The following is a 288,358-nucleotide window of genomic DNA, read 5'->3' on the forward strand; positions in this document are numbered from 1 at the left end:
AATGCCATCAAAAGCACGGCAGAAACAGTACTTGGTAGGGAAACCACTCACCTCTCGACACTCAATGAAGAAACAGGACGCCATGGAGCCCGAGCTGCAGGTCTTCCCCATGCTGGTCTATCTTCTCATCTACCAGGAGTACCAACGGCGGTGGAGATGACCACGGTGAGTACTGCACCTAGCACACAGGGGAGGGGGGAGGAAAAAGAGAGTGACACACACATGCAACACCCACAACCCCACCCTGACCCCAAACACCATACATGCAAACACATGCATCAACATTACATTTACACCCCGTAACCCTATGGAAGAACGCAAGGACAAAAGGAATTGAGTCAAATTAGTAATATATTAGAAATATTCAGATATACGTAATATCTTGAAAAACAATATTTACAAAAATATACAATGTGTACATAAGGCGGTACAATGTCCACTCAAAATGTCCTTGGGCCATTGGGTCAAAACTCATAGGCCAAGGCCACACTTGACTCTTGCCTCAATATGGAGAGAACACTGCAGGGGCATCAGGTCAAAACACACAGGCACCTCAGGGGGAAGGGGAATGGGGGGCACCTCAGCCGGAAGATGGGCACGCCAGAGCTCCTCGAGGGGGCTCCATGCCCACAGCGATGTCCTGGGGAGTGCAAGGCCAGAGTCTCTCAAGTCTCTCCAGTGGGTGACAAACAGTTAGGAGCGCACCTGCCTGACATCCCAGCAATTAATCTGCCCCATTGCATCATGGTAGATGTAGTATCTTCAAAAAACGAACTCCATTAATTTTTAAATATTTCACCTTTAAGTAGGTACAGCCTTTACTGTGCATCTCAGGACACATGTGTTTCTGGGTTAGTCCCTTCTTCAGCAGAGAACATATTTGCGGGGTGCTGGGAATGCTGCCATAAATCACCCGGTTTCAGTACCTCTTCCCTGGCCTGCTGGTGCCTGCTCCAGAGCTCGTCAGCCCAATAGCTCAAGGGAGCCTTTAAAGTCACAAACAGTTAGGAGCGCACCTGCCTGACATCCCAGCAATTAATCTGCCCCATTGCATCATGGTAGATGTAGTATCTTCAAAAAACGAACTCCATTAATTTTTAAATATTTCACCTTTAAGTAGGTACAGCCTTTACTGTGCATCTCTGGACACATGTGTTTCTGGGTTAGTCCCTTCTTCAGCAGAGAACATATTTGCGGGGTGCTGGGAATGCTGCCATAAATCACCCGGTTTCAGTACCTCTTCCCTGGCCTGCTGGTGCCTGCTCCAGAGCTCGTCAGCCCAATAGCTCAAGGGAGCCTTTAAAGTCACAAACAGTTAGGAGCGCACCTGCCTGACATCCCAGCAATTAATCTGCCCCATTGCATCATGGTAGATGTAGTATCTTCAAAAAACGAACTCCATTAATTTTTAAATATTTCACCTTTAAGTAGGTACAGCCTTTACTGTGCATCTCTGGACACATGTGTTTCTGGGTTAGTCCCTTCTTCAGCAGAGAACATATTTGCGGGGTGCTGGGAATGCTGCCATAAATCACCCGGTTTCAGTACCTCTTCCCTGGCCTGCTGGTGCCTGCTCCAGAGCTCGTCAGCCCAATAGCTCAAGGGAGCCTTTAAAGTCACAAACAGTTAGGAGCGCACCTGCCTGACATCCCAGCAATTAATCTGCCCCATTGCATCATGGTAGATGTAGTATCTTCAAAAAACGAACTCCATTAATTTTTAAATATTTCACCTTTAAGTAGGTACAGCCTTTACTGTGCATCTCTGGACACATGTGTTTCTGGGTTAGTCCCTTCTTCAGCAGAGAACATATTTGCGGGGTGCTGGGAATGCTGCCATAAATCACCCGGTTTCAGTACCTCTTCCCTGGCCTGCTGGTGCCTGCTCCAGAGCTCGTCAGCCCAATAGCTCAAGGGAGCCTTTAAAGTCACAAACAGTTAGGAGCGCACCTGCCTGACATCCCAGCAATTAATCTGCCCCATTGCATCATGGTAGATGTAGTATCTTCAAAAAACGAACTCCATTAATTTTTAAATATTTCACCTTTAAGTAGGTACAGCCTTTACTGTGCATCTCTGGACACATGTGTTTCTGGGTTAGTCCCTTCTTCAGCAGAGAACATATTTGCGGGGTGCTGGGAATGCTGCCATAAATCACCCGGTTTCAGTACCTCTTCCCTGGCCTGCTGGTGCCTGCTCCAGAGCTCGTCAGCCCAATAGCTCAAGGGAGCCTTTAAAGTCACAAACAGTTAGGAGCGCACCTGCCTGACATCCCAGCAATTAATCTGCCCCATTGCATCATGGTAGATGTAGTATCTTCAAAAAACGAACTCCATTAATTTTTAAATATTTCACCTTTAAGTAGGTACAGCCTTTACTGTGCATCTCTGGACACATGTGTTTCTGGGTTAGTCCCTTCTTCAGCAGAGAACATATTTGCGGGGTGCTGGGAATGCTGCCATAAATCACCCGGTTTCAGTACCTCTTCCCTGGCCTGCTGGTGCCTGCTCCAGAGCTCGTCAGCCCAATAGCTCAAGGGAGCCTTTAAAGTCACAAACAGTTAGGAGCGCACCTGCCTGACATCCCAGCAATTAATCTGCCCCATTGCATCATGGTAGATGTAGTATCTTCAAAAAACGAACTCCATTAATTTTTAAATATTTCACCTTTAAGTAGGTACAGCCTTTACTGTGCATCTCTGGACACATGTGTTTCTGGGTTAGTCCCTTCTTCAGCAGAGAACATATTTGCGGGGTGCTGGGAATGCTGCCATAAATCACCCGGTTTCAGTACCTCTTCCCTGGCCTGCTGGTGCCTGCTCCAGAGCTCGTCAGCCCAATAGCTCAAGGGAGCCTTTAAAGTCACAAACAGTTAGGAGCGCACCTGCCTGACATCCCAGCAATTAATCTGCCCCATTGCATCATGGTAGATGTAGTATCTTCAAAAAACGAACTCCATTAATTTTTAAATATTTCACCTTTAAGTAGGTACAGCCTTTACTGTGCATCTCTGGACACATGTGTTTCTGGGTTAGTCCCTTCTTCAGCAGAGAACATATTTGCGGGGTGCTGGGAATGCTGCCATAAATCACCCGGTTTCAGTACCTCTTCCCTGGCCTGCTGGTGCCTGCTCCAGAGCTCGTCAGCCCAATAGCTCAAGGGAGCCTTTAAAGTCACAAACAGTTAGGAGCGCACCTGCCTGACATCCCAGCAATTAATCTGCCCCATTGCATCATGGTAGATGTAGTATCTTCAAAAAACGAACTCCATTAATTTTTAAATATTTCACCTTTAAGTAGGTACAGCCTTTACTGTGCATCTCTGGACACATGTGTTTCTGGGTTAGTCCCTTCTTCAGCAGAGAACATATTTGCGGGGTGCTGGGAATGCTGCCATAAATCACCCGGTTTCAGTACCTCTTCCCTGGCCTGCTGGTGCCTGCTCCAGAGCTCGTCAGCCCAATAGCTCAAGGGAGCCTTTAAAGTCACAAACAGTTAGGAGCGCACCTGCCTGACATCCCAGCAATTAATCTGCCCCATTGCATCATGGTAGATGTAGTATCTTCAAAAAACGAACTCCATTAATTTTTAAATATTTCACCTTTAAGTAGGTACAGCCTTTACTGTGCATCTCTGGACACATGTGTTTCTGGGTTAGTCCCTTCTTCAGCAGAGAACATATTTGCGGGGTGCTGGGAATGCTGCCATAAATCACCCGGTTTCAGTACCTCTTCCCTGGCCTGCTGGTGCCTGCTCCAGAGCTCGTCAGCCCAATAGCTCAAGGGAGCCTTTAAAGTCACAAACAGTTAGGAGCGCACCTGCCTGACATCCCAGCAATTAATCTGCCCCATTGCATCATGGTAGATGTAGTATCTTCAAAAAACGAACTCCATTAATTTTTAAATATTTCACCTTTAAGTAGGTACAGCCTTTACTGTGCATCTCTGGACACATGTGTTTCTGGGTTAGTCCCTTCTTCAGCAGAGAACATATTTGCGGGGTGCTGGGAATGCTGCCATAAATCACCCGGTTTCAGTACCTCTTCCCTGGCCTGCTGGTGCCTGCTCCAGAGCTCGTCAGCCCAATAGCTCAAGGGAGCCTTTAAAGTCACAAACAGTTAGGAGCGCACCTGCCTGACATCCCAGCAATTAATCTGCCCCATTGCATCATGGTAGATGTAGTATCTTCAAAAAACGAACTCCATTAATTTTTAAATATTTCACCTTTAAGTAGGTACAGCCTTTACTGTGCATCTCTGGACACATGTGTTTCTGGGTTAGTCCCATCTTCAGCAGAGAACATATTTGCGGGGTGCTGGGAATGCTGCCATAAATCACCCGGTTTCAGTACCTCTTCCCTGGCCTGCTGGTGCCTGCTCCAGAGCTCGTCAGCCCAATAGCTCAAGGGAGCCTTTAAAGTCACAAACAGTTAGGAGCGCACCTGCCTGACATCCCAGCAATTAATCTGCCCCATTGCATCATGGTAGATGTAGTATCTTCAAAAAACGAACTCCATTAATTTTTAAATATTTCACCTTTAAGTAGGTACAGCCTTTACTGTGCATCTCTGGACACATGTGTTTCTGGGTTAGTCCCTTCTTCAGCAGAGAACATATTTGCGGGGTGCTGGGAATGCTGCCATAAATCACCCGGTTTCAGTACCTCTTCCCTGGCCTGCTGGTGCCTGCTCCAGAGCTCGTCAGCCCAATAGCTCAAGGGAGCCTTTAAAGTCACAAACAGTTAGGAGCGCACCTGCCTGACATCCCAGCAATTAATCTGCCCCATTGCATCATGGTAGATGTAGTATCTTCAAAAAACGAACTCCATTAATTTTTAAATATTTCACCTTTAAGTAGGTACAGCCTTTACTGTGCATCTCTGGACACATGTGTTTCTGGGTTAGTCCCTTCTTCAGCAGAGAACATATTTGCGGGGTGCTGGGAATGCTGCCATAAATCACCCGGTTTCAGTACCTCTTCCCTGGCCTGCTGGTGCCTGCTCCAGAGCTCGTCAGCCCAATAGCTCAAGGGAGCCTTTAAAGTCACAAACAGTTAGGAGCGCACCTGCCTGACATCCCAGCAATTAATCTGCCCCATTGCATCATGGTAGATGTAGTATCTTCAAAAAACGAACTCCATTAATTTTTAAATATTTCACCTTTAAGTAGGTACAGCCTTTACTGTGCATCTCTGGACACATGTGTTTCTGGGTTAGTCCCTTCTTCAGCAGAGAACATATTTGCGGGGTGCTGGGAATGCTGCCATAAATCACCCGGTTTCAGTACCTCTTCCCTGGCCTGCTGGTGCCTGCTCCAGAGCTCGTCAGCCCAATAGCTCAAGGGAGCCTTTAAAGTCACAAACAGTTATGAGCGCACCTGCCTGACATCCCAGCAATTAATCTGCCCCATTGCATCATGGTAGATGTAGTATCTTCAAAAAACGAACTCCATTAATTTTTAAATATTTCACCTTTAAGTAGGTACAGCCTTTACTGTGCATCTCTGGACACATGTGTTTCTGGGTTAGTCCCTTCTTCAGCAGAGAACATATTTGCGGGGTGCTGGGAATGCTGCCATAAATCACCCGGTTTCAGTACCTCTTCCCTGGCCTGCTGGTGCCTGCTCCAGAGCTCGTCAGCCCAATAGCTCAAGGGAGCCTTTAAAGTCACAAACAGTTAGGAGCGCACCTGCCTGACATCCCAGCAATTAATCTGCCCCATTGCATCATGGTAGATGTAGTATCTTCAAAAAACGAACTCCATTAATTTTTAAATATTTCACCTTTAAGTAGGTACAGCCTTTACTGTGCATCTCTGGACACATGTGTTTCTGGGTTAGTCCCTTCTTCAGCAGAGAACATATTTGCGGGGTGCTGGGAATGCTGCCATAAATCACCCGGTTTCAGTACCTCTTCCCTGGCCTGCTGGTGCCTGCTCCAGAGCTCGTCAGCCCAATAGCTCAAGGGAGCCTTTAAAGTCACAAACAGTTAGGAGCGCACCTGCCTGACATCCCAGCAATTAATCTGCCCCATTGCATCATGGTAGATGTAGTATCTTCAAAAAACGAACTCCATTAATTTTTAAATATTTCACCTTTAAGTAGGTACAGCCTTTACTGTGCATCTCTGGACACATGTGTTTCTGGGTTAGTCCCTTCTTCAGCAGAGAACATATTTGCGGGGTGCTGGGAATGCTGCCATAAATCACCCGGTTTCAGTACCTCTTCCCTGGCCTGCTGGTGCCTGCTCCAGAGCTCGTCAGCCCAATAGCTCAAGGGAGCCTTTAAAGTCACAAACAGTTAGGAGCGCACCTGCCTGACATCCCAGCAATTAATCTGCCCCATTGCATCATGGTAGATGTAGTATCTTCAAAAAACGAACTCCATTAATTTTTAAATATTTCACCTTTAAGTAGGTACAGCCTTTACTGTGCATCTCTGGACACATGTGTTTCTGGGTTAGTCCCTTCTTCAGCAGAGAACATATTTGCGGGGTGCTGGGAATGCTGCCATAAATCACCCGGTTTCAGTACCTCTTCCCTGGCCTGCTGGTGCCTGCTCCAGAGCTCGTCAGCCCAATAGCTCAAGGGAGCCTTTAAAGTCACAAACAGTTAGGAGCGCACCTGCCTGACATCCCAGCAATTAATCTGCCCCATTGCATCATGGTAGATGTAGTATCTTCAAAAAACGAACTCCATTAATTTTTAAATATTTCACCACTGCCTGGTCCTGGGAAGTGCAAAGCCACAGTCTCTCAAGTCCCTCAAGTGGGTGGGTTGCCCACTGCTTGTTCCTGGGGAGTGCAAAGCCACAGTCTCTCAAGTCCCTCAAGTGGGTGGGTTGCCCACTGCTTGGATAGGGTGAGTGGATGCCTCAATCCACTGGTTCAGGAGGGGGCATTGTGCCCAGTGTGCTTTATCCTGCCAAGGATAGGGCGAGTGGATGCAAATCTCCACTGGTTCTGGAGGAGGCTTTGTGCCCAGTGATGCAACACCTAGGGGGGTGCAAGGTCACAGTCCCTCACCTGGGTGTCTGAGACATGAGATTTGCATGGACCAGGATGCATGATAGTCCATGGAGGCAGGGCTAGAGTCGATCCGGCGGCGGCTAAGGCTGCAAACTGGTGGTAGTGCTGGTGGGAGTGTTGCCAGTGGTGGAGGCAGGCTCCAGCCCCTCTACTGCAGCCTCGGACGGCTGCCTACTGGGGCTGTTGCTGCTGGTAGTGGTGCTACTGTCAGCGGTGCAGGTGGTGGTGCTTGCGGCGGTGCAGGTGGTGGTGCTGGCCACAGTGCAGGTGTAGTGTGGTTAGTTTTACGTATTCATTGCGCTTTAGCTTCAGGCTTTAGGCCTTTGTGCATTTTGCCCTGAATGTATTTTATTCATTTGCTGACAGCTTAGAGCCTCTGTGCACTCTGCTCTACATGCTTTTTATTAGGCTTCGTACTGTTATTTTTCAAATAGCCAGTTCTACGGTGTTGTTTTTTATTCAAATCACACTGTTTTGCCTACTTCAGCACTGGAGTTCTTCATAACATATTTACTCTGTGCTTCAGTCAAGGATACAGTCTGGTACATTGCCGATAGACGTGGTAAGAGTTTAGACTTGGCATTCCTGCGTAGGGACATTTTGTGATCACGGTGACATGTTAGTTATAAAATCACTTCCTTGTCCCAATACACGCAAGAGGGAGATTCCGACCAGGGAACCACAACTTGACGCTGACTGCCTCGTTGCAGATGCTGAACCAAGATCACAGGTCTTTGCTCAGGTATGAGGGCTGATATCCCCACAGTGATTCTAATAGGCAAGCTGGAAGCTTAACATGCTGTGCTCTGGATAGAACAAGCAGAGGGAGAGTAGAAACTGTTTGACAATATGATAGCTTTGTTTTTATGTTTTACTCTCCTGGTAACTATTACAATACTACTGTGTTGTATCGTTCTGGTTATTGCGGCTCACGCCTTAATATCTAAAATACAGTCGTTTTATTAAAACATTATATAAAACGTATACTGTCTTTGTCATTTGTATATGAGATCATATTGGAAATGAGAGAGTTGGTTTGGATCTGAGTAACCACGACTTCCCTGAGAAGTTCCAAAGATGTCATGCGCTCGGCTGCCCAATCATTCCTTCCACATGGGAGAAATGAGGCACTGCTAGTTAGCCGGAGCAAAAACCGGATTTAGGGTGACAGAGTTCTTTACACGTGGGTCAGACTCAGTCCCCCACACCGTTATCGATCCTGCTACCTAGAAATCCAGTAGTCTCATTTAGAATAATGAGAGCCCATGCGACATGGCGCCGCCAACGTTTGGTCTGGCTCTAATGATTAGGTCCGACTGACTCTCTTGGTCTCATATATATTTTGACTCCTCGGTTCCGTATACGGAGACGTCCGTGGGGCTGAGGGTTTCCGCCACCACGGCATAGGTGTCCTATTGCTTAGTGGTTGGTTGTTCAAGCTTGAACTTTGAAAGGAAAAAACCCCGATATTGGTGTGCCTTCTCTGACCTGCAGCTGTTTTTTAATAAAATGGCGAATCCTAATGTAGTGAACATAGCTATTAATATGCGACATCCGCTCACGGGACATCTATTGACACATGGACTGACAGTCCAGGGGGGTCCGGTCACTTTTGTGGTGGACACCCATGCAGCCTATAGAACTGAACTTTTTTATTCTTGGGTCGCTTTTCCAGCAGTGGATGGGGGGACAAATACTTTTCACGAATACACAGTTGCGAATGTCCCTGGACAATACAGGGCTTACGCTTATTTAGAAATACCTCTATCTTATCAAGCACACCATAATTGGCTTGATGGCGCCCTCCCACACACAATAGCACAAGTAAGGTTAGGGCCACTGAGTAATGATGGTCCTACCTGGCCTTTATTGGCTACATATACACCACATCCTGCGGTGCTCAATTGGCAGTGGTTGAAGTTCGTCGTTTATATACAGAATTAACGGCTACATATAGACGATTAGTTCAGTTTGTGATGCAGACATTAAACACGAATGCAGCGCATGCTGCTCCAGCGCACCCGCAGGCGGTGGTTCCGGGTCTTAATCCGGCCACTGTACACTCAGTTATGGGTAAAGTACCGGCTAAACGAGAGGAGACTCCGTTTTGGCTGGCGCAAAAAATTAATACGCTGGAAGCAGTATTTCCCCATACGGGACCTCAGGATAAACATAGAATTTTGACGATGTGTTTGCCGTACGGGATGGTTCCTCCGGTGGACCTTTGTAATACCTGGGGCACGGTGTTTGCCGCGCTCTACACTACGGCACACGGTACACCGACATTAGCTAATTTACCGGACGTACTTAAACAGATTCAGGATGAATATGGGGCTGCCCCTGCCTTGGATTTGGGCATGCAGTTGCTGGGCAATTTTGCCACAGTTTCTTCTATTATTTTGAGTAATCTCAAAGGAGAGGCAGTAGCACTAGCAGTGCGTATGCGTCTTCGGGATGTTCCGCTGCTTCAACAGGAGCGGGAGCTTCCGAGAATTATAGCGGAAACATATTCTAGTATTGGTCGTGATAGCCTAGGGGCTAGACCACAAAAACCCCTGTTACAGGGTAAAAATAATAAAGATAATGCTAAACAGCAACAACCTGAGGGTTCAAAAAAGCGCTGGGAAAAGAAACAGCAAACACCTAAGAAGGATGATGGGCAGTCTCCGCAACCGGAGACCCCACAGAATAAGTATAATCTCAGGAATAGGGATACTTTGAAGATGCCTGATAGATATCAATATACTGATACACGCCAATCTCGTTCCTTTCAGGACTCCTCGGAAAAGAGAAGTGAGAGAGGTGGGCGGTCAGAGCGGAGGACGGAGTACGTGAAACCGAGACAGGATTCACAACGCTCAGCGGAGGTTTCTATTAAACAAGAAGAGAAACCGCTGCAACAGAAACAGCAATTCAAAAAGTAGAAGGTGGCAGCTGTCTCAGTAAGACATGCCGCTCAAAAAGAGAGTTCTCTTGACGAACAAGACATGGGCGTTAGCACTGTTAGACAGCGTGGCAGAGGTCACAATAGTTCGCCGGAGTCTTCTAGAGCATCTGGAGGTGAAAGCAACTGATGACTTCATACAAGTCGAAACGGCGGATATGCGAGTCTCTGATCCTGATAGAGTATATGAAGTAACTCTGCGATTGGAAGGAGACATTGACCGTATTATAAACGTCATTTTTTGGGACCATGTGGTAAAATCATATGATTTTCTGTTGGGCGAACAAGATTGTCCGCCTGACTTTGTTCGCGACTGTCCGGTTGGGGAGGAGGTTATTACACCTTCCTTCTCACCACTTGTTCCGAGAGAACCCGCGGAGTCCTATAGTAAATCATGGGCTCTAGCACAGGCTCCCGCCTTGTATAGAAATAACGTGGGGTGGGACAGACAGTCACCTTATCATGTAATACCGATAAAGGGCGAACCTCAGCCACAACCGCAATATCCTATCAAATTTGAAGCTAGGGCATCGGTTAGACAGATTCTTACAGAATTGGAGTATCAGGGTGTAATTGAGCCCTGTGTCTCGCCGATGAATAATCCCTTGTTTCCGGTTGCTAAACCGGACCATTCGTATAGGATAGTGGTGGATTATCAACATTTAAATAGTCATACACGCACATATGCAATACAGAATTCACACAGTGCAGCGCTTATAAATAATATAGTGCGTAAAAAATACAAGACAACATTAGATATCTCGAATGGATTTTTCTGCCAGAATATAGCGCCCGAGAGTCGGGACTATACCTGTTTCAGTGCGTTTGGCTCTCAGAAAAAAGTTTGTTGTTTGCCTCAGGGGTATAAGAATAGCCCAGGACTGTTTTCGGCTCGTGTAACTGAACTGCTGCATGAGTTCGACCCTGAATCATTATCAAATGTTGATGACATATATCTGACAGATGATGAGATTCTGCAACATCTAAGGCGCGTATCACGCATTGTTGTGGGGTTTGCTAATATTGGCTATAGGTTTAATTTTAAGAAATCGAAGATTGCCTTCCTCAGCGTCATTTTCCTGGGATATGAGTTGTCGAGTGAGGGCAAGAGCTTAGCGCCACATTTTTTGGAGAAATGTGCTTTATTGCAGCCTCCTAATATGGTTCGGAAGCTCCAGTCATTGTTGGGGTTTCTGAATTTTGGCAGAACTTACATTCCTGAATATGCATCGCGTATAAAACCCTTATACGAGTTGATTCGCCCGAATTTTTGGAGTAAATTTTGGACGATTGAACATACACACATACTGCGGGAATTACAGAGTGATCTTTTAGCAGTTAAACACTTACACACTCGGGACAATAAGACACATTTAGTGATCAGGGTGATACCTGGGGCTGTTGGGTTTACTTATGTCACCTTTAATGAAGGGGAGACTGTCCCAATTGCATACAAATCTCACTTGTTTTCTGCTGCAGAGCAACGTTTTGCACAAACTGAGAAAATTCTCACTGCAGTACAGATGGCTGTTATTAAAGAAAGACCGCTGGCCCAGGGTCAACGCATTGTTGTCGTTTCACCAGTTCCGGCCTTGGAGGCTGTTACAAAAGCGAGTGTTCCTAATTCGAAGGCTCTACACCCGCGATGGATACAATGGGCTACGTCTTTGACAGCCACTGATGTGGATTAAGTATTTGACCCTAAACTGCAGACTCAAGAATTTCTTCAATATGAAATAGAATACCCTGTTCCTCCTGGTACATTGCCTATTGATCAATATGAAGTGGTCATGTATACTGATGGCTCTGCGCAACCAGCGGTTGGGACTAAACAACAGTATTCTGCTGCATGTGCGGTGGTGAGCGGCACTATGGAGGGGGAAGTGTTCTGCCCCCGACATACTTATACTAAAACCTTGGGAGATTGCACGGCACAGCTGGCTGAGCTCAAAGCTCTATTGTTAGCGTTGGAGCACGCGGATCCGGCACTTTTAACCTTGCTGGTCTGTGACTCCTACTACTGTGTGCAGTCTTTCAACGAATATTTACACTATTGGAAGATGAATGGGTTCAGAGATTCTAAAGGCAACACCATTAAGTATAAAATGTTGTGGGGTAAGGTTGCGGATCTGAAGGAAACGCTTCCTAAAGTCCATGTTGTGCATACACTTGGACACCAGCGCGTTGGAATACACGTTGCTGGGAATACTTTGGCTGATGAAGCCGCGAAATCGGCAGTGGCTGTCGCCACTGTGGCCGCAGTGACTCGTTCGAGTTCCAAACCAGACACCGAAATATCGGCTGCCATAAAAGCTACTGCTGATGGCACGCCCTTTCCTAAAGGATTTCCTTCGAAATATAGTTACTGCTTGAATGGTGCGTTAAATGCTACTGTTACAATTCCAGGCATTGGTGTACGTGAAGTTCCGAATAAAATAGAGAGACCTCGATTGATTTCTGCAGCCCATGAAGGGGTGGCTTCTGCACATGCTGGGGTGGCTGCCACAATTTCACTTTTACAGGTTCGTTACTGGTGGCCTGGTCTCTATAAGGAGACGAAGCAGTATGTCCTTTTTTGTGACATTTGTCAACAAATTAAGGCATCGTCGGCTAGACGCCCGCAGCAGACGCCCCTTCTGATTTCAAACAAACCATTACAGTGTGTGTACTTGGATCATTGTGGTCCGCTGACGCCAGATAGTGCATACAAGTATATATTGGTTGCTGTAGATTCGTGCTCCAGATTTGTATGGGTATGGCCACAACGCTCGGCTGACGCTCGCACTGTTATTAAAGATTTGCGCATATTTGTCGATATATTTGCAGTTGCGGCTTTTCATTCGGACCAGGGCCCTGCTTTTGCCTCTAAGGCATTCAGGGACACCATGGCTTCGTTGGGGGTCCAACTCCAATTTTCGTCTCCATTTCATCCCGAGGGAAATTCTGTTGTGGAGCGTTTAAATCGTGATTTAAAGCAGTCCTTAACGGCCAGAGTTATAGGTACGGGTCGTGGTTGGCTAGCCCACCTATATGGAGTACAGAGAGCACTTAATAACTTGCCTAGAAGGTCACTGGGGGGTCGTACTTCAAATGAGTGCCTGTTTGGAACACGAATGTATGTTCCTGATCTTGATGGTCCTGGTGTGGAGGCGGCAGATGTGCCCTTTGACATAAATGATCGTGTCACTGTTTTGCAGGATTTACAACAATTCCGTGAAGATAACTCTTCTGCTAATGCTGCCTCCTCAGGAATTAAGGATGGGCCAGTAACACCTACTGGTTGGATACCCAGGATTGGGGATCTAGTGCGTGAAAAGGTCGAAGTTAAAAAAGAATTTGGTCCTTCCTATCGAGAATCTGTCCCTGTGTTAGGGGTAAGCGGCACGAGAACTGTGATTTTACCGCCGCTGCGAGGGGCCAAAGGAAATCGCTTTGTTTCCATTGATAATGTCAAGTTACAACATGTGGCCGATTCTGCACAGCAGACCAAGAGGGACACCCAGTAGTTCCGGAATCCCTCTCACTACTGGGGACGAGGTCCCGCTGCAGGTGATTTTCACCGACACTGTTTCCTCTCCGAGCTTGGGGAGGGTGGATGATGATCTTGCGATTGTTCCACCGACGGTGATTGATATGGAATCTTGTGATCAAATTGCTGTACGTTCTACTGACGTTTCTGAACATGTGGTTTATAGCATGCCACGACGAGAGCCTCCGTCTGCTTCTTCGTTCACAGTTGCACCTTTTGCTAGAACTGCTTCTGGCTGCTTCAACGACGCTGATAATGAGGGGTCCGGCTCCTCGTCTTCGATGTCTTCTGTCCACGGTCCACGACGGCTGCTGGGATGGCTTAAACGAACATATTTTGTTTTTCCTTGGAACTATTTTTGGCTGTTTTTGGCCGTGATGACTATTTTATTATGGTTGGGATTTGTGGTTACTTTTTTTCTGATAATACATGGTCATTTTCTTCCTGATCGATCTGACATTGAGCACGTGGAGACTGTGTTAAAACCACATTTTTCGTCTCATATGGTTCGAAGAGACTTGTCCACAGTGAACATTTCTGCTATACCAGTTCCGGATGGAATTGTGTGGGATAAAGTAATGTTTGATATATATGGTCCCACTGAATTGATTCAAATACCGTATGTTCTCAAATTATCAATGAATGATATTGTTATACCTGGCATTGTTTCTGATGATTGGGATGTGAAGACAGTAGATTCTATGCTAACGGATTTGCAATATTATACTGTCTATGACGATGAAGATGCTTACCAGTTTAGAGATAATCATGGTGACATGTTTTGTTACAACTATTATGGACACCACTTTATTCATAAAGCTAGTAGCCCTAAGCCCATGTTTAATTATGTGCAATGGGAACATTGCTCGACTCCTCCACAAGGGAGTTCAAAAACGTATTATGACAAATTTGCATATTTTGCTGGGCATGATCAACGTAATGCTAGGTCCTACTATTTTAAAGTTACACCGTATTCTAATAAGCAAATGTTATTGACCGATACTAAATTACTGTATTCCAATTTGTTTGTATCTAAACTGTCGGTCGAGGGATATGAATACTGGTTCAAAACTGTTGACTTGAAAAGTGTTTGGGGTACGAAAAATTGGCAAATGCAAGGCAGGGACACGTTATTTAGAGCATGTATTTTCCCTGTGCAGATGATTTTCCTCAATGACACAGTGCAACAGACTAGCTGTTTGGGCTTAGCGACGATTAGGGAGTTAACTTTGCCTAGTATACCTGTCCCTTCTAAATTAAAAAATTGGCAGCGCTATGTGAATGCTACTTTCAGTGACTTTACACATTGGGTCCAGAATGGTACGCTTAACACTTCATCGTTACATCCAGGCGGGTGGTTATTATGGCCTGTAGACACTAATGTGTGTCATCAACGTTTTGTCACCTCTTCAGGGGGTTTCAGGACTAGTAGGGCAGACCCTCGTTACGTTTCACCAGAACATGCTGATATTATAACTACATACAGTGTGGGGAAGCTTTGTCAGCAATGGTTGAAGTCATCCACGCTGGATGCAGTTAAGTCACATCTCATGTTGCTGTCTAATAACTATTGGGAGACAGTTACATACACGAGGTGTGGGACCTTCCCTTTCAGTACAGATGTGTTAATGGTTTGAAGGAGGTTTTTCTTAGCAGCAGCAAATGCGAAGCTTCTGTCAGCCATTCAATGGTTTGTAAACAGCTGTCCTTGCACGGGGCGTGTAACGCTTCGATTGCTAACTTAGCTTGTTATCTGAAGGGAGTTCCAGTCCCGGTTATTAAAAACACTTTCCAGGTGCTTTCTAACGGCAGTTACATTGTTCTTAACAGCGAACGCTGCTGAGGCATGCGTGCCGGAATAGTTTACATCGTCGTTGTCAACAAGGCCGTTACGTGCTGCGGTAATGTGTTGTTTCCCCCCACTCAATTTAGGGAGATAGCAGACATCTGGCCTCATATTGCTACTTCCAAGGTTGATTTCGACAAGTTGAGTCGGCTAAAAGCTTTATTGTTTCAAAAGCATGTGGCCCTTACATCTGCTAGCGAGACCTACGCACTTCAGGTGGCAAGGTCATCGGCGGAGATACAGTCCCTTTTGAATACTAACTTTCCGAATCACTTCGGTGAACTTGTGGGACGTATATTTAATGCATCCAGCACCGCTGGTATTGCACATTTTTTCAAAGTCGTTGGTGTTGGTTTTGCTCATACCTTCTCTTCCATATTCGGTTTCATACCTTCGGCTATACATTCTATTTTCGGAAGCATTTTTGGGGGTTTCCCGATTACTTTGGCTTTATTGGCTGGAGTCTTGCTGTTGTTGCTATTTTTTCGCAATGGCTGTCCCGTCACGACGAGATCCTGTACTGCTGCTCCCATCAGCGCAGCTGTGTCGTGAACGCATGATGCAGCATTTTGGAACAACACTCCTGGGACATTTGGAGTGCGACTGGTCTCTGTCATTCAGACCGGTTTTGGATTGTGTGCAACCCATGTTTCGATGCCTTTGGTGCTCGTTTGAACATGCACTGGCTCTCTGTCTCTCATTGCAGCGCCCTCCAATGGTCGATACTGATCTGTTGATGTTCCCGATTAGGGCTCATTCCCAGACTTGTGCACTACGGATGCGCTTGCTTCGTGAGGCAGTTTATGAGATTCCCTTCCTGGAGGAAGATGGTGTTGTCTCTTTCAGAGGCCCTGCACGGGGTGCCGCCCTGAATGGTTTTGGGGCTTTGGATCACACCTGCTCCATGGTACTTTGTGGCGTGGATCTTCCGATAATGACATATATCGAAGTGGAGGAACTCCTGTGTTCTATTGCTTCTGTCTGACGATTGGATTTTTACGAAATTGACACTATATTAAATTTGGTTATGCTCACATGTTACCTAAATTTATGACTTTGTTGTCTTCTCACCTTGTCGAAATACTTGTTTTAGATATTGTTATATTTAGGGCATCCTTTTATATTATTGGAACCACTTGCTACCGACAAGGGGAGGGTGTAGTGTGGTTAGTTTTACGTATTCATTGCGCTTTAGCTTCAGGCTTTAGGCCTTTGTGCATTTTGCCCTGAATGTATTTTATTCATTTGCTGACAGCTTAGAGCCTCTGTGCACTCTGCTCTACATGCTTTTTATTAGGCTTCGTACTGTTATTTTTCAAATAGCCAGTTCTACGGTGTTGTTTTTTATTCATATCACACTGTTTTGCCTACTTCAGCACTGGAGTTCTTCATAACATATTTACTCTGTGCTTCAGTCAAGGATACAGTCTGGTACATTGCCGATAGACGTGGTAAGAGTTTAGACTTGGCATTCCTGCGTAGGGACATTTTGTGATCACGGTGACATGTTAGTTATAAAATCACTTCCTTGTCCCAATACACGCAAGAGGGAGATTCCGACCAGGGAACCACAACTTGACGCTGACTGCCTCGTTGCAGATGCTGAACCAAGATCACAGGTCTTTGCTCAGGTATGAGGGCTGATATCCCCACAGTGATTCTAATAGGCAAGCTGGAAGCTTAACATGCTGTGCTCTAGATAGAACAAGCAGAGGGAGAGTAGAAACTGTTTGACAATATGATAGCTTTGTTTTTATGTTTTACTCTCCTGGTAACTATTACAATACTACTGTGTTGTATCGTTCTGGTTATTGCGGCTCACGCCTTAATATCTAAAATACAGTCGTTTTATTAAAACATTATATAAAACTTATACTGTCTTTGTCATTTGTATATGAGATCATATTGGAAATGAGAGAGTTGGTTTGGATCTGAGTAACCACGACTTCCCTGAGAAGTTCCAAAGATGTCATGCGCTCGGCTGCCCAATCATTCCTTCCACATGGGAGAAATGAGGCACTGCTAGTTAGCCGGAGCAAAAACCGGATTTAGGGTGACAGAGTTCTTTACACGTGGGTCAGACTCAGTCCCCCACACCGTTATCGATCCTGCTACCTAGAAATCCAGTAGTCTCATTTAGAATAATGAGAGCCCACGCGACACAGGTGCTGCCAGTGGTGGGGAGAGGCCCCAGCCCTTCTCCTGCAGCCTCGGACGGCTGCCCACTGGGGCTGCTGCTGCTGACAGTAGCAGTGCTAGTGTTAGTGCAGGTGGTGGTGCAGGTGGCAGTGCTTGCGGCGGTGCTAGCGGCGGGGCTGCTGGCGGTGCTAGTGGCGGTGCTGGTGGCAGTGCTGGCCATGGGGCAGGTAGCAGTGCTGGCGGTTGTGCTTGTAGCCACCAGGCCTTCACGTGCCTGGGACGGCTGAAGTGCCTTTCCTGATGTTTTGTGCCCCTTCACTTTGCCAGGTGGGGATATGGTCTTGGCCTTGGCAGGGGTTGGTGCCACACTTGCTGACCTGACGGGTGCCCCCTTTGAGCCTCTGACAGGTGCAGGAACCAGAGCGGACATGGAATTAGTGGCTGAGGTGCTGGGCTGGGTTTTGGGGAAGGACAGGGTGGTAGGGAACAGGTAAATGTTTGCCAGGAAATGCTTCTTAGGGACATTGGGGCGGGAAGAGGGAGAGGGTTTGGGAGGGGAGGAAGAGGGAGTGGTTGCAGGAAGTGTCCATCTACTGAGTATGGGTGCAGGTGCACGGGCTGGATGCTGTTGTGAGGTGGATGGCTGTTGGTTGGGTGCTTGCGTTAGTGTACTTTGGGAGCAGGGGTCACAGACACAGTGGGAGAGGACACAGGGGACGTGTGCTTGATGTGGGGGTGATAACTGTCAGTGAGGGGCGTGTGGTGATATGCGTGCCGGTGATGGAGATAGTGGATGAGGATGTAGTGCATGCAGGTGTGAGTGGAGACGCTAATGGTAAGGAGTTGGAGGAGGTGGAGGAGGAGGGGGACTCAGTGGAGGCAGTGGATGTTGGTGTGTCTGCATGGGGATGGTGGTTTTGTGAGTGCCCGTGAGATGAAGTGTGGTGCTTGTATTTGCCTGAGCCACTTCAGTGTGTTGATTTGGGTGAATGCTGGTCTGAAGATGTGCTTTGGATAGGCTGGGGTTGAGGGGATTGGGACTGGGTAGAGGAAGTTGGAGGGGGGAGGCTAGAGACAGGGACAATGGATGCCATCAGTGCGGAGGCCAGGGCCTGAAATGCTCTCTGTTGGGCCACCACGCCAGAGTGATTGCTCTCCAAGTATGCATTTGTTTGTTGCAAATGCCTCTTGGCACCCTCAATGGCATTCACAATGGTTGACTGCCCAATAGTGAGGGATCTCAGGAGGTCAATAGCCTCCTCACTTAGGGCAGCGGGTCTGACTGGGGCAGGACCTGAGGTGCCTGGGGCGAGCGGGCAAGGAAACACGCTGTGGAGCCGCTGGGAGGGAGGTGCTGGTAGGGGGGGTGGCGTCTGTACCTGTTGTTGGGGTGGGCACAGAGGTGACTGCCACCGCCAGGGAGCTTCTATCGGAGGAGAAGTCGCTGTCTGTAGTGTCCCCTCCTGTCCCCGTCGTGGTGCTCCCCTCACCCTCCGTCCCACTGGTGCCCTCACCATCGCTGGATTCGGCCTCCAGGCCCATGTGGGATGCAGCTCCCTCCATCACCGGTGCCTCTGCTCCTCTGCCAGATGATGCTTGCTAATACACACAAGGACAGGGTGAGAAAACAAAAAGGGGGGGAGACAGAGGATACACTTGGTCAATGTTAGCAACAACACTACCATTGGCGTACATAACTCACAGGGAACAGCCCTATGCACTAGGCCATGCATGACCAGTTACAATGCTAGTCACCAGCCCACGGGCTACAGTGCCTAATGTCATCAGCTGCACACCTGAATCAAACAGGGCCCTGACCAGTGGTAGATGCCCACTAAAACTTATGGGGTTGGAGTGCTTCAGAGCCTGCCCAACAAGGGACCTATCCTTCCCTGTTCACCCTGGCTTAGGAGCACCCACAGCGCACATCCCCACCCAGGTCAACCCTTAACGTGTGCAAAATAATGGTTCTGAATTTGTACTCACGCCCTTGTGGCTGCTGTGATGCCCTCAAGGGCCCGTCCAACTCCAGATAGGCCACCTCCAGGATGCGGAACATCCGGGGGGACAGGGTACGACGGGCACACCTTTCTCATTGGGAGGCCAGCGCCAGCTGGGCCTCCGCCGTCTTCCTTGCCCAGCGGTGCAGGTCCTCCCACCATTTGCGGCAGTGGGTGCTCTGCCTGTCAAAGACCCACAGGGTCCGCACCTCCTTGGCGATGGCACGCCAGATACCCTTTTTCTGATGGGCGCTGACCTGCATGGAAAAGACAGCAGAAAAGGGAATTAGTCAACCATCCGGACCTTCACACTCATGGCCCACCGGATTCCTTCCATCCCCTGATGCACATACATTGACCACCATACATACAGCACTCTGGCCAGGACACCTCAGCCCCCCCTGCATGTGGCATACACACACAGCAATCCATACATTCATGGCCCACGCATCATGCTCACAGTGTACTCATCTGTTTGTCTGGAGGACCACAGAGTAATGTGTACCAGGGTAGGACCTCATCCACCAGTTTCTCCAACTCCTCCGCACTGAAGGCAGGGGCCCTTTCCCCAGACACATGAACCATTGTCACTTCCCGACACAGGTCACAGTAGCACTTGCAGTGTAGGTCCTCTCCTGTTGAATGTCAGGTAGCAAGTGAATGAATAGATAGAAAATGGCGGTCACGTCTGTGGTGGTGCATACCGTCACCACCGGCGTACATCGCCATTGGCTGCTGGAACCCATAGGGCCCAATGATAACCAATGCAAAGTTGTGCGGCGGTCATCGACCGCCTACCGCAATGGCGCACACCAGTGGAATTACGCCATTTCTACTTGTCTCTCCTCACAGGTCAGGCAGCCGCCTTTTCAGGGGGGCACAGGGCATGGTACCTAACTGCGTCACAGCAGACATTGGCACAGCAACTGACTCTCGGATTCACATACTGGTTCTGTAAAGGAAAAGATGCATCATTATTTCAATAAATGTGTGAATATGACCCTCTGCTCACCGTTTTCCTCCATAGGCTTCAATCACTGAGGATGAATATGAGATGGCGACATCCTCCAGTGTACAGACCCCTGGTGGACCTTGCATCAATGGAGAACAGAAACATTATCCTAACATACAGATTTGATCAAGTCACAATCCAAGAAGTGTGTGCCCAATTGGAGCCAGACCTGATGTCAGCTATCCGCCAGCCCACACAGTATCCCCCCTCTAGTGCAGGTCCTGTCAGAGCTCCATTTCCAGGCAAGTGGTTCCTTCCAAACAACAGTGGCCATGGCATCAGGGATGTATTAGCCAATGTTCTGTAATGTGTTGACCAGATTGTTGTCAGCCCCGCAGAAACACATACGCAGCTACATTGTATTCCCCCAGGTTTAGGATTTTGCCACAGTGAAAGCTGATTTTATGCCCTGGGACATATCCCCAACATCTTTGGTGCCATTGATGGTACACATGTAGCATTTGTTGTCCCTCCCCCCAGCCCCCCAGAGAAATGAACAAGTGTTCAGGAATAGAAAAAGCTATAACTCTATGAATGTGCAGGTGGTGTGTTTGGCGGACCAGTACATCTTCCATGTGAATGCCAAGTATACTGGCTCTGCACATGACGCCTTTATCTTGAGGAATAGCAGCATCCCATATGTGATGCGCCAACTCCAAAGGCACCGGGTGTGGCTAATAGGTGAGCCCAAGGTCCCCACCCAGTATAAGTTGGTGTCTGGGTATGGGGTTGTTCCTAAGGGTTAGTGTGTGTCTACCTCGACGTTTTCAGGTGACTCTGGTTACCCGAACCTCTCATGGCTACTGACCCCAGTGAGGAATGGCAGGACAAGGGCAGAGGAACGTTACAATGAGGCACATGGGTGAACAAGGAGGATAATTGAGAAAACCTTTGGCTTCCTGAAGGCCAGGTTCTGGTGCCTCCATCTGACAGGTGGATCCCTCTACTACTCACCGAAGAAGGTGTGCAAGATCATCGTTGCATGTTGCATGTTGCACAACCTGGCCTTGAGACGCCAGGTGCCTTTTATGCAGGAGGATGAGCCTGGAGATGGACTTGTGGCAGCGGTGGAGCCTGTGGACAGTGAGGACGAGGAGGCAGAGGAAGAAGATGTGGACAACAGAAGTGATATTATTCAGCAGTACTTGCAGTGACACACATGTAAGACACTGTAACTTCACTCAACTGTTCGGTTTTCTGTTGGACATTGTACATGGCAAAAACAAAAAGTGATGGACGGAATGCTGAATATTGTCAAACACTCACCCCCAGTCATAGATCTGGGTTTAATCCATCGTTCTTTTGCTCACCATGCCACCCCAGTCCAGACCGAACTGCCAAGCCAGGTCCTCACTGGACCGGAAACAAGCATCCTGGGACCGGTTTCGGGGTTTCACCCCTCATCATCCAGGCTAGCTTGAATCCAGTGGCATGGGAAGCACGGGACCCACGTCTAGGCATACCCTTCCCACTTAGGGCGACAAAGCAAAAACAACAAGTGATGGACGGAATGCTGAACATTGTTAAACACTCACCCCCAGTCATAGATCTGGGTTTAATCCATCGTTCTTTTGCTCACCATGCCACCCCAGTTTGGACCCAGCCATATGCAAATCAGTCTTGACCCTGTTCCTCATGGGAACAGTCCAGACAGAACTGCCAAGCCAGGTCCTCACTGGACCGGAAACAAGCATCCTGGGACCGGTTTCGGGGTTTCACCCCTCATCAGCCAGGCTAGCTTGAATCCAGTGGCATGGGAAGCACGGGACCCACGTCTAGGCATACCCTTCCCACTTAGGGCGACAAAGCAAAAACAACAAGTGATGGACGGAATGCTGAACATTGTCAAACACTCACCCCCAGTCATAGATCTGGGCTTAATCCATCGTTCTTTTGCTCACCATGCCACCCCAGTTTGGACCCAGCCATATGCAAATCAGTCTTGACCCTGTTCCTCATGGGAACAGTCCAGACCGAACTGCCAAGCCAGGTCCTCACTGGACCGGAAACAAGCATCCTGGGACCGGTTTCGGGGTTTCACCCCTCATCAGCCAGGCTAGCTTGAATCCAGTGGCATGGGAAGCACGGGACCCACGTCTAGGCATACCCTTCCCACTTAGGGCGACAAAGCAAAAACAACAAGTGATGGACGGAATGCTGAACATTGTCAAACACTCACCCCCAGTCATAGATCTGGGTTTAATCCATCATTCTTTTGCTCACCATGCCACCCCAGTTTGGACCCAGCCATACGCAAATCAGTCTTGACCCTATTCCTCATGGGAACAGTCCAGACCGAACTGCCAAGCCAGGTCCTCACTGGACCGGAAAGCCTGATTTCCCTATGTCTATGGCCACTTACTGTACCCTTTGGCATCTCTATTTTCCGATCTCTGTGGCCCACTCTGGCTTCTGGTATGTTTATTGCTGCCCACTAAAGGTAATTCCAATGTAAATATAACTGTACATATGACTTGCAATGCTTTCATAATGTTGTACTAATACATTTTGAATCATTTGACAGACTCCAGTTTGGATTTGTTCCAAGGGTGTTTATTTAAGTGCTCATAAGTAGAGGGGGTGTGCAATGGGCTGGGGTGATGGTAGAGGAATGTCCAGTTAGAGTCCAGTCTATTGGTATCACAGGTGCATTGTCCAAGGGGGCATTGGAAGGGGAGTAATGGCAGTTCAAGGTGGACAGGGTGACAGATTGGGACAGAAGGGTGACAATCAAGAGGTCTTATTTCCTGGCGGGGGTCTTGGCAATGTTCTATGGCTTCTGCCTGGATCGCAGGGAACGTTTGTGGGGTGGTTCTCCTTCTGCAGGGGGTGGGGTGCTGGTGGGCTGTTGTTCCTGTGGCGGGGCCTCCTGTCCACTAGCGCCAGTGGAGGTGGAGGGCTGTTCTTCAGTATGGCTAGTGTCAGGGGCCCACTGGTGTGCCACTGCCTCCCTCATGGTGTTGGCCATGTCAGCCAGCACCCCTGCAATGGTGACCAGGATGGTGTAGATGTGTTTGAGATCCTCCCTGATCCCCAGGTACTGTCCCTCCTGCAACCGCTGGGTCTCCTGCAATTCGGCCAGTATCTGGCCCATCGTCTCCTGAAATGGTGGTATGCTCCCAGGATGTTGGTGAGTGCCTCATGGAGAGTAGGTTCCCTGGGCCTGTCCTCCCCCTGTCGCACAGCAGTCCTCCCAGTTTCCCTGTTGTCCTCTGCCTCTGTCCCCTGAACCGTGTGCCCACTGCCACTGACCCCATGTCCCTGATCGTCCTGGGATTGTGGGGTTGCCTGGGTTCCCTGTAGTGGTGGACACACTGCTGATTGACGTGTCCTGGGGACAGTGGCATGGGCCCGCTGGTTGGGTGCTGTGCTGGTGTTTCCTGAGGGGTAGGCTCTGGTGGTTTGAGACTGTGGTAGGGTAACCGACTGTCCAGAGATCCCTGATGGGCCAGGTTGGTCATCGTGATCCAGGCGTGCCGAGCTGCTGTCATCACTGTGGGCCTCTTCTGTGGGGGACTGGATGTTGGTGGCACTTCCTCTCCGGTGACGTTGAGTAGGGGTCCTGTGGGGGTGCAAATGCAGTGATATTGTATATGTGTGTGCCATATTGTGCATGGGTGTGTTTCCCTGTATGGGTGTGATTGTCCTGTCAGCTTTGCCTTTTGTGCATGTTGATTTTGTGGGCTAGGTGATTCTCTCTAATGGGCATGCTGTGGTGATGGGTGTCCATGCAGGACTGTGATGGGGTTCATGGATTGTTGTGGCAGGCACAGCTTGGTATTGGGATTGGTGGGTTGTGATAGTGGGGTATGTGTGAGGTGGTGAGGTGATGGGGGTGTGGGTAGGGGTGGGAGTTTGTGATGGCATGCAGGTAGGGTGGGGAATAAAGTAGTGAAAATTTGACTTACCAGAGTCCAGTCCTCCTGCTACTCCTGTGATGCCCTCAGAATGCATGATCGCCAAGACTTGCTCCTCCCATGTTGTTATTTGTGGGGGAGGAGGTGGGGGTCCACCGCCAGTCCTCTGTACAGCTACCTGGTGTCTTACAACTATGGACCGCGCCTTTCCCTGTAGGTCATTCTACTTCTTCCTGATGTCATCCCTTGTTCTAGGGTGCTGTCCCACGGCATTCACCCTGTCCACTATTCTCCACCATAGCTCCATCTTCCTTCCAATGGACGTCTGCTGCACCTGTGAGCCGAATAGCTGTGGCTCTACCCGGATGATTTCCTCCACCATAACCCTTAGCTCCTCCTCTGAAAACCTGGGGTGTCTTTGGGGGGCCATGGATGTGGTGTGAGTGGGTCCACAATCGTTGATAAGTTCCTTATCTTTATGTCACTCAAGATCACACCAACTGATGGAATAAAAGGTCCAAAAATATCTCCCTTAATCTCTGAACTACTCTTTCCTCTTTTAAGTCTAATTTTAAATCTCTAGTCCCTGCTGGATTGTCAATGTTGTCTACTTGGTACATTTTCTGAAAAAAACACTACTAAACAGCACGTGCCATATCAACCTGTATGTAACTTGTAATAAAAAAAAAATCCACAGATGTAATATACACCAAGCACAGCGGGGGTCTTGCCCATTTAGCATAAAACTCTGTACACTCTTAAACAAAAACACGTCTGCATTCACTTGTTCCTACAAACTTAAGGCCATATTTAAGAAAAGCTGTGCTGCACTCAGTGCAGTGCCACTTTTCTTGCACCCCTTAGCACTACCCTAACCCCACCATGTGTGCGCTGTGTGGAAGATATGACACTCCATGGCAGTAATTAGGGAACTAGAGCCAAACTTTTTGACAATAGTTTAGATTTGTACAGGCTTAATGTCAAAAAATGTGATGCTAATCCTGAAAAGCCCATTGAGGCCCATTGTTAACAATGGTATGCCTTTCTTTAAGGCCCGCTCTGAGTGGGTGTTAAAAGTGCCAAAAATAGGACAAATTCTTTGCCCCATTTTGTGGGCCCCTCTAACAGGGGCATTCCTTTGCATACATTATGCCGGGTGCAGGTATAATGTAGTGCAAAGGGTCGCAAATTGGAGCAAGGCATGCATTCCGCTACTTTGTAAATTTGCCGCAGTGATTTTGGTCTCAGTGGGCCACATTAGCGTAAAACAAAAGTTACACTAACGTAGCACAAAGAGGCACTAGGGGTTCTTAAATCTGCCCATTATTGTCAGTTTTCGATTCAGGCCTAAAAATACTAAGCTTTTATGCATGTGCCAATCGAAAGCTTAACACCCTTGTGTATCACGTATGTTGCAAACTCATTTCTTCCTAGAAACTATACCCTAAGCTATCTATTCTTTCATTGCTTTTCTTCGGTCGTCAACTTGATTAATTAACTCCTTTTCTACCTGTGTGAGTAGACATGTCAAATTATTCCGGGGTGCATAAGCTGTGCTGAATGTTAGTGTCCACATATTCATACAGCAACCTATAAAACACATTGAAGGCAAATCTCCCTTTGTGTCCTCTAAATGAAGCAATCCCTCATCCTTATAAAACTTATCTTGCTTAGATGTTATCATTCTCTGCACTGGAGTTGCTGTACTTAGCATCTCTCTTTTCATTGAAACACTCATGTCTTTAATCAATAATATGCACACAGTCATATATACTATAACTAAACCAGTGCACACCACACATACTTACACGTAATATGTTTACTAATCAGAGAAGAAAAGAAAAAGAGGAAAAAGAAGAAAAGAAAAAAAATAATAAGCAAAATCAAATCCAAAAGTCTTTCTGCACTATGTACAACAGTTCTTGATCTTCAAAAGTTCACTTAGGGTCAGAAATAGGAACGCAAAAAATTGCGAGTCGGAAATAGCGACTCCATACGAATCGCTATTTCCGACTTGCAAAATGATATGCCAGGAAAAATCGCTATTCCAAATAGCGATTCGGTGCTGACTCGCACCGCAATTTGAGACGTCGCTTTTTGCAAGGTCGCTATTTGCGACCTCGCAATTTATGAGGTCGCAAATTGAACGAAAGGTGTGGTCCGGAGTCGCAATTTGCGACTGACTCGCAAATTGCACGCAGGTGAAAATTAAAGTTTTGAAAAACCCACTTCCTGGTTCTGAGTGATGACATCAGAACCAGGAAGTAACCCCATGGAACAGGGAGGAGAGAGGAGCCCACCCAGCCCAAACTGCAGAGCCACACCCAGGTGAGAGGAGTTGCAGCAATAATGGCTACACAGGAGAAGGAGACATCCAGTGGAGGAAGAAAACGCGAACTTAAGTTTTCTGAGAAGGAGGTGCTCACCGAGGAGTGCTGCCTGCACCATGAGGAATTATTTGGCAAGGCAGCAATGAGTGTCCCTGACAGCCACAAAAAGAAGATCTGTCAGGACATCCTGAACAAAATGAATGCCAACGGAGTCAGCCACCACACCCTGGATGAGGTCCGCAAAAGGTGGTATGACCTTCGCTCCAGGACTAAGGAGAGGGTAGCGGAGCGCATGAGTGAGATGCATGGCAGTGGAGGAGGGCCATCAACTGTATCACCCCCTACAGCCATCAAAACCATGGTGGAGACAACTCTGGAGCCAGAGGCTGTACTGGGTGTTGGAGACCTAGGCAGTTCTGCACCAGGAACATCAAAAGGTAAGTACCATAATTAATGTATTTACACCAGCCTATGCACCATGCACACAATCACAGTACACATCAGAAGGCACCTCCAGATTAGCTCCATTCACAGTTTTGCAACCTATAGGACAGTGCATTATGGGCAATGTAGTACAGTATTCCAAATATAGGGAAATGTTTATTCTGAGGCATCAAACATATGTGCGATACTGACAGTGTATCCCCTATGTCCCACAGATCTCCCACAAGGCCCCCTCATCATTGCCACTGTCCAGGGAGAGGACCATGGCACTGACACACAGGAGGAGGCTGCCACAGACACCGCAGGGGAGTGCAGGACAACACCACCTTTCCAATCGGCACAGGAGAAGATGGACGATCCTGCTCTGGGTATGGAGGCAGACATTGGGACACCCGGGCAAAAGCCTAGGGAGAGCCAACCACGGGGATCATCTGGCGCAGTGTGTAGACAACGACGTACAATGCAGTCTGTGCGTAGGGAGGATGTTGCCGATGAGGATTTGTTGGGACTTGATGCATCCTTATTGCAGAGTGACCGCCTGCAAAATAGACAAATGCAGTTAATGAACGTAACCTCTCAAGACTGCAGAACACTATCACGCATGGGCTGGCAAATGTGGACAACCAGTTCACTACCATGAACACTCACTTGGGTAACCTCACTACCATAGACAACTTGGTCAGGGAACTGGTGGCTGACAGGGCACAAGCACAGCGCAGGTAGCGCAACACTGCTTCCCGTTTAGACAGGGTAGGTGTGTCTATAAGGAGCCTGGCTACCAATACAACCTGCCTGTCGAGGTGCACTGTCAGCCTGCAAGTGGAACTAGGGCATTTTGCAGGAGATGTTGCTCGAGGACTTGGCTGCATCAGCCATGTGGAGGACCTGCTGGAGACCAGACAGGCAGCAAGGGGCATTGGGGATACCCCGCAGGACAGTGAGGAAGTCTCCAGTGTGAGTAGTGTGTCTGCCACTGATGCACGTGTGTTGTGGAGTAGCAGTGCACAGCAGGGCTCAGGGGACCAACCTGGAGTGAGCCATGGTGGCTGCAGTCATAGGAGGCTGTGAGCTACTGATATGTGGTGTTACAGAGGCACATGCACGTAATGTGTCGGACTACACTTTTGTTTTGCATCCTGTAATGTAGTTGAAAATTGTTTCCACATTATAGTCCTGCAATAAAAAGGTTACTTTGTTGAACTACACAACTGGGCAAGGTGTATCTTATATTAGTGAGTGTTGTCACGGTTGCTACGTACCTGCCAAAGTAGTGGGTTGCTATGTGGTTCCGCCTCTGTCTGCCCTCCATTGCTATGCTTCTATCCCCAGGCAGATGGTGTGGTAGCTCTTGCTCCTCATCCTCCGAATCTGTGTCATCAGGGGTGAGATATAGCCCACGTCTGGTGGCAATGTTGTGTAGGATGGCACAGGTGGCAACTATCTTGCATGCTGTTTCTGGAGCATACTGAAGTGCACCTCCACTTTTGTGCGGGTATCGGAATCGTGACTTCAACAAGCCGAACGTCCTCTCTATGACAGCTCTGGTCCGCCGATGTGCAATGTTGTATCGCCTCTCATTCTGATTGCCAGGTGTTAGGTATGGGGTTCGTTTCCATGGTCTCAGGGCATATGCACTGTCACCTGTTTGACAAAAGAGACACATTTAGCAGGGCATCACTGGGTAACACAGTAACATGTATGTAAGGCTTCAGAGTGTACTCGCCAGTACCTAATAAATATCCTTCTCCAAACTCCCCACGTTCTAGGCGTTGGTGTATCCCACTGTGCTTGAATATGTATGCATCATGTTTACTCCCTGGATATTTAGCCACAATGTCAGTAATGACATTATGGGCGTCACATACCACCTGGATGTTTAGTGAGTGGGTACATTTCCTATTGCGGAACACATATTCCAGATTTGCTGGTGGACAAATTGGTATATGTGTCCTGTCCACACACCCTACTACACGTGGGAAGATGGCAATTCTGTAGAAGTCCAACTTGGTGCTGTTAATTTCTGCCTCATTTCTGGGAAGGTATATATATCTGGACATGTGAGCGAGTATGGCATCTAGGAAACGTCTGAAGAATCTTGAGAGGGCACTTTGGGATACCCCATCTGCCACTGCAATCACCCCCTGTTAGCTACCGGAGGCCAAGAGGTGCAGTGAGCAGAGCACTTGCACATGTGTGGGGATGGCGCTGCCGCACACTGTCTGGTGTTCTAGCTGAGGTTTCAGCAGTTCAATAATCTCTAAGATAACAGCACTGCTCAGTCTGTGTTTATCATAAATCTCATCCTCAGTTTGTTGAAATAGTGTCTGCCTTGTTCGGTATATCCTCTCCTGTCTCTACCTCCTCCTCCTCTGCTGGGCAGCCTGGACTCTCCTCCTCCATGCAATCACATATGGTGCAGCCATTTTGAGTAATTGAGATGCCTTCTGGGTCTCCTTTTATACTTTGGTTCTGGTTACCACCTGCTCTGAATCAGTGGTAATCTGGGTGTGCAAAACGGGCTTTTTGCGACTAGTCGCAATTTGCGACTGGCTTTTGCATACAGTTTGCGACTCGCAATTTGTGACTTCCTAATATCAGGTCGCAAATTTTGCGAGTCGTTAATGGGCGTGTCATAGTTTGGACTCTTGCTCTGAGCAAGACTGCTGGTTTAAGGATGACAGTACTTTTGTTTGTAGGTGACTGCGTCTTTCCTCCAACAAGTCGCAACTGTTATCCCAACCTTACCGGCTCACTAGCAGCACTTCACCATAAACACAATAGTAAAAGGTGATTTATGGCAGCCGTTTACGCATGGACTCAAAAATAAGACATCTCAGGGAGTGTTGTGGTTAAACGGAGATTACCCTTTTCTCACAGATATAATATGTCTCATACAAACACAGGCAATGACACAGATGCAGTGAAGTTATATTAGTTTTTTATTTAACATAATTGCAATTTGCGATAAGTTGCATGGACTGCAATGATTAGGATAATGAATATAGCAAGTAACAGTATTGTGAAGACGAGAGTCATTGTTACGAAGACCCCCATCATTTTGCAATATATAGAAAAGATATATTAGATGTAATATGCGCTAATACCCTGATAAAGAAAGCCTAACCTCCTACCTAAAGGAGAGCTGGGTTTGTTAAACCTAATCTGCCAATGCCGTGTCCATGAGAGGAGTCCCCCAACCCTTGTTACCTTGGAATGAGGTCTCTATCTCAGACTCCGAAGGGACACGAAGACTGTGTTAGCGTCAAGACGACTGCAGCATCGGTATCAGCGATGGTGGCGATACCCTCTGGTCGGAATCCCTCTAATTATCTGTCTAAAGTGTGATGTATTTATACAGATCTACAAGGTCCCCTGACATAGGTGTATTCCTAAACAATTGGTAACAGGCATGTTCGGGATGGCAATTAATATCAACAATTCTTGAAAGTATAGAGAGGGAAAAGCCCTAAGTGTGAACACCTACTGTTTGTTTGTCTTTGGAGCTTGATCTTGACGCCTTGTCGCGGTGACACTGATAATGAAACTCATAATAAGTGGCCTAACTATAAACAAGGCAGCCATCTTAGAAGAAATAAATAATTAAATGGGCTAAAACAGAGTAAGCTAAGTAGGATAAAAGTCACTAGGTGACGGGGGCAAGAGTCTACAAGCCAGAGGCCAAGCTAACTCCTGTTATCCCATTAAAACGAACTAGGATTCACTACACCCTCCCTATTGCCGTAACAGGTATGATGAAGGTACAGGAACCCAAATGCTATGGCGGTCAGAGACGTTGCCCATTGAATCCAACGTGGATGTAATGCCTTAGCGTTAGGAACGCTTGCTTTAGTGACAGCCTCTAAGGCTGGCACCGGGGAGACAGCAATAATACGTTTCCCCTGGGCAAGTGGCCTCTCTTTTATAACGGCCATCTGAACTGCCGTCAGAATTTTTTCTGTAGGTGCAAAACGTTGTTCAGCATTTGAATACAAATGTGATTTATATGCTATTGGTACCGTGTCATCCTCATTAAAGGTGACATAAGTAAATCCAAGGGCACCAGCAATTATTCTGATGACCAAGTTTGTTTTATTGTCACGTGTGTGTAAGTATTTAGCTTCTAGCATATCCTGTTGCATGTCCCTAAAGATGTGTGTGTGTTCAATCGTCTAGCGTCTGCTAGAAAAATTTGGCTGAACTAAGTCATAAGGGGCCAGATGTAGCAAAATGCAAAATTGCGACTTGCAATTTGCGAGTCCATCCGACTCGCAAATTGCAAGTCGCAATTTGCTATGCAGTACGGTGTCTCAGACACCGACTGCGACTCGCAATGGGGTCGCAATGACCCACCTCATCAATATTCATGAGGTGGGTCGCAATTTGCGCCCCCATTGCGAGTATAGGCACTCACTAACATGGAGGCCTGCTGACGTCAGCAGACCTCCATGTTCGTGACCTGCTTTTCAATAAAGCAGTTTTTTTTTTTTTAAGTGTAGCCCGTTTTCCTAACAGGAAAACGAGCTGCACTTAAAAAAAAACTGAAACCTTTTGTTTCGGTATTTTTTCAGGGCAGGGAGTGGTCCCTTGGACCAGGGGTGACTGGGGCAGGGCCTGAGGTGCCTGGGGTGAAGGTGATGCCCAACCTCCTGGGTGAGCGGGCATGGGGCGAACGCTGAGGGGCTGTTGGGAGGGCGGTGCTGGTAGGGGAGGTGGCGGCTGTACCTGTTGAAGTGGGGGGCACAGATGGTGCCGCCACCACAGGGGAGCTCCCATCGGCGGACGTGTCCGTGTCGCTGGTTGGTGATCCGGTGGCCGACGTGAAGCTCCCCTCGCCCTCTGTCTCACTGGTGCATTCTGAGTCCGTGGTGTGGCCCTCCATGGCCATGTGGGATGCAGCTCCCTCGTGCTCCGGTGCCACTGTACCTCCGCCTGTTGATGCTGATGTACAAAAGGACAGGGAGAGCAGGAAAAGGGGGGGAGACAGAAGAAAGAGAGTTTTAGTGCATGGCATTCCGCTACCGTTGACGGACAAGACAGACGCAGCAGCCCCCTGCATAACGCCGTGCACGTGCACTCTGCACATGCAATTTCTGGGTTATGGCCTACATGGCAATGGTGGACATCTGCGCACATGGATGCCACAGGGGAAACTATACCTCGACTTGGCACTCTGCTGAGGTGGGGTTGAATGCCACATGGCCTACATTACGGAGGGGCCTTGACTACCTAACTTGCCCTGGCCTAGGGACACCCATAGCCCACCTCCCCCACCCAGACAACTTCACTGCACGCAAAGTCAGCAGAATGAGGTGGTACTCACCCCCTTGTGTCTGCTGTGATGTCCTCAAGCACCCATCCAACTCCGGGTAGGCCACCGCCAGGATCCGGAACATCAAGGGGGTCATGGTGCGACGGGCACCCCTCCCACGTTGGGAGGCCATCCCCAGCTGAGCCTCCGCCGTCTTCTTGCTGCAGCGGCGAATGTCCTCCCATCTCTTACGGCAGTGGGTGCCCCGTCTCTGGTGGGCCCCCAGGGTCCAGACCTCCTTGGCGACGGCACGTCAAATGTCCCTCTTCTGGTGGGCGCTGACCTACATGACATGCACAAGGGAAGAGGAACAGTCATTACCAACTGCACCGTCGTTGTGAGTGGCCCCCTCCCTACTCTGGCCATGTGGCCCATTCATTCCCATACATTATTGTTCTATGAACTCTGCCCCCTTCACTCTTCCACCCAGCCCTCTCCACCCAGGCCTAGCCCATACCACCTGCTCGCTGTGTACTGACCTGTTGGTCTGGAGGACCGTAGAGTAGCGTGTACTGGGGGAGGACCCCATCCACAAGTTTCTCCAACTCCTGTGCAATGAAGGCAGGGGCCCTTTCCCCAGACGCAGCAGCCATCGTCACTTCCAGACCGAGGTCACAGCAGCACTAGCAGTGTAGGTCCTCTCCTGTCGAAGGTCAGGTATCTAGTGATTGAACAGATAGAAAATGGTGGTGACGTCCGCGGCGGTGCACATCATCACCGCAAACGCACCTGTTCATTGGCTCCTGGGAGCCATAGGGTCCAATGTTGACCAATGCAGCATTGCGCCGCGGTCTACGACCGCCTACCGCGACGGTGTGCAACGCCAGCGCAGTTACCCCACAATCCCATTGTCCCACTTTAGAAGTCAGGCAGCCGCCATTTCAGGGGCCCACATGGCTTCATAAACTTCTGCGTCACACATAGCTAGGCCTACACTCAACACACATACAGGAAGTTTTTTTTTGTCTGGTGTAGTCTTGTGTGTGACTGTGGGTACATACCAGGAGGAATAGTGACTGGTTCTTCGCTGTTGTCCTTCGTAGGCACCGTCAGCTGGGACATATAAGAAGATGGCGGAATCCTCTGGTGTACCGACCGCTGGTGGACCTGTTGACAATGGAAGAAAGACATGTCATCGTCACCTACCGGTTTGACCGTGCCACTATCCAGGAACTGTGAACCCAGTTGGAGCCAGACCTGATGTCACCAATCCGCCATCCGACTGGAATCCCCCCTGACGTGCAGGTGCTGTCAGTGCTCCATTTCCTTGCAAGTGGGTCCTTTCAGACTACTGTGGCCATGGCATCAGGGATGTCCCAGCCTATGTTTTCCAACGTGTTGTCCAGAGTGTTGTCTGCCCTGCTGAAACACGTAAGGAGATACATCATTTTCCCTGAGGTGGAGGATTTGGCTACAGTGAAAGCTGACTTCTATGCCCTTGGACATATCCCCAACTTCATAGGTGCTATTGATGGTACACATGTAGCTCTGGTCCCCCCCCACAGGAGTGAACAGGTGTACAGGAACAGGAAGAATTATCATTCAATGAATGTCCAGATGGTCTGTTTGGCAGACCAGTACATCTCGCAGGTAAATGCTATGTTCCCTGGCTCAGTGCATGACGCCTACATCCTGCGGAATAGCAGCATCCCTGATATGATGGGTCAACTCCAGAGGCACCGTGTATGGCTATTGGGGGACTCTAGTTACCCCAACCTTTCCTGGCTATTGACCCCAGTGAGGAATCCCAGGACCAGGGCAGAGGAACTGTACAATGAGGCCCATGGGCGGACTAGGAGGGTGATCGAACGCACCTTCGGCCTCCTGAAGGCCAGGTTCAGGGTCCTCCATATGACAGGTGGATCCCTATTCTACTCACTGAAAAAGGTGTGCAACATCATCATCGCCTGCTCCATGCTCCATAATTTGGCTTTGCGACGCCAGGTGCCTTTTCTGCAGGAGGATGATCCAGATGACGGTGTTGTAGCAGCTGTGGAGCCTGTGGAGCCTGTGGAGCCTGTGGACAGTGATGAGGATGAAGCTGAGGAAGAAGAAAACGACAACAGGGAGTCAGTCATACAGCAATATTTCCAGTGACACACAGGTGAGAACATTTTCAGGTTTAACATTACATTATCTTTCACACGTCTACCTCTATCCTGTTCCTCCATTTCAATCACTATTTGTTAACTGAGTTGTACCCTACAATTTCAGTTTCACAGGTGTGGTAACCTACGTGTCAACTGTTTGCATCCTTCATGGGCTTGTGATGTGTGACATAGGTATGTTAGCCTTACAATGGTACAGCCATTATGACACTGTCATTGATAATACAAAGTACCAAATCATAGACTGACTCCAGATTGTTTTGTGTTTCAAGGGTGTTTATTTAAGTGCTCAAAACAATGAAGGGGGATTGTAAAATGCTGATGGGTGATGGTGGAGGAATGTCCATGGCAGAGTCCAGTCTATTAGTCTCACAGGTGCACTGCCCATCTGGGCATTGGAAGTGGAGCTGGGGCAGTTCGACTATGGACAGGGTAACAAAGTGGGACAGTGGGAGGACAATCATGGTGGTCTTATTTCCTGACGGGGGTCTTGCCATCTTGCTCTGTCCTGTTCCTGGATCTCAGGGACCGCTTGCGTGGTGGTTGTCCGTCTGCAGGGGATGGGGTCCTGGTGTGGTGGTCCTGTGGCGGGGCGTCCTGTCCACTAGCGCCGGCGGAGGTGGTGGGCAGTTCATCGTCGTGGCTAGTGTCAGGGGCCCCTTGGAGTGCCACGGTGTCCCTCAAGGTCTGCTGTATGTCCTTCAGCACCCCTACGATGGTCCCCAGGGCGTAGCCGATGGTCCTGAGCTCCTCCCTGAACCCCATATACTGCTCCTCCTGCAGGCACAGGGTCTCCTGCAACTTGTCCAGGACCGTGGCCATCGTCTCCTGGGAGTGGTGGTATGCTCCCATGATGGAGGATAGGGCCTCGTGGAGAGTGGGTTCCCTTGGCCTGACCGCCCCCTGTCGCACAGCAGCCCTCCCAGTTCCCCTATGTTCCTGTGGCTCCGTCCCCTGGACCGTGTGCCCACTACCACTGCCCCCAGGTCCCTGTTGTTGTTGGGGTGGTGGGTTGCCTGGGTGCCCTGTAGTGGTGGACACACCGCTGATTGACCTGTCCTGGGTAGGGAGGTTTGGGCCCGCTGGCTGGGTGCTGTGCTGGTGTTACCAGAGGGTGGAAGGTCGGTGGTGGGCTGTGCCTGTGCGAGGGGAACCGACTGTCCTGAGGCCCACGATGGTCCGGGCTGGTCATCAAGATCTAGTAGGGCAGAGCTGCTCTCGTCACTGTGGGCCTCTTCTGTGGGTGGAGTGGTGTTGTCTGGACCCTCTGGGGTGGTATCGGTCCTTCGGGTTCCTGCAGGGGTATAAGAGCATGATTATTGCATGTGTGTGTGTAATGGTGTGCAATGTGTGGGTGTGCGTGTACCCCAGTGCAAGCATTCCTGTGTGGGGGCTTGTGTGATGATGGTTGGGGGGTTGTTACGGGTATGTGCAGTGAGCATGCTTTAGTGATGGGTGTCCATGCTTAGTTGAGTCATGCAGGGCTTGGTGTTGGGATGGGTGGTTAGTGTTATGGGTAGATTAGTGAGGATTTTGAGTGATGGGGAGGGTGTGAGGGTGGGGGTGTGTGATATCATGCAGGTAGGGTGGGGGATATGATAGTTGAGATTTGACTTACCAGTGTCCCATCCTCCACCGACTCCTCCGAGGCCCTCAGGATGCAAGATGGTCAGGACTTGCTCCTCCCATGTTGTTAGTTGTCGGGGAGGAGGTGGGGGTCTGCCGCCAGTCCGCTGCACCGCGATGTTGTGCCTGGAGACCGTGGAACGCACCTTCCCCCGTAGGTCGTTCCACCTCTTCCTGATGTCCTCCCTATTTCTTGGGTGCTGTCCCACGGCGTTCACCCTGTCCACTATTCTGCGCCATAACTCCATCTTCCTGGCTATTGCTGTGTGCTGTACCTGTGATACGAATAGCTGTGGCTCTACCTGGAGGATTTCCTCCACCATGACCCTGAGCTCCTCCTCGGAGAAGCGGGGGTGTCTTTGGCGTGCCATGGGGTGGTGTGGGTGAGGTGTGGGGTGGTGTATGTGGTGATGAATGTGGTGAGTGTAGTGGTTTGTGGTGTTTTGTGCGTGGATGTTGTGTGGGTGATCGTGTTGTGTGCCTCCGTGTGATGGGGTTGTCAATTGCTGGGCTGTCTCTCTGGCCTTCTTTCTGAATTTCTGGTCGTAGGGGTTTGTGGGTGATGTGGGTGTGTATTTTATATTGTGTTGGGTGTGTGGGAGTGGTGTGTATATGTGTATCATGTGTGTGTATTTGTAATTGTCCAATGTGGCTGTGTTTTGTAAATGTGTGTGTATTTTGAGCGCGGCGGTGTGTACCGCCAATGGAATACCGCGGTTGAAAAACCACCGCGTGGATTCGTGGGTCGTAATAGCATGGGCGTGTTTCTGTTGGCGTGGAGGTGGAGGATTTGTTTCAGCCAGTTTATCACTGACCTTTGGTGTGGCGGTGTTGTGTGGGTGTCTGAATTTCGGCGGATTTCGAGATGGGTGTCATAATAGCTGTGGCGGTCTACCGCGGCCGCAGCGGTCTATTGGCGGTCTTCTGCACGGCGGTAAGCGCCTTTTACCACCAATGTTGTAATGACCCGCTATGTCTCATACAAACACAGGCAATGACACAGATGCAGTGAAGTTATAATAGTTTTTTATTTAACATAACTGCAATTTGTGATAAGTTGCATGGACTGCAATGATTAGGATAATGAATATAGCAAGTAACAGTATTGTGAAGACGAGAGTCATTGTTACGAAGACCCCCACCATTTTGCAATACATAGAAAAGACATATTAGATGTAATATGCCCTAATACCCTAATAAAGAAAGCCTAACCTCCTACCTAAAGGAGAGCTGAGTTTGTTAAACCTAATCTGAAAATGCCGTGTCCATGAGAGGAGCCCCCCAACCCTCGTTACCTTGGAATGAGGTCTCTATCTCAGACTCCACAGGGACACGGAGATGGTGGCGATGCCCTCTGGTCGGAATCCCTCTGATTATCTGTCTAAAGTGTGATGTATTTATACAGATCTACAAGGTCCCCTGACGTAGGTGAATTCCTAAACAATAGATAACAGGCATGCTTGGGACGGCAATTAATATCAACAATCCCTCAAAAGTAGAGAGAGGGAAAATCCCTAAGTGTGAACACCTACTGTTTGTTTGTCTTTGGAGCTTGATCTTGACGCCTTGTTGCGGTGACACTGATAATGAAACTCATAATAAGTGGCCTAACTATAAACAAGGCAGCCATCTTAGAAGAATATAAATAATTAAATGGGCTAAAACAGAGCAAGCTAAGTAGGTTAAAAGTCACTAGGTGATGGGGCACAAGTCTACAAGCCAGAGGCTAAGCTGACTCCTGTTATCCCATTAAAATGAACTAGGATTCACTACAGTCTCATCGCTAATTGGTACTCCAAAATGGGATTTGTACATCCCATTTCGCATTTTGCGAGGTCGCAAGTAGCGCTGCGACCCATTTGCGACTCGCAAACGGTTGCTACATCTGGCCCCTGACCCTAAGTCTCAAATAAAATGTTCTCAAAAATAGTTCAAATCTTCATTTTCAATAAAACACAGTCTTAAGATCACTTATGGTCACTTCTAGAGTGTAATGTCTTTGTTGATCAATTGGCAAGGTTATTTCAAAACTTAGTTCAAATACAATTTCCAGATCCAGAATGTTTGACTGAATTCGCATGGTCAAAACAAAAGGCCATAAACTTGTTTTCTCATTCATTTGTGACAAGATATATCCATTTAGGTGAAGACTATTTGCATCTTGGCACCCTTTTCCTTTTTGTTCTTCTCACAGCTCCATCTTTGTATTCACTTTGATTTGACTCTTCAACTGCTTCAGTTACAGCTGGGCGTTTACCAGCAACCGGTTCACGTGTGGCTACAGGTCATTTATCTACTTTGACAGTGCTCCTTTTGGGTGCAACTGGGTTCACAATGTTTATTGTGTTGGCAGGAGTCTGTTGGCTTTGACTTTGCTCTACTGCATCTTTGTCTGCATTTGACATGTTTGTGTTTTCACCTTTTTCATGAGCTCTGTTTCAGCCACTTGTTCAGTTTTCACATCTTGATTAATTTGAACCCCTTCTTCTTCTGCATTCACTCTTGGGAAATCAGACTCTGTGTTTTCAAGAGGGCATGGACCTTTGTGTGTGTGTCTTGCATGTATCCAGTTTGGAAGACCAGCAGATTTCACAGTTGTTGTTGTCCCAAGGTGAATTGACATGGTCCTTTCCACCTTGGCTCTAGATAAGTCTTCCTTATGTGCTTTTTTATAAGAATCCAATCCCCATCGTTCAGCCTATGGCACTGTTTTTGAGCCATTTGAACCATTGTTTCTTCATCCTGACGAGACAAAGAGCGAACCACATCAGCCAGACCTTTGCAATAATCCAGCACTAAGTCATCTGTTATGTTCAGAAGTGCATTTGCAGGTACTGTTGGTAATCTTGTTGCATGCCCCATAAGGATCTTGTGGGGTGACAGTCTTGTCTTCCTGTCAGGGGTGCTATGCATGCTCATCAGGACAAGTGGCAATGCATCAGGCCATTTCAACATTTTAGAAGCACAAACCTTTGCCAATCGAGCTTTCAGTGTTCCATTCATTTGTTCAACCAATCTTCTGGTCTGTAACTGCAGTGCAATTTTTGCTCAATATTCAGTGCTGCACCCAACAATTTTAAGATCTCATCATTAAAATGAGTTCCTTGATCTAATTTCAAAGAAGTTGGTAAGCCAAACCTTGGTATTAGTTCCCTAATCAGCAGCTTAGCTACAGTAAGACTGTCACTCCTACATGCTGGACATGCCTCTATCCAGTGGAAAGACTCACACACCAACCACTATATACTTCAATCCATTGCAAGTAGGCATTGCAATAAAATCAAGCTGAATTCTGTCAAATGGACCACCTGATCTGCCTATGTGACTCAAGTTAAGCACTGTGCGTTTCCCTACATTAACTTGTTGACATGACTCATCTGTGAAAGACTGCTTCTGCATTCAATCTAAATCTGAGGTTATACCTTGTCTTTTTGAATGTATAAGTCATTGCATCTCCGCCGAGATGAACATGACCATGATAATATCTAGCCATTGAGTTCAACAAACAATCTGGCTGCACAGCTTTCTCTTCATTTGAAATCCAGACATCATCTTCCTTTCTCCATATACAACTTGCACTAGTCCAACCTCTGTGTTCTACCTCTGTTGCCTCTTCCTGGAACCTCTTAATTTTATTCCAGGTATCCACCACTGACATTAGGAAACTTCAATTTGTTTCACCTGTGTCACTTCCGCGTCTCCACTCTTCCTTAAAGGTGACGCAAAGGAGTGCAGAATATCTGGCAATTTGGTCAGCATAGGCATTGCCCTAAAATACATAGGGGGACATTCCGACCCTGGCGGTCATGGACCGCCAGGGCCGGGGACGGAGGAAGCACCGCCAACAGGCTGGCGGTGCTTCAGGGGCAATTCTGACCGCGGCGGTAAAGCCGCGGTCAGAAAAGGGCAACTGGTGGTTTCCCGACGGTTTACCCCTGCCCAAAAGAATCCTCCATGGCGGCGCTGCTCGCAGCACCACCATGGAGATTCCGACCCCCTTCCCGCCATCCTGGTCCTGGCGGTAACAGGGCCCCATAATGATTTTCAGTGTCTGCCTAGCAGACACTGAAAATCGCGACGGGTGCCACTGCACCCGTCGCACACCAGCAACTCCGCCGGCTCCATTCGGAGCCGGCTTCATCGTTGCTGGGGCTTTCCCGCAGGGCGGGCGGCCTTTTGGTCGGAATGACCCCCATAATCATTTGACTTTTGATGGGCTGTGCACTTCACAAAGGCAATCTCCTCAGGTAACTGCAAGTATTCAGCAAACTGAATGGGTGATCCTGAAGAGGTGATAAAACCGTGCTGGTGCCTTAACTGCCCAAAATCTTGAATCACAGCAAATCCATATTGCCTATTTACGAATATTGTCACTTTGAGCATCTCAATGCGCAGCATGCTCTTGGAAGAGCAACCAATTCAGCTACTTGGACCGAAACGACTCCTTGAAGCCATGAAGCTTCTACTACTCCTGAAAGGGTGCAGACTGCATAACCAGCTCTCAGAGTATGTTTGTTGTCTCTTAAGCAGGAGCCATCAACAAATACAACTCGATCATACTCCTCTAGAGGAGCGTCCTAAAAATCGGGTCTGAGTTTGGTGCACAGTTCAGTGACATCGAGGCAGTCATGTTCAATTTCATTAACATAAATTGAATCTTGATCATCACATTGGCATAACCAAGGATCAATGACTCTTGACAGGTGAGACAAGCACTGGTCTAACATTGGGTCCTAGTCTGGGTTAAAGGAACCTCGACTGAATGTGGGACAAAAACAGTTAAAGGGTGCCCCATCACAATGCCTTTGCATTGACCTATGCATACACCAGCAGCGGCCGTGGCTTTTAAACAGCCGGGCAAAGCAGCAGCGATAGGATCCAATATGGGGGAAAAATATGCCACAGGTCGGTTGTAACTGTGTCTAAACAGAAAGAGCACAACCATCACGTTCATGACAAAACAGTGAAAAGCTTTTTGTCTAGTCAGGCATTCCCAAGGCTGGAGTTCTACACAAACTCTCTCTCAACTCAGTGAAATCTTTTATACATTCTTCCTTGAAGGAAACTAGGTCTGCAACTTCTTTATGTGTTAGCTTCTTCAGTGGTTTGGAAATTACCAAAACATTTGGGATCTATTGGCGACAGTAGCTCACCATGCTCAAAAACATTCTAACATCTCTCTGTGTAACTGTGTAACTGGGGGATTCATCTACATAATAGCACCAACTCTCTCTCAGGACACTTTCCTAGCAGCTTTCTCAGTTTGATGACCCAAATACTTTACTTCCTTCTGGCAATACTGTAATTTGGTAAGATAAACCTTATGTCTGTTTTCACTGAAATAATTCAACAATGCTATGGTATCTTGTCTGCAAGCTTCTCGTGCATTAGACATAACCATCAGGTAATCAATGTTCTGCACTAAAGCAGAATTAAGTGGCATGTTTAAGGACTCTAAGTTCTTCTTCAAAATCTGATTTAAAATGGATAGAAATTATGAAAACCACTGTGGAGTACGGCACAATGAACACACATGGATGCCTAACCTAAATGAGAAAAAGAATTGACTATCCATGTGTAAGGGCACCGAGAAGAAAGCCTGTGATAAGTCAATAACGGAAAACCATTTGTTTCACATGGAATCTGGAATAAAATTACTGCTGGATTTGGCACCATGGGACAACAGAACACTACAATTTCATCCATCTTTCTCAAATCCTGAACTATGTGATAGTTCTCACTTGGCTTTCGCAATCCCATAGTAGGGGAGTTACATGGGCTGCCCATTACTTCTGTAATTATTGGAGTAATTCCTTTAATCACTTCTGAAATCATGTTATATTGTGGTGTTCTAGAAAAGACTGCATTTGGCTTTACAGGTTCTTTTATGAGTCCAATATCTTTTCCGGAAAGATCCCAAAATCTCAATATTACCATATCTTGTAATTCATCAGACAGGTCTCTAACTGTCATAGCAAGAAACAACACAATGAGAAGATACATCTCATCAATTTGGCTGGAAGTTTCATCAGAACTATTTGTTTGAATTGCTGTCCCTTCCTGAGTGCAAGTGATGGAGCATTTTAATTTGCATAGTAAATGTTAGAATTGGCGTCTCTAGTTGGCAGTCAGTATGCACTCTGTCCAAGCAGGGACCCTCACACTAGTCTTGTGAGGGAGATACACATTTCAGATAACCCCTGCACTACCCCTTGGGAGGTTGGCACTAGTAGTCAGGCTTATCTCTGAGGCACTGAGTAAAGTATTTGTACAAAACACACAGTATCACAGTGAAAGCACCAAAAAGACCTCCACACCAGTTTAGACAAATAGCCAATATTTATCTAAATTAAACAAGACCAAAACAACAAAAATCCAGCATTCACAAGCAAAGATAAGAATTTTTAAAATAAAAAGAGTCTTAATCAATAGAAATCAATGGATGCATTTTCTTAGCGCAAAGTACCTGGTACGCATAAAAAATAAAGCCACAAGCGTGATGGTGCATCAAAAAAGCAAGCGTTGTGTCCATTCCTTAATCCCAAGTGAGGCTGTGTGTCAATTCTTTACTCACACCGGATCATTGCATTGATTGTTTTCTCAAATAGAGACCATGCGTTGATTCCGGATGCACAGCCTCACGTTCGTTGAAGACTTTGACACCCAGAATCCGGAGTGGAAATTTCCAACGCTCTGTGCGAAGAGTCAGCAGTGAAAACAGGCGCTGCGTCGCTTCTCCAGTCGCGAGGCAGGTGCTGCTTTGAATTTTCAGCTGCAGAATGGGCCGTAAATTGATTTTTCTGCCATGCTCACAGCTGTGTGTGGATTTTCCTTCACAGTTTACCAGCTTCCACTTCTAAGGGCCCAAGGGCTAGATATGGCACTACTTAGCAAGTTAGGACTCCCAGGAGAAGAGGCCAGGCACTGCCAGATGAAGTGTCTATGTCCCTGAGACTTCAGAACAGGGGGCAAGCTCAGTCCAAGCCCTTGGAGAAACTTTACAAGCAGGATTTTAGAAAGCAAAGTCCAGTTCTTTCCCTCTTCAGGCAGAAGCAGCAGGCCAGCACAATAAAGCAACAGGCAGAGTAGCAGGTTCTCCTCAAGCATCAAGGTCTTCTCCTTGGCAGAGGTTCCTCTTGATCCAGACGTAATATGAAAATCTGTGGTTTTGGGTCCCCTAATTATACTCATTTCTGCCTTTGAAGTAGGTAAACTTCAAAGGAAAGTCTCTGTTGTTCACAATATCCTGCCGTGCCCAGGCTTGCCCCAAGACACACTCCAGGAGGGTGGAATCTGCATTGTGTGAGGACAGGCATAACCCTTTCAGGTGTAAGTGTCAGCTCCTCTCTCCCCACTCCAGCCCAGGAGACTCATCAGGATATGCAGGACACTCCCCAGCTCTCTTTGTGTCACTGTCTAGTGGGAATTCACTAACAGCCCAACTGTCAGTCTCTGACTCAGACATGGATTCCACAGGCAGGCAGAGGCGCAGAATGGTTAAACAAGAAAATGTCCAATTTCTAAAAGTTAACAACACAAAAGGATAATTGACGGAGTGCTGAACAATGCAAACACTCACCCCCAGTCACAGATCTGGGTTTAATCCTTCGTTCTTTTACACACCATGCCACCCCGACTTGACACTGTTCATCATGGGAACAGTCCAGCCCGAACTGGCAAGCCAGGTCTTCCCTGGAGCAGAAACAAGCATCCTGGAACCGGTTTCAGGGTATCACCCTTCATCAGCCAGGCTAACTTGAATCCAGTGGCACAGAGAACACGGGAGCCACGTCTGGGCATACCCTTCCCTCTTAGGACAACTTTAACAGCACAAAAGGATGATGGATGGAGTGTTCAACAATGCAAACACTCACCCCTAGTCACAGATCTGGGTTAAATCCATTATTCTTTTGCTCACTATGCCACCCCAGTTTGGACCTAGACATATGCAAATCCGTCTTGACCCTGTTCCTCATGGGAACAGTTCAGAACAAACTGCCAAGCCAGATCCTCCCGGGACTGGAAACAAGCATCCTGGGACCAGTTTCAGAGTATCATCCTTCATCAGCCAGGCTAGCTTGAATCCAGTGGCACAGTCAGCACATGACCCACGTCTGGGCATACCCTTCCCACTTAGGGCAACTTTAACAACACAAAAGGATGATGGACAGAGTGCTGAACAATGTAAACACTCACCCCAGTCACAGATATGGGTTTAATCCATCGTTCTTTTGCTCATCATGCCACCCCAGTCTTGACCGTGTTCCTCATGGGAACAGTCCAGCCCGAACTGCCAAGCCAGGTCCTCCCTGGACTGGAAACTAGCATCCTGAGACCGGTTTCAGGGTATCACCCTTCATCTGCCTGGCTAGCTTGAATCTAGTGGCACAATGAACACGGGGCCCACGTCTGGGCATACCCTTCCCACTCAAGGTAACATTAGCGACACAAAAGGATGATGGATGGAGAGCTGAACAATGCAAACACTCACCCCAGTCACAAATATGGGTTTAATTAATCATTCTCTTGCTCACCATATCACTCCAGTTTGGACCCAGTCATATGCAAATCCATCTTGACCCTGTTCTTCATGGGAACAGGCAAGCCCGAACTGCCAAGCCAGGTCCTCCCTGGAGCAGAAACAAGCATCCTGGGACCAGTTTGAGGGTATCACCCTTTATCAGCCAGGCTAGTTTGAATCCAGTGGCACCGTGAGCACAGGACCCATGTCTGGACATACCCTACCCACTTAGGGCAACTTTAACAACACAAAAGGATGATGGAAGGAGTGCTGAACAATGTAAACACTCACCCCAAGTCACAGATCTGGGTTTAATCCATCATTCTTTTGCTCACCATGCCACCCCAATTTCAATTTGTCGCCCCAAGTGGGAACGGTATGCCCAGACGTGGGTCCCATGCTCACTATATCACCAGATTCAAGCGAGCCTGGCTGAAAAGAGTTGATACCCCGAAACCGGTCCCAGGATGGTTGCTTCTAGTCCAGGGAAGATTTGGCTTGGCAGTTCGGGCTGCACTGTTCCTAGGGGGAACAGGGTCAAGACTGATTTGAATATGGCTGGGTCCAAACTGGAATGGCATGGTGAGCAAAAACTGATGGATTAAATCCAGATCTGTGACTGGGGGTGAATGTTTTTTTGGTTCACATTCAGTCTATCAACTGTTCTTCTTGCAGTTTCCAAAAGTGGCATTTTCAAACAGACAATCAAAAAACTAACCCTACCAAAAGATGTATTTTTAAATTGTGAGTTCATAGACCACAAATTCCACATCTCTATCTGCTTCAAATAGGAAACTGCACTCAAAAGATATTTAATGGCAGTTCCCATGTTAACCTATGAGAGAGATAGGCCTTAAATAGTGAAAAACAAATTTGGCAGTATTTCACATCAGTACATGTCCTACCTTTTAAGTACATTGCACCGCGCCCATGGAGCTTCCTAGGGCTTACCTTAGGGGTGACTTACATGTGGTAAAAGGAAAGGTTTGGGTCTGGCAAGTAGGTGCACAGGCCAGGTTGAATTGGCAGTTTGGAACTGCTCATACAGACACTGCAGTGCAGGTCTGAGAATATGTTTACAGGGCTACTCATGTGGGTGGTGCACTCAGTGCTGCAGGCCCACTAGTAGTATTTGATTTACAGGCCCTGGGCACCTCTAGTACACCTTACTAGTAAATCAAATATGCCAATCACAGATAACCAATCACCCCTATCATTTAGACAGAGAGCACTTGCATTTTAGTACTGGTTAGCATTGGTAAAGTGCCCAGAGTATCCAAACCAATTTGAACGAATTTTAGCACTGGATCCAAAAACAGGGGATCAAAAGCAAAAAGTACAGGGATACAATACCAAGAGCTGCCAGATCTAACAGTAAGGCGGTCATTACAACATTGGCGGTAAAAGCCACTTACCGCCGTGCAGAACACCGCCAACACACTGCCGCGCCCGCGGAAATCCGCCACAGCTATTATGATCCACAGCACGGAATCAGCCAAAATTCAGACACCCACACAAGTCCCCAACACCAAAGGTCAGTGATAAACTGGCGAAAACAAAACCTCCACCGTCATGCCAACAGAAATAAGCCCACACTATCATGACCCACGAATCCATGCGGCGGTCTTTCAACCCCGGTATTCCATTGGCGGTACACACCGCCGCGCTCAAAATACACACACTTTTACAAAACACTGCCACATTGGACAAATCAAAATACACACACCTGATACACATACACACACCACTCCCACACACCCAATACCAAATAAAACACACACCCACATCACCCACAAACCCCTACGACCAGAATCACTGAGAGAAGGCCAGAGAGAGACACCACCATCAACAAACTAGCATCCACAGGCACACAACACCATCACCCACATAACTTCCACGTACCTCACACTACAAACCACTACATATCAGCACACTTATCACCACACACACCACCCCACACATCAACCACACCAACCCATGGCACGGCAATGACACCCCAGGTTTTCGGAGGACATGCTCAGGGTCATGGTGGAGGAAATCGTCCGGGTAGAGCCACAGCTATTCGGATCACAGGTGCAGCACACCTCCATTGCTAGGAAGATGGAGCTATGGCGAAGAATAGTGGACAGGGTCAATGCAGTGGGACAGCACCCAAGAAATAGGGATGACATCAGGAAGAGGTGGAACGACCTACGGGGGAAGGTGCATTCTGTGGTCTCAAGACACCACCTTGCGGTTCAGTGGACTGCCGGCAGACTCCCACCTCCTCCTCCACAACTAACAACATGGGAGGAGCAGGTCTTGGCGATTCTGCATCCTGAGGGCCTGGCAGGAGTAGCAGGAGGAATGGACTCTGGGAAGTCAAATCTCTCACTATTTTATCCCACACCCAACCTGCATTCCATCACATACCCCACCCTCACCCCCATCACTCCAACTCCTCACAAATGTCCCAATATCACAAACCACACATCCCAACACCAAGCCCTGCATGCAACAACAGAGCATGGACAACCAACACCAAAGCATGCCCACTGCACAAACCCATAAACCCCCCTAGACCATCCTCACACAAGGTCCCACACAGGAATGCAAGCACTGGGGTACACGGTCAACCACCCATTGCACACCATGGCACACACAGATGCAATAATCATGTTTTTACACCCCTGCAGGACCCTTACCCAACATCACCACACAGGAGGGTCCAGACATGTCCACACCACCAACAGAAGAGCCCCACAGTGATGACAGCAGCTCTGTCCAACTGGATCAAGATGACCAGCCCGGCCCATTGAGGACCTCGCGACAGTAGGTTCCCCTCACACAGTCACAGGCCACTACAGAGCTTCCCCCCTCTGGAAACACCAGCACATCCCCCACCCAGCGGGCCCATACCTCTGTCCCCAGGACACGTCAAGCAGCAGTGTGTCCACCACTAAAAGGAACCCAGGCTAACCCACCACCCCAACAACAACAGGGACCTGGGGGCAGTGGCAGTGGGCACACCGTTCAGGGGACAGAGGCACAGAAACACATGGGAACTGGGAGGGCTGCTGTGCGACAGGGGGAGGACAGGCCAAGGGAACCCACTCTCCACGAGGCCCTCTCCAACATCATGGGAGCCTATCACCACTCCCAGGAGACGATGGCAACGGTACTGGCCAAGTTTCAAGAGACCCATCGGCTGCAGGAGTAACAGTATCTGGGCTTCAGGGAGGAGCTCAGAGCCATCAGTTCCACCCTGGGCACCATCGTAGGGGTGCTGAAGGAAGTACTCAACACCAGGAGGGACACTGTGGAACAACAAGGGGCCCCTGACACTAGCCTGGACGATGAACTGCCCACCACCTCTGCCGGCACTAGTGGACAGGAGGCACCGCCAAAGGACCACCACACCAGCACCCCACCCTCTGCAGAGGGAGAACCACCCCGCAAATGGTCCCTGAGGTCCAGGACAAAGACAGAGAACGATGCCAAGACCCAGCCAAGAAATGAGACCACCCTGAATGTCATCTTTCTGTCCTACTTTGTCACCCTGTCCATCCTCAAACTGCCCCAGCTCCACTTCCTATGACCATTTGGGCAATGCACCTGTGAGACCAATAGACTGGACTCTGCCATGGACATACCTCCACCATCGCCCCTCCCCATTTTGCAACCCCCTCCAATATTGAGCAGTTAAATAAACACCCTTGAAGCACAAAACAATCTGGAGTCAGTCTGTGATTTCAAATTAGTGTATTATCAATTACTGTGGCAAAAAGCTCTTACAATTGTAATGTCAACATGCCTATGTCACACAGCTCTAGTCCATGAGAAATCAAAGCAGATGTCACACAGTGGGACCCACATCTGTGAAATCGTAAGGGAAAGTGACAACTCAGTGACCATACACTGGGTGAAAACGACAGACAGTAGAGAGGTAGTAATGTTAAAATACATGTAGTAGGCAGGTTTGTATTCTTACCTGTGTCTCACTGGAAATATTGCAGGATCACCGAGTCCCTGTTGTCGATGTCCTCTTCTTCTGCTTCCTCGTCTTCACTGTCCACAGGCTCCACAGCTGCAACAACACCTCCATCTGGACCATCCTCCTGCAGAAAAGGCACCTGTCGTCGCAAAGCTAAGTTGTGAAGCATACAGCAGGCCACGATGATCTGGTACACCTTCTTTGGTGAGTAGAATAGGGATCCACCTGTCATATGGAGGCACCAGAACCTGGCCTTCAGGAGGACTAAGGTCTGCTTGATTATCCTCCGTGTTCACCCATGGGCCTCATTGTAGCGTTCCTCTGCCCTTGTCCTGGGATTCCTCACTGGGGTCAGTAGACATGACAGGTTGGGGTAACCAGAGTCACCTGTAAATGGCGAGGGACAACTGTTAGACACACAGTAACCTGTAGGGATATCCCCAGACCCAAACAACCATTCCCACTGACTTGCTTACAGGTGCTCTCCTAATAGCCACACACGGTGCCTCTGGAGTTGACCCATTACATAAGGGATGCTGCTATCCCGCAGGATGTAGGTGTCATGCACTGAGCCAGGGAACTTGGCATTAACATGGGAGATGTCCTGGTCGGCAAAACATACCATCTGCACATTCATGGAATGATAACTCTTCCGGTTTCTGTACACCTGTTCACTCCTGCGGGGGGACCAAAGCCACATGGGCCCCATCATTGCCACCTATGATGTTGGGGATATGTCCCAGGGCATAGAAATCACCTTTCACTGTAGGCAAATCCTCCACCTGAGGGAAAATGATGTAGCTCTGCATGTGTTTCAGCAGGGCAGATATCACTCTGGACAACACGTTGGAAAACATAGGCTGGGACATCGCTGATGCTATGGCCACTGTTGTTTGAAATGACCCACTTGCAAGGAAATGGAGAACTGACAGCACCTGCACTTGAGGGGGGATTCCTGTGGAATGGCGGAGAGCTGACATCAGGTCTGGCTCCAGCTGGGTACACAGTTCATGGATTGTGGCACGGTCAAGCCTCTATGTGATGATCACGTGTCTTTCCTCCATTGTCGATAGGTCCACCAGTGGTCTGTACACCGGAGGATGCTGCCATCTCCTCACATGTCCCAGTGGACGGTGCCTATGAAGGACAACAGCGAGCACAGAGTCAACCAACTCAGAGGTACGTACCCACAGCTTACACAGAACACAAATCATAATCTGAAAAGTGGCCTAAATGTGTGTTGAGTCTAGGCCTAGGTATGTGTGACGCAGTTACAAATCAAGCCATGTGGGCCCCTGAAATGGCGGCTGACTGACCTCTAAAGTGGTATAATGGGATATGAGGTAACTGCGCTGGCGTTGTACACCGTTGCGGTAGGCGGTCGAAGACCGCAGCACAATGCTGCATTGGTTAACATTAGACCCTATGGGTCCCAGGAGCCAATGACAATGTATGCCAGCGGTGACGTTATGCACCGCCGCGGACGTGACTGCCATTTTCTATCTGTTCAATCACTCGATACCTCATCTTCGACAGGAGAGGACCTACACTGCAAGTGCTGCTGTGACCTCGGTCTGGAAGAGACAATGGCTTGAGTGTCTGGGGAAAGGGCCCCTGCCTTCACATCGGAAGAGTTGGAGAAACTTGTGGATGGGGAACTCCCCCAGTACACGCTACTCTATGGTCCTCCAGACAAACAGGTAAGTACACTGGGAGCATGCTGTATGGGCTATGCCTGTGTGGAGAGGGGTGGATGTAAGAAGGAAGGGGGGAGAGTGCGGCGTGCATGAAACGACAGTGAGTGCATGTGCCACATGCCAAGGGTAGGGATGGGGGCCAATGACTGTGACGGTGCAGTTGGTAATAAGTTTCTCTTCCCCCTATACAAATCATGTAGGTCAGCGCCCACCAGAAAAAAGATATTTGACGTGCCATCGCCAAGGACGTCCGGACCCTGGGGATCTACCACAGACGGAGCACCCACTGCCGGAAAAGATGGGAGGACATTCGCCGCTGGAGCAAGAAGATGGCGGAGGCTCAGCTGGGGATGGCCTCCCAACTTGGGAGGGGTGCCTGTCGCACCATGACCCCCCTAATGTTCAGGATCCTGGTGGTGGCCTACCCGGAGTTGGATGGACGCTTGAGGGCATCACAGCAGCCACAAGGGGGTGAGTACACTCTCATCCTGCTGAGGTAGCGCGCAGTGGAGGTGTCTGGGTGGAGGAGGTGGGCTGTGGGTTTCCCTAGGCCAGGGCGAGTTTAATAGGAAGGCAGGCCACGTGGCACCCCACCCCACCCCACCTCTGTAGAGTGCCAAGTACACTTAGTCATGCCCCTGTGTCATCCATGTGTGCAGATGTCGTCCATAGCCTAGTAGGCTGTCCCAGGGATTGAACAGTGGAGCCCAAGAGCACGGCGTAGTGCAGGGGGCTTCTGTGTCTGTTGTGTCTGCCAACGGTAGCGGCAATGCATGCACTCAACATGTCTTTCTTCTGTCACCCCCCCCTTTTTGTGGTCTCCCTGTTCTTGTGTGCATTAGCATCATCAGGCGGAGGAGCAGTGGCACCGGAGCACGAGGGAGCTGCATCCCACTTGTCCATGGAAGGCAAAACTACGGACTCGGAGTTCACCAGTGGGACGGAGGCCGAGGGGAGCTCCACAGGGGGGACAGGAGCTGACACCAGCGACACAGACTTGTCCTCTGATGGGAGCTCCCTTGTGGTGGCGGCAACATCTGTGCCCCCCGCATCTGCAGGTACAGCCGCCACCCCCCCTACCAGCACCGCCCTCTCAGCAGACCCTCAGCCTTTGCCCCATGCCCGCTCACCCAGGAGGGTGGGCATCACCTTCGCCCCAGGCACCTCAGGCCCTACCCCAGTCACCCCTGCTGCCCTCAGTGAGGAGTCCATTGACCTCCTCAGGTCCCTCACTGTTGGGCAGTCTACCATTTTGAATGCCGTCCAGGGTGTAGAAAGGCAGTTGCAACAAACAAATGCATTCCTGGAGGGCATTCATTCTGGTCAGGCGGCCCTTCAGCAAGCTTTTCAGACTCTGGCCTTAGCACTGATGGCAGCCATTGTCCCCGTCTCTAGCCTCCCCCTCCAACTTCCTCCACCCAGACTCAATCCCCTGTACTCCAGCCTATCCCAAGCACACCTTCTGACCAGCATGCACACATGTCAACACACAATGGAAGCTCAGGCAAACATAAGCACCACACATCCCACAGGCACTCACGCAAGCATCACACACATGCAGGCACACCAACATCCATTGCCTCCACTGTGTCCCCCTCCTCGTCGTCTCCCTCCTCCCTCCCAGTCTCGTGTACACTCACACCTGCATGCACTACATCTACAGCCACTACTGCCATCACCAGCACACACACCACCACACCCCGCTCACGTGCAGTCACCACCCCACTACCATCCACACGTCCCCTGTGTCCTCTCCCAGTGTGTCTGTGACGCCACCTCCCAAGATACACAAACGCAGGCACACACCCATCCAACAGCCATCCACCTCACGACAGCCTCCAGCGCATGCACCTTCACCCAAAGTCACCAAACGAACACCTCCTACAACCACAACCTCTTCTTCCATTCCCAAACCCACGTAGCACGGACAGTCCCCCACCTGTCAAGCATCAGAAGTTGGCCAGTGCCCGGCAGGAGAGGGGGAAGACTCCAGCCACCAAAGCCGCTCCCAGGGATCCCGGTGGGATTGTGGAGTCAGCTGCGACACCTTCAAAGGTGGGAAGGGCCACAAGAAACCCGACAAGTCTGAGAAGAGCAGCACGGCAGAGGAGACCACCATCATCCCCGCTGCCCAGGAGTCCACTGCCATCATCCCCGCTGCCCAGGAGGCCACCACCATCATCCCCGCTGCCCAGGAGGCCACCGCCAGCACAAGCCCCGCTGGGCTAGAGAGGACCGCCAGCACAAGCCCTGCTGGGACAGAGAGGACCGCCAGCACAAGCCCCGCTGGGACAGAGAGGACTGCCAGCAGTTGAGTCACTGCAAAGGAGCCCGCCACCTCAAGCACCGCTGAACAGGGCACCGCCGCCTCAAGCACCGCTGAACAAGGCACCGCCGCCTCAAACACCACTGAACAGGGCACCGGCGCCTCAAGCACCGCTGGACAGGGCACCGCCGCTCCAAGCACCGCTGAACAGGGCACCGCCGCCTCAAGCACCGCTGAACAGCGCACCGCCGTTCCAAGCACCACTGGCCCATGAGCGCCAAGGGCACTGACGCTACTGAGTCAGTAACGAGCAGGATGAAGCACTCTGGGCACCACGCCCCCTCCAGAACCAGTGGAGACTGTCATCCACTACCTCTGTCCTTAGCAGGATGAAGCACTCTGGGCACCAGGCCCCCTCCAGAACCAGTGGAGACTGTCATCCACTACCTCTGTCCTTAGCAGGAAGAAGCACTCTGGGCACCAGGCCCCCTCCAGAACCAGTGGAAACTCTCATCACTACCTCTGTCCTTAGCAGGATGAAGCACTCTGGGCACCAGGCCCCCTCCAGAACCAGTGGCGACTGTTATCCACTTGAGAGACTGGCTTTGCACTCCCCAGTATGCAGCAGTGGGCAACCCACCCACTGTTATCCACTTGAGAGACTGGCTTTGCACTCCCCAGGATGCAGCAGTGGGCAACCCACCCACTCTAGAGACTTGAGAGACTGTGGCTTTTAACTCCCCAGGATGGAACAGTGGGCAACCCACCCACTGTATAGACTTGAGAGACTGTGGCTTTACACTCCCCAGGATGGAACAGTGGGCAACCCACCCACTGTAGAGACTTGAGAGACTGTGGCTTTGCACTCCCCAGGATAAAGCAGTGGGCAACCCACCCTCTGTAGAGACTTGAGAGACTGTGGCTTGCACTCCCCAGGATAAAGCAGTGGCCAACCCACCCACTGTAGAGACTTGAGAGACTGTGGTTTTGCACTCCCCAGGATTGAACAGTGGGTATGTGGCCCCCTCGTGGATTTGGCGTCGTGCACTCAACCGGCTGAGGTGCCACCCCTTTCCCTCCCTCTGAGGTGCCTGTTTTCTTGCTCTCTGATGCCCCTGCAGTGTTCTCTCCATCATGGTCGGGGATCTTGTTTGGGCCTCGCCCATACTGTGTGGGCTCAGTGTTCCACGGACTTCATTGGAGCACTACCTGGACTACTAAGATTGGTGTATATTTTGTTTATGGTGTATATCTATATATATTTTTGCGTACTTGATTTTAATATATTACAATGGATACACTCTTTTCCTTTTGTCTTTGCATTCTTCCGGGGGGGGGTGGGGGTGTAACTATAATGTATTAATATGTATTTGTGTGTGTGTTGTAGTGGGTGAGGGTGGGGGTGGGGTGTTGCGTGTGTGTGTCCCTGTTTTTTCCCTCCCCCCTCCCCTGTGTCGTAGGTGCAGTACTCACCGTTGTCTTTGCCGCTGGCGTTCGTGCTCCTGATAGAGGAGCAAGAAGATGAGGGCTGGAAAAATGAGCAACTCTGGTTCCATGGCGTCCGGATTCCTGGTGAGGTGTGCAGAGGTGAGCATTTTCCCTTCAAAGTCCTGTTTCTGCCGTGTTTTTGTCCGCGGTGAATCCGCCCCGGAAAAGGTGGCGGATTGGTAGGTTGTGATACTGTGGGTGGTACATTGTCTTCTGCCGGTCGGAGTGTTAAAGTGCCTGTCTTTGTTGGCGGTTTCTGCCACGGTCGTAATTCCAATTTTTTTACCGCCGGCCTGTTGGCGGACTTACGACCGCTATAACACCGTCCGCCAGGGTTGTAATGACCACCCAAATCTCTTCCTAAAAGACTCACAGGACTGGAACCGTAAACTACAAATTGGTGCAGATCCTCAAATGTTCCTATTTTATCTGGAATGAGCTCTGTAATGGGATTTACCAAATGCTGATTTGCTACTCCTACAACCTGAACTGTTCTCCCATAAAGGGGTACATTATTGACTTCTGCAGATCTGACAGTGGAACGAGTTACTCCAGTGTCAACCAGAAAGGAAACATCATGATCCATAACACTCGCATTCATATAAGGATCACACTGATCTGCCTCTAGTAAGGAAGCCAACACACATTCTTCCACTTCTGAACTCTCACTCATACATCCTTCATTCATTTCATCATCACTGAACTCTATTAATGGGTTTAGTGTTATTAACTGATTTACATTTGCAATTGCTCTTTGGTTTGCGTTTTTCTGAGGAACCATTACCTGTTGCTGTGCCATCGGAGCTTGTGGAATCTGCATTTGCCGTGGGGGTTGAACTTGCTGTTTGGAATATTGTACTTGTTGTTGGGGAACTTGCATTTGGACTGCTCCAGTAGTAACATTCATGTTTTGATTTCGGGGTCTTTGAACTCTTCAATTTTTAAATGAACCGTTATCAAACATCTGCAAAACTCCACCTCCTTGCAACAAATTATTTTCACTATTATAGGGACACTCTCGTTTTAAATGTCCAACTTTGCTGCACGCATGACAAGGAAGTATTCTTTTCATGTTTTGAAAATCAGCCACACTGGCATTTGAATTTACTCGAATTCCACGACCTGTACCTCTGAACGGAGGCACCATATTGCCCTGTTTTTGGGTTCCCTGAACTCCTGTTGCTTTCAGCATTACTTGTGATTCCTGCATACCTGCTGCTTGGGCAGATTTGATTTGCATCACCATCACCTTCTCCCTTAGTCTTTTCTGTTTCAACTCAATTTGGTCATTATAGTATTTTTTGTAATGCAATACTTCATCAATCGGCTTTCCCTGTCAGCAAATCAATTGATTCTGAATCATGTTGCTAACTGCAGGTATCAATCCTTGTACACATCTGACCACAAAATTAATCATATCTCTTGGTTCAATAATCTCTGTGCCACTACATTGCTTGAATGCCTGTAACAATCTCTCATAATAGGATGAGCGGACTTCTTTGTCTTCTGAGCCGTCCTGTCAATTCTTTGCCAAACAACATCTTTCGGGGAAACTCTAGGTTTTCAAAAATTCAATTACCTTGTAGTAGCTTTTCATCACCTCCTCAGACAATGCACCCGTTACTGCAGCCCTTGTCGGCTTACGTATTGGCCAATCAATACTCCATTTACACTCACTCTACAAATCTGCTGGAACCACAATCTCAAATAAAGTATTTAAATCTTCCCACAGGCACATTGCAAGCTTGACAAACCTCTCTGTTTGCTCGTACCACTGCACTGTTTTTTTCCCTCAACTTTGGGCAATCATTTGTAAATTATAGTATGTCACTTGTGCTCCATGGAAAATGGATGAAATTCCATTTCGGAATTTCTCTCATTGGAATCATTTTTACAATTCTCTCTGCCTGCTGTAAATCATTTGAAGATGCAGTCGGATTTTTCTTCTGTTCCATGTTTGAATGCTCCGGATTAGTTCTTTAATATGAATTTTCAATCCAGGTGATCTCATGATTGCAATGTCTTTTGAATCAAATTCTAATATATAACGTATCTTTAGCTGTTTAGATTTATTCATCTCAGTTTCATATTTCTTGGCTAAATCATATAATTTCTCATAAATCTGTCCTGCTCAAAATGTGACCTCCTTGCACATAAAGTGGAACTCATTTTCTTTGTAAGAATCCAATCTGTCCAATTCAAGTTTTAAGTCATCATTTCATTGAATTCCAGTTTTAGTATAGCAATATTCAATGTCTTTTCTCCCTCTTGGGTGTTTTTCAAACCTGACCCTTCATTTAAACTGTCTAACCATTTGGTTAATTGTTTTGCTGATAACCATTGTAAACTAATGTTATTACCTTGAGACATGGGCTGTGGATGATTACAGGATGTTCTCACAGCCTGCTTCCAAGCTAATTCACATGAGCCTGTAGAGCCCGGGGGGCATGGAACAACTATCAGTAGACCTAGATATCATGTCTGACTAAGATCAAAAGAATACATAGGAGTCATGGCTGGCACCATAGTGATCAGTCTCTCCATTTCTGCATTAGTTCCAAAAGGTGAATTCATTACTGATACCGGATTTGGAATCTGTGGACCACCCTCATTATTACCCTGGCATGCAACGAGACAACTGGACCTATTGTCACTGGAGCGGTTAATGCATCCGGTCCTGACAAATTTATTTGATTTTGCGGGAATATTAATTTTTTACCTTGACCATTTAGTACTATATCAAGAGCCTGATTAGACTGATTTAGGTCAGCATTCTGTGGTGTTGTTACTTGGCAATACAAAGTCATTTTCTCTCTCTGGTTCACAACTTGTGCTGGTGTCTGTTCATCTGGCATCAACTCAAATTGAGTCATTCCTGAATTCTGAATTTGCTGTGGCATAACTGGAACTTTGATATTCTGGGCTGTATTAACAATTGAAACTGTCGAATAAACCACTAATATCTGTGCAGCATTAGCAGTGGGTATGTTTGGGGTCATCTGAACCTGGCTTTGTGCAACTGGAGCTGTGGCTATACTCGGACTACATTCTGATTTACTAATTCAACTACATTATGTGGTGGGGATGATTTTGCAACAACTGAGTTATAAATTCATCATCTCAATCTCTTTCGGTGGCTGTTACTCTTTTGCGTTCATCTAGCTTCTGCTCTAGATCTTCTACAGGTTTATTATTGGCTTTAAATTTGATATTTCTATGGTCTTCCTGTGTTATTGCTGGGTATATTTTCGCTGCATGTAAGGTATGCTCCTCATCCCATCTAGCTTCTGCAAACATCCTTTCTGCTTTCCTCATTTTCCTTTTGAATATCTGAGCCTCTTTCTCTCTCACAACTAATTCCCAAATGGCAAGTGCTTTTAGGAAGGGGTTTAGATTCATACAACACACTCATATTCTCTAATACTCTTAAATTAAAAGTTCTGCAACAGAGAAAAACTAAGTTACCTTCCTTTTCAGTTATTTCATACCATTGATTTACACAAAGACATGCTGAAATACCTCTTTCATCCATTACTTCAAATGCTGGTGTACCCTTTGGTGGAGTCAGCCTTCCTAACTGGAATAAAAACATCTCTCAGCGCATTCCTTAAAGCTTTGAAAAACGTCATTATTACACAGTTAATTCACAAACACAAATTCTATGATACTAGAAAATAATTTTCAATCCCACAATCCATTTCACAAGCTGTTCTCAACCTATAGCAGCACAGTCTTATCCACCAATCATGCGCTGCATTTCTCACCAAATGACGACTCCCAGTGCGGACCGAATAACTTCACACTCACTTTACTCATCAGCTATGATTCACTTCAGAGCCATCTCATACACCCCTCAAGTGTACACCTAAATGCAAATATTGCAAAAACAAAAAACAAACCTGTCTGCTCATTACAGATAGGACTCAAATGCTTTGAAAGCTGTACAACTTCATTTCTGACTGTGGCTTTCAGACATGCTCAAGTAAGATATGACCCGTAAACCTCACTGCGATTGATACGGAATCTCCCTGTGCACTCAGGATTTACCTAATAACAACCAACAAATCACACACACTCAAGGCATCTACTGGTGTTGTCGACATCGCTCACTTGATCAACACCTCACTGCAGACAATAAATTAACCAAGTGTCCCCATACACTATGGCATTCCTGAGTCTTATGCCTTGCGGGACATGTAAACAACCACGTGGGCAATTTTTGAGCTCACAGCACAATACTCACTTGGAATTTGCCAACTTCCCACTCTCTTACTTGGAGTACGCAAACTCCCTACTCATATACTTGGAGTATGCAAACTCCCTACTCACTTCTTACACTACACTTCACCGTAATTTAGCCAAAAGCATTGCAAGTGCAAGCCCTACTCAAAACAAATACCATACACTTGTAACACACCGCTGGAATTTCATCAACTCCTACATTTCACCAAAAACAATTCACAATGTAGGCGAATTCAGACTACCCTTCTCACAATGCAAAACCATAACTCTGCTACCAAAAACTGCTGGGCTGCTCTCTGAGGCCTTCTTCCCGCATTGGATTCAAAAACAATAAGTGCTCTGCTCTGATGAGACACCATATGTCATCTCACCACTAGAGGTCAACTGGATCTTTGGACACAGTGAGGATTGTAGTTGTTAGATTAATTCAAGACAAATCAAAAACATGAAACCATAAGCAGTTCTATGCACCATAAACAATTTAAACACTAAATCAGACTCTAAACTAAATAAAGTTTCAAAGCTTTGCTACGATCCCAGAATCAAAGTAACATATATGGTGCGCAAAACTAAGTTATAAACATATATGAAAAACATTAACTGACCAAAATGTCTGAAAAGATTAGGGCCCTCATTGCAACCCTGACGGTCGGAGATAAAGTGGCAGTAATACCGCCAACAGGCCAGCTGTAACAATTGCAAAATTATGACCACCGCGGAAAATGCTCAGACAGACAGCCACTTTAACACACCGACCGCCAGGGCGTAATTAACAGCACCACGGCTGTAACCGCCTACAGCCAGGCGGAAGACAATATCCCGTCCACTGTATTATAAGACACCAATCCGCCACCTTTTCAGGGGCGGTACCAACGCCTGCCAGAAACACTGCACAGAAGGGAAACAACTCACCTCTGGAGACTCAGGGAACAACCACAACACCACGAAGCCCATGTATTCCCCATGCTCAAAAGCCTGGCAGAAACACTGCACAGAAGGGAAAAACTCACCTCTGGAGAATTAGGGAACAACCACAACACCATGAAGCCCATATATTCCCCATGCTCTTCTACATGCTGCTCCACTACGAACACCAACGCCGGCGAAGATGACCAGGGTGAGTACTGCCGGCTGGAACACAGGGGGGGAGGGGAGGAAAAAGAGAGTGACACACACACGCAACATGCAACACCCTCACCCCCAACACCAGAAACACAAGCAGATGCAGCAACGTAACATATTCACCCTGTACCCCTCAGGAATAATGCAAGGACAACTACAATAGAGTAAAAAGAGTGTAATTAGAATACGTGCATCCAAATCAAAAAGTATATACATATTCACAAATCAAGGGATACTGCCCAGTCCTCAATGTTCGTGGGCCACAGGGCCACATCACAAAGTCCAAGGCCCCACCTCACTCCTGCAACAACACGGAGAGAACACTGCCGGGCATCAGGTCGAAAATAGCTAGGCACCTCAAGGGGATGGGGAATGAGGGGGCACCTCAGTCAGAAGATGGTACAATGTCACTGGTCCTGGAGGGGGCAACATGCCATGATGTCTGTCCTGGGGAGTGCAAGGCCACAGTCTCACAAGGGGGTGACTTGCCCACTGGCTCTGGAGGGGGCAGCATGCCCTGTGCTTGGTCCTAGAGAGTGCAAGGCCACAGTCTGTCAAGTGGGTGACTTGCCCTCATGCTCTGGAGGGGGCATCATGCCCTTTGCTTGGTCCTAGAGAGTGCAAGGCCACAGTCTCTCAAGTGGGTGACTTGCTCTCATGCTCTGGAGGGGGCATCGTGCCCAGTGAGCTTCATCCTGGGGAGGATGGGGTGAGTGGATGTCTTCTCCACTGGTTTTGGAGGAGGCATCATGCCCAGTGAACTTCATCCTGGGGAAGATGGGGTGAATGGATATCTTCTCCACTGGTTCTGGAGGGGGCATCATGCCCAGTGAAACAGATCTTGGGGAGTGCAAGGTCACAGTCTCTCAGCTGGGTGTCAGAACCACAGGATTTTGAGGGGCTAGGCCACACAACAGCCCATGGAAGCAGGACTACACACTGTCCGCCATGGTGATGGCTGTTCAGTGGTGGCCGTGTTGGTGCTGCATGTGGAGCTGGCAGTGGTGGGTGGAGGCTCCTTCCCATCCCCTACAGGCTCGGATGGCTGCCCACTAGGGCTGCTGCTGCTAGTGGCGGTGCTGCTTGTGGAGCTGGCAGTGGTGGGGGGCGGCTCCAGCCCATTGCCTGCAGCCTCAGACAGCTGCCCACTGGGGCAGGTGGCAGTGCTGGTGGCGGTTCTGCTTTTGGAGCTGGCAGTGGTGGGGGGAGGCTCTGGTCTATCCCCTGCAGCCTCAAACGGCTGCCCACTGGGGCTGCTGCTGTTGGTGGCAGTGTAGCTTGTGGAGCTGGCAGTGGTGGGGGGAGGCTCCAGCCCATCCCCGGCAGCCTCGGATGGCTGCCCACTGGGCAGGTGGCGGTGCTGCTTGTGGAGCTGGCAGTGGTGGGGGTAGGCTCCAGCCCATCCCCTGCAGCCTCGGACGGCTGAAACACCATGGTTGGTGGTGGGGTTCCAACTGAGTCCCAGCACTAGGCCCCTTGTCTCCACTGCCTGCTGTTGCAGGCCCCTTGCCCAGCCTTCCTGCAGCTAGGGCTGGCTCTTTGCCCTTCCTTCCTGCAGCTGGGGCTGGCTCTTTGCCCTTCCTTCCTGCTGCTGGGGCTGGCTCCTTGCCCTTTCTTCCTGCAGCTGGGACTGCCTCCTTGACCTTCCTTCCTGCAGCTGGGGCTGGCTCCTTGCCATTCCTTCCTGCAGCTTGGGCTGGCTCCTTGCCCTTCCTTCCTGCAGCTGGGGCTGGCTCCTTGCCATTCCTTCCTGCAGCTACGGCTGGCTCCTTACCCTTCCTTCTTGCAGCTGGCTCCTTGCCCTTCCTTGAAGCGCTTGGGGCAGGCACCCTTTCCGTCTGGCTGGCTGGTGGCTGGGATCCTTTCCCACCTGGAGTTCCTGGGGACACTACTGTGCACCGTGGACTGGGTGGCTGAGGTGCTTGCCTGGGTTTTGACCACCCTGGACTGACGTAAGGGACAGGGGGAGGGCTAGGGAAGAGGTCAATGGTGGAGAGGAAAAGCTTCTTAGGGACATTGGGGCAGGAAGAGGGAGATGGTTTGGGAGTGGAGGAACAGGGAGTGGTGGTAGGAGGTGTCAGTCTGCTGTGTTTGGGTGCAGGTGCATGGGCTGTTGTGAGTTGAATGGCTGTTGGCTGTCTGAGTGCTTGTGTTTGTGTACCTTGGGAGTAGGGGGCACAGACACAGTGGGAGAGGACACAGGAGATGTGTGCATTGATGTGGGGGTGGTGACTGCCAGTGAGGGGTGTGTACTGATAGGTGTGCTAGTGATGGTGGTAGTGGATGAGGATATAGCGCATGCAGTTATGAGTGGAGACGCAACTGGAAGGGAGGTGGACAAGGAGGAGGAGGGGGCCACAGTGGAGGCAGTGGATGTTGGTATCTCTGCTTCTGGATGGTGTTCTTGTGAGTGCATGTGGGATGAAGTGTGGTGCTTGTGTTTGCCATGTCCACTCTTGTGTGTTGTCCTGGGTGCCTGCTCATCTGCCTGTGTGCCTGGGATAGGTTGGGGTTGAGGGGAATGGGATTGGGAAGACGACGTTGGAGGGGGGAGGGTGGAAACAGTGACAATGGCTGCCATCAGAGAGGAGGCCAGAGCCTGGATTGATCTCTGTTGGGCCGCCAAGCCAGTGTGAATGCCCACCAGAAATGCATTGGATGGTTGCATTTGGGCTGCAATCCCCTGGATGGCATTCACAATGGTTGACTGCCCAACAGAGATGGATCGCAGGAGGTCAATAGCCTCCTCACTAAGGGCAGCAGGGCTCACTGGGGCAGGGCCTGAGGTGCCTCGGGCGAAGTAGATGCCCACCCTCCTTGGTGAGCGGGCAAAGGAAATTCGCTGAGGGGCTACTGGGAGGGCGATGCTGATACGGAGGGTCCAGCTGTACCTGTAGCTAGGATGGGCACATAGATGTCCGCCACCACCAGGAAGCTTCCATCGGAGGAGGGATCCGTGTTTGAACTGTTCCCACCAGTCTCTGCTGTGATGCTCCCCTCGCCCTCCATCACTGTCAGTGGATTCGGCCTCCTGGGTCCTGTGGGATGCAGCTCCCTCCTTCGCCTGTGCCTCTGCTCCTCCGCCAGATGATGCAAATGCATATAAGGACAGGGTGACAAAACAAAAAGGGAGTGGAAGAGACAAAGGATACACTTGGTCAATGGCAGCAAGAACACCACCATTGGCGTGCTCAACACACTCACACACAGGGAACAGCCCTACATATTAGGCAATGCACTACCAGTCACAATGCTAGTCACCAGCCCATGGACTGGGACACCTAATGCAAATTGCAGCATCCCTGAGACCCATAGACCCCTGCCCAGTAGTAGATACCTACTAGCTTGTTTGGAGGACTTTCACATCAGAACCCTGCCCAACATGAGACCTACTCTGCAATGCCAGGCCTAGCCTAGGGGCACCCACAGGGTCCACACACCCCACCCGGATACCACCCCACTAGGCATAAGTTGTAACTCACACCCTTGTGGCTGCTGTGATGCCCCCAAGCGCCCATCTAGCTCCGGATAGGCCAACATCAGTATGCGGGCTATCAGGGGGGGTCAGGTTTCGGCGGGCACCCCTTCCTCGTTGGGAGGCCATCCCCAGCTGGGCCTCCACCATCTTCCGTGCCCAGCGTCCCAGGTTCTCCCACCCTTTCCGACAGAGGGTGCTCTGCCTGCCGTAGACCCTCAGGATCCGCACGTCCTTGGCGATGGCACGCCATTTACCCTTCTTTTGATGGACGCTGACCTGCAGGGAAATAGACACAGAGAAAGGTATTAGTCGGACCGTCCTGCCTGTTATACTTATGGGCCACCATGACCCTTCCCGTCCCCATACGCACAGACATGGCCCAGCATACATGCTGCACGCTACCCAGGACCCGTCCACCACCCCCCCCACATGAGGCCTTCACATACAGCACTCCATGCATTCATGCCCCATGAATCGTGCTCACAGTGTACTCACCTGTTGGTCTGGAGGCCCAAACAGCAGTCGGTACTAGGGTAGGACCCCATCCACCAGTCTCTCCAACTCCACTGAGGTGAAGGTAGGGGGCCCTTTCCCCAGTAACACGAGCCATGGTCGGTTCCAGACACAGGTCACAGCAGCACTTGCAGTGTAGCTCCTCTCTTGTTGAAGGTCAGTTAGTAAGTGAGTGAACAGATAGAAAATGGCAGCCACATCCACGGCGGTGCGTAACGTCACCGCCGGCGCACATCTCCATTGTCCACTGTACCTCATAGGGCCCAATGATAACTAATGAGGAGTTGCACAATGGTTCTCGACCGCATCCCTCTACGGCGCTCCACATCAGCGGAATTACCTCATTTCCACCTGTCCCTCCATACAGGACAGGCGGACACCATTTCAGGGGGGAGGTGCGAGGTGCAGGACATGGATCCTAACTGCGTCACAGTACACAAATTCACTATTTGGACAAATCCCACCAAAATAATGTTACAATCACATTATGCATTGAACTGTAGTGGTTGGAATGTACAGATAATAACCAGCTGCTCACTCTTTTACCCCATAGATTTCAACCACTGTGGATGAATAGGAGATGGAGACATACCCCCTTGTACAGCCCCCTGGTGGACTTGGCAACAATGGAGGACAGGCACATTATCCTCACCTATAGACTTAACAGTGCCACAATCACAGAGCTCTGTGCTAAATTGGAGCCTGACCTAATATCTGCTATCCGTCACCCCACCGGGATCCCCCCTCTTCTGCAAGTGCTATCAGTGCTCCATTTTATGGCAACTGGTTCTTTCCAAGTGACAGTGGGCTTGGCAGCAGGAATTTCACAGCCAATGTTCTCAATAGTGCTGACCAGAGTGTTGTCTGCCCTGATTAAACACATGTGCAGCTATATTGTTTTCCCACAGGTGAAGGATTTGGCCACAGTGAAAGCTGACTTCTATGCAATGGGACATATCCCCAATGTCATTGGGGCAATAGATGGAACACATATTGCATTTGTCCGTCCCCCCCCGGCGAAATGAACAGGTGTTCAGAAATGGAAAGAGTTTTCACTCCATGAATGTCCAGATACTGTACCTGGCGGACCAGTACACCTCCCACGTCAATGCTAAGTATCCTGCATCTGTGCATGATGCCTTTATCCTGAGGAATAGCAGCATCCCAAATGTGATGGGCCAGCTCCAGAGGCCAAGGGTGTGGCTAATAGGTGCGCCCTGGTTCTCACCCAGTGAATGTTGGTGTATGGGTATGGTGTGGGCCCTAAGGGTGAGTGTGTGGCTAACAGTTGTCCCTCGATATTTGCAGGTGACTCTGGTTACCCCAACCTCTCATGGCTACTGACCCCTGGGGGGAATGCCAGGACAAGGGCAGAGGAACGTTTCAATAAGGCACATGGGACAACAAGAAGGATTATAGAAAGGACTTTGGCCTCCTGAAGGTCAGGTTTTGGTGTCTTAATCTAACAGATGGATCCCTGTGCTACTCACCCAAGAAGGTCTGCCAGATCTTCGTGGCATGCTGTATGTTGCACAACCTTGCCTTGCGCCGCCATGTGCCTTTGCTGCAGGAAGAGGAGGCTGGAGATGGCCGTGTGGCAGCAGTGGATCCTGTGGACAGTGAAGATGAGGAGGCAGAAGATTAGGACAACAGAAGTGCAATTATTCATCAATACTTCCAATGAGACACAGGTAAGACTTTGTTAATGCACATATAATTGACAGTAAGATGTGTGACATTGTCACTGGCAGGCTGTGTATTCCTACTTCTATGCCCACTCACTGTACCCTTTGGCATCTCTTTTTGCAGATGTTGGTGCCCCACTGTTGCTCCTGGTGTGTTCAGTGCAGCCAACTACAGGTTTCCTATGTAAACATTACTGTACAGTTGAATTGCAATTTTTGAACGTGGTGAAACAAATACAATTTGAAAACATTTGACATACACCGTACTTGTATTTTCCTCAAAGTGTGTTTATTGCAGTGCTCTGAAGAAGAGGGGGTAGTGCAATAGGCTGGGGTGATGATGGAGGAAAGTCCATGGTAGAGTCCAGTCTATTTGTTTCACAGGTGCATTGTCCAAGGGGATATAGGAAGGGGAGAAATGGCAGTTCAAGGTGGACAGGGTGACCGAGTGGGACACAATGGTGACAACCAGGAGAGTCTTATTTCCTGGCAGGGGTCTTGGCAATAGTCTCTGACTTCTGCCTGGATCGCAGGGAACGTTTGTGGGGTGGTTCTCCTTCTGCGGGGGGGCTGGTGGCCTGTTGGTCCTGTAGCGGGGCCTCCTGTCCACTAGTGGCAGCAGAGGTGGAGGGCTGTTCAGTGGTTTGGCTAGTGTCAGGGGCCCGGTGGTGTGCCACTGCTTCACTCATACTGTTGGCCATGTCTGCCAGCACCCCTGCAATGGATAACAGGGTGGTGTTGATGGCCCTCAAGTCCTCCCTGATCCCCAGGTACTGTCCCTCCTGCAGCCGCATGTTCTCCTGGCCCAACGTATCCTGGGAATGTTGGTATGCTCCCAGGATTGCAGTGAGTGCCTCCTGGAGGGTCGGTTCCCTGGGCCTATCCTCCCCCTGTCACACAGCTGTCCTCCCAGCTTCCCTGTTGTCCTGTGCCTCTGTCCCCTGAACCGTGTGCCCACTGCTACCAATCCCAGATTCCTGATTGTTCTGTGTTTGTGGGGTGGCCAGTGGTCCCTGTAGTGGTGGACACACTGCTGATTGACATGCCTGGGGACAGAGGTATGGGCCCGCTGGGTGGGTGCTGTGGTGGTGCTTCCTGAGGGGAGAGGCTCTGTGGTGGTGTGAGAGTGTGCCTGGGTACCCAACAGTCTGGAGGTCCCTGATGGGCCAGGTTGGTCATCCAGATCCAGGCGAGCAGAGCTGCTGTCATCACTGTGTGCCTCTTCTGTGGGGGGACTGGATGTTGCTGGCACCTCTTTGCCGGTGACATTAGCTGTGTTACCTGTGGGGATGTAAATGCAGTCTTATTGTTTCTGTGTGTGACATATTGTGCATGGGTGGCTTGCCCTCTATGGTTGTTATTGCCCTGGCAGCTTTGCCTTGTGTGAGTTGTCATTTGGTGGGCTAGCTGATTGTCCCTAGTGTGCATGCTGTGGTGATAGGAGTCCATGCAGGTCTGTGAGGGGTATACATGTATTGGTGTTGCATGCAGGGCTTGGCATTGGGATGAGTGGGTTGTGATGATGGTGTGTGTGGGAGGTGGTGGAGTGATGGGTGTGGGGCTGAGGGGGGGTATGTGATGGCATACAGGTGGGGGGTGATAGTAGTAGGGAATTGACTTACCAGAGTCCAGTCCTCCTGCTACTCCTGCCAGGACCTCAGGATGCATGATTGCCAAGACTTGCTCCTCCCATGTTGTTAGTTGTAAGGGGGTGATAGTAGTAGGTAATTTACTTACCAGAGTCCAGTCCTCCTGCTACTCCTGCCAGGACCTCAGGATGCATGATTGCCAAGACTTACTCCTCCCATGTTGTTAGTTGTGGGGGAGGAGGTGGAGGTCCACCGCCAGTTCTCTGTACAGCGAGTTGGTGTCTTGCTGCTATGGAACGTACCTTCCTCCGTAGGTCATTCCACCTCTTCCTGATGTCATCCCTTGTTCTGGGGTGCTGTCCCACGGCATTGACCCTGTCCGCGAGGTAATTTTCATCAATAACTCACTCAAACATAAGTGCACAATAATTTTAATGTTAAAACGTGATGTCAAATACAAATGGAGGCCACACTGTCCATCATAATTTATACAAAGGTTTGTAAGTCACCATCTGCTAACTTCTATGCCACTAATATATTAGAAAATTTGATCTCTAACATTGGTTTGGAGATTGTATGCAGCTTTACACGCATGAGACTTGAGCATATTTTTTAAGTTCATTGCTTTCCGATTTGCAAAATGGATGATTTATGTGGGTAATTAATACAGTTGCAGCTGCTAATCTTTGAAATCACATATAATGAAATACCCTTTGCATGTGCCGTTTGTGGCATGAAAGGGAGACCTTTAACCAAAAGATACAGATCATGAAGACATCTCATCTATTCTTGCTTTAAACAAATGATTTTGATCAAGGGCCAGATCTACACGAAAGTGGCGCATCAGTCCCTATGCACCACTTTTCCTGCGCCGTCCCTGCCCCACCTAATGACACCACGGTTGCGCCGTCTTTACAACACGGCACACCATGGCACTCATTTCCACGATAGCATCAATATTTATGATGCTATTATGTTGCTTTGTTGGATTAGTGCCATAAATTCTGATACTAGTGCAGCAAAGCGCAAGGGAGGCCCATAGGCTAATATGGGCTCGTCACTTTAACCCCTGCCCCGAACAGGCATTAAAAATGACCGAAAAAATGTTGCATTGAAATCTTGTAGGTTTCACTGCCCCATTTTATGTGGCCTCCCTGCTTGGGAATGCCTTCCTTGCAAACATCATACTTGGGGCAGGTATAATGTAGCACACGGTGTGCTGGCATTGCGCCACTTCGTAAATAAGGCGTAGGAGAATGGCCTTCTTAACGCCACATGATGCTAGTGTGGTGCTAAAAGGTGATAGGGCCTTGGAAATCTGGCCCCTAGGGGCTTATTTACAAGCCCCATGTGCCACTGGTGCATCACTTTTTACTATAGAAAAAGTGATACACTGGTGGCGCAAGGTGCTTGTAAATAAGCCCCCTATTTGTTTTTTAACTTAGCTAAAGAAATCTGAGGACACCCCTGGCAGGTGGAGATGGAACCCTATCATAGGTACACATTTTTATAAGTGGGATTGGTGCATGCACTGCACCCAGATGCTGCTGCCATGCACAGCTGTTTTGATGAGAGAGCCTGTGCATGAGGCATGTCCATATGCCACACCATGATAGCTGATCCTGCTGTGCATCTGGTTTGGGGACAGGAGCTAGAAGAGACCCAAGCCATAATCCAATGTGAAGTGGGGCTGTGCAGAGAGCTGTGAGTGGGGAATTACAGTCTTTTATTTTAACTTTGCCTTGTAACCATAAAACAACGTTCAGTGTCTTTTTAAGTGAATTTCTGATGTTTTTATAAATAATTGTGAATTTAACATAAGCAATATTAACCAAAACTTGCCCTTAACAATTCTTTTTTCAGTGATTATTTGTTTTTTTATGGCACACTATAGCCAGAACTCTGTCACCCAACACACCTGCATATGGCATTTCTGTATGCACACCAATATCTGGGAATATAATCTGAATTATGGCCATGTTGTTTGCTAGCCCCATTTCATCTAAATGTGCTGTGCATAACAGAATCTGGGAGCATGGTCTGAGCTAAACTACCATCTCAGTAAACCAGCTGAACCGGGACCTCAGGTGGAAGACCCTGACATACGGAGAGACTCTGCACTATATCCAACCCCAACCAAAGATGCTGTACATAGCCTTTGCTTCTAGGAAATGGACCATGGTTAGAAGTCAAGGTCTTAAGCCAGTCACTGCACACAAACGTCATTAAAGACTGTTTTTACAAAATGCCTTTCCCCGAGTCAGTGGTGTAACCACAACTAGAGTTGGGTCTGCAACTGTGATTCCTATTGTTCTTTTCAAACAGATCATAACAACAGATTAAAAGTTCACTTGGTGCTCAAATAGATTTCAGACTGCATCACTTTGGACAAGGAAAAATCCTCAAGACAAAGATGAGCCACATAAATCCAAATTGGTATCACAGCATTGCACAAGTGTGAAAGCCGGTATTTTTCTTGCACTCAATCGAGTATGTAAAACGAGTAAATAATCATAAGAAACAAAAGTGGTCATTACGAACTCGGCGGGAAAACCCACCGGGTTTGGCACTGGTGGTCTACAAAAGACTGCCAGTGCATTGAAGACACCGCCGGGCACATTACTACCATTCCGCTGTGTTTCCAGTGTTTCCGCCAGCCAGCCCAGAGGAATGCAGGGCCTGCACATTGACGCAATGTAGCAATGCGGCGTGTGCAGCAGCACCCGTTGCGCATATATGTGCGAAAGGGCTGTGCATGGGGGCCCCTGCACTGCCTATGCCAAGTGCATGGGCAGTGCAGGGGCCCCCAGGAGGGCCCCAAGGCACCCTTTCCGCCAACCACCAGGGAAAGGATGGGGGAAAACAGGTACATTATCTGGCGGGCAGCGTTGCTTGCAGCGCTGCCCCGTCGGATAAGTAACTCTGGCATTGCCAGGCTGCCTGGCGGCAGTAGTCTGCAATGGCGGAGTTACACCAGTGGCGGTTCTGCCATGTACATTATATGGCAGTCTGGGCTGCAATGGCGGCAGCGGTAATTACCACCATCGCCGGCATGGCGGCCTAGACCGTCATGTTCGTAATGAGGGCCATAATCTGTCAATTGTGATTTACAGTTTACCACTGCCTTCATAAACAAATGAAAAGATTTGTTCAGTTGCAGCAGCGGTGGCCGCAAATGTCAAGGGGATTGGCTGGGGTGGGGGGAACGATAGGGATGGGAGGGTGCTGGGAGGGAATAAAAAACAATTAAAAAAATAACTTACCTCTTTATGTCGCCGCCGCCACCTGCCACCTCGATCCTTTTCTAGTGTCCCAGCATTCACTGGTAGGACACTATCACAGGCTCCCCAGCAGTCTTGACACTGCGTACATGCTATAAATAGCATGTAAGCAGTGTCAGGATTGGTCTGAGTGACAGTCACTGCTGCTCAAACACAAGCCTGGGGTCTGTGCAGTTTCTCCAGCCCAGCTGTGTATGCAGCAGGGTTAGAGAAACCTAAGTGCACATGTGTGTTTGGCTGGCCTCAGATGGCCGGCCAAACACACATGTGCCCTTAGTGCACTCTCTGCTACTCCCCATCCCACCTCCCGTGGCCCAGCCCCACCTCTCCCTGCACTGCTGGGCCAGAAGCAGAAAAATAAAATGATAGAAAACTATTGTTTTATTGTTCTGCTTTTGGCCCAGCCAATGCAGCAATGCACCTTCGCCATAGCGAAGAAGCCTCCCCTGTTTGGGCACCCTCAATACAGTAAAAGCAAATATAAATGTTTTAATGAAATTGGGAATATCCATAAATTAAAGCTCATAGATGTCCATTAAGTTAAACCCCAGTGTGCCAACAGCACATAGGGTGAATACAATTTTACACAATATACACACATACTCAGTATTAAACTTCTTCTGATTAGAGGAAATAAATAGTGTTAAAACAGTTCTTAATTCTTATTTTAGTGGCCAATGTATATCCTGAAAACAAACACATTGTGCAGTACATAGGGTATTGATTTACGCGCATTTTGAATGGGATATTTCAGGTGTTGGATCTGGCCCATTTACAGGGTCATTCCCCAAACGTTTTGCCTTTTTCCTACTTATTTTTCTAACCCTAGTTGACTGACGTTATCATGCTTGAGCACATTTTCACTGCTAATCAGTACTACAGTGCATGTGCTCTCCCTTGTAAACTTGGTATGATTGGCTTGTACCTAATTGGCATATTCAGTTTACCTATAAGTCCCTTGTAAAGTGGTATCCCCATACCCAGGGCCTGTAAATTAAATTCTACTAGCGGGCCTGCAGTGCTGCTTGCTTGCCACCCACTGAAGCAACCTTTCAAGCCTGTCTCAGGCCTGCTAGCGCAAGGCCTGTGTGCACAGTTTTCTGACACAGGGACCTGGCATCTAAATTTACTTGCGAGGCCCAAAACTCCCATCTTATTACATGTAAATCACCCCTAAGGTAGGCCCTAGCTAGCCCTATAGGCAGGGTGCCATGTATGTAGAGGGCAGGACATGTGTCTATTAATGTGGCCTGTCCTGGAGTAACAAACAGCCTATTTGGTTACTCACTGCTGTGAGTGCTGCCTTCTCACATGATTGTATTGGAAATGCCCTGCCTTATGTGTAAGGGGTATTGTCTGATTTATGAAGGATAGCGTAGGCATGTTTGGTATGGCTGTCATGGTAGTGAGAAATGCTGCTTACTGGTGTCTGTGGATTTTTTATTATCATTACAGAAATGCCACTTCTAGAAAGTGATCATTTCTCTGTGCTTATGACTCTGGTGTTTTGCAGCTTGACTCCAATCCACGTCTGGGCAAAGTGACAGTTGGGCTTTGTGCATACTTTTCAGACAGCCTGTACACAGGGAGGGTGGAGGTGTCACAGAGGTGCATCTACATACTGAATAGACTTCCTGGGCTGAGAGACGGGAGAGGCGGGGCACACCTGCATTTGAAAAGGCTATGCCCTGGCCTCACACAATAGGGTTGTTTACCCACAACTGATGTTTGGAGCTTGTCCTTGAGGAGAGAGGTAACAGTCCTAGAACCAGTTGTAACTGATTGAAACCCCCTCTCCTCCTCATTGAAAATGCTTAGCAGAACTAAGTATAAGTACTGGGGAATTTCCCCCACAATTTAGACAGGAAGCGACATACTTGGAACTGGACATAGAAGCTGCTGGAAGGACCCCCACCAAGAACTGCCTTTGGACTGCTGCTGTTGTGCTGACCTGTGGACTGCTGGGTCATCAGGAGGACTTGCCACTGACTGCATCTCCCTTGTGCTGCCAATTTGCTGGGCCCTGCTGCCTGTGCCTAAAGTTATTGTCTCTGGGGTCTGGGTGATGTAGCCCCTGTTTCCCCTGCATCCCTTTTTTTCCTGCACTGAAGTAGTGCAGGAGGAGCATTTTGGCAGCTAGCACCTTCTGTGTGTGCTGCCTAGCACCTGTAGAGTGCTCTACGCCGTGGTCCCAAGCGCCCTGAAAGTGCCTTGCTTCTTTCTCCCTACATGCCAGGAGAGCACTTTATCGTGGGACCAGAGTGAGCCTCACCGCCACGACCTGGGCTCTCTCTCTCCAAAATCAGAGCGCATCGGAGAAGCGCTACAGTTTGTGCCCCCGGGGCACGAGGGAACGATGACCAGAGCTGTTGGGCTTCACTAAGTGCCCCTGGAGTAAAGCGCGCTGAGGGGGGCACCCCCGGGGGACAAGCAGGCACACACTTTGGTGCTGTTCCACCGCAGTGGCCCGGGAAGGGCAGCAGAGCGGCTCCAGCCCCGTGTGGGGTGCGGCCGCTTCCGAGCAGGAGGGAAGCCTCATTGGAGGCCCCCTGCTTCCCCAGGCCCTATTTCCCTAAGATGCGCAAGACAAGGAGGGAGTCCTTAATGGAGGCCCGCCCACTTTTTGTTGGTTTGCATCAGAGATCACGAGTGGGTGGACGCCTCAATGCCTTTTTGCGGGGTTTGGATTCACCCCCCCTTGTGAGAGGTCTGCAGAGGCCTGGGGAGGAGCTCCTTAGAGATCGTGGGTCTCAGGAGGGGCCCCGATAGAAGGAACAGAGGGGGTGCGTGCCGCCCCCCTCCCCGATAAAAACAGCCCCCGTTTTGCGCATTGGAGCACCGGAGCCCCCCATATCAATCTTCCTGGCACTAGGAGTGCCTTATCATCAGGATACAGGTACTTTTGGGACATATTAGTGTCTTATGATTCTGATATGGACACTGGGGGGGGGTTTATGTTCCCTGCCTATTTTGCTAATGCCATATATGTTTGCTAAATGCTCCTTTTATGGGCATAACAGGCTTATTTGTGTTTTGGGGCTTGCCATAGGTTTTTATAATGCTCTTAATATAGGCATTTATTCTATTTCCATGACAAGTGCATTTCTTTTATAATGTGATACCTGACTACTGCTTATGCTGCAGAATCCTGAGTACTTACGTGTTCTAATGTGACTATTGCTTATTCTTGCAGAGTATTAGTAACCTGTGTAAAGTTCTGACAACTGCTAAAGTAGCAGGATATTACTGACATGTAATGTTTGGTCTAATTATGTTTTGTGCAATACAGTTTATTTTTACATAGCCCAGTGTTGTGTTTACTTTGTGGTGTACATATTGTGTCACGTGTTGTCTGTGTGTGTTGTGCAAACACTTTATAGATTGCCTCTGGGTTAGGCCTTACTGCTCGAACCAGCTGCCAAGGGGGTGAGCAGGGGTTATATTGGACGTGTAACTCCCTTGCCCTGACTAAAGTGGGTGGGTTTGGCCTGGCTTAGGTGCATACCCTAGCCAACCAGAAACCCCATTTCTAACATCAGGTAATTAATGTATTGATTTTTTCTCTGTTTTACTACAATGCATCTATGTAAATATATCTTATTAATAAATAAGTGTAATAACTTTTACAAATCAAATTGCTCTACAGATATGGGAATAGCTGGTTTATTTATGATGTTTAATTACCACGTAAGGAAAATTGGTTTTAAAAGTTAGCATTCTTAGTTATTAAGTGCGTTTCAGGTTTCACAGTTGTCAAAACGACAAGCTTTAGTTAAAAAAAGTTATATTTTTGGCTTATGCGCTTCAAGACCTATATAGAATATACTGTAAATGCTACATTACTCTATGTACAGGTAGCCCTTACTTTATTAATAAACCAAAATGTTTTAATTGACATAATTTGGCAAAAAAATGTAAACATAAATATGAGAACAATACTTTCGCTATGGTTCAGAGTTTGATGGACTGATTACTCAGTCACAAACATAACGGATATCTCATCCGTTCTGTTTCAAGTTTATTACGTCGTAAAATACCTCTAATAATGCAGATGAGATATTCGGCACATTTGCCATAGAGTAACCTCTTCGCCAGACTCTAACTCGGCCCCAAAATAATCTCTAAAAACTGCTCAACCTACTCATACAATCCCACAAGATGCAGAGGATGCTGGTGATTCGTCCTGTCACACAGAGGCAGGCAAAGTAACACCCACGCATTAGGAGACTCACGCACAACTATTGCTCTCTCTGCAGTGTCTTTACATCATCCAACACCTACGCTTCCTGTCTTAGAAAGAAAAAGAAGGGATTTCATGTCTAGTTTAAAATCCAAAATTAGAGAAGTCAGAGAAGCCTCCCCTACTCCAGCACATTTCCATCCACTGGAAAATCCAACAATGTTGAAACTTCAAAAAATCGGCCCAGGGATACCTCTGAATTGAGCAGGTGGGTATCAAAATCAGGTGGTACCATTTCTGAAGGCTATGCACTCATGAGATCTGGCTTTGAAGAATTAGCGATGGCTATAGATGATATCACACACAGATGGCTCAAGACTCTGTAGCATGCAAGCGTCAACAGAGACCATGAGCAAACGCCTCCAAGCATTTGAATGTTCTTTAGAAAGGCTACAGACACTTCAAGTACACCACATCAATGTGGCAGCAAGGAGTCTAGCTCAAATAGCAAGCACTTTAGAGGAAACGCAATGCAGAAATTAGGGCAGCAAGACTGTTTGGATAAACTGAAGAAGGCTGAGGTGGGAGCAGTATTCATGTTGTCTACATAAAGTTGCACCACAGCCAGAGAGTTCGACAGAAAGGCTAACTGCTGGATGGCAAAGACACAAATAGAAATGCAGATAGACTGTTTTCTTGAAGTTAAATAAACAACTTTTATTTTTCTAACATAACTAGCTTACCCAGACCAGGATTAACTTTTTCAAATTGAAAGTGTTCTTCAACTTCAAATGAATCAATGAATAAACACCAAACTATTTACTAATCTATTCATTTGTTTGCTCTTTTTCTTTATTTGATGTGTACGTCTTCTGTCACTCTTGTACCTTCGCGACCTGGTGGTATTTAAGCAGGATAGTATCTCCATCAGATTCCTATATTGTAGGGTCGATTGGAAGGTTCTTTCTGATGGCAAATTATGCAAAACTGTACAGGTGGCTATGATTATACTCTAGGGCACCCATTTTTGTGCAGATATCGGAATCTGCTTCAGAGTGAGCCAAATGCTAGCTCTGCAATGTTCCCAGTTTGTTTCACCCCCTATGTCTGGGTGTTAAAGTATGGAGATATTTTTGATGGTCATAATGAATATGGATTGTCACCTGAACTTCAATAAACTTGTTTTAGAAATATTGAAAAGACCCAACATTTAAAACAAAGGTTGTATTAAAAAAACTTTTACTTAACGACCATTCATCTCCTAGCTCTCCTCTTGCTATTCACTGTTATAGTCTACTGTGTCTAAAGACGTAAGACTTATGAGTGCCCCCAAGTATCAAGGATCTAGGGCTGAGATGAGGCATGTGGAATTGCGCACTACTTGGGTATTTATTGAATGGTATCTCTTTCTATTTCAATACATGTTTTCTGTTTTAGAGGATGGACATATTCGAACATGTGTACTATTTACACATCCTATCTTTTGTGAAAAATAAGCTATAGGATACAAATTGGATTGTTCTAGCTTCCAACTCAGCAAATGCTCTTGGAAATGCAATATGTGAATTAATTCTTGAAAACATTGCTTCAAGTCAATTCCTATAAACCCTGCATTAGGTACTCTGCAATACCCCTCCTTCAACTGCAACTGTGCATTGGTAACTTCCAGATAATAAAAGGTGTAAGTAAAATACTCTCTCTCCTCATACTCCTCCTGCTCTGTAGGGCTCCAAGAATCTGCGTCCTCCTCACTACAGCATAGACTGTAGCCAGTGTCAGTGTTTGCAATGTATTTTGGGCCTCCTTTAATCATTTTCTCTTGATTACAACCTGCTTTCAAATGTTTGTATTTTTCAGGTGCACAATGCTGTTTTTGTTTAGATTTCCATTTGCGAATGGTTTGTACCTCGAAATTGTTATTAGTTGGTAATCACAACTAGCAGTTCAGTATGTTCTATTGCAAAAATAAGAAATCACAACTTCTTCGATACAGTGTGCAATTTTAGGAACTACACAATTAACTATTCTTTGTAGATCAACTGTACCTGATATAGCAGTCGCAACCCACTTTGTGACCTATACTAGGGCCCCAATTCCTATTGTTTTTGGAGAGTGTTTACCCTTGACAACTTAAAGTATCTCAGTTTTTCACTCCAGCAATGTCTTTCAAATATCACGTTCTACATAGATTTTCATAGCAGCATCTCTTAATGGCTTAGGTTTCTGAAGGTAACAGAAGTAGTGAGGTCAGGTATGGGAATGCTATGTCCTTTGCAGATAATCAATTGCAAGCAATGGAAATAAATTTGCACACACGCACTTTTGAAGCAAAAATACTGAACAGTTAGCATCACTGCTATCCGCATATTTACGAATATTAGGAGGAAACAGAAAAAGAAGCAGCGCTCATGCTATAATATGGATAACTGACCAACCAGAGAAGCCACAGGATGGATCTGTTAACGATTTTGAACATTGCTCAGAAGCATTTCCCAGCTGTCTTGGCCCTCCAGGGTCGGCAGCAAACCATGAGCTGTGGTGGACTGTGGCAGCTCACAGCTGTCCTTTACTTTTGGAACTGACCAACGTGAGAGGGGCATAGCAGGCAAATGTATCCTTGTGCAAGCCAGAATATAAAATCAACCTTCCTTCTCTTTAGCAATGAATGGCACTTACAAGAAAAGCAAAATGTCCTTCTACAATTGAGTAAACCATGGTGGGGTCAAGGGGAAATCACACCACCACTGCCGTTGGCCAAGGAAAAGGCTGGAGATAACGATGTACCAGCCACCATTGGCACCAGTAGGGAGTTAATGGCATGGAATGGCCCTGCCATTATGCTAAATCCAGGGACAGAAAAGCATTTACTCCTACACCCTATGTTCATGAACATTGGGAGACTTGAATATCACACCCTTGGATACAGCATGGAGGCTGGTGGGAACATAATGCCCCCCCTCCATCGGGCAAAGATGGTTAGGGGGAACAAAGATATCTTAGATCTTGAACTAAGCATTTTAATGACATTGGCATTTCAATTCTCATAAAACATCAGTCATCTTCTACAAAATAACACATTTTTCCATAAATATTGACTACACCTGTATAGATGTTTGCAAATCCTTGAATGTTCATGTACATTAATGGATAATACAAAATAAACTCTGCATCCTTGGCCAGTGTGAGACACTCCTGGGTTTGGGTCATAAGGTGGGATCTTTTATCTGATAATGCCCTCCAGATAGGTGCATTGAAATAACTGTGATACATCATGACATCTGGGGTGGCTAAAGAATGTGCAACTCACAGTAACTAATGATGCTGAGCTGGGAAAACCTGAAAAAGAGAAGCATACTAGCACTTGATAAACCACCAAAAAGTAGAAAAATAAATAGGGCTCATAGGACAAAGGCAGATAGTGGAAATGCAAGAGGTCATACAGTGTTGATGCTAATAGCATTTTTGCAATTATAGTACATTTCCTTTGGTGTTCTCAAAAGAGTAGATTCCCCTGAGGCACCATGATTATATGGTTCTCCGAGGGAAGACAGACTGGAAGTATGTTTAGTCATTTAGATATCCAGAACCCCTACTGAACAAGATCCATGTGTGCTCCTAAAGTATTTAGATGTTTGTTATCACCATGCACAAAGGCAAATGGGTACTATGGGGCACACAGGACAACTGCGAAACTGGGAATGGTATGTTGGAACTTTCTAGGGAATTGAGATTGGATATCATCCTGAGTGCACAGAGGCAAGCGTAAACACTTATCCACCAGAAAGCATAAATGGAACATACAGTCAGATGATACACTTATAGCAAGAGGAAAGTTACATATTCCCAGGACACTTAGGTGGCCCAGTAACCCATGACACCAGAAAGCATTGTTGATTATAAAGTATTTTTCTTCACATCTGGTACACTTCTCCTATTGTGTAACTTGATGAGTATCCACCTAAAGCTCAACACCACAAGGACAAAGATGAAGAGCTGCAGACAATAAAAAAAAATAACCTACCACTATCTGGTCCAAAGTACTCAAGGCCTCCAACATCAAGAGAAGTCATCAGAAACCTAAGGGTAACCATGGGTTCAAGCCTATTACCGATACTACATGTCAACCAAGTCACAAAAAGTGCTTTTTACCCAGTTAAAACACTGTAACATCTTCCCATACCTTGGATACCAGCAAAAGGTAAAAGCTATCCTCACACTTGTAATTTCCTAAGCTTGACTATTCCTAAAAGCTATAACTTGGCACACTCAGCTTCATCATATTTAAAATACAACTAATCCAAAATACTACCGGAAGACTCCTTCTCCGCATTCACCAAAGAGAATGCATGACTGTGGTCCTGCACTCAATCCACTGGCTACCTACAGCTAGAAGAGCTCTCTGCATTATCCACAGAGCCTTCCATGGAAAAGGACCATTTAACCTACAGGTTAAATTCAAGCATTACAAACAAAACAAGACACTGTGCTCCACGCATGTAACACAGATCAGCATATCACCTTACTTTACAAATTCATCGAAGAACCACTATCTCAGTACAATCCTCCAACCTCTGGAACTCACTAACACCCAAGATTCTAAGCTTTTAATATAACTCATGAAGGCAATCACATCTTTGAGTACAGTTTAAGTTTCTAGTACAGAGATATGGAACAGCCAAATAAGTATACTACTTTCTATATCCAGGTAAGTTAAATATGGCTGACCTATGGCTGTCTAGGTGTTAAATGGTAATGTCCATTCATATATAACCTTCTGATGCACAGTATTACTAATACCATAACACTCCAATAGTAGCCAATTCCAATTCATGAAGCCTGCATATTATGTCCCTTATACTGCCTAATCCTCTTGTAGTTATAAAAGACAAATATGCTACCGGTCTTGTCCATCACCCAGTATTGTACCAGAGCAGAATCAGCCAACACCAGCTGAACAGACATTAAATAACTAAAGAGATCTGCAACATATTGCTGGCTAATTAGAGGACTCTAATCTAATCCTCTACTGCAGGTCCCAACTAGCTACATTTTATGACCAGTTTGTTACATCTCACAATGACATTCAGATATGAAATGATAGTATCAAAGTCCATCCAGGCAGGTCTCACTACCAGTTCTCTCGCCAACCAGGCCCTCTCAAGACTTTTATCTTTAAATAAAATATCAGGTTGGACAGCCTAGTGCAGAAACCAGATTATGGACCTGATATCGAGGTTGGCAGAGGGGGTACTCCATCACTACTGCAATGTACCCTCTTTGTCAAACTCTTGGTCCGACCACCTGATATGAAGGTAGGTGGAACTTAAGTAGTTCAATGTGGGATCCTACTCCGGCTCTGTTGCTGAGATACAGCAATAGTCTGATGGATTCTGGGCTAACATATAAAACGGTTGGGCTTAATTAAAGTAGATGGCGTTATGAGTTTTTAAGATGTCTGAGGGACATTAGAAAATATTATTGACTGCCACACCCTGGAGCAAAAGCTAACGGTGTGAGAGTAAGTTAATTTTGATTTTTCAAAAACAAGCTCTCGCTTTAGAAGTGTGTGCTTAAAAAACGAAACCTTGTAAAAGTTTGGCAGTGTGCAGTCTCGTTTGATAGGGCCATCTGTCAAGGTTTTACAATATTAACAGGACCTGCTGTGGTGGCAGTTGCTGACAATGTTAGGAGTTGTCTGCGGGGCTGGCAAACCCCTCTAAAATTGGGGGACAGAATGTTTGTCAGGACAAAAAGTAAATTACTCCATCACGCTGCTGTACATTAATCCATCTGCTCAAACCTATATCATACCCTATGATCCTAAGGCATATTAAAAAGACACCTGGGCTGCTCAAAGCTGCCAGCTCACTCTGAACCAAAAATTCTATTTCTATCTCTCACTCCTGTTCATCTATCACATTGCTAATTGCATCCTAGAAGATGATGCCCAAATCTCAGTCGTTATCACGAAGTACATGAAAATCTGTAGAACTATTGCAATACAATGCAATATGTAACAAAGTGAATTATTATTTAGAGTGCGTGGCCATCCACCTAAAAAATAATAAGAGTAGAGTATGTATGCTGTACCAAAACAGTAATAACATTAAAATACCAAACAATAAAATATCTCAAATTGATTTAGAAAATTAAAGTACATTTTAAACAAGAAAACAAGCTCAAAATGACAAACGTCAAATAAGGGGAATCAGAGATGTGGATTTTTACAGATTCTTATGATAATACTAATAATCAAAAACACTAAGCACCAATAACAGTCTTTGAGGGCAATATAAAGGGACCTTTGTGTGGTTTCGGCAACCACAATGGACTGTGTGTAAGCTAAACTAAGCAGGTCTGTCCCTGTCAAATATTTTACTGCTAACTTAGAGGTGCGCAAAATCCACATATATTTTTGCATAATTACAGAAAATTTCTGAAGTAGTACACAAAAGTACACATAGTTCACTGAAATGCAAATCCTTCATTTCACAATATATTTTAGCATGAAATGCATTTTGCTTACATTTTTCAAGCGCAGGAACATTTATATGAAAGCACTTGAAGCAACAGCGACTCACATTTTAATTTTACTGTGTGTTTGAAGTAAATGATTATTGCGAATGGCACATTTCACTGCAGATGTTCACTACGAATGGTGCATGATTATGTAAAGTGGCATAATGGCACAATTTCAAGAATTTGAAACAGAAAACTAGTGAAATTCCGAAAAGAATTATAGTGCTTATATCAGTATCTGCCAAGTTTAGGTGGTGGGTGTCTCACAGGAGGGTCTTGTGTTTCTTGGGCCCATCTGGCACCAGGTACTTTAAAGATTATTGCCTGTGGTCTCACGCTCATTATGCACTATGCATTTTAGTGCCATAAGCACATTGGCTACCAACTGATGTCTATAAGCCAGTCTCGTTTTAGCAATATCTCAGTGTTTGTAGTTTAGAAGTGAATGGCTAGCCTAAGCCATTTAAGCTTGTTATGGATGTCCTCCAAACTTGAGGTCAAACTCTTGATGATAGTGGCTGGGTTGGGAGAGGACGTAGCTGCTTTTTGCACTTTAGTATGTACTATGCACATAAAGCCACATGTACAAAACATTTTTCCTGTTGCAAACAGGCAGATTCACAGAATCAGCCCATTTGAGATTAGAATTTTTTTGGGGGGGATGTACAAAGTCCAAATTGGGATTCGGTAACCTGTTACTGAATTGCAATTTGGATATTTCAATTCAGTATTAGGAAGAGGCGTGTTCAGGGCATTCCTTCCTAATACCGAATCTGAATGGTATGTATGATTGTTTTGCGACTGTGATTCGAAATTTCAAAATGGTATTCCCCTATTCACAAATGGGAAAGGGTTTTCATGGGACCCTTTCTCCTTTGTGAATAAAAGCGCAAATATTTTTTCAGAGTAGGTAGTCGTCCCATGGACCACTGTCTACTCAGAAAAAATGAAAATAAAACAGGCTGTTTTAAAAAGTTTTCAAAAACTGCTTTATTTAAAAAGCTGTCACAGACATGGTGGTCTGCTGTCCCCGGCACGCTACCATTCTTGTGAGTGTGGCCAATCCCAATGGAATCTCAAATTGTGACCTACCTCATGAATATTGATGGAGGTAGGTCATTTGCGACCCCATCGAGAATCGCAAACAGTATGCTTAACACTGTTGTATATTATGTTTTGCGACTCTCATTTTGCGATTCTCAAACAGATCCCAAATTGCTAATGGGAAAACAAAAGGTCATACATCTGGCCCTTTGTTTTGTATTATGCCCCTTGTAAAAATGTCTAGGAGCCCTAGCGTTAATTGTTACACTGGGGGGTTTCCCCATAATTTGTTGTTATCCTGGGTAGGTCAAGAGGAGACAAGCCCAGGGGATTATGCTATTTTTCAGCTTGTATTTTATAGGGCTATGATTATGCTCTGGATCTTCTCCCTGCTTCTTTAGGGAGGGTGGCAAGTGGAGGACCTAGTGTGGGCTTCTCTAGGAATATGTGCCATTTATTATGTTGTTCAGTTTTGGTTGAATGGTTATGTCGAATTGCTTGATTATGACTTTTTTTTTATTTTATTTTTTATTTACTTATAAATGTAAACTTACTACATCGCCAACAGATTTTCAACCAGGCCTAAAACAGAGTTTGGCAGGTGGGTACTTCTTTACAAAAATGATGTATATCCAAAATGATGTCTATCCGATCTACTCTATTTTAAGTTCATTTGTACATATAATGCACTTATAATAACGCAGATGAGGTGTCTGTCATGGTTGTGACAGAGTACCCCTCTGCCCAGGGCCTGATTTAGAGTTTGGGAGATGGATATCACATCTGCCGTATTATACACTATAGGAATCATAATACAGCAGAACAGATATCAGTCACATTTGTGGTAGAGTAACTCATCCATGGAACTCTAAATCAGGCCCTTAGTCTTTTCTATGGTGCTCAAAATCGTACAGCTGTATCCAACGAAGTTGCATTCAAATCAGGCATCTTTGCTGATTGGTCCTGGTGATTTTCCCAGCTATTGAGGATTTCTGGATCATCTCCTCACCACCACTTCTATGGCTCACAGGACCTCAGGGACAGCACTTAGGGGCCAGGACTCACTCTAGTAGAGGCCACCAGCAGGGTCTAGTCCAGGTCCAGTTGTAACTGGTCACTTCAAGAAAAAGGCCTCTTGCAGCTTGTTTTGTCCCTACATCCACCCTTGAGGTCCGCCAATTAACCTTGGAGCCCACTTCTCAGTCCAGGGTACAGTTTGGAGCAGGTGCTGTGCTTTAGGTCTCCACACAGGTCACAGACAGCAGATCCAGTTTCCTCCTGATGTTTTGCAAGTCTAGAAAGTGTTCTGAGGAGGGTTCCGTTGCTGCCACATGTTAGCCCATATTTAAGAAAACTTAGTGCCGCCTTTGTGCCATATTTACTAATGCAAAAGTGGTCCTAACCTATTGCCATATTTATATTTTGATGTTAGACCCGTCTAGCGACAAAATATTAGAGTTAGAGTTATTTTTGGGGCGCACCACCTCACCTTGCATCGTTTAGCGACAATGATATACAAGATAGGCGTTCCCTTCCAAAAAATGGCGCTAGCCCCCCAGCGCCATATTTACTGCCCAAAGCAAAAAAGACACATGTTAAGGAACTGATCTAAAAAAAATATTCAAAATCTGATTAGAGTCAAATTTTAACGCATGGTGAGACAGGCGTTAAAATTAAGCCCACGCACTACTACATAAGGAAACACACAGAAGGAGCATTAGCAACCCCCAGGACAACATGGATCTGTTAAGGCACCAGCTTGGCACACGCCGTAGATGACAGTGACAATAACTTGTCCTACCGGCATCACCGCAGCAACCCCAATCACCACTCCAGCATCCACAAAGGCCAAAGGCAGCTCAGAAGGCGGGAAAGGATATTTCGACAGTGCACAATCATCCTTGCGCTCAGGGAACAAGATGTCATCAGAACCTACCATCTGAAGCGAGTGTCCATTCTACGCCTGCTGCTCCACATTATGCCAAACATCACTGCAAGGGTGGAAACTCCAACAACTATTCCACCCACGACCAAACTCCTGTCTGTCCTCCATATGCTGGCGTTAGGATCGTTCCAGACAACTGGTCCACAAGTGAGTGGTATCTCCCAGCCATCCTTCTCGGCCTTCCTTGCAGAGGTTCTGGATGCAATCATCCGCCTCACACCCCACCACATCTGCTTCCCCAACACCCAACAACTGCAGCAGGAGATCAAGCAAGGTTTCTACCAAATTGCTGGGTTCCTGCATGTGCTGAGTGCAATGGATTGCACCCATGTCCAACTTGTGTCACCTGCTGCAACGGAACACCTCTTGAGGAACCGCAAACACACCTATTCAATAAATGTACAGGCCATTGTGTACCACTGTGGGCTCTTCACAAAAATCCTAACCAAATATCCTAGCAGCGTCCATGATGCCTACATATTCTGGCACTACACCATCAACTAGCGGCTCCAGAGTGGGCAATATGGCAATGGCTTACTCGTAGGTAAGCCACAATACAAATCATTACACAGACAACACATCAACTTTGAAGGACAAACAATACATACAACACCCTAAAGACAAATGGACAGGGGAACACAGATGTACAGACAACAACACTATGCCACATGCCACACTACACCACATTTTTTGCACATCACATACACCCACATGTACATAATACCGGCACAAATAGACTGGCATACCACGTGAAGGACAGGTGGAACTATGCCACCTTTGCATGCAGAAGCTGGGCCCAAACCAGTACAAATCTCCACTGACTGACAACTAAATACAGATCCCACACACATAACAACTAACAAGGAATAGCTCAGCTATGTGAATGACATTGGCCATGTAAACATAAAGAAAGTCACATATGGGCATAGTCCCACATTTGTCATGATGTAGAAGCCTCCGGCGGCACCAATATCAACTGCCATCCAAGTGTTGCCATCATCAACTACATATCACCTACACATACCAGACGTACCCATTGTGTCCACCTTCACCTGTCTGGCGCTTTGTGCCACACACATAGGAATCTACACCATCAGCCATGGAAGACCATGTGTAGGGATGCACACCGCACAGCACACCTACAATCATACCCGGTGATTCCACAACTCCCTAACATGATACCAGGGTACCAACAGGGTACTGTGGCAGCTGAACTACTGACAATGTACTGGGAGAGGCCAGAGTTGCATGTGAATGAGAAGACATGGGACTTAGCAGGACTGATCATGTGCTGCAGGACATTGCAGAAAAACATACCATTCCCTCTCCTGTCACACAGGTATATGAAAACGCATGCATACATCACTAAACATACCATACACCAGTGCCACACTGTGCCCATGATCCACATGCAGATCTGTATGTCAGCCAGCAATTGCCAACAACACTTTGTGCAAGGGAGATTTTCCAAGGGATAAAGGGTGGGAATCACTTGTTACACACAGGGCACAACACCTGTATCATGGCACATAATTCACACAAAATAGGTCCAAAGACCCAGAACATCACTCTTCTGCAGGGCTAAAGTGAAGGGACTGAGGGCCACAAGTCAGCAAAGTGGTGCAAAATTGACGGCAGTGTTACTGTAATTGTGCCCCTTTGCCACACCCTACTGCCACCATGTGGGCCACATGTACAATAAATGGCACACCATGGTGCAGAGTAGGTGCAATAGTGTCAAGATAATGACTGCCATAGTAGGATTCTGTAGGAGTACTGAGAAAGTACCTGACCATTTCATGCACAGTACATAGGGACCCATTCAAAACTATGGTGTGCCCCGTCCTAACACCTGTTCTGTGCAGGTGTTGAACGTATCAGTGATAAATCATGCCCAGGAACCTTGGAGAATTGTCTGGACTAATTTTGCCAACCCCCCTAATGTGTATCTCACCCTTGTACACATGATGGCTGACACAGGCATATTCTGCCACAAAGGGACAATAAGGCCCTCATTACAACCCTGGCGGTCGACGATAAAGGGGCGGTAGTGCCGCTAACAGGCCGACGGTCAAAAAAATGAAATTATGACCACAGCGGAAACCGCCAACACAGACAGCCACTTTAACACACCGACCGCCACAACGGTAGCAACAAGCACCACGGCGGTAACCGCCAACAGCCAGGTGTAAGACAATGTACCGCCCACCCTATTACAACAAGCCAATCCGTCACCTTTTCTGGGGGCAGTACCAACACCATCAAAAGCACAGCAGAAACAGTACACAGAAGGGAAACGACTCACCTCTCGACACTCAAGGAAGAACCAGGACGCCATGGAGCCCAAATTGCAGATCTTCCCCATGCTGGTTTACCTCCTCCTACACCAGGAACACAAATGGCGGCAAAGACGACCACGGTGAGTACCGCACCGAGCACACAAGGGAAGGTGGGAGGAAAAAGAGAGTGACACACACACGCAACATGCAACACCCTCACCCCCAACAACATACACATAAACAGATACAACAACAGTACATATTCACCCTGTACCCCTCAGGAATAACACAAGGACAAAAGAAAGTGAGTAAAGTCAGTGTAATAATATAAATTTCAATAAATACGTCCTCAAAGCACAAAACAGTATCTACAATATATACAAATGGAGGCACACTGCCTAGTCCAAATTGTCTGTGGCCCATAGGGCCATATCACATAGGCCAAGGCCCCACTTGACTCCTGCCTCAATACGGAGAGGTCACTGCTGGGGCATCAGGTCGAAAATACACAGGCACCTCAGGGGGAAAGGGAAGGGGGGGCACCTCAGCTGGAATATGGTACAACGCCACTGCTCCTGGAGGGGGCTACATGCCCACTGCTTGGTCATGGGGAATGCAAAGCCACAGTCTCTCTAGTGGGTGGTCTACATACTGCTTGGTCCTGGGGAGTGCAAAGCCACAGTCTCTCTAGTGGGTGGTTTGCCCACTGCTTGGTCCTGAGGAGTGCAAAGCCACAGTCTCTCTAGTGCGTGGTTTGCCCACTGCTTGGTCCTGGGGAGTGCAAGGTTACAGTCTCTCAAGTAGGTCGTCTGCCCACTGGTTGGTCCTGAGGAGTGCAAACCACAGTCCCTCTAGTGGGTGGTTTTCCAACTGCTTGGTCCTGGGAAGTGCAAAGCCACAGTCTCCCTAGTGGGTGGTTTGCCCACTGCTTGGTCCTGGGGAGTGCAAGGCCACAGTCTCTCTAGTGGATGGCTTCTCCACTGGTCCTGGAGGGGGCTTTGTGCCTAGAGTGCTTCATCCTGGCAATTAGGGGATGAGTGGATGCCTTCTTCCACTGGTTCCGGAGGGGGCCTTGTGCCCAGTGTGCTTCATCCTGGAAAGGAGGGGGTGAGTGGATGGCTTCTTCCACTGGTTCCGGAGGGGGCCATGTGCCCAGTGTGCTTCAACCTGGCAAGGAGGGGGTGAGTGGATGCCTTCTTCCACTGGTTCTGGAGGGGGCCTTGTGCCCTGTGATGCAGATCTTGGAGGGTGCAAGGTCACAGTCTCTCACCTGGGTGTCACACCTACAGTCTTTGTAGGGGCCAGGACGCACTACAGCCCATGGAGGCACAACTACACACTGCCCGCCGACAGAGACGGCTGCTCAGTGGTAGCAGTGGCGGTACTGGTGGCTGTGCTGCCTGTGGTGGGGGAGGCTCCAGCCCTTCTTCCGCAGCCTCGGACAGCCACCCACTGGGGCTGCTGCTGCTGGAAGTGGTGCTGCTGGCGGTGCAGGTGGTGGTTCTGGCGGCGGTGCTGGTGGCAGTGCAGGTGCTGCCTGTGGTGGGGGGAGGCTCCAGCCCTTCTCACGCTGCCTCGAACGGCTGCCCATTGGGGCTGCTCCTGCTGGCAGTGGTGCTGCTGGCAGTGCAGGTGGCGGTGCTGGCGCCGGTACAGGTGGCGGAGCTGCCTGTGGTCGGGGGAGGCTCCAGCCCTTCTCCCGCAGCGTCGGACACTAAAGTGCCATGGCTGGTGTATGTTCAGATGCTGCTCCAGCACCAGGATCAACATCCATCCTGCCTGCGGTGTCTGTGCCTTTGTCAATGGCCTTGTCAGCTGGTGTTCCCTTCCTGCCCTTGGCAGCTGGTGGTGCCTCCTTGCATCTGGCAGCTGGTGGTGCCTCCTTGCATCTGGCAGCTGGTGGTGCCTCCTTGTTTCTGCCAGCTGGTGGTGCCTTTGTGGATTTGACAGCAGGTGCTCCCTTTTTGCCTTTGGCAGCTGGTGCAGGCACACTGACTGTGTGGAAGGATGTCTTCACAGAGCCTCTCACAACTCCAGTGGCTGCAGAAACAACAGTGGCTGTGGCCCGGGTGGCTGAGGTGCTAGCCTGGGTCCTGACCACCTTGGCCCAAAGTGAAGGACGGGGGGAGGGGCAGGGAAGAGGTCAAGGGTGGAGAGGAAAAGCTTCTTTGGGACTTTGGGCCAGGAAGAGGATGAAGGTTTGGGCGTGGAGGAAGAGGAAGTGGTGGTAGGAGGTGTCTGTCTGCTTTGTTTGGGTGCAGGTGCATGGGCTGGATGCTGTGGTGAGGTGGATGGCTGTTGGGTGTCTGAGTGCTTGCGTTTGTATACTTTGGGAGGAGGGGGCACAGACACAGTGGGAGAGGACACAAGGGGCCTGGGCATGGGTGTGGGGTGGTGACTGCCAGTGAGGGGCGTTTAGTGATAGGCATGCTGGTGATAGAGGTAGTGGATGAGGATGTAGTGCATGCAGGTGTGAGTTGGAGACGCAACTGGGAGGGAGGTGGACGAGGAGGAGGAGGGCGACACAGTGGAGGCAGTGGATGTTGGTGTGTCTGCATGGGGATGGTGCTTGTGTGAGTGCCTGTAAGAGGAAGTGTGGTGCTTGTGTTTGCCTGAGCCACTTCTGTGTGTTGATTTAGGTGCATGCTGGTCTGAAGGGGTGCTTGGGATAGGCTGGGGTTGAGGGGAAAGGGACTGGGTAGAGGAAGTTGGAGGGGAAGCTAGAGACAGGGACAATGGCTGCCATCAGTGAGTTAGCCAGAGCTTGGAATGATCTCTGTTGGGCAGCCACGCCAGAGTGAATGCCCTCCAGGGATGCATTTGCTTGTTGCAAATGCCCTGCCAGACCCTGGATGGCATTCACTATGTTGACTGCCCAACAGAGATGGATGGCAGGAGGTCAATAGACTCCTCACTGAGGGTAGCAGGCTGACTGGGGCAGGGCCTGAGGTGCCTGGGGTGAAGGAGAGGCCCACCCTCCTGGGTGAGCGGGCATGGGAATCACGCTAAGGGGCTGCTGGGAGGGCAGTGCTGGTATGGGGTGGCGGCTGTACCTGTAGTTGGGGTGGGCACAAAGGTGTTCGCCACCACCAGGGAGCTTCCATTGGAGGAGGTGTCACTGTCTGAACTGTCCCCTCCTGTCTCCGCCATGGTGCTCCCCTCACCCTCCGTCCCACTGGTGCCCTCACCGTCTGTGGATTCAGCCTCATGGGCATGTGGGATGCAGCTCCCTCCGTTGCTGGTACCTCTGCTCCTCCACCAGCTGATGCTAATGCACACAAGGAAAGGGTGAACAAAACAGAAAGGGGGGGTAAGAGACAGAGGATACACTTGGTCAATGCCAGCAACACCACCACCGTTGGCGTACACAACACACTCACACACAGGGAACAGCCCTATGCACTAGGCCATGTACTACCAGTTACAATTCTAGTCACCAGGCCATGCAGTACAATGCCTAACGCCAATAGCAGCACAGCTGAAACCCACAAGACCCTGCCCAGTAGTAGTTGTCCACTAGCATATTTGGGGTTGGAGTGCATTAGACCCTGCCCATCATGGAACCTACCCTGCCATGTTTGTCCTGGCCTAGGGGCACCCACAGACCCACATCCCCCACCCAGATAACACTTCAACACGCGCAATTTTCTGAATCTGAAACTGTACTCACCCCCTTGTGGCTGCTGTGATGCCTTCAAACGCCCATCCAACTCCGGATGGGCCACCGCCAGGAAGCGGAACATCAGGGGGGTCAGGGTATGATGGGCACCCCTTCCTCGTTGAGAGGCCATCCCCAGCTGGGCACCTGCTGTCTTCCTTGCCCAGCGGCGCAGGTCCTCCCACCCTTTGCGACAGTGGGTGATCCGCCTCTCAAAGACCCCCAGGGTCCACACGTCCTTGGCAATGGCGCGCCAAATACCCTTTTTCTGATGGGTGCTGACCTGCAGAAAAAGATACATAGAAAAGGGTATTAGTCATACAGTCCAGCCTGTTACACTCATGGCCCACCATATCCCTCCCATCCCCTTACGCACAGACATTGAGCACCATACATGCAGCACAGGACCCCTCAGCCACCCACCCCTTACACAAGGCTTTCACACACTGCACTCTATGCATTCATTCCCCATGCATCGTTCTCACAGTGAACTCACCTGTTGGTCTGGAGGACCATAAAGTAAACGGTACTGGGGTAGGACCCCATCCACCAGTCTCTCCAACTCCTCCGAAGTGATGGCAGGGGACCTTTTCCCAGACACTCGAGCCATGGTCGCTTCCGTCACAGGTCACAGCAGCACTTGCAGTGTAGGTCCTCTACTGTTGAAGGTCAGGTAGCAAGTGAGTGAACCGATTGAAAATTGTGGTCACGTCTGCGGAATGTGTAACGTCACCGCTGGCGTACATCCCCATTGGCTACTGGAACCCATTGGGCTCAATAATAACCAATGAGGTGTTGCACGGCGGTCGTCGACTGTCTCCCGCAAAGGCGCACAACGTCAGTGAAATTACCTCATTTCCACTTGTCCCCCCACACAGGTCAGGCATCCACCATTTCAGGGGGGAACAGGCCATGGCACCTAACTGTGTCACAGCAGACATAGGGCCAGATGTAGCAAAGGTTTGCGAGTCGCAAATGGCCCTAATCGCTATTTGCGACTGCGCAAAATCGGAAATGGGATGCAAAAATCCAATTTCCGACTCGCAAAAAGCGATGCGAGCCGTTACCAACTCGCAAAATGTGCGACCCCATTTTGCGACCCGCAAATAGGAAGTCGCAATTTGCGTGTCGCAAACCATATGCAATTGCAACTCGCAAATTGCGACTAGTCGCAAAAAGCCCAGTTTGCATGTCCCATTTACCACTAACTCAGAGCAGGTGGTAATCATCACCAAAGTATAAAAGGAGACCCAGAAGGCATCTGGGTTACTCAAGATGGCGGAGATATACCTGATAGCAGTGAGGAGGAGAGTCCACACAGCCCAGCAGAGGAGGAGGAGGAGCCAGAAACAGGAGAAGATTTACAGGACAAGGCAGACTCTTTTTCAGCAACCTGAGGAGGAGATCTACGACAAATACCGACTTAGCAGCGCAGCTATACTTGAATTAATTGAATTACTCAAACCACAGCTAGAACGCCAGACTCTGCGTGGCTGTGCCATCCCTACGCATGTGCAAGTGCTATGCTCACTGCACCTCTTGGCCTCAGGGAGCTATCAGGGGGTCATTGCTGTGGCAGGTGGGGTTTCTCAAAGTGCACTATCAAGGTTCCTCAGAGCATTCCTAGATGCCTTACTCACACATATGTCTCACTTCATATACCTACCCAAGAATGAGGCAGAAATTAACAGCACCAAGCTGGACTTTTACCGGATTGCCAACTTTCCCCATGTCATAGGGTGTGTAGATGGGACACATATTCAAATATGCCCTCCTGCAAACCTGGAATATCTGTTCCGCAACAGAAAGTGTACCCACTCACTCAATATTCAGGTTGTTTGTGAAGCCCATTATGTCATCACTGACATTGTCGCAAAATTTCCAGGCAGTACCCATGACTCCTACATTTTTAGGCACAGTGGGATACACCAACGCCTGGAACGTGGGGAGTTTGGAGACGGATACCTCCTAGGTAGAGCTGCATACACCTTGTAGACAAACACACAGATCAATGTGAACACCAACCAGGACTTTCTAACAGTGTACTGTTTGTGCCCAACAGGTGACAGTGCATATGCACTACGGCCATGGATAATGACTCCATTCTTAACACCCAGCAATGAATGCGAGAGGCGATACAACAGTGCACATAAGAGGACCAGGAACCTGCTAGAACGCATCTTCAGATTGCTGAAAGCAAGGTTCAGATGCCTCCACCGCAGTGGAGGTGCTCTCCAGTATACCCCCATTACCGCATTCAAAATTTTTGTCGCATGCGCCATCCTGCACAATATTGCCACCCGACGTGGGCTAACTCTCACCCCTGCAGACCCAGATTCTGAGGATGAAGAGCAGGAGCAACCACATCTCCATCATGGGGATCGGAGCATCGCAAATCAAGGCAGACTGAGACGGGAACACATCGCAACACAATACTTTGGAAGGTACGTGTCAACTTCAACCATACTCACCTACTGACCAAAAACTCCATTTGTTAAGTGGAACAAAAAAAACTATTTAATATGTGCAGAAATTGAACTATTTACAATGACAAAATGTTCAGTGACTTCAAAAAGCCAACCATGCATGGGGCACATTGCTGTCATGTGCCCCAACATCAGGGACAGGGTTTAGTCTATGACCTACGGCGGCCTCTGCCAGCCTGGCTGGTCCCAGGTTGTTCTGTAGTGCTCTGCCTGGTACTCCCACTCCGGAGCACCCTAGTGTCACCAGCAGAGACACTGCTCACAGTGGAGCCCTCTTCGCTGTCCTGGGGGGCGTCCCCTGTCCCCCTGGACACATGCCGTGCCTCCATTAGATCGATCACATGGGTGATCCGGCCCAGCCCTCTTGCCACATCCCCTGCAAAGTGGCCCATTTCCACTTGGAGGCCGACTGTCCTTCTTGACAGGCCAGTGGTGTTGACTGCCAGTCTGCCAATTGATGAGGCCATCCTGTCCAGCCTCTGGAGCAGCTGGCGGTCCCTGCGCCGCCCACCCTCACTCTGTGACAGTAGTCCAGCCACCAGTTCCCGCATGGACAGAGCTAGGTCCTCAGTGTTTGTGCCAATGACATCCAATTGTGCATGGAGCTGCTGCATGCTGGTCTCATTGCTCCTTACAAAGCGGTGCAGAACCCCACTAATTCTCCCTAACATTTGGTTCTGCAGGCGCTGACCACGTAGCAGTTGTGCCTCGGTCATGGTGGTCGATGGACGCCCGGACTCAGCCTGCAGCCCTGCTCTACTCAACCTGCGTCGCCTGTGCAGCGGTGGATGCCCTGTGAGCTGTACCGTGGCACTCCTGGCTGTTGCTGGTGCAGCCTCCGGAACCACTGTTGCAGCAGGTGTAGACATCAAGGGGATGGTGTTGGTGGTGCAGGTGGGAGTGGTGGCAGCTCCTGTGCTTTCCTCATGGGGCTGGCTGACTGTTGGCACCTGGCTGCTGTGGCTTCTGGTGGGGTCTTGTGGGAGACCTGTGGTACATGGGGAACAGACTGTCAGTGTCTACTATCTGTTGAACACTTCCTAATAAACATTTGCCTATTGACTGCCTACTTGACTACATTGCCCATAATGCATCATTCTGGTGTTTGCTACCCTGAAATGGAGCTATCTTGGTTGTGCATGCCCCTGTGTACATGTTGGGTGGGGGTATGGCATTGATGGGGGTACAGGCATATCACATGGCACTCACCGGTTGATGTTGTGGGCTCAGAGGTGTCCAGATCTCCGAATCCTGTAACTGCCTCCTGCTCCAGGGTCTCCTCCACCCTTTCCTCCAGGGGTGTGGGTGGTGGTACGGATGATGATCCCCCTCCTGTGCCTCTCAGCTCCCGGAGCCTTTCTGCCACCCTCTCCTTGGTCCGGGAGCGGAGATCATACCACCTCTTCTTGATCTCATCCACACTCCTGTGGCTGACCCCCAGGGAGTTCACTTTTTCCTGAATTTCCAGCCAGAGTTGTTTTTTTGTTGAGTCTGGCACATTGAGGGCTGCCTTCCCAAAAAGATCATCATAGTGCTGACAGCATTCTTCTGTCAGCACCTCTAGCTCCTTCTCAGAAAATGTTAATTTCCTCTTTCTGGGTGTTTCTGCCATTGTAGCTGCTGTTCCTCCTGTTGGCTGTTCAGCAGTTTAAAATGGGTGTGGTCCTCCCTCCTCCCAGGTGTATTAGTAAACTTCCTGGCTGTTATGTCATCATCATGTGCCAGGAAGTGTTTCCAGAGTGTTCTGGAGTGGTTTCTGGAGAGTTCTGCAGCACCTGCAATCAATTTACATGGTACTCGCAATTTGCGACACCCACTCGCAAATTGCGAGTCCGTTTTTTGCGCGGTCGCAAACAGCGACCTTGCAGACAGCGGACTCGCTATCTGCGTTGCGACTCCGGGTGCGAGTCGCAATTTGTCCACGGAAATTGTACCTGCATGATCATGCTCGCAAATTGCGAGTCGCTAATTTTTTTTGTACCTACATCTGGCCCATAGGCACATTCACAAACTACACATTCACATACTGTTTCTGTCGCAACATGCAAGACATTTTATTCTGAGGATATGTTTGAATATGACCATTTGCTCACCGTTTTTCACCCTAGAGTTCAACCACAGGGGATGAATAGGAGATGGAGACATACCCCCGTGTACAGAGCACTGGTGGACCTGGCAACAGTGTAGGACAGGCACATTATCCTCACCTATAGACCTGATAGGGCCACAATCCAAGAGCTGTGTGCCCAATTGGAGCCAGACCTGATCTCAGCCATCCGTCACCCCACTGAGATCTCCCCTCTGGTGCAAGTCCTATCAGTGCTCCATTTCGTGGCAAGTGACTCCTTCCAAGCAACAGTGGCCATGGCAGCAGGGATGTCACAGCCTATGTTCTCAAACGTGCTGACCAGAGTGTTGTCTTCCCTGATGAAACACATGCGCAGCTACATCTTATTCCACCAGGTGGAGGATTTGGCCACAGTGAAGGCTGGCTTTTATGCACTGGGACATATCCCCAACATCATTGGTGCTATTGATGGTACACATATTGCCTTTGTTCCCCCCCCCAGAGAAATGAACAGGTGTTCAGAAATTGAAAGAGCTTTCACTCTATGAATGTGCAGATAGTGTGCCTGGCGGACCAGTACATCTCCCATGTGAATGCAAAGTATCCTGGGTCTGTGCATGATGCCTTTATCCTGAGGAATAGCAGCATCCCATATGTGATTGCTCAACTCCAGAGGCACCGGGTGTGTCTAATAGGTGAGCCCATGGTCCCCACCCAGTGTCTGTTGGTATATGGGTGTGGGGTTGGCCCTAAGGGTGAGTGTCTGGCTAACTGGTATCCCTCGGTATTTGCAGGTGACTCCGGTTACCCCAACGTCTCATGGCTACTGACCCCAGTGAGGAATGCCAGGACAAGGGCAGAGGAACGTTACAATGAGGCACATGGGTGAACCAGGAGGATCATTGAGCGCACCTTTGGCCTCCTAAAGGCCAGGTTCAGGTGCCTCCATCTGACAGATGGATCACTGTGCTACTCATCCAAGAAGATCTGCCAGATCATCGTCGCATGTTGCACAACCTGGCCTTGAGACGCCAGGTGCCTTTTCTGCAAGAGGATGAGGCTGGAGATGGTCACGTGGGATCAGTGGAGCCTGTGGACAGTGACGAACAGGAGGCAGAGGAAGAGGATGTGGACAACAGAACAATTATAATACAACAGTACTTCCAGTGACACACAGGTAAGACACTGTAACCTCACCTTCCATTGCTGTTTTGTGAAGGGAATTTTTTCTGGCTGGCTGCTGTTCCCACTACAAAGGCCACTTATTGTACCCTATAACATGTCTATTTGCAGATATTTGTGCCCTCCAGTGGCTCCTGGTGTACTTACTGCAGCACATTACAGGTCATAACTATGTTTACATTACTGTACTGTCTATTTGCAATGTCTACAGATTGTTAAACAACTACATCCTTAAATAATTTTTCATACTTCATACTTGTTTATTTCAGTGCTGAGAAGTAAATGGGGATGTGCAATGGGCTTGGGTGATGGTGGAGGAGAGTCCAGGATAGGGTCCAGTCTATTGGTATCACAGGTACATTTACCAAGGGGGCATAGGAAGGGGAGCAATGGCAGTTCAAGGTGGACAGGGTGACAGAGTGGGACACAAGGGTGACAATATGGGGAGTCTTATTTTCTGGCAGGGGTCTTGGCTATGTCGCAGGGACCGTTTGTGGGGTGGTTTTCCTTCTGTAGGGGGAGGGGTGCTGGTCTCCTGTCCACTAACGTCAGCAGAGGTGGGAGGCTGTTCATCTGTGTGGATAGTGTCAGGGGCCCGTTGGTGTGCCATTGCCTCCCTTATGGTGTTGGCCATGTCTGCCAGCACCCCTGCAATGGTGAACAGGGTGGTGTGGATGTCCTTCAGGTCCTCCCTGATCCCCAGGTACTATCCCTCCTGCAACTTGGCCAGTATCTGGCTCATGGTCTCATGGGAATTGTGGTATTCTCCCAGGATCCCTGCAAGTGTCTCCTGGAGAGTCAGCTCCCTGGGCCTTTCCTCCCCCTGTCGCACAGCAGTCCTCCCAGCTTCCCCGTTGTCCTGTGCCTCTGTCCCTGAGCCGTGTGCCCACTGCCACTGACCCCAGGTCCCTGATCGTCCTGTGTTTGTGGGGTTTCCTGGGGTCCCTGTAGTGGTGGACACTCTGCTGATTGACGTGCCCTGGGGACAGTGGTATGGGCCCACTGGTTGGGTGCTGTGCTGGTGTTCCCTGACGGGGGAGGCTCTGTGGGGGTATGGTACTGTGCCTGGGTAACCAACTGTCCAGAGGTCCCTGATGGGCCAGGCTGGTCATCCATATCCAGGCATGCCGAGATGCTGTCATCACTGTGGGCCTCTTCTGAGGCTGGACTAGATGTTGCTGGCACCTCCTCTCCGGTGACGTTGTGTGGGGGTCCTGTGGTTATGTAAATGCAGTGTTATTGTTACTGCGTGTGACATCTTGTGCATGGGTGTGTTTCCCTCTATGGTTGTTATTGCCAAGGCAGCTTTGGCTTGTGTGAGTTGTAATTTGGTTGGCTAAGTGATTGTCACTACTGTGAATGCTGTGGTGATGGGTGTCCATGCAGGGCTGTGAGTGGTGTCCTTGCATTGGTGGTGCATGCAGTGCTGGGTAATAGGATGGGTGGGTTGTGATGGTGGGGTGTATGTGAGGTGGTGGGGGTGACGGGGGAAGGGTGGGGGTATGTGATGGCATGCAGGTATGGGGTGAAAGTAGTTATGATTTGTCTTACCAAAGTCCAGTCCTCCTGCTACTCCTGCCAGGCCCTCAGGATGTATTATTGCCATGACTTGCTCCTCCCATGTTGTTAGCAGTGGGGGAGCTCCATCTTCCTTACAATAGATGTCAGCAGCACCTGTGATCCAAATAGCTGTGGCTCTACCCGGATGAGTTCCTCCACCATGACCCTTAGCTCCTCCTCAGAGAATCTGGAGTGTCTTTTTTGGTGCCATGGGTGTAGTGTGTGTGGTGTGTGTGAGGGTGTGTGGGGTGATGTGTTGGGGTGTGTGCTTTGAGGTGCGTGGATGGTGTATGGGTGATGGTGTTCTGTGACTCTGGTTCTGTGGGTGCTCCTGGCGTGTCTCTCTCTCTGTTGTAAATTGTTGTGGCAAAGGTTGTGGGTAATGTGGGTGTGTGTTTTATAGTGGTGTGGGTGTGTGGATTTGGTGTGTGAATGGTGTCAGGTGTGTGTAGTTTGAATTGACCAATGTAGTGTTGTTTTGTTAGTGTGTGTGTATTTTGAGCACGGCAGTTGGGTTTTGGTACAGCCGTTTTATAACTGACCTTTGGTGTGGCCGACTTGTGTGTGTGTCTGTATAGTGGCGGATTTCTATGTGTGGGTCATAATATGGGTGGCGGTATACCGCCGTGGTCACGGTATGTTGGCGGCAGTCAACATGGCGGTAAGTGGCACTTACCACCAATGTCATATAGAGGGCCTAAGTTTCGCACTGCATGCGTAGTGCCACATGGTGGCCTGAGTTTGGCCTTGTAGGGCTACCGTAGGGTCAATACAAATGACGCTATTGTAGTGCAAGGAGGTGGTAGGTTCCACTAGCATTCAGACATAGCCTCAAACATGGACAACACAACACATAATTTGCATGGTTGACATGTCAGTCCAGATTTAATTTGACAATCACCAGGTGCCTGAGCCACAACCCATAGTATTAATGTTCACCACCACACTCCAATGCAACCATTCAACAAAACAGAAACACACAGAATACCAGATGGAAGTCTGAGTGACCAGTCCAGCTAAAACTAACATCTGCCATGGCACATGTTCTCACATTCCTTTGCAGCCGACCAATGTTACGGCATCCAGCCATGGGTGAAGACTCCTTTTGGCAAACTGACAACGAAAGAAGAGTGGGCATACAATGAAGCCCACAAAATGTGGTGGAGAAGACATTTTGCTCATGAAGTCAAAGTTCAGGTGCCTGGCCCTGACAGGAGGATGCCTGTTGTATGCACCACCCCTGGTATGGAAGATGATCCTTGTATGTGCAATCTTGCATAACACATGTTTTTGGACCTTTCAGAGAGCAGGAAACAACCACAACAGTTACAAAGAATGTTGGAACATAGGTTGTGATTTAAGAGGGTCTAGCGCGTCCATGCTGCACATCAGCGTCACATTACTCACTCTCATGTGGCTATCAAAGGCCTAGATCCATGCACCAGAAATACTCAGTGGCATAATGTATGCATTACGCCAATTCTGACCCCTTGCACCACATCATGCCTACGCCATGCAAGATGTATGCAGGGGGGGCGTACATATGGTAGGGGTTGTTTAACAATTGTGTACTTGAAACTAAGGAACTAAACTGTGTCACTTTTTAGGCTGGTAGCTGTAACACCAGCACTGAGCAGGTGTGACAAGAGGGAACACCATTGCTATTAATGAACCATCATGTACTGCTCAGGGTTAGGGCCAAACGTTTGACCCTAACCCTGCACCATGTATCAATGGCATTACGTACCATGAGCGCTCTTGGCCCCAACTCTGTCACAGTGTGCTGTCCCTCAAATATAGCACACACATGTTGGCTGTGGAGTTCACTAAGGGTCGCCAGACAAGTGGAGCAGCAATGGGTGCTGATCCACTCTCCTCACATATGATTCATAGCCAGGAATGATCAACAAAATGGGAGAATGCACCGCTAAATGAATGTGTGGATGGAATGTAGGCAGTCTGTAGGACTTCCAATGTACATTCTTAGACACATATCACATAATTGTGTTGTCTGCAGCTCATCTGGAAATACATGTGAAGACTGCTGTACCAGAGTATGGCCTGGGTAGGAAAAGGATTAGCAATTACCTACAATGCTCAGTTTTTGTCTGCAATGTAACCCAGTATAGTCTGTACGATGCCATCATACACGACATATGAAATCATACCTCTCATTGACACTCACATGTCTGACCAAGGGAAAGTGACCTACTGGGACCAAAACCCTAAAATGTCTAGGTCTCCCATATGCCAATCCAGTTTGGGATGTGCATATAAGTCAAGCAATGTCCAAACATGTCACAGACCATCCAAAATTGTATGGGTGAAGAAGGAGACAGAAATGTTGCATGTGGCCAATCACATGATCATAGCTGAGATGACTCCACACACTAGTAAGATACACTCGTGGTGAAAGTGACATTGGTTGTGAAATGCAGATATGAGTGCATGCCCATGTACACCAAAGGATGTGGAAGAACAGCTGCGAAACTCCCTCAAACACTTGGAGATACAACATGGGGAGGTCACTCAGACACTACACAAGTGCTGTGGCTGGTACAATGTTGTGTGTGTGGAAATCATGTAATCTAGCAAAGCCTAAAAATGGGAGGGATACTATCACTTAGCCAGTAGAAGATGTGTTCATCTTCAAAGTACACAAGTCTCACATAGCATCCTGTCCACATATGACCGGACAATGTTGCAGTAAAAGAATGCCAGCAGTATAGGACCAAATCAATTCCAAACAAGATATGCCATTAATGTTGGACAAGGTACACAAATTGACCAATACTGACTGTACAACACAACAATGTTACCATGTGATCACCAGACATATATTCACATATATTCACAGAGGATGTCTAAGTCAGTACATAACCCATTCATGTTTGCAACAACAGCAACAACAAAATAGTTGCCCATCGCTTACTGTTGTGACAGAAGGCAGTGACAGATGACATAATCTGTCCCCTGGGTCAGAAAACATAAGCAAGTTACACTAGAGATACATTTCCTAACCAAGTTTCATATGGGAAACACAAATAATGTATAACCATTTATGTCAAACCATGCGAAAAGATGAGACATGTCCTACATGAACAAGCATCCAGTCCCCTGTACATGATAGAGCAAGCCTGACATCAAGTACACCAAAGGAAACAAAATATGGCAGGGCATGGGATCACATTTGTGCAGATGTCTGTGCTGTCTGTAGGGGGTTGTGCAATGATCTGCTGAAGAGCTATCATGATGAAGGGAGGTCCCCACCCTACACCCCAGAACTCCCCTGCTAAGGCTACATTGACTCTTGGCACAATCAGGGGCCTGATGCCTGTGCAGGTGAACTGAGCTGAGTGGAGCACCGTCAATCTGCGTCAATACTTGCAACCATGGGTCTATGTGGGCACCCATAGTGCCACAGGAGCAATGATGACTAGGGTGCCATCATTGCCTGACAGCAGCCCTGCCATACATTGTATGTAACAGTCAAAACAAACATGTTGTGGTTGATTGTATGTAGCAGGTTTGTGCCTTTCACACATATGTTGGAATTCTCAGCACACATGTACCACTTCAGTGGTACAAGCATGGTATCGTGTATAGGAGTATACACAAAAGTCAACTTTTCACTAATGAAAATGTATATGTATCACAAGATCATATATAGACTTATATGACCTTCAGATATATTCCCATATAGGGAAACATAGGTGGCACTGATATAAATACACAGCTATGAAACAATAGCCAACATATGTCCCATATCCCATGAACACTCCTCTTTGGCATTCATTATACATATTACACTACATATATCTTTCAACACATACGTCACATAACGACCTTCATTGACACATGCCAGTACACCATCTACTGCATCATATATGCATGGGGACCTATATATTACATGTGTAGCATAGCATCATGAACCATGAAACATACAACACACAACAGTGTAAACACACATGCAATCACATTGCCATGGGTTTCGTGAAATCAACCCAGCTGTAGTTCACTGCATCCTTTGAGTACAATTTGCCAAGGGTATCAAATGCATAAACGTGTATTGGACATAGCCCATCACATATAAAGTGTTTTTGTCAAACGTATATTCGGAAATCAGACATGACAATGTTGTAGACTCACAATCACGTGTTACATCACATATGTACACTCCCAGTACACATGTTGTAAGATGTATGCTGAAAAAGTCTACCAACACATGCACATGTGAAAACAGTATCAGTCATCACATACATCACACACACATACAAACATATGGTAACACATTCTGATGTTACTGTGACATATATGAATGCACATGCACACACATGTAGCCATACCATACTGACTACATACATGCATACCCCCTGTAACAAGGTATGTGCATCTGGGTACACTGACAGCCTTTCCAACAAAATCCATGCATTCCCGTAATTTTTTTTAACACAAACAACAATTCTCCACACATCATTAATCAATAAAATGACGTCTGGCCCCTGCGCATCAATCGCAAGTCAATAGGCTTTGCCAGCCTTCATGGGAAAAATACCACGCATGACTGTCATGCGTAACAAAACTGACACATATCAGAAAACGTGACGCACATGCCCAGGAAATGACGAAACACTAATTCCTTGCTGCAAACATGGTACAGTGATTTCACTTTACAGTTTTTTTGTCTGTGACTGGGAGACGGTGTGTGAAACTGGTGCTGGTTGAGGAGTGGTGTTTTTTCAGAGTTTTGTGTTGTGGCCTGTTGGTGTCCTGTCAATTTTGTCATTTTGCTAAGTCTTGTATAGTGTTTTTGTCCTGTCATAGTAATTGCTTAGTTGGGTGTTTGTCTTGGGGTAGCGTAGTCTGTTGGGGTATTTGGTGTTAGGTTAGGTAGTGTTTTATCATGTTTGGGGCTATTCTATTTGCAGTGGAGGGAAACTGCAATATGTTGGGAGCAACAAATGAGTGGAGATGAACTGGGAGGGTTCATCTGGTTGGTCAAGCACTACCTTCCCATGGAAGTTGAGTATGGGGGGGCGGGGGCTGGGTCACCCAAGGCTATCCAACCAAGGCAAGGAAGCTGCGGTGGGGCAAGGTGTTCCACCACCTATAAAGGATCTTTGGTTTCGTACGGACGACCACCAAATCAAACTCCACTGGGCAGACCTCATTGCATGAGAGGGCAATCTACTGGATCACCTGGTGATTCGGATTGGTAGACCAGTTGGTAAGTACCCCTTTTGCATTGCAACATCCTCATTTGTATGTGCATGACAGGGGGGCATAAGGTTGACTGCAGCATGGTTAGTCAAGGGTCAGGACAGGAAGTTTAGTGTCTAAAGCAAACAGCATTTAAGAGAGCTTAGCTATGCACCAGTTGCAGACAAATGCATATTCCTCTTTGTGTACATTGTGTATCATAAATACTCCATAAAGTGTAAATGGGGTAATTAAAGTTGAAGTGATGGGAAACATGATGCAGTAGTATTGTCATTCATGGGTGTGTGTGTGTGTGCCGAGAGTCATGTATGTGCAGAGTGACATGACAGTTACATAAATGTAAGCTGGAGTGATTGCCTCTTGATGCTACATTTGTGTCTATTTTTGTTTAAGGTAATGTTGCCAATGGAGGCAACTACTACCTACCCATGTCAAACATTTGACAAATGCAAGCATTGTGGCAGTGTGAAAGGCCGGTGCCACATGCTGGCAGAACCAGGCCTGAGGAATGCAAGCTGTGTATTCCTGCTGTAGGTGGCACCCAAAAAATATAGCCTTAACATCGACTTGGTTACATTGTTCCATTATCGGAGTCAACTTGTATTTCTGTCTAAGGCTGGTTGATTACATGACTGTTCCCTTGTCATCAAGAAGCATATTTCCACTTTGCACTTGTAGCATGTTCACTTATGGTGCCAAACATGCCAAGTGCTACCATACCGACAGGGTTCCCAATATCAGTGTCCTGACATCCACCATGGTGTGCCATATGTTGCATATGGCACGCACATAATGGAGGTATTTATTGGTGCTATGTGATTGAAAACAGACAAACATCCAAGTGGTTGCCTGCTTCTTCACATATATCAACTACCAGAGTCAATGCTTTAGCCAATGGCCAGAATCCTATCCCCCTATATTGTTATATATTGATATGTGTCTGAAACATGTACATATGTCTGCCTTCCAAATCTGTGTATGTTCTTGTGTGATAACTATGGCCCTCATTACAACCCTAACGGACGGGGGAGAAGTGGCGGTAAAACCGCCAACAGGCTGGTTGAACAAAAATGGAATTATGACCATGGCGGTTACCGGCATGGTCATCTGCCACTTCTCCACTCCGACCGCCAGAGCGGTGATGACCACTGGACTGGAGACTTTGGTCTCCAGCCCGGCGGCCATCAGACCACAGGCAGTATCAGTACCCTGCATACCGCCATGGATTTCAGGTGGTTTGGAACCGCCACAAAATCCATGGCGGTAGGCACTATAAGTACCAGGGAATTTCTTCCCTGGCACTGATAGGGGTCTCCCCCAACCCACTCCCCTACACCCGAGTCCTCCCCCCACACCATCCCCCGCCACCCTCCAAAGGTGGCAGGACCCCCCTCCCCACCCCCAGCCCCAACATGCACATACACACACCCCCTCCCCCTCCCCACCTTCACCCCCAACATGCACATACACACACCCCTACACGCACACATACACTACAGCAACACATACCCGCACACATACAGACATGCACACAGACCGACCCGCACACATTTCCCATACACATAACACCCTCCGCATGCATACACACAGTCACACACCTCCTCTACATACTCACACCCCCATGCACACACACAACACACAACACCCCCCCCAACGGACGATCAACTTACCTTGTCCGTTGATCCTGCGGGAGGGGACAGGATCCACAGCCAGCGCCCCGTCACCAGAACACCGCCACACCGAATCATGGGACATGATTCAGTGGGCGGTGTTCTGATGACAAGGCGGTGGAGGTGGAGCAGCCTCTACTTCCCCGCCGACCGTCAGTATGGCTGCTGGCGGCTCTCCTTCCAAAAAAGGACAGAGGGCTGCCAGCAGTCATAATACGCTGCGCGGAAAACTGCCTGCACTGGTGGTCTTCAGAACGGCGGTACATCGGCAGTCGTTAAAAAAGACAGCCGAGGTCGAAATGAGGGCCTATGAGCCAAATATGTGAGAAACAGGTGCAGTGCAGTGCTATGCCAACATCAGCAGCACTGCGCTGAATTTTAAAGACAGGTTTGCCCCGCATTACCTAGATTATGGAGCAGGCCTGCGTTTGTGCCTGCACCAGCACATAACTCAGCAGCCAGCGCCAATGGAGGCATACTTGGGCCACAGTGCAAGTATGTCTGTGTTGAAGGAAGTGTCTATGTGTAGGCAGGTATCCCGAGGTGGCGATATTCCATTTCTATGTGTGCTGCAGAATGCAGCCCACATAGTGGTACCAAGACATCTGTTATGTTATTTTCCAAATGTGCAGGAAGAGACACCTATGTGCACATAAGCAAACATCCTTGGCAATTTACCTCTACTGGGTGTGCCTTCAAATGGTGCACACATATAAGAAGCAAGAAACAAGGAGGTGTTAAAACATTCCTCAACTCTTTGCCATTCTTATGCCATCCCTGGGCTGTTGTTAGTCTTTTGGCGCTGGCAGTACGTACGATGTCTTGAAAATCTGGGCAGCGTCAAAAGCTGTGGGTGTTACAATGGGATGACCACTGCAACAACCACTGCATGCCCCTCTGACGCAGAATACTGTGTCATGCTGCCCCATAGCTACATGGAGGCGTAACACTACAAAAAGTAGCATAACAGTTCTTTGTACATATGGTGCAGTGAAAAGCACCACAAGAGTGTCAGGGAAAGTGATGCTTTGGTGTGCCAGGGCCTCTTTAATCTGGCCCTTTATCTTACAGACAGAAATGTAAAGGTTGGCAGTTGTTCAAGCCTAACACAAAGTTGACTTGCTTAGTCAGAACACTAAGCTTTATATTCCTGTCATGTCTTGCAGGTGGACCTCCACCCTACACAATTGAAGAGTTGTCCCAGTTTGAAGACCCCGATGCAGCCAGTAAGTGTCACCTTGTGCATCAGATGTGTAATTCCAGGGTTTTGCGTGAGAGGGTATGAAGAGTGCAATACAATGTTTAAATGGCAGTGCTGCCAACTAGATAACATCATCTGAGTTAGGGTATTGACCTCCTGTCTGATACAATGTTGAGGATGTATATTAGGTTGATTGTTGCACAAGTGCCAATCTGTGCTACTGCGGAATTGTGGGTATTAGGGAAAGGAAAGTCAAGATATGTGTCAGAGGTGATGTTTATCTGATTAGCATGCCTGTTGGTAATATATTTGTCACAGCACAATTAACAGCACTGTGTGCCACATGTTGCTTTAAGTTACTCAGGACATGGCACAAATGATGTACATGTGTTGAGGGCTCTAGGGGGCTTATGAAGGAGAAACTTGCACCACTGGTGCCTCACTACTCTTCGGAAATTAAGTGACGCAGCAGTCATGCAAGGAGGCTTAATGTGCTGGGAAACAGTCAGTTGAGGACACAATGAGATTTCAACTCTACTTCAGATGGGTGTAGGATGTCTACAGATTGGAGCAAACTAGATGTGTGCAGATTAACCAGCATGAGCATCATGATAATTGTGAGTAAGCTCGGTCACCTCACTTGTGTATACAATATGAATGCTGAGTGTTTACCTGGTACTTAGAAGATGTAAAACATGCATGGGCACAGGTAGTTCAATAAGGAGGAACACCGTTGCTGCACCCAGTGCAGTGCCACTCTTCCTGTGCCCCTTAGGGCAGCCCTACCACCATGTGTGTGTCGCATAATAGATTTGGACATCATGCCACAGGATAGGGGGCAATAGGTACCAAATTTGTAGACATTATAGATGTACTGTTCAGGCTTAGGGCAAACAATAGGAACCCTAACCCGAACTGTAGATAGGGGCCCTTGGTAAGCAATGGTGTGCCCCTTGTAATGCCTGCTCTGAGCAGGTGTTAACCGAAGGAAACATGAATGAAGCATTAGCATTCCTTAGAATTCCCGGTGCCATTTTTCCTGCTCCCCTACTGGGTGAACCCCACCTTGCAACCAAAATGCCTAGCCAAGGCTTAATGTAGGGCAAGGGGTGTCAAAGTGGTAGAATGCATGCATTGCGCCGCTTTGTGACTATGGCACAGGAATTTGGGACTTGATGGGCCACTTGATCCTCACAAATGTGGCGCAAGGAGGCACTAGTCCACTTACCTCTGGGCCCTAATGGTCAACAATGGATAGCCATTAACCCACTGACATGAACATGATACCGTAGCTGGCTGGTAGGAAATTTAGGCCCTCATTACAACCCTGGCAGTCGGTGTTAAAGCAGCGGTAATACCGCCAACAGGCTGGCAGGAAAAAAAATGGAATCGCGACCATGGCGGAAACTGCCAACGTAGACAGCCACTTTAACACTCCAACCGCCACTGCGGTAGAAACAAACACCACAGGGGAAACCACCAACAGACAGGCGGAGGGCAAAGTACCGCCCACTCTATCACAACAGGCCTATCCGCCACCTTTTCTAGGGCGGAACCAACGTTATCAGAAGCATGGCGGGAACAGTACACAGAAGGTAAAACACTCACCCTTCGACACCCAAGGAGGAACCAGGACGCCATGGAGCCCGAACTACAGGTGTTACCAATGCTGGTCTTCCTCCTGCTCTATCAGGAGCAGGACAGACGCCGTCGATGACCACAATAAGTACTGCACCTACAACACAGGGGAGGGGGGAGGGAAAAGAGAGTGACACACACACGCAACACGCAACACCCCCACCCCCACCCTCACCCACAACAAGATACACACAAATACATGCAGCAACATGACATTTATACCCCGTCACCCCCTGGAAGAATGCAAGGACAAAAGGAAATGATTGTAACGATTGTAATCATGAAAAATCTGATAGTGAAAGTTCAAAATTCAGTATATACAAATGTGTACACCAACTACACAAGTCCGGATAGTGTACCAATCATTGTCCGTGGACCAGTGGTCCCAAAATGCATGGGCGAAGCCCACGCAAGATACCTGACTCGAAACGGAGACAACACTGTAGGAGCATCAGATCGAAAATAAACAGGCACCTCGGGGGAAAGGGAAGGGGGGCACCTCAGCCGGATGAACGCACAACGCCACAGCTGCACGAGGGGGCTCCATGCCCATTGCTGTATCCTGTGGAGTGCAACGCGACAGTCTCTCAAGTCTTTCCAGTGGGTGCTTTGCCCACTGCTTTATCCTGGGGAGTGCAAAGCCACGGTCTCTCAAGTCTTTCCAGTAGGTGCTTTGCCCACTGCTTTATCCTGGGGAGTGCAAAGCCACAGTCTCTCAAGCCTTTACAGTGGGTGGTTTACCCCCTGCTTTATCCTGGGGAGTGCAAAGCCACAGTCTCTCAAGTCTTTACAGTGGGTGGTTTGCCCACTGCTTTATCCTGGGGAGTGCAAAGCCACAGTCTCTCAAGTCTTTACAGTGGGTGGTTTGCCCACTGCTTTATCCTGGTGAGTGCAAAGCCACAGTCTCTCAAGTGGATAACAGTTTCCACTGGTTCTGGAGGGGGCTTTGTGCCCAGAGTGTTTCATCCTGCCAAGGACTGAGGTAGTGGATGTATTTCTCCACTGGTTCTGGAGGGGGCTTGGTGCCCAGGGTGCTTCATCCTGCCAAGGACTGAGGTAGTGAGTGTATTTCTCCACTGGTTCTGGAGGGGGCATGGTGCCCAGAGTGCTTCATCCTGCCAAGGACCGAGGTAGTGGATGTATTTCTCCATTGGGTCTGGTGGGGGCCTGGTGCCCAGAGTGCTTCATCCTGCCAAGGACTGAGGTAGTGGATGTATTTCTCCACTGGCTCTGGAGGGGGCACGGTGCCCAGAGTGCTTCATCCTGCCAAGGACTGAGGTAGTGGATGTATTTCTCCACTGGTTCTGGAGGGGGCATGGTGCCCAGAGTGCTCCACATGCAGTGTGGCCGGTCCTATTCCCTCACCTGGGTGTGTGTGCTACGAGATTGCCTAGGAACAGGTAGCATGATATGCCATGGAGGCAGAGACATACCCCACACTGCTGCGACTTCGCCTTTCACCTGCAGGTGCAACAGTGATGGAAGTCATGCCTCATGAAAGATGGGCAGGGTCCAGGAAGTTTTCTCAAGCCTCGGGCGACTGACCACTGGGGATGGTAGCCATGTCAGCGGTGGTGCCACTGTCCGAGCACATCGCAGGGCTGGTGGCAGTGCTTGTGGAGGTGTTTGTGGCGGCGGTGCTGGCGGTGGTGCATGGGTCAGCACCTGTTGAGGGACACAGCAGGACATCTTCTGTAGCCTCAGACGGCTGCCCACTGTGGAAGATGCTGGGGACTGTTGCTGAGGCTGCAGACGTGCCGGTGGCTGTGCAGATGGCGGTGCAGGTGGCTGTGCAGGTGGTGGTGATGGTGGCGGTGCAGGTGGCAGTGCTGGAGGCGGGCAGGTTGCGTTGTTCACCGCCGTACATGTTGGTGGAGTTGTGGACAGAAGGGGTGACACTAGTCCCTCAGTCAGTGCCACCGTGCCCTGTCCTGACCTGCTCTTCTGCTTTTGTCCCTTCCCCACCTTTGATGGTGCCACAGGTGTCTTGCCACTGTCCCCTTTTGTTTTGGAGGAGCCCTTGGTGGCTGGTAGGTGCGGCTTCTCCCTCCGGGATTTGGGCACCTTGTCCACCTTGGCAGGTGGCGGAATGTCCTTGCCCTCGCTACGTGGCACACTGGCGGCCCTGATGGGTGGCGCACTCGATGACCCCGCAGTTGCTGGCACCACTGTGCCTGGGGATTTGGTGGCTGAGGTAATGGGCTGGAACCTGGAAAGCCTGGCCCTAGGGGAAGGACGGGGGGGAAGTGAAGGGAAGAGGTCAAGGTTTGCCAGGATATGTTTTTTAGACACACTGGGACAGGAAGATGGAGGGGGTTTGGGAGTGGAGGAAGAGTTAGTGGTTGTAGGAGGTGTAAGTTTGCTGAATTTGGGTGAAGGTGCATGGGCTGGAGGCTGTTGTGAGGTGGATGGCTGTTGGGTGGGTGTGTGCCTTCATTTGTGTACTTTGGCAGGAGGGCTCAAAGACACACTGGGAGAGGACACTGGGGTTGTGTGCATGGTAGTGGGGGTGGTGATTGCACGTGAGCGGTGTGTGGTGATGGGCGTGCTGGTGATGGAGGTAGTGGCTGAGGATGTAATGCATGCAGGTGTGAGTGGAGACGAGACAGGGAGGGAGGAGAAGGACGTAGAGGAGGGGGACATAGTGGAGGCAGTGGATGTTGCGGTGTCTGCATGGGGATGATGCTTGTGTGAGTGCTTGTGGGATGTGTGGTGCTTATGTTTGCCATGTACACTCTTGTGTGTTGATGAGTGTGCATGCTGGTCTGATGGTGTGCTTGGGATAGGCTGAGGTACAGGGGATTGGGTCAAGGTGAAGGAAGTTGGAGGGGGGAGGCTGGACACAGGGACAATGGCTGCCATAAGTGCTGAGGTCAGAGCCTGAAATGCTCTTTGTTGGGCCGCCTGCCCAGAATGAATGCCCTCCAGGTATGCATTTGTTTGTTGCAAATGCCTGTCAACACCCTGGATGCCATTCATAATGGTAGATTGCCCAACAGTGAGGGATCTCAGGAGGTCAATAGCCTCCTCACTGAGGGCAGCAGGGCTGACTGGAGCAGGTCCTGAGGTGCCTGGGGCAAAGGAGATGCCGATCCTCCTGGGTGAGCGAGCACGGGACACACGCTGAGGGGCTGCTGGGAGGGCGGTGCTTGTAGGGCGGGTGGCGGCTGTACCTGTTGATGCGGTGGGCACAGAGGTGCCCGCCACCGCAAGGGAGCTCTCATCAGAGGAGGAGTCGCTGTCACTGGTGTATGCTCCTGTCCCCGTCGTGGAGCTCCCCTTGCCCTCTGTCCCACTAGTGGCTTCAGACTCCGTTGCTTCACCCTCCTGGGCCAAGCGGGTTGCAGCTCCCTCCTGCTCTGGTGCCACTTCTCCTCCGCCAGATTATGCTATTGCACACAAGAACAGAGAGACAAAACAAAAAGGGGGGAAATACAGAAGAAAAACATGTTCAGTGCATGCAACACCACTACCGTTGGCGGACACAACACACAGGAAGCTGCCATCTCCACTACGCGATGCACTAACAGTTCCTGGCAAATTCACATGGCCATGGGGTACGAGGCCTAAGCTTAATTGCTGCACACCTGGAAGTCACAGGAGCCTGACTAGGTGTAGATGGCTATTACCACTAGTGGGGTTGGGGTGCCACAGAGCCTGCCTAACAAGGGACCTTGCCTACCAAGTTCGCCCTGGCCCAGGGGAACCCACAGCCCACCTCCCCCACCCAGACACCTCGTAATGCGCGCAGAGTCAGCTGAATGAGAGTGTACTCACCCCCTTGTGGCTGCTGTGATGCCCACAAGCACCCATCCAACTCCGGATAGGCCACTGCCAGGATATGGTACATCTGGGGGGTCATGGTGTGACGGGCACCCCTTCCACGTTCGGAGGCCATCCCCAGGTGGGCCCCTGCCGTCTTCTTGCTCCAGCGGCGTAGGTCCTCCCATCCTTTATGGCAGTGGGTGCTCCATCTGTGGTAGACTCCCAGGGTCCGGACGTCCTTGGCGATGGCACGCCAAATACCCTTCTTCTGGTGAGCTCTGACCTAGAGGCAAGGTACAGGAGGAAAGGAAATTACTCACCTGTCTGGACCGTCATACTCATTGCCCACCAGTTCCCACCCATGCCCTGACGCACATACACTCACCATCCGCACATGCAGGCCTCAGCCCCCCCATGTATCTTCCATCCACACCACTCAAAACAGGCATTGCTCACGCAGCATGCTCACAGTGTACTCACCTGTTTGTCTGTAAGACCATACAGTTGCGTGTACTGGGGGAGGACCCCATCCACTAGTTTCTCCAACTCCTCTGAAGTGAAGACAGGGGCCCTTTCCCCAGACACTGTAGCCATCGTCGCTTCCAGACACAGGTCACAGCAGCACTTGCAGTGTAGGTCCTCTCCTGTTGAAGGTCAGGTATCAAGTGAGGGAACATATAGAAAATGGTGGTCACGTCCGCAGCGGTGCATACAATCTTTAGTGTGTAGCATTTCTGCAGGAGAATGGGCCAGATGGTGGTCTTGTGGCAGCTGTGGAGCCTGTGCAAAGTGACGAAGAGGAGGCAGAAGAAGAAGATGTCGACAACCGAAATAACATCATCATGCAATACTTCCAGTGAGACACAGGTAAGAAGATGTAACTGCTTCCCACATCTCATACTATTGTTGGAGCTAGCATAAGTCTGTCATTTTCACTCAGTGTATGGACCCTGACTTGTTACTTTGTCTTTCCATTTCACAGATCTGGGTCCCACTTTGTGCCCTCTGCTATGTTTACTGCTGGCCTGCAGCTGTGTTACATTGGTATGTGAACAAGTACATTGACATTGCTATATTCCAGAGCTGTTGCAATAACTGACTCCAGCTTGTTTTGTGATTCAAATGTGTCTATTTCTGTGCAAATAAGTGGAGGGGGTTGTAAAATGGGCTGGGGTGATGGTGGAGGAATGTCCATGGCAGAGTCCAGTCTATTTGTTCCAATGGGGCATAGGAAGTGGAGCAATGGCAGTTTCAGGTGGACAGGGTGTCAAAGTGGGAGAGAAGGGTGACACTCAGGGGGGTCTTATTTCCTGGTGGGGGTCTTGGCAATGTTCTCTGTCTTGTTCCTGGATCTCAGGGACCATTTACGGGGTGGTTCTCCATCTGCAGGGGGTGGGGTGCTGGTGTCCTGTTGTTCCTGTGGCGGTGCCTCCTGTCCACTAGAGCCAGCAGAGGTGGAGGGCTGTTCATCGTCCAGGCTAGTGTCAGGGGCCCGTTGGTGTGCCACTGTGTCCCTCCTAGTGTTGAGAAGGTCTGCCAGCACCCCTGCAATGGTGACTAGGGTGTTGTTGATGGACTTCAGGTCCTCCCTGATCACCAGGTACTGTTCCTCCTGCAGCCGCTGGGTCTCCTGAAACTTGGCCAGTACCGTGCCCATGGTCTCCTGGAAATGGTGGTAAGCTCCCATGAGGTTGGAGAGTGCCTCGTGGAGTGTCGGTTCCCTGGACCTGTCCTCCCCCTGTCTCACCACAGTCCTCCCAGCTTCCCTGTTATCCTGTGCCTCTGTCCCCAGAACCGTGTGCCCACTGCCATTGCCCCAGGTCCTTGATCGTCCTGTGTTAGTGGGGCTGCCTGGGTTCCCTGTAGTGGTGGACACACTGCTGATTGACGTGTCCTGGGGACAGAGGGATGGGCCCACTGGGTGGGTGCTGTGGTGGTATTTCTTGAGGGGGAGGTTCAGTGGTGGTTTGTGACTGTCAGGGGAACCGACTGTCCCAAGGTCCCTGATGGGCCGGGCTGGTCATCTTGATCCAGGCATGCAGAGCTGCTGTCATCACTGTGGGCCTCTTCTGTGGGGGGACTGGATATGTCTGGAACCTCCTGTCCGGTGACCTTGGGTAGGGGTCATGTTGGGGTGTAAACGCATAGTTATTGTATGTATGAGTGCCATCTTGTGTAATGGGTGAGTTACCCTCTACTCCTGTGCTTGCATTATTGTCTTGGCCCTTGTGTGATTGGTGATTTTGGGGCATGAGTGGGTCTCTGTACTGGACATGCTTGGGTGATGGGTGTCTATGCATTGGTGTTACATGCAGGTCTTGGTTTTGGGATGTGTGGGTTGTATTGGTGGGGTATCTGTGGGTTTTTGGGGGTGATAGGTGTGAGGGTAAGGGTGGGAGTGTGTGATGGCATGCAAGTGGGGTGGTGGGGATAAAGAAGTAAAGATTTGCCTTACCAGAGTCCAGTCCTCTTGCTACTCCTGGGGGTGGGTTTTAGTATCTTTTTTTTTGTTTTGGGGTGTTCGATGGGGGGTTATGTATGGGGCTCTATGTTAAAAAAAAAGATATAAAAAGTTTCAAAAAAATATGTATTTGTTTAGGATATAGGTTAAGTTAGTATATGTGTAGCTTCAGTTAATGTTGTCCTGTTTGTATCTTGTCTCTTAATGGGGTGAAGGACAATCTTTAGTGTGTAGCATTAAATGTATAAGATAAATTTAGATTAGGATAGATAGCTGTACGGGTAAACTTAGATACGTTAGTATTAGTTAGCTTATTTTACTATAGTGTTTAGGTTCGGTTTTAATGAGGTGTTGTTTTAAGTGTCAATAAATCGTGTTAGTTGTAGACAGTTAGGTATCCATGTTGATTGAGTGTCTGGGTGTTCTCATGTGTGCACTGGCCAAGGTAGAGGAATTCCTTAGGGTATGCTTTCTGTATTGATTTACACGTATGAATATGTGTATCCTCTATGAACAAGCAGCTGTCAGATTGGCTGCAGTATGACATCAGTTACTCAAAACATCTGTCATCACCAGTTCCTCACAATCACATAGTGCATGTGTAGGAATTTTTTGACAGGTAAGAATGGGACATCAACTGTCATTGCTGAGGTCTGTCACAAATAATGTTGTAAAGTATAGCACATATTACTTCACTTCATTTGGGGTATGTACCTGGCATACTGACAGCTGCCATGGCTGATCAATTTAGCCTCTTCTGTTCCACACATATTAGTTGTACTGGTGCACTCATCATGGAATATTCCAGACACTTAGTTCTGACACATACAAGCCACATGTTAGGTTGCATGCATATCTATTAAATACATGTTTTTAAGGCTCTGTAAGTTGGTTGTAGCCCACAAAACCATCAGTCACCTTTTTCATGTTAGAGTCCTAGTGTGTAGCTTTGTGTCTGACAGTAAGCCACACATGTAATTAGGTTCTGTTTTCAGTAACATAACTTCACACACTGCATATATTTAGATGAGTTGATGGATCACAGTAAAAGATTACATGATTTATGTGAATATGGAGATTTATTTACATGCACAAGTGTATTTCCCAGTGCAATACAATGTCCAGTTTACAGACCCCATGAGAGATCCTGAGCCATTTGTTGTACATTCAGAGTCCAAGGGTGAAGGACATGCCACGAGACATGGGCAGAAGTGAGCATTAGTGAGGAGGTGTCCAAATTGACAATAGGTAGGAATTGAGATAGTGAGAGTCTATGGCAGATAAGTCAACAGTGATTGAGTGAAGAGGGCACATTGCCAGCTGTCACAACACTGACATGATCTTAAGGATAGAACTAAGGAGATACTGTCCATGTGACACAGACTGGCTCTACGGGTGGTTTTACGTGTGAATGTTGTTCATTTCACATCTTCATCCTCTGATGTGTGTGGTGCCTCTTGTGCCAGGGGTGGTGCTGTTGTTGAAGTTGAGGGGGGCACACACACATCAGTGGATAGAGATGTGGAATTAAAGGTCCTGGCAGCTGCCATTTGTGGGAACACATAAGGCATCACTGAAGCAAGAAGGAACAGCTGATTTCTCAACACTGCAGCTACGTCACAGTGGTAGGCAGCCATGTTTCCCTGAGGGAGGCCACTTCCATCTGTACGGACTCCATGGCATTTTCTATTGCCCCAAGCCTGTTATCTATCATGCTTCTGCCACATTGGGAGGGCAATTGTTGAAGCCTCTGCCTCATGACAGCAGCTATGTCTGTCAGGGACAGCTGGAGTCCACATAATGGGGAGTGGGTGCCTCTGATGGCAGCTGAGTTGTCCTTATTTGGAATGAGGCACCTCTGCAACCCCTCCAGGCTTCCTGCCTTTGTCTCCATCCCCACCCACACCTGCTTGGCCAGCTCCCATTGGACTCCTACCACTGTCCTCCAAAAGCTGATGTCTGGGTCCTCAGAGTCCAGGACTGTGGCAGGACTGGTTGGTGCTCTTTGTTGGTAGTTGGGTGGTTCATGTGGAGACCCTGCAATGCTGTGTGTCCTCCCTGAAACTAGAGGGCGTGTCTGGAGGGAACCTAGGACATCCTAAAGAGTCTCTTAATTGATGGTGGGCAGATGGTCATCCATGTCATATGTAAAATCCAGGACAGGCAGGTCGGCAGGAGGTAAGGCATCATCCTCTGCAATGAGATAGTGAAATGTCAATCTTTGACTGTAGTAGCTGTTGACCTGGCTCATCATTTACTTGCTACTGGAGGCTAAGTGAAATGTTACAGACCCCAGGTTGTAGTTGTTAACTATGTGTTGCATTGTGCATCACCCATGGGGAAACCTATCAAGGTATTTTTTGCATTGCTCCCATGCCACCATATTCCTTGCAGGCCACTTGCCCCAGCCACTGACACCATGGTTGCATGTAAGTTACATTCCTATTCACCATGGTGGACATTCTCACAGTAGTGTAATGAGTGTTGTCACTATTTTGATGCTTTACTCCATTGGCACCATGAATGATGACACTAGTGCAGAAAAGCACGGGAGGTCCATTGCTTACAATGCTTGTGTTACTTTGTCATTTGGCTTTAGCAGGCCCCACACATGTGCTAATTGAATGGCACAGTGCAACCATAATAAATTTTCAGCCTCATTAGTTCATCCCTCCCTACATTAGGTACTTTTCCGTGCATACAGCATATCTACCACAGGCATATGTTGGTTTAAGGGTGTACAATGTGGATCAATTCATGCATTTTTAAAGTTTGTGAATGTGGTACGAGGGGAATAGGCAGCTTGGATCCATATTGACAACTATTTGTATGATGGTACTGTTGCATTACGGGCTAGTGACATTGTCCCCGTAGGGAAACATTGATGCCACATGTGCCTGTTCTTACGCATGAGGGCATCCCTTTATGCACAAAACCAATCATTCACACAACACAGACAACCTTGTTACATGATGAAATTGAATCTACTTGTGCAGCAGCACAAATGATGATCACAGATAAGCCCCATATGTTGTAAAAGTTCACTTTTGTGCCCATTCCCAAATGGTGCCTGGAGGTGCCCTAACAGGGCCCCGGGCAGCTTTTCACTGTCTGCATAGCTACTGCACCCGTTGCACGGCCGCAACACCGCCGGCTCCATTAGGAGCCGGCTCCTATGTTGCGGCCTCATCCCCGCTGGGCCGGCGGGCGTAAACTAGGTTTGCGCCCGACGGCCCAGCGGGGATGTTGTAATGGGCACCGCGGGAGTGCGGCCGCATTGGCGGCCCCAAGCTCGTAATGACCCCCGTACTTTCTAAACAGAATGGGGCTAATGACCAACCTGTGTGGAAGCCCTTGGTTCGTTATCTTAAATTCTGATTGAATAGGTGAAATATATGCTGTCTTGTATCTGCCCTCCAGATACGAATTACACCACTGCAGATCCCCATTTCTGCCAATTTAGTCAGCACGATGGAATGCAAGACTATTGAAGGCAGCAGGAATTTCTAAAATCACCAAGGCAACAGGAAGTCCCCTATCTCCCACATTCTAAGAGTATCAAGAACCAACACCATTATATTTCCCTTGCTGTGTACTGGGTAAAAAACAGATTGGATAGAATCTAGTACCTGGTGTTGCTCCAAAAATCCAGAAAACGCCATAAACATGCATCTCAAGGATTTTTAAGGGGAAAGGCATCAATGAAATGGGCTAGAAATGCGAAAGACCAATGGACTGGCAGTGGGTTTTTTCAGAGGTGGAACTATTAACACCACCTTCACTCATCTGTAACAAAGGTGATAGCCAAGGAGCTGTTACACACATCCCAAAGTGGCTTGGAACTTTCAAAGAATGCTTCTTTTAAACCCTTGGTGGAATGGGATCAAGAGGAACTAACAATTTCTCTAAGACGATCAACCAAGAATGATTTGAAGTGCCCTAGACTTGGAAATATCTTGGCCAACCCCAACAACCAGACAGGAAACCTCAACTGCAAACAAGGCCTCTGATGCAATGAGAAGTGGAGACTAAGCAAAAGTGTTACAAATAGCCACAGATTTGTCTTCGAAAAAGTTTAAAAAGTTTATCACAGAGCAGCTGAGAAAGCTCATATGCCTGCGCAGAACACACGGAAGTAGATAATGAATGCACTATAAAAAAACTTCTGCTTTTACAGTGACCACTAAATTCTTATGCTTCCTGAGAGCTGCTTTCAACTCATCTTGAGCTTCCAAGCAACTGGCAAGTGCCAGACCCTTTCCACTAAAGAGCATAGAGTTCTAATGCTAGCAAAAATAGGTTCTAGACAAAGGTTAAAAATATGGGGTGACCATGCAGATAAGGTTGATTTACTACATACTGCAATACAGTGGTATTGTTTGCCAAAGGATAGTGTGATAAAGGCACTACACAATGTTCAGTGACCCACACTCAACAGAAACTTAAATAGAGCGAAAGCAGCACTCACTATGAGTCATCGTAGCCTTCATTGTAGGTAGCTAGCTCTGAGCACTGCCTCTGTGAGGTTTAGTCCCTTAAAGGTGCAAACAGTAGCTCCTTTCCACATCTCCTTGCTGAAACTAGAAATTCACCCTTCATTGCTGGGACATTTTTATGTTCACAGTAGTATTGCAGCTTTCCGTTTACAATTAATATCTATGAGGAAATGTTTTGGGAGTCATTGTAATTGCTGCTTTGTTGATTATGAAAATACGTACTGGATATCAGAAATTACTTCACTGGGGACATTGCATGGTGCTCCACCATTCACATTATTATAAAATCAGTGACTCCTACCATAAAAGAGGCCTCTTTTCCACATTTGTTTCTTGACAATGTAAATACAACCTCATTTATACATGTATGCATTGTACCTTAGTGCATTGGTGAGATTACATGTGCTGCCTCCATTGGCATCATCAATTACATATAGGATAAAGTACACCCTGCCTGAACACTACAAGGATAGCGTAAATCACCAAGAAGCTTGGTGAATATATAACAGAACGAAGCCAAAAGTCACAAGTTCAAGGTACTCCGAGGTTACTTGCAATATTCTTATAGTGTACAGAAGGGGGTCACATCATCGCCTCTCCCCTTCAAATACCAATTAGATCCTTGGTAAGTGACTCTTTCATATAAAAGAGATAGGATGTTTGCAGACATGAAGAACAAAAGTAGAATCGGTATTGCAAAATGAAATACCCCAACAAGAATTTTGATATTTGTTGCAAAAAGATATTTAATAAGTTATTACTGTCGAGTTCTAATGTCATACTCCTTCTGGAGTAGGAAACATAATGAAGTCTCAATTACGGAGAGCAGTTATATAATTTCTTTATAATAGATGAATGGAGGCTAGTCCTTGGAACATGTTGCTTGAGGCGATGTAATCTAGCATAATTTTGCGAATTTTGCATTACCTTTGTTACATGAATTTACAGAAATCACCTGAAATGGTGTAATTACATTGTATTCATGACAATTTTTTGTGGGTCCAAAGTAACAATGTGAACGACCAGAACACGAACAGTGGTTGTTCACAGCATTTGCGTTTTTTGCACTATTGTTTAAGGCAAAATGGGTCCCCATGTTCAAAATAAATGCAAGGACACATTTCATCCTAAAATATAGCTCTTTATCTCGGTATTGCATTATTTCGCCTAATTTTATGTAATTTCTGTAGAATTTTGCTTCATTACGCAAATTTCCCACAGCCCTATTCCAGATGTCAGAAATCAACAGTTGTAAGGAAGTAAGGAAATTGGAAACAGACTTTTATACAAAAGCGGAACCCTCATGTATTATGAATTATGGTCCCTTTTTCTACTTTTTTTGAGTTTACAGATTTAGAGAGAAAGCAATGTTTTTCTTGTCTATATTTAAGTTAAAAACAGAAGAATACAGAACATTGTTTTCCACAACCCATCATGCTGTTAATCAAGAATCCCAGGCCGATCTCTGTTTAGATTGACAATTTAGAGAATTACAGTCATAATATGATCGTCAATAACTTTATATGCACACACGGTTCTGCTAAAAATATAGGACCATATTTATACTTTTTGACGCAAAACTGCGCTAACGCAGTTTTGCGCCCAAAAAATTAGCGCTGGCTAACGCCATTCTGAAGCGCCATGCGGGCGCCGTATTTATTGAATGGCGTTAGCCGGCGTTAGCCGACCGGCGCTGCCTGGTGTGCGTGAAAAAAAACCACGTACACCAGGCAGCGCCGGCATAGGGCAAAATGGCGTTTGGGCGTCCAAAAATGGGGCAAGTCAGGCTGAGGCAAAAAAATCGTCTTAACCCGATTTGCGCCATTTTTTTTTGGCGCCCAGACGCCATTAACATGACAAAGACAGGAGTCATGCCCCTTTGCCCAATGGCCATGCCCAGGGGACTTCTGTCCCCTGGGCATGGTCATTGGGCATAGTGGCATGTAGGGGGGCACAAATCAGGCCCCCCTATGCCACAAACAAAAATAAAAAAAATACTTACCACAACTTACCTTTTCTTCCCTGGGATGGGTCCCTCCATCCTTGGGTGTCCTCCTGGGGTGGGCAAGGGTGGCAGGGGGTGTCCCTGGGGGCTTGGGAGGGCACCTCTGGGCTCATTCTGAGCCCACAGGTCCCTTAACGCCTGCCCTGACCCAGGTGCTAAAATCCGGCGCAAATGTGGGTTTTTTAGACCCACCCACTCCCGGGCGTCATTTTTGCCCGGGAGTATAAATACGACGCATATGCATCGCAGTCATTTTTTAAGACGGGAACGCCTACCTTGCATATCATTAACGCAAGGAAGGTGTTCACGCCAAAAAATGACGCTAACTCCATGAACTTTGGCGCTAGACGCGTCTAACGCCAAAGTATAAATATGGAGTTAGTTTTGCGTCGAATTTGCGTCGAAAAAAACAACGCAAATTCGGCGCAAACGGAGTATAAATATGCCCCATAATATCTTCACATGCGGTTATCGTTACATATATTTGGCTGCTTAGATTGCAAGACTTGGCAGGCCTCAAACTACAGTAAAAATGTATCGACTAAAAGTGGAAAGGCACTTGGTATAACTTCTTTTGTAGATATGTATAATCATATGGGCAAAAAATAAATATAGGTAATATGGATGAATGCAGAAATACAGACGTAGATGTTCAAAAATTAAAATCATAAAACCTGGAGCCCACATTTTAAAACTATGATTCACTACTAGTATTCCTCCTTTATGATAGGAAAAAAGCCGCCTCCCATTTCAAGTGAGGGTCAAGCAGTGTGAGAGTGAAATTTGTGTGATGGCTTGCACATGCCCATCAAGGCCGTCAGACAGATTGAACAGGGCTGGTTAAGTTCCAGCCCTAAAATCAGAGGCTTGACACCCTTCAGACATTCCACTCTGATGATACTCGACAGCATCACTGGTAAAGGTTGCCCCAGATACTTTCAACTTCAGCCCTGCAGTGGCCTAGGATTTATGCCACTCAAAATATCACCCACCCTTCCACAGCTTGCCATAGCAAGCCTCACAGAGAAAGCAAGAGGCTGCTCTCTCAAAAGCTAAAAGCTTTAGCCTGCACAGTGCATCAGCATGGATCCAATGTCACAGGGACAGACGATGTATGCACTGTGCAGGTTCCAGCTATCAGCTACCCTCTTGAGGTGAAAACTTTGCCCGGACAGAGCTGTGTGCCTGCTTGGATGGTCTCTGAAGTCCCAGAAGTTGAGAATCTGAAACGCGAATCCCACAGGCAGCTGAAGGTAATTAAAACTTTCTCTCTAATGATGTGTACATTCATGTGAGGATGACGGAGAGAGAGACAGAGTGTGTGTGTGCATGTTAGCATGCGTGTCAGGGGTTGATTGTGCATGTGTGGGAGAAGACATAACAGTGACTAACTGAGAGGGAGGGATAATGAGGGACAGTGAGGGGCGGCTACTCCGTGGGCGGCTTCTCCGCTATGGCGGAGGAGCGTTGCCCCCGCCAGCAGCAACAGCTGCAAAACCTTTACTATAAAACAATAATAAACTATGTTTTTTATCGTTTTATAGTAAAAGGGGCAGGGCCATGTGGCTGTGACAGGGATGAGGGGGAGCATGCATGTCCCCTGAGTTCACATGTATGTTTGGCCAGCTGTCACACACATGCACACTGGGCTCTCTCCAACCCAGCAATGTAGGCACTGTGTTACTGGGTTGGAGACAGCAGGGAGAGAATTCCACTCTGCCACAGAGCGCCAGCAGCATGAAAGCAGTGTTAGGATTGGACGCAGAGCAGGCTGGGAGCCTGTGCCTTTAGTCCAGTCGAGGAGCGGATGGGAGAGACGCACACACAAAATGGTAAATCTTTTAAAAATGACTGTTAGACCTGGCATCCTTGGCTTGGTCTCCTCTGCTTTTCTGCCTCTGCTTCCCATGTTTTGACTGTGTGCTGGACTCTGTTTTTGCTGGTTTTGGAACACTGGGCACTTTACCACTGCTGACCAGTGCTAACGTGCAAATGTTCCCTGTGTAAAATGTATGTGTAATTTTCCATGTTTGGTACATTTTATTTACTAGTAAGTCCCAAGTAAAGTGCAGTAGAGGTGCCCAGGGCCTGTAAATCAAATGTTACTAGTAGGCCTGAAGCACTGATTGTGCCACCCATATGAGTAGCCCTGTACACATGGCTCAGACCTGCCACTGCAGTGTCTGTGTGTGCAGTTTTAAACTGGCAGTTCGACCTGGCAAGGGTACCCAATTGCCAGGCTCAAACCTTCGCTTTTTATACATGTAGGGAACCCCTAAGGTAGGCTCTAGGTAGCCCAATGGGCAGGGTGCAGTGTCTGTTAAAGGTGGGACATGTACTGGTGTGTTTTATATGTCCTAACAGTGAAATACTGGCAAATTCGTTTTTCACTGTTGCAAGGCCTATTTCTCTCATAGGTAACAGGGGGGCTGCTTTTAAATATCTTTTAAGTGCAGTTTCCCTTTGGGAGCAGATAGAAATTTGGAGTTTGGTGTCTCTGAACTCACAGTTTAAAAATATATACATCTTTTGGTAAAGTTAGTTTTTAAATTGTCAGTTTGAAAATGCCACTTTTAGAAAGTAGGCATTTTCTTGCTTAAACCATTATGTGACTCTGCCTGCTTGTGTATTCCCTGTCTGGATCAGACTGGCAGTTGGACTGTTTGTGAATCCCCTCTAGACAGTGACACAAAGGGAGCTGCTGTGTAGCCTGCATATCCTGATGGACCGTCCAGGATAGAGTGGAGGGAGGAGTGGTCACTTGCACATGAATGGGCTGTGCCTGCCCTCACACAATGCAATCTCCAACCCCCTGGCGTGAGTCTGGAGCCAGACCTGAGCAAGGCAGAATCTTGTGAACAACAGAGACTTTCCTTTGGAGTTTGCCTACTTCAAATGTAGAAAGGGGAATAAGTAGTGGACCCAAAACCCCAGATTTGTAGATTACTTCAGGAACCAAGAGGAACCTCTGCCAAGGAGAAGAGCTGGAGGAGGACTACTGACCCTTTGCCTGTGACTGTGCTTTGCTGGGTTGGCCTGCAGTTGCTGCTTCTGCCTGAAAGAGGAGAAAGACTAGACTTTGTGGTATATTCCTGCTTGTGAAGAATCTCCAAGGGCTTGGACTGAGCTTGCCTCCTGTTTCGAAGTCTCAGGGCCATCAAAGACTTCCTCTGCCAGGACCTTGTCTCCCTGCTGAGACTCCTGCACTGCCAAGTGGTGCCTTACCCGGTCCCTGGCCCCTTGAACGGTGAATGTGGTAGAACAAGGTCTGAAATCCATGCACAGGGAGCCGTGCAGGGAAAATTTTGATGCACTACCTACAACTCGACTGAAAAATTACGCCCCAGGCACCTCGCGGCTGATTTCAATGCATCACCTGCATAGCTGGTGAAGAAACACGCAACACCTGCTTGCGCCTGCTGAAAACGACCAAACCCCACGCAGTACAGTTTTTCATCACCGTGCGATGAAGATTTCTCACGCATTGTCACTGGACATCAAAGTCATTGTGAACCTGTGCGGATCCGAGGTGCCCTGATTGGAATTCAACGCATCGTTCTCTTGCAGGAGAGAAAAACAATGCATCGCCTACCTGACCGGAGAAGAAACAACGCACGGCCTTCCTTGCAAGTAAGGAATTGACGCATCGTTTACTTTTCTGATGCACATTCGCCTGTGAAGCTTTGTTTTTGACACAAACCAGATACTTTGTGTAAAAACAATGTTTCCATTGTTTTCTATGGAGTAATAATCTATTCTTTTGAAAATTCATATCTTGACTTGTGTATGTTGGATTTGTGTCATTTTGGTCTTGTTTGAATTAGATAAATATTGCCTATTTTTCTAAACTGGTGTGGTGTCCATTTTGTAGTGTTTTCACTTTATCCAAGTGTGAATCTCTATTGCCCAGACTAGAGTGAGAGCCCCTGCTTGGACTGAGTGCAAACGGACTGCCAACCAGAGACCCCCTTTCTAACAAGTACATTATTATTTTTTTTTTTCATGTTCCTGTCCCCATCCCTTTTCCCTCCCGCAATCCGCCACTGGTGACAGTGGGAATCATTGAGGTATTGTTATGAATACGCATGAGTGAGACTGGTAATGAGCCTGTGAGTAAGACAGCTAGGCCCAGATTTACAAACAATTTGCATCAGGTTTGCATTACTTTTTATTGCAATCCTGACACAAAGTGATGGGTTGATATTTACAATCCAGTGCAAATCATGATTTGTATTAGATTGTAACCCAAAGTCACACAATGTAGAGCAATGCACCTTTGCGTCTATGGGTGGTTCATGGAATTTCCTGTGCATCTACCCTTAATTTTTGATACAAAACCATATCTGCAAAAACTTGTAGACATGGATTTACACCAAGTCCTGCACCTCACTCAGGCTAGTGGAACAGGGAGAAATCTTTTTATTTTCCTAATTTGTTCCTCTTTGCATGTGTGCTGCATTTTGCAGTGCACATACGAAGAGGAAACTGCCTTCCAGCACAGTTTTTTGTGATAAGGCACCACTTCCTGCACAAAAACAAATGAAGACAGCCATGCACTATGGTGTAAGGGTATCTACATTGGCGCATGGCAGTATAAAGTACGGCAGTGATAGAGCAGAAGAGCGCCACATCTTTGCAGATATAGTGCAGTTCTTCTCTCTCTTGCTCAAGCAACACAGAGCAGTGACTTCACTTGCAGTGCTGTGTTGCAACCTGGGCCTGAACATGTGAATATAGAGTGAGACAATGAGTTACTTTGTGAGCTTTTGTGTGAGAGAGAGTTAGAGCATGCAAAACAGTGTGTGTAGCAGTGTGAGCATACAAGTGACATGCTGAGTAGGACTGTGAACATATGAGGAAGGTTGTGAGTGACAGAGTATATATGAGCATGTGAGTGAGACACTGTGTGAAAACATATATGAGCATATGTGAGTGTGTTAACATGGGAGTGTGAATGAGCTTATGTGAAAGTCTTTGGGGAAGCACTGGAAGTCTGTTGGTGGCCAGTCCATAGTGGAGGTAATTATTGACCTGTGGAAGCATAGATGCTCGTGCTGGCATATTACAGGTAATCCATAAGCGAGGACAACTATATAATATGGGGCCAGCAACCATGACAAAATTTTGGCTGTACCTATTGGAATAATTGTTGACATACGATGGGGGAGGACTCACAGCAGATGTTTAAAAAAATGGGGCCAATTTCTCTAGAGCATTAGGCTTTGTGGCACACCTTGAAAGCACTTCTATATTTAATGACTGATCTCTCAGGGCCTATGGCCTTTTATATATATCTATAAATGTGTGCTTCAGAATGCACTATTTGACTGTTTCTGTTTCAAATAATTCTTGTCGGAGAACTCCTCTGAAACCCCTCTAATGGTTGGGCTTGCTCCCTGGCATTCACAGCAAGAATTATGCCCAACACTTTCAAACATTACCAGCTGCTACTGGCCTCTCACTAGGCAGAGCTATTTGCACGAGAGTCCATAGCGCTTTCACTGTTCTCAGCAAGAATCTTGTGTTGTTGTGGAATTATTTTGGCAAGGGATGTGGGTAGACCTCTATCTGGGGTGCAATAAAAAGGACTGTATCCCTGACATCAAAAACTACTAACAACCAGGAAGTCATCACTCATGGTGATGAAGTACTATTTCAGAATGAATTAAAAAACAGGTCTTTGGCTCTTCATATACAGGCAGAGTGAGGTTCTAGAATTCTGTGAGGCAGCAATGTAGAGCTGGCACTTCAGTGGGCTCCAGTATTATAAACAAGGGGACTTTTCAGAGGAAAAATTATAACAACGATACTTTGTTTTTTCTTGGCTTCCACCCACACTCTTGCACCATCACGCTGGGATGGGACTATGGGCCAGATGTATCAAAGCTTTTTGCATTCGCAAACAGTGCGCATGCCCGTTTGCGAATGCAAAAAGCCATTTCAGAATGTATTAAAGGCATTCTGAAAGCAATTTTGAGGAATCGCTAAAATAGCGATTCCTTAAAGTTGTGACCCTGTTTAGAGAGTAGCAAATTGCGACTCTCTAAATAAGAAATCGCAAATAAGGAATCCTTATTTACGATTTCTAAGCACATGTAAGAAGCAATTCCTTAATGCGAATTGGGCATTAAGGAATCGCTATTTACCACCAAGCTGAACTTGGTGGTAACCATGTGTAAATTTTAAAAATGCATTTAAAATGCATTTTTAAAATGTACACATAAAGCACACATGCACTTTGGCATGTGTGCACCTTAGATGTCCTAAAAAACGTTTTGGGGTGCAGCAGAGGGGGCCTTGGGCCCCCAGCACCCTGGGGTTTTGCATTTCCAAAATTGCGATTTCCAGTTAAGAAATCGCAATTTTGGAAATGCAAAAAATTTGCAAATATGGCCATCAGGCCCATAGGTGCGAATGGGGCTGGTATCGCAATTTGCGATTCGGTAATAGCATTTGCGATTTTTAAGAAATCGCTATTACTGAATCGCAAATGTGATACATTGCATTTTGCGAATCAGAAATAGCGATTTCTTAAAAATAACTATTTCCGACTCGCAAAAGCCCTTCTTGGTACATCTGGCCCTATGTCCATCAGCATTCCTGCTTGCAAGGAGTGGAAAAGAGAGGAGGGAACAGTGACTCCCAAAACACACTACAAGCGTGCCTGGCAGCCCGTGGCATGGGATACTTTGTTGTTTCCTGGCTTCTGCCAGCATTTTTGCACCATCTAACAGGGGTGGGATTACGTCCCCCAGAAACTCTGCCTGCAGGGAGTGGAAAGGAGAGGCGGGGCTAGTGACTCCCAAAATGAACTGAAAGCACACCTGGCAGCCCACGGTGCAGGATACCTTGCTGTTTTTTGGCTTCCACCCACATTGTTGCACCATCGCTCTGTGGTGGAACTACATCTCCCAGCATCCCTGCCTGCAAGGAGTGGAAAGGGAGGGCAGGAATGGTGACTCCCAAAATGTGCTAAAAGCACACCTAGCAGCCTGCAGCATGGGACGGACATGCACGGGACACACGCAGGACACATGCATGGGCTAAGACCGGGCCAAAAACAGGCCCGTCATTGGCCACAAGAGACTGGGCCCCTTATTTGGAATTTCTGGTGGGCGTCTTCGTACAGTAAATCTAATTATATTTTATATTACTTTGAGCCACTGATTGTGATTATAGGCAAACGTAAGATGGCAGGAGGGAAGGATTCTGTTATCACCTCCTCAAACACTGGCACCACTTTGGATTCATTTTTGGTCCAGGCTGTCAGTATAGTATCCAAAGAAATTGAACTTGTGGAAAGGGTTTGCCTCTTGAGTTGAGGGACAATAGTAGTCCTGGTAATTCCCGGCTTAACTCCTCATCACCTGATGAGGTCCCTGGAGATTCCATAAATATGCTGAGCCTTGAGGTCAGTACTCCTGCACTGGTGAGGCCAATGGAAGACGGGCCAGTAGTGGATTCTTTGTCAGCTATGCCTGTTCCTGGCCCCAATGTGAGCCTTTGGTGAAAAAGAAAAGGAAATCGAAATTATGCATGGGTCCAGCTATTTAAAAAAACGTGGGCCCCAAATCGCTTCAACGCAACATGAATTCCCTCTCTCAACCGGTCGCTATACCTGTTGTGACTAATGACTTGAGCTTAGGGGAGCGAAATGCAATTTGGGAATGCCTGATGGACATAGTGAAGATGACAATGGCTGCTGCTATTGCTGCTATCTTGGAAAGACTAAGGGCCTCATTTACGAGGCCCGCTGTGCACGGCGGAGCAGCAAGTGCCTTTCTGTGCAACGTTGTGCCACAGGTAAAGGGCAGAAATGTGCTGCATCCACAACATACTGTGCATTTCTATAATTTCCCCTTGCGCACAAATTACTGCCTAGAGCTAATGCAGGCACCCTTGCACCATGGTGCAAAGATGCCTGCATTGCGTGATTAATGTTTTTGTGCAGGAAAGGACACCTGCCTGCTTAAACACAATCACGAGAAGTATTTACCTCTTTCTATGTGTGCAGCAGAATTCAGCACATATAGAACGAGAAAAAAACGGGGTGAAATAAGGATATTTCTCTCTGTTGCATCGTTCTTTCACCACCCTCGAGACTTGTAAATCTGGGAATGCATTAGATTCCTTCAGGTTCCATGGGTGTTGCATGGGAACACCGCAAGCAACACCCATGGAACGCCCCATTCACACAGTGTTAGGTTTGAAAGGGGTCCCTATTCACACGGCCATGAAAAGCCATGCAAGGTGGCTTTGCGTGGCCTTGCAAATATGGGCTGTCACACTGCGCCACAGGAGCATCAAAACAAATTATGCTTCAGTGGTGCAGTGTGCCACTGGGGCCTCGTAAAAGAGGCCTTGAGTGTTTTGGAAGTGGTTATCAAGAACTTCGTTTCCAAGCACCCACCTATACCCCTCCTCCTGCTCTGGCACCCCCCCAATGTCCAGCTCTGATGCCTTCCCAAGTGTCAGCATGCAACCCGATTGGTCTGAACATTACTAGGAACACCAGCAAGCAAGCAAGCAGCGGGCATCGGTCTCTAGTACTGCTCCAGTGAAAAATTCTGTTACAGCCCTACAGAGGACTGATGAGCCTGAACCCAGAATTTCGCCCAGTATTTCACAGTCTCAGCCGAGTCCTACTGCAGAAAGGCCTCCCGTTTTACCAGCCATCACTGAGAATGCCCTCAGATACAGTACTTCGTGTGCTCAAGATCCCTTACACCTGCCACCGTACTGTTCTCAGTATTGGTGGGGGTTACTACAGTACAAACTCAAGCTGATGAAAACTATATGCAAAAACAACAGATGATGGACGGAATACAGAGCATATCAAACATTCACCCCCAGTCACAGATCTGGGTTTAATCCATCAGTTCTTTTGCTTGCTATGCCAGTCCAGTTCGGACCCAGCCATATGCAAATCAGTCTTGACCCTGTTCCCTGTGGGAACAGTCCAGCCCGAACTGCCAGGCCAATTCCTCACTGGACCAGAAAAAAAAAGCATCCTAGGACCGGTTTCAGGGTATCACCCTTCATCAGCCAGGCTAGCTTGAATCTGATGGCATAGCAAGCACGGGACCCAAGCCTGGGCATACCCTTCCCACTTGGGGAGACAAAAGCAAAAACAAGAGACGATGGACGGAATGCAGAGCAAATCAAACATTCACCCCCCAGTCACAGATCTGGGTTTAATCCATCAGTGAAAACTATATGGCCCTTAAAAACAAACGCCCTGATTTATGCTTTTTTTTGCACCACATTACCATCATTTATTGACGCAAAAGCAGTGCAAACTTACAAAATGCGATGCACCACTTTTGCGTCAAAAAATGACAGTAATGCGGTGCAAAAAAAGTATAAATCAGAACCAACGGGTGTCACCTGCTCTCTAGAAACAATGATTTTGCCATCCGGGAATATGATGATACTCTTATGGTGAGGAGAGTTGGTTGGGTGAGGCCTTCCATAAAAGTTTTAAAAGGGGCCTGTATCGCTGTGAACTGCAGGTACCCAGAGCTGGCCTATTAATTAATAAATTCAGCTTATAGGAGCAGGAGGAAGGCTCCTGACCTGGTGTATGTTGCCCCATAGGACTACTTTTATTGTCCATGTGCTTCCAATGGGGAGAGGGTTATGGCTGGTCTTGGACCTCCCCACTTAGATTAAGAGTGAACCTATGAAAGCCTGATTCAAAATAGATCCCAGGGGCTATCAGAGTTGGACAGCAATGGTTGACTGTCTCAGTATATTCAAGGTCCTCAAGCAAGGGGGTTGCTGGTCTTTTGTCCAACAGACCTTTTAAACACCAAGGTGCAGAAAGTCACTTGATCAAGGAAGGGGTGGTTTACACTCCAGCAGATACTGGGTAGCGTGTTCAGGTCTCTGTGTCTTCAATCATGGGGGAGATAGGACTGCCTGACTTGGACACGAAACGTGGTAGAGGCTGGAGGCCTACTTTCCCTAATAAATTAAGTATTACTACTACTACATGCTCTGATGGGAATCGGTCCTGAATGAAGGTCCTGCGGGCCCTATTAATGTTGATAGGACACTACCCCTTCTGCCCTGCCCAAAGGAATTCATTTTGAATCAAAAGGACACTGAAGCAATCAATGATATCTCTTGTATGTGGTATCTAAAGGGCCTCTGGCTCCTCTCCTGGAATGTGGCAGGGCTCAGCTCCAAATTGAGTAACTAGGAGTTGCTGAGTTTCATTGAAGCTTTTGACATCATCTGTTGTCAAGAGACTTGGCTGTTTGAATGTCCAACTATTAATGAGTTCAGGCCCTTCTGTTCCCCTGCTGTTCCCTCCACGACTGGCAGAGGGAAGGGGGGAATTTTAGTCCTTGTCTCAACTTCAGTAGTATTCTCAAACCCTGATTACCAACATTTGAAGTTATCCTCCCCCAATGAGTTTAAAATAATGTTTGTAAATTTTTATTATAACTTTTATGTGTCTCAACCTGTAGGGATCATTGAGGAGTTGAAACTCACTCTTTCTGAACTTATGGATAAGGAGCCTAATGGTGACTCTCTCTTATGGGTGGATGATTTTAACATAACTATATGTTGTCTCAGTGGGAATCATGCCTGTGGAATTACCAATGGGCAGGGCGATCCTGTTGGTCACTTTCTGCACACAGCATATGGGGAAGCATTAACCAGCGTGATATTGGTTAATAATTTTCCTTTGTGTTGGATTCAAGGGCTGATCATTTTGTGCATGACCCAAAATTTGTAGGGTGGGGCAAAAGAAGTGTCATAGATCATATCTTGTTGTCTGAGGATTTGGTTCAGTTGCTGAAAAATTATGAGGTCTGACATTCCCCTTGGAGTGACCATTATACTGTTTCTATCACTCTAACTTTTGCTCATACAGCTCCTTCTACCCCTGGGAATCTTCCACCTTTAACTTTTACTTTTAATATAGGAGTTGCAGGAAGAGGCAACATGTTGTTTCTAATAAATTGCTTTTAGATGTAGTCAGTAACAGGCTTGATGAGATTAATAGTTGTCTTTCTGATGGCCTTGATCCAGCTAGCATTTGTTACAACTTTACCAAGACTTGTAAATCTTTCTCTGAACTGTTACTGATAGATACCCGGATGGAGCGACCAGCCAGTACCTGGTTCAATTCAGAGTGCACAGAGACTCCTAAAGTTTTAAAACAAGTTACCAATATTATCCCACGTGAAAAGACCCCCTCATGGATAGACAACCACATAATGGAGCAAGATTCCCTTTTTTCTAAAGTATTTAATCAAGAATCTTCTGATGTCATCGTCGCCAGCAGACCATACCGTCATACTGTTGGCTTTAGTAGAATTTAGCAAGTCTATCTCAATGAGGGAAGTGTGATTAGTCATCTCACATTCTGCATCAGAAAGGGCATCAGGCCCAGACGGGATCCCAGGGGAAATCTTTATCATAATCTCGAACTCTCGGCCCCTCTGAGCACTAATGTTTTTAGGTCTCTGATAACTGGGGACCGCAGGAGTCATGGAGACTGTCATTTACAGTCCCTATTCATAAAAAGGGAGACAAAATTCTCCCCATCTCGCTGCTTGATTAATCTGGGAACACTTTTGGCAGGGTTACTTTGGGGGAATTGGAAGCCTGTGCAGATTAAACCTCATTTTTTTCAGATGTGCAAAATGGTTTTCGCCCGGGCTGTGCTTTAGATTTAATGGACAGGAATAAATTTTGGGATATTATGGGGCTTGCTGGTGTTGATCTCCCTCTATTAGACATTTTTAAAGTAGGCCTGAGTGGATTTCGCAGAAAAGACTCCTTCGCTATCCAGTGGAGTTTCTTGCCATGCCTGTTCGTGTGTCATTTAACATCACTGGCAATGTGAAGTACTTCCTCGAATTGGAATTCTCAGGCAAAGGGCACCACAAGGTTTGCATGGATGCGGCCATTTTGTATTATTCCGCATGTTATGGTGCTGGGGCCTACTTTTCTATCCCTCTACATGTCTCCCATCCCTCTGTATTAAAACTATTTTCCCTAGTTTCTTTTTGTTATATTAGATGTTCTCTTTCTCTTTTTTTATTTTAACTTTTCTCATAATTTTATTTGTGTTTTTGCGACTTTTTTAGTTTTTCATTTTTTTGCTTTACCTTTTTTTCCTTCCTTTGTTCTAATCCTTCCTTATCTCTCCCCCCCAAAGTCCCCAGCGCCATGGCACAAAAGGGAAGCGGCAGCAGAAGCGTCAGGCCCCTAACCATCAGCCACCTTCTTCTCAGGTGGCGGCGACGTCAAGGGGTGAAGCCCTGCACCATATTTTCTGAGGTGGAGGGGGTTGCCTTGATGTTCTATGTGCAGTGCCACCTCCCCTCCACCTTGGCAGAAGGCCCGGGTCTGGGTACAACCTCCGGGAGTGTCAGCAGTGCTGGGAGAGGGTGCACCAGGCTGTGCGCCATGGTTCTGGGGTCCAGTGCACCCAGCAACAGCTGGTGCACCGGTGGGCCAACATCCTAGATCGGGAGACGGACTTGCTCGGCCTGCTAGGTATCGCGGTTGCAGGGCTTGGTGAATAAAAATTAATTATTAGTTGTGCTCTATGCTAATAGTTTCTTTCCACATAGCAAGCATGCTGCTCACACACAGGTATGTAAACTTTATGTTACAAAAATAATATTATGTGTTCGTCATCTAGCCAGCACCGACGTGGCTGCGGGAGTGGATGAGGGGGGACTCTCTGTGGGGCCAGTGGCGGGCAGTGGTAAGTCCTATTGCTTGCTTCTTGACAATTAGTAATATAGTCACTACAAGGGTGTACTAGTGTTATTGGCTCACTTGTCGACACCCTGCTTTTGCAGATGCAGCCGTAGTTAAGTAAGTGTTGGCCTCTTCTACCTGCTAACTCAGCAGACTAAGGTTTGTAAAATGAACTGGAACTATGATTGGTTTTAGACAATTGAAAGAAGGATGAAAGTAGAATGGATGGGTGAAACATAATATGAGTGAAAGGATGTGTGTGTGGATGAAAGGCTGCATAATAACAATCATATAGGTGGGTGATGAGGAGGATGATAGGATGCATGGGTGGGTGAAAGATGGATGAAAAGGTATATGGGTGAAGGATACCAGCCCAGGTAGGTGAAAGGGTATAAGTGAAAGGATTCCATGCCTGGATGGGTGAACGGACTCCTCGGGTGGGTTAGATCTCTTGAATAGGTGAATGAGTGAAAGGATGCTTGGGTGGTTATTAGGTAAATGGAAGTTGGTGAAAGGTTAGTGAAGGACCATGTTTGGAATTTGGATTGGTGTATCTAAGCCAAGGGTGAAGAATAAGAGTGCTAGAAGAATACATTTGCAATGATAATAGATAAATGCTTGGAATGAAGAAACAGGGGTGCTCTTCTGGATGGAGGTATTCTTCTAACCTACTTTACTTGCTTGGAATGGTTTTTATCAAAGGTTTGATGCAAAGGTTTGGATGGTATTTCAGAATATTCCCTTGACTCACAGTATTTTTCAAGTGAGACAGGTAATACCATCCCTTCCCTCTCTCGCTATGGTCTTTCACCAGTGCCACCTATGATGACCTAACAGCTGCATGGTTCAATTAAAAGGATGTCTGCATGTTTGATTATATTATGTGACATGTTTCATTCTTAGCATCCATTGGCCTTAAAGTACAGGTCCAAAGAAGAACAGGGCCATTGGAATAAAATAATTTTCTAGTACAGCTGCCACTGCTGCAGATAGTAACAAGTATGACTGTGGCTCGAGCTGAGCTAGCAATGCCACCAATAATTTAGCACAACAGGAGAGAGAAGAATATTTGTACTCCATAGAGCATATGATGGCTGTGACAGCTATTTGAATGCCCTGAGGTTACCACCAAATGTACTGCTACTGTGCCACTACATTACATGATTTTTTTTGTTTCTTGATATAGCTATTCCAGGTGGTCCTCCATCATGGCAGGAAATAGCAGCCTGGCTGCGGCGGACAAAGCTGGAGGCCATACTGGCCAAGTACCAGCGGCTGGTGATCCTCGAGGAGGAGGAGGATGAGGCAGCAGAAGTTGCTGCCAGTACTCAGGGTCCTAGCCATGCCCCAGCACCCCTAGCCCAACAACCTCCGCCACAGTGCAGGGAAGCCACCCAGCATCGTATCATCCCTGCTTCCCCACTTGGAGAACATATTCCAATGGTGCGTCCTTCAGAGGCTGGTGCAGTTAAAGGCCAGTCAGGCCGCCCGTGTGGAGAGGCTCCTCAGGAGAATCCTGGCCAGCCTTTAGTGCCCTCCTCTGTACCTTTGATAACCTTTTATTTTGGTGGGTGGGACTTGTGGGAGGAGAGGGTGGGAAAGGGTTTTTGCAGGACTTTTTTTTTTTTATTCTTCTATGCAACATGGACAAATTAATATTTTTCGTTTGCAACATTGATTGGGGAAAGGGACATTTGTTTGGGGATTGGGGCGGGCCAGGGGTCGGGTATTTATTATTTTTGTTAGGGACCGGGTAAAATAAATAGTTATTTACAGTTCTTTATGGCTAAAATCTTTTTTTGGGGTGTTTTACTGTGCACCGGTGCCTTTACGCAGCAAGTTTTTAAAATCAGCTGGTAGTGTATTCCTTTTAGCGCAGCATATTTTACAAATCTGTATATAACAATTATTTATGCAGTTGCGCAACCTTGTCCTAATACTCTTCTAGTCTCTGCAGTGTAAACGGAAACATTTTACCCATCAGAGTGGGGCGGAGAGATTTGCCTTTGCCAGTTATATTGCCTAAACTAAAGGTACAACAATACTCCATAATTCTTATACCTGAATGGATGAAACAAGGGCTGCATGGCTTCTCAAGGTACCATGGTGGTATAATAGTAGCATCCTAGCACACTAACAGTGAGGGCATTGGAAGCGAAGTCCCACTCCACCTAGGTGAAAAATTAAGATCCTCCACACTGAGTTGAGGTTGCTTCTACCACATCCGCCCCAACAAGTGTGTGATTAATCAATGGTGTAAATTATTAAGTAACACCTAAATCAATCACACAGTCCGGGGGAAGAGGGTTAGGGATTTGATGAATGGATTGGAAAGGGATTTTTAGAAAGGTGTGACATAAAGACAAACAACACATACATAATATTCATCTGGGAAATGATCAGCAGCCTGTTGCTGGAGTAATAGAAAAACATGAATATGTATGACACAGATAACTTTATATTCTGTCAGCCCCAGTGAGACCCAAGTTGTATAAATCTAAAAATGTTCGGTCAGCTAATTTTGCAAAATAGTACATATTATTATTCTTGGGGTGAAGCTAACATACACAGTTCTAAAAAAAAGAACATTGAAAGAAAAATGATACTAGTCTGTATTGCCAAATTGGGTGGTGCATCGCAGTCTTCTTGGATTGCCCCGTCAATCTTCTTGGGTGCCTGCCTGAAGCCGTCTGATAAGATAAGCATAAGTGTTATGGTGCAGAAGAAGAGAAGGCTTGTGGATTGTAAAACAGAAATGATTATCATCATGATATTGTAGAATCAAGGATGAAATGGAAGGTAAGCTTCATGGGGAGTAGTGTACCAAGAAGACTCAGAGGAGGCAGAGCAAGAGCAAAGACCTTTGCGGTCATTCACCAACAATCGCAGACACGTGTCAGCATGTATCGCGATGATCAAACTCGCAACTGTCATGCTCATCATAAAATTTAGCCTAGAGCACTGCATAATGTGACATTATCAGCCATCACATGTCTGTCTCCTCCAGTTTCCCACAACAGGCCCCCACCCAACCACATAGTTTCAAGTTTGAGCCAACCAGCAGACACACACAGCAGCATTGCATTTTCCAAATCAAGTAATTGATGCACCTCTACCACCATTCCACAGATTGGAGTAGGCCTCTTAGACTCATTCTCTCATCACCTATGTTGATTTCCATGAAGTTGATTACTTCCTTCTTCTGGCAGGTTTTTGAGTTGTCAAATCACACTCTGATTCCTTCTATCATCCCCAAGACTCTAATTAAAGATCATTATGTCCAACTCTTACCAACTGCTCCTGAGAGGCACAGTCTCACGACCCAATTGAGATTAAGCGACCTGTAATTGTTTACCAGCAAGAGAAAGATTGAGTATTTTTTGTCTGGACTAAAATTTTGTTTTTTAGCTGAATGGACTGGTTGGGTCTTCTTTGACAAATGTGAACCAGAAAGCAGAGCACCAGAAAACAAAGCAGTGTGAAAACGCCGCAAACAACTTTTGGTAAGTGTCAAAGGGAGAGAGGGAAAAAGAATCACCTTCAGGAAAAAAATCACCCATTATTATTTTTATGCCTCCAACATTGTGAATCGATCACGATAAAAACACACACCAGTGTAATATATTTAAAGAATATAAACACCAACTCTCACTATCTACTACCACAAGACATGATGAGTCACACAAACCATCTCAATTCTCAACACTGAAACAAGTATCCCTCATATCAATAGTTGAGGCATATGTATAGCAGTACTTACGTGTTCCAATCAAGCACAGTGGAACATTGCTGATCCTCTTTGTTTCAGGAAATGAAACACACATTGACCAGTAAGTTGTAAATCAAACATCTGGGACAGTCCTGCTAGGGGACAAAAGAAAGGAGAGGCACAGAATGGAGGCAGGCATTATTTCTCAAATGTCCTTAAGTGATTTTGGGGGATTTGGGGGGCTTCTTCAATGCACACTGGTCCAACTACAATTCGGCCATACATGTCCCTAAAACAGTTGTGGTTCATTAGTCAATTTGGACAGAAACAAACAGTATACAATATTAAGGTTCCCACAGCTAACTACTTTTATTTTTCTCAAACCAGTTCATAGTAGAAAGTTCTTTGGTGCCCAAGGTCTAATCAGGGAAGTAGAGTTTGTCCTCAAACTCAGGTGGTTCACCCAGACGTTGGTCAGATAACACACTACCATGACCTAAGTCCTACCAATCATCACCCTCATCCACCGATTGTTGTACTTCAGGTATGCTGTAGTTTGGTAGTATAAAGTGCTGATTCATTTTGATCATGGTCAATCTCTCAACGTTTTGGGGTGAAAGACTGGTCCTTCTCACTGTCACAACTGCACCAGCAGCACTGAACACATGCTCATTAGACACCCTGGCTACAGGGCAAGCCAGATACTTTATTGCCAGCACTGGCCATTGGCGCCTCTTCCCATACCAATGCACCAATGGGTTTTGATCCATATAGACCTCTGTTGGGTCCTCCAGGTAGGCCTAGACCATCCGCTCAATAGTCATTGGTGCTCCACCTTTCTCAAGCTCTTTTGCCTTCACCTCTGCAGTTGACTTAAGCCCTGACTTTAGAAAACAACCAAATGCAGATTTTGGAGCTGCTGCTCCTCTTCCTGTTGTTGTTGCTGGTGTTGATTGTGGCTGCTGTGAGCCAACAGCACTGTCTGCAGGCTCTATGGCAGCTGTAGGCTGCACCCCAGAACTTCTGCCTGTGAGTGAGCCTCTAATTTCCAGCTGTTCTTTTTCTAGGTCTCTGGCTTGCTCAGCAATCCATGTAGGTTGAAAAATCCCCATCCGAAAAAGGAATGAAAGTGGCCAGTAATTGTTTGTACTGTGGGTCAAGAATTGTGGCACAGATGTTATGTTTGGATGACACAATGTCTCTTTGAAGCCTTTTATTAACAGATAAGTGAATGATTAAGTTCTCGCCAACTCTTTTGCATCTGTTTTTTCATCCACACCCGCGTACGTTTCAGACACCTTCTTTAGCTGTTTCTACAGCATATGCACAATTGGTTAGCTTGATCCATGGTACAGTCCTCCTTGCTGACTTCCCGTGTGAAAATTTCAAAAGGAAACAGCATCTCTGTCACACATTTGACCAGGCCCCATTGGTCAATCTCAATGATCAGCCTTTCACCGTTGCATCCTCTCTTTGCATGACATATTTATTGATCGGTCTGAACTGCTCAAACAGACGTTGTAACATGTAATAAGTAAAATTCACCTCCTGTATGAGGGCTTTAAGTGGCATTCTATTATCACGCTGGTTAACCCTCAACAGCTTGTGGGCTTTAAAAGAATGTCTGAAATGAGTACAGATTCTTCTGTATGTGGACAGTAAGTTACTGACTCAGGGCTCTTTTTTGAGGAAGTCCAGTACAATGGTGTTTTTGCAGTGCGCCAAACACGGGACCCTGAAATAGCCACCATCTGACATGGCCTTAACTATATTACTGCCATTGTCCGTGACAACAAATCCAATGATGAGCCCTCTGCGGCACAGCCATTCAAAGACCTTGTTGTTAAATCCATCCAAGATGTTTGCAGCTGTATGGGATTTCTCCATGGCGAACATAGCTACTTTTGCATGCTTCCGAGCACCCTTAAAAATTTCAGTTGTGTCAACACCTGCAGATATCATTTTTCTAACCCCCAAAAAAGAGATTCACTGTGCAGTGATGCACATGTAATCAGTGGCTTGGCAACTGATCCATCTGTCTGTCGTCAGGTGGATTGTCTAGACAGCTCTATGCTACAAAGCTTGTCCATTCAATTCCAGCACATCATGATGTAGTGTTGGAACAGCAACTCTGGCAAAATAGGAAAATTCAATTTCAGGCAGATTGCCGTCACAAATTCTAGAAAACCCACTCCTTTCACAAAAGAAAAAGGGAGGAGGTCCAACACTAACATTTTAGCTAGCATTAGGTGGTTGCATTCGTACTGCCCCTCCTCCCTAAACATGGCATTAATAGCAGCCTGGATTTTTTTCTTTGCTGGTGCCACTGATGCAGGTGACTTAGAAGGTGGTGGTAGGCTCAATGTGCGTCTCGGGGAGGGCAGCAACTGTAGGTTCTTGCCTTGGTGCTTCGACCTGATCCTGAGTCTTCCTGTGCCATTGCGATGCTGCTGATGTGGGCAACGATACTACTGCACTGCTGGGGACAGGGCTGATTTTTTAAACAAAAATGTCACCCTCTTCTTCACCTTCACCTTCCACCATGATCGGATCAGATTCCCTGCTTTCAACACCTTCACTAACAACACTTGCACCTTTTCCTTTTGGCCTCTAAGGTGTGTCTCCCAATGGATGCATGGTGTTTTCTCAAATGGGTTGTTTGGCCTCCGGTCCCATAGTTTATACCAACCTTACACTGACTAACACTTGCTTGGCAAATTCAGCATATGGCAATGCTTGGCTCTTTTTCACTAACCGTAAAGAAGTCCCAAACTGGGGAGCTCAACTTTTTAACACTGGTGCCACTGCCAATGTCTGAAGAAGTGGTGGTAGGTGGATGTGTTTTTTTGATAATGTTTGCCTCTCTGCAATGCCTTCTTCTACTGAGGTGCATGTGGATGTAGGTCGCACCCTGGGCCTTGTAAAAATGGAAGCTGGTGGAGGTGGTTGTATTGGTGCCACATCTCGCAGGTTGAGAAGATGGGGTAATGTTTGACTCCACTGGGGCTGGGATAACATCCATGATGACTGGCTTGTTGTGAGACTCGTCATCCTCCTCTTCTTCATCGATAACTCTAAGGCTTCCAGGAACCTTCCTTTTCACTCCTTGCCTCTCCTGGCGTTTCTTAGACTGAGGTGGAATCCAAGTAGAATCTTGACCATCAGAAGGGGGCTTGAGGAAGAAGATGGTGGAGATCTGGAAGACAGTGGATAGTGTGAAAGAGGGGCTTCTTCGGCTTCCTCTGCATGAAGCTCAACATCCTGATGTGCTACTTCTTCGGGAAGAACTGCTATTGCTGGCTGTGGCTGTTATTGTTCACTGGCCAGAGTTTCCGGCAACAATTGGGTATTACTTTGAGAAAGAGATAAGTCCAATTCAATGTCACTGCTCGTCGGCGTTACTGTGAATAGATAGGCTGCCTCTGTGCCAGTCATGGGCTTGGGCCTACTTTTGAATGGGGCCGCTGATGCAGGAGTGGACCTCCCAGCTTACTCCCCAGAGGCTAGTGCGGCAGGCACACATCTTTGCCCAAAAAGGTGTGGGGTGACAAAGCCGTGGTGGGAAGCTCCTGCTTTCTTGGTAGCAGCTTTCTTCAGGGACACCTTGAAGCTGACAGTTGGCAGTATCACTTAGATTCACAAGCTGAAGAGATATCCCTGTGGTCATGAGTGTGGTCGCGCATCACGTCAAGCACAGGCCTTCTGTCTGGCAGTACTGTGGGTGATGTCTGTTTCTCTTTGTGCACCTACAAGCAAACATGCAAGAAGGATAAGTGAAACATAGCATTGTTGTTGCAGCTGCATTAGTAGGAGAAACATACAATATAATAGAATGGATACTTAAATAAATAATTATGAAATACAGTGTATCCATTCGTAAAAACAACTTAAATAAATAATTAAGAAATATAGGGCCTGATTCTGACCCTGGCGGCCGGTGACCGCCAGGGTCACCGGCCACGGGAGCACCGCCGACAGACCGGCGGTGCTCCGAAGGGCATTCTGACCGCGGCGGTTCAGCCGCGGTCAGAAAGGGTAAACCGGCGGTCACCCGCCGGTTTACCGCTGCCCTTCTGAATCCTCCATGGCGGCGGAGCGCGCTCCGCCGCCATGGGGACTCAGACACCCCCTACCGCCATCCTGTTCATGGCGGGAAACCCGCCATGAACAGGATGGCGGTAGGGGGTGCCGCGGGGCCCCTGGGGGCCCCTGCAGTGCCCATGCCAATGGCATGGGCACTGCAGGGGCCCCCGTAAGAGGGCCCCGCAAAGTATTTCAGTGTCTGCTATGCAGACACTTTAATACGCGACGGGTGCCACTGCACCCGTCGCACCTTCCCACTACGCCGGCTCAATTCTGAGCCGGCGTCCTCGTGGGAAGGTTGATTTGCCCTGGGCTGGCGGGCGGCCTTTTGGCCGCCGCCCGCCAGCCCAGGGCAAATCTCAGAATCACCGCAGCGGTCTTTCGACTGCGGTGCGGTGTTCTGACGGGGTTACTTTGGCGGGCGGCCTCCGCCGCCCGCCAAAGTAAGAATGACCCCCATATTGTATCCATTTGTAAAAACAACACCAACAATAACTTTCATTATCCTGTACATTCATGAAGGATAAGAAAGAGCACCAGCTTCATCATACAGAATGTAACTGTTAGCTTTATCTATCTGCATCAAGTTGGCATGTGACACTCAGAGAGTGCTGGTGACAAATAGAAAAATAATAATCCTTGAATAATGTAATGTTAGGTAATGTAGTACAACTGTATGCCTATGGCAGACATGGGGCTGATGGGGAAAATAGGGGGGGGGAAAAGAAAATTAAAAACAAATTGTAATTTATTTTTTAAAAATCACAAAGCAAGAAAAAAGTTTTTAAAAATGTACATATTATTATTAGACTGATATAAATTTAAATAAAATAAAGGTTGTGAAAAATAGAAGAAAAGGATAATTTTTAAAAAATAGATTGTAATTGCTATTGCACCAGGGAAAGGGGACCAGCATGAAAAACCACAAGGATTTGGGAGGCAAGGAGTGGTGGAGGTGAAAAATGCAAAAAAAAGTCTGTTATAAAATATTTTTTTTAAACTGTTCATACAGTACATTTAGTAATAAGCATTGACCTACTTGGCCTGAATAAATACACAAAATGGCCACCAGCAACATGATCAAACAACAACCAGCAAGGAGGTATGGCCACCACAACAAAGAAGAACACATGCAGGTCTAAAGCACACTGCTGCCTACACAAAATGTCCCCCAGCCACATGGTCAAACAACAACCGGCAAGGAGGCATGGCCACGACAACAAAGAAGAACACGTGCAGGCCTAAGCATACTGGCTGCCTACACGAAATGGCCCCCAGCTACATGGTCAAACAACAACCAGCAAGGAGGCCTGGCCACCACAACAAAAAACACATACAGCCCTAAAGCACACTGGCTGCCTACACAAAATGACCGCCAGCCACATGGTCAAACAACAACCAGTAAGGAGGCTTGGCCACCACAACAAAGAAGAACACATGCAGGACTACTGGCTGCCTAAACAAAATGGACACCAGCCACATCAAAAAACAAGCAGGATGAATAGAAAACAAAAAACATATATAGGTCTAGGCCTATAATTTTGACTATACAAAAAGGGCCCTGGCCACATGGCCTGGAGAACAAAGACAAATGGTGGCCCATGATAAACACTCTCACACACTGGCCAGACAAAGAAGGCATTGGTACAGGAGAATAAATAGCATTAAGTCAGAATTAGTAATTCCTAAAACTAAAATTAAAGTGGCTAATACAAGTGTACAACAGCAACACACATCATACAAAGGCATCAAGTACTACAACCCCACCATATACTGTTTGCAGAAAAGAAAAATGTGAAATACAGCCAAACAACATTTTGTTAATTTTAATCCAATGCTATCCATGGTGTTTCAGTTCCACAGACACCATAAACAGTTGTTTTTTCATCATGCGCCCATGACTAGTACTGGGCCTACAGCTGGAAGGCCTATTACATTAGCAGGCTATGCTAGATAACATTAACATTTAATTTAATGAATATTGCAAATTTAAAAAACAAAACATGGAGAAAATGTAGTGAACTGTTAAACATTTTTCCTTTGTAGACCAAAAATTGCAAGTAAAACTAAAAGTAGACCCCAAATGCAGGCCACCCACCACAATAAATGTAAAAAATCAGACTAAAGTACAGATAATTCATGGTGCATGCCCCCTGTCAAACACACAAGTTGTACAACACCCTTATACAAGTGTTTTTAACTTACTTGTGAAAACTCAAATACAACAATCCTTAAATCCAGTGATATATCCAGGAGACAAAAAAGTGATCCTTCCAGCTTGAACTTCAAGTGAAAAGTGACCAAGAGATGAATAAAGCAGTGGGAGGAGCCGGCCGTACAGGAACAGGGAGTTGGAGTCTCTGGGACACTTCCTGTTTTTGGAGGGAAAAAAAGTACTCCTTGCACAACAACATCAACGTGAACGGTCAATTAGAGAACATTTTTAACTCAAAGTTGGAGATTTTAGCTGCTTCAGCTTCACCAGGTTGCCGCAGCAGTCGATCAAACACACCCGCACTTGCCTATGCCAAAAAAGAAGTGCAGGAAGTCGCTGGTGCAGCGCTAACTCTCGCAAGCGGGTAAAAAAATCTTGTCTGTGATCTCTAGAGAGCAGAAGTCTTTTGTCTCGAATCTCATGTTCGCAAAATGACAGAAAGCGCATGCCAATGGGGGAAAAAAACAGAAAAAAACTCCATTACTTTGTGGAGTGCCGAGTCTATTGGTAACTCTGCATTCTCAGCAAAACGCGGAGTTGCAAACTCTTCCAGCGGAGCAGAGTTTTTCATCCAGGCCTATTTAAAAGATTGCATCAAGATAACAATATAAGAGTGCATTACTCTCAGTTCGGACACCAGACGTCGCTCATTCCAGTCACCTGTGAGGTGAGACAGGGCTGCATTTTGGCCCCTTTTTTAGTCCTATTTTATATTAATGTTTTAGATTCCCTTTTTAAGTATGTGAACCCCTGATGTGCCCCAAATAGGTTCTTGGCTATTCCCTGTACTGTTGAACACTGACGAAGCTGTGCTTTTAGTCTGCAAAGCAAATGGTCTGCCAGCACATTTAGGTGGGTTTTACAGTTATATGCAGGAGCTGAAGCTCAGGGTTAATAACAATAAATCATATATTTTAACGTGTGGCCCAAAGAACACCTGTTCTAAAACGTTTTTTATTTGTGGCACATGGATTAATAAAGCTATGCACCTTAGTTAGCTGGGTATTTTATTTAAAGCAAATATGTGCTAGAACCACTTAGTTTTACAGTGGTCCCAATTGATGGATGTGGGGTGTGAAACACTTTTTAGGTTTGAAAAGAATCTGGGTTGTAAGTAAGGGCCATATGTACGAACACTTTTTCCCATAGACACAGAATGGGTAAAAACCTTTGCTACATCTGGCCCTAAATGCCTCTCTTCTGGCACATATGGGGCTGGTGTGTGGGGTTGTACATCAGCAAGTTCCCCCCAGACAGTGGAGTACATGTTTTTAAGTAGGCTTTCATGACTCCCCAGATATACGTCACGTTTTATTTCCCTTCACCAGGTGGGGTTAGGATTTTTGGAAGATATGGTGGGCTTGGCGCCCATCTTGTTAAGGGTTCAAAACTAGTCCGCCCCGAATAGAATTTTGGAGGAATGCCTGAAATAAAGCAATTCATCAGCATCCCTTGGATTAATTACGTAGACTTAGATCTGAGCAGTCTATTTGAGACCCCACACAGGATCAGCTCACGCACTAAGGGGCAGGTTAAGGAAATTCATTTTGCTCACGGAGTAAGGCTGAGACATGTGAAAACTCTTGACATGGTTTCAGTGCAACCATATATACCGCTTGTAACATGTAATGGCATGGAGCCCTATTTAACATGAATAAGGTGCTCAGAACATAGGTTTTACTTAATGTGGCTCAGAGCCAATATGATTTACTTTCTAGGGGATTTTCCTGTTGTCTATGTGACGTAGTTTCAAAGCACTGAACTAAGCATTTTATGTTTTTTTGCACTTTGTTTTCTGCTTTTAGAGTGTGGTTTTACATACTATTTTGTAGTGATAAATGTTTTAAAACACATGAAGAGGGTTTCTTGTCTTTACATCTCCTAGTTGCCAAAAATTTGCTTTGCAGTTCTGAATTTTATTACTGAGGCTCTGAGTCTAAGGGAAAATATGCTCTATGACTCATACAGGGCGTTTGTTAAACTACTGATGCATTTGATACCAATTGTTTTTTCTGATACTGTTTTGTTGTCTTTCATATGTGCTTTTAACTCCGTGCTTTTATTGTCATGTATTAGACTGAATAAAGTTCTATTCAATTCAATTCAATTCAATTCAATTCGATAACAATGAAGTAAGGAACATCGCTGTTGATCAGCTCTTTGGGATAGATTTGCTAATGTATCCAACAACACAGCAACCAAAGTTGCTGCAATGTATTATGTAAGAGAGAGAACAGAACAGCACCAAATCTCCTAAGCTATCGCACTCCTTCTGTCTTTCCTAGCACTGGCACACAAGTAAGCTTCATAGACCTACACACAGTGCAAACAAGTCTGTGTGATGTATAACATAGTTTTAGTACTAGAAGTGTACCTTTCTAGTAGAAAATACTATGCCTAGATTCACTTTAAAACTTTTCCCACTTTTGATGTGTGCTGTACAGTGCAGTACACATATGAAGATGGAAAATTTTGAGAAATAAAAACATTTCTCCGTTTTAACACCTGCTACAAAACCCTGTACACCATTGTTGTCACAAACCATGGATGTTTGCATGGGAACATACATGCATTGCCCCCATGATGAATGCAGAGCTGTACAGAGTGCTGCTTTACATTACGTTCAGGCAACTTTACAATGCAAACAATTTTTAACTATTTCATTAATCTCTATTTGGCGTATTTGCCATAAAAGCACATAAGAATATAATACACACACAATAAAATAAGCAATAGAATAAATACATAAGATTTACATAAAAATTGATTTGGTAACTATACATTAAACAAAGTCCAACCATTAGCCTAAAAGAGAAGAAAGGACAATGGGACCCCTTTGCAATATTTACTACGCCATCATATTCAGTCACAACTAGCTCACAATTATAAAGGCTGGAGCTGACATGCAGCATCACCCTTCAACAGGTTAACCCTTTCTTCCTGAGCCTCCACATGTTCAGCAAGAAACGAAAGAAAGCAGGTTCAATTGGTTGGCTGGTGTCACTTCTCAGGATCCTGATTACTGATGTACAACTTCTAATCCCCAAGTTGCCACAAAGCGGCAGGATCCACTTCCTCTGTAGCCATGGTAAGTCGGGCAGAAAATTACAACATGATTAATTATCTCTATCACCTGGGGACAGAAGAGACAATAAACATCTGACTCATTCAGTACATCCTGCACTTTGCCGTAACTGAAGAGAGTGGCAGGGTCCCAAACCGACATTTTATGTACAATGCTTTTGCAGGAGTGGGTTCGGTCTGATCCACAAATCCTTTCCATAATGAAATCATCTTTAAATTCAAGATGAGCAGAAGTGAGGGAATCCACCCTTCCATTCCCTAAGATCATACTTTCAATAGGACACCAATGAAGATCCTTCAGTGTAGATTTCAAAATCCCACAGGCAACCTTGGGGTTGGACCAAAGGTTCCTACATCCCATCTTAGTCAGTGGGTGTTTAGCAAAGCTGAACCACAGGATTATAGAAACCCCAAGTAACTTCCAAATGTCTTCAAAACCCTGCCAACATGGCAAGAGTTCTGGGGTCTCCCAGATCAGACACCAATACAATATTGTTCTAAGGCTCACCTTATTGTTGAGAGATCTAACTCCCAAATCTAATCAGAGAGGAATCAGCAGGGTGCTAACGCAGAGTTAGTGAGGAGTTACAAAAAGTGATTTTCAACTAACTGCTTACGTTCTCGTATCCCAAGAGTTCCCCAACATAAAAGGCTGCCACAATAGTTTGAAGGTTTGACATTTGAAGAGCTGGAGATACCTTATGAAATATGGAACCTCAATATGAACTCCCAAAACCCTCTGTGTATTTGTCCAACTTAAGTCTATACTTATGGATGAAGGGGGAACGAGTCAAACTGCTCCTTGAGCATAACCCCTAAATTATCGAATATGTGGACTCACTCTAGGATGATACCATTTCAAATTGAATAAGCCCCTAATGCCACCCTGCGCGACATTAGCATATTTTTTTTTAATGCTAATGTGGCCCAACAAGGTAAAAATCCTCGCACCACATTTATCGTCCACAAACAGGAGAGCCGGAGCCTTCTTGTTGACAAGACTCAGGGCATTGTTATCACACAACTCAAGCTGAAGCACTACATAATTTATAGATAAAAGAAAAAGGGTCATGGCTAGCTTGTACCCTTGTGTAACACCCCTAGCTACAGGAATGGGGGATGTCAATTTGCCCTGAGACCCACACGAGACCTGGGAGAAATTATTAGAGTGAAGCCTAATAATGACATCAATTACATATTTCGGGACACCCTGTTCCGTCATCACTTTCCACAAGAATTCTCTGGGTACAAGGTCAAAAGCTGACTGAAGGTCCATGAAGAAAACATAAAGACGGACACCCACCAAAGTGACATATTTCCAGTGAATTAACTGCAGACAAAACAGCAGATTAAAGGTGCTAATTCCATTCCTAAAACCAGCTTGCAGTAGAGACAACAGGCCCACATCTTTCAACCAGTCATACAATATTTCTAACACAATCCGGCTAAAATGTTTCTGGGAAATGTCAATCAGGCTAAATGGCCTATGGTTAGATGGGAGAGACCTTAAGCCCTTTTTGAAGATCGGGATTGTCTCACCTCCAGCCCACGAAGAAGGCATGGGGAGCGACCAATTAAGGCATTAAAGTACAGGTAGAAATAGGGTCACCAGATATCCTTATCAGCCTCAAAAAGGTCCCTTGGAATCTTATCTAAAACAGGTGCTTTCTTAGGAGTGATCCAATCAATTGCATTATTAATTTTGATGATAGAAATGGACCTAGGGTCTAGTGCATCCAGCCTGAGGAAAGAACCCCCAGAAGAGGCACCAGCTATGATGCTATCCACTCTGGTGACCAGAAACCCAACCAACTCAAGCTCAGGGTGGTCCACACCCACATTACATGGAAATAAAACAGCTAAACAGCTATCCCCTCTATCAACCGATGTCCCAGATAACTCGCACTCAGAAATTTCCACCCCCACAGCATAAGAGTACAGTTTAGAAAAGTGGTCAATCCAGGCAGCTGCAGAGATATTACTATCTATTGGAGAGTTGACCTCATAGCCCCTATTTGCAAGGATAACCCAGACGGAACTGTTAGGATGGCCTCCCGTTTAGCATATTCCCAGTCTCTTTTAGCATTAAGAACAGTGGCTTTGTAGGAGGACCTGGCTTCATGTAATAAACTCCTGCTCCCGCCTTTAATGGCATTGGCTACAGCTCTCTTCACAATTCTACATGTCTTGATATACCAAGACACCACTTTTCTTCCTCATAGGAAGGGACCTAGACTGAACCAGGAACAGATTTCTGAGGAAAGAAAACATGGTGCTATGGATACCGTTAATTCTTGCCAGGAAATCAGTTTACAGTAAGTTCATTCCCTCAGCCTGCACGGCTTCCAGGCAAGAGGCAACAACCTTATAAACCTGCTTTAAAACTGCTGGGGATTCGGTCACAAAGCTCCAATTCAGCTTGGGGCAAATGTCTGTGGGAGTAAGTCTTCTGTCAAAAGGTTCAGTAAGAGAACTAGAAATGGTGGAACCTAGCGTTCTCGGTGTGAGATCAAAGGCATTATGATCACTGTCATATCAAGGGATCACAAGCAAATCAATCAATACAGGCCACAGTCCTATGTCCTACAAAACATAATCAATAAGGCTCATCCTGCCCTGATGATTGAATGTGTGCATCCCTTATTTATTCAGCATTGTTCTCCCATTACAAGCTTGGAGGGAATTATTCAGGGTAAAGGTTTTCAGCTGTAGAGCCGCAGCTGACCGCTCCTTAATGGATGGAAGAGAAAGTCCATGCACTGACCAGGTTTTGTCCTCTTCACCAATCAAGATGTCACTTACAGTTAAAATCACTGCCACAATTAAAAAAAAACGAATGAGCATTAGTCATATCAAAACAGATAATTCGGCTCTGCTATCCCCTTGCCTTCAGTAAACATTAAGGCCCGGATTTAAGAAAAGTTAGTGCCGCCTTTGCCCCATTTTTTGATGAAAAAGCAGCACTAACCCTGAGTCATATTTAGATATTGCCACTAGAGCAGTCTAGTGAGAAATATCCAGACTTTGCATAATTTTTTAGGAGCACCACTTCACCTTGGGTTGTTTAGTGACAATGATATGCAAGGTAGGTGTTCCCTTCAAAACAATGACGCTAGCCTGCTAGCACCATATCTACAAGCCAAAAGAAAAATAACGCACACCCCTAGGACTGGGTCCAAAAAATAATGCTAATTCCGATTAGCATCAAATTTTTAACACCTGGCCAGACCAGGCGTTAAAAAGAAGCTCAGCCACAACTACATTAGGAAAACACATGGCAGGAACTCTGGCAAGTAACTGGACAACATTGACATGTTACTGCTACAGCTTGGCCCCGGGAACAGACGACAGTGATGATGCCAAGTGCAACCAGCACCACCGTTGCAACCACAAAGGCAGCGCAGAAAGAGGGAGAGACTATTTCGCCAGCGTGCATCCATCCTTGGCCTCAGGGTAGAAGAAGTGATCAGACTCTAACATATGAAGCGGAAGTCCATTGTACGACTGCTCCACCACATTGCTCCTGACATCACCGCAAGAGTGGAAAGTCACACAACCATACGACCCATGACCAGACTCCTGGCCACCCTCCACTGGCTGGCGTCTTAATTCATTCTAGACCACTGCAGCACAAGTGGGTGGGATATCCCAACAATCCCTTTCTGCCTTCCTTCCTATGGTCCTGGATGCCATCATCCACCTCACACCCCACCACATCCGGTTCCCCAACACCCAGCAACTGCAGCAGGAGACCAAGCAAGGATTCAATCAAATTGCTTGATTCCCACATGTGCGGGTGCAATGGACTGTACCCATGTTCAACTTGTCTCTCCTGCTGAAATGGAACCCCTCTTCAGGACTTGTAAACATAAAGACTCAATCAATGTGCAGGCCATTGTGGACCATTGTGGAATATTCACAAACAACCTTGCAAAATATCCCTGCAGCTTCCATGATGTCTACATCTGCAGACACTCAACAATCAATCAACAATTCCAAGATGGACAATATGGCAATGGCCTACTCATAGGTAAGCCAGCATGCAATTCATAAAACAGACAACACACTAAACTTGTGGGACAAACAATGCATACACCAAACTAAACACACATGGACAGGGAAACCCAAATGTTTAGACAACACATACGCCACATGCCTCACTACACCGCATTCAATGCACATCACCCTCACATACGCCCATATATACAAGTTCTTAGGACCACCTGACTGACACTTCTCATGATGGACTGGTGGAGCCATGTCCCCTTGGCATACAAAAGCTGGGGTCAAACCACTACATGTGTCCAAGGGTTTATTACATAATACAGATCCTTCAAACTTAACACTTAGCATGGAATAGCTCAGCTTTGTGTATTGCATTGGCCATGCCACCATCAAACAACTCACATATTGGCACTGCCCCACATTTACCATGCTGTAAAAATCTGAAGCAGCACCAACAATTAATGCCACCCTAGTGGTGCCATCACCATCTACATATCACCAAAACATACCTGATAAACTCATTATGTTCACCTTTCCCTTGTGTGGTGCATAGTGCAAGACACATTGAAATACAACATCGCCATCATTGATAGATCATGTGTAGGAATGGACACTTTACAGCACACCAACAATCATACCTGTAAATGCCACATCTCCTTACCATGATACAAGGGTGCCAACAGTGGACTGCAGGAGCTGAACTACCATCAATGCACTGGTAGAGGCCAGAAGCACATAATATCTAGGAGACATGAGACTTTAAAGGGCTGCACTGGTGATGCAGGGCAGTGTAGAAAACTACCACATGTCCTGTTCTACAGGTGTCTGCAAACTCCTGCATACATCACAAACATCCCATACAACTGTGCCACACTGCACATATGCATGCTAGTCAGCAATTGGCAACAACAACACTTTGTGCAAAGGAGGTATTTCAAGGCCAAAGGGGTGGGATTCACATGTAGCACACAGGGCACAACACCTGTTACATGGGGCACAACACACAAAATAGGTCACTCTTCTGCAGGTATAAAGTTAAGTGACTAAGGGCCAGGCTTAAGAAATGTGGTGCAACATCAAATGCAGTCCCACATTTCTTGCACCCCTTAGCACCCCCCTACAGCCACCATGTGTGTGCCACATTTATAATGTGGTGCACCGTGGCAAAGAGTAGGGGCAATGGTGTCAAACTATTTGAAGCTATTGAGATACTGTGTAGGATTAGTGCAAAACAAATGGTGCTAATCCTGCACAGTAAGTAGGGGTGCATTGAAAGCAATGTTGTGCCCACTTTTAATGCCTGCTCTGTGCAAGCGTTAAGAGAAGCCACTTAGACTGACACAGTGGAATCTCTAAGAATCCACTCCATTTTTGCTGTCACCCTTATGGGGAACACCCCCTTGCATACATGATGCCTGACACAGGCATAATGTGGCACAAGGGGTTACAAAGTTCTGCAATCCATGTGTTGCACCACATTGTAAATATGGCAGAGTGATTTCGACCTCCTTGGGCCACATTACTGTCAAAACAAATTATGCTAATGTGGCGCAAGGAGGCGCTAGGCCCTTTCAAATTTTTTGCCTCAGGGTCAAATATAGACAACACCACACACATTCTGCATGTGATCTGTCAGACCAGAAATTATTTTATAATCACCAGGTCCCTGAGGCACAACCTATGATTGGGAAATGCACCACCACACACCAATACAACCATCCATTCAACCAGCAACACACACAATACTAGATGCAAGTTTGAATCACCATTCCAATGAAAACAAAGATATGACATGGTACATAGCAAATAATAAATATGCACGTCCGACACAAGGTTACAGCATCCAGCCATGGGTCATGACCCCATATGGCAATTCAACAACTGATGCTGAGTGGGCTTACAACGAAGGTCATAAAAGAACCAGGAATGTGGTGGAGTGAACATTTGGCCTACTTAAATCCAGGTTCAGGTCTAGCACTAACAGGAGGAAACCAGTTATATGCACCACCCCTTGTGCCCAAAATTATACTTGTGTGTGCTATTTTGCACAACATCTGTGTATGCACAACTGTCCCCTCGAACAAACAGGTAGATGGCCCCTGTGAGGAGGATGAGGCCTATGATGCACAACAGGAGGATGGGGAACAAACAAGCTTTGCTGGTGGAGCACGTAGAAGAGACCGAATGATGTACAACGTTTTCCTTAGACACTGTATTACAGTAATAATTCCTTAAAATATTGCAATAAAATATCTTTAAATCTGATTTCTCCTGACGTACTCATTATCACCATCACATACCATTTTCAACTTGCCCATATCTCAGAGAGCATGACTACACCACAACAGATGTAAATAACTTAGAACATGGCCAGGAGATAAAAACAAATTAAAAGAATGCACTGCCACATGAATGTGTGGGTGAAATGTAGGCATAGGCTGTAGCAATTACAATTTACATTGTCACATACATATCACACAAGTGTGTTGGTTTGACATATGCCTGCAGCAATCCTGGAAATACATGTGAAGACTGGGTTTGTGTCTGCTAGGTAACCAAGCAAAGTCTGAATTACACTATCACATGTGATAACTGAAAACATACTTCGTCAGTGGCACTCACATGCTTGACCAAGAGAGAGAGGGACATACAGAGACCAAAACACCTACATGTCTATGGGGGTCATTCCGACCCTGGCGGTCCAAGACCGCCAGGGCCGGGGACCACGGAAGCACCGCCAACAGGCTGGCGGTGCTTCCCAGCCCATTCTGACCGCGGTGGTAAAGCCGCGGTCAGAAAAGGGGATCCGGCGGTTTCCCGACGGATTTCCCCTGCATGGGCTGAATCTCCATGGTGGCGCTGCAAGCAGCGCCGCCATGGAGATTCCGACCCCCTTCCCGCCATCCTGTTTCTGGCGGTTTTTACCGCCAGGAACAGGATGGCGGGAACCGGTGTCGTGGGGCCCCTGGGGGCCCCTGCACTGCCCATACCACTGGCATGGGCAGTGCAGGGGCCCCCTAACAGGGCCCCATAAGGATTTTCACTGTCTGCTTAGCAGACAGTGAAAATCGCGACGGGTGCAACTACACCCGTCGCTCCCCTGCAACTTCGCCGGCTCCATTCGGAGCCGGCTTCCATGTTGCAGGGCCTTTCCCGCTGGGCCGGCGGGCGCTCTTTTGGCGGTCGCCCGCCGGCCCAGCGGGAAAGCCAGAATGGCATCCGCGGTCTTCTGACCGAAGAGCGGCCATTTGGCGGTTCCCGCCAGGCGGGCGGCTCCCGCCGCCCGCCAGGGTCAGAATGACCCTCTATGTGTCCCACACTCAATCCAGTTGGAATGTGCATGTAAGACAAGAAATGCCCAAACAAGTCACAGACCCTTGTCAAATTGTACGTGTGATGAAGGAAACAGATAGGTTGAATATTGCATCTTCTCAACTCATAGCTGTCATGAGTAATCACTCTTACTAAATACACTCATGCAGAATGTGCTTGAAGTTGTAGAATGCAGATGTGAGTGTGTACCCATGTCGGTTAAATGATGTGGAGATACTTACATCACTTTGAGATCCAATATGTGGAGGTCACTCAGACACCACACAGGTGCTGTGGCTGGTGTTCTGTAATGTGTGTGGGTCAGTAATGTAATCTAGCAAAGCCTGGAAATGCAAGGGCAAATATTCCTTAGCCTGTAGAAGAAGCTGTGTCCGTCTACAATGTCTGACTCAGTATGCTGTGCATGAATGAAGGGACAATGTTGATGACGAAGATGGGTATTAAGGGTAATCAGCATAAATTATACCAGCAATGTTGAACTAGAACCATACCTGACAAAGAATGCCAAAAATGTGTGTGAAGGAACACACATAGACTAAGACTCACTGTAATACACAACAATGTTTCCATGTAACACCAGACACATATTCACAGAAAATACATAGGTCCGTATATATTCCAGTCACATTGCCAATTACTACAACAATGTGCTTGACCAGAACAAACTAGTGTGACAGAAGTAAGTGACAAATGACAGTATCTGTACCCTGGGTCTCCAGATATGATCCAGTTTCACAATCTATCAATGACGTAACCAAGCATCATAGGAATAATCTCACAGATGTATGCCAGGCCAGGTCAAACCATAGAAAATGATGAGACATATCCAACACAAACAAGCTGTAAGTCTCTACTGTATAATAGGGCAAGCCTGACATCAAGAACCTCAAGGCTAATGAAACATACTTGGCCATGACACCACAAATGTGCAGGTATATGTCTGCAGGTGACTGTGCATTGCAGTGCTGATGATTGACCCTGAGAATGGCAAACTCCCCCCCTCCTAAATCCACAGAGGAGCCTACATCGACTCTTAACACAGTCAGGGGCCTGCTGCCTATGCACAGTGAACTGAGTTAAGGATACCATGGTCAACCTGTGTCAATACATGCAACAATGGGCCTGAATGGGCATAGAAAGTGCCAGTGGAGCACTGATGACTAGGGCTCCATCCCTGCCTGAAAGCAGCCCTGCCATGCAGATTGTGGCCCTCAATACAACCCTAGCGTTCGGTGATAAAGCAGTGGTAATACTGCCAACAGGCTGGCGGTAAAAAAAATCGCATTTTGACTATGGCGGAAACCGCCCACACAGACAGCCCCTTTTACACATCGACCGCCATGGCGGTAGCAACAAGCACCGCAGCGGTAACCGCCAACAGCCAGGCGGAATACAATGTACTGTCCACAGTATTACAACTGGCCTATCCGCCACCTTTTCTGGGGCGGTACTAACGACATCAAAAGCACGGCGAAACAGTACACAGAAGGCAAAGGACTCACCTCTAGACACTCAGTGAACAACCACGACACCATGGAGCCCAAACTGCAGGTGTTCCCCATGCTGGTCTACCTCCTCCTACAACAGGGATACCAACGCCAGTGATGAAAACCACGGTGAGTACTGCCGCCTAGCACACAGGGGAGGGGGAAGGAAAAAGAAGGTGACACACACACGCAACAAGCAATTCCCCCACCCCCACCACCATACACACAAACAGATGCAGTAACATTACACAGCTGCCCCTTTCCCCTCAAGAATAATGCAAGGACAAAAGGAAGTTATTATAGTGAGTGTAATAAGATAAAAAACTAGAAATACGTCCTCAAAAATCAAAATAGTCTTTACATATATACAAATGGAAGGACACTGCCCAGTCCAGAATGTCCGTGGGCCACAGGGCCACATCACATAGGCCAAGGCCACACCTTACTCCTGCATCAACACAGAGAGAGCACTGCTGGGGCATCAGGTTGAAAATACACAGGCACCTCAGGGGGACGGGGAATAGGGGGGTACCTGAGCTGGAAGATATTACAACACCATTGGTCCTGAAGGGGGCTACATGCCTTGCGCGATGTCCTGGGGAGTGCAAAGCCACAGCCTCTCAAGTGGGTGGTTTGCCCACTGCTTGGTCCTGGAGAGTGCAAAGGCCAGTCTCTCAAGTGGGTGGTTTGCTCACTGCTTGGTGCTGGGGAGTGCAAGGCCACAGTCTCGCAAGTGGGTGGTATGCCCACTGCTTGGTCCTGGGGAGTGCAAAGCCACAGTCTCTCAAGTGGGTGGTTTGCCCACTGCTTGGTCTTGGGGAGTGCAAGGCCACAGTCTCGCTATTGGGTGGTTTGCCCACTGGTTCTGGAGGGGGCCTTGTGCCCAGTGTGCTTCATCCTGACAAGGAGGGGGTGAGTGGATGGCTTCTTCCATTGGTTCTGGAGGGCGCCTTGTGCCCAGTGTGCTTCATCCTGGCAAGGAGGGGGTGAGTGGATGGCTTCTTCCACTGGTTCTGGAGGGGTCCTTGTGTCCAGTGTGCTTCATCCTGGCAAGGAGGAGGTGAGTGGATGCCTTCTTCCACAGGTTCTGGGGGGCTCCTTTTGCCCTCTGATGCAGTTCTTGGGGAGTGCAAGGTCACAGTCACTCACCTGGGTGTTACACCCACACGAGTTGCAGTGGTCAGGATGCATTACAGTACATGGAGGCCGGACTACACACTGCCTGCCGGCGGTGATGGCTGCGCAGTGGTGGCAGTGCCGGTGCTGGTGTCGGGGCTGCCAGTGGCGGGGGGAGGCTCCAGCCGTTCCCCTGCAGTCTCGGACGGCTGCCCACTAGGGCTGCTGCTGGCAGTGGTGCTGGTGGCGGTGCTGCCAGTGGTGGGGGGGGGGCTCCAGCCATTCCCCTGCAGTCTCGGACGGCTGCCCACTAGGGCTGCTGCTGGCAGTGGTGCTGGTGGCGGTGCTGCCAGTGGTGGGGGGAGGCTCCAGGCCTTCTCCTGCAGCCTCGGACTACTGCCCACTGGGGCTGCTGCTGCTGGCAGTGGTGCTGGTGGCGGTGCTGCCAGTGGTGGGGGGAGGCTCCAGCCCTTCCCCTGCAGCCTCGGACGGCTGAAGCACCATGGTTGGAATTGTGGGCTCAGATTCAGTCCCAGCACCAGGCCTCCTATCCTTCCTGTTGCAGTAGCAGGCCCTTGCCCTTGCCATTTGTTGGTGCCTCCTTGCCATGTGTTGGTGCCTCCTTGCCCTTGTCCTTGCCACGTGGTGGTGCCTCCTTGCCCTTGCCATGTGGTGGTGCCTCCTACCCCTTGGCAGCTAGTGGTACATCCTTGCCCTTCCCCTTTGCAGCTGGTGCAGGCACGCTGGCAGTGCCGATGGGTGTTTCCTTGGAGCTGCTCACACCTGCAGTTGCTGCCAAAACAACTGTAGCCGTGGGATGTGTGGTTGAGGTGCTAGCCTTGGTTCTGCCCACCCTGGCCGGACGTGAAGGATGGTGGGGGGTAGGAAAGAGGTCAATGGCAGAGAGGAAAAGCTTCTTAGGGACTCTGGGGAGGGAAGAGGGTGAAGGTTTGGGAGTGGAGGAAGAGGGAGTGGTGGTTGGAGGTGTCTGTCTGCTGTGTTTGAGTGCAGGTGCATGGGCTGGATGCTGTTGTGAGGGGGATGGCTGTTGGGTGTCTGCTTACGTTTGTGTACTTTGGGAGGAGGGGGCACATACACAGTGGGAGAGGAAAAAGGGGAGTGTGCATGGATGTGGGGGTGGTGACTGCCAGTGAGGGGCGTGTAGTGATAGGCGTGTTGCTGGTAGTGGATGAGGATGTAGTGCATGCAGGTGTAAGTGTAGACCCTACTGGGAGGGAGATGGACGAGGAGGAGGAGGGGAACACAGTGGAGGCAATGGTTGTTGGTGTATCTGCATCTGGATGGTGTTTGTGTGAGTGCCTGTGGGGTGATGTGTGGTGCTTGTGTTTGCCTGAGCCACTCCTGTGTGTTGTCTTGGGTGCATGCTGGTCTGCCTGTGTGCTTGGGATAGGTTGGGGTTCAGGGGAATGGGACTGGGCAGAGGAAGTTGGAGGGGGGAGGCTAGAGACAGGGACAGTGGCTGCCATCAGGGAGGAGGCCAGAGCCTGGAATGATCTCTGTTGGGAAGCCATGCCAGAGTGAATGCCCTCCAGGAAAGCATTTGTTTGTTGCAAATGCCCTGCCAGCCCCTGGATGGCATTCACAATGGTTGACTACCCTACAGAGATGGATCGCAGGAGGTTAATACCCGCCTCACTCAGGGCAGCAGGGCTAACTGGGGCAGGGCCTGAGGTGCCTGGGACGAAGGAGATGCCCACCCTCCTTGATGAGCGGGCACGGGAAACTCGTTGAGGGGCTGCTGGGAGGACGGTGCTGGTATGGGGGTGGCGGCTGTACCTGTAGTTGGGATGGCCACAGAGCTGTCCGCCACCACTAGGGAGTTTCCATTGGAGGAGGTATTACTTTCAGAACTATTCTCTCCTTTCTCTGCCGTGGTGCTCCCCTCATGTTCCGTCCCACTGGTGCCCTCACCGTCGGTGGATTCAGCCTCCTGGGCCCTGTGGGATGCAGCTCCCTCCGTCGACGGTGCCTCTGCTCCTCGGCCAGATGATGCTAATGCACATAATGACACAACAAAAGGGGGGGAGAGACAAAGGTCAATGGCAGCAACAACACTGTTGGCGCACACAACACACTCACACACAGGGAACAGCCCTACGCACTAGGCAAAGCACTATCAGTCACAATGCTAGTCACCAGCCCATGGACAGGAATTCCTAACCCCAATTACAGCATACCTTTGACCCACAGAGCCATGCCCAGTAGTGGATGCCCACTAGCCTTGTTGGAGGTGGATTTCATCAGCCTCTGCCCCACATGGAACCTACCCTGCAATGTCCGGCCTTGTCTAGGGGCACCAGCAGGCCCACATCCCCCACCCGGATACCACCCCACCACGGGCAAGTAGTATATTGGGAAACTGTACTCATCTCCTTCTGGCTTCTGTGATGCCCTCAGGTGCCCTTCCAGCTCCGGATAGGCCACCGCCAGTATGCGGAACATCAGGGGGGGTCAGGGTTTGACGGCCACCCCTTCCTTGTTTGGAGGCCATCCCCTGCTGGGCCTGCGCCGTCTTTCTTGCCCAGCGTCTCAGGTCCTCCCACCATATACGACAGTGGGTGCTCCACCTGCCGTAGATCCCCAGGGTCCACACATCCTTGGCGATGGCACGCCATATACCCTTTTTTCTGATGGGCGCTGTCCTGCAGAGGAAATACACATAGAAGAGGGAATCAGTCATACCGACCGGCCTGTTACACTAATGGCCCACCATATCCCTCCCATCCCCTTACGCACATACAATGCCCACCATACATACAGCATGCTGCCCAGGACCCCTCAACCACACCCCCTTACACGAGACCCTCACATTCAGCACTCCATGGATTCATGCCCCATGCATCGTGCTCACAGTGTACTCACCTGTTGATCTGGAGGACCATACAGCATTTGGTACAGGGGTAGGAACCCATCCACCAGTCTCTCCAACTCAGGGGCCCTTTCCCCAGTGACTCGAGCCATGGTCGCTTCCAGACACAGGTCACAGCAGCACTTGCAGTGTAGGTCCTCTTGTGTTGAAGGTCAGGTAGCAAGTGAGAGAACAGATAGGAAATGGTGGTCATGTCTGCGGAGGTGCGTACCGTCACCACCGGCGTACATCATCATTGGCTACTGTAACCCATAGAGCCCAATGACAACCAATGAGGAGTTGCACTGCGGTACTCGACCACCTCCTGCAACGGCGCACAACGTCGCCGGTATTACCTCATTTCCACATGTCCCTCCCAACAGGTCAGGTGGGCACCATTTCAGGGGGGGCAGGCTATGGCACATAACTACATCACAGCAGACATAGGCATCATTTTGCCCTATAGAAAAACATACTGTTTCTGTCACAACATACAATGCACTGTACATTTAGGAAATGTTGACTACTGGACAGATGCTCATCGTTTTTCCCCCTAGATTCCAACCGCGGCAGATGAATAGGAGATGGAGACATCCCCCCATGTACAGGCCCCCTGGTGGACTTGGCAACAATGTAGGATAGGCACATTATCCTCACCTACAGACGTGACAGGGCCACAATCTAAGAGCTGTGTGTCCAATTGGAGCCAGACCTGATCTCTGCTATCTGTCACCCCACTGGGATCCCCCCTCTTGTGCAAGTACTATCAGTACTCCATTTCCTGGCATCTGGCTCCTTCCAAGTGACAGTGGGCTTGGCAGCCGGGATGTCTCAGCCAATGTTCTCAATAGTGCTGACCAGAGTGTTGTCTGCCCTGATAAAACACATGTGCAGCTACATTGTTTTCCCCCAGGTGGAGGATTTGGCCACAGTGAAAGCTTACTTCTATGCAATGCGACATATCCCTAACATCATTGGGGCAATAGATGGAACACATATTACATTTGTACCCCCCTGGAGAAATTAACAGGTGTTCAGAAATCGAAAGAGTTTTCACTCTATGAATGTGCAGATAGGGTGCCTGGAGGACCAGTACATCTCCCATGTCAATGCAAAGTATCCTGATTCTGTGCATGATGCCTTTATCCGGAGGATTAACAGCATCCCATATGTGATGGCTCAACTCCAGAGGCACAGGGTGTGGCTAATAGGTGAGCCCATGGTCCCCACCAAGTATATGTTGGTGTATGGGATTGGCCCTAAGGGTTAGCGTCTGGCTAACTGGTATCCCTCGGTATTTCAGGTGACTCTGGTTACCCCAACCTCTCATGGCTACTGACCCCAGTGAGGAAAGCCAGTCCAGAGGAACGTTACAATGAGGCACATGGGCGAACAAGAAGAATTATAGAGCGAACCTTTGGTCTCCTGAAGGCCAGGTTTCAGTGCCTCCATCTAACAGGTGGTTCCCTGTGCTACTCACCCAAGAAGGTGTGCCAGATCATCGTGGCATGTTGCATGTTGCACAACCTTGCCTTACGTCACCAGGTGCCTTTTCTGCAGGGGGACGAGGCTGGAGATGGGCTTGTGGCAGCGGTGGAGCCTGTGGACAGTGACGAAGAGGAGGCAGAGGATGAGGATGTGGACAATAGAACATCAATCATTCGACAGTACCTCCAGTAACACACAGGTAAGACACTGTAACTTCACCTTCCATTGCAGTTTTGAATTGTAATTTGTCACTGGCAAGCTGATATTCCCACTACTATGGCCACTTACTGTACCCTTTGACATGTCTATTTACAGATATCTGTGCCCCACTCTGGCTCCTGGTGTATTGACTGCAGCAAACTACAGGTCATACCTATGTAAACATTACTGTACAGTTGAATTGCAATGTTTAAACCTTGTTTAACGAATACATAGTTAAATGATTTGACATACTCCATACTTGTATTTTTTCAAAGGGTGTTCATTTAAGTGCTAATAAGTAGGGGGAATGTGCAATGGGGTGATGGTGGAGGAAAGTCCAGGATAGAGTCCAGTCTATTTGTATCACAGGTGCATTGTCCAAGGGGGCATAAGAAGGGGAGCAATGGCAGTTCAAGGTGGACAGGGTGACAGGGTGGGACACAAGGGTGACATTCTTATCTGCTGGCCGTGGTCTTGGCAATAGATTCTGGCTTCTGCCTGGATCGCAGGGACCATTTGTGGGGTGGTTCTCCTTCTGCAGGGGGTGGGGTGCTGGTGGCCTGTTGTTCCTGTGGTGGGGCCCCCTGTGCACTAGCGTCGGCGGAGGTGGAGGGCTGTTCATCGGTGTGGCTAGTGTCAGGGGCCCGTTGGTGTGCCACTGCCTCCCTCATGGTGTTGGCCATGTTTGCCAGCACCCCTGCAATGGTGACCAGGGGGTGTGGCTGTCCTTCAAGTCCTCCATGATCCCCAGGTACTGTCCCTCCTGCAGCCGCTGGGTCTCCTGCAACTTGGCCATTATCTGGCCCATTGTCTCCTTGGAATGGTGGTATGCTCCCAGGATGTTGGTGAGTGCCTTGTGGACGGTCGGTTCCATGGACCTGTCCTCCCCCTGTCGCACAGCAGTCCTCCAAGCTTCCCTGTTGTCCTGTGCCTCTGTCCCCTGAACCGTGTGCCCACTGCCACTGACCCCAGGTCCCTGATCGTCCTGTGTTTGTGGGGTGTCCTGGGGTCGCTGTAGTGGTGGACACACTACAGATTGACTTGTCCTGTGGACAGAGGTATGGGCCTGCTGTGTGGATACTGTAGTGGTGTTTCCTGAGGGGGAGGCTCTGTGGTGGTATGGGACTGTGGCTGGGTGACTGACTGTCCGGAGGTCACTGATGGGCCAGGTTGGTCACCCTGATCCAGGCGTGCAAAGCTGCTGTCATCACTGTGGGCCTTTTCTTTGGGGGGACTGGATGTTACTGGCACCTCCTCTACGGTGACGTTGTGTGGGGGACCTGTGGTGATGTAAATGCAGTGTTATAGTTTCTGTGTGTGACATATTGTGCATGGATGTATTGCCCTGTTAGATTGTGTTTGCCCTGGCAGCTTAGGCTTCAGTGTGTGGTGATTTGGTTGAATAGGTGATTGTCTCAAATGTGCATGCTTTGGTGATGGGTGTCCATGCAGGTCTGTGATGGGTGTCCATGCATTGGTGTTGCATGCAGGGCTTCGTATTGGGATGGGTGGGTTGTGATGGTGGGGTGTATGGTGGTCGAGTGATGGGGGTGAGGGTAGGTGTGGGGCTATATGATGGCATGCAGGTAGGGGAGGTGACATTAGTAAAGAGTTGACTTACCAGAGTCCAGTCCTCCTGGTACTCCTGCCATGCCCTCAGGATGCAGTATTGCCAAGACTTGCTCCTCCCATGTTGTTAGTTGTGGGGGAGAAGGAGGGGGTCCACCGCCAGTCCTCTGTACTGCTATCTGGTGTCTTGCTGCCATGGAATGGACCTTCCCCCATAGGTCGTGCCACCTCTTCCTGATGTCATCCCTTGTTCTGGGGTGCTGTCCCACTGCGTTGACCCTGTCCACAGCTCTCTGCCATAGCTCCATCTTCCTAGCGATGGATGTCTGCTGTACCTGTGATCCGAATAGCTGTGGCTCTACCCAGATGATTTCCTCCACCATGACCCTTAGCTCCTCCTCTGAGAACCTGGGGTGTTTTTGTGGTGCCAGGGGTGTAGTGTGCTGGGCATTCCTGGGCATATCTTTGCTCTTACTAGGGCTCAGGCCAAGAAGCAAAGAGGACAGTGAAACTTGGATCTTGGAACAATGGACCAAGTGCTCCCAAATATTAGGGGTAGGAAGGGCAAACCCTTGTCCACTATCCCTCCCTCTCCAGATGATTCCCCTTTTAAGGAAGAGGAATCCTGTCCCTGTGCAGAACCTACACCAGAGGAGCTGGAAATTGACACAGCTGAGTTTTTGTGTGCAGAGGGGCCTGCCAGGGAGGAACTGAGTGTGACACAGCAGTCCTGTCCCACACTAGAGGGTCTTAGACAGCAAGCTGTCAAACAGCAGAATGGGGATGTCAATGACAGCCACAGAGTTTATTGGGAGAGAAATATCCTCTATACTGAAGCAAGGGACCCCAAACCTGGTGCCACCAGGAGAGTGGTCATCCCCCTTCAGTATAGGGAATTCCTCCTAACTCTAGCTCATGACATTCCCTTGGCTGGGCATTTAGGCCAGAGTAAAAATGTGGGACAGACTTGTTCCACATTTCCACTGGCCCCATATGTCAAAAGACACAAAGGAGTTTTGTCGCTCCTGTGTCACCTGCCGAGCCAGTGGCAAGACTGGTGGCACCCCAAAGGCCCCCTTAATCCCACTGCCAGTGGTTGGGGTTCCCTTTGAAAGGGTAGAGGTTGACATTGTTGCCCCCCCTTGACTCTCCAACAGCTTCTGGCAATAGATTCATCCATGTGGTAGTGGACCATGCCACAAGGTATCTAGAAGCTATCCCCTTAAGGACCACTACAGCACCTGCAGTAGCAAAAGCCCACCTGGGAATCTTTTCCAGGGTGGGTTTCCCTAAGGAGGCTGTATGAGGCAGAGGTATTAACTTCATGTCTGCATACCTCAAGGCAATGTGGAAGGAGTGTGGTGTTACCTATAAGGCCATCACCCTTTATCATCCACAAACAAATGGATTGGTTGAGAGGTTTAATAAAACTCTCAAAGGCATGATAATGGGACTTTCTGAGAAACTCAGAAGGAGATGGGATGTCCTCTTGCCGTGCCTCCTTTTCACCTACAGGGAGGTTCCCCTAAAAAGAAGTGGGCTGCAGCCCCTTTGAGCTCCTATTTGGTCACCCTGTTAGGGGTCCCCTTGCTCTTGTTCAGGAGGGTTGGGAACAACCTTTAAACCACCAAAGCAAGACATTGTGGACTATGTAAGTGCCTAAGATCCAGAATGGCTGAGTACATGAAAAAGGCCACTAAAACCCTTCAGGCCAGCCAACAGCTCCAAAAGCAATGGCATGACCAGAACTATGTCCTGACAGAGTACCACTCAGGTCAGAAGGTGTGAGTATAGGAGCCTGTGGCCCCAAGAACACTCCAAGACAAATGGAGTGGACCCCATCTCATTGTGGAAAAGAAAGGTGAGGTCACATATCTGGTGGATCTGGGCACTGCCAGAAGCCCCCTTAGGGTGTTTCATGTCAATCACCTGAAATCTTACTATGAGAAGGCTGACTTGACCCTGCTCATGGCCACAGATGAGGGCCAGGAGGAAGAAAGTGACCCTCTCCCTGACCTCTTCTCCAACACTGAAGCTGATGGCTTAGTGGAAGGAGTGGTTCTGGCAGACTGCCTTACTGCTGTGCAGATGGAAGACTGCAAAAGTCTCCTAGGACAGTTTTCTGAACTCTTTTCTCTCCTACCTGGTACAACTACCTGGTGTGAACATGCAATTGATACTGGAGACAGTTTACCTGACAAAAGTAAAATTTGCAGGCAGCCTGACCATGTCAGAGATTGCATTAAAACAGAGGTTCAGAAAATGTTGGTTCTATGAGTTATTGAGGCTTCTGATAGCCCCTGGGCCATCCCAGTGGTGCTTGTCCCCAAACTGCATAGCAAAGAAGGAAAGAGAGAAATTAGGTTTTGTGTGGACCTTAGGGGTCCTAATACTGTAGCAAAACTGATGCTCACCCTATACCCAGGGCAGATGAGCTAATGGATACACTGGCATCTGACAAGTATCTAAGCACCTTTGATTTGAATGCAGGGTATTGGCAGATCAAATTGCCAGAGGATGCTAAAGCAAAAACTGCATTTTCTACCATAGGAGGGCATTATCAATTCACCTTTTGGTTTGAAAAATGCACCTGCCACTTTTCAGAGGCTGGTGAATATAGTCCTGCAAGGTTTGGAAGCTTTCAGTGCAGCATACTTAGATGCTATTGCTGTATTTAGCTCCGCCTGGATGACCACCTGGTCCACCTATGGAAAGTTTTGGAGGCCCTGCAAAAGGAAGGCCTAACTATCAATGTTTCAAAGTGCCAGATAGGGCAGCGGAAAGTGGTTTATCTGGGCCACCTGGTAGTGGAGAACAGATTGAACCACTACAGGGGAAGATTCAGACCATTATGGACTGGGCTCCCCCTACGACACAGACCCAGGTCAGAACCTTCTCAGGTCTCACTGGGTATTATAGGTGGTTCATTAAGAACTATGGCTCCATTGTTGCCCCTCTAAATGACCTCACCAGTAAGAAAATGCCTAAAAAGGTATTGTGGACAGCTAGCTGTCAAAAAGCTTTTGAGGAGCTTAAGCAGGCAATGTGCTCTGCACCTGTCTTGAAGAGCCCAAACTACTCCAAAAAAATAATTGTCCAAACAGATTCTTCTGAATTAGGGGTAGGGACTGTATTATCACAACTTAACTCAGAGGGCCAGGATCAACCTGTTGCTTTTATCAGCAGGAGGTTAACCCCTAGAGAAAAGCGTTGCTCTGCGATAGAGAAGGAGGCCTTTGCTGTGGTCTGGGCCTTCAAGAAGCTGAGACCCTACTTGTTTGGGACTCACTTCATTGTTTAAACAGACCATAAACCTCTATTATGGCTTAAATAAATGAAAGGTGAAAACCCTAAATTGTTGAGGTGGTCTATTTCCCTACATGGGATGGACTTTATGGTGGAACATAGACCTGGAAGTATCCACTCCAATGCAGATGGACTCTCCAGATATTTCCACTTAGACAATGAAGACTCATCTGGGCAAGGTTAGCCTTATTGTCCCTCGTTTGGGGTGGGTTGTGTCAGAAAGTACCATCTTTCTTGGCATATTACTCCCATTTTTACCTGTATGTCAGTATGTTTTTGCCTGTCTCACCGGGATCCTGCAGTACTCATAGTTTATGGCCTAATGTGAGTGTGTGTGTGTGTGTGTGTGTGTGTATAGTGCTTAACTGTGTCACCGAGGCTCTGCTAATCAGAACCTCAGTGCTTATGCTCTCTCTGCGGGAAACATCCTGAACAACTAGGTCTAAACCACTACTTGCCTGAACCACTACTGCTAAACAACTAAAAAGTCTCTACAACTAAGTACTGAACAACTACTGTCTAAACAACAATTGTGCCTGAATAACAATTGCCTGAACAACTAATTTTAAGGTAAGGTTTTCCTTTTGGTTTTTATGGTTTATTAGTTGTTTAGAATATATATATATATTAGTTGTTCAGGCAATTGTTATTCAAACACAATAGTTGTTCAGACAGTAGTTGTTCAGTACTTAGTTGTAGAGACTTTTTAGTTGTTTAGCAATAGTGGTTTAGGCTATAGGTGTTTAGGACCTAGTTGTTCTGTCACATATTCTCTCTCTGCTCTTAAATTGGTCACTATAGGCTAGTGACTTCATTTACCAATTTCAGGGCTATTTAGGGTCTCTCCAGTGGGTTCTCTTCAGATTCTGCTTGCAAGCTTCCATCTGGAATCCTCTACAACTACTACTTCATCCTCTGACCTCGGATCAACAGCAAACTGCTTCAGGAACCTCGGTAACAGCACAAAAGTATCCAGAAGGACTACTTTTCCTCTGCAACTTCAACTCCAGCCAGCAACCGCAACAGTTTCCATGTGTGCATGCTCTGGGGACTCCCTGTCTTCACCCTGCACCAGAAGGACCAAAGAAATCTCCCATGGAGTGACAGAGTCACTCCCCTGCTGAAGCAGTAACCTTCTAAGTCTATGACCGGTTCTCTTGGTCTCCTCTCCTGGTGAAGAGCGTGCTCCTTGGAACACAGAGGGTGGACCCCATTGACACAGACTGTCCTGAGGTCCTGCTGTCCCAATTTGGCGGAGGTAAGACCTTACCTTCCCCGAGAACGACAGTACCCCTGTGCACCATGTCTTCTTCACCTCCTGAGGCCTCTGTGCACTATTTGCAAAATTTCTTTGTGGACAGCCTGGTCCAGGTCCCCAGCACTCCATCCTGTGACGCTCAACTCTCTGAGTTGTTCTCCGGCGGTGTGGGTCCTTCCTTTGTAGTGCTGCACCAACTGCATTTTGCACCTCCTTTGTCCCAGTGTCCTGGGACTCCCGTGGGTGCTATCTGCTGTTCTGAGGGCTCTCTAAAGTGCTGAGGCCCCCCTCTTCCTACTCACACAACGTTGAGGCTCCCAGGTCCTTCCTGGGTCCAGATAGCACCATTTCAATGTAAAACGCAACTTTGCTGGAACCAAGGCTTGTTGGGGAAATCCAGCGCCAAAACTCACCTGCATCCAACTTCTCTTCGTGGGACATCCAGTGCATTATGCAGGAACCCACGGACATCTTCCTTGGGTGCATTTCTGCAGTCTTTGTTCAAACGGGGACTCCTCGTTTGCACCCGCTTCTGAGTTGGCAGGGCTCTTATCCTTCCTGGAACTTCTTTCGACTTCTGGACTTGGTCTCCTTCCTTTGCAGGTTTTCAGGTCCAGGAATCCACCATTTGTTGTTTGCAGTCTTGCTTGGTTCTTGCATAACTCTAATCACGTCTTGTAGTGTGTCCTAAGGAAACTTGCAGTACTTTACTCCTGCTTTTCTGTGCTCTGGGGTGGAGTAATTTACTTACCTTTACTGTGTTCTTACTCTCCCAATGATTCTCTACACACTACACTTGTCTAGGCGGGAATCTGTGATTCACATTCCACTTTCTTAGTATATGGTTTGTGTTGCCCCTAGACCTATTTTCTCCCTTTGCATTCTATAGCATTTCCTATTGTTTGCACTATCCTATGTCTAATTACGTACCTTATTTTGGTGCGTAGTGTATACATTGTGTATAATACTTACCTCCAGAAGGAGTATTGCCTCTAAGATATTTTTGGCCTTGTGTCACCCAAATAAACTACCTTTATTTTTGGTAACACTGAGTATTGCCTTTACTTATGTATAAGTACTGTGGAACTATAAGTGGTATTGCAGGAGCTTTGCATGTCTCCTAGTTCAGCCTAAGCTGCTCTGCTATAGCTACCTCTATCAGCCTAAGCTGCTAGTGCACTACTACATTTCACTAATAAGGGATAACTGGACCTGGTGTAAGGTGTAAGTACCCAAGGTACCCACTACAAACCAGGTCAGCATCCTACGACACAGAAGGGCAAGTCATGATTATCAGGTAGGAGATCAAGTACGGTTGACAACGAAATATCTGAAGTGGAAGACACCACGTAAGTTTCAACCTTGATTCATAGGGACTTATCAAATCCTCAAAAGGATTAATAAGGTTGCTATGAAACTGGAATTTACTCAGCAGATTTGTGTACACCCTGTTTTTCAAACCTGTTGCTCTTATTACTGTTCTCCCACAAAAAACCCCTGTGATGTTGATAGATAATGAACCTGAATTCAAAGTGGAGGCTAGTTCTGATTCAAAATGAGTGTGGCACAGGTTATATTACTTGATACATTGGAAGGGCTATGGCCCGAGGATCGCATTTGGGAACCTGATTGTCATGTGCACGCCCCTGTTTTTTTAGCCTCTTTAATTGGTGGACCCTGACAACCCCAAACCTGTGGGAGGTGCCTTGTGGGCGTGTACTCTCAGGCACCGCACGCCTATGCTGTGGGCCCTTTAAGATGCAGCATGTAGCCTTTGTAGGCTCCGCCCTGCATCTTGACAACTGCTTGTCATCAGTTTCCCATCAGTACTCACTTGTACTTCCTCACTTGTGCTTCGCCAAGCGCTTGGTGTCCTTTCGCGGGGTTCCCTTTCCATCGGACTCGCCGGTTTTCCTGCTCCTGTTCCGTGTCCTTTGGACTCCTGCAAAAGGATACATAAACCAAAGACATTATTGAAGCAGCAACCTATGGAATGGTAACTTTACAATTTGTGTTTTAAGACAAATGTTTACTTACCTGATTAGGATTATGTCGCTAGGTCTGTTTCTGTTCTTCGCCTCCCTTTGAATGCTGCAAAACGATATACACAGCGGCATGATTTCAAAGCAGCAACCTGTACATCGGTAACATTAATCATATGCTCTAAAGACAAGAAGTTACTTATCTGCTTGAAACCTGTTGTAAGGATTGGTGAATCAAACCATTCATTTTTTTGCAAATTCTTCTTCTGATAGAAAGGATCAGACACTTAGGCCCTCATTACAACATTGCCGGTAAAAGCCGATTACCGCCGTGCAGAAGACCGCCAACACACCGCTGTGGCCGCGGAATTCCGCCACAGCTATTATGACCCACATCTCGGAATCCGACAAAATTCAGACAACCACACAAGTCCGCCACATCAAAGGTCAGTGATAAACTGGCGAAAACAAAACCGACACCGTCACGCCAACAGAAATACTCCCACACTATCACGACACACGAATCCACACGGCAGTCTTTCAACCGCGGTATTCCATTGGCGGTACACACCGCCGCGCTCAAAATACACACACTTTTACAAAACACCGCCACATTGGACAATTCGAAATACACACACCTGATACATATACACACACCACTCCCACACACCCAATACAATATAAAACACACACCCACCTCACCCACAAACCCCTACGACCACTATTACAGAGAGAAGGCCAGAGAGAGACACCACCATCCACAAACTAGCATCCACAGGCACACAACACCATCACCCACACAACTTCCACGCACAAAACACCACACACCACTACATATCACCACACTTATCACCACACACACCACCCCACACATCACCTACACCACCCCATGGCACGGCAAAGACACCCCAGGTTCTCGGAGGAGGAGCTCAGGGTCATGGTGGAGGAAATCGTCCAGGTAGAGCCACAGCTATTTGTAGCACAGGTGCAGCACATCTCAATTGCAAGGAAGATGGAGCTATGGCGAAGAATAGTCGACAGGGTCAATGCAGTGGGACAACACCCAAGAAATCGGGAGGACATCAGGAAGAGGTGGAACGACCTACGGGTGAAAGTGCGTTCCGTGGTCTCAAGACACCACCAGGCGGTTCAGCGGACTGGCGGCGGACCCCCAGCTCCTCACCCACAACTAACAACATGGGAGGAGCAGGTTTTGGCGATTCTGCATCCTGAAGGCCTCGCAAGAGTCGGTGGAGGAATGGACTCTGGTAAGTCAAACCTTTAACCACCATATCCCCCACCCTACCTGCATGCTATCACATACCCTCACCCTCGCCCCCACCCCTATCACTCCAACTCCTCACAAATGTACCAATATCACAAACCACACATCCCAACACCAAGCCCTGCATGCAACACCAACGCATGGACACCCATCACTAAAGCATGCCCACTGCACATACCCATACACCCCCCTAAACCATCATCACACAAGCCCCCACACAGGAATGCCAGCACTGGGGTACACGCTCACCCACCCATTGCACACCATGACACACACAGATGCAATAATCATGCCTTTACACCCCTGCAGGACCACTACCCAACGTCACCAGACAGGAGGGCCCAGACATCTCCACTCCACCCACAGAAGAGGCCCACAGTGATGACAGCACCTCTGTCCACCTGGATCTAGATGACCAGCCCGGACCATCGGGGGCCTCGGGACAGTCGGTTCCCCTCACACAGGCACAGGCCACCACAGACCTTCCCCCCTCTGGAAATACCAGCACAGCACCCACCCAGCGGGCCCATACCTCCGTCCCCAGGACACGTCAATCAGCTGTGTGTCCACCACTACAGGGAACCCAGGATAACCCACCACCCCAACAAAAACAGGGACCTGGGGGCAGTGGCAGTGGGCACACGGTCCAGGGGACGGAGGCCCAGGAACACAGGGGAACTGAGAGGGCTGCTGTGTGACAGGGGGCGGACAGGCCAAGGGAACCCACTCTCCACGAGGCCCTCTCCTCCATCATGGGAGAATACCACCACTCCCAGGAGACGATGGCAACGGTACTGGCCAAGTTTCAGGAGACCCAGCGGCTGCAGGAGGAACAGTATTTGGGGTTCAGGGAGGAACTCAGAACCATCAGCTCCGCCCTTGGCACCATCGTAGGGGTGCTGAAGGAAGTACTCAACACCAGGAGAGACACTGTGGCACTACAAGGGGCCCCTGACACTAGCATGGACGATGAACTGCCCACCACCTCCGCCGGCGATGGTGGACAGGAGGCACCGCCACAGGACCACCACACCAGCACCCCACCCCCTGCAGAGGGAGAACCACCCCGCAAACGGTCCCTGAGATCCAGGAACAAGACAGAGCACGATGCCAAGACCCCCGCCAAGAAATGAGACCACCCTGATTGTCATCCCACTGTCCCACTTTGTCACTCTGTCCATATTGAAACTGCCCCAGCTCCACTTCCTATGCCCATATGGGCAATGCACCTGTGAGACTAATAGACTGGACTCTGCCATGGACACTCCTTCGCCATCACCCCTCACCATTTAACTTCCCCCTCCAATATATTGTATTTAAAGAAACACACCTAAAGCACCAAAAGATCTGGAGTCTGTCTGTGATTTCGAAATAGTGTATTTTCAATTACAGTGACAAAATGTTCAGGAAATAGTAATGCCAACATACCTATGTCACACAGCTCTAGTCCCTGAGGAATCTAAGCAGATGACACATGTTGGGACCCACACCTGTGAAACCTTAAGGGAAAGTGACAACTCAGTGACCATACACTGGGTGAAAACGACAGACAGGATAGAGGTAGAAGTGAAAAAGTACATGTAGTAGGCAGGAATGTATTCTCACCTGTGTGTCACTGGAAATATTGCTGGATGACTGAGTCCCTGTTCTGCATGTCTTCTTCCTCTGCTTCCTCCTCATCACTGTCCACAGGCTCCACAGCTGCAACAACACCGCCATCTGGACCATCCTCCTGCAGAAAAGGCACCTGTTGTCGCAAAGCCAAGTTATGAAGCATACAGCAGGCCACGATGATCTGGCACACCTTCTTTGGTGAGTAGAATAGGGATCCACCTGTCATATGGAGGCACCGGAACCTGGCCTTCAGGAGGCCGAAGGTTCGCTCGATCACCCTCCTAGTTCGCCCATGGGCATCATTGTAGCGTTCCTCTGCCCTTGTCCTGGGATTCCTCACTGGGGTCAGTAGCCATGACAGGTTGGGGTAACCAGAGTCACCTAATAGCCACACACGGTGGCTCCGGAGTTGACCCATCACATAAGGGATGCTGCTAATCCGCAGGATGTAGGCATCATGCACTGAGCCAGGGAACATGGCATTCACATGGGAGATGTACTGGTCTGCCAAACATACCATCTGTACATTCATGGAATGATAACTCTTCCGGTTTCTGTACACCTGTTCACTCCTGTGGAGGGGGGGACCAAAGCCACATGGGTCCCATCAATGGCACCTATGATGTTGGGGATATGTCCCAGGGCATAGAAGTCACCTTTCACTGTAGGCAAATCCTCCACCTGAGGGAAAACGATGTAGCTCTGCATGTGTTTCAGCAGGGTAGACAACACTCTGGACAATACGTTGGAAAACATAGGCTGGGACATCCCTGATGCCATGGCCACAGTTGGTTGAAGAGACCCACTTGCAAGGAAAGGAGCACTAATAGCACCTGCACTTGAGGGGGGATTCCTGTGGGATGGCGGATTGCTGACATCAGGTCAGGCTCCAACTGTGTACACAGTTCCTGGATAGTGGCATGGTCAAACCTGTAGGTAATAATCAAATTTCTTTCCTCCATTGTCGATAGATCCACCAGCGGTCTGTAGACCGGAGGATTCCGCAATCTCCTCACATGTCCCAGCGGACGGTGCCTATGAAGGACAACAGCGAGCACAGAGTCAAACAACTCAGAGGTATGTACCCACAGTCTACACAGACCACCATTCATACACAAAATGTGGCCTGTATGTGTGTTGAGAGTAGGCCTAGGTATGTGTGACGCAGTTGGTAATTACGCCATGTGGGCCCCTGAAATGGCGGCTTCCTGACCTGTAAAGTGGGACAATGGGATGTGAGGTAACTGCGCTGGCGTTGTACACCGTTGCGGTAAGCTGTCGAAGACCGCGGCGTAATGCTGCATTGGTTAACATTGGACCCTATGGGACCCAGGAGCCAATGACGATGTACGCCGGCGGTGATGGTACGCACCGCCGCAGACGTGACCGCCGCGGACGTGACCGCCATTTTCTATCTGTTGAATCACTCAATACCTGATCTTCGACAGGAGAGGACCTTCACTGCAAGTGCTGCTGTGACCTCGGTCTGGAAGAGACAATGGCTCGTGCTTCTGGGGAAAGGGCCCCTGCCTTCACATCGGAGGAGTTGGAGAAGCTCGTGGATGGGGTCCTCCCCCAGTACACGCTACTCTACGGTCCTCCAGACCAACAGGTAAGTACACAGGGAGCATGTTGTATGGGCTATGCCTGTGTGGAGAGGGCTGGTTGTAAGAAGGAAGGGGGCAGAGTTCTAAGTGCATGAAAGACGGTGGGTGCATGTGCCATATGGCAAGGGTAGGGATGGGGGCCACTCACTTTGACGGCGCAGTTGGTAATGACTTCTCTTCTTCCCCTGTACATTTCATGTAGGTCAGCGCCCACCAGAAGAAGGATATTTGGCGTGCCATTGCCAAGGACGTCCGGACCCTGGGGTCCACCACAGACGGAGCACCCACTGCCGGAAAAGATGGGAGAACATTCGCCGCTGGAGCAAGAAGATGGCGGAGGCTCAGCTGGGGATGGCCTCCCAACGTGGGAGGGGTGCCCGTCGAACCATGACCCCCCTGATGTTCCGGATCCTGGCGGTGGCCTACCCGGAGTTGGATGGGCGCTTGAGGGCATCACAGCAGACACAAGGGGGTGAGTACACTCTCATTCAGCTGACTGCGCGCAGTGGAGGTGTCTGGGTGGGGGATGAGGGCTGTGGGTTTCCCTAGGCCAGGGCGAGTTCTGTAGGGTAGGCCCCTTCGTAAGGCATGGCCCTGTGGCCCCCCACCCCACCTCTGTAGAGTGCCAAGTACAGCTATTCATGCACCTGTGTCATCTATGTGTGCAGATGTCGTCCATAGCCTTGTAGGCCATTTCCCAGAAATTGCACTGTAGAGCCCAACAGCGCGACGTAGTGCAGGGGGCTTCTGTGTCTGTCTTGTCCGCCAACGGTAGCGGTAAGCCATGCACTCAAAATGTCTTCCTTCTGTCCCCCCCCCTTTTTGTGGTCTCCCTGTTCTTGTGTGCATTAGCATCATCAGGCGGAGGACCAGTGGCACCGGAGCACGAGGGAGCTGCATCCCACATGGCCATGGGGGGCCACACTACGGACTCTGAATACACCAGTGGGACGGAGGGCGAGGGGAGCACCACGGCGGTGACAGGAGCTGAAACCAGCAATACGGACTCGTCCTCCGATGGGAGCTCCCTTGTGGTGGCGGCAACATCTGTGCCCCCCACTTCTACAGGTACAGCCACCACCCCCCCTACCAGCACCGCCCTCCCAGCAGCCCCTCGGCCTTCACCCCGTGCCCGCTCACCCAGGAGGGTGGGCATCACCTTCGCCCCAGGCACATCAGCCCCTGTCACCTTTGCTGCCCTCCGTGAGGAGGCCATTGACCTTCTCAGGTCACTCACTGTTGGGCAGTTTACCATTTTGAATGCCATCCAGGGTGTAGAAAGGGAGTTGCAACAAACAAATGCATTCCTGGAGGGCATTCATTCTGGTCAGGCTGCCCTTCACCGAACCTTTCAAACTCTGGCCTCAGCACTGATGGCAGCCATTGTCCCTGTGTCTAGCCTCCCCCCTCCAACTTCCTCCACCCAGACCCAATCCCCTGTACCTCTGCCTATCCCAAGCACACCATCAGACCAGCCTGCACACACCTCACCACACAAGGGAAGCTCAGGCAAACATAAGCACCACACATCCCACAGGCACTCATGCAAGCATTACACACATACAGACACACCAACACCCACTGCCTCCACTGTGTCCCCCTCCTCCTCGTCTCCCTCCTCCCTCCCTGTGTCGTCTACACTCACACCTGCATGCACTACCTCTACAGCCACTACGTCCTGCACCAGCACACCCACCAGCACACCCCACTCACGTGCAGTCACCACCCCCACTACCATTCACACGTCCCCTGTGTCCTCTCCCAGTGTGTCTGTGACGCCCCCTCCGCAGATACACAAACGCAGGCACCCACCCAACATACATCTACCTCACAACAGCCTCCAGCGCATGCACCTGCACCCAAAGCCACAAAACGTACACCTTCTACAACCACCACCTCTTCCTCCACTCCTAAACCCCCTCCAGCTACCCCTCCCAGTGTCTCCAAACAGCTTTTCCTGCCCACCCTTAACCTATTTCCCACCACCCCCCCGTCCAACTCATAGGTCCCAAACTAGCACCTCAGCCACAAAATCTCCAGGACTAGTGGTGCCTGTTGTGGAGGTATGTGGAGTGCACCGGCCACCAGGACAGCCAGTGTGGCACGGAGCCACAGCACAGCCAGTCCCCCCCCCATGTGAAGCACCCGAAGTTGGCCAGTGCCCGGCGGGAGAGGGCGAAGACTCCAGCCACCCAACCCGCTCCCAGGGGTCCTGGTGGGAGTGGACTCAGCTGTGACTCCTCCCAAGGTGGGGAAGGGCCAGAAGAAACAGAGCAAGTCTGGGAGGAGCAGCACGGCTGAGAAGACCGCCATCTTCCCCGCTGGCCAGGAGGGCCCCGCCAGCCCCATCGTCACTGCCCAGGAGGCCACCGCCAGCCCCATCATCGCTGCCCAGGAGGGCCCCGCCAGCCACAGCCCAGCTGCCCAGGAGGGCCCTGCCAGCCCCATCGTCGCTGCCCAGGAGTCCACCGCCAGCCCCATTGTCGCTGCCCAGGAGGGCCCCGCCAGCCACAGCCCAGCTGCCCAGGAGGGCCCCGCCAGCCCCATCGTCGCTGCCCAGGAGTCCACCACCAGCCCCATCGTCGCTGCCCAGGAGGGCCCCGCCAGCCACAGCCCAGCTGCCCAGGAGGGCCCCACCAGTCACACCCCAACTGACCAATGAAGGGCCGCCAGCCCCAGCCCAGCTGGGCAGTGAAGGACCGCCAAGTCAAGCACCGCTGAACAGGGCAAGAACCCCTGAACAGGGCAAGCACCGCTGGACAGGGCAAGGACCGCCAAGTCAAGCACCGCTGAACAGGGCAAGCACCGCTGAACAGGGCAAGGACCCCAAGTCAAGCACCGCTGAACAGGGCAAGGACCGCCAAGTCAAGCACCGCTGAACAGGGCAAGGACCGCTGAACAGGGCAAGCACTGCCAAGTCAAGCACCGCTGAACAGGGCAAGCACTGCTGAACAGGGCAAGGACCGCCAAGTCAAGCACCTCTGAACAGGGCAAGCACCGCTGAACAGGGCAAGGATCGCCAACTCAAGCAACACTAGCCCATGAGCGGCAGGGGCACTGACGCAACAGGGACCGTCACGGGGTGAGTGATGCACTCTGGGCACCAGTCCCCCTCAAGAACCAGTGGAGTAAGGCACTACCTCAGTCATTGGCAGGATGAAGCACTCTGGGCACAAAGCCCCCTCCTGGTTGGCAGGATGAAGCACTCTGGGCACAAAGCCCCCTCCAGAACCAGTGGAGACATGCATCCACTACCTAAGTCCTTGGCAGGATGAAGCACTCTGGGCACAAAGCCCCCTCCAGAACCAGTGGAGTAAGGCATCCACTGCCTCAGTCCTTGGCAGGATGAAGCACTCTGGGCACAAAGCCCCCTCCAGAACCAGTGGAGACTGTCATCCACTTGAGAGACTGTGGCTTTGCACTCCCCAGGATTGAAAAGAGACTTGAGAGACTGTGGCTTTGCACTCCCCAGGATTGAACAGTGGGCAACCTACCCACTGTAGACACTTGTGAGACTGTGGCTTTGCACTCCCCAGGATTGAACAGTGGGCAACCCACCCACTGTAGAGACGTGTGAGACTGTGGCTTTGCACTCCCCAGGATTGAACAGTGGGCAAACCAACCACTGTAGAGACTTGTCAGACTGTGGCTTTGCACTCCCCAGGATACATCAATGGGCATGGAGGCCCCTCGTGGATCTGGCGTTGTGCACTCATCCGGCTGAGGTGCCCCCCTTCCCTTCCCCCTGAGGTGCCTGTTGTGTTTCTGTCTGATGTCCCTGCAGTGTTCTCTCCGTTTTGATCTGGTATCGTGTGTGGCCTCGCCCATGCATTTTGGGCCCAGTGGTCCACGGACTATAAATGGTGCAATACCTGGACTACTAATCTTGGTGTGTATTTTGTTAATAGTGTATATATGTATATTTTTTCTTACTGAATTTTGATATATTACAATGGTTACACTCATTTCCTTTTGTCTTTGCATTCTTCCGGGGGGTTTGGGGGGTGTAACTGTAATGTATAGATATGCATTGGTGTGTGTGTTGTAGTGGGTGGGGGTGAGGGTGGGGGTGTTGCGTGTGTGTGTCCCTGTTTTTTGCCTCCCCCCTCCCCTGTTTCGTAGGTGCAGTACTCACCGTGGTCTTTGCCGCCGGCATTGGTGCTCCTGGTACAGGAGCAGGAAGACTATCGCAGGGAGAATATGGAGTTCCGGCTCCATGGTGTCCTCCTTCCTCGTGGAGTGTGTAGAGGTGAGCGTTTTTCCTTAGAAATTCCTGTTTCCGATGTGTTTTTATCCGTGGTGACCGCCGAGCTGTTTGTTTGTACCGCCGTGGCGGTCTGAGTGTTAAAGTGGCTGTCTTTGTTGGCGGTTTCCGCCACGGTCGTAATTCCCAAATTTTTACCGCCGGCCTGTTGGCGGTCTTACCGCCGCTTTAACACCGTCCGCCAGGGTTGTAATGGCCCCCTTAGTATTTTTTGCAGCGTTTGTGTAGAAGTAAACCAGGACTCTTAGTAAGGGTTTGATGTTGAATGTACAGACTTACTTATTTCTAATGACTCTTAGCTAAACAGATGCACCTTATGATTGCAGGAAGAAGAAAGCTGATTAGCCTAAAAAAACAGTTTTTCTGTGAAGAACTGATATTTGATCATCTGAACTCATAAACTCATGCACTTAGGTAGGTGTCAGTGCAAAGCATTATGTATCTACATGCATCTGTGATTATTGCCTGTGGAAGTAATTATCTTGACTATTTCAGAAGTATTGCTTAACCAATTCAGTATACTGGAACCAGCATCTACAGAAAGGGAGAAGGGACATTAGGTAAATCTAGCTTGTATACTTAGAACTGGGAAATGAGTTTGTATGAGTATTGAGTACTAAGGTTGTTTTACCTACATCCTGATAGATAAGAAGCAACTTCTTTTGGAGTCCGTTTGATTCATAAGGAAGCTGGGAACCATCCTTATGTCCATTTCACTCCTGCATAAAGGGGACCTTGGCACCTACTATAAGATGGCGGTTGTTACGGTACTCATTAGCAGTGTTTGCCGGTGGAGTGATGGAGTCCCAGCTGCTGAAGGGGCACTGGGAGTGATGCATTGACTAACACTCCCCACTGTAAAACAGACATACATTTCACCATACCAATGTAGTCAAACATCCTACTTTCTCTCACAGCGGCCAGTTTCAGTGTTGACTACCTGCCACAGCTGTTTACTGTGGTCACTGCAGTCCAATGCCGATGCGAAGAGTCCAGCGCTGATGGGTTCAGCTGCCTCGTAGTGTTGTGGACACCGGTCCCTCATTGCTAATTCTTATACTCCTCTCGAAGGACCACATAATCAGGAAGACAGGAAAGAAGTATTTTTTTAAGGTAAGTGCCCTACAACAAGATTGCAGCTATCTATCACCCAGTTTCTAGTAAACTGTCATCCTTGGAATGCCCACTCACAACATAGAACAGAGAACACAATACCATTACCTTTTCTAAGTACATGACTAATAAGCCTATATCAGGTTCTCATTAACAGATTATGAAAGCCAGAGAAGGATATTTGGACAAACAGCAGTGATGTTTGTGTTAAATCTTTGGTAAGATATCAAATAGGAAGAATTTAAGAAGTGTCTTGGCAAATAAAAAAAGCCATAGATTGTTGGCATTCACCCAAAGAGGAGTTCATATTATATCCATTGTTGGCGTTTCCAGCAGTGTTTTGAAAACATGCTATCATGTTATTCAAACTTAAAGGGTTGAGCCTCAGCTGTAATGTAGTCAGGTAAGCACAACTTAGCAGAAAAGTAGAGATAGCAAAATACAACTAAAATAAACTAATGATGCAGCCTATCCTGGTCTGAGAAGAATTTGTCTGCCTATAATATTCTATAAAACTGAACTTGCATCATTTGTTTCACATTAATATGGCTAAGAGTAGCAGAAGCGGGACAGACTACACCAGTGGTTCTTAAACATTTTTCTTTTGTGCACCCTCACTTAATCATTACTGAAACCCGAAGACTTCAATTGAATCATTATTGGAGTCCAGGGACCACCACTGAGTCATTACTGGAAGCCCGAAACCTCAGCCTGAGCATTTTCAATAATTTGAACAGCAAAACAATACACAGAAAATACAGAAAGAAACATCCATTAATCAAATACACAAATGCTGTAATATTCTATTTAATTCACAAACGTATAAAGCAAATCAAAATTTTGTTAGGAAGGTTGGTACTTTTCTAAAAATCAACTGATGCCGCTCACCATCGGGAAACGGCCGTTTCTACATGGCGGGAGCAACACATAGCTTAGCCACGCAAGCGTTACCACGCTTGCCTGAACCACGTATGTGCCTGAACAACACAAATGCGTGGTTAAGGCACCATGCATATGTGTGATTCAGGCACACAGCAGGAACAGCCAGGAGAGGAATATGGCGGCCAGGTAAGTGGCGATGGGGTAGGTAGGGGGATTTTTAAGGACAGAACGGGGTCGGTTTTTATAGTTCAGGGCAGGGGTTGGGGTACTGGGGTAGTTTTTTGGACAGGGTGGAGTAGGTTTTAGGGTTCAGGGAGGGAGCGGGGGTCGGTAGTTTTTAGGACAGGAAGAGGTAGGTTTTAGGGGTTCAGGGCAGGGGTCCTGGTAGTTTTTAGGACATGGTGGAGTAGTTTTCAGGACACAGTAGGTTTTAGGGTTTAGGGCAGGGGTAGGGTGGGATTTGGGGTAGTTTTTAGGAAAGGGTGGGGTAGGTTTTCAGACAGGGCACGATAGTTTTTAAAGTTTTGGGTGGGCAGGCCGGTTGGGGTAGTTGTTAGGACAGAGAAGAATAGGTTTTAGTGTCTAGGGTGGGGGCTGGGGATTGGAGTCGTTTTTAGGACATCGTGGGGTAGTTTTTAGGACAGGGTAGGTTTTAGGGTTTAGGGCAGAGGGTGTGGTAGTTTTTAGGTCAGGGTAGGTTTAGGGTGGGGTGGGCGGTTGGAGTAGTTTTTAGGACAGGATGAGGTCGTTTTTAGGATTTTGATGGGGTGGGGGATGGGGGAGTTTTTAGGACAGGGTGGGTCATTTTTAGGACAGGTATTTTTTAGGGCTTAGGGCGGTGTCAGGGTAGTTTTTAGGACAGGGCGGGGTAGGTTTTAGGACAGGGCAGGGTAGCTTTTACAGTTTAGGATGGGGAGGGAGACGGTAGTTTTCAGGACAGTGCAGGGTAGGTTTTAGGGTTTAGGGCAGGGTTGGAGGTCTGGGTAGTTTTTGGACAGGGTGGGGTAGTTTTCTGCACAGGGTGGGTTTTAGGGTTTAGGACGGGGCAAGGGAGTTAGAGGGGGTTGTATCACACAACCACGCATGGTATTACCACATTTACCATTACTAAGCATGCTTTCACAATGAAATTTGTTGTAAAGGTATGAGTGGTAAAGGTATGTGTGGTAAAGATGCGGTTGTGGTTCCGACCACATTGTTAAGCCATGCGTGGTTCTGCCATGCGTGGTTCTGTCATACAACCCTTACCATCCATACTATATTCTGTCTGAAGCACCTGCACTGCTCCCACAAATCAACCTGAAAAAACTAACCTAATTCTTAGATTTCAGTTTCATATTCCTTCACCTTTAAAAAATGTTTAAAAAATGTACATTTTTTCTTTATATATTCCATATGAATCTGTTAATAATATTTAAATTTTCTAAGCAGTTGCGAACCCACTTTTGGGATTCGCAAACTACCAGGGTTCTCGGACCATAAATTGAGAACCACTGGACTACATTATCAAGATGGCTTTTATTGTTATTATAGATTGTCAGAGGTTTTAAGAGTCTTGGGAGGTCTAAGAAACAGCAGCGCCAACACATCATTAGTGGATGCTCACTTTGAAAGGGATTCAATAAAAGTTCCATGGGGACCTTCTGGCATGGATACCTCCTATGTCAATCCTGTCATTCACCTTGCTATGGCTTCTAGATAGTATGTTTTTAGTACCTGCCAATGGCAGAAAAAGACCCCCTATGTTTCTCAAAGTGAGAGTTAATCATGTTCTGTACCATGGCATCCCCAGCACGAGCTGAAATCCTCTTTCTATTCCACTAACACTCCTATGTTGCACCAAGCCCTCAGGGATCCAATACCTTTGGCCTTTAACCTGCATAGTTGAGTCTCTTCTGTAGAACTTTCTACTTGTTCCTGTGTGGATCCTGAGGGACATTGTGAGGTTATTGATGGATAACACATGACTATACAGATATCTGAAAGGTAAGAAAAAAATGTTGTGTTGATAAAGGAAAACTCTTCGCCATCTACGTGGTGGGGGAGTTACTGTTCTGGAATCTCCTCCACGTTTAACATTTTTTCTGTCCATTTCAGGATTTTCTATTACCACCAAACTCTAAGGGCCATGCTCCTTAAAGGTATATAGCACCTCTAGGCACTATACATAGGGCGGACATGACATCCAGCACTTTTTAGTCGATGTCTCACATTAGCCATATTCTAAATAAATCCCTAACTCTGGTCTTAAGTCTGAATGAGCAAAGCAGACATTCCCCTTTCCAACCAACTTGCATGCACTACTTGATCATTTCTTCTCAAGCCAAAAGCTCAAAAACATTATCTTGAAAACAAAGTAGTATCATCCCATGTATATGCTCACTATTACATATATACAATTTTATAAATGCACCATTTTATATTTAACTTCTCTGCAAGAGAAGATCTTAATTCTCTGTCAAAAGCAAGCAATCACAAATCTCTCAAAACTAGAGCTGGCTCCCACACCTCATGGTGGTTCTGTCCACTTCTTGGTTAGATCTCTCTTTGGAACTTTTTGAGTTTTTGTGGCTTTATGTTAAATAGACCTTGGGAAAATGTCTGTTGTGAAGGGGAACAATGTAAATTGCCAGAATGTGAGTAGCTGGGATTTACGTCAATGGTGTTTTTGGTGCTATTTTTGAGTGCAAAATATGTCCTTGCAACAAAAATGGATGCAAGGATGCATGCCACTCTAGACTATACCACCAAATTCTGGTTTTGCTTTTCACAGAATTGTGCACAGTTTGCATATTTTTTGGAAATTTTACTTAACTCTGCAAAAGCAAATTATGCAAAATTCGCTGACTACTAATATTAAACAGCCCGCAGCTGGGTCAACATTTCAGCTGGTGCCCTATCCCTCGTGAAACATCCAATCATGGGGGACTGTGCACCGTGGGAGAGGCTGAGTCCTCACTTGCCTAGCACACTTTCCTTTCTGGTGCTAGCAATGTAGTTGACTCATTCTTCTCTATCCTGCCCTCTTTCGTCTTCCTGTGCTGCTTGACTCCCAGCATGAGGATGAGGTGAAATGCTAGAGATTTTATTAGAAAATACAATCCATTAATTAAATAACATGTATGAGTGAAAACTAGGCCTAACTAGAAGCTGCATTTAAACATGCACTTTCTTTTCTAAATTTTGCATGACCCTCATTTGCTTGACGTGCTTGATTTGCTAACATCAACAAATTCTAATTACTTAGTTTAGCACTAATGTTTCTATTGTAACCTTTTCTATAGCAAAGAAAGGTATATTGTTTTATCCTCTCTATCTGTCTGACATGCACTGGAATTTCAAAACATGCTAAACAAATCTGAAACTTGGGCCCTGATTTTGGTGCAAAACTGCACTAGCGCAGTTTTGCACCAAAAAGTTTAGCGCCGGCTTGCACCATTTCTGTGCACCAGTCGGGCACCATATTTATGGAATGTGCAAGCCGGTGCAAAGGGTAGGCTAGCGTAAAAAAAGAATGACATTAGTCGGGTGGGGCTTGTGGTATGGAAGAAGGGGGTTTTGCACCCAAAAATTATGTTAGGCAGGTTAGAGTAAAAAAAATGACTCTAACCTGCCTACAGTCATTTTCTGACGCAAAAACATCCATACCACATGACTCCTGTCTTCGAAAAGACAGAAGTCATGCCCACCACCCCAATGGCCATCACGGGGGACAAGGGTACCCTGGGCATGGCCACTGCACCCACTGCCATGTAGGGGGGCCCATTTCAGGGCCCCCAATGGCACTTAAAAAAAAATACTTAAATACTTAACCTGGGATGGGGTCCCCGATCCTCCGCTGTCCCTCTGGTGTGGGTGGGGGTGTCTCTGGGGCCTGGGGAGGGCACCTTTGGGCTCATTCCATGGTGTTCCACCATGGAAATAGGCCCATAGGTCCCCTAATGCCTGCCCTGACCCAGGCGTTAAAAAATGGTGCACAAGCTTTGCACCATTTTTTGACCCCTCCTCCCGCTCCGTGTGTGATTTTTGCACCGGAGGATAAATAAGGCACTAGGGGCCAGATGTGGCAAAACGCCAATTTCCGACTTGCAAATTGCGAGTCCCTGCGAACTTTAGTTTCGGTATTTTTTCAGGGCAGGGAGTGGTCCCTTGGACCACTCCCTGCCCTGAAAAAATATTTGTGGGTCCATTCACAAAGTGGAAGGGGTCCCATGGGGACCCCTTCCAATTTGCGAGTGGGTTACCAACCTCTTCAAGTGGATGGTAACTGCGACTCCATTTGCGACCGCATATGCGGTCGCAAATGAAATTGCATTCCACTCCGAATCGCAAATAGGAAGGGAACACCCCTTCCTATTTGCGATTCTGAAATGCATATTGCGAGTCGGTCCCGACTCGCAATATGCATTTCTGAATAGCAAAGAGGCTTTTGCGCCTCGCAAACGGCGATTTTTCCAGTTTGCGAGGCGCAAACCCTTTGCTACATCTGGCCTTAGGGCCTTAGAGTCATTTTTTGCATGGGAACGCCTACTTTGCATCTCATTGATGCAAAGTAGGTTTCCACGTCCAAAAAATGACTTTAACTCCATAAATTTGGCGCTAGACAGGTCCAGCGCCACAATATAAATATGGAGTTAGTTTTGCACCGAATTTGCATTAAAAAAAAGACACAAATGTGATGCAAAACAAGTATAAATATGCCCCTTGCTTCTTTATGATAGACTTATAGTGTGACAATGTGTGTGACTGGAAATAAGAAAGTGCACAAAAGCATAAAAATGTGCACAAGTGCCTTGTTTTTCAGAGAGTGAAGTGCATGAGAAAGAATGCTTTTGAATCTAGATTAATGCTGAAAGAGAAACATAAAGGCCCTCATTACACCCCTGGCGGTAAATGCCGCCTACCACCGTGCTGACGGCCGCCAACATACTGTGACTGCGGCGGTATACCGCTACGGGTATTATGACCCACACATTGCAATCTGCCAGTATACAGACACCCACACAAGTTCGCCAGACCAAAGGTCAGTGATAAATTGGCGGTACGAAAACCCATACCGTAATGCCAACAGGAATATGCCCAAAGTATCAGGACCCACAAATCACGGCGGCGGACATTCAACCACGGTAAACCATTGGAGGTACACACCTCCGCGCTCAAAATACACACACACTTACAAACCACCACCACATTGGACAATTCAAACTACACACACCAGACACACATACACACACCACACCCACACACCCAATCCAATTTAAAACACACACCCACATTACTCACAACCCTTTCAATGAAAAAAAAAATGATTGCCAACATAGAGAGACACAAGCCAGGAGCACCCACTCAATCTGAGCCACAGAACACCATCACCCATACACCATCCACGCACCTCACAGCACACACCTCAACACATCACCCCACACATCACTCCACACATCCTCACAAATATCAGTCACACCACATCCATGGCACCCTAAAGACACCCCAGGTTTTCAAAGGAGGAGCTAAGGGTCATGATGGAGGAAATCATCCAGGTAGAGCCACAGCTATTCGGATCACAGGTGCAGCAGACGTCCATTGCTAGGAAGATGGAGCTATGGTGGAGAATCATGGAGAGGGTCAACGCTGTGGGACAGCACCCCAGAACAAGGGATGGCATCAGGAAGAAGTGGACCGACCTACAGGGGAAGGTGCATTCAGTGGTTGCAAGACACCAGGTACCTGTAAAGAGGACTGGCAGTGGACCCCCACCTCCTCCCCCACAACTAACAACATGGGAGGAGCAAGTCTTGGCGATCATGCATCCTGAGGGCCTCGCAGGAGTAGCAAGAGGACTGGACTCCGGTAAGTCAAATCTTTACTACTATATCCCCCACCCTACCTGCATGCCATCACAAACTCCTACCCCTACCCTCACCCCATCACTCCACGACCTCACATATACCACACTATCACAACCCACCCATCCCAATTCCAAGCCCTGCATGCCACAACAATCCATGGACCCCCATCACAGACCTGCATGGACACCCATCACCACAGCATGCCCATTAGAGGGAATCACCTAGCCCGTAAAATCACCACGCACACAAGGCAAAGCTGACAGGGCAATCACAACCATACAGGGAAACGCCTTGATCACGATGACCAACCTGGCCCATCAGGGTCCCCTGGACAGTCGGTTACCCTGCCACAGTCCCAACCCACCACAGAGCCTCCCCCCTCAGTAAACACCACAACAGCACCCACCGAGTGGGCCCATGCCACTGTCCCCAGGACACGTCAGTCAGCAGTGTGTCCACCACTACAGGGAAACCAAGCAACCCCACAAATACAGGACGATCAGGGACCTGGGGTCAGCAGCAGAGGGCATAAGGTTCAGGGGACAGAGGCACAGGACAACAGGGAAGCTGGGAGGACTGCTGTGTGACAGGGGGAGGACAGGCCCAGGAACCCACACTCCAGGAGGCACTCACCAACATCCTGGGAGCATACCACCATTCCCAGGAGACGATGGGCCAGATACTGGCCAAGTTGCAGGAGACCCAGCGGCTGCAGCAGGGACAGTACCTGGTGATCAGGGAGGACCTCAAATATGTCTACACCATCCTGGTCACCATTGCAGGGGTGCTGGTTGACATGGCCAACACCATGAGGGAGGCAGTGGCACACCAACAGTCCCCTGACACTAGCCCCACCGAAGAACAGCCCTCCACCTCCACCGGCGCTAGTGGACAGGAGGACCCGCCACAGGAACAACAGGCCACCAGCACCCCACCCCCTGCAGAAGGAGAACCACCCCGCAAATGGTCCCTGCGATCCCGGCAGAGGGTAGAGAACATTGCTAAGACCACCGGCAAGAGATAAGACTCTCCTGATTGTCACCCTTCTGTCTCACTCTGTCAACCTGTCCACCTTGAACTGCCATTACTCCCCTTCCTATGCCCCTTTGGACAATGCACCTGTGATTCCAAGAGACTGGACTCTAACTGGACATTCCTCCACCATCACCCCAGTCCTTTGCACATCCCCCTCTACATATGAGCACTTAAATAAACACCATTGGAACAAATACAAATCTGGAGTCTGTCAAATGATCGAAATATGTATTAGTAGAACATTCTGAAAACATTGCAACCCCTATGTACAGTTATATATACATTGGTATGACCTGTAGTCAGAAGCAGTAAACATACCAGGAGCCAGAGTGGGCCACAGAGATCTGAAAATAGAGATGCCAAAGGGTACAGTAAGTGGCTATAAACATGGGGAAATTAGGCTGCCATGTACTATTTCCAACAGAAAACTGAAAAGTAAAGTGAAGTTACAGTGTCTTACCTGTGTGTCACTGGAAGTACTGCTGTATGACATTACTTCTGTTGTCCACATCTTCTTCCTCTGCCTCCTCTTCTTCACTGTCCTCAGGCTCCACCGCTGCCACAAGACCATCTCCCGGCTCATCCTCCTGCAGAAAAGGCACCTGGTGTCTCAAGGCCAGGTTGTGCAACATGCAACATGCAATGATGATCTGGCACACCTTCCTGGGTGAGTAGTACAGGTATCCACCTGTCAGATGGAGGCACCGGAACCTGGCCTTCAGGAGGCCAAAGGTTCTTTCAATGATCCTCCTTGTTCGCCCATGTGCCTCATTGTAACATTCCTCTTCCTTTGTCCTGGCATTCCTCACTGGGGTCAGTAGCTATGAGAGGTTGGGGTGACCAGAGTCACCTGAAAACATCGAGGGACAACTGTTAGACACACACTAACCCTTAGGGACAACCCCATACCCAGACACCAACTTATACTGGGTGGGGACTTTAGGTTCACCTATTAGCCACACCCGGTGCCTCTGGAGTTGGCCCATCACATATGGGATGCTGCTATTCCTCAAGATAAAGGCGTCATGAATAGATCCAGGATACTTGGCATTCACATGGGAGATGTACTGGTCCGCCAACACACCATCTGCATATTTATAGAGTGATAGCTTTTTCTATTCCTGAACACTTGTATATTTCTCCGGGGGGGTGGGGGGGTACAAATGCTCCATGTGTACCATCAATGGCACCAATGATGTTGGGGATATGTCCCAGGGCATAAAAATCAACTTTCACTGTGGCCAAATCCTCCACCTGTGGGAATACAATGTAGCTGCGCATGTGTTTAAGCAGGGCTGACAACACTCTGGTCAACACGTTTGAGAACATTGGCTGAGACATCCCGGATGCCATGGCCACTGTTGTTTGGAAGGAACCACTTGCCAGGAAATGGAGCACTGACAGGACCTGCACTAGGACCTGTGGGCTTGCGGATAGCTGACATCAGGTCTGTCTCCAATTGGGCACACAGATTGTGGCCTGATCAAGTCTGTATGTGCGTATAATGTGTCTGTCGTCCATTGTTGCAAGGTCCACCAGGGGTCTGTACACTGGAGGATGTCTCCATCTCATATTCATCCTCAGAGGTTGAAGCCTATGGAGGAAAACGGTGAGCAAAAGGTCATAATCACGCATCTATTGCAATAATGATGCATTTTTACATTTACAGAACCAGTATGTGAATCAGAAAGTCAGTTGCTATGCCAATGTCTGCTGTGGCACAGTTAGGTGCCATGGCCTGTGCCCTCCCTGAAATGGTGGCTGCCTGACCTCTGAGAAGCGACAAGTGGAAATTAGGTAATTCCGCTGGCATTGTGCGCCGTTGCAGTAGGCGGTCGATGACCGCAGAGAACTTCGATTGGTTATCATTGGAGCCAATGACGATGTACGCCGGTGGTGACGGTACGCACCGCCGCAGACGTGACCGCCATTTCCTATCTATTCACTCACTTGCTACCTGACCTTCAACAGGAGAGGACCTACACAGCAAGTGCTGCTGTGACCTGTGTCTGGAAGCGACAATGGCTCATGTGTCTGGGGAAAGGGCCCCTGCCTTCACTGCTGAGGAGTTGGAAAGACTGGTGGATGAGGTCCTAACCCAGTACACATTACTCTATGGTCCTCCAGACAAACAGGTGAGTACACTGTGAGCATGATGCGTGGGCCATGAATGTATGGAGTGTTGTGTGTGTAAGCCACATGTAGGGGGGCTGAGGCATCCTGACCAGAGTGCTGCATGTATAGTGGTCAATGTATGTGCATCAGGGGATGGCAGGGATATGGTGGGCCAGGAGTGTGACGGTCCGGACGGTTAACTAATTCCCTTTTCTGCTGTCTTTTTCCTGCAGGTCAGCGCCCATCAGAAAAAGGAGGTGCGGACCCTGGGGGTCTTGGACAGGTGGAGCAACCACTGCTGCAAATGGTGGGAGGACCTGCGCCGCTCGGCAAGGAAGATGGCCGAGGCCCAGCTGGGCTGGCCTCCCAACGAGGAAGGGGTGCCCATCGTACCCTGACCCCCCTGATGTTCTGCATCCTGGCGGTGGCCTATCTGGAGTTGGATGGGCGCTTGAGGGCATCACAGCAAGGGGGTGAGTACAAATTCAGATTCATTACTTTGCATGCGTTAAGGTTTTACCTGGGTGGGGATGTGGACTGTGGGTGCTCCTAGGCCAGGGCGAACATGGCAGGGTAGGTCCCTTGTTGAGCAGGCTCTGAAGCACTCCAACCCCAATAGTGTTAGTAGGCATCTACTACTGGTCAGGGCCCTGTTTGTTTCAGATGTGCAGCTGATGGAGTTAGGTATTGTACCCCATGGGCTGGTGACTAGCATTGTAACTGGTAGTGCATGAAATAGTGCATAGGGCTGTTCCCTGTGAGTTGTGTATGCCAACGGTAGTGTTGTTCCTGGCATTGACTAAGTGTATCCTCTGTCTCTCCCCCCCATTTTTGTTTTGTCACCCTGTCCTTGTGTGCATTAGCATCATCTGGCGGAGGAGCAGAGGCACCGGCGACGGAGGGAGCTGCATCCCACATGGGCCTGGAGGCCGAATCCACTGACGGTGAGGGCACCAGTGGGACGGAGGGCGAGGGGATCACCATGTTGGGGACACGAGGGAACACCACAGACAGCGACTCCTCCTCCGATGGAAGCTCCCTGGAGGTGGCAGACACCTCTGTGCCCACCCCAATAACAGGTACAGCCACCACCCCCTACCAGCACCGCCCTCCCAGCGGCCCCTCAGCGTGTTTCCCATGCCCGCTCACCCAGGAGGGTGGGCATCTCCTTCGCCCCAAGCACCTCAGGCCCTTCCCCAGTCAGCCCTGCGGCCCTCAGTGAGGAGGCTATTGACCTCCTGAGATCCCTCACTGTTGGGCAGTCAACCATTCTGAATGCCATCCAGGATGTCGAGAGGCATTTGTAACAAACAAATGCATTCCTGGAGGGCATTCACTCTGGCGTGGCAGCCCAACAGAGCGCATTTCAGGCTCTGGCCTCCGCACTGATGGCAGCCATTGTCCCTGTCTCTAGCCTCCCCCTCCAACTTCCTCTACCCAGTCCCAATCCCCTCAACCCCAGCCTATCCCAAGCACACCTTCAGACCGGCATTCACCCAAATCAACACACAGAAGTGGTTCAGGCAAACACAAGCACCACACTTCATCTCACAGGCACTCACACAAGCACCATCCACATGCAGACACTCCAACATCCACTGCCTTCACTGTGTCTCCCTCCTCCTCCTCGTCCACCTGCCTCCCAGTAGCGTATCCACTCACACCTGCATGCCCTACATCCTCATCCACTACCTCCATCACCAGCACGCCCATCACTACACACCCCTCACTGGCAGTCACCACGCCAACATCCATGCACACATCCCCAGTGTCCTCTCCCACTGTGTCTGTGACCCCTCCTCCCAAAGTACACAAATGCAAGCACCCACCCACCCAACAGCCATCCACCTCACAACAGCATCCAGCCCATGCACCTGCACCCAAACCCAGCAGACAGACACCTCCTACAACCACTCCCTCTTCCTCCACTCCCAGACCTTCTCCCTCTTCCCACCCCAGTGTCACTAAGAAGCTTTTCCTGGCAAACATTGACCTCTTCCCTGCCCCCCCGTCCTTCCCCTCAGGGCAGGGTGGCCAAAACCCAGCCCAGCACCTCAGCCGCCAAGTCCACGTCCGCTGTGGTTCCTGCAGCTGTCAGAGGCTCAAAGGGGGCACCCGTCAGCCCAGCCAGTGTGCCACCAACCCGTGCCAAGGCTAAAACCATTCCCCCACCTGGCAAGGTGAAGAAGGGGACAGGAGCCACAACCACCCAGCAAGGCCACCTCAAAGACTCCAGCTGCCAGACCCAAGGTGACACCACCATCTGCCATGGTGAGGAAGGGGCACAAAACACCAGGCAAGACACTTCAGCCGTCCAAGGCTGCAGGTGAAGGCCTGGTGGCTAATAGCACAACTGCCAGCACCGCCACCTGCTCTGCGGCCAGCATCGCCAGCAGCCCCGCCGCTAGCACCACCGCAAGCACTGCCACCTGCACAACCACCTGCACTGCCGCAAGCACCACTACTGTCAGCAGCAGCTGCTCCAGTGGGCAGCCGTCCAAGGCTGTAGGAGAAGGGCTGGAGCGTCCCCCCACCACTGGCAGCACTGGCACCTGCACCGCGGCCAGCACCGCCGCAAGCCCCGCTGCAAACACTGCCACCTGCACAGCTGACAGTAGCACCACTGCCAGTAGCAGCAGCCCCAGTGGGCAGCTGTCTGAGGCTGTAGGAGAGGGACTAGAGCCTCCCTCCACCACTGGCAGCAACCACACCAGCACCGGCACTACCACCACTGTGCAGCCGTAGCCGCCGCCAGGTGGACTCTAGCCCTGCCTCCATGGAGTATCATGCATCCTGGTCACTGCAAATCTCATGGCTCAGACACCCAGATGAGGGACTGTGAACTGCCACACCCCAAGTGTTGCATCCCTGGGCACAGAGCCCCCTCCAGAACCAGTGGAGAAATGCATCCACTCACCCAATCTTTGGCAGGATGAAGCACACTAGGCAAAAAGCCACCTCCAGAACCAGTAGAGAAAGGCATCCACTAAAGAGACTGTGGCTTTGCACTCCCCAGAAGCAAGCAGTGGGCAAACCACCCACTTGAGAGACTATGGCTTTGCACTCCCCAGGAGCAAGCAGTGGGCAAACCACCCACTTGAGAGACTTGAGAGACTTTGGCTTTGCACTCCCCAGGAGCAAGCAGTGGGCAAACCACCCACTTGAGAGACTTGCGGGACTGTGGCTTTGCACTCCCCAGGACCAGGCAGTGGGCAAACCATCCACTGGAGAGACTGTGGCCTTGCACTCCCCAGGACATCACTGTGGGCATGGAGCCCCCTCCAGGAGCAGTGGCGTTGCCCCATCTTCCGGCTGAGGTGCCCCCCACTTGACTGACTATTTCTAATATGACACTCATTTGACTCAGGGGTGTGGCTAGCCTGGCCAAGATGGCGGACGCGTGAAATCCTCATTGAATCGTTCCCTCCTGGGGCTGGAACCCGGAACTCAGCAACGGGGGGCCACCGTGACACAAAGTGGCGCCACCCAGAACCGTCTGCTGACCTCTGGGACGCTCTGAGTGGAGAGCACGGGAAGAGCGGAGTCAGCGGCCTCGTGCGAGGGGAAGCTGGCCAAGGGATAGCGCTCGGCCCAGGAGGGCGGCGCATGAGAGGAGGAGCTGGTGCGGCGGTCGAGCCGTGGGGGCCCTGGGCTGGAGGAGACAGCGAGTGACGATCGGCCCCGTCGGAACAGGGAGGGGCCCTGCGGAGGTGTTGTGGGCTCCTCCCCCCATTCTCCTTGTTAATCGCCTTCCGCGCGAGGCGGTACCGATGAGGATTGGCGAGTACCGGGGGAGTCATAGACTGGCCGCACAACCCGACAGAGGGAAGCAGAGCAGATAGCTGGTGGAAGAGGACGAGGGGGGACTCCCCTGGAGTGTAGCTTGCACTGGGCGTTCTGCTGCCTGTGGGGAGGTCCCTGCAATGAAGCACTAAGAGACTGCAAGAAGCAGTTGATCCCTTGCGGGGGAGACTGGCCTGGGCACGAATGGTCAACTCCTGAGTGGTGAACTCCTGAGTGGTCAACACCTGATCCTGTGGGCTTACCTGCTGGCCTATTGAAGTGTCAAAGTGGGGAGTCCTACGGATGAACTGCTGGTGATAGTGTTGGATTTTTAGAGTGGCGTGGAACCAGGCCGCGTGAACTTTTGGTGAGCAGCCCCCCGCGACTCGGATAAACTCCAGAAGCAGGAGTAATGGCAAGGCGCAAGCCCGTAAATATGCAGCAAACAAAATCAAGGGACCATGGAGGGTACCGCACAGCCCCTGGTGCAGGCCACCCTGGATAGGATTCTTGGAGCAATACAGGATACCAAAACAACGCTCCAGCATGACATTGGCCAAGTGGCAGTGGAGGTAGGTCTGTTGAGGCCAGACCACCAAAAACTGGTGGATAGGGTCCAAGAGACGGAGACCACGCTGGCAGAGCTTTCGCCAAAGCAGGGAGAACTCACAGTGACGGTGCTGCAGCTGACAGACAAGTTCCAATGCCTGGAACGCAGAGTGGAGGAGGCTGAGGGCCGGAACCGCAGGAACAACTTAAGAATTGTTGGTCTTCCGGAAGGTGTGGAGGGCACGGACATGGTGTCCTTTCAGGAGGGGTGGCTGCGCACAGATGTGGCCCCGGAGCAACTTACTCCTTTCTTCATGCTAGAGTGGGTGCACCAGGTGCCCTCGAGACCACTGGCACCGGGGAGAGCACCTCTAGTGGTTGTGGCTAAATTACTGCATTATAAAGATAGGGACGTGCTACTGCAGAGAGCCAGAGAGACTGGACCCTTCAAGGAGTGGTGACTTTATTCCCGGACTTCACAATTGAGGTGCAGAACAAGCGGGCCTCCTTTATGGCGGTGAAGAGGGCCCTACAGGAGGAAGGGATTCAGTATTCCCTTCTGTTTCCGGACAGATTGAGGGTGATATCCGAGGACCAGACTGTATTCTTCCAGACTCCAGACGAGGCTTGGGGGTGGCTGGAGGCACGTGGGACCGGAGGGAGCCGCCACGCCACAACGGACCGCATGGGACACTGGGACGCAGAGGCCCAAGAAGAGAGCGAAGCAAGTATCGTTTGCACACGGAACCGACTCTGGCCCAGAAGGAATCCGCAAAGAAAGCGGCATTGGAGGCAATGTCGTCCTTGGGGGGAGTGAACTCTTCAGCAGAGGCTAGCGAAGGGGACTCGGACCGTGCCTCTGTTTCCTCTGAGGCAGGGTCCTGCTGTTCGGATGGAGTCCCTAGGGTGACCCCTCAAACCGCAGATGAACTTTAAGGCACTGGCCCTGAGTTGAGGATGACGACTTGAGTACGAGGCCCTGATGGCCTTGGAGCCCCCCCTTTATTGGTTTCTCGGCCATTGAGCAGAGAATGGTGAGAACACCGACTGACTTGTTGTTTTGGTTGTGCCATTGCACTGTTCACTGGGGACCTACAGTTTGAGAGGTGTCCTGGGGAGGGTGAGCTGGGGTTTGTAGTTGTATGTTTAGGTTCTGCGCAAGGGGTTGAGGTTCACTTATTCGAAAAGGACATTGAAGACGAGGGAGGTGGGGGGCGGGGACGGGGGATGGAGGTCGTGGGAAGTGTGGGTAATCCACTCTGACATAGCTACTATGATATGGCAGACTATAATTTTCTAACTTGGAACATACGGGGGATGGGGTCGCTGACCAAACAACACAGAATCCTGTCATACTGGGAAACACTTAAGGTTACAACCAGGGGGCACTGTATGGGGCAGACAGTTGGGATTAAGTGTACTCTGGAGCAAGAACTTACCCGCTTAGAAAAGATCATCCATGACGAGGAAAGAGATGGGGGTACTGACCGCACGACACAGACTGGTTGATGCAAGGAAATCACACACTCAGACTGAGGAACAGTTACGTTGCCATAGCATGCAGAGGTACTTGATGTCTATACAGGCAGAGGAGGGTAGATCGGGCAAGATGTTGGCGTGGTTGGTGAGGCCCAGAGGAGAGGGCACACAAATAATGAGTGTGCAGGACATGAGAGGGGTGTGTGTGTTTAGACCGGCTGATATAAATGAGGCCTTCCAGAATTATTACTCATTTCTTTACAGGCAGCCGGTGGCAGCTATACCGGAGTAACTGGGCAACTACTTACGTTCTCTGCCACTACGAACCCTTGCACTAGACGACAGGGACCCACTGGGTGGGCCAGTAACATTAGAGGAAGTTAAGGATGCCATCACACAGTTGTCCGCTGGTAAGACCCCAGGCACAGACGGACTTCCTATGGAGTTTTACAAGAAATACTCGACTATGGTTGAGTTGTATGAGTAGGGGTTTACTTCCTGAGTCCATGAGGGAGGCTTTGGTGGTTCCTCTCCCCAAGCTCGAATCCAGGGAGGTATTGGTGACTGACTTCTGGCTGCTCTCAATGCTAAACTGCGACTTTAAGATCCTAAGCAAAATCATGGCCAACCGGTTAGGCCAGCATATATCCAACCCAATACATGATGACCAAAATGGGTTCATTCCGGCACGTAATACTTCTCTTAACCTTAGGAGACTGTTTGCGCTTCTACACATGCCGCAGGCAGAGAGGCCGCTGGGGGCAGTGCTCTTGTCGACAGACTTTGAGAAGACCTTCGACTCAATACGCTGGGACTACCTGAGAACTGTGATGCTAAGGATGGGCCTGGGTGAAGAATGGGTGCAATGGGTTGATTTGCTGTACGGGAAGCCAATGGCGAGGGTGAGGACAGGCCGGACGGTATCGGTAGCTTACCTCATATTTAGGGGCACTAGGCAGGGATGTCCGCTCTCCCTATTATTGTTTGCACTTGCCATTGAGCCACTGGTGGCCCAGTTCCGTATGGAGGGTAAGGGTAGGGGCGTGCTGTGGGGACTGGCTGAACATAATATTTCACTCTACGCAGATGACATATTAATATACCTGAGGGATGGTGTAACTGGCCTGCTTTGGGCGCTAGCAAGACTGGAAACCTTTGGCGCCTACTCGGGCCTTAGACTAAACAGAGGCAAGACATATGTCTTTCTGTGGACAGCGGGTGGAGAACAACCACCCACCTGCCCTGCGGATATTGTGTGGGCTCCCCGTACCTTTAAGTACCTGAGTGTCCAGGTTTTCCATGACTTAAAGGACCTCCGGTAAGGCGCTCCATTCATTGGGAGCTTCTGTGGGGTTCTGGCGATCTCTTAAATTAGCCACGATGTCCAGACTATCTCTATCCAAAATGACCATGCTGCCCGCCTCCTTTATTACTTCACCAACCTTCAGGTGATTATCCCTTCGGGTTGGTTCAGAGAGCTGAACACGCTGCTGCGGGAGCTCATTTGAGATGGAGGACGCAGATGTACAGCTCTCCCTACTCTCTGCCGCCCAGCGATGGCGGGTGGGCTGGGGGCCCCAGATTTTGAACTCTATTATCTGTTGTGCCAACTACAGTGGATCTCCAGGTGGTGTGCTGGGGAGGGACGCTTGGACCGTGCCACGACTGGCGGCGAGATGAGTGGAGATTTAATACTAGCACAAATGCTTGGCCACCGAATAAATCCTCAGGTGAGGAATGTCCTAATGACGGTGGCACTCTCCTGCTGGAGGAAATGTATGCGATGTATGGAAACAAAGGTAGCTTACTCCCCGGCATTACCACGGACAGCTGTGGCGCGAGGCACCACAGTTTACCCAATTCTGGGGGCTCGGTTAAACGTCTGGACGGGAGCAGGGGTGGAATCACTGGGTGACTTCTTTCGTAATGGAGTGTTGCGAACCTTTGCTAATATGATTGAGGAGAGTGGAGTCCCGAGTGGGCAATTCTTGCTGTATCAAACCTTGGCACATCAAATACGGGAATACTGGTGTACAGTTAATGTGGAGCCGGAAATACATGGGATTCTCCAACTACTATTGACCTTAGGAGGAGACACTCACCTTGTCCCCAAACTTTACAGGGCCCAGATTGAGGATAGTTTGGGCTCTCTACAACCTCTTAGGGAGAAGTGGGAAGACACGTTGGGGAGAGACTTGCCATATGCGGAGTGGAGGAGAGTATTATCTTATCCCCGAAGGGTCTCACGGAACACCCGCCTCAGGTACATACAGTACAACTACATCCATAGAACGTACCTCACGCCACATAGGTTGTAACTTATATATGTGGGAGACCCTAGGACGTGCCCCAAATGCAGTAGACTTGAGGCGGACTTGGACCACATGGTATGGCTCTGCCCTGAGATACAACAGTGCTGGAGAGTGATGCTAGACGAACTAGGCAGAGTGCTGGATGTAGGAATGGAATTGGACCCCTCTCTTTGCCTCTTGGGCCTGAGACCTGAGCTGCCCTCTGGGAAGGTTGGCAGTAGATTCCTGGACCTAGCTTTGGCCTTGTTTAGGTGTCCTATCGCCATGTGTTGGTTGTCGCCTAGGAGCCCTCCTTTGAGGGCTTGGGGGCGAGATGTGACAGCGTGGGCACGAGCTGAGTTGCAGGTTTTGAGACTTGAGGAGGTACGGGGGATCCGTCAACACCCTATTGCCCCAATCTGGGGGAGATACTGGACACATGGGAAGAGCAGACGCTAGAAGAGAGGGTTAACTCGGGAACCCAAGGAGGGAGTGTGGTTGCCTTTGCACACAGCTTTTGACATAGGTGCCAATCAACATAATACCGGGGTGCCAGTGACGAAAGGGGTCTAACATCGGAGAAGAGGATGAATGGGAGCATGGCGGTGAGGTAGATGGGAGCGCCCTGATCCTACCACAAGATACACTGAGACACTAACCGATGAGGCGGACAGCCTAGACTAGGTTGTGGTCTGGTGGGAAAGGAAGTTAGCGATGTGGAGAGTTCAGCTGAGCTGCCACGATACTGCCATCCCTGTTCAATAAACCCTCCTCCAGTGTTGACTCACCCCATTAGTGCAATGTTATACTTAAAGTTAATTCAAGTTTGAAAACATGTTGACTTTTGAATAAGGAAGGTGAGCTCCTGGATGTTGGCAAGAGGAAGTACAGGCGAGGCAATTAAGAGCGATGATGGATAAAGATACATGGCGTTTAAGCAGATATAGGATTAAAACGCTTACTTACCTTGCTTGTGTACTAAATATGCTTGTATATCATATATGCAATTGGACTATGACCCATGCCTTAAAGAATGTATACTACTGTGATATTTTGTATCGAAGAAGCATAAAGCAAATTGTCAATAAAAACAATTTTAAAAAAATGACACTCATTTGACTCAATTCCTTTTGTCCTTCCATTCTTCCAGAGGGTTATGGGGTGTATATGTAATGTTGATGCATGTGTTTGTGTATATGATGTTGGGGGTGAGGGTGGGGGTGGGGGTGTTGCATGTTGCATGTGTGTGTCACTCTCTTTCCCCCCGTGTGCTAGGTGCTGTACTCACCATGGTCGTTGCCGTTCTTACTCCTGGTAGATGAGAAGATACATCAACATGGGTAACAACTGTAGTTCAGGCTCCATGGTGTCCTGGTTCTTCCTTGGGTGTTGAGAGGTGAGTGGTTTCCCTTCTGTGTACTGTTTCCGCTGTGCTTTTGATGGCATTGGTACCGCCCCGGAAAAGCTGGCGGATGGGCAGGTTGTAATGTGGTGGGCGGTACATTGTCTTCCGCCTGTCTGTTGGCGGTTACCGCCGCGGTGTTTGTTGCTATCGCTGTGGCGGTCGGAGTGTTAAAGTGGATGTCTGTGCTGGCGGTTTCCGCCGTGGTCGTGATTCCATTTTTTTTACCGCCGGCCTGTTGGCGGTATCACCGACGCTTTAACACCGACTGCCAGGGTTGTAATGAGGGCATGTTTAGACTGGTCTTTCTTCAAAAAGTCATATCAACATAAAGTGTTTCGTTCCCATGAAACCACAGCTCCTGTTTGGATGGCTAACATATGAAAGAAACAACTTTGCTAAAATGTATTTTTTCATGCTATGTGTTTAAAAATGTTCCTAGGGAAAGGACAGTTTACAGCTCATTTTATGACCCCCATCCTAGCCCTACCTACCTAGAGCATGAGTGTGAGCAGTGCCAGGCTATTAAGGCTCAGAAGCTCATTCTCAGATCCAGAATCTATCTTTCTCTTGAGCTTTTGACACATTTAGATTTGTTTCCTCTCTAGACTATTCTGTACTAGAAGTCTGTAACAGTAATCTTTAGGAGAACTCATATCTCCGCAGGCTAGACTGTTGCTAGGTTTGTCCTTTTTATTATTCACTGACTGAAATGTTTTACTTTTACTGATTTGAAATATTAGAATAGGGGACAATTGTGGAACACGCGTTATGCAATGTTTTGTAAATTTAATTGACTTATAAAGAAGAAACTGAAAACTTATGATAAAATAAAGCTTTTTAATTTTCAATTAAAACTCTCATTATTGACTCCTGCAATAACAGTAAATGTACTGTCATTGTTGAATTGTAGCTTGCCCTTACTACCCATTCCCAAGATCCTCTCTCAGGCTATAAGAGGGGCGGAGTATTTAATAATTTTAGGATTCTCTGTTCTCCCAGAAATAATGTGCAATAGTGTGGTCGGCAGCAGGGTAATGTTGGGGGCAGGATCACCACTAAAACAGATTGCAAATTTAGATAAAAGTGACACAGTGCTCAAGGTCCCCCAAGGGAACCAGCTTATCACAGGTTCCCCATGGCATATTTTCCAAGACTTAGTTGTGGTAGAGAGCTTCTGGGTGTGGATGCAGAGTGAAAGTGCCTACATATTCCAGAAATGCACATCAGCCCTCCACCTTAACTCACACTTCCAGGTAGTGGTCCCTAAATATTATTGATGCCATACTTAACCCAAAAGGGAAGGAAACATTTCTTGTTTGATGCCCAATAGAAATATAAAGTCTCAGTAGGTCATAATCAATTCATTTCTGCAATCAAGCTACCTGTGCGAAGACATCAGACTCAGGGCCTGATTTAGAGTCTGGTGGAGGGGATTACTCCATCACAAATGTTACGGATATTCTGTCCACCGGATTACAATCCCATTATAGCCTATGGAATTTATAATACAGCGGACGGGATATTCATTATATTTGTGATGTAGTAACTCCTTCACCAAACTCTATATCAGGCACTCAGTTAGAAAAGCAGCCCTTCTCTCATTCTATCCATGTGTGCACTTGCATGTTAATCTGTATCCTTACAGACCTTCTCAGAATCCTTCATCCCAACTGTACACAGCCACTGACCTTGGCTTAAAAGTATGGGACTGACTATTGCCACTGAAGTGCACTTTAAACAGATGCTTACAGTGGTTGAAAGTCCATCATGGAGATGGTACTCTAAAAGCAATATGACCAAGGTTTTTTTATGGGTTAGCATCTGCTTTATATAGGTTGGGACCTGCTCACACACTATCTCTTGCCTTCAGACTACAGTACATTCCTTGAGTGCTAACATTGGCTATTGTTATCCTTAGACAGATTTGTATGACACCCAATTTTCACAGTACCACATTTACCGTTCTTGATGCATGGCTTATCTTGAGTCTTGACTCTTAGCTTTTGAAGAAAATTGGGGCTAATGTTCAAAATATATATTACTTCAAATGTAGAAGTAATTTCAAACAGATAAACTGCCTTTTGCCAATAGGACTTTCAGAGGCATTTGAAGAACTCTTTCACATCATTCCTAAGTACAGACGTATGTACTCTGACTCTGACCTGTTTCAAGAGCTCTTTTAAAGTCGTAGAACTGGATGATCTGGATGACTCAACCCCACAATGGTGTAACATGTGTATAAAATGTTCCTGACTTCCCCCGCCTTCAAGGTTTCTAGGGGGGAGTCTGACATTAAAAAATACTCTTTTACAGAGAGCACGTCTTTCTGCGACTTTACCTCATGAGTGGATGACTCTGCCCTTCTTCCAGCTGTTCATTGGGGTGTAAATGCAGTTACAGTAGCCTTCCTGGCATGCTTCTGAACTTGAGAGATGGTATTCTTGCATTCAATTGTCAGCGATTATGTACTTGCTTGCTTTTTAAATTGCTGGTTGCTGGTTCCTGACAGTACTTCTGTTTTCTCCATTGACTTAGAGTTGTTTCTCTGTGACCATGTTATATGTCCAGAAGAAGGTTCCTATGATTGAAACACACTCCTGGTGGGTCTGGAACACAATGAGTTTGTTGCACAGGAGGCGCTTTAAGGAAAGTATATGTGAACTATTCAAAAAATAAAATAAATTGGGGTGATAGATGATGAACTTGTTAACAAGTGAGTAGCCAGAAAATTTAAATAAACTCCGACTTTGACAATACCTTTAAGACAGCAAAATGAGTGAACCAAGTGTTTCAAAATGCCCTCACAAGTTAGAAGGGGGTACTGGAGCTAAGGGGAAGTTTTCTTACAAAGGGCTTTTTAAAGGGCAAATAGTGCATTTTATAGTATTTTGCAGCACAATTTCAAAATTAAAGAATTTAAGGATTTTGACAATTTTAGGTGGTTCTAAATGGGCACTAATAAAATAATCCAAAAAATAAAGTACTAACAATGTGCTGGGGTGGACCTATACTGATGGTATTGTGGGCTTTGTTATTTAACTTCTCCCATTTTCTTCTGCCTTCCCCTCCTTTTTATTTTTTTCACCTCCATATTTGGTGTCTCAGAGTTCTCTCTCACTCTTTTTCACTCTCCAGCTCACTCTCTTCCTCCCAATATTAATCTTTTCTCTTTCACTTTCTCTATAACTTGCTCCTTTGGCAGACCTCAATCCCTATTTCTTAGCTCTGTCATGCATTCTAGTGAAATTGTATTTATGAGTGTCTTCATAAAGTACAGACAGAATGGACCATAAAGTAGTCATTGGACATCAGGACATGCAACAACCATAACAACAATAACTATGCACATGTCCTCGACAACATGAGCAGCCTCAGATTGACCTAGATCATCCATGACACTACACACACACGGTAGGACACACGCTGGACCCCATTTTCTTCTTCAGCAACTGTGTCAAATATAGCCATGTCACAGAACTTACAAAGACAATCACTCCATCGTCCACTTCAGCATCTCCAGCCCCCACACCACCACCCCCAAGATGACCAGCGTCCCCCATGAAGGTGGAACAAAATCTCAGAGACCAGCTGGGCAGATGCCCTCAGCACCTTCAACTCCACTACTGCCACCAACCTCCAACAGGAAGTAAAAAACATCATGCCTGGATCACCAATTGCGCCAACAGTATTGTCCCCATCAAGAGCAACAACCAGAGAAAATCCTCCATACAGGGCAGCTGATACATCCAATAACTCAGAACAGCAAAACGAGACAACAGACAGCTGGATAGGAGATGGCACGCCAACAAGGATACCCTTGACAGAGTAGCATTCAAGTCCTCCCTTAACCTGTACTACTACCTACGGCGGGCAACAAAGAAGACTGTCCTTGCCACAGGCATTGAAACCAGCACCAACAACACCAAGGAACTTTTCAACATTGTTAAGGAATTCTCCAGCCCAACTGCCAGCATAAAAAGCATCACATCCTCACAGGAGCTGTGCAGCAACCTCGTCCACTTCGTCCACTTCTTCCATGACAAGATCACAACCTTATACCGATATTTCATACCCCAACCCACACCTACGGACTTCCTCCATAGATACGCCACTACCATAACCAACATGAACCATGCACTGCCCACCTGGAATATACTCTCCACCAATGAAATCCATCAACTCTGGAGCTCCCACAGGTTCATGCCCGCACCACATCTTCAACCTTGGAAACCAAAGGATCAGTCAGGAACTCACTGCATTACTCAACACCTCTATCACCACCGCTACATTTCATGATGTCTGGATACACACTGAAGTCAGACCACTATTCGAAACCCCACCGCCTAGCCCAGCGAACCCAAAAACTACCAGCCAATTTCCCATCTTCCATTCCCAGCAAAGATACTGTAAAAAATCATCAACAAGCAACTCCTGACACACCTGGGGTAGATCCAGCTACTCGACTCTTCCCAATCCAGTTGCCCTGATCACAGCCACCTATGACATCCAAAACCACCTCGCCTTCAACCCCGTATCTCCCCACATGCTGATCAAAAGACTTAGCCACATCAGCATTCAAGGGGATGAGCTCAGATGGATCACCTCCTTCCTCACCGGAAGAACCCCGAGGATCCACCTCCCACTTGTCACCTCTGAACCCAAGGGGATCAGCTTCAATGTCCACCCTGGCTCATCCCTCAGCCTCACGCTCCTCAAGGCTTATACGATTCGCTGGACAGCATCGTCAGATCCCACGGTCCCAACATAATTTCCTACGCAGATGACACCTAACTCATCCTCTCACTCACTGATGACCCATCCACCACCAGAACCAACTTCCACAGATGTATGACAAGCATTTCTGACTGAACATAGTAGTATTGATCTTTGGCAATAGTAGCAACACATGGATTGACTCCTGGTGGCCGTCAGACCCAGAACCCACTCCCACTGCCTCTGACCATGCCAGAAACCTCGGAATCATCATTGACAACAAGCTCACCATGTGTCAGGAAAACTGTCGCCAGTGTTGTTAAGTTCTTCCCTCAGCAAAAACAATTCCGCTTTTCCTTGTACCCCAGTTGGTTGCACCGGCTTCCTCACTCCCGGTGGCTCTTGCGGTGGCTGTTCTTGGAAATAGCTTCTTCAGGTTTAACTGCCACTCAAGATGGTGGCCGCAAATCTTTGTGGGGTCAGCGCTCTAGTGTTTATACCTTAGTCTCATGCTGAAGCTTTCCTCCTTTCTCTCTGGGAGCTGTGCACTTCAACTGTCATCCTGAGGAGAATGAGCAGTGCTCCTGGGTTGCTTCGTTTCATACAGAACCTTTCCAGTTTTGAGTAATGAATAATTTTTCTTGTTACGGTGTGCACACCAGCTACTTTTTCCCTCTGGAGAAGCCAAATTTCTTCCTTCTTCCAACAACTGGCTATCGGCTTTCTAAGGAGAATTTGTTTTGGCTTAACAGAACTCCAAGCAACTGCAGTAAGGAATCCTTTTGTATGTTTTCCAGACTTGCCAATATATATATATATATATATATATTTATATATATATATATATATATATATATATTCAAAAACTCTTCGCCTTCCAGGCTTACCAATCTTAGAGACAAACCTCAGTGCTCAGACTAATTCCTAGAGACTGTAATTGCGAAAACAGAACCTTGAGAAGGAGTTTTCATTTCCTGTAAAAGACATTAGTAGATTGTATATTTGTGAACCTTTGAACTGTTCTCCAGAGAACCTTAGATACCACTGACTCCTGGAGAAAAGAAGATATTACGTTAACATTGTTCTCTTAGAGAGAGGCTAGTATCTCAAAAGATCCAGGTTAGGATAAAGATAGAATTGGGTGAATGTGAATGGCTGAACAGTTGAATGTGCAGTAGGAATGTACTTATCTATGCTCTTATCACCTGACTGCAGGTCCATCCTTTAAAGAAATCCCAGTAAGAAGAAAGGTGCAGGTTACAGAAGTACACACTGAATACCCTATCTTCAAGTGGGAAACACAAGTTGGAACTGGATCTAGAGGCGGTCTCTCTTTTTCTATTCCCATTCCCCTTCCCCCAAGCGGATGCAGGTTTCAGATAATCAGTAAAATCTGAGCACGCATCTGTTGGAGGGAGTTGGGTAAAAGGCATCTGCTCCTGTGCAAGTTTAATTTAATGGGTAATCTCCTGACAACTATGAAATCACAGATTAATGCCATCTCCTCCACATGCTTGCTCACTTTGTGCATGCTACTTTATATCTTGAACTGGCTACCCCTACTCACGGGATGCACCATAACACAGGCCCACATCACCAGCAGACTGCAACAACCTCTATGTAGGAATCACCACAAACCTCCTACAGAGACTTCAGACCATACAGAATGAGCCCACATCACACCCCACCTCAGGAAACTCCACTGGCTCCCCGCACAGAAGAGATGCCAATTCAAGCTACTGACCCATGACTGTACACAACCAAGGACCCGCGTATATTAACCACCTCCCACCAACCATCGAGAATACTATGCTCTGCCTGACTTGCACTTGGCCATAATTCCCACATCTACCTAAGCAAACATGGAGGACGCTCCTTCTCTCACATTGCAGCAAACACCTGGAACAGCCTCCACACGGACCTCCGGACCATTGCCTTACTTCTGGAATTTCGAATGACCCTCAAGACCTGGCTGTTCGAATAAGCCTCCGGGACCTGCAAGTGCCTGGATACCCTATAGAGGGATTAGCTGCACTTTATAAATCCTAATTGATTATTGCAGGTGCATTCACTGTAGACATTAGAGGTTTCATTTGTATGTGTGAGTTCTAATGTTTTGCTTTGACATGGGAATTTGCAGTTCTAATTCCTATTTGTATTTCTAGAATGACATATTGCATTTATTGAAAGGCATTTTGCATATCTAACCATGTATTGATTGCTTATGTTTGTACTTTTTCTGATATTATGCTTATTGTTATAATTGTGTTAAAAAATAATTATTGATGGTGATTTGCTAAGTTAGCCTGAGTAGGCCTTTCCTTTAACATATAAAATGCTTTTTCTGTGCTTTAGGTATTTTTTTCTTTGCAGTTGCACGTGCAAATTCTTGGTTCCTTAGTTAAAGGAATATTGTGTATTAGAGATAGAAAGGCAAAGCAAGAAGACGTTGGCATGGACTGGATGATTTGCTGTGCCTCACATTCATTCTCTATAGGGGAGGAAGAAAGTCAAGGCTTACTTGTTTGTTAGTGTCCCTTGGGATGAGAAAATCATTCCATATTGTAATTGTGCTCTGCAAGAAGAAATAATTGGGTTTCTGTTGATGTGTTCAGAAGATACGGATGCTCTTGGAAGTTTCCACATTAATTTAGTGCCCACACTGTTACAATTATGGTAGATCTCTTTTAGACTCTGAGAGGTAGAGACCTCTAGACCCCTAGTCCTCATAGTGCATAGCTTCATGCTAACACTGGATTCTTTATTTACTGACTACTTCCACTGAAGTCTTTATGATGCTTACACCTACTTTGCTATGTCCTGAGGCCTTTGAATCTAGCCTTCTTTAGTCTGGTAACTAATTAGATGTATTTACTTCAAATCATACTGAGCAGAAGGACCTTACATTATTTTATAGAATGTCAGTTCTTATTTCTTAGTTTTTTTGTATTGCTGTGACTAATCTTGTTTTGCCTTATACTGAAGAGACTAAACTTGTTTCTGGATTTTAGCTTTCCGATTTTCATCTTCTACTTCTATAATCTGATTTTGATATTCTCATATAATGTAATCATTACTAATTTGTAACTAATATACTCAATTTTAATCTTGATTCCTGGTCCTTTTTGTGCAGCTAAATGGGTATCACAGAATAGTAAATTTGAATTTGATGTTAACTCCCTTGTCCCCCAACACTCTGAAAAGATCCAGAAGAGAACTGACCACAGCTTCCATGCACACTTGTGAGCTTTAGTAATTCACGTTGAAACTGCTTTAGAACATTTTAATTTATATCTCTCACACCTTCTTGGAAAGCATCAGTTGAAGGGTCTGATCTAGAGTTTGGAGGACAGATTACTCTCTCACAAATGTGAAGGAGATCTCATACGTCTAAGTACAATGGCCCTTATTCTGACTTTGGCGGGCGGCGGTTGCCGCCCGCCAAAATCAGGCCGCCGAAAGACCGCGGCGGCCATTCTGGTTTTCCGGCTGGGCCGGCGGGCGCCCGCTAAAGGAGCGCCCGCCGGCCCAGCGGGAAAGGCCCTGCAACAATGAAGCCGGCTCCGAATGGAGCCGGCGGAGTTGCAGGGGTGCGACGGGTGCAGTTGCACCCGTCGCGATTTTCACTGTCTGCAATGCAGACAGTGAAAATCTTTACGGGGCCCTGTTAGGGGGCCCCTGCACTGCCCATGCCAGTGGCATGGGCAGTGCAGGGGCCCCCAGGGGCCCCACGACACCCGTTCCCGCCATCCTGTTCCTGGCGGTAAAAACCGCCAGAAACAGGGTGGCGGGAAGGGGGTCGGAATCTCCATGGCGGCGCTGCTTGCAGCACTGCCATGGAGATTCAGCCCATGCAGGGGAAATCCGGCGGGAAACCGCCGGATTCCCTTTTCTGACCGCGGCTTTACCGCCGCGGTCAGAATGGGCTGGGAAGCACCGCCAGCCTGTTGGCGGTGCTTGCGTGGTCCCCGGCCCTGGCGGTCTTGGACCGCCAGGGTCGGAATGACCCCCAATATATTCTATGGCACTTGTAAAAAGATGGATGGAATAACTTAAACATTTTTGGTGGAGAAATCTGTCCGTCTACCTTCAAATAAGGGTCTTCGCTTACCTCTGCTCTACAAGTACTTTGAATCAATAGTAAGTTGTTACAGGGTTGGCATAAAAACATCTCATACAATTCATTAACGTACATACATTTGGCAATTCAGCCAATATGGCACAATCTTTGGAAGCACTGCCTTAGTAAATATATGAATTCTAAAACACTCAGGCCCATATTTAAGAGTTTGTGCCACTGTTTTGTTTATGCAAAGTGGCACTAACTCGCGCCATATTTATAAAGTAGCGCTAAAGGATTTTTCAGGAGCGCCGCTTTTCTTGCGTTGTTGACCAACCATGATATGCAAGGTAGGGGTTCCCTCCTACCTAAAAATGCTGCTAGCGCCATATTTACAAGCCATCCTAAAAATGATGCACACCTAGAATTGCCTAGGAAAAATAGCACTAACTCTGATTGACATCAACATTTTAACTCCTGGTCAGACTAGACATTAAAATGACTCACAGCCACAATTATATGAGGAAAACTAATAGAAGGAACTCTGGCAAACCACAGGGCAACATGGATCTGTTACTACTACAGCTTGGCACTCGGAGATGATGACGACAACGATGACGCCAAGTGTCACCAACACCACTGCAGCACTCTCAACCGCCACAACAGAAGCCACAAAGGCAGAGCAGAAGGAGAGAGAGACTATTTTGCCAATGGACATCCTGATGTCCATTGTCAAAATATGCTTGATGAGTGTTACACATGGGCAGATGGTAAAGTTTCCACAGTGAAGGGAGTGATGTGACGGTTGTGAACTGGTCTATGAATATAGACCGCTGCCACCATCTCCTCCAGCTCATCCACCTCCTCCTGGGGCACTGGACTTCCACCTCCAGTCTGCAATGCTGCCTTTCGGTTGCTGCCCAGTTTCTCTTTAGTTCTGCACTTGAAATCAGTCACTGACCTCTTCACCTCAGCCACACTGCTGATTTGCAGGATGGATGGCCTCCTTCCTACCTATTGGCAATTTAGAGGTGACAAAGAGCTGATGTTGGTGTTCTGTCACCTCCGTGATCAAGATGTTGTTCTCCTCTTTACTGAAGCAACACTTCCTCTTCCTTTTCCCCTTCTCCTGTGGGTCTGTCTGTCCATCCTGGCTCATACAGAGCTCATTGGGGTCTCTCTTGGTTTTCTCCTGTCCTGCATTCTCCATCTTGGGTCCTCCTGGCTTGTTTTGTGTTTTAGCTGGCTTTTTTTTCGTGTTTGACGCTAAAATGGCACTAGCATGTTTAGCACCAAAAAACATGCTGCTAAACATTCTAGTGCCACATTTGCAGAATGAGTCATTTTTCCTCACGACATGTTGCAAAGGTTAGCGTCATTTGTTTATGCTAACTTTTTATTAGTGCCATGGTGTGCCGTTTTATAAATATGGTGCATGCATGGCAAAGGGAAGTCGTTATGCAGCATTATATTTTTGACGCAGCGCAGTTGTGCATCATTTTTATTAAAAATGGGCCTTAGTGACGGATTCAGAGACACAAGCCACATGACTTTTACAGTGCTAGAATCCTATGCTGATGCAATATGTCTGGCTTATGGGCCTCAGTGAGGAATTCAGAGACACATGACACATGACACATGACGTTTATGGTGCTGGAATCCCATGCTGATGCACTCTGTCTGGCATATGGGCCTTAGTGACGGATTCAGAGACAAATGACACATGACGTTTATGGTACTGGAATCCCATGCTGATGCAATGTGTCTGGCACAACATAGCTCCATTTCTCTATCTGGTGGTTTAAATTGCAAAGATCATAGTGCATTATTCTAAGCAGAACATTCTGGATAGTGTTCCGGCCACTACTAGATGCCTGCGTACCGAAGGTCAGTCTTGCCACGTGTTCGTCACACTGCCATGAACATTTCCTACTATAATTCTGTAAGCCTGGTGTGCTTCTGTGATTCACTCACCTATATGTGCCACATCGTGTTTCGTTGCATCAGTCAGGTACAGTTGATTAGTGCAGACCCTTCAGTACGCCCCTGCTCGCTGGAGTCGTGCACCTCCTCTCCTGAAGACGCCCAGAGCAAAGAACTCCTGCCTCCCCTTGTAGCCTGACACTTCCGGAGCCTCTTGTTTTACTAGGGTGGACCTAATCACATTTGCAGTGCTGCAACCGGAGGAAGCCATGATCAATACGCGGCACCATTGACCTGTTATTATTACAAGTTCTTTAACAGGTAAAGAGAAACTGAATCTTTGCAGTCACTGAACTATCGCACAAATCTCAATTAAGGAGACATATGTGTTTGTTGGACACAAAATCAATTCGTACAGACCGTCTCAGTCCCTATTTCGTTTGGAAAAACACAACTATCCACTGCTCACAACAGCTATGCTCACCCCGCTAAGCTCCCCGCATTGGGAAGGTTTTACATCATTGTGATAGGTGTTGCCTTTCCACTTGTTTTTACTAAGTCTGGATAGCCGAATTCCGTCCTGTGCTCCACTGTTTCTTGGTGTCATCCGGTTTATTGCCCGCATTACCTCCTTTCTCTTCACGTTACTCCTTGTTGCTTTGCTGTTCGTCTCCTCAGGGCGGATGTGTTTCATTACAATGTAATGAAATGCTGCTTTTCATGATCTCAGTAGAATATTAACTGAGGCGAGCAGCGTGTAAATGTGTGAGTGAACAGTCTTATCGGCATCTGTTACACTGTGTTGGGTGCATTAATGGGGCGCCAAAACACTACGGGGAAAACAAGCACAGTCGAATGAGGCATTCACAGCAGATGAACCATTTCCAAACCAGAACAACAGGCTTTTCCCTGACGTTCGGGTATTAAGTCGGAGTTAGATGCAGTCGAAGCTGACGATGGCGCAAAGTGGTGGGGTGGGGGCAGTGGGGAGGAACTCAACAAAAGCAATTAAAAAAACTTACCTTGACCACGCCGCACCGCTGCTCTCTGCTGCACTGCAGGCAGGCACAGGTTGGAGAGAGCTCAGTGCGCATGTGTGTTTGGCCATCCTGAGATGGTTGGCCAAACCCACATCCGCACCGAGGGGAGTGCACACCACTCCCCTCCATGGCTGTCATCCCCCCAGGCCCCCCCTTTAAAAATAAAACAATAACAAACATTGCTAATTATCGTTTTAATTTAAAAGTTTTGAGGCTGCTGCAGGGGGTGATGCTGGTTAGATGAATGAACAACTAGTGTCTGTTTAGTTGTGACTTTCTCTGTTTATTGGTGTGATGTATAATGAGGAAATGTTTGCTATACCCTAAGGAGAGTAGCTGTAGCTCATGCCCTTCCCCTCTGCCGGTCTCAGATACTTTAAGGATAATCAGGCATTTAAGGTATAGAACAGTAGTTGCCAACCTTTGACCCCTGAGGAACCCCACTGAATCATTACTGGGAGCAAGGGACCCCAAGCAATTTGTAGGATTTAAATTTCAAACATTAAAACAGTAGTTCACAAAAAATACACAAACAAGTACACACCAAACAAATACTCGAATGACTAAATATATAATTTTTTTATATTGAAAAAATATGCAAACTTTGAAAACTTTTGATGTGAAGGTTGGCTCTGCATCTCGACGACTAACTTTCAATGTTTGATTTTATTTAGCTGAATCCTCAGGTCAGAGTCTACATTTCCCACAAGGATTCTGTTTTTTTTTATGTACATAAGATCTGAGAAAGCTTTTTCAGGTAATTATGTGGTGGAGAAAGGAAGTAAAACCATAAGGACCTCTAATCTCTCCATATCCTCTCTGTCACATGTAATTCATTTGTGTTGTAGCACCTTTCATACCAGTGTAAGGTGTCAGAGCACTTTAGAAGGTACTGCAAGGTGTAGGATACACATGTCATCCACACTGGGAGGCATTTTTTAAGAGTGCTTGGTCTGGAGAAGTGCAAACTTAGGATTCAGAACATAACACAGTGGTTAGCTTTGACTTTAATATCAAGAATGTATTTCAACGCAAATAAACTGTTTTTAGCAGCATGAGGGCAATGGAAAACTGGGAAAAAATACATAACTTTCTAATTTGTGTCATACATTTTGCATGACTGCAGTTTGTAGCTCACTGTGCTAAATTAAATTTGTAACTTATGAACTGCTCAGCAACAAAGGAATCTCTGTAACAAAAGCAGTAACCCACTGTTCTGTGCATATAAAATATTGTTCTTTGCATGATACAGGTTCTTTGCAGCAGGCATACTAACCATCTGGGCTATCTTAGATGATTCAAAACTATCACTAGACAAAACTCCCATCCCTCTCCAGCAGCTATATTAATCACCAACATTATCTTGACACTTTTACTTTTGCCAAAACAATGCTGGATGTACAAGGAACTTTGCAGCGCTTTTAAAACTACTGCACAAAGTAAGTAATAGATATAAAAACACACACTTTTCTGTCAGAGGCCCCAGCTGGAGAAGTGCCTTCATGCCGGCCCAGGCCTCGGACCCCCGGGTAATGTGTCATGGACCCCTGTGGGACCGCAGACCCCTGGTTGGGAAGTGCTGGTATAGAACACTGAATGAAGGGACCTTTTTCTGTGAGTGAAAATTATAATTATATGGCAACTGTTATGTCACAGTGTCTTGCTGAGGCTCTGATGGGTGCCTTTTCACCCAAAATATATGCTCCCATGTTCTCTTAAAATACATTTTCCAATTGACCTTAATGTTGCCACTTAATTTTAAGAGCAACGGTAGCAGATTCTCATTGCACTCTAAGCTGCCCTCACTGACCAAGCTACCAGGATTTCTAGATGCGTGTAGGACACATTTTCTGACAGTAAATTATTTTATGCATTTGGGCACATTGCACTGTGGAAATATTGTTCAATAAGTGCCTTTGAATACATCTTTAGTTTCACTTTAAACTGAGGCTGGCATGGGGGAGCGTCGTCACGCAATCCAAGATGTCAGATGCGTAGCCCGAGAGCTCCGGCGGGGCCTTCATTTCTCTGATTGAACAGAGCCCTGCCCAGAGCAGCCGGCACAGCAGACCTGTGCCACGCTGAGCGGTGGAGGCAGCGGAGTGTGCCGGAGGATCAACCGGCTCCGGCGGGAGCAGGATTGACGGGGCGGGGTGGTGCCGCCATGACCGGAATCACTGAACGTGAGCCGGGGGCTCGATTAGGCCCGGCGCGCGGCGCGCCGATCGTGGCACAGAGGAGACGGCCTCAGGAGGAGCAGATATTTACTGGCTCGCCCCCTGGAACTGGAAGGGGGGCCCGCGCCTGAAAGCCGCGACGAGAAAAGGATGCCGGGGAGGAGCCCGAAGAGCTGCGGAGTGGCCCGGTGGTGGCCCCCTATGTCAGGAAGAGGCAAGGTGAGCGGGGCCCCGGCCAGAGACCTGTAAGGAGGGACGAATCCGGGCCCTACTTGGCAGTGAGAGCAGTGCCGGCCCGGAAGTGGATTGGGGCTGGAGGTCCCCCTGGGCTTTTCCGGGCGGAGAGGCGGCGAGGAGAACGTGGCCCGGGCAGCAGGACTGGGCCTCCTGGAGAAGAACGGGACGTCATCTCCGGGCCCACTGGAGCTAGGTGGGGGAGCCAGTACACATCAAGCACAATGAGGTGGGGGCCATGTGATCGCCCCGGTGAAGCAACAGAGGGGACCGGCGAGTGTCCTACCCACCAGTGAAGCGGACCACGGGAGTGGTGGCCCGACCGTGGTCTATTAGGGGGGAGCGAACCCGGACCCCCTCTTGGAACTAGGGAGAGGTGCCGACCAAGAACCGAGGCGGCATAAAGGAACCACCTGACCCCTACAAAACGGAAGACGGCATGGAGAGTGCATGGTGGGCGACAGAACCGGGCCCATAGAGTGCAGACGAAAGACCTCTGGCGACACCCTCCCCCCTCCTTGCCTTTGCTTTTCCGCTGTGCTGCAGGGGACGACTGGGGGACCTTTGGGGGACCGGACTGCTGGCGGCCACACCAGGCGGGCACAGGAAGAAGAAGAGGACCAACCGAGGCTTGAGGTGCTGGACGGGCCCCTCTGGGAGCACGGGGGTGGCCTGCACAGGCCTCTGGTGCAGTGTCCACATCTGGGGATTAATGTGTACCTGGTAGAGGTCCTACAAGAATGATCGTGAACAGTAACAGTCCCAGCGAGGGGGTAACGGCTGATCAGAACACTACTGAGCTGCAATAAACCACAGGGAAGGCCCACGCGAGACCAGGGGGATCAAGTGACGTCTGAGTAACGTTTGCCGGCCACAGTAGAGAGCCGGATGCCGGGTCTTTCAGCGCCCATGATCACAAGACGCTGCAGCGGAGGGAAGAGAATGGACTGCCCAATAACCAGCAAAAGGAAAAGAGAAGACATGTGTGACCCAGCACAGCCCTCAGTGTAGGACATGCTAGACAAAATCTTAGGAGCAATCGAGGACACAAAAACCACCCTACAGCGTGACATGAATCAGGTTGCAGTGGAGGTTGGCCTCCTCCAAGCAGACCACCAAAAGCTAACAGACAGGGTCAAAGACACGGAGGCCACAGTAACAGATATAGTTCTGAGGCAAAAGGATTTGGAGTCCACCATGCTACATCTAACAGAGAGAATAACACAACTAGAGCAGAGGGCAGAGGATGATGAGGGGAGGAACAGAAGGAACAATGTGCGAATGGTGGGTCTACCGGAAAGATCAGAAGGTATGAATATGGTGGAATAATTGGAGGAATGGATGCATAAGACAGTGGCCCCTGGACTTTTGACACCGTTCTTTGCTCTGGAGAGAGCGCAGCGGGTACCTGTGAGACCTCCAGCACCTGGGAGGCCACCCAGAGTAGTGATAGTACGCCTGCTACACTATAGAGACAGGGACATCCTGCTCCAGAGGGCCAGGGAGGCAGGCCCTTACAGAGTGGACAATGGAGAGGTGACCCTCTTCCCGGACTTCACCATCGAGGTTCAAATTAGGAGATCCTCCTTCCTTGCGGTAAAGAGAGCGCTCAGAGAAGAGGGAATTCAATACTCACTCCCCTTCCCAGCCAGACTGAAGGTGATGATGGAGGGCAAGTCCACTTTCTTTCAAAACCCAGAGGAGGCATGGGAGTGGTTGGACAGAGAAGACGGAACGGGGGACTGGATGGGGCCCTCCCCCGCCCTCCTGGGGGTGGGGGGGACGACGGCACCGGACCGTCCCCACGCCGAACCATCACAGTCCCAGAAAGACATAAGCAAGAAGGAGGCCCTGAGGGCGGCGGCGGTGGTGGGCAGAGAGCCCTCTTCGAAGGGAAGCGGAGACATTGATTCGGACGGCACTGCAGCATCGTCAGTGGAGGACTCCGGCTGCTCGGAGAGCCTGCCAAAAGTGACCCCACAGACAGCGGACAAACTGGGGTGACCATGGTGCTGATGGACTCTGGAGTGGGGCACACTGCTTAGGAGAATGGCCCCAATGGTCCAATCAGGTGGAATTGTGAGAACTAAGCGTATTTGTTGGTCTATATTGTTTGGTTGCATGGTTTTCATGGGCAGCCTACACTTAGGAAGGTGCCCTGAGGTGGGGGAGTTGGGGTTATTTAGGTTTAAAATTAGATGTGCCAGAGGGAAATAGGTCACACACATGAGGGTGGTTGGAACATACAAAGTAGATGGGAGGACAGCGAGAGGAGGTGGGGCCTGCACTTTTTACATGACATACCCAGATGGCTGACTATAATCTTTTAACGTGGAATATACGGGGCATGGGTTCACCTGCAAAAGAGACATAGAATACTGTCCTACCTGAAGAGGAGGGGCATACACGTAGCGATACTCCGAGAAACTCACTTGACCACGAGTGAAGTGGAGAAGCTAAGACGTAGATGGCGAGGGCAGGTGTTCGCCACCAGGTATTCCGCTTATTCCAGGGGAGCACTAATATGGATCTGCGCCGGCGTGCCCTTCGAAGCGATATCCATAGACATAGACCAGGAGGGCAGATATGTAGTGGTGGAGGGGAGGCTCCATGGGATCCCAATAATCCTAGGAAGCGTATATGCCCCTAATCAAGCCCAGGCCCCCTTCCTGCAACGCCTCTCGAGTCGCATTACCCTCTGGCAACATGGGGAACTATTACTAGGAGGAGACTTTATTAGTGTCCTGGATGTAGACTTGGACCGTTCCTCACCTCCGCTACCGGGCCCAGCGACACATAAAATAGCCAAGAAAGTGAGTGAGTGGGTGAAGGCCTGGGGAATGGTAGACATCTGGGGCGAACAACATCCGCACGATAAAGACTGTTCATTTTACTCTGCCTTGCACCAGATACACACTAGAATCGATAGGGTGGTGTACACTCCCGGGATAGCAAGAAGTATGACTCACTCTGAGTACTTGGGGCGAACCATATCGGACCATAACCCATTACTAGTAAAGTGGAGGGTGACTGAGGATAGGCCCCCATACCGCTTTGGAGAATATCGCCGACAGCGTTGGAAGACCAGGCATTCAGAGAGGCACTCCGATCTCATTTAACTGATCAAATTAATATAAATAAGGGGTCAACTTCCTCCAGGTTTATGGAATAGGAGGAACTAAAGGTAGCGACGAGGGGCTACAGCAGAGGCCAGACAGTCGGGATCAGACGTACATTAGACCGAGAATTGATCAAGCTCAAGGAGACTGTACATAAATGGGAAAAAAAGGACATAGAAGCACACAAGAACAGGAAGAATACGAACAAGCGATGAAATCCCATTCACAGGTGGAAGAACAACTCCGTTGCCATTTCTTCCGGAGACATTTAGCCTCAGTACATGTGGAGGAGGGCAGGTCGGGGAGAATGCTGACTGGTTGGTGACATCGCGAGGAGAGGGAGCGCCCATAGTAGGCGAACGTGACATGAAAGGCGACCAACGATTTAAACCCGGCCCTATAAATGACGCCTTTAAAGAGTACTATACTTTCCTGTACAGGGAGGCAGGAGAACTAGATAAGGACTGACTGAGGGAATTCTTGCGACCACTCCCTCTGCCGACCCTGGCCAGTGGAGATGGTGAAGAACTAGGGGGCCCTGGTGACGACGGAGGAGGTACTGGAAGCTGTCTCGCAGTTGGCCTCAGGAAAAACACCAGGCACTGATGGGTTGCCAATGAACTTTTATAAGAAGTATTCCAAGTTACTGGCCCCACAGATGGTGGACCTCTATGCAGAAGCACTACAATGCGTCCTACTCCCAGACACACTCAGGGAAGCGGTGGTGATACCTCTACCTAAAACGAAAACGGGCGAAGCGTCGGTCACCAACTTCAGACCACTCTCAATGCTGAATAGCGATTTTGAAATTCTCAGTAAAATATTGGCTAACCGCCTGCTCCATCACATATCCACCCTAGTACATGCGGACCAAAATGGGTTTGTACCAAACCGTAACAAGTCACTCAATCTTAGGCGTCTCTTTGCTATCCTACAGATGCCAGGAACAGTGAAACCCCCCAAAGGGATGTTACTGGCAATAGATTTCGAGAAAGCCTTTGATTTGATCCGCTCAGACTACTTGAGGACGGTGATGTTAAGGATGGGCATGGGATCCAAGTGGGTAAAGTGGGTGGACCTGCTCTATACAGCTCCACAGGCAAGAGTGAGGACAGGAAAAACCATCTCAAGCCCTAACCCCATGCATAGGCAGGGATGCCCTTTATCGCCGCTATTATTTGCCCTAGCTATTGAACCCCTGGCTACGCATATGCGGATGGAGGGTGTGGGCAGGGGAGTGACATGGGGAGGAACCAAACACAACATCTCACTATATGCTGACGATATCCTAATCTACTTCAGAGATGGGGACTCTGGGTTGCCTTGGGCCTTACAGGCACTGGATCGCTTCGGAGGTCTCTCTGGCCTACAACTCAACAGAGGCAAAACATACATCTTCCTGCTCACAATAGGAAGCGCCCAACCGTCTCATTCCCAGAGGCCGTGTCATAGGCTCCTAATACATTTAAGTACCTAGGGATTCAGGTTTTTCATGACCCAAGGGACTTAAGGGACTGGAACCTCGGCAAAGCGCTTGGCTCCCTTAGAGCATCGGTGGGGTTCTGGAGGTCATTGAAACTATCCACAATGGCCAGGTTACCACTGTCTAAAATGATCATGTTACCTCGCCTCCTTTATTATTTCACTAATTTACCGGTACAGATTCCGGCGTCATGGTTCAAGGAGTTGAACTCATTATTCAGGGATCTAGTGTGGGATGGAGGCCGGCGCCACACAGCACTATCGATCTTATGTAGACCAACTAGTGAGGGGGGACTCGGAGTCCCGGACTTCGAACTATACTACTTACCATGCCAATTACAGTGGACTGCCAGATGGTTCGCGGGTGGGGGCAACCTGGATAGAAGCACACCAAGGAGAGAACCGGGAGTTGAGGAGATAATGTCAGACATGGTGGGCAGGAAGATTAAGTCACAGGAAAAGAGCACGCTGACGAAAGTGGCTTTGACCTGCTGGAAGAAGTGCTCATGGTGAGTAGGAGTGGGGAAGGCCTACTCCCCTGCATTGCCGCTGAGCATGCTGAGGGTAGAAACGACTGCGGAGAACCGGGCGGACTCTGACCTGGGGACGTGGACGAAGGCTGGGGTAGAGACAATAGGAGACCTATTCTGTGGGGGGTGTTGAGCTCATTCACTGAATTGATGGACAGTAAAGGGGCCCCTAGGGGGCAGTTCCTGGTGCAACAGAGACTGACTCATATTGTAAGGGAACATTGGGAAACGATTAACGCGGAACCCGCTACGCACCAGGTGTTACACCTACTACTGACGTCGGGCGCAGATTCCCACCTAATCACAAAAATATATAGAACGCAAATCGAGGACACGCCAGATCAGCTAAGACCACTGAGGGATAGATGGGAAGGGTCCATCGCACGAGAGCTGTCAGACATGGAATAGAGAAAGTTATTGGCATATCCCAAGATAGTTTCAAGGAACACGCGCCTGAGATACATTCAGTACAACTACACACACAGGACATACCTCACCCCACTACGCTTAACCCATATATATGGAGGTACCCCTAAGGGATGCCCCAAGTGTGGCGCCCTGGATGCCAACCTCGATCACATGATCTGGCAATGCCCAGAGGTCCAGACTGGGTGGGGAACTGTGGTGAGAGATCTGGAGAAGCTGTTGGGAATGCCCATACCACAAACACCGACAGTGTGCCCGGTGGGCTTGAAATCGGGACTAACACTTGGGAAGGTACAGGAGCGCTACATGGACATTACACTAGTACTATATAGGAGACTAATTGCTATGGGTTGGAAATCACCCAGGAGCCCGAACATGGTGGATTGGAGGCGGGAGGTATTGAAATGGACCGGGCCGAATTACAGGTCCTGAAGAGTGAAGAGGCCAGAGGCCTGAGCCAGACACCAATGGCTCCGGCCTAGGAGGAAGTGCTGACAAAGTGGAGGTGAGTAGTGATGGGTGAAGACAGTGATACAGGAGAACCGAGTTGACAGATCAGTCAGACAACTGCGACAGTTGAGGGATGAGCCCACTATATTAATTAACAGTATGGGGTGCAAACTGTGGGAGCACAAAGTCACTAAAAAGCAGGAGGAAGACACAGAACACAGGAAGGACGTATAGGAGAGAGGTGGGGAACAGTAGAGCTATAAACAGGTGACCCAGCACATACGGAGGGACCACCGGGTATTGGATAAGGGCCAACCAGTACAGAGGCAGTGTCTCCTCATGACACCACCCACAATCAGATTACAGGGAACCCTGGCACCATCACATTTTTAGAAGTGTTTATGTTTATATTAATGTTAATGTTGACTAATACTAGCTTATGGACAATATGGAAGGAATTGCTAGTGAAGGTATGTGACCGGAGCCACAATATTAGAACAAGTACAAGTATAAAGTAGATGGGAATAGTAAATGCTCTAATGTACCAGAGACAAAGCAAACCAAATATCAACCTTCAACATAGGTTAAAGTGAAACGATGTCTAGAACTTATAGCAATGATTGAACATGACAATGCCTTGAATAACTTAACCTGTCAAACAGCAAAATGTTAATAAAAATATATTTTTTTTAAAAACTGAGGCTGGCATCAAACTCAATATGTTTCAATAAAATTAAGCGCATTTGGCCTCATAAGGAGGATAGAGAATGTTTATGTTCAAAACCATAAAGGTCCATTAAAATATTTGAAAAGTTACAAACCAAAATCATCAGAATTAATTGTAATTCAATAGCAAATGCATAAATGAATTAATCAATATATTCAAAACAATTCAAAATCATAAGAACAAAGTCAATCACGTACATAGTTGTCTCAGATAGAATGGACCAAGGCCATTCTTCCGAACTCCCTACAGTGCTAAGCTAGGGAAAATCAGAGAAATCTGAAGAGAAGCCTGAATGAAAAGATTCTGACAGAAAGCTAGCAAGCATCTGCTCTAAATTAGAGGAAAAAGGGAATTTGCATCTGAAAGCAGGCAGAAAAGCATCTGCATCTAAAGGCAGCTGAAAAATGAACCTCAAGTGTTAGAGACAGAATATGAAGGGAGTAGAAAGGGAATCTGAATATAAAACACTGCAAACACATTCTTAAAATGACAGATTTCTAACATATCTGTAATATGTACATTCTTAAACAGCCAACCAATCAAGTGAAGACAAAAAATATTTGGGGTCGGATTTGCTTTTGTGCTAGGTGTGTGATGCAAACTACTTTAATAAAAATGTTGGGTTTACTTTCCAGCACACAAATTGTTCGGCCCTGAGAACTTGCTGAAAAGTAATGCTAAAGCACAGAAAATGCTGCTTTGCATTGCTCTCTATCAGAGGGGCATTATATAGGTGGTACATGGGTGTTCTTGTGCTACTACCCATATTTGTTTTACGCAAACCCCTATCTACTAGCAATAGTAGGCAGTGTTTTGTGCCAAAAAATAATGCCACTTTGAAGCAGATGTGAAAAGGAGAAATACTTTTATTTCTCATTTCTTTTCCGACTTTGCCTTGTGTGCTGCACTGTACAGCACACATACAAAGAGGGAAATGTTTTACAGTTTGTCTAGGTATAGTCTTTTATACTGAAAGGGTACTGGAAGTCTATGCTAAAATCTTGCAGACACCCTTGTGCTATGGTGCAAAGGTGTGCATGTGGTGGGTAGACATGGCGCTTTCCTCCTCTCTTCCTGTCAAGAAGCCCAGCACTTTTGGGTGCTGCACTGCATTGTGTGACATGGTCATAAATTTGAGCGACAGTGTCAGTCTTATTAAAATATACAAACCTTTCTCACAAGCAAGCTTCAACTGTGACCTTCAAACTAGCAGGTAAGACTTACTGGCTGCATGCACTCAGGGGTGCAGCTAAAAGCTTCCATTCAATTTAGAAATTTCACAAATCTCAAAGAATAAAACATTATATTTGACTTGAGAACCAAGAAAAAATAAGGGTTACAAGCTTTCACTATTGCTTCAGCTTTTCCACTAGAAAATACACGCTGACCTGTCACAAAGCAAAGCGGCACGAGCCATTTCAAAATACAGGCCTATATTAAGTATGATCAGTTTAAGTATGGAAAAACACACTCCTAGTACATTAGCTTATTGAATATAAATGTCTTCCTAAACATAGTAAATCTGTAACTGTTATGCCTACAGCTTCACTACCTACCTTTAAGATATGATTCCATATTCACTTATTTACTGAAAATAATTTGTTCGTATTTCTTGAGTGCTTTCTTTTCCAGATTAACTACCAAAATGCAGGGAGGAGCAAGCTCAATGTTTATTGAAAGATGTTTATTCAATAAGTGCTCAGTTGCAATTTTGTTTTATGCCTATAATTCAATGCTCCTAGTTGACCCTACGCTTTGTACTTTGGAGACACATCTTCTCATGTATTTACCTGGTTTTGGTAGTCATTTTACGGTTGAACTGATTCCCCCCTATTTCATACTGAGCATTAAATCATGCAATGAAATGATCAGGGAGGTTTGACCAACCAATTTGTTGGAAAGAGGGCAAAAGAATATATATTTTCAAATCTGTAAACTTGGGATAAACTAATGCTACACCAGCCAATCAGAAGGTAACGTTCACAGTTTTTTCTGATTCTTAGCACTTTTAAGCTACTTACAAAGACGATTCACACATCTTTATTTTTGAGTGGCTGTGTCTTACTCCAGGTGTAGGTAAATCGAATGCCTGATTTTCCAGATTCTATCAGAAGACGAGTTTACGAACTGGGCATCTTGCTGCCAAAACCCAATTCCTGTTAATGAACATTGGTTAGCAAGTTCAATATACAAATGCCTTAAGTTCATCTTTGGTATTAACAAAACAAAGTGGCAGGAGGAATCCGCTCCACCTCATGAGCATGTTCTAAAACATTAATGAAATGTTGTGAGGCTATCATCACCAAGATAATTGCATTTCATCGTTGTTAGAAATGGGGTCTCTAGTAGGCAAAGGTATACACCCTTGTCCAAGTAGAGACCACAATCCTAGTCAGGGTAAGTCATACACAATCCAAATTATCCTGTGCCACCGTCTGGTACATTGTCACTGAGTAGTCAGGCATAGCTTGGAAGGCAACGTGTAAAGAATTTGTGCAATAAAAACAAAAATACACCACACAGGTTTAGAAAAATAGAGAATAGTTATCTGAATTAAATACTGTTGAAATGATGAAAATCCAATGTGCACAAGCAAAGTTATAATTTTTTAAAGATTAAATCCAACTAAAGCGCCTAGAAACACAATAGCTCCAACAGGGGCTATCACAGCATTGTTGACAGAATCGTTCCCAGTAATCTGACACCACTGGTGCCAGTCATGGAGTGACATAGACCCCCAGGTACAGAACCTTTTGAAAACAAAGAACAAAGGACATCACGCAGTGTCGGAAAGAGGTGTCGCTGGAGTCAGTCCCTTTTGGGTTCTGAGGAGGGAGGCATCAGTTCCGTGCTGCGAAGGAGGTGGAGGTGAGGGATAGTTCCATCCGGATGCAGGGGGAGATGATGTGTCATCGTCCGTGATGCATCAATTCCTTGTGACTCGGCGGGGTTGCTGGTTCTGGTCCATCAGGCCGTGATGTGTCGACTTCATAGTGTCGCAATGACCCTGAGTGATGTCAGTGGAATGGCGGCAATGTCGGACTAGTCTGCGGCATCGCTGAAGTTGTTCTGAAGTCGGGTACTAGCAAAAAGCTAGCAGTTGAAGTATTTGCTGTCCTTGAGACTTCAGAACAGGATGCAAGCTCAATCCAAGCCCTTGGAGGGCACTTTTGGGGGAAGGAAGAGTCCTTCCAGCACAGTCAGAGGCCAGCAGGGCAACAGCAGGGCAGCAGTCCTTCTCAGCAAAGCAAAGCAGTTCAGAGAGTCCTTTGGACAGCCAGGCAGGTCTTCTGATGGAGTTCCGGTGCAGGTCCAGAAGTGTCTGAGTTCGTGGGGTCAGAGACCCAGTTTATATACCCAAAAATGCCTTTGAAGTGGGGAAGACTTCAAAGAGTGGTTTTGAAGTGCATAAGTTTCCCTTTCAGTTCAGCCCTGTCTGCTAAGGACCCATTAGGGGTTTTAGCAGTCCATTGTGTGAGGGCAGGCCACTGGCCTTTGAAATGTAAGTGTCAAGCCCTCCAGTCTTGCAGCCCAGGAAGACCCATTCCATATGCAGATGAGCGCAGATGTGACTGAGTGTCCTGTGTTTGTGGTTGTCTGGGTGAAATGCACAAGGCAGCTGTCAACCAGTTCAGCCCAGATGTTGATTGGTGACAGGCTGTAGGGCACAGATGTTTTTTGACAATACTTAATATGACCTGGTTCCCGCTTTCAGATCAGAATCTGTCACTCAAAAAGTATATGGGGGCAGTCGTAATGCTAGTCTATGGAAAGAGCAGGCCTCACAGTAGTGGAAAACGATCTGAGGAGCTTTTCAGTACCAGCCCACAAGCAGCATTTAATCTACAGACCCTGGGCACATATAGTGCACTTTACGAGGGACATATAAGTAAATCAAATATGGCAATTGGAGATGAACCAATGTTACCATGTTTAAGGGAGAGAGCATATGCACTTTAGCACTGGTTAGCAGAGGTAAAGTGTGCAGAGTCCTGAAAGCAGCAGAAACAGTGTCAGAAAAGTGGAGGGAGGCAGGCAAAATGATGATGACCACCCTAAGGCTGTCTGGTCGAACAATTGTCATTAATGAACCCGCTTCAGTGTGGTGCCCAAAGTCAGAGCACATTATCTCATGGCATTGCCCTCTAGAACCTTCAGTGCCCTATGTGTACTCCACTATGTTTACTGGGGACGCTTTTGATATGTGTCTGATTTCTAACTCATTCACAGATAAAAATCCTGTGCAAGGCCCAGCTAACATTGGTGTCCCCTAGAGCACTGAACAACAAGGGCCTCACGGAGTGAAGTGAACATGTTTGCAAACATCCTGCTCGGGCCTCCATGCAGGTAAAAGGGACAGAGGCTCATCTGTTATTCTCCTATCATTTTATGATTAATAGGCTAACCCTTCGTGTTCTACACTAGAAATGTCAAAGCCCATCTGCTTCTTTGTAACAGCTGCACCTGCCGCCCCCGTCTTCCCTTTCTCTCTGTTTACTGCAGTGATGACGACAAGCCTGTCGACAGGGACAGTTCTGTTTCCTCGAGACAGGGGAACAAGCGGTGAGGTAATGTTTGTAATGTCAGTGCAACGAAGGAGCTGAAAGTCATACCCCGTCCATCTATTCAACCGTAATACTTCTCTACATATTTCTGTAAAAGATGGAATGCTCCAGTCAAGCTCACACAACTAGATGCACCTATTTTAAACATACGGTGATTTATAAAAAGCTATTTTGGTTTTGCACTTCCGTGCTTTCAGTCTACATTTCAAAGCATATTTCCGTATTTGAATTTCGGTCACACTTCGAAATAGGAATAAAGTCTGTCTCTTACTTCATTTTTTTCCAAGTAACTGTTGAGGACTGTGTATTATTGAAACTGAGAAAGGGAATTTAATACACAGATTTCCCTTGATAGCTTTTAAACTATTTCTAAGCACTATCACTAGCAGATGAGGCCAGAACATGCAGAACCGTGTCCAAGCTGGGGAGCTGAGGTGTGTTGCTAAAACGCATCGCTTGACCCTGCCAGTCATCTTGAACTGCAACTCTGTACACAACTTCACCAGCCTTATCATGGACACGTTCAGCACTTTCTCAGTTTAAAACAAATACACAGCTCCCTGCTGTTACAATTTTAAAATGAGCATGTGTTGCGCATGGAGAACTGAATGAAGTCTGGTTCTTGGTCTCAAAGGGCGTCCATTGGGTTAATAGAGTCTCATCCCTGCAGTACGTACTGGCACAGGAGTGAGAACCCACTCAAGACGATAAGGCCAGCTAGAATGCATGAATGAGACTTTCTTCCAGCCTGGATGGGCAGCCAAGGTGTAGGACTGACACCCGATTCCGGACTACTAACGCCAGTCAGAGTGCAAAAGTGACTTTTCCAGATTATAAGGCCAATCACAGTAGAGGAGTGCACTTTTATGGCATTCAGCAGCCGAATAAAGTATTCTACTATAGAGGAGTGATACTCCACTCAAGTCTGTAAGGCCAGTGAGGGAGCATGAGTGAGAATCCATTCCAGTCTCTTAGGACGTCATAGTGCTGGAGTATTACTCGAATCTATAAGGTCAGTCAAGGCGTAGGAATGACACTGCTTTCCAGACTAACGATCAGTCAGAATGCTAAACTGAGATTCCATTCCAGACTATAAGGCCCGCCATGATGCAGGAGTAAGACTTCATGTCAGTCTGTAGGCAAGTCAGGATATAGGAGTAAAATTCCATTCCAGACAACTGAAGCCAGTCAGAGTGCAAGAGCGAGAGACTGTTCCAAACATTAATGTCGATCAGGTTTCAGGAGTGAGACCTTATTTGAGTCTATGAGGCCAGTCGAGTTGGTAGGGCAAGTAAGGGGGCAAGCATGAGACTTTTTGAGCCCATAAGGCCAGTGAGGGCGGCAGAGTGAGACTTCACTGAATTTTATGTAACCGTTGGGGATGGGTGCCATCAAAGTGAGTACAGATATTCCCTCATCAAAACAGTGCAACCATTCGAGAACTTTTGTTTCAATTGGTCTGTTCAAGGATGTTTTGGTGAGATTTGGGAGAATGTGAATTGTAATATTTTCCAGGAAGGCTGCGTTTCTCAAATTAGCATGTGACTCATTGGATAGATAAAAACAGGCATCTGTTAACTAAAGTACCCTGACTCCAACAATATAGTCAGAAATTCTGGATAAAACCCTTATTTATTATGTTTAGGGAGATTTGTGGTCTTATCACAATCGGGATGATCCTTCAGCCAACCGTGAAAATTACAGACTTCAGCTAGACTGACCACCTGAGCTAAATTATTTTTCTTAATTTACATTCGTCACATTCTGTTTCCGAGGTCCACTTTCTCCTGCTCAACACTGGCCAGCACCTGCTGATGAGCTCCTGATTCCCAACCATAGATGTCGGACGGTGAGAGGCACAGCAAGTAAACTGTTCCACCTACTTGTTATCGTAGATGGTAAAGCACGTTTTTCTCCCAGTTTGAGGGTTGGGCTTTAAAACCGCATATAAAAACCCCTCCCGTGTATCAGTAGGCTAGCTGGGAGTTGTCTGAAGGTAATTAGTTTTCTTGTTTAAGTGTATGATATCCAGCAGGTTAATGGACCCACTGCTGGCATCTTCGAGTATCATGAGGTCACAGGGCACTGTCTCGTTTTTTAGGGAAGCTTGTGCTTCTTTTAACGCGTCCGTCTATGTTAATTTATACACATCAGGACTCGTTTTAGGTCGATTAACCTTTTGACCCAGTGGTGAGTCTCCATAAAACGAGATTATCAAACCTCAAAATATATTTCACAATAACCATTAAAAGAATCTTCGACACATTCATTTGTTTTCAGACTCAAATAACCACACCTTGAAGGAAGAATTTGTGATTTTATTCCCTATTGATTACAATCTAATAATAAACGTATTAATCTTAAAACCAAGAAGCATAAAAGCATAGTCACAAAGTGGCACTTATGATGAACTTTCAATAATGCGATGATCAGAATCATAGGATAGGTATGTTAGCAGAGAATAGACCATAGTGCATGATAAACAATAGAATATCAGTTCAGCATAGCTACATGTCAGTCACGTCAGTTCCGTCCGTCAAATGAATACCTCATCTAACCTCAGATTAGCATTAGCATGTTGGGCTTCATGCAAAACAATTTAGAACATCAATTTGAAAAACATCTAACTAAGATACCTAATTAAACATACAGCAGTTGGTACCTAGAAAGAAAGGCATATAGATTCTGTTAGCATTAATAATTACCCTCCTCGAGTTAAGTCAGCATACAGGATCAGTCTTCGTCTTCAGGACATCAGATGGTTCACCGTCAATCTATCTAAATAGAAACAAGGGACACTCTCCTCATAAGGAGGAAAGTGTAATAGGGCAGTCTATGGGCTAGGATAATTTTGTCTAAGTCTCAAATCACCAAATAGAGTGACAGAGTTTCTGGATGCAATCGGTATCATTCCCTACCTAATGTGTCTTGTCTCTTGTGTCATGAGTTTTTATCCCCTTTTCGTAATCCATTCCCCCAAAATTCTATTGGTTAATAACTACACCCCATCATTGGTAACCAATCAAATTATTCATTAAGTAATGCATTTGTTATTTCTTGATACTGAATTGTTTCTCAATTGGTCTTCATAATCAGCATTTTTCGTAGGTGGTACGTCCGGGGTTACTTCACCATCTTGGCACACGTCTCGGGTCAGGAGTTCTTTTCCCCTCGTCTCATCGTCCTTGAGAGTGTCCATTACTGTTTCGAAGCACATATCTTTTATACTAAAAGCTGCTAGCATGCAGATGGGAAGATTTCTTCATGTTTCGAATTAATACAGAAAGAACAATAGCTGGGTCATAATCATTTGTGAGTCCGCACACAGAAAAAGCAGGAAAAATAAGCTTTGAAATGAGAGTTACACAGCTAGTTCGCAACTCATGCTAACTTAAGACATACACGTTTTAATGAATACAGTTTTGATTGTAATAATGCATATATCTTATTATTATTATCATTAGTGTTCATAAATGAGTAAATCTTCACTTTTATTAATGCATTTTAATTATTATTTATTAATATTGCTTTGCCAAATGTAAGCGTTTCACGTCTATAATATATGATATTTAAACTACGCTCTCTCAGTCCCTCCTCTGATGACGCACGTCATCACACAATTCTTGATTTTAAATTTTTCACCTTGCGCATAATACGCATTTCAACATCTTGCCCTTTATGTGAACTTTCCCATATTTCATTGAACATTTTCTCTCTTTCACTTTCTTCATTCTGTTTGACACTTTTTAACAAGTTTCTTCTAATTTTGTCGTTAATTTTGCATGCTCCCCATAATCCTAATAGACAAATTAAAACAATTAGTAGGCCCAACATAATTTTTGCAAGAACACCATTCCAAATATTGGTAAACCAGTTTCCTACCCGGGCAATTCCTTTTCCAAACTTTTCCCAAACTCCAGGTTCTTTCAGTTCCTTCAAATCTGTACTATCTCTAGTCAGGTTAGTAAGCATGTTTCTAATTTCCTTACTATTATCGGGTATATAGGAACAGCAGTGACGCTCATTAAGCATTTTGCACACACCTCCATTCCTTGCTAAAAGAATGTCTAAAGCAAGCCGATTTTGAAGAGTCATAGCTCTTTCTGCAGTGAGTTCAGTATCCATTAATAATATTGCTCCTGTAAAGTTTGTCAGCATGTTATCCACAATAGTAGACAACTTTTGAATTTTCACAGAATTTAAGATAACCCCAACTGATGGGATTATTGCTCCAAATATGTCACCAATGACAGCAGCCACTGATTCTCGTTTTTGTCTAGAATGTTGTATTTCAGAAGATTTAGGTATTTGTTTTAAGTCATCAATCTGGTATATCTTTGGGAAAACTATTCCCAAATAACATGTCCCATACCATCCCTTTGAGAGACGATAATATGCATTTAACCCACAGATGCAATAGATTCCAGGAATCGCTGGGTCTTGTCCATTTAACATGAAGGTCCATTTATTCTGAAACAAAAACACATGCCTACATTCACTCGTACCCACAAACAAATTGTCTTGATCAGATTTTGGTCTGTATATACATAGCCTACCTAAGTGTAAAGCATCTATAGCTAATTTGCCTTGTGTTTTAATGGCAGTGAAAGCGTAATCATTTGCATAAGTACGTTTTTCTAAGCCTTTTTCTAACTTTTCTTTTAATGCTTTGCGTCTATCATCTGTGTGATCTAAAAAGCTTTTCTCTACAGAAGACAGTAAGCATGTTAAATTGTTGCGGTGTGCATAAGCAGTTCCAAATGTTAGTGTTGGCTCAAAGAATCCTCTAACTAATTTTATATCATGCTCTTTAGCTAGCTTATTTAGGAATTCAATTACAGGCACAAAAGAAAACACAACATCCAGATTCGAATAGAAGTATTTTACATGCTCTTGATTATAGAATCGCGTTAGTAACAAGCTGCAGCTAATTCCATAAGTAAGAGGGAGACTATGGTAAGTAACCCCCTCCTGCACAGATGAAGGAATTTTAGTACACACATAACAATCTTTCGTATCCATAGTTTCCACATACTCATTTAATAAGCAATAGAAGACATTAGTAGAAAGTTCCCTCTTCGTATTAGTTCCCTCATGAAGATGTTTAGTATCTTGTTCGAATTTCTCCCACGGTGATAATTTATTAGTTGTAGTGGTAGTCTCAGGTTTGAAGTTGCAGTAATAGTTTCACTCTCTCTCCACGGCATTCCCACAATCACTCCCACAATCATTATTGCGCATACAACACCTATCATAAGTCCTAACCAACCACACACTTTACTTCCTTTGTTGCTATAAGCCATGGTTGTATAGAATCAGAATAGCAGATCAACAATCAACTTAAGATGGCAAACTCTTTATGCGTATTTACAGCGTCTTCTCTCACTCCAGGACCCTTTTTGTCAATTCAGGTTAGCAGCTTGTCGTAATCAGGTTTCTTGATGTCAAATCCAGGTTTGATTGTCTCTTTCCGGTAGGTTTATAAAGTCTCTTTCCTTTTGATATATTTTCTGCAGAGTTTTCCTGTTGCTTTCCTTCAGGTACCGTAGTATTGGCCAGGTACTTCTCGATCAAAACAGAATGCTAAGAATTCTTGTTGCCATTCAGAGGTTGTAGCATATGCCCATTCAGGACCTGTGTACCTTCGATTTGCTATTCGCTTTCTTTTTAATCTTCGTTCGCCTTGCTGATCTCCTTCACTCAGATCATCTGCTTGTGAGGTATCACTCTCTTCTATTATTGTCTCATTTGTTAATTTTCTTATCCTAAAAGGCGACTTTTCTGGCCATGTATCACCTCTATGGCCCTCATTACGACCCTGGCGGTATAGAACCGCCAGGGCCGCGGCACGCGGGAGCACCGCCGACAGGCCGGCGGTGCCCCGCGGGGCATTCTGACCGCGGCGGCTTAGCCGCGGTCAGAGAAGGGAAACCGGCGGTCTCCCGCCGGTTTCCCGCTGCCCCCAAGGAATCCTCCAAGCCGGCGCAGCTTGGTGCGCCGGCTTGGGGATTCCGACTCCCCCTCCCGCCATCCAGTTCCTGGCGGTTCTCCCGCCGGGAACCGGATGGCGGGAGGGGGAGTCGCGGGGCACTGCAGGGGCCCCCGTAAGAGGGCCCGCTAGTATTTCACTGTCTGCATAGCAGACAGTGAAATACGCGACGGGTGCAGTAGCACCCGTCGCACCTTCCCACTCCGCCGGCTCGATTACGAGCCGGCTTCATGGTGGGAAGGTCGTTTTCCCCTGGGCTGGTGGGCGGCCTTTCGGCGGCCGCCCGCCAGCCCAGGGGAAAACTCTGAATACCCGCCGCGGTCTTCCGACCGCGGTGCGGTATTCACGACGCGCAACTTTGGCGGGCGCCCTCCGCCGCCCGCCAAAGTTGTAATGAGGGCCTATGTGTCTTGTTTCGGTGATTTCCTTCAGGACGTTGGACAGCACCCTCCTCTTGTGATATGGTGTTTTCTCTCGGTAGGCTTGGAATTCGATCAGAATAGTCTGATTCGTTTTGATTTGGATTTGTCACTATTCCGTCTCTCTCTCCTTCTGGTTCAATACTGTATTCTGGTTCTGAATTGTATTTGTCTGCTTCTGGGAGAACCTCTCCTTGTCTTTGTTCTCCTGCTGCCTCCACTGAGATTGGCACTTCGTCACCTCTCTCGAACTCTCTGATAGTGTGAGGGACGCGGCTGTTCTCAGCGGGCTCTCCTGTAGTCTCAGATCTTTCTTGACTGATCTCTGATTCTGAGACTTCTTCTCTCGAAGTTGCTGTGCTGGAATTTTCAAGTTCCTCTTCAACAGGACACGTTACCTTCTTTGTGTGGCTGGCATGTATCCAGTTAGGAACCCCGGCACACTTCACAGCAGTAGTGGTTGTCAATATCACTTGATATGGCCCTTTCCAACGCGGCTCAAGACACGATTTTCTTACGTGTTTCTTGACAACCACCCAATCTCCAGCTTGCAGAGAGTGTCCTGGTTCGCCGATTGGTGGTAACGTGTTAGCTTCTACCTGGTGAGAGAAAGAGCGTATCACGTCAGCTAAATATTTGCAGTAATCCAACACCATATCATCTGTAATATTCACTAGTGCATTGGCAGGTACCGCTGGTAGCCTCATTGCTCTACCCATGAGGATTTCATGGGGGGACAATCCTGTTTTCTTATCTGGTGTGTTTCTCATGGACATCAGTACTAGCGGTAATGCATCTGGCCACTTCATGTTTGTTGCTGCACACATTTTCGCTATTCTTGATTTTAAGGTACCATTCATCTGTTCAACTAGTCCTGATGCTTCAGGGCGATAGCTACAGTGTAACTTCTGCTCGATGTTGAGTGCTGCACACAGAAGCTTGATCACCTCATTGTCGAAGTGTCTTCCCCTATCTGATTCTATAGAAACCGGGCACCCGAATCGTGGTATTAATTCCCTCAGTAATAGTTTTGCAACTGTGAGACTGTCATTTCTACGTGTAGGGTATGCCTCAATCCAATGACTGAAAACACACACAATCACCAACACGTACCTCAATCCTCCACAAACAGGCATTTCAATTAAATCCATTTGTATTCTATTAAATGGACCTCCAGCTCTTCCAATGTGGCTCAAATTTACCACTGTTCCTTTTCCAGCATTCATCTGTTGACAGATAATGCACCTGTGACAAGTAATTTCTGCAGCATGTCTGAATTTTGGATTAAACCAATCAACTTTAAAAGATCTGATCATGGCGTCTCTTCCTAAATGTGCTTGCCCATGATATATTCGGGCAAATTGTGACAGAAGACTATTAGGTAAAACCAACTTTCCATCATCTGAGACCCATATATCATCTGCTCTTTGTGTACATTGCATTTTCTGCCAGGAACGTTTTTCTTCTTTGTTAGCACGGCTTTGTAGTGTCTTTAACTCATCTAAGGTATCAACCACTTGTAATGCTAGATTCAAAGTTGTGTCATTTTCAGGCTGAGGTAGCAATTCCCACTGTTCCTTGAATGATATACAATTTAATGCACAAAATCTTGCTACCTGATCTGCATAATCATTCCCCATTGACACAAAGTCTTGTGATCTGGTGTGAGCACTGCACTTTACCACGGCAACTTCAAGAGGTAACTGAATTGCATGTAACAAATCTCTTATCTGCTCTCCATTTTTCACAGGTGATCCGGAAGAGGTCATGAAACCCCTTTGTGACCAGATCTGACCAAAATCATGTACAATTCCAAATCCATACCTACTGTCAGTATAAATTGTAACTTTCAAATTTGCAGCAGCATGGCAGGCCTTTGTAAGAGCTATTAATTCTGCCACTTGTGCTGAAAATACCTTTTCAAGCCAGGAGGCTTCGACTATGCCAGACATTGTACACACTGCATAGCCAGCTCTTAATGTTCCAGTTGAATCTCTTAAACAGGACCCATCCACGAACATAATGCAATCATTTTCTTTTAATTGGGTGTCCTGTATGTCTGGGCGAGGTTTGGTACAGAGGTCAGTCACCTCGAGACAATCATGCTCAAATTCTTCCCCCTCTTTTATTCCTGTATTTTCATTGGGAAGCAGAGTTGCCGGGTTCAGTACTGTGCATCTTTTCAGTGTAACATTTGGTGAGCCCAAAATAATTGTCTCATATTTGGTAAGTCGTGCATTTGTCATGTGCTGTGTTTTCGTTCTTGTCAACAAGATTTCAACAGAATGTGGAACCAAAACTATCAAAGGGTATCCCATGACTATGCCCTCACATTGGGAAAGGCTTTGACCAACTGCTGCAACTGCTCGCAAACAACCCGGTAGGGCTGCTGCGACAGGGTCCAAAGTAGCTGAAAAATATGCCACAGGGCGATTTGCATCTCCGTGGACCTGTGTTAAAACAGACAAAGAACAAGCATCACGTTCATGACAAAACAACAGAAAAGGTTTTTCATAATCAGGCATCCCTAATACTGGGGCCCTGCACATGCATTCTTTCAGCTCCAAGAATGACTCAAGTTCTTCTTTTGTCAAAGTGATTGTATATGGCTCATCTTTAACATCTTTTTCTGTCAATTTTATTAAGGGTTTTGCAATGATTGAGAAATTGGGTATCCATTGGCGACAATAACCCACCATTCCCAAAAACATTCTGACATCTCTTTTTGTTGTTGGGGGATTCATTTGTATGACAGCTGTTATTCTCTCCTTTGATATTCTTCGGGATCCTTTCTCAATTAGATGCCCCAAATATTTTACTTCTTTCTGACAGTACTGCAGCTTCTTAGGTGACACCTTATGCCCGTTTCTTCCCAAATGATTCAATAATGCAATGGTATCATATTTACAACTGTCTCTGGTTTTGGATGCAATCAACAAGTCATCATGTACTGCACAAGAGTTGAATTAAAAGGCAGTACAAGAGGTTCCAAATCCTTCTTTAAGATCTGATTAAAGATAGATGGCGATTCAGAAAACCCTTGAGGGATCCTGCACCAACTGTACACCTTATCTAGGAATTTGAAACTGAACAAAAATTGGCTTTCCTCATGCAGTGGTATTGAGAAAAATGCTTGTGATAGGTCTACTACGGTAAACCATTCAGCATCGCAAGGAACTTGGAACATTTTTACCGCTGGGTTAGGAACCACAGGGCAGCACTTTATCACAATTTCATTTATTTTTCTCAAATCCTGCACAATCCGAATCTTCCCACAGGGCTTTTTTAAACCCATAATAGGTGAGTTACATGGACTGCTCAAAACTTCTTTCAAAACTCCTTGCCTGAGAAAATCTGCAATTATCTGTGTCACTTCGATGAGTACGTCTTGAGTCATGTGATATTGTGGGACTTGTGGGAATACTGCATTTGGTTTTATCTGCACCTTGACTGGTTTAACTCCTTTAATTAATCCAACCTCCTTTCCTGTCAAATCCCACACTCTCTCTGTTACGGACCCTTGTAGGTCAGCAGGTAAGTCGATTAGTGTGAACACTGGGAATAAGGTAATTAGAGGGTAATCTTCGCTCGTCTCCCCTCCTCCTATGAGCTGGTCCTCATCACCTTCATCATCACTGTTTGTCTGAACTTCTATTCCATCGTTGGAACAGGTAATTGAACATTTAGTTTTACATAGTAAGTCCCTTCCCAGTAGGGATACTGGACTCGAGTCGCATACGACAAACCTATGCAGGCCTTGGAAATTTCCAATTTCAACCTGTACTGGATCGGTAATTGGATTTGTCAAATACTGATTAGCCACACCAACCACTCGTATTGTGTGTCCTGATAAAGGTAACCTTGGTACTTCCACACTGCGGACTGTAGAGCGTGTAGCTCCAGTGTCAACCAAAAATGAAATCTTATAGCCCATTACTTTTCCTTCTACATATGGGCCTCTCTGATCTACTTCTAATGAGGCTGCGAGCCTACACTCTTCACTGACTGAACTGTCATCTGACCATTCGTCATTCGTCTCATTTTCACCTCGCAATGGGAATTGCTGTACAGTGTTGTTTTGACTCAACACTTGACCTGTGACCTGCTGAGGAAGCATCACCTGTTGCTGACCCATCGGGGCTAGAGGTAGCTGCATTTACTGTCTAGGCACCATAGGAATCTGCTGTTGCATTGGTTGTACTGACACAGTTTGGAAACGTGGCGTCTGCATTTGCTGCATGGGTTGTACCCCTGACATCTGTGCCAAATTATTTTGATAATTCTGATTTTGTTGTCTCATTCTTGGACCTCGTGGATTCTGTTGTGCCCCAACATTCATGCTCTGCTGAACTGTACCATCATGCACCATATTTGGACAATCCCGCTTCCAATGTCCCATGCCCTCGCACGCGTGACATGGTGACATCCTCTTCACTACTTGCCCATCATTTTGAACGACAACATTATTCATGTCTAAATTACGATTCACAAAGCCTCGACCTCTACCTCTCGGCTGTACCTGAAACCCACCGTTCATTTGCGGTTGCTGATGCATCATTTGCTGAACACCATTTCCCTGAATTCCAGCCTGTGCAGCTCTTATCTGCATCACCATCACCTTTTCTTTCAGCTTTTTCTGTTTTAACTCAATTTCATCACTACAGTATTTCGCATACTGCAACACCTCGTCAATCGGTTTAGCTTGCCAACAAATCAAATGGTTCTTAATCATCTGACCAACCTCTGGTCTCAGCCCTTTAACAAATCTGAACACAAGATGATTCATGTCCTTCGGCTCGATCGTTTCAGTACCACTGTAATGTTTAAATGCTTTTAACAATCTCTCATAATAGGCATGTATTGACTCCTTAACCTCTTGCAAAGTCCGGTTGATTTTCTGCCAATCGGTCACCTTCGGTGACACCTTTTGTTTCAAAAACTCAATCACTTTATGATAATATTTCATCACCTCTTCAGAAGGTGCTCCTGTCGCCTTACCCCTTGCCGGTTCCTTTGTGGGCCAATCTACCCCTCTTTTGCACTCAAGCCACAAATCTGGTGGAACAATAATCTCAAACAAAGTATTCAAGTCCTCCCAAAGACATTTTGCGAGCTTCACAAATCTATCTGTCTGCTGATACCACTCGATCGTTTTTTCTCTCAACCTCGGGTAATCGTTTGTAAAAGACAAAATATCTCCCCTGGACCATGGCACATGGACTAAAACACCACCAGCTGTTTCTCTCATGGGCAGGATTTTTACTGAATCTAGATTGGGTGTGGTCGCTGTTTCAATAGACCCTGGGCTATCCCTCTTCCCTTTGTCTTTTTTCTTTGCCCATCGGTTTTCCCATTTCTCTAATGCTCCCCAGATTTGCGTACTCTGCAGTAATTTTTTCAGGTGTGTCTTCATGCCTGCGGATCTCATGTGTTCAAAATCTTTTGTGTCGAAGTCTAATCTGTAACTTCGTTTCAAATGTTTCGTGTTCCCAATATCAATGTTGTATTTGTCTGCCAAATTCGTTAATCTCTGGTGTATTTTTCCCACTTCTTTAGTAATTTTAGGGCATAAGTACCTCAGTTCTGCCTCAGTGTAAGATTCTAACCTGTTCACCCCCATTGTTCCTTCCACCAACTCAGTAGCTTCCGCACCTAGCCGTACCAGATTCAGGTATTCATCTTGTTTTTCTTTTTCGGGATTGACTTCGGTTACTGTAGTTGCTGTAGCCTTTTGTGATGTACAAGTTTTCTCTAACCACTCATTTAACTGTTGTACTGTAAAACCCTGCAGTGAAATGTTCCCTGTATGTATCATTGGAGTATATGAGGTATTTGTACTCATGGTTTGGGGAGTTAAGACTCCCAAACCTGCTTGCCGCATTGCCTCAAGAGGTGCCCCTATTGGACTGAGGTCCATTAAGGGTCTCGATCGCTCGGAAACCTGACCTCCCTGGGCCATTATTTGTGGAGTTCTAATAGACCCTCCTCTTATGGCTTCATGGGTCATGACTCCCTGTTCGCATGTCCTTGTTCTCTCTTGGGTATATAACGGTACTGGGGGACCAACAGTGATAGGTAGTGATATTGCGGCAGGTGTCTGACCTGATCCCAGGCTTCTAGGAGCTGCAACACCATAGGTCTGCTCTAATAATCCTGGTGCAGGTTCTTTCAAAGGACCCGCTACTGGGTTATACCCTGGTATCAGTTGTGGCGGTTGTGACACCAACTGTGGGGTTGACTCGATCTGAACCAATCTTGGTTTTGTATATATCGGGTCTGGCGGCACCACTAAGTTCGTAGTAGTCTCGAGCACTGGAACATCGGGATAAATTCTTTTTATCTGTGGTGGAGGTTGTAACTGTGTCGGTACGTCTGGAGCAGTAGGTACACTGTCACCATTCTGTATCAAACCTCTATAGCTAGTCTGTACCGTATCAGTAACTCCCTTCTCCTGTGTCTGGTTCCCAGGATCCAAGCTAGTGCTCGGAACATTGTCACTCACCGCATAAGGTGGTGGTCGGTCATGTAGTAACCTATCCATAAACTCCTCATCCTCTGAATCATCCTCTTCTTCCCAGGTCTTTTTTTGTTCTTTAACTTTGTCTGAGTCTTTGTTAGTTTTGCAAGAAGCTTTCTTTCCCTGTGTCTCTTCTCCCTGTGTTATCGCTGGAAATAGCTTTAACCCATCTACTATTCCCCGTCTCCACATCTTATTCTCGTTGTCCCACCTTGCTTCTGCATAAGATTTCTCTGCTCTTGTCAATCTCCTGTGAAACCTTTCCTGCCTATGTTTAAGAGCCATCAGATCCCAGATCGCTAGAGCCTCGTATTGTGCTGGTCTCGGAGGTGGTTTTTGTGTGCTTAACATCCACCTCAAGTTTTCTAAAACTTTTTGATTGAACGTCCCATGTTCCGGAAACGCTAGACACCCTTCTTTTTCTGTCAACTTGCACCATTGTTTTAACCACAAACAAGGTGCAACACCCTTTTCCTCCATAACTGTATAAGCTGGAGTACCCTCAGGCGGTGTAGGTTTCCCATCTGTTGCAACGATGTACACATCTCCCGTCAAAGCGCTTTTGAATGCCTTCACAAAATTCATTTTATTTTATACTTAATCAGAAACGGCTTAGTTCCCAGGACACTCTTCACCTGCCCTTTGCTCACCCTATTGCCTCTCACGAACGGCAGCCAATCCGTGCGCGACCTCTCTCAACATCTGACCTATCCCAGCGCGGCACAACTGACGTCACACTCATACACACTGCAGCTGACAAAGTCTTGCGGCTTGTCCACACCTCACTAACTTCTTATAACTCATACAAACTAATGCGATTTATTGCAGACACCTTAAATGACAATACGAATCTGCCGATTTACTACAGGAAGGGTAACACATTCGCTTCAGAACTTTACAGAGATTTCACATGAAGCATCGGCCGCTACTCTCTCCTTCTCAGTTCCCTCATACGCAAGCAGAATTCGACCCGCAAATCCTACTCTCGACTTGTCAATGACTCCTTCTAGTGCACTTTAGAACTTGTCAAATCTCCATCGAAGGTTTCACACATACGTTGTGACTCAAACTTGACTTGTCAACCACACCCGATTGACCTATTAAATCGCGCAGATTACAACATAAACCATATTTTTCATCCTACTCCGGAGTCTTAGACCTCAATAGGCCTGTACTTTTACCAACCACGTGGATAATTTTGAACAATAAGCGCTGTATTCACATGAAGTACGCCGACTTCCCTACTCTCATACTGTGGAGTACGCCCACTCCTGCTAAACGACACTTATTTTGGCCTAAATACACACAATCTCACAATCTCCTGCAAGTTGCATAAGCTTTGAGCAAGCGCAAAGACCCTAACCACACATACTATGGCGCCGAGAACATTCCCAACTCATCTTAGGCAGGCTCCAAGATCCCAGGAAAGCCCATGGTGAACCTAGCCACTCATCGTTTTGGCAAATTTCATTATCACAGAAAACAAAATTAACAATGAAAACTCCGTGCTAGGGCCCCCAAGGGCCAAACCGTCGCTCTGCTACCAGAACTGTTAACGCGTCCGTCTATGTTAATTTATACACATCAGGACTCGTTTTAGGTCGATGAACCTTTTGACCCATTGGTGAGTCTCCGTAAAACGAGATTATCAAACCTCAAAACATATTTCACAATAACCATTAAAAGAATCTTCGACACATTCATTTGTTTTCAGACTCAAATAACCACACCTTGAAGGAAGAATTTGTGATTTTATTCCCTATTGATTACAATCTAATAATAAACGTATTAATCTTAAAACCAAGAAGCATAAAAGCATAGTCACAAAGTGGCACTTATGATGAACTTTCAATAATGCGATGATCAGAATCATAGGATAGATATGTTAGCAGAGAATAGACCATAGTGCATGATAAACAATAGAATATCAGTTCAGCATAGCTACATGTCAGTCACGTCAGTTCCGTCCGTCAAATGAATACCTCATCTAACCTCAGATTAGCATTAGCATGTTGGGCTTCATGCAAAACAATTTAGAACATCAATTTGAAAAACATCTAACTAAGATACCTAATTAAACATACAGCAGTTGGTACCTAGAAAGAAAGGCATATAGATTCTGTTAGCATTAATAATTACCCTCCTCGAGTTAAGTCAGCATACAGGATCAGTCTTCGTCTTCAGGACATCAGATGGTTCACCGTCAATCTATCTAAATAGAAACAAGGGACACTCTCCTCATAAGGAGGAAAGTGTAATAGGGCAGTCTATGGGCTAGGATAATTTTGTCTAAGTCTCAAATCACCAAATAGAGTGACAGAGTTTCTGGATGCAATCGGTATCATTCCCTACCTAATGTGTCTTGTCTCTTGTGTCATGAGTTTTTATCCCCTTTTCGTAATCCATTCCCCCAAAATTCTATTGGTTAATAACTACACCCCATCATTGGTAACCAATCAAATTATTCATTAAGTAATGCATTTGTTATTTCTTGATACTGAATTGTTTCTCAATTGGTCTTCATAATCAGCATTTTTCGTAGGTGGTACGTCCGGGGTTACTTCACCATCTTGGCACACGTCTCGGGTCAGGAGTTCTTTTCCCCTCGTCTCATCGTCCTTGAGAGTGTCCATTACTGTTTCGAAGCACATATCTTTTATACTAAAAGCTGCTAGCATGCGGATGGGAAGATTTCTTCATGTTTCGAATTAATACAGAAAGAACAATAGCTGGGTCATAATCATTTGTGAGTCCGCACACAGAAAAAGCAGGAAAAATAAGCTTTGAAATGAGAGTTACACAGCTAGTTCGCAACTCATACTAACTTAAGACATACACGTTTTAATGAATACAGTTTTGATTGTAATAATGCATATATCTTATTATTATTATCATTAGTGTTCATAAATGAGTAAATCTTCACTTTTATTAATGCATTTTAATTATTATTTATTAATATTGCTTTGTCAAATGTAAGCGTTTCACGTCTATAATATATGATATTTAAACTACGCTCTCTCACTTCCACTGCCTGTGCTGTACCCATTCTGTATCAGTTCTCATTAGTGCTAGTGGAGATTTACAGGGTCGAACTGGAACAGAAAATAAGTCTGGGCACCAAAATAAAAGTAGCCCCTTTAGTGAATCAGATAACTTAAAATGCGGCCCACATTTGAAAATAGGGACTGTTAGAACTGGGATCTCTAGTTGGCAGAGGCATTCACCCTTGACCACAATCTTAGTCAGGGTTAGTCACACACAATCCACACTATCCTGTGCCCACCCTCTGGTAACTTGGCACTGAGCAGTCAGACTTAACTTAGAAGGCAATGTGTAAAGTATTTGTGCAATAAATCATGTAATAACACAGTGAGAACACTACAAAAAGACACCACACAGGTTTAGAAAAATATAAGATATTTATCTGATTAAATGAAGGTCAAAACGATCTAGATTTGATAATCACAAGTTGAAATATCACTTCTGTAATGATAAGAAGAGTCTTTAGTTCTTAAAAGCAACAATTGTCTTTTGCAAGCACAAAGTAAATGGTTTGCGTCAAACTTACACGCACGAAGACCGCAGAGGAGGAGGTGCGTGGAAAAAGGTAGGTGTGCGTCGGATTACCGGACACACACAGACAATGCATTGATTCTTTTCCACGTGGCAAGGGCTTTGCGTCGAATTCTGGCACGCAGGCTCGAATCCTCTTGGCGACGCGGGATCTTTTGAGACCCAGGGACGATGCGTAGAAATCCTGGGCAAGCAGGGCGAAGTAACAGGTGCTGTATCATTCCGGCTCGGCGATCCGTCAATCCAGTGGGCTGCGCATTGAAGTTCCGGTTGCAACTCTGGCGCTGCATCGATCTCCACTCGGGGAGCCAGGCTGCGTCGTTCCGGTTCAGCAATGCAGTGATTATTTCATTGCTAGGCAAGCTATGTGTTGATTCCAGCAGGCTGTGTGTCGATTTTCGGAGCACAAGGAGTTTCTTTGCAGAGATGAAGTCTTTTTGGCCCTGAGACTTCAGGAAACAGGAGGCAAGCTCAGTCCAAGCCCTTGGAGAGCACTTCTCAGCAAAGCCAGAGGCCAGCAGCAGGGCAACAGCAAGGCAGCAGTCCTTTACAGCAAAGCAGTCCAGGTGAGTCCTTTGGGCAGCCAGGCAGCTTCTCTTGGCAGGTTGCAGGTTCTGGTGCAGAGTGTCTGTCCCTATAAATGTCTAAATTGGTAGGGTCAGGGACTCCTTTTATATACCCAAAAATTCCTTCGAAGTGGGGGAGACTTCAAAGAGTGGTTTTAAAGTGCACAAGGTCCCTTTTCAGTACAATCCTGTCTCCCAGGGTCCCAGTAGGGGGTTTGGAAGTCCATTGTGTGAGGGCAGGCCACTGTCCTTTGAAATGTAAGTGTCAGGGCCTCCACCATTCCAGCCCAGGAAGACCCATTCAGTATGCAGATGTGTTCGGATGTGATTGAGCATCCTGTGTTTGTGGTTGTCTGGGTGTAATGCACAAGGGAGCTGTCAACCAGCCTAGCCCAGACGTGGACTGGAGACAGGCTGTAAGGCACAGAAAGATTTCAAGTGCAGACAAATGCTCACTTTCTAAAAGTGGCATTTCTAAAATAGTAATATAAAATCCAACCTCACCAGTCAGCAGGAATTTGTATTACCATTCTGGCCATACTAAGTATGACCTGTCTACTCATTTCTGATTAGAATGTATCACTAAAACAGTAAATGAGGGTAGCTCTAATGTTAGCCATGAAAGAAGCAGGCCTCACAGCAGTGGAAAACACATTTAGGAATTTTCCACTAACAGGACATATAATACACCCAGGCATATGTCCAGCCTTTTTTCTACATAGCACCCTGCCCTATGGGTTATCTAGGGCCTACCTTAGAAGTGACTTATGTATGGAAAAAGGGGAGTTTAAGGCTTGGCAAAATAATTTCAAATGGCAAGTCGAAGTGGCAGTGAAACTGCACACACAGGCCTGGCACTGGCAGGCCTGAGACATGGTTAAGGGGCTACTTATGTGGGTTGCACAATCAGGGCTGCAGGCCCACTAGTAGCATTTAATTTACATGGCCTGGGCACATGCAGTGCACTTTACTAGGGACTTACTAGTAAATTAAGTATGTCAATTGGGTAGGAGCCAATGTCACCATGTTTTAAGGGAGTGAGCATATGCACTTTAGCACTAGTTAGCAGTGGTAAAGAGCGCAGAGTCCTAAACCCAGCAAAACAGTGCCACAAAAGTGGAGGGAGGCAGGCAAAAACTTTGGGGTGACTAACCTAAGGCCGACAGGTCTAACAAGGACGTTTTGAACTTGTAAAGACATGTTGTATAGGTGTTATGCAAGGTATGGGAAACTGCATGCTTTTCTGCTTGCTGCTGACGTTTTTGTGGTAATGTCAAGGAAACCAACAAGCCACAAGACAGGCCCACAAACCTCCAAAAATCTGCCCCACATACTAACCTATTGGACCATCCTTTCAGGCATTGTTTGATTGCCCTATGGGCCAGCATGACCCTGATACTAAACCTGTTGTACTATATATGAGTGTCTCTTGCAGTGCAGCTGCCCATCTCTCAATGTGTTCTAAATGAGGTATGCTCCTGCTAGCTACTATGTTGTACCTAAGGTGTGTGATGGCAGATTGACTGCTGCTGCCTGTGTTCAACTTGTTCTAAGTATGAGGTGACCTTGCATGCTGCTGCCAGTGCTCCATCTGTTAGGATGACCAACTGACTCTAGCATCAGGATACTTTCTCCTGACCACAACTTTTGAACGCCAAGTATTTTACACAGTGTACTTGATGACATGGACTGAGGTGACCTCCACTGTCCTATCTGTAGGTGACCGATTTGCACTGCGTTCTGCATTTGCTGCACCTGTTCATATATAAGGGGAGGCTGCATTGGAATGGCCCAGGTGTAGGTATGAAATATGGAGTGTTAAATCTCAAGTTACCATAATTCTGAAGCCAAAATATTGAGACTAAATTATCGAACAGTAAGTATGTAAAGTGTTACTGTATTTTAGTCCATACATATCTACCATGACTATATATATATTTTCAAGGTACGTAGATATAGAGTTAAGAATGGTAAGTCAGTACCTGACTATATGCATTTTCCCTTTTTGGCTTTGGCATTCTTGTAACTCGCAGTATCACATCCAGTGTTCCAAACTACAACCTGGTGGCCCATTCTATGCCTCCATTGTTTCAGTAGAGGAAATATACTACAACTTCTGGCAATCCTATACCTGTTCTGTATGTGCGAACTGTGTTTACTGGTGATTCCTGTGCAATGTGTTGATTTGTGTTGGTTACTGAAACTCAGACACCAGGGCATGCTATCACGGATTGTACACCAGTAAAAGCCTACAACAACAGACTAAATCGTAATCCCACGTGATATCTCCTGCTCACAGAGTGGGGGAAGCATTTGTTCTCTATGGCTACTTAGACAGGCACATGTATCCCATGCAGTATTTAGAACCAGGTCTGTCTCTTTCCAACATTTTTGCACATTTCCAACTTTCTTAAAATGCTAGGAGAACTTTAATTTATGTAATATCCTCCTATACCTTCATGAAAAAGCTCAAGCTCACCCTCATCTGCAGTAGTAGCTCATCTACTGCAGGTTCCAATTTAGCATTTTGTTACCTGTACTTTTGTTTTTTCCATGGCAAACTTATTGTACTTATTTAAAAAATGGGATTTGACAGCAACATATTTTTTTCAGAAAATGCCAATGTGTTGTGATTTATGTGGGCACTTATTTTAGTAAAAAGGAAAAGACTGCCATATTCAGACAAATAGTGATTTGTCAGAACATTTTAACTTTTGATGAGAGGGAAAAGAGAACACTTGACAAAAACGACAAGTTTTTCCTTGGGTCGATAATGGATATGCATTTTCAAAAAAATGACATATTTTTAGCTGGTGACAAAATGCCTATTTTTCCAAAAGATTTCTATAGGATGCAGCAAAATAAATTAATCATGCTGAGCTGGAATCGCTTTTTGATGATGTTTTGGCATCATTTGCTTGCTACAAGACTGCACCTACTTGCTCCGATTACTGTTATTTAAGAACTCGCAGGTGGGCTTTTTAAAATTTACGTTAATATCATAATGTGTAAGTATCACTGCTAATGTACAACGGCTGCTTTAGGCATGTGATTGTAAGATCAGAGAGACCTAAGGAGTATTTCTGCTATCTGACCTTTACTAATATATAACAATAGCAACCCAAGTGCCGCTGAGAACCTGGGTATACAACTTTACATTAAAAACAACAATGGTTTTCTTAGAACTCATTCAAGCAGTAATGTTATTGTTCTGTGGAGTCACTTCATGCAATAAACGCCTATTTGTATACCGGTCATAGACATTTCTTGAAACATAACATTTTAATCCATTACATGACATAGGCCCTCATTACAACCTTTGCGGTATAAGCCGCTTACCGCCGTGCAGAAGACCGCCAACACACCGCCGCGGCCGCGGAAAACTGCCACAGCTATTATGACCCACATTTCGGAATCCGCCAAAATTCAGACACCCACACAAGTCCGCCACATCAAAGGTCAGTGTTAAACTGGCGAAAACAAAACCTCCACCGTCACGCCAACAGAAATACGCCCACACTATCATGACACACGAATCCACGCTGCGGTCATTCAACCGCGGTATTCCATTGGCGGAACACACCGCCGCGCTCAAAATACACACACTCTTACAAAACACTACCACATTGGACAATTCCAAATACACATACCTGATACACATACACACACCACTCCCACACACCCATTACAATATAAAACACACACCCACAAACCCCCACGACCAGAATCACAGAGAGAAGGCCAGAGAGAGACACCACCATCAACAAACTAGCATCCACAGGCACACAACACCATCACCCACACAACTTCCACGCACCTCACATAACACACCACTACATATCACCACACTTATCACCACACACTCCACCCCACACATCACCTACACCACCCCATGGCAAGGCAAAGACACCCCAGGTTCTCGGAGGAGGAGCTCAGGGTGATGGTGGAGGAAATCATCCGGGTAGAGCCACAGCTATTCGGAGCACAGGTGCAGCACACCTCAATTGCAAGAAGATGGAGCTATGGCGAAGAACAGTGGACAGGGTCAACACAGTGGGACAGCACCCAAGAAATCGGGAGGACATCAGGAAGCGGTGGAACGACCTACGGGGAAGGTGCGTTCCGTGGTCTCAAGACACCACCTGGCGGTTCAGAGGACTGACAGCAGACCCCAACCTCCTCCCCCACAACTAACAACATGGGAGGAGCAGGTCTTGGCGATTCTGCATCCTGAGGGCCTCGCAGGAGTAGGTGGAGGAATGGACTCTGGTAAGTCAAATCTCAATTATTACATCCCCCACCCTACCTGCATGCTATCACATACCCCCACCCTCACCCCAGCACCCCAACCCCTCACATATGTCCCAACATCACAAACCACCCATCTCAACACCAAGCCCTGCATGCAACAACAAAGCATGGACACCCATCACTAAAGCATGCCCACTGCACATACCCATACACCCCCCTAAACCATCATCACACAAGGTCCCACACAGGAATGCAAGCACTGGGGTACACGGTCACCCACCCATTGCACACCATGACACACACAGATGTAATAACCATCCTTTTATACCCCTGCAGGACCCCAGCCAACGTCACCGGACAGAAGGGTCCACACATGTTCACACCACCAACAGAAGAGGCCCACAGTGATTACAGCAGCTCTGTCCAACTGGATCTAGATGACCAGCCCAGCCCATCGGTGACCTCGGGACTGTCGGTTACCATCACACAGTCACAGGCCACTACAGACCTTCCCCCCTCTGGAAACACCAGCATAGCACCCACACAGCGGGCCCATACCTCTGTCCCCAGGACACGTCAATCAGCTGTGTGTAACCCAGGATAATCCACCACCCCAACAACAACAGGGACCTGGGTGCAGTGGTAGTGGGCACACGGTCCAGGGGACGGAGGCCCAGGAACACAGGGGAACTGGGAAGGCTGCTGTGCGACAGGGGGTGGACAGGCCAAGGGAACCCACTCTCCACAAGGCCCTCTCCGCCATCATGGGAGCCTACCACCACTCCCAGAAGACGATGGCAACGGTACTGGCCAAGTTTCAGGAGACCCAGGGCCTGCAGGAGGAAAGTATATGGGCTTCAGGGAGGAACTCAGAACCATCAGCTCCACCCTGGGCACCTCGTAGGGGTGCTGAAGGAACTTGTGAATACCAGGAGGGACACTGTGGCACTACAAGGGGCTCCTGACACTAGCATGGACGATGAACTGCCCACCTCCTCTGCCGGCGCTACTGGACAGGACACCCCGCCACAGGACCACCACACCAGCACCCCACCCCCTGCAGAGGGAGAACCACCCTGCAAACGGTCCCTGAGATCCAGGACAAAGACAGAGAACGATGCCAAGACCCCCGCCAAGAAATGGGACCACCCTGATTGTCATCCTACTGTCCCACTTTGTCACCCTGTCCATACTTTAACTGCCCCAGCTCCACTTCCTATGCCCATATGGGCAATGCACCTGTGAGACTAATAGACTAGACTCTGCCATGGACATTCCTCTGCCATCACCCCTCACCATTTCACTACCCCCTTCAATATTGAGCACTTAAATAAACACACCTAAAGCACAAAACTATCTGGAGTCTGTCTGTGATTTTGAAATAGTGTATTAGCAATTACAGTGACAAAATGCATTTTTAAATAGTAATGTCAACATACCTATGTCACACAGCTCTAGTCCATGAGGAATCTAAGCAGATGTTATACAGTGGGACCCACATCTGTGAAATCGTAAGGGAAAGTGACAACTCAGTGACCATACACTGGGTGAAAATGACAGACAGTAGAGAGGTAGTAGTGTTAAAGTACATGTAGTATGCAGGTTTGTATTCTTACCTGTGTCTCACTGGAAATATTGCAGGATCACTGAGTCCATGTTGTGCATGTCTTCTTCCTCTGCTTCCTCGTCTTCACTGTCCACAGGCTCCACAGCTGCCACAACACCACCATCTGCACCATCCTCCTGCAGAAAAGGCACCTGTCGTCGCAAAGCCAAGTTATGAAGCATACAGCAGGCCACGATGATCTGGCACACCTTATTTGGTGAGTAAAATAGGGATCCACCTGTCATATGGAGGCACCTGAACCTGGCCTTCAGGAGCCCGAAGGTCCGCTCGATCAGTCTCCTAGTTCGCCCATGGGCCTCATTGTAGCGTTCCTCTGCCCTTGTCCTGGGATTCCTCACTGGGGTCAGTAGCCATAACAGGTTGGGGTAACCAGAGTCACCTGCAAATGGTGAGGGACAACTGTTAGACACACACTAACCTGTAGGGATATCCCCAGAACCAGACAACCATTCCCACTGACTTGCTTCCAGGTGCTCACCTAATAGCCACACACGGTGCCTCTGGAGTTGACCCATCACATAAGGGATGCTGCTATTGCACAGGATGTAGGCGTCATGCACTGAGCCAGGGAACATGGCATTCACATGGGAGATGTACTGGTCGGCCAAACATACCATCTGTACATTCATGGAATGATAACTCTTCCGGTTTCTGTACACCTGTTCACTCCTGTGGGGGGGACCAAAGCCACATGTGTCCCATCAATGGCACCTATGATGTTGGGGATATGTCCCAGGGGATAGAAATCCCCTTTCACTGTAGGCAAATCCTCCACCTGAGGGAAAACTATGTAGCTCTGCATGTGTTTCAGAAGGGCAGAGAACACTCTGGACAATACGTTGGAAAACATAGGCAGGGACATCCCTGATGCCATGGCCACTGTTGTTTGAAATGAGCCACTTGCAAGGAAATGGAGCACTGACAGCACCTGCACTTGAGGGGGGATTCCTGTGGGATGGCGGATTGCTGACAGCAGGTCTGGCTCCAACTGGGTACACAGTTCCTGGATTGTGGCACGGTCAAGCCTGTATGTGATAATCAAATGTCACTCCTCCATTGTCGACAGGTCCACCAGCGGTCTGTACGCCGGAGGATGCCGCCATCTCCTCACATGTCACTACGGACGGTGCCTATGAAGGACAACAGCGAGCACAGAGTCAAACAACTCAGAGGTACGTACCCACAGTTTACACAGAACACCATTCATACACAAAAGGTGGCCTGTATGTGTGTTGAGTATAGGCCTAGGTCTGTGTGATGCAGTTGAAAATGAAGCCATGTGGGCCCCTGAAATGGCGGCTGCCTGACCTGTAAAGTGGTACAATGGGATGTGAGGTAACTGCGCTGGCGTTGTACACAGTCGCGGTAGGCGGTCGAAGACCACGGCGCAATGCTGCATTGGTTAACATTGGACCCTATGGGTCCCAGGAGCCAATGACGATGTACGCCGGCGGTGACGGTACGCACCACCGCGGACTTGACCGCCATTTTCTATCACTTCAGTCACTCGATACCTGATCTTCAACAGTAGAGGACCTACACTGCAAGTACTGCTGCGACCTCGGTCTGGAAAAGACAATGGCTTGAGTGTCTGGGGAAAGGGCCCCTGCCTTCACATCGGAGGAGTTGGAGAAACTCGTTGATGGGGTCCTCCCGCAGTACAAACTTCTCTACGGTCCTCCAGACAAACAGGTAAGTACACAGGGAGCATGTTGTATGGGCTATGCCTGTGTGGAGAGGGCTGGATGTAAGAAGGAAGGGGGCAGAGTGCTGCGTCCATGAAAGAAGGTAAATGCATGAGCCATATCGCAAGGGTAGGGATGGGGGCCAATCAGTTTGACGGTGCAGTTGGTAATAACTTCTCTTTTTCCCCTGTACATTTCATGTAGGTTAGCGCCCACCAGAAGAAAGTTATTTGGCGTGCCATCGCCAAGGACGTCCGGACCCTGGGGGTCTACCACAGACGGAGCACCCAGTGCCGGAAAAGATGGGAGGACATTCGCCGCCGGAGCAAGAAGACGGCGGAGGCTCAGCTGGGGATGGCCTCCCAATGTGGGAGGGGTGCCCCCCCTGACGTTCAGGATCCTAGCAGTGGCCTACCCGGAGTTGGATGGGCGCTTGGGGGCATCACAGCATTCACAAGGGGGTGAGTACACTCTCATTCTGCTGACTTTGCGCGCATTACGAGGTGTCTGGGTGGGGGAGGTGGGCTGTGGGTTTCCCTAGCCAGGGTGAGTTCCGTAGGCAAGGCCCCTCCGTAAAGCAGGCCTTGTGGCACTCCACCACACCTCTGTAGAGTGCCAAGTACAGCTATTCATGCCCCTGTGTCATCTATGTGTGCAGATGTCATCCATAGCCTTGTAGGCCATTTCCCAGGAATTGAACAGTGGAGCCCAAGAGCGCGGCGTAGTGCAGGGGGCTTCTGTGTCTGTCATGTCCGCCAACGGTAGGGGTAATGCATGCACTCAACATGTCTTTCTTCTGTCTTCCCCCCCCTTTTTGTGGTCTCCCTGTTCTTGTGTGCATTAGCATTATCAGGCGGAGGAGCAGTGGCACCGGAGCATGAGGGAGCTGCATCCCACATGGCCCTGAAGGGCGACACTACGGAGTCAGAATTCACTAGTGGGACGGAGGGCGAGGGGAACTCCACGGAGGGGACAGGAGCTGAGACCAGCGACACGGACTCGTCCTCTGATGGGAGCTCCCTTGTGGTGGCGGCAACATCTGTGCCCCCGCATCTACAGGTACAGCCACCACCCCCCCTACCAGCACCGCCCTCGCAGCAGCCCCTCAGACTTTGCCCTGTGCCCGCTCACCCAGGAGGGTGGGCATCACCTTCGCCCCAGGCACCTCAGGCCCTGACCCAGTCACCCCTGCTGCCCTCAGTGAGGAGGCCATTGACCTCCTCAGGTCCCTTCAGGTACCATTTTGAATGCCATCCAGGGTGTAGAGAGGCAGTTGCAACAAACCAATGCATACCTGGAGGGCATTCATTCTGGTCAGGCGGCCCTTCACCAAGCTTTTCAGACTCTGGCCTCAGCACTGATGGCAGCCATTGTCCCCATCTCTAGCCTCCCCCCTCCAACTACCTCCACTCCGACCCAATCCCCTGTACCTCTCCCTATCCCAAGCACACTTACAGACCAACATGCACACACGTCAACACACAAGGGTAGCTCTAGCAAACATAAGCACCACACATCCCACAGGCACTCACGCAAGCATCACGCACATGCAGACACACCAACATCCTCTGCCTCCACTGTGTCCCCCTCCTCCTCGTCTCCCTCCTCCCTCCCAGTCTCGTCTACACTCACACCTGCATGCACTACCCCTACAGCCACTACGTCCCTCTCCAGCACACCCACCACCACACCACGCTCACGTGAAGTCACCACCCCTACTACCATTCACACGTCCCCTGTGTCCTCTCCCAGTGTGTCTGTGATGCCCCCTCCCAAGATACACAAACGCAGGCACACACCCACCTAGCAGCCATCCACATCATGACAGCCTCCAGCGCAGGCACCTTCACCCAAAGTCACCAAACGTACACCTCCTACAGCCACCACCTCTTCCTCCACTCCCAAAACCCCTCCAGCTATCCGTCCCAGTGTGTCCAAAAAACATTTCCTGTCCAGCCTTGACCTCTTTCCCACACCTCCCCCAACCCTGTTCATCTCATAGGTCCCGAAGTAGCACCTCAGCCACAACATCTGCGGGACCAGTGGTGCCTGTAGTCACCAGAATGTGGAGTGCACTGGCCACCAGGGCAGCCAGTGTGGCACGGAGCCACAGCACAGACAGTCCCCCACCTGTGAAGCATCAGAAGTTGACCAGTGCCCGGCGGGAGAGGGGGAAGACTCCAGCCACCAAAGCCGCTCCCAGGGGTCCCGTTGGGAGTGTGGAGTCAGCTGTGACACCTTCCAAGGTGGGAAACCTGGCAAGTCTGGCAAGAGCAGCATGGCGGAGAAGACCGCCATCATCCCCGCTGCCCAGGAGGCCACCGCCAGCCCCATCCCAGCTGCCCAGGAGGCTACCGCCAGCCCCAGCCCAGCTGCCCAAGAGGCCACCGCCAGCCCCAGCCCAGCTTCCCAGTAGGCCACCTCCACCGCCATCATCCCAGCTGTCCAGGAGGCCACCGCCAGCCCCAGCCCAGCTGCCCAAGAGGCCACCGCCAGCCCCAGCCCAGCTGCCCAGGAGGCCACCTCCAGCCCCATCCCAGCTGCCCAGGAGGCTACCGCCAGCCCCAGCCCAGCTGTCCAGGAGGCCACCGCCAGCCCCAGCCCAGCTGCCCCGCTGCCCAGGAGGCCACCGCCAACCCCAGCCCAGCTGCCCAGGAGGCCATCGCCAGCCCCAGCCCAGATGCCCAGGAGGCCAACGCCACCCCCAGCCCAGCTGCCCAGGAGGCCACCGCCAGCACCAGCCCAGCTGGGCCATGAAGGAAGGCCATGAAGGACCGCCAGCAAAAGGCCCGTTGGTCCATGAAGGACCGCCAGCAGCTGAGACCCTGCAATGTAGACCGCCATCTGAAGCACCGCTGAACATGGCACCGCCATCTGAAGCACCGCTGAACAGGGCACCGCCATCAGAAGCACCGCTAGCCCATGAGCGTCAGGGGCACTGACGCAACTGGGTCCGTCACGGGGTGAATGATGCACTCTGGGCACCAGTCCCCCTCTATAACCAGTGGAGACTGTCATCCACTACCTCTGTCCTTAACAGGATGAAGCACTCTGGGCACTATTCCCCCTCCAGAACCAGAGGAGAGATCCGTCCACTACCTCTGTCCTTAACAGGATGAAGCACTCTGGGCACCAGTCCCCCTCCAGAACCAGTGGAGAGATCCATCCACTACCTCTGTCCTTAACAGGATGAAGCACTCTGGGCACCATGCCTCCTCCAGAACCAGTGGAGACTGTCATCCACTACCTCAGTCCTTAACAGGATGAAGCACTCTGGGCACCATGCCCCCTTCAGAACCAGTGGAGACTGTCATCCACTACCTCTGTCCTTAACAGGATGAAGCACTCTGGGCACCATGCCCCCTCCAGTACCAGTGGAGAGATCCAATCACTACCTCTGTCCTTAACAGGATGAAGCACTCTGGGCACCAGTCCCCCTCCAGAACCAGTGGAGAGATCCATCCACTACCTCTGTCCTTAACAGGATGAAGCACTCTGGGAACCATGCCCCCTCCAGAACCAGTGGAGACTGTCATCCACTACCTCTGTCCTTAACAGGATGAAGCACTCTGGGCACCATGCCCCCTCCAGAACCAGTGGAGACTGTCATCCACTTGTGCGAATGTGGCTTTGCACTCCCCAGGATTGAACAGTGGGCAAACCACCCACTGTATAGACTAGTGAGACTGTGGCTTTGCACTCCCCAGGATTGAACAGTGGGCAGACCACCCACTGTATAGACTTGTGAGACTGTGGCTTTGCACTCCCCAGGATTGAACAGTGGCCAGACCACCCACTGTATAGACTTGTGAGACTGTGGCTTTGCACTCCCCAGGATTGAACAGTGGACAGACCACCCACTGTATAGACTTGTAAGACTGTGGCTTTGCACTCCCCAGGATGGAACAGTGGGCAAACCACCCACTGTATAGACTTGTGAGACTGTGGCTTTGCAGTCCCCAGGATTGAACAGTGGGCAGACCACCCACTGTATAGACTTGTGAGACTGTGGCTTTGCACTCCCCAGGATTGAACAGTGGGCATGTGGACCCCTCGTGGATTTGGCGTTGTGCACTCAAGCGGCTGAGGTGCCCCCCTTTCCCTCCCCCTGAGGTGCCTGTTTTATTGGTATCTGATGCCCCTGCAGTGTTCTCTCCATCATGGTTGGGGATCTTGTGTGGGCCTCGCCGATACCGTGTGGTCCCAGTGTTCCACGGACTTTCTTTGTGCAGTACCTGGACTACTGTGCCTGGTATTAATTTTGTACTTTGTGTATATATATATTTCTGCCTACTTGTTTTTAATATATTCCGATGGTTACACTAATTTTCATTGCTCTTTGCATTCTTCCGGGGGGTTAGGGGATGCAACTATATTGTATCATGATGTGTTAGTGTGTGTGTTGTGGTGGGTGAGGGTGGGGGTGGGGTTGTTGCGTGTGTGTGTCCCTGTTTTTTCCCTCCCCCTCCCCTGTGTCGTAGGTGCAGTACTCACCGTGGTCTTCGCCGCCGGCGTTCATGCTCCTGGTAGAGGAGCAGGAAGACTATCGCAGGTAGGATTTGGAGTTCTGGTTCCATGGTGTCCTCGTTCCTTGTGGAGTGTGTAGAGGTGAGCGTTTTCCCTTTGAAATTCCTGTTTCCGCCGTGTTTTTATCCACGTTGAATCCGCCCCAGAAAAGGTGGCGGATTGGCCTGTCATAATAGTGTGGGCGGTACATTGTCTTCCGCCTGTCTGTTGGCGGTGACCGCCGCGTTTTTTGTTTGTACCGCCGTGGCGGTCGGAGTGTTAAAGTGGCTGTCTTTGTTGCCGGTTTCCGCCACGGTTGTAATTGCAATTTTTTTACCGCCGGCCTGTTGGCGGTCTTACCGCCGCTTTAACACCGTTGGTCAGGGTTGTAATGACCACCATAATTTCCATTATAACAATAGTAAAGATGTCATATAGTTTAAGAAGAGAAGAAAGTGCATATGTCCCAAGTAAAAAGAAAGAAACATGCCGTAGGAATGAAGTGCACAGAAGTGAGATACAACATTACGGTGTATTACAAAAAACAAACAATAATTAAGTATTAGCAGCAAAGTTGAATATATTATAATATTACTTATTCACAGGTGCAGATAACCCATGAGTAATTGAACATAGGATATGCAGGTGTTGTGGTCTGCAGCTGCGCATATGGGATATGGTCTGAAGAATGATATGTTCAGCGGGAAGTGAGGACTGTGTACATGCGAAGGCATACTATTGGTTGAGTGATCTAGGTCTACTGAGAATGCCTGGTCACTTCTCTCTTGAGCATTGCTTGGGCTCTGCAGGGATAGCGCAACCGTCACTGAGGACTCCTCACTTCATCCCAGGACAAGCGGGGTTAATTGCACTGGGCAGTAAGTACTGTTTTAGTACATTCACCTTTGTGCCAATACCCCGTGGTGCATCTCGTCTTCTAAATTTCTCTTGAACACTATATAACTTTATGCTACCCTAAGCCCCCTTTAACACAGTTATCAATTAGTGTACTTGGCCTGACTAAGGTGTTCCTTACATCACACTGTCCGAATGAGACCTCAAGACTACAAAACGGATCAAAACACCGTAGAGATAACTGATAGCAAACTTGCTGAGCCCAAGATTTTAGTCTTGGGTGGGGCATATTGAGAATACATTTTTGTAAAATAATTACAAGTTATTCTTTTTTGTAAACACACAGTGATATTGTTTCTTACTTCTATTTACTTCATTTATATTGTGGTTTCTTTCCTTCCCCCTGGGACACATTGCAAGGGAAAGCTCCGAAGTGGTCGTTATGGAACCAAATGTAACCTGTACATTAGCCAGTGACTCTTGAAATTCTGCTGCTCAAGCCCATCTATTTTCTGGGAGTTCTCATCTCCATTTTAAGCCCATCCTTCTTTCTCTCACTATAAAATTACCCAGGAGTCCTTGATTTAAAATGAAGAACCATTGTGGCACCAGGCAGGTCTGTCTTTAGGTCCTTAGCCACATCCCGTTTTAGAAGAGCTCTCCTCTCACCTGACTTTGTCCAAACTGGGGTTCTTTCCTACAGTCAAAAAAGCCTAGCTATGTAGGAGAGTCCTGGGAATGTATAGCATAAGCCGTTCCTGACATCTCTAATTCTACAGTGGTAGTGCAGAGGCTGCCCTTTGGTCTGCCAACTGTTCCTTTCCACCTAGTCGGATACCTGTTCTCTGCTAAGTGGTAAGCAGTTAAAACCCATCTGCTCTTTCTGGGCTCAGAAGAAGGCTACTGTGCTCTGAGCCAGAGTCATTTAGTCAAGGATGTATATTCCAGCTTTGTAATGCCTGAGTGGCAAATCTAGTTTGAGGCCATTTGTGGCTCAGACAGTACAAAAGTTAAATTCTACAAAGTTACTTATCCACTTAAGTAATCCAAATATGAATTTACAATTAAATTAGATTTTAAAAATGAAGTAAGAAATACATTTAAGTATTTTTCTATAATTTCTCTGGCCGAGATTGAAATAAAGATTTTAACCCTGTGTAGTCCTGTCAAGTAAAATGTCTAGCAAACCCTACACAATGAAATAGTGTTTGGGCTTTATTTAATTGTGAGAACACACAAACTCCAACATGTAGCAGGTCCTATTTTTATATATGAGCACTCTGTCCTGTGAGCTTACAAGGGCCACTTTAGAGGAGACATAAATTTATAAAAACAGAATTTTTCCTACATGGTAAAGATACTTTTTCCTGCCACGTTTCATAGCAATATATTTAAACTGCACTCCAGTCAGAGAACTGTAGTACTTTTGGAAGACATATTTTTGCCATTGATATATAGATAGGTTAAAGATTAGAATACCTCTTTATCTGTGGTTGACAATACTATAGCGATTAGGTGAAAGGTGTTGCTGGATTAGTGCCACATTCAAGAGATTTTGGTGGTCATTCTAACCCTGGCGGTAAAAACCGCCAGGGCGAATAACCGCGGTAGCACCGCCAACAGGCTGGCGGTGCACCGCTGGGCATTCTGACCGCGGCGGTTCAGCCGCGGCCAGAAACGGAAAGTCGGCGGTGTACCGCCGACTTTCCGCTGCCCTTGAGAATCCACCATGGCGGCGGAGCGCGCTCCGCCACCATGGGGATTCTGACACCCCCTACCGCCATCCTGTTCCTGGCGGGTCTCCCGCCAGGAACAGGATGGCGGTAGGGGGTGCCGCGGGGCCCCTGGGGGCCCCTGCAGTGCCCATGCCAATGGCATGGGCACTGCAGGGGCCCCCGTAAGAGGGCCCCAAAAAGAATTTCAGTGTCTGCCTAGCAGACACTGAAATTCGTGACGGGTGCTACTGCACCCGTCGCACTCCAGCAACTCCGCCGGCTCCATTCGGAGCCGGCTTCATCGTTGCTGGGTCTTTCCCGCTGTGCTGGCGGGCGGCCTTTTGGCGGTCGCCCGCCAGCACAGCGGGAAAGCCAGAATGACCGCCGCGGTCTTGTGACCGCGGTGCGGTCATTTGGCGGTAACCGCATGGCGGGCGGCGACTGCCGCCCGCCGCGGTTAGAATCACTGCCTTTATTGCTTGTAAATTGATGATCATTTAACAGTTTTCTTAGTATTTTTCCAATTTTTCACTGCATAAACACCCCACACATGGTTTGCCCCTTAAAGTTGTTAGGTGTGGGCTTTTGCAAGGCAGTATGAAGTGTTATGAATCTGTACTGTGGTGTTGAGTGTTCATATTCATATAAGTTGTAAGAATGATCCTCATAGCAGCCCCAGTAGCAGCATGTGTGCAGGGAGATGCATTTTGTTCTAAGAATAGTCGCCCCAGAAGCATTGTGTCTATATGGGAAGGATTTCGGTTGTATGTTTGGTCCACAGACCTTGTCTACCTTGTGGTTGTTCCACATAGACACAATCTCCATATAAATGAATGAATGTTTTGGTTACAGGTCAACCAATTGAATCTAATAGCACCTCATGAACTGGCATTACAAAGGTGATGTATGGACACTACAATGAATCCTTACAAGATACTTATTAAATGTATTTTCTCATACGTGAGTTGTGTAAGTAGATCACAATCAACATATGAGGTTTCACTTCTACACCATAGGTACATTTTATGCGAGATCTACAGTGGTCTTACAGGGCAGTGAAAAAGGCCAATTCACTGTAAACAGTTTTATCAACACCATTTTAGGGACAGAGCACACACACTGTTACACTCATTAGCAGTAGCACTGAGCACCGAGTCCTACTAACAACAGAGTTCTAATAAGGTGTAAAATATGACATGACAATGAAGGAAAGGTGAATTTGAAACACGCCCCCCCCCTCAGGTGTGAGTTAGGGAAGATTCATTAATCCCTTGAAGGACATTCCTTCTCGGCAGATAGAACAAAGGCAATTGATTATGTCTGCAGTGGCACTTGTCCATTTCATGCCACTCTGAACCCACCGGTATTCCACTTTCAGCACCTGCCCTAGCCACTATGCCTTCCAACTGGAAACTGTTCTTCTCTGGTGACCCCACTCGTAAGAGGATTAACTCTACCCTACTCATAGATGCATCCTAATATGTGAATAGTACCAACATGGTCAAGACGGTTATGTGGCCATTCCACATTCTGTGAGAGGTCTCTGTTCCCATCCAAGGATCAGGTCGGCTGACAAGGAAAACAAGAAGCAGAGACAACTGACAGCTGTCAGCTTACTGCAGCAGCAGGTCACTGACCAACCATTCACATTTGAATCCTCAAAAATAGCGCTTTGGGTGGGTCTCACATTAAATCTGTTTGCTGACATGTGGGGTCTACTTGGAAACAGTGCAGGCCCTTTCAACATACTCAGCCCTGGGCAACTACAAGTTCTAAAGGCTAGTCTTTAAGGTCATAATCTGACACAAGGCCTAAGACACCCTTCTCGTCTGTTACCATCAGGCCCACACAAGGATCACTGAAAATGTCCTGGGAGAATAATACAGCCAATCCTGGCATTTTTTCTCCATAATGGTGCTAGGGTGTAGGAAGGGACATCTTCCTGCACAAAACAATCCTTTGAGGCTTTTTCTTCTTAATGTGAGTTCTGTAGAATGCAGTACATGTGGAAAGAGGGACAGCAAGAAGAATTAAAGAAGGGCAGGTGTAGCATTTTGATGTGTTCCCAAATCTACCATTCATGGTAAATCTGAGAATGCACCAAAATCCATGGGTGGATGGATGGGAACACCCACGGTCCACCCTTTGAACTCCTCCCTGGGGCAGAGTAACACAAGGCAGCGACTTGGCTGTCATGCGTTATTCCAGTTTTACCAAGCATTGTAGGGCAATGCAAAGTGCCTTGCGTGGCTTAGTAAACCTCATCAAGGCTTTTTGTCACCCATGTGTTACCGTGTGTGTTACAAGGGCAATGCAAAACTTTGATAAATATGGCCCTAAGTCTCATGGGTCTTTAAATGCATGATCCTACATAGAGCACTTTAAGTTGGAGCTGTATGCTCTTCAGTTAGAGTGTGGGAAACTCTTGTGGTTAGTTCTGTGGCTGCAGTTTGTGGCCTGAGTGTTAGAGATCGATTCAATCAAACACTTAGGGGGTTATTCTAACTTTGGAGGAGGTGTTAATCCGTCCCAAAAGTGACGGAAAAGTGACGGATTTACCACCAGCCGTATTACGAGTCCATTATATCCTATGGAACTCGTAATACGGCTGGTGGTATATCCGTCACTTTACCGTCACTTTTGGGACGGATTAACACTCCTCCAAAGTTAGAATAACCCCCTTAATGTTTTTGGGAATAAAAATGCTTAATTGTAAAGAAAAAGAGAAAATAATAGCATGTATTACCATGTGTGCATTTATAAGGATTACTTTGGAATATGCTATTGAAAAATGTTTGTGGTGATGTTTTGACAAAACATACTGATGCTTTATGTAGGTTGATGTGCTAACCCCTTGCTTAATAATAGGCCAGCTTTTGCTTTGTTGGTCTTCTGACCCTTTGACAAAGCCAGATCTGCCTTACATGAAGTGACATCTCTTTATATTGTTACTTTACTTTAAACTACCTCAAAAATGCACTGAAAAAAACAAAGGCTAAAGTGATGTTACATTCAGGTCTGGTAATAAAATCTCACTTTGCATCACCTTACATTACAAAACCTTAGAAATTCACAGAAAAAACAAAGGCAAATTGAAATTATAGTTTGGTAAAAATGTCAGAAAAAAATGTATTCTTTTAAATTAAATAAACACTCAGTTTCCCAGTTGTAGATAGCTGTTGATAGGAGTCCAGTGGGAAAAAAATGACAAAAAAGGATTCTGATTGGCTGGTCCCACGGGAGAACTGTGGGACCAAACAATATGATTGGCATGCCACAATGAAAGAAAATGTTGCAGCCCCCTTTACAGGACTCAGAGTTTCGGTTCCCCCAGTCGTCCTGATTCTTGTGGGGGTCCCTGGGCACAAAATAAAATAAAATTGGGAGATCATCATGATCAATTGGGACTCAAGTGTTCTGTCATTGATTTGCCATGTGGTACTGGCTGCCTAGAGGGTCTAGGCGCCGGACAGGCTAAAGGACGTAACCTGCAGGGTGTTGGTCAAAAATGTAATAACGCTACTTTACTTTACATTAAAAAAAAAAGAAATTTACTGAAAAAAAGGTGATATTTAAGTTATGCATGAGTAAGTTAAGAATTTTGACTTACTTTTGGAAAAACCCTTTGAAATTCACTGAAAAAACATGATTATGACCACACATATTACGTCACCGATGATATCTGAAATCTACCCTTTCATTTGCATCCATTCAAAATAATTTAAACATTAAATATAAGGTACAACACTGTAGACAATATTGCTTTCTTTTTCTATAGTGCTAAGTCTTCTACAATGTCTAAAATATTTTGTATGTAAGATTGCGCAAGATGGTTATTACCCCGAAATAATGAAAATGACACCCATGCCTAATTATGCCAATGTATCTTATGTTTACATACATTAGTATCTTATATAAATTAGTATATTACAGAGTGGCTGCTGTTAGTATTTCCAGAGACAGGAGTACCTCACATTTTGATTGGTAATGACTTGACAAATCTCCACAAAACTTTATGGAGCTATTGTTTTTCTACATTGGTAACAATGCAAAGTTTTGGTGAGAATCGTCAAGGGAACGCAAAGAAAAAAGGGGGCTCCCAAAATGCTTTTTTCCACCAATGCATTTTCCATAGCCTTTGTACTTAGGCATAGCGGCGAAATAGGTAGTTGGATTTGAATGACATTTGCCAGGGATATAGTTTATGGTGTGATGATCGTTTTTTTGCAAACAAGGTGAGTAGGGTAAGTAATTTTTAAACTTATGAGGCACTAAAATTAGTCGCAGCTCAGGCAGCTGTAAAACGCAGCAATTATGTGGTAATGTTGTAGCACTTGCCAATTACAATCCAGTGTATGATTGTTTAATGGCTGCCCTTAAAAAACGTAAAACACAGCCATGTTGTTTTAACACACTTTGGCTATGTTCTAGGTTAGAGCCTTAGATAAAGGTTAGTAGGTTTTATATATTTTTTCCTACCTATTACCACTTTGTTAAAGTGGTGAGAAGTATGGCAAAATGTTTCTATGTTTCTATATATTGAAACAAAAAGTAACAGAGTATTGCATTAGTACCTAGAAAGTACCTGCAGTACTACCTACAAAGGTCTCCTGAACCTAAAATGGTGGCAGGGAGACAAAATGAAGCCCCCTATACAGACCTTGGGCTATGATGGGCTCCCTGATAGGACAAGCTCAAAATGGAATCTGCATCTCCTCCTAAAGACTCCAGGGGCCAGACCACCTATTGCTGAAAACAATAACCAGAGATGGAATCCAACATATTTGGGTGAACAATTACATCCTGCCGCACTCTAGTGGGAGGGAGAATATGAAACATGAAAATATAGAAATATACATAGGCATACCTTGTGTAGGCAAACTGCCTTTGACATTGGTTCGGTCACTGGTGTCCTCAAATGAGATCTACCGCATTCCGGTCAGGTGTCATGTTTTATGTCTGAGTAGGTATCCTACATACATGTGTGGATTCAATGTCGTCCTATGTACAAGTGTGGATTCTATGTTGTTCACTGATGTCCAGAGCTACATGCATCCTTGATGCAAAGTAATCTATGGGTGTCATCATTTAATGTCAAAATTGGTAATAACAGATTATTTATTGCACATGGTAATCTCTAACTAATTGTGCGAATGAGATAATTGTATTTAGAATGATGGAGTTATATTAAATATTAATCCTGTGTGGTATTTTATGTATTCATTTATATCCCTTTTTGTACTTTTTTGTGTGTATCAGCTGTGTTTCTTTTAAAGCCATTTTGGAATCATAAACTTGATTAGAAGACACCATTTGTTGTGTCTCGGAGATAATAGAAGCCAGGAACACAGGTTGACACAGCGTGTTTGCAGTGGTGAGTTTTATTCAATTAACCCAACCTATTTCCTAGGCTCCACATTTATAACTGGCCTTAAGCACATGTCAGACGAACCAAGATGCCTCCAGTACATGGAGGAAACACCTCTCCTCCCTTTCCCAGGGTTGTCTTATGGTGTTATCCCTCATTGGACCACAGCAACATTCATCCTTTACCATGGGATTAAAAAAGAGACATAATATCAAAACAATAGCTAATGCATAAACAGTCAACGTGGGTGAACAACTCATGAGCAATGGGAGAGCCAGGCCCTCAGGGTGACCACAAGACTGGCGCCCCTTGGTAGCTCACGCTCAGTTAATCAGGAAGACAGCATAACTCTGGGATGGGCTAGGGTTGGATCTGAAATGGTACCGTCCTTGTTCAATCCTCCCTGAAGACTCAACAGTGGACCTTCCAGTTCCTGGGGGCCCGGTTGTTGTTGGGCTGGATTCTTCAAATGAGTGCCCAGAGCTAAACAGCAGGACTTCCGGGTTAAGTGGAGGTTTCACTTCAGGCTCTGGGACACCCTGTGGGACCTGACTTTGTGAATATTCACCTTCCTGTGAACCGTTCCAGCTCTCGTCATCTAGAAAGTCACCTGCTGCTTTGCTGATGGATGGCAGACCTGGCACTCTTTTGAATTGGGATTCATTCCTGGTGACGACTTCTGTTCCTCTCTCTGCAGTCACCATAGTGCCTCTGATGGCAGTGCCAGTCTATCGGTCGGCTTCGAAAGACAGCTTAAACCTCCCACCTGGGTGGCTATCTTTAACAAGCACTGTCACCTACTCATATGGTGCTTTGATTCATTTGCCAATGTTGCAAGACTTACTAATTGCTTTGTGCTCCTTTTGATTTTTACTGATTTGGGGGGTGTTCGGCTAGTCAGCCCAGAAAGGATGGGGTTGGATGGAGTCAGTTGCAGCTCTTCCAAAACACAAATGGATGAGGACAATGCCAGTGGTGTCATGAGGTGTGAGTCGACATTCTCAGAGGAAGTTGTAGATGGCCCTTTCAATGTTCTATGCTTCTGCCACTGCAATGTGGATGACTTTTGTCAGAGTTCTTAAGAAATGCTCAACTTCTCTGTTAGATTCAGACCATTGGGCTGTGATGTGGCAGTGCTTCATGCACTTGAAGCTATTCGGCTCACTCTTGGCTATTAAATGGGGATCCGTTATCCGTAAGAATATCCTTGAACAGGCCCTACATAGCCATAATTTTTCATCGGAACAACTTCTGAAGCTGAGGAGGTCAGAAGATTTCCACTTCCGGATATCGAGAGAATTTGTTGATCACAACGAGCATATGAGAGGTGTGAGGAAGGCTCCCAAAATCATCCCTGACATGTTGCCAAGGGTCTGTGAGGACATTTTCTGTAATGACTGGTGATGACAGATCTGGTTGGATGCTGGCCTCACAGGTAAGGCAGTTTCTGATGACTTCCTCCACTTGCTGATCAGGGCCAAGGAACCACACTTTACTCCTGAGTCTGTTCTTAGACTTGACCACGCTTTGGTGAGCGCCATGTGCTAGTAGGACAGCTCTCTACCTTCTGTCAGGGAGGACCAAGCGGACCAAGCAAGGGCCACGAATGAGTCAGCTTTCTTCCGTAACGGACAGCTAATGTTGGATCTGGTGGAATGATTGCAGCATCACTCTGGCCTCTGCAGTGCAGTACACCACTGGACACTGGAGAGGTCACCAATCTCCTGACAGGGTTGGTTGGATAGTGAGCTGTAGGCAGTCATCCTGTTTGGTCACTACCACCACATCCAAGAGTGACATGGGGATGGGTCTTGCTCAGCACTATTCAGATGCATTCCCATGTCTTGTACCATCTATTACTAGCTGGGACACTCGCTTGAGATAGAAATATATGAATGTTGTATTTTTTGGCAGGGCCTCTTTGGTCTTCTTGAATGCCTGTATTTGTTCTTCATCCCATACCCAGGGCCTGGTGGTCCTTGTCAGTTGTGAATAGGGCCACTGAGGTCTGATAAGTTGTTCATTAAGTACCCACAGCATCCTGAATATCTTTGATTTTTGCTGGGTTTGGGCCCATTCCACAATCAGAGAATCGGTAGTCGAAGAAACAGATGTAATTTCTTGGAAACTCACAATTCTGTCTGTGGAGAGCCAAGCCATGTTCCTTCAGCCTGGTGAATATAGCTTGAAGGTGAGCAAGGTGGCTCTCCAATGTTGAGGCATGCACCAGAATATCATCACTCCCGTTCAGTATACCAGGAAGACCACTCTGGCCCTCCTTAATTATATGCTGGAATACTTTGGTAGCAATGGAGATGCCAAGGTTCAGCAGAGTGTATTTCCAGAGGCCAGTGTGAGTAGAGAAAGTTGTGATAGGCCGAGAGACTGGATGCAGTGGGATCTGGTGGTAGCCACATCAATGGTCCATCTTTGAAAGCCAGAAAATTCCCTTAATGATGCTGTCTATTGTTGGAGTTAGATGCAGCTCTCCCTTGATAGCTATTTTTGCTAGCCCCACCCTATACCATCAAAGCGGGGTGTAAATTCTCGAATTAGCGCATCAAGATCAGAGGCAAGTAGTCTAAAGGTAAATAGTATCAGGTTCAGTTCTTGGGCAGTTTGGCAGCTGAGGAGGAAATCAGACCCTCCGTGGGAGACATATACTTTGTAGTTTGGGCTTGTGGAGTCATGGGTGAGGTTTGCGGTAAACACACCTGCCAATTGTAGTAGCAAATGGTTGCCTAAGACGTAGACTTGAACTCTGGTGGCTCTTTGGGCTGGTAGGTTTGACAGACTGTGATATCTTTCAGCAGCCATGAGGTTTATGGAGTCTCCAGTGTCTATTAGAGCTGAGACTGATTGTCCTTGCATTGCTACCAGGCAGGGGGAGGACCTGCAGTGGGTTTTGCCTATTCCTATTTGGCTATGTAGCCCACTCATGGTCATCATCGTCCATGTTGATGTATGTCAACATTGTTGGAAGGGTGGTGACAGCTTTGACCGATTTCTTAGAACTCGTCAACTGTGGTCTTGGAGCGGCACACTCTGAAAAAGGAGTTTAGTTTGGTGCACGCGCTGCAGGTCTTTCCTCATGCTGGACAGTTATCGGTGTGGGGGAGAGGATCACCACACCATCTGCACAGCCAGTTCCAATTTTCAGTCATTCTCATGACCATGTTCGTTTCTTGGAGGTTGAGTTCATGGAGTTTGGAGGGCGCACACCCTTGTATGAACTGCACCATTGTTGTAATCAGCGTTGGCGTAAGGCTCAAAATATGCAGTAATGGCCTTTTTTTAGCATAGTGTATGTGTGTGGTGGTACAGCTTTGATGGCCATCTTGGAGATTTTGTGGATGTCTGCCTCTCCTAAATGTAAAAGCTGGCGGCATTTTCTCTCAGCAGCGATGTCTATTGCATCAAAGTAGGTCTTCAAGCACTCAACCCATGCCTTCCACTGGGTGGCTTGAGTAGGTGGGGCCCCAGTGACTGAGAAGGATTCAAGAGTGGGCTTGGTCAACATAATGAGACACTTGAAGAGACCAAAAGTAGGGCCAGCATCCTGCAAGGACAGTCTTAGCAGGGGGTTAGTTACAGGTGCTGGCTTGTGGTGAGTGCTAGCTTGAGGGCTGTTCGTAATGTATTGAAGCAACCTCTTGGTTTGGTGGGAAACTCCTGTGATGAGCTTGGGGCTGGGGACCAAATAAAGGCTGAGCTTGCAGGAGATGAGCGGGGGTTCAACCAGGTGCAGCTGGCAGCTGTTAGCCTGGCACATGCAAGGGTGAGTCGTCTGGCAGGCTGGAGAGCAGCAGGGATTCTGCAGTCCTGGAAAATGGTGCAGCCAGGTAGGCATAGCTGTGGAGGTGCAGGCACATTGAGGCCTCAGGAGACAGTCGAGGCTTGTGCCAGGAGCCCACAGGCTACAGGCTACATGCACTCAGAAGACTTCTGGGGGGCTGTGCAGGTAGGCCACTTTAATTCGGGGGATGTGCTGGGGGTGTGTTCCTTGAGCTGGCAGTTAAAGGTGGGTGGTGGCTGTCATGGGCCTGAACTCAGAGGCAGCAGGGCTGCTGATCGCAAGCGGGGAACACTATGGGCCATGCACACAAGGTGGGTGCTCATGTGCCATCTAATGCGGCACTGGTGTTGGGACCTAACAGCCCGTAGCAAATGGCCGTGCACAGCTCGTCAGAGTACTATAGATGCAGGCAGCGAGGTTGACACGGCGGCATGCGTGGAAGGTTGCAAGGCCTCCTCATTGCCAGTTGTGTATTACATTGACATTGGAAGGAAGCGTGAGAGGTTTAAGTAGTTCAATCAAGGTGCTTATTATATCATCTTGTTCCTTTGTATACCAGAAATCGTATTATTTCCTGAATGTATTAGCGTGCCTCAGAAGTGTTTTGATCCATGCAGAAGATGTGTCCGTGGTTGATTCTGCTGAATGTCATTAGTATAGAACTAAATATAGAAATTTCTCTATTTTATTTTGTGCGTTGCAGTTTAGTATTCTAGCAGATCATTAGTGAGAATTTTTAAACTTAGTAAAGTGAAAGAAGTAAAGTCATCCAATATCTCACACCCTGTAACTCCCTTAGCATCAACCTGTGTTCACTTCCCTTGCCTCTCTAGGTGAAACCACCCACGCATCCGGCCCATATCTGGATATGCCATGCTCCTCCTGGAGCGTGGCAGGAGATATCACTTCTTCAGTGACCCTCAGCTTGTTAAGTATGGTCCCTGCCGGAATTTAGGTTGCGTCATTCCTCTAGGGTACTCTCAATAGGATTCCGCTCAGAGGGATTGTTTTCTGCTTGACCTCTTTCCGTGGTGTCCACTCCCCTAGCGCCACCTCTTCCTCATGATGTTGAGTCGGAATTGTTTCCTGGTCCCTCCCCTTTGAACTGAAATCTTTTTCCTCATTGGTTCTTGTATTCTTTCATTCTCTTGTGTGTCCCAGTCTTTTAAAGGGCTAGGGGCCAGATGTAGGAAAGGATTTGCAACTCGCAAACGGCAAAAACTGCTGTTTGCGAGTTGCAAATCGCATTTTCCTATGCAGAAATGCATTCTGCGAGTCGGACCGACTCGCAAAATGCATTTCTGAATCGCAAATAGGAAGGGGTGTTCCCTTCCTATTTGCGATTCCTAGTGGTATGCAATACCATTTGCGACCGCATATGCGGTCGCAAATGGTGTTGCAGTTACCATCCACTTCAAGTGGATGGTAACCCACTCGCAAATTGGAAGGGGTCCCCATGGGAACCCTTCCAGTTTGTGACTGGACCCAAAAACATTTTTTCAGGGCAGGGAGTGGTCCAAGGGACCACTCCCTGCCCTGAAAAAATACCGAAACTAAAGGTTTCGTTTTTTTTTTTAAGTGCAGCTCGTTTTCCTTTAAGGAAAACGGGCTACACTTAAAAAAAAAAAACTGCTTTATTTAAAGCAGTCACGAACACGGCGGTCTGCTGACTACAGCAGGCCTCCATGTTTGCGAGTGCCCATAGTCGGTATGGGGCCGCAATTTGCGACCCACCTCATTAATATTAATGAGGTGGGTCATTGCGACCCCATACCGACTCGCAGACAGTGTCTGAGACACCGTTCTGCATGACATTTTGCGAGTTGCAAATAGCGAGTCGCTAAGACTCGCTATTTGCAACTCGCAAAATGCTTCTTTACTACATCTAGCCCTAGATTCTTTACTATGAAAGAGATCAGAGTCCCTCAAAAAAAATTCTCTTAAGGCAAGGACATGGCTCGTAATAGTCATTTAATTTAGGGTCCAGTTGTCAACGGGCTATAAAGAAAGGACATGGGCATCAGGAGAGTGGGAATTATCGGGGGAAGATGCTATGCTATATATCTATCCCTCTCCTCCTCTCCCTCTTTACTATGGAGCATTTCCTGACACCAGTGTAGTGTTGCAAAGATAACAGGAGCCAGGAAAACAGATAGACAATGCATGTTTGCATTTGCACCCTTTATTCAATTAACCATGCCCATTTCCTGGCCTCCACATTTATAACTGGTCTGATGCACCTCACCTCAGATGAACCAAGTTGCCTCCAGTATGTGGTGGAAACACTTCTCTTCTCCAGGGTTCTCTTATGCTGTCATCCCCGATGGGCTAACACTACACCATTATTACGTGTATTTTTGTGGTGATAGAAATACTAATTAGTTAAAAACTTACCGAACAATAGGGTGTTTGGTTTTTCAAATATTAATTTGATGATTGGTGGAAGAAGGAGCAACTGATTATCTGGCGTTTGTGTCTAGGTCTTATGAATGACCACCATGCATACTAGTGTATATGCTCCATCTTGTAGTGGTGTTGTTGATGATGTTGAAATGTTGAATTTCAGTGTTCAGAAAAGTTTTGAGAACAAGACAATTGCATTAGACCACAGAATGTGTTCAGAATATTACTACTGTTTGAATCTTTAGTACGTTATCTGGAGGCCTTTTCAGGCCATTTTGGAATCATATGCTCAATTTAGAGTCAGCATTTCTATGTGTGCGTGTTGCCAATGGTATTATTGAGTGATTAAAATGTCAAAAAATGAATTGCCTAAGTTAGAATTTAATTTTGAATGAATATATTTTTTTTTAATTGAACAGTAAAAGTTGGAAAAACAAATTGTGTTCCCATTTCATCCTTAGATGGAGACTAGAAGACATTATACATCTTATCACCTTGTTGATATATGTAAACCTCTTCTGATCATTTCGATAGTTTAATAGTAAAAAGAGGTTGCGTCAAAAATTACAATAAGAGACATATAACATCTTCAAATATGAAACTCTGCATTTTTGTATAAACCTGATTTTAAGTTCAAATGTTAGTTCACTATTGCATTCCTGGAAGTAAGAATTTTCCTAATGCAAAAATGCAAAATATTTATAGTCTTGAGTGAATTCATAATCTTTCCATTTGTTTCCTACCTATAGTCCAGGGGTGTCCTCCTAATGATTGGGCATTTGCCGGGCACATATTTGGCACCTCAAAGCTTTTACTTGGTAAGGGTGAGAGTGGATTGGCACTTTTAGCAGCCACCGATGAAATACGCATCATACTGGACCATGGAGGCACCGCCACATTCATCTACCTCGACCTCTCCGCTGCATTTGACACCGTCTCCCACTCCACCCTATGCAGCAGACTGGACAACGCCGGCATCCGAGACAAAGCCATGAATTGGATCATGTCCTTCCTCACTGGAAGAACACAGAGGGTCAGACTACCACAGTTCACTTCAGAACCTAATTGCACTTGCTGCGAGGGCCCCAAGTATCCTCACTCAGCCCGACGCTTTTCAACATCTACATGACCCCACTCGCTAAGATCACCAAACAACACAATCTAAATTTAGTCTTTTACGCAGATGACACCCAACTGATGCTCTGCCTGTCTGAGGACTCTGCGCAAGCCAAGAGGAATTCCCACAACGTGATGAGAGCAGTTGCCACCTGGATGGATGCCAGCTGCCTCAAGCTGAACTCGGACAAGACAGAGATCCTCGTGATCGGCTCCACCCCTTCTGCCTGGAATGAGTCCTGGTGGCCCACCGCTCTGGGTAACACCCTTGCCCCCACTGACCATGCGAGCAACCTGGGCATCATCCTGGACTCCTCTCTATTGATGACTTGCCAAGTTAACGCTGTCTCCTCATCAAGCTTCCAAAACTTCCATCTCCGGTGGAAGATTTTTGAATGGATTCCCCCCGACACGAGGAAGACAGTCACCCATGCACTCATCACTAGGAGACTGGACTACGGCACGCACCCTATGCCGGCATTACCAAGAAACTTCAATCAAGACTACAAAGAGTCCAGAATGCAGCAGTCAGACTCATCCTGGATATCCCCGACTCAGCTGAATCTCCTCCCACCTTAAATACCTACACTGGCCCCCAGTCAAGTAGTGCATCACATACTAACTCCTGATCCAAACCCTCAAGGCACTGCACATTATAGGACCAGCATACCTCAAAAACCACCATCCCCCCATCTACATACCCCTACAGATGTCTCCGTTCCTCCAAGCTCACCCTTACAGCCGTTCTCAAGATCCAGAATTGTACAGGTGGAGGAAGGTCCTTCTCTTACCTAGCAGCCCGGACATGGAACACACTTCCCCTCAAGCTCAGGTAGACCGCATTACTGAAACAGTTCAGGAAGGACCTCAAGACCTGGCTCTTTGACTGAGCAGCACGCCTACATTCAGCGCCTCGAGACCTTATGGGCGATTAGTCACGCTTTACAAATCAATGATTGATTGGGTGACTGGTTGAGGTAGAGAGAGCTGGAGTGGGTGATGTGGTTGTGCTTGTATGTGTGCAACTTACATTTGGTCTGATGTGTATGTTTGCTTGTGTGTCGTGTTGCTGTGCGCAACATTAAGGTGTATGTTGTTGTTTGATTGTGGTCATTGTTGTGATGTGTGTAGCTGTGCTTTTGTTTTGTTTTGTGTTTTTTCACATATAATGTTAACAGTACTTGTCCAAAAATGACCCTTTGTACCTGATAATCTATATTCTTGCTAACTTTTATCCACATCCTTTCAGACAATTTAACGCTAGGTTTCTTTAAACTAGACTCTCCTACACCACATGCCGCTCCACTCTACACCAATACATTTTATGCCACCCCTCTGTATGCTACTCCACGTTCTGCTATTTGACTCTATGTCACTCCAATGCTACTACACCACACGCCACTCCACTCTATGTAACTCCACTTTATGCTACTCTCTGTATGTCACTTCACTCTACGCTATTCAACTCCATCCATCCACTTTAATCTATATCACTCCACTCCACACCACTCCATTGTATGCTATTCCACTCTATGCCACTTGACCATACACATCAGTATACCACTCCTTTGTACGCCAATCCACTCTACACTACTCCACTATATACCACTCTACTCTATGACACTTCACTGTATACCACGCCATAATATGCCACTCCACTCTAAGCAGCTCCACTTTATGCTATTCCACTCTATACCATTCCACTCCAATCTAAGCAACTTTGTTCTATGCTGCTCCACTCTACACTATTTCAATGTACACCACTCTACTTTATGGCACTCCACTGTATGCCACTACACTGTATGCCACTCCACTGTCAGGCACTTCACTCTTACCCTCCATTCTACTCATTGCCACTCCAATGTATGCCACTCCACTCAACATGATTCAACGCTATGCCACTCCACTCTAGGCCACTTCATTTAACTCCACTCCACTCTATGCCACTCCACTATACACAACTCCATTCTATGCCACTCCTCGCTATGCCATTTCTCTCTACAGTATACCACTCTACGCCACTGGAAGTCACTTTTCAACATCTACATGGCCCCACTCTCTAAGTATGCCACTCTACTCACTGTCACTCCACACTATGGCACTCCACTCTGCGTTATACCACTGAATGTCACTCTACTGTCCACCATTCCATTGTATGCCTCTTCACTCAATGCCACTCATCTGTGCTATTCCACTCTACAACACTCAACTCTATGCCACTATATGCCACTCAATTCTAATCCCTTCCACTCTGTGCCACTCCACTCTATGTGATTCTACTTTATGCCCCTCCCCTCTATTCCAATCCAATCTACTCTGACTCTGTGCCACTCCATTCTACTCCCCTCTACTGTACACCACTGCACTCTACGCAACTCCACAGTATGCCACTCCAGTCTATGATAAACCAGTGTACCCCACTCAACTCTTTGCCACTGTACACTATTGCATTCAATGCTGTTGTACTGTATCTCACTCCACTCTATGCACTCCATTCTATTCAGCACTATGCCACTCCACTGTATGTCACTCCACTCTATACCACTCCACTGTATGCCACTACATTCTATGCCACTCCACTCTATACCTTTACACTCTAATCCACTCCATTACAATGCCACTCCACTCTACGCCACACAGCACTATGGCACTCCATTCTATGCCAATCCAATTTACTCTTTTTGACCCTATGCCACTTCACTCTGCTCCACTCTACTGTACACCACTGAACACTGTGCAACTCCACAATATGCCACTCCAATTTACGAAAAAACAGTGTACACCAGTCAAATCTACAACACTCAACTTTATGTCACTCCACTCTACTCTATTCCACTGTATGCCACTCCACTGTATTATACTGTACTGTTCGACACTCCACTGTATGCCGCTCCTCTCTTCGCTATTCCACTTTATTCCACTCCACTCTACAACAATCAACTCTGCCACTCCACTCTATGCAACTCTACTCAACTATATTCCATTCTACACCACTCCACTTCACTCTATACCACTTTTTTGTACGCTATTCCTCTCTAAACAACTTGACTCTATGCCACTCTGCACCACTCCAATCGATGTTCTTCCTCTCTATGCTACTCTACTGTAGGTAACTCCACTCTACACTTTTCCAGTCTACACCACTCTACTCTACACACTACTCTATGCCTCTCCAATGACATTCCACTTTATGACCCTCTATTCTATGCCAATGAAGTCTATTCTATTCCACTCTACGCCACTTCACCCCATGCCACTCCAATATATGCCACTGCACTATGTGTCACACTACGGTATGCCACTCTACTCTATGCTACTCCATTCTTTGCCAATTCCCCCTATGGTATTCCACTCTACACCACTCCACTGTACACCACCCCACTCTATGCCACTCCAGTGTACACTACTCCACTCCACTCTATGCCACTCCACTCTACACCACCACACTATATTCCACTCCACTCTATGCCACTTCACTCTACACTATTGCCATCTAGGCTGTTATACTCTACGCAACGCCACTTTATGCAACTCTACTGTATACCACTCAAACTCCATGCCACTCCACTCAGCCCATCCCTAATCTCTGGAACTCTGCTCTACACTATTCGAATCAATGGCACTCCACTCTATGTAATTCCACTCAATGCCACTTCACTGTACACCACTGTACTATACGTCACTTCACTGTACACCACTCCACTCTATGCTATTCCAGTCTACATACCTTACCTGTATGATTTCACTCTATGCTACTTCACTCAACACCACTCAACTCTACGTCACTCCACACTTGGCCACTACACTCAATGCTATTCCATTCTACGTCACTCTGCTCTTTGTCACTCTACTGTATGCTACTTCACTGTAAGCCACTTAGCTCTAAGCCACTTCTCCATATGCTATTCTACTCTAAGCAACTGGGCTCTACGCCACTCTGCATTCCTCCATTCTATCCTGTTCTACTCTAAGCCACTCCATTCCAGGCCACTCCACTTTGTGCTATTACACTTTATGTCACTTGACGTTATGCTACTCCATGCCACTCCACTCTATGCCACTAGACTGTACACCACTCTGTGCCACTCCACTCTCCACTGTGTCACTTTAAGCCACTCTACTCTACACCAAGCAACTCTGTGCTATTTTACTTTATGCCACTCCAATGTACGACACTCCACTTAACTTCACTCTACTCTATGCCACTCCAGTCTATGCTTTTCCACTCTATGTCACTCCACTCTGTCACTCTGCTCTACGTCATTCCACTGTACACCAGTTCACTTTACACCCCTCCACACTAAGCTATTCCACTCTAATCCACACTGCTGTACATCACTCCACTGTATGTTATTCTTTTGTACGCCACTCTACTTTATGACATTGAACTCTATGGTAGTCCACTCTACACCACTTCGCTTTACGCTATTCTACTCTACACCACTCCACTCTATGCCACTCTACTTTACATCACTCTACTCTATGCAACTCCACTCTATGCCACTCCATTGTATACTATTCTGCTCTGCTCCAATTGACTCTACACCACTCCATTCTATATTATTTCATGCTATGCCATTCCACTGTGCATCACTCCCCTTTATGCAAATCCATTCTACATTATTCTACTCTACACCACTCCATGTTATGTCACTCTACTCCATGCCACTCCAGTCTACACTATTCCACTTTACTCCACTTCACTCCATGGCATTCCACTCTGTGGCATTCCCCTCAGCACCACTTGAAATCTACATCACTCCACTCTATGCCACTCCACTCAAGGCTATACCACTCTAGGTCACTCTACTCTATGCCACTCTATTCCATTTTACCCCAGTTGACTGTACGCCACTCTATGGCATTCCACTCTAGGCTATTCCACTGGATGCCACTCCACCGTATGCCCTTTCACTGTTCACTATTCCACTCTATGCCACTCCACTCTATGTAATTCCACTCAATGCCACTTCATTGTACACCACTGTACTATATGCCACTCAACTGTACACTACTTAGTCTATGCGATTCCACTCTATGATATTCCAGTCTACACATTCACTCTATGCCATTGCACCCTATTCTACTTCACTCAACACCACTCAACCCTATGTCACTCCACACTTTGCCACTAGACTCAATGCTATTCCACTCTACGTCACTCAACTCTCTGTCACTCTACTGTATGCCTCTTCACTGTAAGCCACTTAGCTCTAAGCCACTTCTCTCTATGCAATTTAATTCAAAGCAACTTGACTCTACGCCACTCCGCACTTCTTCATTCCACTCTAAGCCAATCCACTCGAGGCCACTCCACTTCGTGCTAGCACACTTTATGACACTTGACTTTATGCCACTCCATGCCACTCCACTCTATGCCACTCGACTGTACACTACTCTATGCCTTTCCACTCTCCACTGTGTCGCTCTACCCCTGTCTACTCTACACAAAGCAACTCTATGCTATTTTACTTTATGCCACGCCAATGTGCGCCACTCCACTTTACTTCACTCTACTCTATGCCACTCCAGTCTATGCTATTCCACTCTATGCCACTTCACTCCATGCCACTCCACTCTACGCCACTGCACTATATGCCACTCTACTCTATGCTACTCCACTCTATGCAAATCCACCCTGTGGTATTCCACTGTACACCACTCCACTGTACACCACTCAACTCTATGGCACTCCAGTCTGTGCTATTCCACTCCACTCTATGGGGGTCATTCTGACCCCCGTCGGCGGCGGATGCCGCCGGCCTGGCGGGAACCGCCAGAAGACTGTACCGCGGTCGAAAGACTGACCGCGGCAGTCATTCTGAGTTTCCCGCTGGGCTGGCGGGCGACCGCCAGAAGGCTGCCCGCCCAGCGGGAAACCCCCTTCCACGAGGATGCCGGCTCCGAATGGAGCCGGCGGAGTGGAAGGGGTGCGACGGGTGCAGTTGCACCCGTCGCGATTTTCAGTGTCTGCCACGCAGACATGGAAAATCTATGTGGGGCCCTGTTAGGGGGCCCCATGACATCCGTTCCCGCCAGCCAGGTTCTGGTGTCTGGCGGGAAGGGGGTCGGAATCCCCATGGCGGCGCTGCTTGCAGCGCCGCCGTGGAGGATTCCCAGGGGCAGCGGGAAACCGGCGGGACACCGCCGGTTTCCCGTTTCTGACCACGGTCTGTACAGCCACGGTCAGAACGCCCATGGAAGCACCGCCAGCCTGTTGGCGGTGCTTCCGCGGTCGTTGGCCCTGGCGGTCCATGACCGCCAGGGTCAGAATGACCCCCTATGTCTTTACACTCTACACCACTGCACTCTATTCCACTCCACTTTATGCCACTCCACTCTACACTGTTCCACTCTATGCTGTTATACTCTATGAAACTTAGCTTTATGCTACTCTAATGTATGCCACTCAAACTCCATGTCACTCCACTCATCCCAGCTCTACTCTCTGCAACTCCACTCTTCACTATTTCAGTCAATGGCACTCAACTTTATCCAATCTACGCCACTCCACTGTACAGTATTCCACTCTATGCCACTCCACTCTATGCCACTCTGCTTTACCACATTCCACTGTACCCCACTCCATTCTAGGCCACTCCACCCTACACTATTCTACTCTACTCCACTGCACATCACTCCATGTTATTCCATTGCACACCGCTCCACTTTATCTCATTCCACTCTACGCTATTCCACTTTACACAACTTGACGGTATGGCACTCCAACCTATGTTATTCTACTCTATGTCACTCCACTCTGCACCACTTGACTTTACACCACTCCATTCTGTGCAACCCCACTCTACACCATTTCATTCTAGGCTATTCCGCTCTGTGCCAAATGACTCCACACCACTCCATTTTATAATATTTCACTCTATGCCACTCTACAGTGTGTCACTCCGCTCTATGCCAAATCACTATGCATTATTCCACTCTACGCCACTCCATTTTACATCGCTCCACTCTATGTCCCTCTGTTTCATGCTATACCCCTCTGTTGGACTTTTTTTTTATTTTGCTTATGCAGGGTCATCCTCAATCTTTTTGCCTCCTATTTTTTCTGACCTGTTGCTGTTGGCTTTTGAACTCTGAGCACTTTACCACTGCTAACCAGTGCTAAAGTGCATATGCTCTCTGTGTAAATTGTATGTAAATGGTTTATCCATGATTGACATATTTGATTTACTAGTAAGTCCCTAGTGAAGTGCACTAGAGGTGCCTAGGTCCTGTAAATCAAATGCTACTAGTGGGCCTGCAGCATTGGTTGTGCCACCCAAATAAGTAGCTCTGTAATAGTGTCTCAGACCTGCCATTGCAGTGTCTGTGTGCAGTTTTAACTGTAAATTCGACTTGGCAAGTGTACCCACTTGCCAGGCCTAAACCGTCCCTTTCTTTACATGTCAGACACTCCGAAGGTAGGCCCTAGGTAGCCCCAAGGGCAGGGTGCAGTGTATGGTTAAGGTAGGACATATAGTAATGTGTTTTATATGTCCTAACAGTGAAATATTGCTAAATTCATTTTTCACTGTTGCAAGGCCTGTCCCTCTCATAAGTTAACATGGGGGCGACCTCTAAATCTGATTAAAGTGTAGATTCCCTTTGAGAGCGGATGGACATGTGGAGTTTGGGGTCTCTGAGCTCATAATTTAAAAATACATCTTTTAGTAAAGTTGATTTAAAGATTGTGTGTTTGAAAATGCCCCTTTTAGAAAGTGAGCATTTTCTTGCTTATACCATTTCTGTGACTCTGCCTGTTTGTGGATTGCCTGTCTGGGTCAGTTTGACAGTTGGGCTGGTTGCACCTCACACTAGACAGTAACAGAAAGGGATCTGGGGTGTAGTCTGCATTTCTTGATGAGCCATCTGTGCTAGGAGGGAGGGGAGGAGTGGTCACTTACACCTGAAAGGGCTGTGCCTGTCCTCACACAATGCGGTCTCCAACCCCCTGGTGAGTGTCTGGGGCCTGGCCTGGGCAAGGCAGGATTTCACATTCAAGAGAGACTTTGCTTTCAAGTAGGCCTACTTCAAAGGAGAAATTGGGTATAATAAGGGCATCCAAAACCACAGACTTTAGAACACTTCTGGAAAACAAGAGGTACCTCTGCCTGGAGAAGAGCTGAAGAGCTGAGGAAAAAGAGCTGCCCTGCCTGTGACTGTGCTTTATGGAGCTATCCTGCAGTTGCTGCTTCTGCCAGAGTAAGAGGGCAAAGACTGGACTTTGTGTGCCTTCCATCTTGAGAAGAAATCTCTAAGGGCTTGATTTAGAATTTGCCTCCTGTTGTTTGGAGTGTCAGGGACAGCAGAGACTTCTCTCTTCCAGCACCTGGAGTCTCTGGAGAGACTCCTACTCTCACAAGTGGTGCCCTATCCAGTCCCTGGGCCCTTGAAAGGAAAGCTGGTGGAAATCCAAGGAAATCGACTTCGGACCGACGCCGCTGCTGAATCCGGTGACGCCACCTGCACCCGACTCTATGATCTTCGCTGGAACGCGGCGACCTTCACAGGCCCTGTGGTGCCCATCCGGTTCCTGGGACCCTGAAAGGAGAAGCTGGCAGCCTAAGAGGAGGAAATCCACGCACAGAGCGCCGTGCGGGGAAAAGATCAACACGACTCAGATCTGCGGCTGAAAAAACGACGTGCCGCCTGCTCCACAGCTGAAAATTGATTCTCGCAGGAAATGCAACCGAAGAATCGACGCACTGAGCAGGAGAAACAACGCGCAGCATCGCTGACAGAGGCTAGGAAATCGCAACCCCCGCTGCGTGGTTTTCAGATCATCGTGCGGCTGAATTTCCAACGCAAGTACAGCTGGGCATGTAAAAAGAACGCAAGGCCTGCCCGGACCCGAGAGTGCTGACCGGATCGACGCATCGCTCTCCTGCAGAGAGAAGAAATGACGCACCCCGACCCGACAAAAGGAGAAATTACGCAAGGTCTCGCTCGTGAGTGAAATCGATGCATCGCAAGCCCTTTTTGATGCACACTCGCCGTGGGAGGTTATTTTTGATGCACCCAAGGTACATTTTCATGCTAACAGTTTTAGTGTGTGTTTTAAACTACATGAAGTCTCTTTTTCCTTTTTAATTGATAACTTGACTTGTGTATTGTGGATTTTTGTTGTTTTAGTCTTGTTTTGTTTAGATACATATTTCCTATTTTTCTAAACCAGTGTTGTGTCATTTTGTAGTGTTTTCATTAAGTTACTGTGTGTGTTGGTACAAATACTTTACACCTAGCACTCTGAAGTTAAGACTACTGCTCTGCCAAGCTACCAAGGGGGTAAGCAGGAGTTAGCTGAGGGTGATTCTCTTTTACCGTGACTAGATTGGGGGTCCTTGCTTGAACAGGGGGTAACCTGACTGTCAACCAAAGACCCCATTTCTAACACCCTCTATGCCACTCTACTCTCTGCCACTCCACTCAATGCTGTTCCATTTTACCCCAGTTGACTGTATGCCACTGTATGGCACTCCACACAAGTCTATTCTACTCTGTGCCACTCCACTGTATGCACCCCTTCACTGTACATTATTCCACTCTACGCCACTTCACTCTATGTAATTTCACTCAGTGCCACTTCACTGTACACCACTTTACTGTATGCCACTCGACTGTATATCACACCACTTTATGCATCTCCACTCTACGCTATTCCAGTCTACATCCCTTCATCTGTGCCACTCTGCTCTTTAATACTCCACTCAATACCACTCAACTCTACGCCACTCCAATCAACAATATTTCACTCTACATCACGCCACTACAATGTAAGCCATTCGGTAAATATTCCACTCTAAACTACTTGCCTCTACGCCGCTCTGCATCCCTCTACTCTGTGCTGCTCCACTCTAAGCCACTTCACTCTAGGCCACTCCACTTTGGTTCTGAAATACTCCACACCTCTTGACTGTACGCCACCCTACGCCATTCCACTCTATGCTATTTCACTCTATGCCACTCCACTCAACACTATCCCATGCTACACCACTCCATTCTATGCTATTCCACTCTGTGCCACTTTACTGTATGCCACCATACTGTATTCTACTCCACTGTATGCCACAACACTCGATGCTATTTCACTGTACGCCATTCCACTCTGTACCACTCCATTCTACACCACTCCACTTTCACCACTCAACTTTATGCCACTCCACAATACGTCACTCCACCCTATGCTACTCCACTATTCTACATTACACTTCTTCACTATACGCTGTTCCACTCTTAGCTACTTGACTCTATGCTACTTTGTGCCCCTCCACTGTACACTATTCCACTCTATGCCACTTGATTGTACACCACTCTAAAGCACTCCATTCTACACCATTCTTCTCTATGCCACTCCATGCTACACCACTCCACTTTACTCCACTCCACTCTATCCCACTCCAGTCTATGCTATTAGACTCTAAACTACTTCACTCTATGCCACTCCACTCAATGCCACTCAACTTTTTTTTTCTTTATTGAGCAGCATACACTGATACATACTCATTTACAAATACAGTTCCGTCTCCCAAAGGGCATTAGCGTTAATCAGTCAGCAACATCAACTACTACGATTAATTTAAAAAAACTAATGCCCAAAGTGGCCTCGTGCAATAAAACAGAATAGTTGATCAAAATAATCCTGTCATACAGTTGATGAAGTCCCTTTCTTACACTAATACTCATAGCCTTGAAAATGAGGGCATTTTTATTTCTCAAACCCCTGTGTTACCTTGATAAAAACTTAAAATACACATCTTAAGGCGTTAATTCGTCACGAACATCAGCTTCTTAAATTAATTAATACACTAATGTGCAAAGTGGCCTCATGCAACAATACAGAATAGTTGATAATAAAACATCCAGTCATACAGTGCATTATTATCATAGCCTTAGACAGGAGGACATTTTCATTAATCCCACCAGCGATGCCTTGATGTAAACTTCAAGAACAAATTGTTCATTATAACTGAAAATCCCCCAAACTGAAAAAGATCGGGTAAGCTCTTACTCTGCAAAGCATATTAGCATTCAAACCTTTTAATCATAGACATGGTGTTAACCCATTGGTCCCTTTTAGGAGATACTGTTGACTTCCAGCCTTGTAGTACAACTAAGCGTGCTACAGCCATGGTTATAACATAATGCCCCAGTGGATGCTTTAGTCTGCCTTGACAAACCAAATAGGACCAAGATCGTGTCTGGCTGAATATTCACTCCAATTATTTTACTTAATTCACGATAAATCTGATACCAGAAGTCATAGAGTATGGGACAGGTAAAAAACGTATGGGGCCAGTCCCCTGGTTCATTACTATGACACCTAAAGCAATGTCCCAAAATCTCAGGATTCATCCTGTGGAGATTGCTTGGAGTAGAATATGCATGCCACTCAGATAAAAAGAGCCATTCTCTTAAACGTCACTGCACATTTCTAGGATCGCCCAACCTCTGATGAAATATTACACTCTGTATTCTTGAAGATTCGATTGAAAATGCTGGGGATCAGAGTTTCTTTCGATTTCTGTCGTAGGACTCCATACCAGTTCCCACCCCCAGCAATCTGTTCGTAACAACTAGCTTCATCAACGTAAACGGGCCCTCGTTCAGTACTGAACATTCATTTTTCAAGAAGCCATTTTTTTGTAAAAAAACAAACAAACAAAAAAAAAACACTTTAGCAAAGGGATTGAGTGTTTACCCTGGGCTTTAGCTCTAATTCACCCTCGGCCCAAGATTTCCTCCTCATGTCAGTGAAGAAATCTCCTACTAGATCAAGTCCTCCACCATTCAATTTTTTCTAAAAGAGTACCGGGAATCCTTAAATCCACATACCTTCACTCCTTTAATGTTATAAATACGTGGCAGGGAGGAAACATAAACTTCTTCATCTCAGTTTTTTTCGGTAGTTTAGCAGTTGTTAAAAAATCCGGTAGATTGATCCCTGGTTCTTTAACCATCTGAGCCAAAAAGAATATATCATAGAGTCGATCCGAATGGATTATTCAAACTATACAATCTAGAAGTGATACAAAATAATAAACTTTTAGATGAGACAACGCTAGACCCCTTTCTTCCTGATTGAGGTGCAATACAGCCAACCGGACTCTCAGATGTTTATTCTTCCAAACAAACTTACTAAAAAGAGTCTAGTTCATGGAAGCATGGGCGTCCGCAGAACTTATCTCAGGGAGTGGGTGCCCCGGACTACTTTTGGCTGGGGCCGCGACGGTACTATTGCAGGCAGAGTAACAGCACAGCAGCCGTAGTGTTAGGCTGCACTGTGAGCCTGCACACAAGACTGTACCTAAATCCGGGGAGGTGGAGGTAATCCCCCGCCCTCTTCGATCCCCTCGCCCCCACCCACCACGCGGGCACCCATGCATGGAAGTACGAACTATTCACTCTAACTGGGGCATTGACAAAAATAAACAGAAATTTAGGTGAAATCGACATTTTTATCAGCGAGACTGGATTTATTATTGATAGTAGCTGTAATCCTATCTGTACAAGTCCTTAGCTTTTCTTAACATAGACAAATAGTTTAAATGAAACAGGTCGGCTAAGTCTGGAGTCGCAAAAATACCAAAAGAGCTACTGAATGTTGAGAAGCCAGCTTTTGATGCAAACATTAGGAAATATCACTCGGTTATGCCTGAAACAGCAGAACTTCCAATTTAACATGATTCATTTTATAGTCACCTATTGCAGTGAGTACCTGAATAAAAAAACGCTCTTTGGAAGTTATCTTTATCTGGCTTAAGATATAAGATGATATCGTCTGCAAAAAGTTTTACTTTCGGCATTCCTTCTACAGGACTGGCTATCAATGGTGCGTTTTGTAGCTTAACTGCCAGAGGCTCAATAAAGAAAGTAAACAAAAGCAGAGACATTGGACAATCTATCAGGTACCCTACCTAATAAAAACTACGCCAATGTCTTCTTCATTAGAAAAAAATCTTAGTTTCGGCTTGCTGGTAGATATTGCGAAGCTTTGTTAAAAATATTGCGGGGAAGTCAAATTTATCTAAAATGGAAAACAATGCTTTCAAGTTGACAAGATTGAGGCCTTTCTCAAAATAAATTAAAATTGCCACTACTTCAAGATTATTAATAGAAAAATAATCTCTTGCCTGAATCAGGTAGCTTGTATTTGCGGTCATTGACCTGCCTGATATAAATCCATTTTGCTGTTTCCCAATTACTCTTTGTGCCACTGGCATTCATTGTGATGCCATCATTTTTGTAAAAACGTTATAGTCAGAGTTCAATAAACTAATAGGTCTGTAAGAGTTAACATCAAGAGGTGACATATTTGTTTTGGAAAACTGATTAACAGTGCTTTGGTGAAGGGTTTTGGAACCTCTACACTTTCAAATATTTGATTGAACAGCTCCATCAGGAAGGACAGAAGTTGTAGAGCAAATTCTTTGTGAACTTCTTTCAGGATGTCATCTTTCCCACATGCTTTTGCATTGTTGATGGCCTTCCGAGTCGTCTCTACCTCGGGTACTGATATTTTCTCAATAGGAGTGTGTTGCTCTAGCTGTGATAGTTCAGGCAATTCTAAAGAACTGAGATATTGGTCGAGCTTTACAGAGAATAATTAATCTGCTCTTTGATACAAATCCTAGAAGTATTGATGAAATATCCGTGCTATCTCTTTCTTACTGCTAGTTTGAATCTTAGTAGATGGAACGATAATTGCATCAATATTATTACAATGGGTCCTGCACCACGTCAAGAGCCTACCAATCTGTTGGCATTCTTCATAAACATAGTCTTGAAAGGTTTTAGCATTACATATTTCCTTAGCAATATAGGAATGCCTACGATTCTATGAAGCCTTGTCAAGCTCTTGGCACTGTCCTGCAAGGTCCTCCCTAATGCCTCCTCTCCCAGATCCTTGACAGTTTCTGAAGCCTTTTCTAGGGCAGCCTGAAGCTCCTGTATCTTAATTGAGTGATCCCAACCTAATTTAGCTTTATATGCAATTTTCCACCCCCTGAATGTGCTTTGAAGGCTTCCCAAACTCTAAAGCTTGAGGCTGTGTTTACATTTCCTCGATAAAAACTCAAAATCTGGACTCTAATTTCCTCTCGCCCGACCAGAGCAGCCAGTAACGTTCTATCAAACTGCCATTTATACCTAAATCTTCCAAAAGAGTATTTGGCAACACTAAGAAGGAAATCAATGCACATTCCCATAGTATTCCTAAATATAATAATAATGATTGGAGGTGCTCAAACACTAAAGCACATTGTTGCCATAATGTGCATCCCGGAATTCCCAAAGCGGAAAACCAGTTAAATAGACAAGAGGAAAAAGTAGCTGAGCACACAAGTAGTTCTTAATGTAAAAGTACAGAAATCCAACTGAGGCTAATGAAAGACAATGTGAGGTATAGATAATCCCTAGAAAAGTAGCTGAGCACACAAGTAGTTCTAAATGTAAAAGTACAGAAATACAACTGAGGTTTATGAAAGACAATGTGAGGTATAGATAATCCCTAGACTAATGTTCTTATATTCACAACAAAGGTGTTAGTTCTCTTATAAAACACAAATCTATAAATATCTTAACATATCAAAAATAAACTTTATTAAAGAAAACACATATTTAGAAATGCACATTGTAACAGAGATAAATATGATAAGACCACACAAACATATAACTAACAAAACAATATTAAGTATTCTAGTCGAATAATCAAATCTTGAGATATGTGGGCCTAGAAGATGTACGTTGAACCCGCATGTAGCATCAGCCGATGCGTGTTTCGTCCAAAAATGGACTTCTTCAAGGCTGATAGATTATAATACAGAAATATAATATTATTAACCAAAATTGTACAATGTAAAAATTCCAATAGTAACTGCACCTTAAAATTGGATAAAAAGATACACTGAAGTCTCCAAAAATGTGTACCCAAGCTAAAAATTGTGAAGAATGAACCAACACCAAATGTCGAAAGACCTAGTTGTTATATAAATTATTAGAAAATAATGTTTAGCCGTAAATGTGGCCATGTGCTCAGGCGGTAGAAGTGCATGTGTTGTATATATAAAGTGACTAAACAGAGAGATATAGATGTTGAAAGGAGTCCCAGGATTTTTGAGAATGAAAAAAGCCTCATGATAGGTAATCCCCAAAATGATCATAGTCAGTGAATCTCAAAAGGTAAATACCTTAATTAATCATAAATCCTTGGGTTCCAAATCATTATCCAAAATTCTAAATAGAAAAAGGGGGATCACAATCATGAGCTTAGGCTCAAAACTATCTGAATATATCTATCGTAACAATATCCGAATCTAATACTAACCGTGATATCAATTGTGCCCATCAGTTATGATGGGTCCCGAGAGTTATTTTTTCTTTTATTGAAAATTCCACATCGACTGTCAAATTCTCAACTAGTCCCAGAAGAAGAGAATGTTTACGTGTATCCCATAAATGAAAGAGAACATCATATGGGCCTATTCTTCTATCTACAAATATAAAAATGGAGTGTTAGAAATCATTTACCAATTTTCACGTCATTTAATTGTGTATTTATGATTCTGTACTGCCACTCACTCTACACCATGAAATATACATGTTATTTTTCCCTAATCTAATGTAATGTCACTCACCGAATTGTATATCGGGTATAAGTACATAGTATATATCGACTAAAATCTCATTTAAACTATTTAAACAGCATCAGAAACTGGATCAGTATTCGCTAACTTCATCTCTGCAATAACTAGAACAGTTATTGGTTGCTCATTTGTCGTATTTATCTGAAACAAAATGTCATTATCGTAGCAAAAATTAATTTAACCTGCAGCACTATATCTTATAAATAAAATATATATGGGGGAAGCCAAATGATCATGTGCAATCCCATGGAAATACACACTAGAATCAGCACGCTCTAAGTTGAATTTCCTCATGTACCTAAATAGGGGTACAGATATGAGAATACGATGGTGAAACTAGTGACACAATAGGACATATATATATGTAACCTGACAAACAATATATAATACTTGGCTATAAGAAGTTGAAAGAGCATCAAAAGGCTACTGACACTCATATGTGCGGGCAAACAGACATTTAGAAAGAAAGAGAAGCTCGGCTCCCGAATAATACCTGTCTATTGCCGTCTCCAGCGTCGTAACTCCCCGTCACGTCGAATCACTCCAAAAACGTCTGTTAGCCAACCGCCTTATATACTTATTTTAAAGTCAGCATGCATCCAATGCCGATATCGAATGGTCTCTTCTGGGTTTCTATCCACTCTGCCCTTCTTACCTATTTCAGATCTGGGTCCATACGATTGTCCGATCCGGTCCCTTTATAGATGAATCATACGAAAATATACAGGATGGAACCATATAGAGTACGCTCCAAGATGGCTGCCATGTTTTGTGCTACTTTGCAAGGATTTTTTCTTTTCGCTTAATAAGGTGCTTTCGCCCTTACATGGACGACACATGTTGTGTATTCAAATATTGTAGGCAATACTAGTTCTGAAATACTTCACTAAGCGCCATTTCCTACATCATACTTTCATAGAATAGTTGTAGTATCATATGGAGAATCCATTTGTGCTACATTTTAAGATGGCCTCCACGGTTTATGCAATTGTTTCCAGGACTGTTTCTATCTTGACGGTAGTTCGATTACTGCCTTCAAAGGAAGGCTGTGTATTCGATATCGGCATTGGATGCATGCTGACTTTAAAATAAGTATATAAGGCGGTTGGCTAACGGACGTTTTTGGAGTGATTCGACGTTACGGGGAGTTACGACGCTGGAGATGGCAATAGACAGGTATTATTCGGGAGCTGAGCTTCTCTTTCTTTCTAAATGTCTGTTTGCCTGCACATATTAGTGTCAGTAGCCTTTTGATGCTCTTTCAACATCTTATATCCAAGTATTATATATTGTTTGTCAGGTTACATATATATATATATGTCTTATCGTGTCACTAGTTTCACCATCGTATTTCCATATCTGTACCCCTATTTAGGTACATGAGGAAATTCAACTTAGAGCGTACTGATTCTAGTGCGTATTTCTATGGGAATGCACATGATCATTTGGCTTCCCCATATATATTTTATTTATAAGATATAGTGCTACAGGTTGAATTCATTTTTGCTACGATAATGACATTTAGTTTCAGATAAATACGACAAATGAGCAACCAATAACTGTTCTAGTTATTGCAGAGATGAAGTTAGCGAATACTGATCCAGTTTCTGATGCTGTTTAAATAGTTTAAATTAGATTTTAGTCAATATATACTATGTACTTATAACCAATATACAATTCGGTGCGTGACATTACATTAGATTAGGGAAAAATAACATGTATATTTCATGGTGTAGAGTGAGTGGCAGTACAGAATCATAAATACACAATTAAATGACGTGAAAATTGTTAAATGATCTCTAACACTCCATTTTTATATTTGTAGATAGAAGAATAGGCACATATGACGTTCTCTTTCATTTATGGGATACACGTAAACATTCTCTTCTTCTGGGACTAGTTGAGAATTTGACAGTCGAAGTGGAATTTTCAATAAAAGAAAAAATAACTCTCGGGACCCATCATAACTGATGGGCACAATTGATATCACGGTTAGTATTAGATTCGGATATTGTTACAATAGATATATTCAGATAGTTTTGAGCCTAAGCTCATGATTGTGATCCCCCTTTTTTATTTAGAATTTTGGATAATGATTTGGAACCCAAGGACTTATGATTAATTAAGGTATTTACCTTTTGAGATTCACTGACTATGATCATTTTGAGGATTACCTATCATGAGGCTTTTTTCATTCTCAAAAATCCTGGGACTCCTTTCAACATCTATATCTCTCTGTTTAGTCACTTTATCTATACAACATATGCACTTCTACCGTCTGAGCACATGGTCACATTTATGGCTAAACATTATTTTCTAATAATTTATATAACAACTAGGTCTTTCGACATTTGGTGTTGGTTCTTTCTTCACAATTTTTAGTTTGGGTACACTTTTTTGGAGACTTTAGTATATCTTTTTATCCAATTTTAAGGTGCAGTTACTATTGGAATTTTTACATTGTACAATTTTGGTTAATAATATTATGTTTCTGTATTATGATCTATCAACCTTGAAGAAGTACAAGTTTGGACGAAACACGTGTCGGCTGATGCTACATGCGGGTTCAACGTACATCTCTCAGGCCCACGTATCTCAAGATTTGAGTATTCGACTAGAATACTTAATATTGTTTGTTAGTTATATGTTTTTGTGGTCTTATCATATTTATCTCTGTTACAATGTGCATTTCCAAATATGTGTTTTCTTTAATAAAATTTATTTTTGATATGTTAAGATATTTATAGATTTGTGTTTTATAAGAGAACTAACACCTTTGTTGTGAATATAAGAACATTAGTCTAGGGATTATCTATACCTCACATTGTCTTTCATAAGCCTCTGTTGGCTTTCTGTACTTTTACATTAAGAACTACTTGTGTACTCCGCTACTTTTTCCTCATACCTAAATCTTCTATTGATTCCAGTATCAATTTTGATTGAGACTACTGAATGATACAAAAAGGCATTAGCAATAAATGCGTTAGACCCTCTGGCCCGTATTTATACTCCGTTTGCGCCGAATTAGCGTCGTTTTTTTCGACGCAAATTCGGCGCAAAACTAACGCCATATTTATACTTTGGCGTTAGACGCGTCTAGCGCCAAAGTATGGGCAAATAGCGTCATTTTTTTGCGTGAACGCCTTCTTTGCGTTAATGAGATGCAAGGAAGGCGTTCCCGTCTAAAAAAATGACGGCGACGCAAATGCGTCGTATTTATACTCCCGGGCAAAAATCACGCCCGGGAGTTGGTGGGTCAAAAAACCCCGCATTTGCGCCACTATTTAATCCTGGGTCAGGGTAGGCGTTAAGGGGCCTGTTGGCTCAAAATGAGCCCACAGGTGCCCTCCCCTGCCCCCAGGGACCCCCCCTGCCACCCCCAGGAGGACACCCAAGGATGGAGGGACCCACCCCAGGGACATTCAGGTAAGTTCAGGTAAGTATAATTTTTTTATATTTTTAATTTTTTTTGGTGGCATAGGGGGGCCTTATTTGTGCCCCCCTACATGCCACTATGCCCAATGACCATGCCCAGGGGACATAAGTCCCCTGGGCATGGCCATTGGGCAAGGGGGCATGACTCCTGTCTTTACTAAGACAGGAGTCATTTAAATGGCGTCTGGGCGTCGAAAAAAATGGCGCAAATCGGGTTGAGGCGATTTTTTTGCCTCAACCTGACTTGCCCCATTTTAAGACGCCCTAACGCCATTTTCCCCCTACGCCGGCGCTGCCTGGTCTACGTGGTTTTTTCCCACGCACACCAGGCAGCGCCGGTCTGCTAGCGCCGGCTAACGCCATTCCATAAATACAGCGCCCGCATGGCGCTTCAGAATGGCGTTAGACGGCGCTAAATTTTTTGACGCTAAACTGCGTTAGCGCAGTTTAGCGTCAAAAAGTATAAATATGGGCCTCTGTTTACTCTCTGTGAAATAAAAAAAATCTAAGTGAGACGCAGTATGAAACAGCTTTGAAAAACAGGTAATCTGCTTGGCTAGTGGTTGATCGAGATGCCATAGGGTGACTATCTTAAAATCCTCTTTGAAAATAGATATTAACGCTGCAGTCTTTAGTTTTGGATGCCGTTTTGAACAAGTTGAGGAGTCTAATTTCACATTTTGAATATAATACAAATCCCCACATAGTGTCAAGGGACCATTCATTTCAAATGCACTCTTATGGATCTGAGTCAGCGCCCCTGTTTCATGTTCAAGTGGACCATAATAATTCACCAAATTGAGATATGTCCTCTCTATGTGGAGTCTGACCCAGATCCATCTGCTCTTATTACCCCCTTTTGAAGTCCACAACATTCCAATTTTTACTTCTTGATAAGTAAATCGCTACCTCCCCCCTTATTGCTGCATCTGAAATAATGGCTGATCAGTATGCCATGACGTTGGGGACTGGAACACTAAAAGTATGATGCAAAGCACTAGTAAAAGTCACTCTGTTGCATAAAGCACTAAGAAGTAGCTAAGGAGCAGAAAGTGGAAGTGGAGCGTTTCAAAGAGCAGCAGGTTGAGTGTGAGTCAAAAAGACACAGTCCAAGGCTGTCAAAATAAAGATGCTACTAGTGAATGGTGAAAGCAGATGGTGAGACCTCAGTTCAATGGCTGTGATTGAGATAACAACATGGCCACTATCTCACAGAAAGAGAGAAAACATGGGACTCTGGGGAGGCTGGCATCAGCAAAGACTGAGAAAATTCCCCCACTAAAGCTGCGGCACAGAGGTTGTCTTAATCAGAGCCAGTTTGTCAAAGAAAGAAAAAGTATTGATAATTCTATTAATTCTGAGGTCGGCTCCTCTTCAGAAGAGTCAACGTTCCCTAACATGATTGTCGAATTAGACACACCATTGAATGAAGTTCAAATCAGAGAAAAGGATGGTTATCGAGTCACAGACTCAGACAGGTGAGTAAGGGAAGCCTCAAACCAAAAGACTTTACAAAAGGAGCTGGCCTGCTTACCAGTCAAGCAGTTGATTCAGCTGACACAGAATGAGGGTGATTCAAACAAGGGAGAAAGAGTGAAAAATTATCTCTTTTCTTTAAATCACAAAGATCAATAAATATGAATGTAGGCCGGGAAGACAATTGAGAGGCCAGTCTAATTTCAGTCAGTCAGAGATGGACAAGGCGATGATAGAACTTGACGGTCGATGTTGGTAAAGGAGCCTTAATTTTCTAGTACTGGATGCTGCCCCGATAGTGATGAAGCCTGAGGCCCATATTCTTGCTTCTCTTCTTCTCACAGATCTTTTTAGGAGTCTGTAGGAGCATGGCGGAGTTAAAACCAACACTTTAAATCAACAGTGTAACTTATTTGGTCACAGTTTAAGTTGTGGAGACAAAGAATAAAGTTAAAAGTTTATTAAAATTGAAAGCAACACTTATGTAAATGAATCTGAAAAAACATGCAAAGGTGAAGTAAAGCGTTGGATGAAGTTGAAACAAATAAGCATAAGGCATGCAAAGATTTTAGTTGCAGCAATACAAAAGATAAGGACTAATACTTGATGCTAAGTATATAACTTGTCATCCTCCTGTCTAATCTCTGGAAAACGAAGTTAATCTAAATACCTTAAACTAAGCTAAGGAAATCCCAATTGAATCTCAGGGAATAAAGAAAATCATAGAAATGTGTCAGCATTAAAGAAACCTCAGTAAAAGTTTTGATAGAGAGGTAGTGTATAACATAAAGCCACACAAAGGAATTAAGAGTAGAGAGGTCTGTACCTCTCCCAGTCTCAAGGGAATCTGCTCTCTTCTAACTAGGTGGATACCAAATA

The 288,358-nt window shown here is 47.3% G+C and overlaps 1 protein-coding gene across 1 annotated transcript; it reads left to right on the plus strand.

The window, feature by feature from the left end:
* Window positions 1-26,694: 26,694 nt before the first annotated feature.
* On the plus strand, window positions 26,695-136,932 carry LOC138283560 (myb-related transcription factor, partner of profilin-like). Its single transcript, XM_069221500.1, has 7 exons — window positions 26,695-27,112; window positions 27,335-27,487; window positions 104,994-105,053; window positions 129,869-129,925; window positions 133,309-133,565; window positions 135,531-135,625; window positions 136,899-136,932. The coding sequence occupies exons 1-7, from the start codon at window positions 26,695-26,697 to the stop codon at window positions 136,930-136,932; spliced, it is 1,074 nt and encodes a 357-aa protein (XP_069077601.1).
* The last annotated feature ends 151,426 nt before the right edge of the window (window positions 136,933-288,358 follow it).

The sequence above is a fragment of the Pleurodeles waltl genome, chromosome 3_1 (assembly GCF_031143425.1).
Source record: "Pleurodeles waltl isolate 20211129_DDA chromosome 3_1, aPleWal1.hap1.20221129, whole genome shotgun sequence".
NCBI classification, from domain to species: Eukaryota; Metazoa; Chordata; class Amphibia; order Caudata; family Salamandridae; genus Pleurodeles; species Pleurodeles waltl.

Excerpts from the sequence above, each read along its gene's own strand:
- LOC138283560 (XM_069221500.1), top strand. The coding sequence starts at position 26,695 with ATGGCTACACAGGAGAAGGAGACATCCAGTGGAGGAAGAAAACGCGAA. Across the intron at positions 105,054-129,868 it reads TGAAGACCCCGATGCAGCCA|GGATCATTGAGGAGTTGAAA; the intron begins GTAAGTGTCACC and ends CTCAACCTGTAG. Across the intron at positions 133,566-135,530 it reads TTGGAGAACATATTCCAATG|CTGAATGGACTGGTTGGGTC; the intron begins GTGCGTCCTTCA and ends TTTGTTTTTTAG.